This window comes from Adiantum capillus-veneris, chromosome 2, assembly GCF_014529385.1.
Source record: "Adiantum capillus-veneris isolate H3 chromosome 2, ASM1452938v2, whole genome shotgun sequence".
Classification (NCBI taxonomy): Eukaryota; Viridiplantae; Streptophyta; class Polypodiopsida; order Polypodiales; family Pteridaceae; genus Adiantum; species Adiantum capillus-veneris.
This window is the reverse complement of record NC_140932.1, coordinates 132,784,432-133,052,622: the sequence shown is the minus strand read 5'-3', so window position 1 is coordinate 133,052,622 and position 268,191 is coordinate 132,784,432. Positions and strand designations below refer to the sequence as shown.

Here is a 268,191-nt window from a genome sequence, read left to right as displayed (position 1 = left end):
GTATTACTACACCTACACAGCAATGGCACTAGCTCTTGGTAGACAAAACCCAGATGAACTTTTAGAGTATGGCAAACATCTCATGATTCGTTACAAGGGTGATGTGCCAAAAAACAAAATTGAACCTTCAAAATCTTGATACACTTCAAGTAGCAATTGTATAAGATCATGTATTACATAAATTTTGTACAATGTCATCCACTCAGAGTATCTTTCTCCACTTGTGATTCACATACACCATTGTCTCTCTCCACCTTCGTTGACTTTCACGAGCTCCGGAGTTGTTGTATGCCATTGATCTTTTAACTTTTTGTTGTTGTAAATGTCTGATGGCTTGTGTTGTTGCTGAATTTGCCAAGACTTCTTTTGCCTGCATTCGATGAATGATTCTACGATAGAACCATTCAAATAGTTCTCTCAAACTGTTAGCCTTGATTCGAGAGCCACCATGTCGTGTGTGCCTGAAATAAGCATTTCTCGCCATGTAATGAGACTTTTCCATCCCTTGGGTATTCCATATTGCCGGGTTCCCATACTTTTGTATAAAATATGGTAAATGATTGAAGATGATGTGCTGGATATGAAAACAGATTAGTTAGAATGTTTTACACTCACATATTTGCACATAAGAGAGAATGAAATACACGATAATACCATGTAGTGAGTAATCTGGGTGTCTGTCCATGCTGTCTTGAATGATTTTTTCAGAAGGTTGAGATTCTCCTTGAACTTGTTCATATCACCTTGTGACTAGTCATCTTTGTCGCACATCAAAAATAGGATGTCTATTGATCGCCAAACCTCAGCCTTCGCGTTACGAGTAGTTGGTTCTTGGTCTTTGACTGCAATATGTAGCTTTTTCCAGCTCTGATACTCTACCTTGCTAACATAAGATGTGTTATATATTTTTCCATGTTTTGTTAGCTTCGGATCTATTGTACCTTGGGGTTTAGATAAAAACCTCCGTGCCTTCACCCCACCGATGGATGGTTTGCATGGGGCATCCTTCTCAGCAGTTGATCTCTTTTCATCCCGCTGGATTTTCACATTGCCACCATGAAGCTCCATATCCGACAGTACCATTTCTAAGCACTGCAGGGCTACTTGTCGTTCTGCCGAGTTCTTAATCTTCCAAGAAAACCCGATATATAAGTAGACCAATTTCTCCACAATTCTACAAAGGGCATGCATTGTACAAATGTGGACATTCACAAGTAGTATTTTCAAAACCGATCGAAAAGCAGGATCCTCAATGTGACGTGTTGGAGCTTTTCTCCACCACTTTGGGTCCATGACCTTTGCAGGCTCCATGCAGAACAAACATGGCGACTTTGCCATTGCACCCATTCCACAATTATACATGCACTTTAATGTTTTGAGGTCACTTGGAAGATGCCACTGAACTTGAAAGTCTCCCCTTCCATCTAGACGTAGTACCTCTCTCTGGTTAGTCTGTCGATCAATCACCTCCGGAATATTAGTTCGATGGAACACCCAATATAGAATCTCATGATCTTCTTTCTTTACCTGCAACACAAAATAAATGAGACTTAAGTAGATGTGAACATTTGAGCTTACCTGAGAATCTCGCTTACCTCAAACGCACCAAGCCACCATATGTTAGATTCTGATTGAACACTAAAATATAAAGGATCATCACTGGGACACTTTGAGAGGGCTCTATTCATTAAAGTAATAGTAACACGCTCTAGCTTTTTCTCTTTAACAAGCTCACACTCATCCAGTTTTAACACAAAATGTAATACCCCTCGTGACTCTTCAAATGTGATGTTGTAAAACTCCACCATTCTCTTCTGTAATATCCGCAGGTCCATAAAAATATTATTGAACTCATCATATGCCATGTTTGCTCCATGGCCATTGTAAGTTGCTTTAATATGAAAGGGCTGTCCAAGATAGTCTCCCTGTGCCTCGTTAAGCTGAAGCCTCTCTTTCCAAACATTTGAGGATGATGGTAGAAGTTTGGATTTTATACCCTTCTTAACAAAGATGGATGAGATAGACTTTTGGATAGCCGAATATCCTCTTTTGCTTACACCAAGTGAATCAAGTGTGCCTTGTATCTCTTTTGCAAGCACTGAGTTCTCTGAAATAAAGCGGTCCACTACATTTCGTTGTAGGACCTTAAACTTCTTGTCATGTACTATATCTGTTGCCAGGCTTCTACTTATAAGTGGCTTCAATCTCTTTCCTATATTGGCTTTGGGGTCAATGTTTTCCTTGTCAGGATAGATTGAATCTCTACATGAAGACAATGCATAAGTAAATAACAGAAAATTTGCTTCACTAACACTATTTAGGCACATGAAAACAATGCATAACAAGAAAAAACAAAAAGATTACTTAACTAAGACAATGTAGCCAACCAAGAAGCATCACCTTAATGCTCGGATTCTTTTCTTGAGACCTCCTGATGCAACCTGCAATGTTTCAAGATTGCGCAATTTCTTCTTTCGAATACGACCACCCAAGATGGTGTCCTTCATTTGACAACTTCGCACCTTTCCTTTCAGTTCTTGTACCTCTGTTTTATGTTGCAAAATGGTAACCTGATCTGTAGAATGTAAATGTGAAAGGCGAACAATCTCACATTGTTGAGCTTGGAGAATGCCCTTGTAAGTTTCAGCTTCTCTTGTAAGAGATTTACAATAACCCAGAAGGCCCTTTTCTCCATCACCAGCAAAGGTCAATAAGCTTGTAGGATTGACAAATGGTGGAGACGCATTAGTCATTGGATTCTTAGGGTAGAGAGAGCCTCTCGTCCAGATATCTATGTGTTTAGCTCCCTGAGCTCTGAGCGTGTCTATGGAAGCGGGAGGTATATGTGTGTTTGTTTTACTACGCTTAATCAATGGTTGGTACTCATTGTCCAAATCAATGTGAAGGTGATATTTGGCTCGTTTCTGGGTAACATTTGTGCCATTTGAGGAGTGCGCCATTAGCCAAATGTGCAGGTTTAATGGAAAGTGAATAGCGGCTGCGCCTTCGTCCCTCCATGTTAGCCTCATTCCCTCCATATTGACGAGGTTCATTCAATGCAACTGAAAAGAGGATTATCCCTCAATCACTACGAACGAATGTTTAGAAGAGTAAGGAATCTACTTAAAGGAAACTTTTTGAACTTTTACTATGAAAGACCCAGCTCTATTATTTGCCATTTTTTCTAGAGAGAGAGTGCAAAAAATACATTTTCTTAGAAGGCCCTCCAAATGACCTCCGACATTCCCTAATGACATCTAACAATGAGAGATAGAGAGAGAGAGAGAGAGAGAGAGAGAGAGAGAGAGAGAGAGAGAGAGAGAGAGAGAGAGAGAGAGAGAGAGAGAGAAATTTGGGAAACGCTTTCCAAGCTGATAAAAAATTCTCATACAAGTGACCAAGGGTAGTCTGGCAGAGATCTCACATGCCCAATGGATAGGCCTGAGGTACACACAACTGCGAGTGCTACTGACACTACCAATTTCTCCTGCACATGAGACCACTGACACCGCCTACACATGGGTTTCCCTAGCCTCCTGAGAAAGCGAGGCTCTAGCAGTATCATCTAGCAAGAGAACTGGTATGGAGAAAGAACGAGGCATGTCTCATGTAGAGAACATGGAACACCTCCTCTCCATTGCTTGCACCTCTGTTGTGGTCTAGGTGATCACATCATCTCCATGTAGATACTCTAAGAAAAATGCAAGGGGGATGTCCCTGCTGCTCATCTATTGCTTGTGTGTTGCTGTAATTCTTTGTGTGTGTTGGGGGTGGGGCCGGGGGGGGTAGAGAAAACGCTAGGGCTGCATTGCCATGATCTAGGTGATCACATTTGAATGTTTCCAAACGCGACACACCTCTTACGTATGCCCCAATAGGGGGGATAATACTCCAAAACAACCTCTTGCTAAGAAAGCCAAAACTACAATAGGACTCGTTCCAGATATTTTAGGCATCTTTGTACCCAATGGTTCCAAAGAATTGTGTAGAGCATATGAAAAGATGAGTGGCCTCAAGGTGCATATCTTCTTTGACCTAGGAACCATCAAGAATTTCATCCATCCAAAGTTCCTCAAGCAGATGGACTTTGAATATGATCAGTTTGTTGAAGAACTTGAGGCCGCGTTAGCCACAAGGCAAACTCAAAGAGTTGTACTACTGACTGGTGCTCTTTAGATCACCATCCAAGGGTACCATGATAAGACAGATTTGCACATCATGAAGTTAGGGTAGCGTGATGCTCTTTTGGGCATGCCTTGACATGACAAGAACGATGCTACCATCCAAATTAGGAACCGAACCATCACTTTGGTACAAAATGGAAAGCCAGTCACACTTCGAGTTTGACCGACCCAGACAAACCGAGAATAATTTTCCTTTCGTTTTGCATTTAGAGACTTTTTGAGCTCTATTTGAGAATGTTGTTTTTGTAAAATTGTTTGAAATAGAATGTTTTTGTTTTGAACTTGTCTTGTGTCAATTAATTTGCTTGATTTGATTTTGATGTTGGTTTTAGTATTGTTTTGGAACACCTCTTGATGACGCAAGCTGCAGCATGGGGATCATTTAATTGTATTAGAGCTATGAATAACCCAAGGCCCAGACTTCGGTCATGGGGGGAGTTAGAAACCTCTAAACGACGCAAGTTGTGGTCTAGGAGCATTTGGTTGTATACGGTCCTAATATTTCTCATGGCCCGAACTTCGGCTCTCGAAGGGGGGTATCCACGGGGGAGTTTATGTCTCTTGTCTTGTGCTTGCATCTGTAATCATCTATGTTGCATTGTGAATCTGTCACAATACAAAGTGATGATGTGGCATGTTCAATCGGACAAACCCAAGTGAAACTAACAGATTTAAAAATTATAAATTGTTCCAACTTATGGAAACCCATCGGATGGGGCCCAAAGAACACAAGGACATTAAAATAAAGAAATTGTGTGGACCTGTTGATGTGGCAGTGATGTACGAACAGTTCTACAATTTGCAATGGCTACTGACATGGCATTTGTAAGGATTTTTGCAATTTGTGCAGGTAACTTTTGGTGCTAGGGACTTGAGACCATATGCTTTTGGACCTGCAACTTTTCATGTAACTACTTTAGAAGGCCATGGGCCTATAAACTCATTGCCAAGGCCTCTCTCCATTAGATTGGCTTGGGAGCACTGAGCAGAGAGAGAGGACCCTCAGACATTGTACTTTGCCAAGAATTGATTTAAAAAGAAATACCAAAAGGGTTGTCGGGTATAAGCATGTTAACTTGTCATGCTTTTTGTGCTAGTTATCATGTGGCAACAAGCATATCTTGTAAGCAAAATGAGAGTGTAACTTTTCAAACGTGTGGAAATCCATCAAATATTTCAAAATAGGGAGACCACCCTGAATCCACTTTCCTGACCATTTACGCAATGTTACTCTGAGGGGAGTGGGGCAGCCAAAATGCATGGAGAGAAGCGGAGTGGGGCAGTCAACATGCATGGAGAGAAGCGGGACGCAAGGGCCAGAGGTAAGAGGGGTGCAGGGGCTAGAGGTAAGAGAGAACCAAAAACAAAGTCAACCCCTGAACTTTCTGCTGCTTCTTCTCCGCCTCGAAAAAGGGTGAATCTCTCTGATTCCCCAACATCCCCAATGGCAAAGACCTTGCATACAAAGGGGAAGGATGACTCGGGTACTCTCTCTCTCTCTCTCTCTCTCTCTCTCTCTCTCTCTCTCTCTCTCTCTCTCTCTCTCTCTCTCTCTCTCTCTCTCTCTCTCTCTCTCTCTCTCTCTCTCTCTCTCTCTCTCTCTACCTCATTATGATTTGCGAGGATAGTTCCTGGTGCTATCTTGGCTGGAGAGTTGTCCCTTGATTTCAGCTTTAGTAGTAAGACATCTTGTGAATAGTCACTTGAAATACAATCGCTTAAGTCGAAGTCTCGCTCAAGAAGCACAGACCAGTGTTTGATTTGAACCTTGAATTGGAAGGAAGTGCTCAATACTGCATTTTCCTATGGCTAATCTTGTGACATTGGGGGTGTGCAAGCCAATGGAAAGCTCCAAATTTTACAGTCCCAGTACAGAGCAAGTTCTGTATTATAGCCGAAGAGTTCAATGATGTTCATGGCCTCTCCCTGGCTGGTGCCAACCCCAAACTAGTGAGGTGGGATCAGATCAGTGATGTGGAGTGGTTCAGTGTTTTCAGAGAGTCAAAGAATCGTAGTCGCTATCGCATTAAATGCAGTTGTTTGCGTACTGATATGTTCGACCAGGTGATGCAGCTGCATTACAAGGTGTACCAGAAGCCCCCAACAAACATGGAGATCAACTCTACATTCGCGAAGAGGTTTGTAAAAGAATTCAGCCCGGCGGCAATTGCAAGTAGCTCAGCCATGCAATTCAATTGGGCTGAATTCGCTGTCCAGCATTTGCAGGACCTCCGAGAGAAAGGGTACTACGAGGCCCATGTCGAAAAGTGGAGGATGCGCAATGTATGTCTAAACATCGAGGAGGCGCAAGCTAAAATGAAGGAGGATACCAAGGAGACACCCATCTCTCGCCACAGCACTCACCAACAGGCTGAAAGCCTGTCATTTTTTGGCGTTGAGAATTTGCAGCACATAAAGGTTGCCTCTGAAATTCTCAGCAAACAACTGCAAGATGCTAAATAACATCTTCTAACTCCAAAATCTGACTTTGAATCTGCGAGGGTTGTCCAAGCAAGCAATGCTAGGGTCACCCCAATTGTGCTTGCTATGAGACAAAAGCTTCACGACGCTGAAAATGAATTACAGAGGTTACTACAGAGTGACAGCGTGGATGCAAAGAGGGAAATAGAGTGTGAAGTAAAAATAGAGACATTGGAAGGTTTGACATTTCCTGACAGTGAGGACACTCTTGCTGCTGACTCAACTTGTCAGCGTGTAAGTGCGTGACTTTTATGCTTCTATCGTATGATTGGAATATGTGCACAACAAACCTATGTACTTACCATGCTCCTCTTTTTTTTGGTGTGCAGATTAATGTGGAGGTTATGGAAGCAAAAGTGAATGCATGTGAAGGTCAACTACAGCTCCTAATGCACATGAGAAAGATGCTACAAGGCTCCTCCATTCCCACTGCCCTGTGTAATATGGCTATGGGCACTTTTATAGAAAGTATAGAAGGGGTATGCGATGGGACGATGATCAACCCGTGCAGTGGCTGCAGTTTGCCACTTGAAGTACAGGGAATCTCCGCCACGGTCAAGATGCCCTGTGGGCATAGCTACCACTTTCTCTACTTTGCAGTTGCATGCTCCTTGTCGACAAAATGTAGAGCTGTGACCTGCCAGCAAAGGATACCACAAGAATGGTGTTGGAAATCCACAGGGCAAAGACATCCAATCACACCAACATCTGGTAAGATTGTACAGGGTGTGCTAATTAGCATACCCAGTGTGTTAATTAGAATATTTAGTGTGTTAACTGGATATGCTAATTAGCATATCTTGTATGCTGATTAGCATAATGGGTATGCTGATTAGCATACTGGGTATGATGATTAGCATACTGGGTATGCTAATTAGCATACTGGATATGCTAATTAGAACACAAGATATGCTAATTAGCATACTGGGTATGCTAATTAGCATACCCAATGAGAATATTGAGTGTGTTAACTGGATATGCTCATTAGCATATCTTGTATGCTAATCAGCATACCCTGTGCTCAGTGAACAGATTAGAGTAAGTTTGGCATATTAGCATATCTAGTAAGTTAACTACCATATCCAAATGCTAACTAGAAAACTGTATATGTTGATTAGCATACTGGGTATGCTGATTAGCGTACTCGGTATGCTTATTAGCATATTGGATATGCTAATTAGCATACTGGATATGCTAAATAGCATATTGGGTATGCTAATTAGCATAGTGGGAATGCTCATTAGCATACTAGGAATGCCGATTCACGTACCGAGTATGCTGATTAGCATACTGGATATGCTTATTACCATATTGGATATGCTAATTAGCATACTGGGTATGCTAATTAGCATACTGGGAATACTAAATAGCATACTGGATATGCTAATTAGCATACTGAAGACAGTCCTTGTATGCTAGCTACTAGCAATCCCAGTATGCTAATTAGCATATCTAGTATGCTAATTAGCATACCCAGTATGCTCATTAGTATACCCAGTATGCTAATTAGCATATCTAGTATGCTAATTAGCATACCCAGTATGCTCATTAGTATACCCAGTATGCTAATTAGCATATCTTGTATGCTAATTAGCATACTTGTGCTCAGTGTACAAACTAGAGTAAGTTTGTCATAGTGGCAAATCTAGTAAGTAAGCTACCATCTCCAGATGCAAACTAGCATATTGGATATGCTAGTTAGCATACTGAGCAATTCGAATTAGCATACTGGGCTTGTCAGCATAATGGATTCCAATGTATGCCAGGCCGCACACATAGTCACAACATATCAAACATTTTCTAGCATACATGACATGCTTATATGAGTCTTAATCCACATTTTTTGTTGCAGGCCTGGGGCAGTCCCTCCGTGATGTGGGCAGTGTGCATGACACGAAGGGCAAGGGAAAGGCTATAATGAAGGACCTTTCGATCGAGGAGAGTGATGAGCTGGATACAGGTGAGAACCCTTCGATGGAGAAGGGTGTTGAGCTGGGTGCAAGGAGTGAAGGGGTGGATGAGGGCTCCCAGCTGATGCCAAATGAAAGCATGAAAAAAACGGAGGAAGGCGGTGATGTGAGCAGGAACTCAGAAGATGAAAAATAAGATGATTTTTTTGTAATGGCTCCTCGTGTGCCTCGTGTGCCAGCAATGCCTGCTGCAACTGACAAAGCAGAAGCTTCTCAGCAGATAGTGGCTAGTGGTTCAGGAGAAACTTTGAAGAATGACAACATAGAAGATGAGCATGAGGTTGTATCTTGAATTGCATGAGGTTGTATCGACTTGTTGGTGCAGTAGGCCGGCAAGCCCCGTAGGACTCCATTATTAAGACCATAGCTCTCGATGGTATCCTCGTTAACTGCATGAAGCAAGCGTGCTTCAAGGATGAATTTTTTTTTTCTACTTACTCTTTTGCAATTAATAACACCAACCATTTGTAGCCGGCTTGAGGACCTCTCTTCTTGAGCAAGAAAAGAGAAACCAATAGCTCTTATACCAATGTAACATTTAATGCACAAGTAACTTGTGTGTAGCAGAAATTGATAACATTGTGAGCATTTCATTAGGAACATGTTCCTAATGAGCATAGAGAGAGTACTTAATTTGAGAAAGCAACATAGAAATTTACGCCTAGATAATTTAGCATAGACAATGCTAGAAAAGAGAGAGAAATAGAACAATTGACAAGAGTCAAGGACCGAATTTACATGGAGCCCCTCCAGAAAGGCTTTGTATTATAGATTCTCCCATCAAAGGAAACTTTTGTACAATACAATCTTTGTGTTCCTTGACAAAACTTGTTGGTGCAATGAAGATGGAAGCTTCATGCACCAAATTATGCTTGAAAAACATACCTAGTTGGGGCAATGAAGATGGAAGCTTCATGCACCAAATTATGCTTGAAAAACACACCTAGTGTCCCTAGCCTCAGTCCCAAGACCTCACACACCTTCAAAAATGGTGAGAGCTAGCAGGGAATGTGGAAGATTGGGAGGAAGAAGGTGTATCTTACGAGAAAGAAGTATTCTTCTCACATAATCACTCTAACACATAGCATAGCTTAGTAATTAGCATGGTAGAGGAGATGATCATGCCACTGAAGCTTGGCTCTTGGTTGGATTTGCATTCCATAGCCAAGAGTTTTTGGTGTAGGCCTCTACTTCTCAATGCTTGGAGAAGGAGATGGAGTTCTTGCTCAACACATGAGTTGTGTGTGTGTGTGTGTGTGTGTGTGTGTGTGTGTGTAACAAAGTGAGTTAGAGTAAAAATGCCATCCTCTCTCTCTCTCTCTCTCTCTCTCTCTCTCTCTCTCTCTCTCTCTCTCTCTCTCTCTCTCTCTCTCTCTCTCTCTCTCTCTCTCTGTGTCGACCCCTCTCCCAAAATGCTCTTGCTGGCTTCCCATTGACTCCTGCAAAGCTTAGCCAATAACAATTCAGAACCATGAAGCATAATTGTTAGCCTTGTGACATGTGTCCCCCTTTCCCCTTTCGTGAGAGCTTAAGGTAATTAAATCATTTATTTAAACTCTCATTGGACCTTTTAGTCTTCTTGCCAATAGGAATCAAGCAAGCCATTGGGCTGCTAGATGCTCATTAGACCCCTTGGTAGACTGTCCAATAGTCTTCTAGGGAGCTTAATTTCTATTGGTTCTTTTATCAAGAATTTTTAAATTGATTAGGCTAATTTTACTCTAGCCTGATTCTCATTGGTCCACCTCTATGGCCATCCAATAGGATTTGAGAGGATATTGGGGGCAACTAGGCTAGGAGCCTGCCATGTGTCCATTATTCCCTTTGGGGAGAGCTTGGGTGTGTGTGTGTGTGTTCTCTCTCATCCCCTACCATTAGGGCTTGCCCCCTCCTTCCTAGGGATGTGGGAATACTTTTTAGTCTTCCCATAACCATCCAATATTTTCCAGCCATTGGACTTATTAGTTAATTTTTGTAACCTTAGCCTATGGAAGTCTTAATGGGGCTGAACCTTAGTCTTTTTAAGCTCCATTGATGCACATTTCTCTTTTGCAGACTGCCCCCCTTTGGATCCCTATTTTCCCTCCTTTGGATCTTTGCTGAGACCGGTCTGGCAGCCTTACCAATATTCTAGCTTTTACTCCCTTGGTACCTCCCCATATTAAATGATCAGTTTAACATGAGAAAATCATTTGGGAGAATTAGATATTAGTTTTTATGACAATACTTGTAAGCCAACTCTGTGCTAAAACTCAAAACTCCTCTTCGTCAGTTTATATACAATGATTTCTCTCTACTTTAAACATTTTTTCATGCATGATTAGTCTCCTCAAATAGCACCATTACATTCTAAAGACCATAAAATTGATATTATCCCGGGTAGTGAATCTCTTTGCACAGCATCCTATCATGTAAACCCAACCGTATATAGGGAGATACAAACCCAATTCACAAATTGACTTGACTGAGGAATTATTAGACCTATTAGTTCCCCATACAGATCTCCGATACTTTTTGTTAAGAAGAAAAATGAAACCTTTCATATGTGTATTGACTACAGGGCCTTAAACAAGATCACCATTAAGAATAGGTTTCTCATTCCGAGAGTCAATGATCTCTCTCTCTCCCCCCTCATGCGTCTCCCACTCTAGCTCCATGTGAGAGCAATGGAAAACTCTCTCTCTCTCTCTCTCTCTCTCTCTCTCTCTCTCTCTCTCTCTCTCTCTCCCCTCATGCGTCTCCCACTCTAGCTCCATGTGAGAGCAATGGAAAACTCCATTACCTCTATGTGCATCAGCATTTCTCTCTCTACACTCATGCTCAACAATTTGAATTCAAAGGAGATTGAATTGCACTCCCTCTCTTTCTTCCCTCCACAACATAATCCTTTTCTCCTATCTCTCAGTACTCTCCACTTCTTCCCTCCATAGCCAACTTCACCTGCTTGTAGCAATCACCATTACACATTCTCTCTCGATTAGCTAACACAAATGTCATTCAATACCCTACCACTGCAAGACATTACTAACAAGACAAAATGATATCAATTAAACGTTGATTTGAAGTAGGAGTACGCTACTGTGTGACTTGGCACATCTAATCCCAATGCTGCAGATCAGCTACAAAACATTGGGTGCAAGGAAATCAACTTATGGGTTGATGGCCATACTTACCGTGGTGATCCAATGACCAATGCATCAGTGCCCTTCTGTGACATCAGTGAGCTACTACATTTTATTGGAGATGGGAAAGACAGATTGTTTGGCTACTGTTAGAGATTGTATTCAGCTTTCGTCAATGAAAGGATAGCAAGAAAACATCTCTTTTTTGCCTATTCTTCATTGCAAGAGAAGTATGTGAAAGACATTCAGCAAGTCAGAGAGGAAGCCAACGAGAAGACAAAGCAGTTGAGCAATAAGATGACGAAGCTTACTAAAAAAGTAGAGAATAAAAAAATGGAGCAAGAGCATCGGCTAGACTATTACGTTCAGCTACAACACATTGCATGTAATATGCGCCGACAAATCGATCATCTCACACACATTCCATTGGGCTACCACATTTGTAAAGCGCAAGAGACATACGATGTCTATGCTATCTTCAAGCGGTGGAGCTCAATAGGAACGTAATCGTCAAACTCGATAAGGGTACAAATGCAAGCTTCTAATTTCTTACATTTCTTGCAGGTTGTTGTAATATTATTTCAATATGCAGGAACTTGGCTCGGATGATGATGGGAATCAATTTTGATGCTCAAACGACTGGACATACTCTGTTGCAGCATATCATCAAGCGAAAGGACTTGGTGGAGCTATTGCATGATCCATCCAATGGTGGAAGCTAATGTCTTACGCCATAAGTATTTCAGTAAGCTAAAGAGCATTGTATCACCTCAGGAGATCATGGAGGTGTGTGATAGCGCAAGAATAAGTTCAAGGCCTATGAAGCTTTGTATAGAATTGTCACACTAGGTCACAGGTCAAAAGATTTGTTTAGGTTGCTACCATCACCTTACAGTGTCAGCATTGCAAAAAGGATGTCAATAATAAAGTTGCAAGCTTGTTGGGTGGATTTCAATATGTGGAGGATGCGATGCAATTAGAAGATAGCAAATCCTTCCGTTACAACAAGCTTAACAATGTCTATGTGTACCTGTTGAAGCTGGGTGGATTTCAATATGTGGAGGATGCCATGCTATTAGAAGATAAAAAATCCTTCCGTTACAATGAGCTCAACAATGTCTATGTTGACTTGTTATAGCTCCATGAGTCAATGATTAGATTTTATGGGTTGACACAAGGGTGCAAAGGCCAGCAAGTCAAAGGGCGGCAAGGGTAAGGGTGGCAAAGTTGCAATCAACTCTACAAAAGGTGTGCCCACTACACAAACAATGGATAAAGCACTACAACGATGGTTTCAAGGTATCCTCAATTGTAACCAGAGCGTGCCCCTTAATTGAGACATGGGATGATCCAAATTGGGATCCTATTTTACCAATTCCACTGATAAATGTGTATCTGTGCACCCTTCATGCCCGTCTAGAAATTCTTGACAAGTTGCTTATGCTCCATATTAACTATGCTTGGAATATGGAGCCTGCAAAAAGAAGAGAAGAGTGTATAAGAGAAATCGAATCTATTATATCAAGTGTTGGTCTACATGGGGGTGCAGTTGAGTTTCAAAGGAGAAGAAGGCATCTAGAAAAACACAGGATTGTCATAATAAAATATATATGGGTGGTAGTAAAGCTAGGCATTTGCTTTCAAACTATTATGACTCCCAAAGTCCCAATGAGTTTCAATTGTGAAAACGGTGTGTGACATTACCACCTACAAGAGGTAACAAAACAGCCCTAGGAATTAAGCGTGCTTGTGTGTGGCAATCTGTAGATGATATTTTTTGTCTTCTTGAGAAGGCAAAGCTAACATGTGCTGAGATATCCACCTTAAAGTTTGTAATCAATAGTTTTAGAGCGCAAATGGTGGATGCCTGGGGGTAGACGCACATAACACATTACATGGTGGGTTGAACACTTTGTCTTTTCAGTAAAAGAACATCAGTGTTTGAACTAAAGTTTAATTGTTTTTTTAGCACATTCTTTTTGCACATAGTTCATTTTTTCTTGACACATACGGTTCATTGGGCATCTAGAGTAGCCAAGGAATGGAGCGCTCACAATATCAAGCAAAAGTAGTGTATTTTAAAAATACACGGCATGGAGGTGGAAGGAAAAAGAGCAATGCCCTACACGAGATGTTCAATTGGTTCTACAGAGTTTTCGCAGGGAGAGAGAGAAAGAAGACTAGAATGCAAAGAAGTTTGAAATGCAGAATAGAGAAAGTGGTTAGTGTGAGGCGATCACAATCATATCATGCTTCGAATGCAAAAGATCAATTCCAACGATGGTTGGAGACAAGGCAACAAAATGGTAGGCGTTGGATGGAAAACTAATAAATTTTTGACACTAACCACTTCTATTATAAACATGCATTGTAATGTCAAGTGATTTGTTGACGCCCCAATCAGTGGTCCCGTGAGTCAATTTTCGTCTATTTTAGAGTTTTTAAACATTTTTATTAGTATTATTGAGTTTTTTAAGGTAAAATTTTAAGTACTATATAAGTCAAAACTCACAACTTGAAGTTCATTTCTTGTTTGCACATTCTAGAAGATCCTCTTGAGCACAAACGAGAACGCACTCATATCTTGCACCACATGGACGATTCACACGAGCAGACCGATACCACCACAGCCACTCACACCACTGAAAATCCACAACCAACACCCCATGTAGACTCTACGCCTTCAAATCCACATCCTCAGCCAAGTGGATAACCCAACACTGCAACCTGATCCAGACCCCCAACAACCCCTCCCCAACCATCGAATCTAGATGATCAAACCACCATGCGATAGATCTTTGGTGATCTCGTACCACTAAATCATGCCAACCACACACCTCTGCCAGATCCCCCACCAATTTCATCTCTACACAGAGCCACACAAGAAACAAGAGCAACCAAAGAGGAATACCGGGGTTCGTTGCAAAATTCAAAGCCCTCGCAAGTTGTCACAACACTTGGTGCTCAGGAAACCACGAAAACCACGCCGCGAAGATTTGAACCGCAATACAAACAAAGGGTAATCAAAGTAATACAAGGCGACCCGGTTTCTAAAGTACGAGAGGCCAAGAGAAGGAAGAAAATGAAAGAGATTGAAAAGAAACAGGTAGCTGAGAAGGAAGCACAACGAATGCAAGAAGAACAGAGAAGACAGAGGGAGCAAGAGGAATGGCAGAGAGCCAAGGCTGAGAGAGATCACTTGGAAAACTTACAAGCATCAACAAAGGCAGAGAGGAAGGCGGCAAAGGATAGAGCACAAGCCACCCAACAAGCAAAGGCTGGGAGCTCAAGGCCTTCAAAAATTCCTCAAAGAGCCAAGCAATGTCCAAAGAGGAAGAAGAACAAGGTAATGCCCGAAGAACAACATGCCCAAGAGGAGAGGAGGAAAAAGTACAAAATTGATCCTCCTCAATGGGCCAGGCAAGCGGCTCCTCCACCACCACCAACATCACACAAAAAATGGAGATTGATAATCAGCCACCACCATTGCACACAAAAGTGAGCATTTGGAGGTCTGGGACTTCCTCCAACACGTCATCTCCCTCTATCATCCGATCTTCCTCCTCAGTGGCTCTGGGATCTTGCAAGAGGACGAGTGTCATAGATGCTTCTCTCATCAACCTTTTTGATAACTTCATTTGATTCCACCACAATGCTCACATGCGGTCTTTGGATGGACTTTTCCTTTGATTTTCCCTTATCCATGCCCTCAATCACAAGTAAGGCCAAAACCATGTCTCAAGAAATGAATAGAGTGCCTATGCACCCCATGCCCAAGTCTATGAGATCATTCTCATCCTCAATCATGTAATCCTGTTCTGTGAGGTCTTTAATAAACCTCAACAAGCAAAAGCAAAAGAATTTATCGACCGCATAGAGATGCTTGAGGAAGTCCACTGGCAGCCATGCCGTGTCGGATCCCTCAAAGACTATGGCATATTCTTCCATGTGTTGCGCCATGTAGTCAAGAAAGCTTTCGAATGCCTTTGCATGAAGGTTGGCAGTGGTCTGCATGTCAATTGTCCCCTTGAACACACTGAGTAGTTCACGTGCTTGATCTGCAAGTCCTACCTTTTCTAGTTGTGTGAGAAGTGCATCAAAAGACGTTGCCATGGGTTCGTTCATGAAGAAGATGCGAAGAGAGCTTAGAGCTAGAGTTTTGTGAATGTGAGAAATCAAGTTAAAAACCTAAAATTCATTTATATACCCAAGGTCACTTTTTAAAAAGCACTTAAAATTGACGTCAAAATAACTTAAAACTATAATGTTAAACAAAATCACGCAACAAAGCATTGAAAGACACCAACATTGAAAACATTTGTGCTCCACATAAAAGAAATTGCACATTTCTATTGAAAACTTGAAGAAGTTGAGAATAAACAAGTATGCACACAGAGACGAGATTCAAAACATCGTATGTATTAATGGGAGCAAAATCCGTGTTAGTTACAAGCTTTTACAAAAATACATCACGAAAACGGAATGTCTCACACAGAAATATCTTCTCTTTTCTGGAGCGAACAACATTTCATTGATTACAAAGAGATATTGCTTGGCCAATGTATATTTGAGATTAAGATACTTGCGAAGGTGACTGAGGTGCCAGTCATTATTCCATGCAATGTCGTACACTACATCGTTGTGGAGGCATATTTGTAGGTCAATTGATTCTCTAGCATCAACATCAGAGTCTAGTGCCTCCCATTTTCCCATTGTTAGCTTCCATCTTCTGTAGGGAAAGGCCATTGAAAAGATTTGCTTCATAATATGGTATCTGAACACCACATTCTCATCAACTATAGAGCACTTGATTCTATCTCCCTGGTGGTTGACCACCTTAGTCTCCCATCCAACTACAAGGAATCCGTTGATCACACTTCCCCCTTTGCAAGTCCACATTATTGGTGTCGTGTGCACACTCTGAAGTCGAAAGATAAACACAAACACATGAAGAGACATAAAGAATGTTAATGTGGCTTTGTGGGAACCATAGGTGCACTTCATTGTTGCTGGTTGTACATCCGCCTCGATTCTTGATTGTTGTGATCAAGGCATTGTCTGGCTTAGGCCATTCCAGACTCTCCAAGGTTGGCGAGTGGACCGGAGAAAGATTACCATACCCAGTTTTCCTAGGCGTGACATAAGTATGATTATAAAAAAAATTCCCATGAGACAAGCTCAGAGAATGGACAGTCAGCATAGACCAATTTGCCAAGGTCAGTGTGGATGGCCTCAAAAGTTTCTGTGACTCCACTCTACAAAATCGGATGGAAAAACATCTACAAACATGAATAAGCAATGGAAATCTTACAGTCATCAAAAGCAACGTACACGAAATAAATACTAAATAAACAATCTAAAAACTTGACAGAGGAGTAAAATTAAAGCTTGCAGGAAACCTCGATGGAGCCACTGTTGTCTCTATCTTCAGTTGTTGTGAAACAACATACACATGTTGCACCTTCGCAAGCCTCTTGCCATCTTGTGTTTGCTTGAACGCCATGATTCTTTCTTTCCAACGGTATGCTCGAGAAGCCATGTGTCTCCTTGAGACCTTGTGTGCACCTCTTGAGCTGAGCTGCATTGTCACCCACATCATTCGTTTGAACTCCATCGTCACCCAACATCCACTATCGTCTTGTACATTGCTACATGAAATGGAGTCAATGAAACTCCTAGATTGTCGAGTACTTAATGATGCCATGGGGAATAGTGGCACAACTTGCAAAAAAACACTTATGATTAATCACTGCTTAACCATGTTCTCAGATGTATAAAGAGCAAGATTCTTCATGGTACAGAAAGATGATTGATGCCACTTATTGCTATACTGCTCCACCCAGTTGTTGACTTAATGGGGAAGATAATGTTGCAAATCTTGAGAGGGAAGTAGATCCTCTTTAGAGAGCTTAATGAAGAAGGAGTAGGAAAATTTGTTGAGGAGAGAAAGAGGGATGATCTAGCAGAAGGATATGTTGCAGATCTTCAGCTTTAGGTAGAGGTGTTTAGTGAGGCTCATGGAGAAATGGAGAACTTCAACTTGAGGAGAATGCAGCAAGCTTGAGGAGAATGCAATAAGCTTGATGAGGGAAAGGAGGTTCAAACTTCTACTGCAAAGCTTTTGGGAGGGAAAAGTGAAAGGAAGGAAAGAGAAGCAACTTGCAAGGTGAAGTGAAGAGAAGTGAGAGATGGTACAATAGAAAGAGAGAGAGGGAATGATCAACATGTTTTTGGAGGGACCCCCTTTTAGGAGAGAGGGGGGAGAAACTGGCAGCCACTAGAGAGAGAAAGGATTGGTTTTTACCCAACTACCTAAATTTTCTCTTTCTATATTTTATAAAAAAAAGTACAAGTTTGACCACTTACTTTCAGGCCCTGCCATATCCACTATTTCAGCCCACATGGCATCCACCCATTTGCCCCGTCCATAATCTCCTTTTTAATCCCATGGAAAATAAAGAGGCCCCCTTAGACCCCATTCCCTTCCTAATGGACTAAGCTGCCATAATCATGCACACTACCTAGCAATAATGATCTTCCATAGTAGAGCGGCAAAGTCTACTTGGTGCTTGAGAGAAACATGTCTGTCGCAAGCATGGTTCATTGTATGCATACACTTGAAGAAACTTATGACAATACAAAGAAATTTCAGAGTCAAAACAACACAAAATTCTTTATGGAGCATCTTCTAAAGGATAATTCTTACCCTGCAAGATCTCTTATTGATCTTCAAACTCGGGTGGATCTTCAATTATTGGGTCTTTGAGTGGCTCACCCGTATAAGGTTTTAAAAGTCTCACATAAAAGCCGTTATGTATGAGCCAAGTGCTAGGTAGCCTTAGTCTATAAGCCGATTCATTAATCAGCTTAAGGATTTGAAATGGACTATAATATCTTTTTGCTATCTTAGCATAATATTTTTTATGACTTGTTGAATGTCCTTGTTTCCCCTTATCGATTATATGGCTTAGGCGTGCTTTGGAAAACTTAAATCAATACCCAATCATTGTCTTTGAAGGTCAGGCACTTCTATGCTTATCAACAACAGCCTTTTGCTTCTGTTGCGTGATGTATATATCTTCATTGATCTTATTAAAGGATTCTTTAAGGTCTCTACTATACTCATCAGCAACAAAGATCTTCCCAAGTGTCTCGACTATCAATGGAAGTTTGGGTCTTCTTCAATAACTTCGAGGAATGCCTTTCTCATAGAAGTATGTGTTGGAATTAGGGTTGCAAAGAAACACACACAGCTTGGAGAAGACGAAGGAAGCTCAAGGCACACAATAGAGAGTATGTTACTTAGTGTGCAATGGAAAGATAGTTAGCCCTAGAGTGATGGGCGTATATACAATGCACGGGGGAAAAAACCTCCTAAAGAGGGAAAAAATGCCCCGGCGGTCCTAGTGTGTTCACACACATCACTACCACATGTATATGGTAACAAATCCCCCCTGGAGTGATGCGGTGAACGAGAGCTGGCACATGAGTAAAGGGAAGTGCCATGCCCTGAGGACAGGATCAGTCCACAAAGGGGAGTAAGCCCAAAGCTTTGCGGAAAGCTTCAAGCTTCTCACGAGACAATGCCTTTGTGAAAAGATCTGCGAGGTTGTCCTGTGTTGGCACATAAGCCAAGCTGATCTCTCCTGCTGAGAGCCTCTCCCTGACATAGTGGTAATGCACCTCAATGTGCTTTGTGCGAGCATGAAAAACTGGGTTCCTCGCAACTGCCAATGCGCTCTGACTGTCAGTGTAGATAGTGTTGGCAGTGTCCTGTCCAACACCCAAGTCAACCATAAGGCGTCTGAGCCATACACACTCAACCGTAGCTGTGAAGACTGCCTTGTACTCAGCCTCACAACTCGAAGTGGCCACAGTAGGTTGCTTCTTGCTCAACCATGATATACATGAACTGCCAAGCATGAAACAAAAACCACTTGTGGACACTCGCGTGTCAAAACAACCAGCCCAATCTGAGTCCGAAAAAGCATGTAAGTCTGGCGGCAATGATCCCCCCTTGGGATAAAACAAGCCAAGATGTAAAGTTCCACTAAGGTAGCGGAAAATCCTCTTGACAGCCTGCCAATGCTTAGACCCTGGGCTATGCATAAATCTGCTGACCTGCGAGACTGCAAACTGAATATCTGGCCTCGTGTTGCATACATAAATGAGGCAGCCAACAGTAGTTTGGTAAAGAGTGACATCAGCAGGATCGCCAGCATCATGTAGACTCAACTTCAAACCTGTTTCCATGGGAGTGGCAATAGGTTTGCAATCCTCAAGTCCAAACTTACATAGCAATGTCTCTATGTAACTTTTCTGACACAAGGCAATACCACCATCACACTGCTTAAACTGTATACCCAAGTAATGATGCAACAGCCCCAAATCTTTCATCTTGAAAGTAGCATTCAAATCAGCCTTAAATTCAGCAATATGTCTCTCATTTGGTCCAATGATCAGCAAATCATCAACATAAAGAACCACAATGAGAAATACATCATCCTCACGCTTTACATACAATGTGCTTTCTGTTGGACTGTTACGAAAGCCTCGTTTAACCAAATGAGTGTCAGCTTTCTCATACCAAGCACGAGGAGATTGCTTCAACCCATACAAAGCCTTCTTACATTTGCACACTTTGTCCTCTTGTCCTTTTATGACAAAACCGCGAGGCTGCGTTACATAAACTTCCTCAAATATGTCACCATTCAAGAAAGCAGTAACAATGTCTGATTGATGTACATCCCAACCAAAATGAGCTGCCAATGCACATAGAAAACGCACAGTAGTCATACGACAAGTGGGAGCAAAATTCTCTTCATAATCTATGCCTTTTTGTTGTGCATAACCCTTTGCAACAAGTCGAGCCTTATGGCGATCGATCTCACCATCCGGCTTGCGTTTCAACTTGTAAACCCACTTCGTACCAATGGCCTTTTTGCCAGGAGGCAAATCACATAAAGTCCATGTGTCATTCTCTATAAGTGCATCATATTCTGATTTCATGGCAGCAATCCAATTTTCTGAATTCTGTGCTTCATCAAAAGATAGAGGCTCCTCAACATCATGTAAACTAGACACAGCCAAAGCATAACAAACTGATGCATAAGATGCATGGAGAGAGCCTGAACGAGTACGACTAGATAAAGGTGCATCCAATTTACTGTCACGCAAAGTGTGCACCAGCCATTTTGGCATACCTCTAGCCTGCTCATTTTCAGCCCTTTCCTCATCAAGTACATCATGTACATCTGCATCAGTAATAGGCTGTTCTAAAACATTTTCAGAAACCCCCATAGGCTGTACATTTGCCTCATTGGAACTTACATTCGTATTTCCATCACTGAAAAGAGGCAACAAAGTGTCATAAATGTCCTATGAGCTTACATTACTGTCTCTAGTACATGACAGCAAGGGCTGAACAGAGTCTTCCACAAACACTACATCCCGTGAAACCAGAATACGTTTTGTTTGCGGATGATACAACCTGTAACCTTTGCTTTCAGCACTATAACCAACAAAAATACATTTGACAACCTTATCATCCAATTTTATGCGCTGCACTTGTGGCACCAAAGCATATGCCAAACAGCCAAAAACACGCATGTGCTCAATAGAAGGTTTTCTATCATGCCATGCTTCATATGGAGTAATAGACTGCAAAGCTTTCGTAGGACACCTGTTAAGTACATAAGTGGCACACATGATGGCCTCAAGCCAAAAAGAATGCGGCAAAGCTTGACTTTTGACCATACATCGTGCCATTTCCGTTAGTGACCTGTTTTTCCTCTCAGCAACACCATTTTGCTGAGGTGTATAAGGCACTGTACATTGGTGTTTTATCCCACGACTAGCCAGAAATGCATTAAATTCATGAGACATATACTCCCCCCCTCGATCGGAACGGAGGGTGCCCATAGTACATTTTGAGACATTTTCAGCCATAGCCAAAAATTGTTTGAAGCACATAAAAACTTCGGACTTCGCTTTAAGCGGAAATACCCATGCATGCCTGGAGTAATCATCAATGAAAGTCACGAAGTACAGGTAATTGCCCAAGGACGGAGTTTGCATGGGCCCACAAACATCACTATGCACAAGCTGCAACCTGCATGTGGCCCTAACTGAACCATCCTTTGGAAACTTAGAACGCTGCATTTTACCCAGAATACAGCCTTCACAAACATGTTCGATAGGTGCTTCAAGAGGCGGCAAAGAAGCAACCATATCAGATTTCTGCAAACGCAGCAAACTGGCAAAATTCAGATGACCAAAACGTGCATGCCGAAGTTTTGCATCTGAAATAGCCCTTGAATCTGCAACAGCGTTTGCAAAATTTTGTCCACACTTGTCATACAAAGTGAGCTTATACAGCCCACGGCACAAAAGCCCAGATGCAACAATTTCATCACCAAAACTGAGATCATGAACTGTACATCTGTCATCCACAAATTTGACTACAAGTCCAAGTCTAGCAAGTGCGGATACAGACAAGAGATTCTTCTTGATCCCAGGTACATAAAGTGCATCAACAAGTGTGAAGGAACTGCCATTAGCAGCAGTGAGCACAATCTTTCCAACTCCCTGAACTGGATAAGAGGCGTTGTTGGCACAAGTGACTGAATTCCCATGAGGGACACACTCGAGAGAGGTAAACAATTCATGATGTGAGGTAATGTGCTTTGTAGCACCACTGTCGAAATACCACACATGTGAATCTGCAGCAACTGACAAGCATGCATCATGGACAGCAGGATTGTAAGTGCACTCTGCGCTAAAAGCCCATTCTGCATCAACATCAGCATCACAATCTCCTTTCACAGAAGACTCAACAATGGCTGCATTTGTAGTGGAACCAGCATTTGCAGTGGAACCACCCTCTTTCTTCTTAGCCTCTTTGGCCTTCAACTTAGGACACGACTTGATCAAGTGATCATTGGCTTTACAACAATGGCAACGCATTTTCTTTTTGCCCTTATCACCAGAATTGCCAGACGAAGTGCTGCCAGCAGAAGCATTAGGAACAGAATTTTTGCCACTCGCAGCAGAACCATAAGAAGTGGCTGCATTACTGTTACCACCCTTTCTTTGAGAAGCAATAAAAGCTTGTTCAACTGCACGCTGCCTAGTCCTGTTTTTTCTAGAAAGTGACTCTTGCAACAGCAATGTGCATAATGCATCAAACTTGACAACTTCAGGATTTCCTTGGGTCATCAGTCTCCAAGTACTAGCAAAAGTCTGGTAGGAATCTGGTAAGGCATCAAGAACAGTCTGCACAAGGGAACTGTCCGAAATGACTTCACCTGCAGAAATGAGTTGCTCATTGATATCCTTGACACTAGCATGGAAAGTGTCCATATCATCTTCCTCATGCATAATCTTCAACTCTAGCTCTTTACGCAGCAAAGCAATTTTAGCCTCATTGCGGCTTGCATAAAGACCTGCTAGAATATCCCAAGCCTGTTTTGCAGATTTTGCTGAACGGATGTGAGGAATAATGGTGCGCTTCACAGACAACGCAATCAATGCATGAGCCTGCGCATCCTTAACATCCCAACGAGCTTGTTCTGTCGTAGGCAAAACAACTCTAACAGCTGCAATCCTTGCAGCAAGACCTGCAACATCCTCAACATCGCCTACATCTTCAGAACCAGGACGTACATCAATGCCCTGCACAATGTTCCAGACACCTTTTGACACAAGAACATGTTGCATCATATAAGCCCACATAGGGTAGTTGTCCCCATCCAACCTGTCCTCAGCAGCAAACATCTTGAACACATCTGTGTTGTTGTTGTCAGCCATGGTAAATGCTGCACCTGATGTCAAAACTGCCCGAAAATAGGAGAAATGGAGCGGGAACAACTTGTGCTATATAGCACAAACCGTAGAATACTATAAGGCACCTGTTATGCAAAAAACGGCATTGACAGAAAATCTGCACAAAATGACGAAATAGCCTGTGCAGTACTGCTTGTAGTGGAAACGGAGGCCGAAATTATTTGTCGACCTGCGAACGCTCACCAAAGCTCACTGAAATCGGAGAAAGTGAGCACGCGTGTGCTGGAGCAGCTGGCGACTAAGCCCGGGAGGACGTGACCTGCTCTGATACCAATTGTTGGAATTAGGGTTGCAGAGAAACACACACAGCTTGGAGAAGATGAAGGAAGCTCAAGGCACACAATAGAGAGTATGTTACTTAGTGTGCAATGGAAAGATAGTTAGCCCTAGAGTGATGGGCGTATATACAATGCACGGGGGGAAAAACCTCCTAAAGAGGGAAAAAATGCCCCGGCGGTCCTAGTGTGTTCACACACATCACTACCACATGTATATGGTAACAGTATGGACAATATCATTGTACGCATATTCCACCAAGGGCAAATAATTTTCCCATTGATCTCTTTTATCTACCTCCATAACATAGGTTTTGAGTAGATCAATAATGGTCGAGTTTGCTGTTTCACTTTGGCCATCCGTTTGTGGGTGATAGGCTCAGGAGAACTTCAACTTAGTACCCAGATTCTCAAAGAGATCTTTTTAAAAATTAATGCTTATTCTTGAATACTATGGATGTTGGTCATGATACTTAAAGATATGTGATGTGAAGAGGGTTGCCATACCTCCTCTATCTATGATACACTACTAATATTGAGTGGATCAAGGGTGGGGGTGCATTTGATGGGCATGGATGAAATCGGGGCTGTGGATTAGAGATCAAAATTTACAAATGCCGCCTGAGCACCGAAATTGATCAAAGTTTTTCAATTTATATTTTGCATGCATTTACAAAACCGTGCGAGCTTCCATTAATTTCACGAAGCACGCATGGGTGAGTGGTTAGGGCATTGGGCTGCCAAGCGAGGTGTCACGCGTTCAAGTCTCGAGATGGTGGAGGGGGGGACTCGAGCCCGAGTTTACATTTTGCCTACCCCGAATTTACCAAAATTTTCAAATTTACTAGATGTGTATGGATCTGCAACGGCGGCTTGATTTTGTCTGCAGTCGCCAGATGCATCCCTACCCTTTATCCCTTCAATATTGGTGGCGTGTCAAATAGAGAGGGGGGAAGAGGAGAGGGCAAGGCGGGTACACACACACACACTTTTTTGTAAATCTAATTTGATTAATTTACCAGTGGGAAACCTCAAAGCGAGGAAAACCCACCAAAAAGATCATATACAAGGGAGAGAACACAAGTGTGTTCTGCAATGTAAAATCGCTAAAAGCAAACATAGAAGAGTTGCAAGATTTCTAGGGATATGTCCCCATTGTCAAAAGCAAAATGTAACGATTGCCTCAGTGAAATCTTGAAGGATGGAAAAGGATCCACCTCTCGACGGTGAAACATACGGAGATTGCGATGGTGCCACAGAGACCACAACGACCAAAACCTGACCCATGCGAAAAAGATGGCAAAACGTTGGAGGGAAGTCGGAAGAATGCCAAAAAGCCAGAAACGTTTGTGGAAAACCATCGAGGGAAATCGAAGATTCATACACGCAGAAACGCATCGAAGGAATGTCCTGTTGCAGCGACAATCCCAAAGCAGGTGTCTGACATTCTCATCAGCAACGGAGCAACTGACACAACGAGAGGAGCTAATGTGACGCGCTACAAGGAGAGTTCCAACCGGAAGAACTCCCAACAAACAACGCCAAAGAAACAAACGCTCCTTAAGCGGCAAGTGAGACTTCCAAATCACAGTGAGAGCCTGTCTCCACCATCGTTTAGATTTGCGCAAAGCCCAAAGCGTATTACAGTGATCAGCCAGCCAAGAGTCTTGTACATGAGAAGCATAAATCTGTTGGGCAGAAATCGCATGTATAGGAGTGTCCCATAAAGTCCAATCCTGCATAGGACAACCACCTGCCAGCGGCGGAATAGGGAGGAAATCAGCCTGCATACGCTGAAGCAGGCTCCAAATTTGCCGATAATGCATGCCCAACCCAAAGCGTGCTGCTGCCTGAGAAAAAGTAAGCAAATTCCCAGATGAATCCACCACATCATCCACTGTGCATACGCCACGACCAGAGAGGAAGTAGGCTTGACAAGGCGATTGATTGACCAGGGTAATAGAGAACACCTTACTCCAATGAATGCTTCCCAATCGTAAGGAATTCGCATCTGCTTGCTACCTGCCATGCCAGTAGAGATGATCCACAACATGTTTCCAAGCGGAAAGCAAGGCAGAGGTGAATAAGCAACCAGGAACATAACCATTCATCTTGCCAAACACTATCTCCCAAAGGGAAGTCTGCCAACGACCAAAAGTGGGAGTGGTAGCGTGCCGACATAAATCAACAACCATAACTGTCCATGGCTGAGATTGCCGCACAAGAGTTGGTAATAACATTGCCTTCCTAGCCAATGCATATCGGCGAAGGTCCAAAATATTCAGGCCCCCAAGACGCTTCAGAGTGCAAAGCTTCTGCATTGCTAACAAACGGAGGCCTTTCTTATGAGAACTAGTGCACCACAAGTGAGATACAATATTAGACATCAGCAGTGAGAGACGAGAGCGAGGCCAGTGCAACAAGGGCAAGTAAAATTGAACATACGCCATCATGATACTTTGCACAATACAAAGTCGAACATGTAGCGGCCATGTAGACAGTTTCCAATAGTGCAACTTGATATTCAATCGTTGCATAACCCAATCAATTTGTTGTGTATTGGTTACATGCCAGCCGATAGGGTATCCTAAGTGCCTGACCACCACATGCAGATCAAGAATCTCACCAGGCCACAGAAGATGATGCCAGTCACAAACCTCCAGAGGCAAGAGTTTTGATTTGTGAAAGTTAACCTTAAGGCTAGCTCCCAGGCCAAATGTATCCAATGCCTGCATAATTTCATGCACATCACCTTGGTTATTACGAGGCATGAACAATGAATCATCAGCATAGGCCTGGTCTGCAAAGTCTTTGCCATTCGGTAATTGCAACCCATGAAGACGACCAAGTGAAATCAAATGATCCAAATACAGCAACAAGGGGTGGGTGGCAATGGCATACAACAAAGCACTAAGCGGGCAACCCTGTCTCACATAGCATCCAAGAGGCCAAGGTTCTGTCAGCTCCCCATCAAGGAGACCCGAAGATGTACTGTGAGCATACAAGAAGTATACCACATTGACCATCTTGGGACCAAATCCAAGGGCCTGCATTGTGGCAGCAATGAAATCCCATTGAACCGTATCGAAAGCCTTTTCAATGTCTACTTGCATCACAAGTACATCTTGTTGGGTATACTTTGCATATTCCATTCCAATCAGTACATTAGCCAAATTATCCAAAATCTGGTGACGAGGAATAAAGCCATACTCCGCAGAATGGATACCAGCCATAAGAGGTTCCTTGATGTGGTTCACAACGATTTTAGCCATTATCGGCCGCCAGTGCGAGAACTTCTCACAAAGTGGTTGTTTGGGCAGTAACTTCAGCAAACCTTCTTTCCAAGACATCAGCAAGCACTGCTTCGCCCATGCAATGTTCATCATGTAAAGCAAAGGTTCTTTCAGAGGCTCCCAAAAGGAGATAAAAAACTTCCACAGTGAGCCCATCCCAACCGGGGGAACGCCATCTACCAAGAGCAAGCAATGCCGAATGCAATTCGTTTTCTGTAAAATCCGCCTCCAAGGCCAAAGCATCATGAGGCAAGACAATTGCATGCACGGTAGATAGCAAAAGATGGCGTGCATTAATAACTTCAGCAAATGCCGTGGGGGGGGGGGGGGGGGGGGTGGCGAAAACATTCCTAAAATGTGACACCATGGCATCCGCAAGCTCACGCTTTGAGGTTGTCCAGGCTCCAGGTCGGAACATGACCCGCTTAATAGTTTGAGAAGCCCTTGAGTGATGCAAGTGCTTTAAAAATTGTTTCGAAGCACATCCCTTGTCCACAAAAGCTCGATGGCGAGCACGAGTCTGCCATTTAACCAATTTTTGTTTATCATTATGCTGCAGACTCACTCTAACCTGACAAAGGTCTGTCAATCCATTTTTTGATAACAGACGTGCGTCAGCTATGAGTTGGAGCTGTTGATACATATGTTTCGCCTCCTCAACATCACCGCGTAATTGAAACATGTAGTGCTTTCCATAGTCCTGAATTACACTTTGCACTCGTGCAACAAAGCGAACCCAAGAAACATCAGGATCAAGATACATTTGAGCAACCAAGGGGGGAATTACATCATAAATCATTCCGCGGAATGCCTCATGCGAAAGATAAGCATTGTTGATATGCAATAGGCGTTTCTTGGAAAGAGGCTGATCAGAGTGTATTTGCCCATAGCGCAACAACATCACAACATGAGCATGATCAGATAAAAGCAAAGAATGGTCTATTCACATTTCACATACAAACTCATCAAATTGTTGCATGCCGAGGACATACCACCGATCTAATCTTGCACGATATGTAGAAAAGGCATTATGTTGAAATGTGTATCCCGAAACGTTAGTATGCAAGAGAGTCCACAAGTCCAACATCTGTGTGCATGCAACAAGATTCTCCCATGCCTGCAATTCTCTACTCAGCATGTGGGAATGTCATGTGGTATTATCCGAAAAAGCGGGTGCATTGTTAAAATCACCACAAAGCAAGGCATTGGATAGCCACGGATAAGAAGATATCTCATGCCACAAAGTAGCTCGTTGTCCCGAGGCTGTATACGCATACACTCTACCAAATTCATAAATCTGACCATTGATTGTGCATTGGACCACCATCCAACGACCCTCTGGATCATTATACGCCAGAACTGACTGCAACTCATGCCTAACCATAATCAAAACACCAGAAAAATCCGACAAACCAGCATATGCTATCTAGTATCCTGCAAAGTAGGAGCATTGCCCAGCATAATCATGTTGATTGTGTTCTTGCAAAATCACAATGTATGCCATACATGTATGTACATAGTGCCATGTTAATCTCCATTTTTCAGGGTTACATAACCCACGCACATTATATGAAATGCATTTAACACAACTATGCATTGAAAACATATGCACAGAGGCAAGTAAAGGGAGGGACTAGGTTGACGTGCCCATAAGCACATCAACATCAACAACCCGCAACTCAACCATAGTATTCTGCAAGCCCGTCTCAGAAGCAACAAGGCCTGCAAGTGATTGAGAAGTACCATGAACCACAACATCTCTGTAAGAGTGCACCACCTTATTCCATGCATCCGCAAGAGTGCGATGATCATTACAGGGAAGAGGTTTCTGCCCCACAGATTTCACTTCAGGAGGTACATAATTACGAGAGGAAGGCTGTGAACGCATCTTAACAGTTTTCTTGGGAGTCACCCAAGGAGATCCATCCGCCGAATCCACCTTTTTTCCCTTGTTTTTGGTTTCATGAGTAGACGCAGACTTTCCTTTACCCTGAGGATTGGAGGGAATAGCAGGCAACACAGAAGCAAAATAGGCTCAGAACATTTAGATTGCACGTTTTCCAATGAGTGGGTCTCCCGAATTGACAGTAATACCTTCAGGAGTGGGAACATCCGTATCCCGAAGCACACAAAAGCGATTTGTATTAGCATCAAGCTTAGGAGGACATACATACATATATATATGTATGTATGTGTGTGTGTGTGTTGTTAAACCAAACAACACACACATACACACACACATACACACACACATACATACATACATACATACATACATATATATATATATATATATATATATATATATATATATATATATATATATATATATATATATATATATATATACATATATATATATATATATATATATATATATATATATACATATATATATATATATATATATATATATATATATATATATATATATAGAGAGAGAGAGAGAGAGAGAGAGAGAGAGAGAGAGAGAGAGAGAGAGAGAGAGAGAGAGATGCATATGCTTGGGAATTAGACAAGCAGAGACAAAGAGGGGTGGCTTGTGGGTGTGTGTGTGTGTGTGTGTGTGAGAGAGAGAGAGAGAGAGAGAGAGAGAGAGAGAGAGAGAGAGAGAGAGAGAGAGAGAGAGATGCACATGCTTGGGAATTAGACAAAAGGAGACAAAGAGGGGTGGCTTGTGTGTGTAGACATGCTATGAGATGAGAGGGGCGTGGTTGCATGGCTTTGAATTGATGCAAGCTATGAATTCGACAAAATCAAATAAAAGGCCAGTGAGGCCCATGATATCAACAAAGTGGAGAGAGCTGTAGCAAGGGGGGGAGGGGGTGCAGGTGAGGACCAGAAGGGGAAGAGCATAGTGGGAGAGGGGAGCGTAGGTGTGTGTGTGGGGTGAATCTTGGGAACAAATAGGGGTTTTATTTTTTGTAGACCTAGAAGGGACTAGTGTTTTTTTGAGCAATCATGTGCGTTGTTTTGCATGATTAAAAGAATGATCAAAAGTTGCTGTTATTGCATGGAATCCTAACATCCTTGGAATGCCCATAATTATATACCTATCCCTAGTCGGATGTTCTAAAAGATATTGTAATGACATATTCTACCTTTGTAATACAACCCTTATAATACTACCTTTTGTGTGGCCTATTCACACCACGGTCCACTTTCTTGAAAATTAATTCACCCACACAACACAAAAGGTAGTATTACAATTATACTACCTCATACAAAAAGGCACGTTAGTGGCTTCTTGAAGAGGGGACTTTCTACATCGGAGCTCGAAGGTGGCGACAGACCAGCCCAACCCAACCCCGCACGCACACGGAGTGAGAGAGCGACTACTGCATGCATTGAGAGAGAGAGAGAGAGAGAGAGAGAGAGAGAGAGAGAGAGAGAGAGAGAGAGAGAGAGAGAGAGACTCCTCTCCTCTAACCTGCTGGGACGCAACCGTCGGTGCCATGGCCACCATGAGAGAGGGAGAAATGAAATGTAATATTAACGTCTTCAAAAGGCCAAAATGAGCTATGAGAGCAAAAGGTTACATGTGGTCAATCTAATACCACGTCTAGGTACACAAAGTACAAAGAATTGAAAGAAAGAGAGAGACAGTGCGTGGAAGAGAAAAGAAGGGGGGACAGGGGGGTTTAATTTTTTTTGGGGGCCGGTTGCTCCCTTCCCTAGAAGTCAAAGTTGCTATTTAATAATAATAATAACAAAAACTTGCTATCACAATAAACATAGCAACCACTTTCCTTTCAATTTTGGAGAGTTTTTAAGAGTTAAAGAATCTTGGTTTTCTTTGGAAAAAAAACAAACCCAAGATTTGGGTGCTCTAATCATTCTCACAATAGTGTGCATACCCCATTCCATCTACAAAGCCACCCACCGTACCAATTTAAATGACAAACAAGGTGAAAATTCACTATGGCCTACATAAGGCTATTGAGAGGGCTTTAATAATTACAAGAGAGTTCTCTCTAAGAGAGAAAATGACACTAGCATTTTAAGACATTTGTTGTCACAATAAAGCATTAGATTATTGAAAAGAAATATAACAATGAATTATATAGATTATAATATATTCCAAAAGATTAAAAAATGATAGATAGAACCACACTTCGATCCATTACAAGGTATTGAGAAATTGGATGGAAAAGATTGTGTGTGACCCAATACCCAATGAGCCCCTGAACAACACCCTCTCACAAGGACCTACAAAAAATCGTTAAAAAGAAGTTTGTCATCATTAGCTTGCCATGTGGCACTAATCCTCCAGCTTTATGCAATGGTCCCAAAAATCCAACGCTTTAGTAAGGATTACTTATGTAGTTCAAAAAAAGTGCCTTTTGAGCAGTGTTTGGGAAAAAATGTGTCTCAGCATAATATCGTGCCGTTTTCAATTTCTAAAATGCCGGTTGAGGGCAAGGGAAAAGGGAGAAATTCCGCCCCAAAGTAGAGTAAAATAGTGTAAAAACTCGAAAAAATAAACTAATTTTTAAAAATATCCTCCTGACAAAATCAAGGAAAGGAGTTTTGTATGTTCGGGAAAAATGATTTTTCCCGAACATCATTTTTCCCGAACACTGCTTTTGAGGTAACTTCTTTTGATTCAAACCTTCTAGAGAAAGGAATCTGCTGAAGTGGAAATTTTCCTGCAGTGACCCAGATATCCTAACTACCAAAACCCCGCCATCATCATGCCGCCGAAGCAACCGGCCAACAAGAAACTAAGCAAACAGGAGCTCAAAGCGCAGAAGAAAGAGCAGAAAGGCAAAGTGCTCTATCTCCGTAGTGTGCTATCTTTTGTAATGCGGCCTTCTGGTTCATTTGTGCATAGCTGAAATGGAAGCCTGATGGGTGGTAGTCCTTGTTTCATAGGATGGTTCCGAAGCTTCCTGTCGAAGGGCAGTATTTGCATGTTTAAGGCAAGAAATTGGGAGCCCTTTCCTGGTCTACTGATTCCTTGCGCTCCCATGTTGTAACTACAGTGATTACTGGAAACAAATATTGCCTTAGACTCATACAGAAAATGAACAGATATGTAAGATTTTGGCATGGCACCTTCCACATCGGTCGTATTCTGTAATGCTTATACAAAATGACAAAGCCCATCTATCTTGTATCCCCATGCATTGATTTGAACAAGTGCAGTACGTCACTTAATCCTGAAGGATGAAGAGGCCAACCAGTCAATTTGCTATGAAGGAATGCTCATGAGCAGCAAGAAATTAAGATTTAGCATCGAGCGCCACTGAACAGGCTCTCAAAATCCAGGTTGCGATAAAAGCTTAACAAATTGTGCATACAAACTGAAAAGGAGAGGGGGTCAGGATGAAGACCAAAGGTGACGGTATTCTACCTATGGGTTCAGTACAGAGGCACCAGAAGCGGCATGTTGAAAGAGTAGTGGCCACATTATATAGGGCAAGAGCATGTGCCATCAATGAGATGGAATAAGTGTATCAGTACCTAGCAGGGCTTAGTGAAACAATTGAGACTCAGTGGCATGACTACCATAATGCAGTTCAATCCATTGCCAAATTTGAGAAAAGAGAGCTTTTGAGACAAGCATTCGGCTCTGCAGGCAGTGGTTGCCTAATTACAATCCGCTCCTGCACCTAGCACTTGGTTAGTGTTTGGCAAAGAGATCTTGCACCGACTCGGTTAGTATGTGGGATTCATGTGTTTCAAATTTCTGCAAGAAACTAAGGTTTTTAGTGGAGGGTACCCTTTATGCACCAAAGATTCTGACTGGGATGGGGATGATAGTGTACTGTATCAGATGCAATTGCCTATTGACTTGTGTTGTTGCTTTCGGAGAGGACCCTGTGAGATCTTCCAAAAAGTTGCATGAAAAAATGGATACATGAGGCGAGGAGCTTTGTGTTTGTTTTTGGTTTGACCACGTATGCATCTCTTCTAGGAGGCTGCCAAGGACATTACGTTTTGATACAAGGTGGGTCCTGCACATGTAATTTCACTGGCCAGTTGGATGGAGGCAAGGGCTCGTATTTATACAGAGATTTCGAGTATGTTGGTGAGTATCGTTGGCTGGTGCATTTGGTGTGCAAAGGTGTCCGTTGATCTGCTGGCCTGAGTGTAATCTGCCAATAACATCTTTATGTACAAGGTGGACATATCCCTGAAAAGCACCCCTAATGTTATTTAACCTGTATTACCATGAAGTGATTGTGCTTCATCAATTAGAAGGCAATCCCACGTACTCCAAAACGATTTCTTTTTGATGGTAGGACTGTAGTGAAATGTCATCTTCAACACGTTTGAAGGCTATGGCAAGAAAATATTTTTGGAGATGTTTTGACCTTAAATAAGTTGGCTCATGCGAATAAATGCATGCGAAGTATTAGAAAAGCTAGAGAAAAGGAAGCTTGCTTTCAATAAAGGTCAAAGAATTATCACGAGAAACTGTACTTAATTTGGCATTTCTATAATGCCAAAGGGAACCGTTGAACAAGAGACACAAAATGTCAGGACGAGATTACCTTCAGTAGACTTCTGTGTGTCTGAACTCCCGTAAGGCAATGAATGAACTTCGAGTTTGATCCATGCAAGTGGTGAAAAGAAACAATGTCCATTAGCAATTTTTTGTCTTAAGTGCCTGCCTAGTCTTACATTCTTCAACCATTTTTCAGGCTGAACCTTGGTCTTACTGGACAACAGGGTTGAGTCAGGCATCTAAACAATCTCATATTAATTAATCTTTGTCAATGGCACCATGTGGGTTGCATTTGTAAATACTTTAATTTTTTTTTGCACACAAGGAACAGTTTTGAGCTAAACAGACTGCGATCAGCGAAAAGCTCGTGAGAATTGTTTTTTGTTGTGCAGAGAAGAAGAAGGAAGATGCCAAGAAGCTAGCTGAAGGTTATCTATGTAGTTTTGTGATTGATTTCAGATTTTTCCTCCTCTGCAATGTATATCTTTACGAAAGTTATTTGTTCTTCTTTTAGAGAGAAAGAGGTTAGCTGAGGAAGAGGCAAAAAGGCTTGAAGAGGAAGCAAGGCTTGCATCGGAAGCAGAGCAAGCTCGTCTGAAAGCGGAATTTGAATGCATTTTACAGGAAAAGGGTGATTTAAGCAGCTTTTTTGAATGGCGATCTAGTACTCTTGCAAAGTTAGAAGCTACTATTTCAAGTCAGGAAGATGTAAAGCCGCTTTGCTTCTGCCCTATTTTTCAAATTTTTTACGATAAGGCAGATAAAAGCTAACAAAGAGACATGAACTAGATGTTTTATGGAGTGATAGTGAGAAGTAAGTAATTTAAGAATCTTCTCAAGCAAGGAGGCACGGATTTAGTATTTGGAGGATAAAGATTGGAAGGTTGAGAATTCACTTTGCTCTCAAGTGTCGTGTGCTGAGGTGCCCTCTTTGTCTGTATTGTGGCTCATGTTTGTGAACATGGGACTTGGGCTGCCACTGGCAAGTGCACACATAGAGAGAGAAATGAAATGAAATGATATATTAACGTCTACAAAAGGCCAAAATGACCTATGAGACCAAACTGATTACAATGGTGAGTCTAGTACCAAGTCTGGGTACAAACAAAGAAAAGTAAAAACTAAAAACAGAGAGAGAGAGAGAGAGAGAGAGAGAGAGAGAGAGAGAGAGAGAGAGAGAGAGAGAGAGAGAGAGAGAGAGAGAGAGAGAGAGAGAGAGAAATGAAATGATATATTAACTTCTACAAGAGGCCAAAATGACCTATGAGACCAACTGATTACAATGATGAGTCTAGTACCAAGTCTGGGTACAAACAAGAAAACTACAAACAAAGAACTGATAGGAGTGCTACCGACTCCTATGGGTGGCTGGTAGGCTGAGCAATGGTATCACCATAAAGGTACAAAATGGGGATAAGTGTCACCATGATACAATATAGCAGTAGAATGAAGCCTATCCCGATCGACATTCTGGGTGTCGTGCTAGAATCCTGTGGATCCTCTGCCGAGAGAGAGAGAGAGAGAGATGATGAAATGAAATGAATGAAATGTTATATTAAATGTCTTCAAAAGGCCCAAATGACCTATGAGACCAAACTGATATAATCCTTGTGGATCTAATCCAATGTCTGATTACAAAAATAAAATGAAGTAAAGCGAAAGACTAAAATTGTCAGACTAAAATCATCATCATCATCGTCAACGCCCGAGGATGCCCGGTATCGGGCGTTGTCTGAGAAAGTATTGCATCGGTCGTTGAAGAGCTTTGTCAATGTCCGCCTCTGTAAATAGTCGTACTGGGCGTCTCCCATGTTGTGCTAGAATAGTCCTGATCCTCTGATGGAGCCTCCGTCGATGACGGGTCGCCCCCATAGACGTGGGTGTCTAGCTCTCCCAAGATCAGTGGCTTTGTCCACTAATATACCTCTGGTATAAGTGGGCTCTGAAGTTTGCTTAGCGGCATGCTCATCGGGCTACTGAGTCCATGCTCTAAGAAGTCAGTGATCTCCCTCTGTGAATGTCTCCCACTGCTTGGTCTCCTCGAGACTTTCCCTCTGTCTGTGCAACTCTAGCAAAACAACCTGTGATCTTGATATCTCATGATGCTAGCCAATGGTCGAAAGCCCTTTCTAAATAGACAATGAAAGCGACCTCGTATCTCATAGTATACTGGACAATGAGAAATGTGATGTAACTCTGTCTCTGGCTCTATATGACACAACTGCCATATCCTAGCCTCTGCTTGTACTCTCTTGAATCTGCCAGTCTCAATCTCTTGCTGATGCGATGACGTGCGCATCTAACCAATAGCACATCATATCCCATAGGATAAATGAGTGTCCTCATAGGCCGGTCTGATCACATATCCATCCTTTGTCAGTTGGAGAAGATGCTCTTTGTAGAAAACCGTCTTTGTGCCCAACTCTTGTGTCGGTTGTATCCATGTGCTTCTAGTGTTTAGTTTCTTCACACTTGTTGATGCACTTTATGTACCTGGAATCAAGAAGAATCTTTTGTCTGTATCTGCACTTGCTAGACTTGGACTTGTAGTTAAATTTGTGGATGAAAGATGTACAGTTCATGATCTCAGTTGTGGTGATGAAATCGTTGCATCTGGGATTTTGTGTTGTGGGCTGTATAAGCTCACTTTGTATGACAAGTGTGGACAAAATTTTGCAAATGCTGTTGCAGATTCAAGGGCTATTTCAGATGCAAAACTTTGGCATGCACGTTTTGGTCATCTTGTAGTTATTCAATCACTTTACCGGAGCAGGTCCTAGTGGCGGGCACCTCCCAGTGCAACCATTAGAGTCCTATATGATATCCCATCCCCCTACTCCCCTCACTGATTATAGAAGCCCTCGTCTCCCCGTGTCTGTCTTGGGGCAGCAATTCTGAGGAGTGATAGTGGATGGTGGATCCGGCATCAACCAGATGCCGGAGTTCACTATGTTAGCTCTAGGTCTACACCCTACTCGCCATGCTCCCTTCACAGTTACATTGGCCGACCAGCGGACAGTCTACCCAGGGGGCATAGTGGACAAAGTGCCCTGCAGGTACAAGACTTAACCTTTAACTTGGATTTTGTTGTGGTTCGTCTTCCCCAGGTTGAGGGAAAATTTCCCTTGCTCATCAATAGACCATGGCTACGACATACTAAAGCACTGCATGATTGGGGAAATGACGCAATGTGGATACATACTCTTGGCTCCCCAATGCAACCCATTGGCCTAGAAGGAGGCATGGATCTTGTGGTGCAGTATAGTTCTTTGTCAATGGAAACCAACCCTGAACAAGAACAACCTACTACATCTGAAGGGTCAGACGAAGATCTGTTAGAGTGGTTGGAAGCTACCAAGTCTATGCCTTGTTATGGACTATCTATTCGACCTTTGCCTGAGGTCACACCCTTTTCCTGTGTTCCTATCGTAACTGAGCCCAATGAGCCACTTGAGCCAACAACTAGCGTAGAAGTCACAGAAGTTGATTGCTCAGTTGGCCCTTTACTAAAAGCATTCACATTGGGTTTGCTCGCGAAGGAGCACAGTAGGAGGACTGCTGCCATTCTGACAACTCAAGTGGTATCTGCTATGTTTTCATTGTGTCTGTGTCTGTGTCTCTTGCTTTTGTCTGTTGTTTGATGTTTCCTACCCAGCCCCTATCCACCTCCCCACACCCCACCCTATACACCTCTCTCTTGCCCTCGTCCCCTCGCCCCTACCCACCCCCTCACACCCCCCTTGCCCCTACCCACCCTCCCTCCCCCCCCCTCTCACCCCCTCTCACCCCCTACCCAACCCCTCACACCTCCCTTGCCCCTACCCACTATCACCTACCCCCTCACACTCACTCGCCCCTACCCTCCCTCTACTTGCCCCTACCCACCCCCTCACTCCCCTCGCCCCTACCCTCCACTTACTTGCCTCTACCCACCCCCTCACACTCACTCGCCCCTAACCTCCCCCTACTCGCCCCTACCCACCCCCTCACTCCCCTCGCCCCTATCCAATTCCTATTCGCCCCTACCCACCCCCCTCGCCCCTACCCACTATCACCCACCCCCTCACACTCACTCGCCCATACCCTCCCCCTACTCGCCCGTACCCACCCCCTCACACTCACTCACCCCTACCCTCCCCCTACTCACCCCTACCCATCCCCTCACTCCCCTCTCCCCTATTCAATTCCTACTCACTCCTACTCGCCCCTACCCACCCCTTCTCTCCCTCAACCCTACCCAATTCCTACTTGCCCCTACCCAGCCCCTACTCGCCCCTACTCGCCCCTACTCAACCCCCACTTCCCCTCTCGCCCCTACCCTCTCTCACTCGCCCATATCTAGCCCCCTGGCCCCTATCTAGCCCAACCCCCTTACCCCTCCCCTCCTACCCCTTCTCCTCGAGAGTGATTAAATATGGCCCAGAATGAATTTTTGGTGAGAATTGGTCATGTCAGTAATTGCAAAGAGGAGAAACCACAGCCCACCACTTTGTTCATCTTGGCTTTCTACTTTTTGGTCAGCTTACCTCATTGAGCCGGGGTCATTACTTCTTCAGCATATCTTGCAAATATCGGCATTGCTTCATTGGTACTTCCTCCTAGAAATTCAAAATCTTCTCCAAACATCACCTTCTTCTGTCAAAGTGTGGTGTTGCACAGTTCTCTCTAGTCTAACTGATCGATCTCATCGGGACGGTGAGTGGTCTTGTGGTTGGCAACCTGTAGCAGGGCTACAATGTCACTGGCATGGGACAAGCAGTTAGTTGCAATTGGGCTTGAGTTCACACTGGGCGGACTCTCGCCTTGGTTGTGACACGTCGCAAGTGTTACGGATGGTGGTCCAATGGACACCGTGGCCAGATGACCACCACCTTAGTTAGGAGATAGGCTTAGCTGGATTGGGATATGTGCCAGCTGTTGGTGGCTCTTGGGAGATACATATGAGTGGTTAGTTCCAATCGTCGGGACGCATCATCATCTACTTTTGTGTGGTCAGTCATCTAGAGTCTCTCATCAGAGTTGTACACAGCACGTCTGCACCATCCCTGCACAGTTGAGCCTCGACACCCCCACTGTACCTATGAGATCTGGGCTGGAGTTGAGTGTGCTGCCATGCCAAAGTCTGTATCGGTTTCTTTGAGTTTGTCGATGTTCGCATTGTTCATGATCTGCTGAGTCATACTGTTCTTGCTCTGTTGTTCTTTGTCTTCTATGTTTTCATTCTGTGGAGTGAGATATCACGCACATTGCACTGAGGAGCACCCACTACAGAGGGCACGACACATTATCTCCGCTACAATATTGCCTTCTGGCTTCTGGGGGTTCTTTTCAGATATAATTGATTTGTCCTGACTATAATTAAATTTTCATAGTTTAGTTTGAAGTTTCTGTAAACGTTTCACAAAGTTCTTTGCCAGCATGATTTAGAATTTTGATTTGCTGTCACATTTATCTTACGTAGTGGACAAGGTTTGTGGAAGCTGGAGGCATACCACATCCAACTAATGAGGGAAATATGAACAATTATTTTGATTGCCTAGAGACTTCTTGGGACGAGAGTTACACTGCAGCTTTATCAACAGTAAAGAGCATTTATCAGGTATGCTTGGGCTATACTTGCATGGGTGGCAGTAAGATTGCCTTTAAGAATATTAATGCAAAATCTAGTTTCATGTTGCTTTCAGTTTCTCATTCCAAAAGTGAAAATTAAACCTTGTTGTCTCATGCAGTAAGAAACAATTCTGTTAAGGATCAGCTTTAACCTTGTATACAATTTTTTTGACCTATTTCTGTAAAAGCTGCAGGTCTTTTTAACCACAGAGGAGATTTTACTGTTAGAAATGGAGAAGGGCAACACATGTGACTTCTTAGCAAGGTGAGTAACCAAATAGCTCATTCTACAAAGCCCCCCTTTTTTTTTTCTAGAGGAAAACTAGCCCATTGAACCCAAAAATATACAAAGAGTCTTATTCTGTTAACTTGTGAGACGATAAGGTAGAGTGTGACATATACTTGCTATTTGTAGAGTTTTCCTAGATCTATACCGCTCATAACTCTACAGGGAAGGCACCTTTTGAAACTTGCCATTGTAAAGTTTGCCTATAACTATACCGTTCTTACTTCTGAAGGGAAGGCACCTTTTTAAATTGTGGAAGGTAGAAAGAAGGCTCCACTATACTTATGCACTAAAGACAAGATCTTTTGGGCATATCATTTTTTAGAGGATTTGGCTACATCTATTGCCAAAGTGAAGCAGGTTCTTAGAAGTCACAACACATGAATAAGAAGGAAGCAGGTAAACATCGTTGAGCTTTGAAACAAGGAAGGTGATCAGATTTGAGAAGGCGAGACTTGGGAAAGGAAAAGTTTTATCCAATGCTTAGGTCGTTTCCAGCTCACTAAGAAGATAAATAATGTTGTATCTTTTAGACTACCGTTGCCGGACTATTTGAGATTTACTAGCCTTCCATGTGAGTCTTCTTAGACCTTTTTAAGGAGAGGTGCAAGAGGATATGATTGCAGATGAGCAACAAGAAGCTGAAGAAATAGAGGAAATTCTTCAACTTGAGCAGGTTTTGGCATGTAAGGAAAGAAGTGTGAAGGGTAAGATGATTCAGAGGTAACTTGGTAAAGCTCAAGAATTATCCGGCTTTGGATGCCAAGCAATTGGAGGAAGGGGACTTGACATATCATCCTTAGTTGTTTGATGTTTACCTTGAGGCTTTTGTTTTGGAGCGGGGTTGTCCATGTCCGACGCAAACAAACCCGTGTCCTACCCGTCTAGTCCCATATGTACATCCGAACTAGTATGTTAGGTGTCTAGTAAGTTTGAATGTTGATTGATTGGCTAATGTTTTGGGCAAATTTGGGTCCTTTTGGCCCACTATTGTCACATGGCCCAAGGCCCAAGGCTCAAGGGTGTAGGGCCAAAGTTCAAGTGTAGGGACAAAGTTCAAGCCTTGTGTGCTGCAAAGATGCTATTTGGGCCTTTCAACTTTGATATCCTAAGTTCTTTTCTAGACTCTCTCTTTCTTTCATCGTACATGTTGTACTAGCCTTGGCTCGGTCCATTTTGTACTGTACTAACATCGGAGTGTACTAGCATCAGATGCTTGGACGTGTCAATCCTGGTCTGAATCCTACCATTTCAAAAAAAAAGGTGGTTTCAGTGGTTGAGTTTGTGCAATTCCAACTACATAGAGGGGACCACTCCATTCCGTTGTTAACAGATAAACGGGATTGTGTGTATAGTAGTCATTTGGTTGTAGCACTTCAGAGGTACTGAGCTGTTAGCACTCTACCTAGATAATGTGATTTATATGTATGTATTGTCGGAACATTGTAAACTCTTGAAAGTTTTAGTCAAAATAAAATTGTGAGATGAATGGTTGCAACACGGGATCTTTGATTTGGCTAGTGCATTTGAACATTTGGATGAGTCTATTAATGTTGGACCAGGATTTAAGTTTTAATGTGAAATCTTGATCAAACGATCCATGCATGTCTTGGTGTGTATGCCATGTGTGTACTGTCTGGTGTCGATGGTGTTGATCATGTCTCCATGTTGTCAGTGTCTGAGCTTCTGTGCGACATATGATTTGACGAGTGTAATTGAGGGGATTAATCTTACTTTATTGGGGTATATCAAGAATGATGACATGGCTAGAAGGCCAAATAGAAGCTGCATAGAATTTAACGGAGAATTGAGATGTGGCAATATGGACATGATGACGTGGCAGGTTTGTATGGACGCGTTGATGACATGGCAGGATTGTATGAATGTGCAGCTGATGTGGAAAATTCCATTGCAAATGAATCAAAAATCCCATAATGAGAATGTAGGGCTAGTGCTAGCTCTTGGAAAGTGGAGGTCCACTCCCCCGACGGTAATTTAACTCTCCGTATAGCTTGAGATTGCCTGGAGTGATGCAAATGCAGGAAAAATTATTTAAAAGCACATTCTTTATCTGCAAAAGCCTGTTGTCGAGCTCGAGTTTGCCATTTGGCCAATTTCCTCTCATCATTGTGCCGTAACATAGCGCGAACAGAAAACAACTTAGTCATTTGAGTGTCAGTAAGAGAAGAATGATTAGCCTAGTAGCGCGATACATAGATTGAGCATTATGTTGAAAAGTGATTCTTGGATCAATCGCATGCAAGAACGGCCACAAATCAAGACCATTACATGTCAACATAAATTTATCCCATGATTGCCGTTCCATATGAAGCATGTGAGAATGCCCAGTAGTATTATCCACAAGTTTTGGTGCATTATTAAAATTCCCACAGAGAAATGCATTGGAACGCCAACAATAAGAGGAGATAGCACTCCACAACCGTGCTCTATCTGCAGAAGCTGTGTATGCATATAATTTTCCAAATTCGAAAACTTCCCCATTAACAATACATTGGATGACCATCCATCTCTTAGCTGGGTCATTGAAAACTAAGGTTGGGAAGAGTTCATGTCGAACAAGTATAAGCACTCCATAATAGCCAGCTGATCCTGCATAAGCTATCCAATAACCCGCAATATAAGAAGTCTGTCCTGCAAATTGATGCTGGTTATGATCTTGAAGAACCACGATGTCTGCTTGACGTGTAGTACATAGTGCCAGGTAAGCCGCCATGGCATAACCCACGCACATTATAGGAGATGCAATTCAAAGAACTATGCATTCTGATATGGTATATACAGTGGGTGAGGAAACGGGAAAAAGGGGAGAAATCTCAAGTACCAGTGCCCATCGACACATCCTCCCCAACTGTAGGCACCTGAGGAGGTGGGTCAAGACCTGGACCCGGATGATTGAAAATAAAGGCACCTTGCGATGAAGAGGCTTCTCGTGTAACGACTTCCTTGTAAGAGCGGACTACCTTGTCCCAAGTTTCAGCCAAAGAAGTGTTGTCATTACAAGGGAGTTTTTTCTGAGCAACATTCTTCAAAGGGGACACATAATTACGAGAAGATGCCGGAATACAGGCCGTAGCAGCTTTAGCGGGTTTCTTGGGCACTATCCAAATTTGAGAGGTTGAAACCTGTCCTTTGCCTTTGTCTTTAATATTTGGAGAAGCAGAAAGTGCAGACAATTGTAATTGTTTCCCTTTGCCTTTTTTTTCCCCAGCTGTCGGAGAGGAGGTTGAAACACCTTTGGTTTGAACCTCAGCAGAAGATTTCGGAGGTGAGTGAGATTGAGGAGTAGAAACAGCTGAAGGCGGTGGTTGCTTTGCAGATTTGACTTCGGACATTCGGACTGCATATGACCAAATTTGCCACAGCGAAAGCAAGAATTTGCAAATTTGCCCCATTTAAGCTTAAATGGACGCTTGCCAACCACTGCATCCCCAAAATCGATTGAAATACCTGCTGGTGTGGGGATATCTGTGTATCGATAGGTACAGTCCAAGGGTGATAGGACTGGCAATGTCGGATTGACTATAGGGCTTAGTAAGATGGTTACGCATGGTGGTGATGACAATGGTAATGGTGTCCTGGACTACATGACTAATAACGCTTGTCATGTCGAGCTTAGGAGGCTTGTAGCACAAGATGGAGCTGTGCGACAATTGTACACGTCGTAGGCTATTGACTTGGTGCGGCCCAACTTAACACACATATAACTCGATTAGCATGGGTGGGTTTTTGTTGGTGACGATTATTAGCAGGGGCAGAGGATGCATGTTTGTGGATTTTAGCGGAAGGGTCGATCAGGATATGTATGGGGCTTTCACGCTCCCATCTTGAGAACCATTCGTTAGGAGAGATGCTTCTATAAATGTAGCGCGGATAATGTGTCGTGCTCTCTACAGTGGGTGGTCCTCAGTGCAATGTGCGTGACAATCTCACTCAACAGACTGAATCTCCCTCACACAAACTGAACAGAAAGGAAACAATAGACGCCAACAGAGCTCACAAAGACACAACAGCAGACCAGAACATATGACTCGACTATCTCAAAGACTGATACAGACTCTGGCGTGGCAGCACACTCAGCTCTAGCCCAGGACTCACATGTACAATGGGGGTGTCGAGGCTCAGATGTGCTGGGATGGTGAAGACGTGCTGTGTAAAGACCCACTCTAGACGACTACGTACAAGATAATAGAACTGGCCCAAAACAACGACGTGCTCTGTGTAAAGACCCACTCTAGACGACTACGTACAAGATAATAGAATTGGCCCAAAATGACTACTCATATGTACAACCATAAAGAGCCACCAACGGCTCATAAATGTCCAGTCATCTAAGTCTATCTCCAAACTGAGTGGTGGTGGTGACCTGGCCACGATGTCCACTAGACCACCATAGGTACCCTGCCACGTGTCACTCCCAGCCCAAAGGGTCCGTCGAGTGTGAACCAGACCAACTGTAGCTAACTGTCCAACTGTCTGTCCTGTGAAGTGACACTGTAGCCCTGCTACAGGTTGCCCGCCACAAGACCGCTCACTGTCTCGGTGAGAGGAAGACTGAAACTGTGAAAGAAAACTACTAGTATGTACAATGGTGAGCTATCGAATCTGTCATCCAAGAGATAGAGTGGTGGCCACTGTTGCATCCGAAGTATCAACCTCTGGAGGTGGAGCCATCAAATCGATTGTGGGGCCCTGCTGAATGTGAGCTCTCCTGTCAGTAAGTGTGCTTCCTGGGAAATGACCAGCCACCTGCTGCTGGGCAGATGGTAGCACCTGTCCTGTAGTGTATTGAGGACGTCGAGTAACACAGCCATGGCGATGCGCTCCAGCAACTCCGTCACAACAAGGCATATTTTGCATCTGAGGCAATGGTGACGACTGAAACCCCTGAGGAGGATACTGTTGTTGTTGATTGTGGTACTGAACGGGAACTGGAGTCTGTGAGTAAAGTCCCATAAATTGCTGAGAAGGACCCGTTGCTGCATGCTGCACTGGTGTACCTGCTCCAGTCCACCCATATCCCATACCCATCATCGTAGGCTATGTTGTCCTATTTTCATGTAAGAGCAATTCTCTAAATCCTTGTACTTGATTTTGAAGGTCACTAATCACTTGAGACTTTAACTTCAGGGCCTGTTGGAGTGTGAAAATAGTGGCATCCCTATCGGCGATGGCGCTCTCAGCAACCTTCAGAGCTCCCTCCATAGCTGCGTAAGTAGCTGCGTGACGCTGGTGTGTGGCTGCTAAACGCTCTGCTCCAAGCTCAATGGTGGCAATGGCTTGCCTAGACTCTTGCAATATATCCTCCGATAGCCGAAAAAATGATGTAGAGTCCGACCCTGTGGAAGGTCCTCTAACATTGTCAGGGTGAAGAGAGCTGGCAAGTGGTACAGCTGGTGGGACTGCTCGTGGTGGACTCGGCGCATGCCTCTCTGTCGGAGTAGAGATGGTGGGAGTGGATGTAGCAGGACTAGGCATAGGAGAAGAAGCAACTGCCACTGGGACGTGGAAGCTAGTCACTGTGGTAGGGGTAAAAATAGCAGCAGTAGAGAGAGGAACACACACTGTAGAAGCCACAGCTGTGACATGCATAGTGTGATCTGCACCACCTGAACTTACCATCGAATCAGTAGCGACCGTATGCGAGGAACGTCGAACAGGCTGCTTCACTCGAAGCTGTTGGCTTTCCGAAACGGGCAGGGAGAGTAAAGACTGCACTGTATCCTTTGCCACTTTTGCCTTTATCTTCTTCCTCTTGGTAATTGTAGGGTCAGCCTGAATGCTTACAGATTTTCTTTTCCCTTTCGAGGGTTCCTGTGGTCTTCAATATTTATGACCCATGCCAAAAGAGGTGCTGCAAAACATTTGAAACTTAACTGCAGAGATTGCACTTGGGCCCGAAATCTTTTAGCCCTAGACTGCAATGAGGTGAAGAGAATCTGGTGGAATCCACAGGGTATGGTGTGGATTAAACAGTAGAGGCCGTCGCAGTGGGAGAAGATAGTGGGGAAGATCACTTTTTTCTTTATCTTCTTTGGCTTCTCTAGCGAGAAAGTAATACCTGAAGATTGCCAGAATCCGTTTGTTCCTTTCATAGTTTGGGTGATCCGAACTGAGCAGTTCTTGACATGCTTGAATTGTGGCATCCTTGGACAGCTTAGAAAAAGTGCGTGTAGCCGGCTTCACAGATGGAAAGCTAGTCATTCCCATGGCATGGCCAAGCCTCTCAGCTATCAACTTGTGGCCCCTTACTTTGGGAAAATCCTTTAACATTTGATGTATCATCTCCACAGGAACAATGTTGGTAGATTGGCATCAGCCAATGCAGTGAGACCTAGAGTGTGCAGCTGAGCATTGGAAAATACCTCGCTCAGAGATGGTCGAGGCTGTTGTAAATAAAAATCCAAAGAGAATGCGGTGCGATTTTTGGATGTTGCAGGCCTCTTGATAATATGACTCATGATTGGCTGTTTCCCTTTCTTTTGAGCTGTTCTTGTATGGTCCTCTTGATCACTCGAAGCATCTGACTCGGGGTGTGCTTCTGACTCAGAGGGAGAGTCTGCTTTGTAGCTTTCATCACTTGGATCGCTGGAAGTTATGTCATCCAAGCCGTGGCTACTGCTGGCTGACATCTACACTCTCTGATTCCTCAGCCACAACTTTCTTCTTTCGCAACAATTCTTTTTTGCTGCTACCACCTTCTGCTGTCTGTTTCTTGCTACCTCCTGCCATAGTGAGTAGGATTGAAAGAGTTTGTCGGGTACGAGATCCCCACAGTAGAACGATGTTGATGTAGGGAGCAGTAGATTCTCTAGACACGTTTCTGAGTGTTCTGGTTTCTGGTACGTTTCTCAAATTTGTCAGATTTGTGGTACGATTTTTTAGCCAAAGGGAATAGAGTGAGGGGTGGTGTAGAAAGGTAAGGCGATGGGTGGGTAGAAAGCCAACGGAAAGAAGGGAGAGGGTGGATAGAAAGGTAAGGCGATGGGTGGGTAGAAAGACAACGGAAAGAAGGGAGAGGGTGGATAGGCGCTAAGGGCAGAGAGGGTAGGGGCCAAGTACAGAAAGGTAGAGGCTAGGGGGTGGTTATGGGCGAGGGCGTGGGTAGAGGGTAGGGGCGAGGGAGAGAGTATGAGCGATGGTAGAGGGTAGGGCCGAGGGAGGGTAGGGTAGGTTATGGGCGAGGGTAGAGGGCAGGGACGAGAGGGGGTGGGTAGAGGGTAGGGGTGAGGGAGGGTAGGTTAGGGGCGAGGGGGTGGGTAGAGGGTAGGGGCGAGGGTGGGTACGGTAGGGGCGAGGGATAGAGGGTAGGGGCGAGGGGGAGTGGTTAGAGGGTAGGGACGAGGGTGGGTAGGGTAGGGGCGAGAGGGGGTATGGGCGAGGGGGTGGTTAGGATAGGTGCGAGAATAGGAGGGTAGGGCGAGGGTTGAAGGGAAGGGTAGTTCGAGAACAGGAGGGTATGGACGAAGGAAGTAAGGCGAGGGGTTAGAGTAGATCGTAGGGGCGAGAGGTTGGGTAGAGGGATAGGGTCCAGGGATAGAGTAAGTGCGCAGATAACCGGGAAGAGAAGGGATGCAGTGAGCAGATACAAAGAGAAGACAAATTTCTGCTTCCAGATAAAGAAGGCTATTAGGAGATTAAGGCTGGCAATCAATGTTTACTCGTAGCAAGTTTTGGAGCACAAAAGGACAGAACTCTAATGGCCCCTTCCTGCAGCTGCACTGCTAATGGAACCAAAGGTTTTCTGCTGCTAACGGGACCAAAAGTTTTTTGACATAAACTTTGCCATATTCTTCACATAGACATTATTGCATTGTGAGCCTCATCAAGTCCTTGATTACATATGTTCACTGTCTCAATCGCCATCTAAGCAGTTCAAACTGAACAAAACCACTCCGACTAGAAGCTTGACTAGAAGCTTAACTGGAAGGACCTTAGTACTTAACAGCAAATAACACTGAGGATAGTAACAATTAGAGGAGTGACTGGACTGTAGAAGTTCACGACAATACCCAATTACCAAGACATAGTGGAGAAAAGATATCTTAGAGGAAAGGCGGAAACTTACAGACATAGCAGAAACTGAGACAGTAACAGAACACCGTTCTGATGGAAGGATAGTGGGGAGGAGAGAGATCGGATGTAAAACCTACAGATGGCGGAATAGTTGCAGACCCTTTACTCAGAGGAGTAATAGCACTTGATTCTGGAGCCATTTACCAGTGGCAAAGGAATGCCTTCCAAAGTGACTAACTGGACAGCCCCCTGTGGCAAAATCTCCTGTACTCTGAAGGGCCCTTGCCAGGCTGGGATCAATTTCTTAGCTTTCTTCAGATACTTAGCTTGATAGAGTAGCACCAGCGAGCCCTGCATTATTTTCGGCCTTTGGAGATGGCGATCATGTCACGCTTTGCGACGAATCTGCTCGGCTTGGAGAGCCTGTGAAGCTAATCTCCTGCTTTCTTCTAACATTGAGAGTCGCGAGAGGTTTGCTGAAGCACTCCCAGCTGTGACACGAACGCTTTCCACTCTTGCTGAACCTGAGTTGAACTCATATGGTGCAATTGCCTCTAAGCCAAAAGCTAGCTGGAATGGGGTGTAGTTAGTGGTTGCCTTGAAGGAGGTGCGATAAGCCCAAACTGTACCGAGGATAGCCCGAGCCCAAGAGGTTGGATGCAGATGACAAGCTTTCTTAAGAAGCGTGATTAGCACTTTGTTAGTGCTTTCAGCCTGCCCATTTGCTCTAGGATAGTAAGAGCAAGATTTGCGATGAAAAATCTTGTAACTCTTGAGGAGAGTGGAGATCAAGTCGTTGACAAAATGACTACCTCGATCACTGGTGACTTCCAGAGGACACCCAAACCTGCAAAAAATATTTTCATACAAAAATTTTGCGACAGTGGCAGCTATGCAGTCGATGGTAGCCACCACTTCGGCCCATTTCGTTGCATAATTTGTTGCTACCAAGAGATACTTACGATTGCCTGGTTGAGCAGATGGAGTAACTGGACCAACAAAGTCCAAACTCCATCTCTCAAAGGGCAACCACGCCATAGATACCTGGAGAGGGCGATTTGATTGCTTGCTAGGCTTAGGCGCACATCGCTGGTAGACATCACAAATCTTGACATGAGCAATAGCATCTCGAAATATATAGGGCCACCACAAGCCTGTCTGTAAGATTTTTTGTGCCGTGATGTGACCTGGATAGTGGCCACCTGTAGGACCACTGTGTGCATCCTCTAGAATGTGGTGTACCTCATGAGGGGAGACGCACCTTCGCAGTACACCACCTGGCCCTGATTTATAGGGCTGTCCACCAATCAAAGAGAACGGTCTAGATTTCAGCAAGAGTCTTCTTTTTTGCAAGGGAGAAGCATTCTCAGGATATAGGCCAGTAGAGAGCAGATGTAACACATCTCCATACCATTCTGGGGTTGTGTCCACCTTAAAAAGATGACTGTCAGGAAAATCATCATCAACCCCAGTATTGGGCTCACCTGTGTGTATGCGAGAGAGATGGTCGGCCATGACGTGCCGCTTGCCTGGACTAAGAACTACTTCGAAGTCGAACTCCTGGAATATGAGTAGCCATCTCTACACTCTTCCTGCAACTTGGGGTTTATTTAGAAGATAGCGTAGCGCATGATGATCTGTGATGATAGTGAAGTGAACCCCTAACAAGTAATGACGAAACTTTTGTAAAGAATACACCATAGCCAACCCTTCCCTTTCTGTGGTGCTGTAGTTGCGCTCTGTTTTGGTGAGCATGCGACTTGCATAGTGAACAGGGTGATCGAGGTTGTACTCTTTACTAGGCTGAGTCAGCACAGCCCCCACAGCCACTAACTGGCATCCGTATGCACATGAAAAGGAAGAGACCAATCTGGAGCCACTAAAATAGGTGCTTCAGTGAGACGCTTTTTGAGGTATTCAAATGCTTCAGCCTCAGGTTTTGACCATTAAAAGGGTACTGTAGCACTAGTCAGTCGGGTCAATGGTTGAGCCACCTGTGCATACATCTGTATGAACCTACGATGATATCCTGTGTGGCCTACAAAGCTCTGAACACCTTTCGGATTGATAGGAGGTGGTAACTTCAAGATTGCCACGATCTTCTCTGGGTCTAGTGCTAAACCTTTGGTAGACACCACATGGCCTAGAAGTGTGCCTTCAATTACCAAAAAGTGATATTTGTTAGGATTGAGTTTTAGCCGTGCCTCTCTGCATCTAAGGAAGACAGCAGAGAGCTGAGCCAGGTGTTCCTCTAAATTTTCCACTGGGGCTGAACACTGAGCACCTGAGAAGGTCGAAAAATCGTCCATGAAGATGCGAAGATGATCCGTAAGCAGAGGACAAAAGATGAGATACACCGCTCGATTGAAAGAAGGTGGAGCGTTTTTCAACCCAAAAGACATTCTAGTGTAGATAAAAATACCCCAGGGAGTCACAAAGGCCGTTTTCAGCTGATCACCTGGATGGATGCCCAACTGATTGTATCCACTAAACCCATCCATGAAACTGTACAATACATGCCCTACTACATCTTCGAGCACACGCTCAGTGAAAGGTGTTGGGAAACCATCTGGGATAGTTACCTTATTCAGAGCACGGTAATCTACGCACACACGGATTTTGTTGGACTTCTTCTTAGGCGCTATCACCATGGGTGATAACCACTCAGAGTGCTCCACAGGTACAATGATCCCTGCCTCTTGCATTTTTTCCAACTCTGACTTGACCGCCTCAGCATACTTCGGGTTGAGCTTGTAAGCTCGGCCTCTTACAGGCTTAGCCCCTTCAACCAGAGGTATAGTGTGGACACCCAATTCTGGTGGGATCCCCTCCAAATCCTTGTAGGACCAAGCAAAAACATCTTTAAAAGAGTGTATGAAAGAGACTACCTGATTGAGTAATGCGGGATGCTCCCATAACCAAGCTCCTAATAGAACGTGCTGGGGGTAGCGTGCTACAGTCACTTTCACTTTCACACGACAGTAGTTTACAGTTGGGCTTTGGTCAGTTGGTCTTTGGTTTGGTCGGTTCACACTTGGGCAGAGACACATGGCAGGGTGGTCTAGTGGACATCGTGGCCAGGTCACCACCGCCACCCAGTGGGGATAGACTTAGATGATGTTCTTTATGAGCCGTTGGTGGCTCTTGATGATTGTACATATGAGTAGTCGTTTGGGGCCAGTGGCATTATCTTGTACGTAGTCGTCTAGAGTGGGTCTTTACACAGAGCACGTCTTCACCATCCCAGCACATCTGAGCCTCGACACCCCCATTGTACCTGTGAGTCCTGTGCTGGAGCTGAGTGTGCTGCCACGCCAGAGTCTGTATCAGTCTTTGAGATAGTCGAGTCATATGTTCTGGTCTGCTGTTGTGTCTTTGTGAGCTCTGTTGGCGTCTATTGTTTCCTTTCTGTTCAGTCTGTGTGAGGGAGATTCAGTCTGTTGAGTGAGATTGTCACGCACATTGCACTGAGGACCACCCACTGTAGAGAGCACGACACATTATCCGTGCTACAGGTGCTCTCATTTTGGCGATCACGGTGGGACCTCAAAGGAAGTCTCACTCTTGTGGAGATAAAATTGTGAAGCTAATCGGTTGTTACCTGGCTCTGCACACTTGCTTACACTGTGGAGATAGTCTGCAAGTATGGTCCTCTCTCGCCCTGGTGCAAGTCCTAGTCCTCGTCCTTGGTCCTTGGTCTTTGGTCCTGGTCTAGTCCTCGCCCTGGTCCAGCCCTCCTCGTCTTCGTCCTGCCAGCTAGGTGGTCTAGTCACTGGTCCTGGACCAGGTGGTCTAGTCACCATCCTCACTTGTTGTGTCAGAACTGTGTTGTTCACTGCATGACACATACAAGGCGGTCAGTTGAGCGTCAAAGCGCACTACTGAGCCCTCTGAAGCACTATAACAGAAGACGCCATGTGGTATCTAGTAGAAGTCCTTTAACTTCATCAACCATACCTCCACATACGACATCCCCCATTCCTTCATCTCCCATTCCTTCAATCCCTATTCCTTCATCCGGTTCCACATCTTCCAGATCACCTTCTCCAGTAAAGCTCTCTCCTATTTTGCTACAGCAAGCTATTGAGCAACAGGCTCAACAAGGGGCCATGGAGGCGTTGGCTAGTGTTTTGGCCAAGGTAAACATCAAGTTCCCCACCTTCAAAGGACTCTCCTCGGAAGATGCAGAGGATCATGCACGGAGGTTCGTATCTCTCTGTAGAGCACGTGGTCTTAACAGGGAAGATGCTTATCTGGTACTTTTTCCATCCACCTTGGACGGCTTAGCAGAAAAATGGTACAGCCAGTTTGCAGAGAATCATTTTTCCACTTGGGCAGACTTAAGACAACAGTTCTGTGCAGCTTTTAGGCCGGGCGACTACCAAGAGAAAGTGTTGGATGAGTTGGCCAACATGGTGCTCCAGCCAGAGGAGACTTTTGCAGAGCTTATGACCAAAACCAAGTCTCTGGTTGTCAAGCTTCCCCAGCAGCCCGGTGAATTCATGGTTAAGAAGTGGGTGGAGAAGGCGCTTCCAAAAACCTCTCAGTAAAAACTCCGGGAGAGCCTCCGACCTGACGCCACTCTGGAGGAATTCATCGCAGCTGCTACTAGAATAGAGGGGGCTAGGAAGCTGTTTAACAATTCTCTTCACATAGATACTCCCCCTATGTTCTCGGAAGGTAGTCCTGCTGATCCTTTGACTTGCTTGCGCAGGGAACTCGAAGCCCTCAAACTACAACGCGCCCTCCAAGAAGAAAAATCAATCTCTCTGAGACAAGAGAAACCATCGCACTTGGAGGCTTTGGATCAAATCAAGAGAGAACTAGAAGAGCTTCGGTCTCAGTAGGAGACCAAAGCTATGGTATGGTGCAGCTCTTGCCGCTCTCTTGGACATCCTCCACAGGACTGTCCCCTTCGGGCTTATTGCCACTTCTGCGAGAAATCTGGGCACGAAGATAAGGATTGTTACTATATCAAAGGATTGCGGCAAATACAACAAAATCTAGGTCGTCCTCTCCAACAAGGGCTAGCACCCGCATCCAACATGGTCTCACCCTACGGCCATCAAAACCCGTTGCCTCCTCTGCTGACAACACCCCCTATGCAGCAAGGTATGCACAACAACTTTGCACCCCACAGCTTTTATCATGCCAGTACTCCCTTAGTTCCCCAAAGTTTCTACACCTCAGTCTCCAGCACCATGCAACAACAAGAGCAGCGACCACCTCGTCCCTCGTTTCGTCTGCCTAATCGGCCAATCCTATGCTACAGATGCGGTGAATATGGGCATTACCAAAGTAAGTGTCCTTTACCTGAAGGGTCTCCTCCTTGCAGACATTGTACGGAGTCTAAGGACCACTACAGTAAAGATTGTCCCAAACAAAGGGCATCCTCATCTTCAGGCCCAAATCAAAATCAACAAGAGTTTACATTCTCGAAAATCAATCTAATCACAGTGAACACCACCCCTCAGCTAGCGCCTGCTACACATACAGTTCAGCCACAACAAGCAGCAGAGCCTACTGGGGTGCTCACTCGAGCACAAAGAGCAGCCCTGGGTTTAAGTTTGCCAACTGGACCTTCCAGTCCAACCCTTCCGCAACCTGTTCAAAATGTCACACCCGTAAGTGGTGCAAAGAATAGGCCAATCTCTATGCTTTCGGACATTGATGGAGCATTCCTGGCAGCAGTAGCTGACTCGCAACATGTCAAAGTTTCCGAGGAGGCCCAGGTTGTAGGAGCTAGGCCCACAGCAGAAGCAATCTTGAAGAACACCTTTCAGCAAGTGTCTCTTTATGAGATGCTCGGCTAGATGCAACCCTTCGAAGTGACACCCTCTCAATAATTCAGTCTTTGTACCTTGGTACAGGGCCTAGTGGCGGGCACCTACCTGTGCAGTCCCTGGAGTCCTACATGATTTCATATCCAGCTGCTCCCCTCACCGACTATAAAAGTCCACGTCTTACTGTATCTATTCTTGGGCAGTCATTCTCAGGCGTCATAGTGGATGGTGGGTCTGGAATCAATCTAATGCCCGAATTTACCATCTCAGCCTTAGGTCTGCAGCCTACTCGCCCTGCTCCGTTCACTGTCACATTGGCAGACCAGAGGACAGTCTATCCTGTGGGCATAGTAGAGAAGGTGCCTTTGAAGGTACAAGACTTCACATTTAGCTTGGATTTTGTGGTGGTCGGTCTTCCTCAGGTGGAGGGAGGATTTCCTTTGCTGATTGGTAGACCAAGGTTGCGGCATACTAAGGCACTTCATGATTGGGGAAACGACGCCATGTGGATACACACTCCCGGCTCCCAAATGCAACCAATCCGGCTTGAAGGAGGGATGGATCCAGTGGCTCAGCACAGCTCATTGTCAGTACAGTCCAACCCCGACCCTGAGCAGTCCATCCCACCTGACGGGTCTGACGAGGACTTGCTACAATGGTTGGAAGCTACCACATCGATGCCATGCTACATGGTCTCTACTAAAAAACTTACCTGTGCCGCCAGTAACACTCTCTCTTCAAACTCCTCAGCAGGACACAGATGTCCAAAGTCCTACAGTAGACAGTACAACAGTCGAAGAAGTAAGTGTGTCAACCCTCAATTCTCATGCTTCGAATGACCCGCCGATGGAAGCCCTCGGTCTTGGGGAACCTATTACACATCACCGAAGGCCTTTAAGGTGAAATAGGTGGCCACAAAGTTCACCTCTTTCCAATTCAGGCTGATGTCATCCCACAAGTGGGTCAGACATTGGAGTCCTTTGTTATTCACCTTTCTAGTAATCCCCTTCCTGGAGCATCTCCCAAGTCGGACCCCCTTCAAAATCACTCTGTCATGTCTGCATCTGAAGATTTACCCTTCGAGGAGCTCCCACAGGGATGGTTACAAGAAGAATATGCAGAGTTTCCAATCGATCAAACACCTACACATGATGTCTTGAAGCTCCAAGAGGCACCTAACCTCTCATCTTTAGAAGCACCCTCTCCATCTACACCCCCCCACCCGGTCAGAGAAGTCAACCTGGGAGATCCTGACAACCCTCAGCACGTACTGTTAGCAGCTTGGTTATGGGAGCATCCCGCATTACTCAATCAGGTAGTCTCTTTCATACTCTTTTAAAGATGTTTTTGCTTGGTCCTACAAAGATTTAGAGGGGATTCCACCAGAATTGGGTGTCCACACTATACCTCTGGTTGAAGGGGCTAAGCCTGTAAGAGGCCGAGCTTACAAGCTCAACCCGAAGTATGATGAGGCGGTCAAGGCAGAGTTAGAAAAAATGCAAGAGGCAGGGATCATTGTACCTGTGGAGCACTCTGAGTGGTTATCACCCATGGTGATAGCGCCTAAGAAGAAGTCCAACAAAATCCGTGTGATTACCGTGCTCTGAATAAGGTAACTATCCCAGATGGTTTCCCAACACCTTTTACTGAGCGTGTGCTCGAAGATGTAGCAGGGCATGTATTGTACAGTTTCATGGATGGGTTTAGTGGATATAATCAGTTGGGCATCCATCCAGGTGATCAGCTGAAAACGGCCTTTGTGACTCCCTGGGGTTTTTTTATATACACTCGAATGTCTTTTGGGTTGAAAAATGCCCCACCTTCTTTCAATAGGGCGGTATATCTCATCTTTTGTCCTCTGCTTACGGATCATCTTCGCATCTTCATGGACGATTTTTCGACCTTCTCAGGTGCTCAATGTTCAACCCCTGTGAAAAACCTAGAGGAACACCTCACTCAGCTCTTTGTTGTCTTCCTCAGGTGCAGAGAGGCACGCCTAAAGCTAAATCCTAACAAATGTCATTTTTTGGTTACTGAAGGCACACTTCTAGGCCATGTGGTGTCTGCTAAAGGTTTAGCGCCTGACCCAGAGAAGATTGTGGCAATCTTAAAGTTACCACCTCCCATCAACCCAAAAGGGGTACAGAGCTTTGTAGGCCACACAGGGTATCATCGCAGGTTTATACGCATGTATGCACAGGTGGCTCAACCCCTAACCCGCCTAACCAGTGCTGTTGTTCCCTTTCAATGGTCAAAGGCAGAGGCTGAAGCTTTTGCATACCTTAAAATACGCCTCACTGAAGCACCTATCTTAGTAGCTCCCGATTGGTCTCTCACCTTTCATGTGCATACAGATGCCAGTTAACTGGCTGTGGGTGCGGTGCTGACTCAACCTAGTAAGGAGTATAACCTGGATCGCCCTGTTCACTATGCAAGTCGCCTACTCACCAAGGCAAAGTGCAACTATAGCACCACAGAAAGGGAAGGTTTAGCTATTGTGTATGCTGTGCAAAAATTTCGGCACTACTTATTAGGGGTCCACTTCACAGTTATTAATGATCACCATGCCTTGCGATATCTGCTCAACAAGCCGCAGGTTGCAGGTAGAGTATGGTGATGGATACTCTTATTTCAAGAGTTCGATTTCGAAGTGGTACTCAGGCCCGGCAAACATCATGTCCTTGCCGACCACCTTTCTCGTGTTCACATTGGTGAAGAAGCAACAGGGGTTGCTGACGACTTTCCTGATAGCAGTCTCCTTAAGGTGGATACCACCCCGGAATAGTACGGCGATGTTTTGTATCTGCTTTCTACTGGCCTCTACCCAGAGAATGCTTCTCCCTTGCAGAAGAGACGCCTTTCACTCTCATTGGGGGCCAGCTATACAAATCAGGGCAAGATGGTGTTCTGAGGCGGTGTGTCTCCCCTCATGAAGTCGAGTATATTTTAGAGGATGCCCATAGTGGTCCCACTGGTGGCCATTACCCTGGCCATATTACTGCACAAAAGATTCTCCAGCGTGGCTTATGGTGGCCCTATATTTTCCGCAATGCAATTGCCTATGTAAAGGTATGTTATGTATGTCAGCGCTGTGGCCCTAAACCAAGCAAACAATCAAACCGTCCTCTGCAGGTCTCTATGGCATGGCAACCCTTTGAGAGATGGGGCATAGATTTTGTAGGCCCAATTACTCCCTCTGCCCAACCAGGCAATCGGAAGTATCTCTTGGTGGCTGCCGACTACACAACAAAGTGGGCTAAGGTACTTGCAACAACAGACTGCACTGGCACTACGGTAGCCAAGTTTCTCTACGAAAATATTTTGTGCAGGTTTGGATGTCCCTTGGAAATCACCAGTGACAGGGGTAGTCACTTTGTGAATGAAACAATTTCTACCTTGCTAGCCAACTACAAGATTTTTCACAGAAAATCTTGTTCCTATTACCCTAGAGCAAACGGGTAGGCAGAGAGCACTAATAAGGTTCTGATAGCACTCCTGCGGAAAGCATGTCATCTTCATCCCTCGACTTGGGCTCAAGCTATCCACGATACACTTTGGGCATATCGAACTTCTTTCAAAGCCACAACCAATCACACCCCATTTCAATTGGCTTTCGGTTTGGAAGCGATAGCACCTTTCGAATTCAACTCAGGATCCCCGCGAGTGGGGAGTCTTCGTGCCAATGGAAATTTGGGGTCGGCATTTGTCTCTCGTCTTTTCCTTTTGGAGGAAAGCCAAGGTTTGGCTTCACTGGCTCTAGAAGCAGAGCAACTTCGTCGTAAAGCCTGGCATGATCGCCATCTCAAGAAGCCGCAAATAACGCAAGGAGCACTGGTGCTACTTTATCAGGCCAAGTTTTTGAAAAAAGCAAAGAAGTTGGTCCCAACATGGCAAGGACCATATAAGGTGATGGAGATTCTACCCCACGGCGCTGTACAATTAGCCACTCTCGAAGGAGTTACGTTGCCTTTAGTCAATGTATCTCGGATAAAATGCTATCATGCTTAAGCTGCCGCTCAAGGGTCTAACCAAGCTACATCAAGTGTGGAGTTTCGCCGATTCCTGAACATTTCAATAACCAAATCACCCTCCCCTTAGACAACTCTCCTTCTGCAGACTCTGTTAAGCTCAAGGGGGTTGATTCTAAATTGGATCAACTCTATTCTTCACTCTCTGTCTTTCTTAGGCATAACTTAATCCCCTCAATCTCTACTCAATTCCTTTTCTTAGCTTTTGTCTCTCAAGTGAAACTCAGTTCTTTGGTATGCATAAATGCCTCTGTATCTTTGAGTGGGATAGTTATTTATGAAAAGATTCGCGTTTTATCTGCCACTTCTGAGTACCTCGAATTTATCAATGCTTTCTATTATCTGGTCGTAGCTAAATATTTAAGGTCTCTGGGTTAGTTTTCTAAGCGTTAAAAACTCCCTCCTTATTTTTCTATTCTCTACGCTGTCTCTCCTCTCAACCCCATCCCCTAAGCCTAATGCTCGCCCTAGCGCTTTCTCGCTCTCCTCGCCTGTGCCCCTTACTCTTGCCCTCGCCCTAGTCTTGGCCTTCCTCATCCTTTCCCATCCCCTCGCCCTAACCCTTCCCTTTCCCCTTTCCCCCTAGCCCTCGCCCTTTCCCATTCCCTCGCCCTTGCGCCCTACCCCCGCACTATCTATCCCCCGCCCTAACCCTCCCCCTCACCCTCTCGCCCTCGCCCTAACCCACACCCTCGCCCCTCGCCTAGCCCCCTCACCCTCTCGCCCTCGCCCTAAACCTCCCACCCCTCGCCCCTCGCCTAGCCCCCTCACCCTCTCGCCCTCGCCCTAACCTTCCCCTATCCCCTCGCCCTAGCCCCCCACCCCCTCACCCTCTGGCCCTCGCCCTCGCCTAGCCCCCCTCACCCTCTCGCCCTTCCCCTATCCCCTCGCCCTAAAACTCCCCCTCACCCTCTCGCCCTCGCCCTAAACCTCCCACCCCTCGCCCCTCGCCCTAGCCCCCCTCACCCTCTCGCCCTCGCCCTAACCCTCCCGCCCCCCTCTCGCCCTCGCCCTAAACCTCCCCCTATCCCCTCGCCCTAAACCTCCCCCTCACCCTCTCACCCTCGCCCAAAACCTCCCACCCCTCGCCCCTCGCCCTAGCCCCCCTCACCCTCTCGCCCTCGCCCTAACCCTCCCGCCCCTCGCCCTAACCTTCCCCTCGCCCTCTCCTTTCCCCTCGCCCCTCCTCACCCTCTCGCCCTCGCACTAACCCCCCGCTCCTCGCCCTAACCTTCCCCTCGCCCCTCGCTCCTAGCCTCTAGTCCCTAGTCCCTAGACCTAACCTGTCCCCTCGTCTAGTCTTCCTAGCGCCCTAGCCTCTAGACTCTTTAGACAATCCAAAACGAAAAAGAAAGCGCCATAAGGACGTTTCTCACTTCTCAGCAAGGGCAGTAATTACCTACGAAAAGCAAAACCGAAAAGCAGAGAGCGTTTAACCGGAAAAGCAAAAGCGAAAAGCAGAGAGCCTTTATTATAACCTTGGTACTCCATTCAGTCCATCCACTACCGAATTGGGTCTCGTCCTTGCTCCTGCTACAGTGGGACTCATCAATCATATAGATCCTCAGACACAGTTTAACAAGATGGTTAAAACTCGGAATAGAGACAAGCATCTCCAATCGAAGGAAGAGTCCTCTGCCTCTGGGGATAGCTCTGATAGTAAATCAGATTACACTCCTAGTTCAGAGCAGCTTTTAGAGGAATCTTCAGAGGAAGATTCGCCCCAATCCGTCACTGCTGACAGGGTCACCACTCTCCAGGTGCCTCGCCCGTCTGGTGCCCTCTCCAAGGTACCTTTAATAATGATATATCATTTACGGGCTCCGAATCTAGCACTCAAGGATGTGTTCTCTCAGCAGCAACTGATACACTTGGGTCTTCAAAATTTGGCTCAGACCGATTTGTCTGCCAATATCTCTACTGCCAAGCTATGTTCCCTCTTGCTAACTTTTCCAAAGCTGAATGATACTGCACTTACAGCCGAGGATATCGGACAGGCTATGGGAATATTGACTATGCTGGCACCTCTGCCCGCAACCAAAACCTTCTCGAATCTCTCACCAGAAGAAACTGCAAATTCTTGTCAGGAACTTTTGTTGGACTCACATCCAGACTATCACAGGAGTCAGCAACTGTATTCAGTATTACAGTATTATTTTTTACTGAGAGCACCGAAAAGAACAGGGGTTCCATCTTCTCTAGGTTCTCCAGCAATATGCGATGCTCTTTTTTGTCTCTACCACTGTTTGCCGTACCCATTTCACAATTTGCTGTTTAAAGCGCTACAGGACAGGGCAAAGCGTTTTCGGACTCAGCGTAAAGGCAAAGCGGAAAGGTTCAATTGCTATGCAACGTCTATTATGTATTGGGTAGTACAGATTATGCAGCAAAAGACAGATACAAAAGCAGTTCTCACCCTTCAAGATGATCCAAAAGAGCAAGACCGTTCCAAAATGGCCAAAGGGAAAGGCATCTTGCGCAAGAGGGCAAAGGTACAAAAAGATTCATGTGAGCAGCTGGCAACACTACCTTTCTCAGAATCACGGGTCAAATTTTCTGACGTCCATACTACAACACCAGCAGTGCGTATGTCTACTTCTGTGGCCACCTCAACTTTCACACCACCTCTTGTGAGTAGTGTTGCAGTCACTAAAACACAACTTCCAGTTGTGTCGCCAGCACCACGCACTACTCTTAGTGCAGGGGCTCCTAGGAATAATGCTGGGGCACCGAAGGATACTGCAGGGGCATCTAGCTCTGGGACGCCTACATCTGACAAGCATGACATATATGATACTTTTGCGCCTCAGGCCGACAGACTTTTAGAGGCAGACAGAAGAGCAATTTCGACAATTATCAATGCAGTCCTCTCATTGCAAGGAAACAGCGGTCCGCATCGCGCTTGCTATGACGGTATGACAAGGAAAGTGCAAACTCATCTTCAACGAGCGATGGATAGGGACAATTTCATTGCTACAGCTCAAGATCGCATAAGAATCTTAACTCAACAGGTAGTGGATCTCAAAAATATTGTCCACACTCAGAAAAAACCGTTAAAAGAGGCAAATGATATGACCGCAGGAGTTCAGGACCTCTCTCCGGTGGTACATACACTATGTCCTTCTTGTGAAAAATACCAAGCTGTAGCCATTTCACAGGCAGTTCCAGCTACAGCTACAACTATAACTACAACCCCGGTTTCTCGGCAAGTTCCTGCTATGGCAACACAGATACCGACACAGACGGACGTTTCCAAAGCACATTCAGGGGATTCTCAAACAGCAGAGAAAGCAAATCCTACCAATATGGAGTCTAAGCCAACAGGATCGGTCTCATCACAATTTCATGGTCCCTCTATGGCCTACCCCTCCCAGTCCCCATCCTTTCCTCAGCACTTCTACGGCTTCTCGGGATTCCAACAACTTGTTCCACCCTCGCAGCCTACCTAGTCTTTTCCTGGGTTTCCACCAGCTCCACCTACTCACCCTCAACCGTCTCACATGATGCAGCCTGCTGCTCATGGGGTGGCTACTCCATACCCGATGTACCCTCCTCATGGCCACTACCCCTCACCATACACTTGGCCTCCATCTCCTTACCCACCTTACTATCAACCTCCTCCTCCTCCATCATCCGACCACCAACAGTAGATCGCCGATATTTCAGTTCTTCAGTTCTGCTCTCCGGGACGGGCAGCGGTCTTGTGGCGGGCAACCTGTGTCATCAAATCTAATATCTAATATCTAACCAACCCAAGTGATTTTCTCATATTAAATTGATCACTTAATGTGGGAGAATAAACGGGAACAAGTGTTAAGATATAGACATGTGCTTATAGATCTATCTTAACACGGGGCCAATGGTAAAGGGGCCCAAATGAGAGATGGTCTATCAAAGAGCAAGGCTAACAAATGGAGCATAAGACCTTAGGGTTAGCTTCATTGAAGACCTCCAATAATGTGTGTAAAAGGCCTTTGACCTTAGGTAAGCTAGGGCTGAGCTTGAGGCGCGGGAACCCGACCCAGCTCGAGGTGCTTGTCCTGCTTGTCATGCTTGATGACTAAGGTGCTTGAGGTGCTTGATGATTGAGGTGCTTAATTATTGAGATGCTTGAGGTGCTTGACATGCTTGAGATGCTAGGGTTGCACTTGAGGTGAGAACCCACCCCAAGCTTAAAGTGCTTATGAGCCAAGCTTGTGGTGGGAACTGGGCCTATGCATGAGGGGTTGAGGTGTCAAAAAGTCAAAGATTCAATCCCTACAAGGAGGGGGCGAGCCCTACATGAGGGGGGATGAGAGAGAACACCCACACACTCACACAAGGCATGCATGGTACAAAGAAAGCAAAAGGGACACTTGTCAAGTTCCTCCTCATGGTGTGCCTGAAGCCTATTGGTTGGCCACCCAAGGGGTCCAATAATAATTTAGGAGATTTAATTAATTGATTTAACATTTATCTAGCCCTCTCTCTCAAAGGGGAAAGGGGGACACTTGTCTCAAGGCTACCCTTGTTGCTTGTAATGCCTCCTGCTTGTGATTGGCTAGGCCTGGAGGGGTCCAATGAGCTTCAAGCATGAGCTACAAGGGGGGGTCGACCCAAGCAAGCTAAGGGGTTGCTTAGGGGGTATACTCACCCACACACACTCACAAGCACTCTCATTGTGTGCTATGCAAAGTGCAAGAGCTCCCTCTCCTTCTCCAAGCAAGTAGAGGTTGAGAGCCTACACCAACACTCTTGGATATGGAGTGCAAATCCAACCAAGAGCCATGCTTCAATGCTTAAGCCACAGTTACCCGGAACGCGGAACGGGAACGGCGACGGGATCCCCGCGGAACGGGGGAACGGCTAGGGGTTCGGAACGGGAACGGCGCGGAACGGGAGGTATAAAAAACACCCAAATAGTGCATTTTTTAGCTCCTTGTGTTTAAATACAAGGAGTATTAGAGTGCTTTGACTCTAATACTCACAAAAAACTCGTTTTGAAGACCATTCAATCTTGCTATGACTAGATGATGTGAGAGAGAGAGAGAGAGAGAGAGAGAGAGAGAGAGACTCGAGAGAGTGAGAGGGAGAGGGAGAGATTTGAGAGAGGAGGAGGGAGAGGAAGAGAGCTTGAAGGCTTAAAGCCTTGAGCCTTGAGAGAGTGAGTCTTGAGAGAGAGAGATCTTGAGAGTGTGAGAGGGAGAGAGCTTGAGCCTTGAGGATTAGCTTGTGGAGAGAAAGGGGGAGGGGGGTGCATTTTATGAGTCCTTGAGGCCTTGCACACTTCAAAAAGAAGCCCAAACATTTACTTCAATTTTTTCAAATTTTGCCAAATTTGTTTGTAGCCGTTGGCTGTTCCAGGGGCATTCCGGAACGTTCTGGGGGCGTTCGGAACGTTCCGGAACGGCCGTTCCGGTTTGCACTGGCCACCCGGAACGTCAAACGTTTCGGGACGTTTCGGAACGTTCGGGAAGGAAACTGCCCCCCCGGAACGCCAGAACGGGGGCTAGGGGGCGTTCCCCGGTAACTATGGCTTAAGCTTGCCATCTCCTTCTTCTTCATTACTATGCTATTATGTATGCTAGCAACAAGACTTATGATAAGTGAGGAACTAATTCTTTCTCCTACGAAATGTTTCTTCTTTCTCTTCCCTACCCTCATTCCCTGCTAGCTCTCTCCACCTTCGAAGTTGTTTGAGGTCTTGGGACTGAGGCTTGGGATAGTTAAAGCTTTCTTCAAGTTTATGTTATGTTTGTGATGCATGAAGCTTTCCATCTTCATTGCATCACCTAGGTCACAAGGAACACAAAGACTATTGTAACAAGTCTCTCTTAATGGGGGAAATCATAATACAAATGCCTATTGGAGGGGGGACCGGCTCCACATAAATCAGGTCCTCAACTGTTGTCATGTTCTCTAAATTCTCTCTCTTGCAAAAGTATTGTTCATGCCAAGTTAACTAATTGTTATGATTATGTTGCTACCTTCAATTATGTTCAACCGCTATGCTCACAAAGTCATTTCTCAAAAGTACTCTCTTTAATTTCCGCTACTCTCAAATTAAATAGGCCAATTCCATTACAACCTGTAGCCTGCTACAATGTCACTTTCACTTTCACACGACAGTAGTTTACAGTTGGGCTTTGGTCAGTTGGTCTTTGGTCTGGTCGGTTCACACTTGGGCAGACACGTGGCAGGGTGGTCTAGTGGACATCGTGGCCAAGTCACCACCGCCACCCAGTGGGGATAGACTTAGATGATGTTCTTTATGAGCCGTTGGTGGCTCTTGATGATTGTACATATGAGTAGTCGTTTTGGGACCAGTGGTATTATCTTGTACTTAGTCGTCTAGAGTGGGTCTTTACACAGCGCACGTCTTCATCATCCCAGCACATCTGAGCCTCGACACCCCCATTGTACCTGTGAGTCCTGGGCTGGAGCTGAGTGTGTTGCCATGCCAGAGTCTGTATCAGTCTTTGAGATAGTCGAGTCATATGTTCTGGTCTGATGTTGTGTCTTTGTGAGCTCTGTTGGCGTCTATTGTTTCCTTTCTGTTCAGTCTGTGTGAGGGAGATTCAGTCTGTTGAGTGAGATTGTCACGTACATTGCACTGAGGACCACCCACTGTAGAGAGCACGACACATTATCCGCGCTACAGGTGCTCATCGATAGGTAAATCTTCAGACATAGACATAACCGGGTGCTTTAGAGTGAGCGGGGCATCCGACCTGGGAGATGTTAGAGGAAGGGGGGAATCATTGGCGAGTTCATGCAGAGGAGATTTTTTCCCCCTTCGGTGATGTGTGATAGGTTCCCCGAGGCCGAGGCCTTCCATAGGAGGATCATCTGAATCTTGAGAATTTGGGGCTGACCCACTACTGCTTGGACTGGTTCATTATCTGCTGTAGGACTACTGTCTAGTGTAGGATTTGTGACATCTGTGTCCTCCTGAGGAGTTGGAAGAGAGAGTGTTACCGGCACATGTGAGTTTTGAATAGAGACCATATAGCATGGCATCGAGGCGGTAGCTTCCAACCACTGCAGCAGGTCGTCGTCATACCCGTCAGGGGGGGTGTGCTACTCAGGGTTGGGTGGGGACTGTACTGACAGTGAGCTGTGATGAGCCACTGGATCCATACCTCCTTCGAGCCGAATTGGTTGCATGGTGGAGCCAGGAGTATGTATCCACATGGCGTCATTGCCCCAATCATGAAGTGCCTTAGTATGCCTCAACCATGGTCGACCAATCAGCAAAGGAAATCCTCCCTCCACCTGAGGAAGACTGACCACCACAAAATCCAAGCTAAATGTGAAGTCTTGTATCATCAGAGGCACCTTCTCTACTATGCCCACAGGGTAGATGTCCTCTGGTCTGCCGATGTAACAGTGAATGGAGCAGGGCGGGTAGGCTGCAGGTCTAAGGCCAACATAGTAAATTCTGGCATCATATTGATCCCAGATCCACCATCCACTATGACGCCTGAGAATTGATGTCCAAGAATAGACACAGTGAGACGAGGACTTTTATAGTCGGTGAGGGGAGTAGCTGGATATGAAATCATGTAGGACTCCAAGGGCTGCACAGGTAGGTGCCCGCCACTAGGCCCTGCACCAGGGTATAGAGACTGGATGATGGAAAGGGTGTCACTTCTAAAATTTGCATCAAGTCGAAGCATGTCGTACAATGACACTTGTTGAAAAGTGTTTTTTAAGATAGACTCTATTGTGGGCTTGTTTCCTTTGATTAGAGCTTGCTCTGGTATGTTAAGCTTTTGCAAGCCCTCTATTGCTTCTATGAAAGCACCATCAATATCTGATAGAAGCGAGGTAGGCTGGCTCTTGACACTAACTGTTGGGTTGTCAGCTACTACTGGAGGTTGACTCATTTGTGTGACAGGAGATGGAAAGATTGGACCACCAGGGAGGTTGAGGCCAAGAGCAGCTCTCTGTGCCCGTGTGAGCACCCCAGCTGGCTCTTCCACTTGCTTCAACCCTTCTTGAGAGGCAACTACAAGAGTGGAAGGCGGGGCCTGTGGAATGGAGCTTACTGTGATGAGGTTAAGCTTTGGAAATGTAAACTCTTGTTGGCTTGTGCTTGCAGATGTGGACGCTCGTTGTTTTGGGCAATCCTTACTATAGTGATCCTTAGCTTCAAGGCAATGTCGCAAGGAGGGGACCCTTCTGGTAAGGGACATTTGCTCTGATAGTGTCCATACTCCCCGCACCTGTAGCACAAAATTGGCCTATTTGAGGGGCGAGGTGGTCTCTACCCTTGCTGCATGGGACCGGAGGCTGACGTGTAGAAGCTTTGGGGAACTGAAGGAGTACTAGCATGATAAAAGCTGGGATTTGCAAAGTTATTGTGCATACCTTGCTGCATAGGAGGTGTTGTCAGCAGAGGTGGCAACGGGTTTTGATGGCCATAGGGTGAGACCATGTTCGATGCAGGTGCTAGTCCTTGTTGGAGAGAAGGACCTAGACTTTGTTGTATTTGCCGCAACCCCTTGATATAGTAGCAATCCTTGTCTTCGTGCCCAGATTTTTCGCAGAAGTGGCAATAAGCCCGAAGGGCCGAAGGGGACAGTCCTGTGGAGGATGCCCTGGAGAGCGACACGAGCTGCACCATACCATAGCCTTAGTCTCTTGTTGAGACCGAAGCTCTTCTAGCTCTCTCTTGATTTGATCCAAAGCCTCAAGATGTGGGGTTTTCTCCTAGCGAGGAGAGATATTTTTCTCCTCTTGAAGAGCGCGTTGTAGTTTTAGGGCTTCAAGTTCTCTACGTAAAGAAGTCAATGGATCAACAGGACTTTCCGGAAACACAGAGGAGGTCTCTATGTGAGGGGAGTTGTTGAACAGCTTCCTAGCCCCCTCTATCCTAGTAGCAGCTGTGATGAACTCCTCCAAAGTGGCGTCGGGCCGGAGACTCTCTCGGAGTTTTTGTTGAGAAGTTTTGGGAAGCGCCTTCTCCACCCACTTCTTCACCATGAATTCATCGGGTTGTTGAGGAAGCTTGGCAACCAGAGACTTGGTCTTAGTCATAAGCTGTGCAAAAGTCTCCTCTGGCTGGAGCACCATGTTGGCTAACTCATCCAACACCTTCTCCTGGTAGTCACCGGGCCTGAAAGCTGCACTGAACTGTTGCCTTAAGGCTGCCCAAGTTGCAAAATGGTTCTCTGCAAACTGGCTGTACCATTTGTCTGCTAAGCCATCCAAGGTGGATGGAAAGAGTACCAAGTAAGCATCTTCCTTGTTAAGACCACGACCCGTATAGAGAGATACAAACCTCCTTGCATGGTCGACAGCATCTTCTGAAGAGAGTCCTTTGAATGTAGGGAACTTGATGTTTACCTTAGCCAAAACACTAGGCAACGGCTCCATGGCCCCTTGCTAAGCCTGTAGCACAGTAGCCTGTAGCAGAATAGGGGAGAGCTTTACTGGAGAAGGTGATCTGGAAGATGTGGAAGCGGATGAAGAAATGGGTGATGTATGTGGAGGGATAGGTGATGAGGTTGATGGACTTCTACTCGATACCAAAGGTCGTCTTCTGTTGTAGTGCTTCAGAGGGCTCAGTAGTGCGCTTTGACACTCGACTGACCGCCTTGTATGTGTCATGCAGTGACCACCAATCCAACCAACCTTCGGGTAAGACAACCTTGCAATTGCTGGCTGAAGACTAGTCTAGACTCTATTAGACCAGGCAAGTGACTAGACCAGGCTGGACCAAGGACGAGGAGGACTAGACAAGGGTCGAGGAGGTCTAGACCAGGGACGAGGACAGGTTGGACCAGGGCGAGAGGGGACTAGACCAGTTGGACTAGGCGATAGGAGAACAATGCAAGGCAGGTCGGTGAAGCTAGATAAACCTAACTAGCTTCAAGATTTGCACCTCACAGAGTGAGATTTCAGTTGAGGTCCCACCGTGATCGCCAAAATGAGAGCACCTTTAGCGTGGATAATGTGTTGTGCTCTCTACAGTGGGTGGTCCTCAGTGCAATGTGCGTGACAATCTCACTCAACAGACTGAATCTCCCTCACACATACTGAATAGAAAGGAAACAATAGACGCCAACAGAGCTCACAAAGACACAACAGCAGACCAGAACATATGACTCGACTATCTCAAAGACTGATACAAACTCTGGCGTGGCAGCACACTCAGCTCCAGCCCAAGACTCACAGGTACAATGGGGGTGTCGAGGCACAGATGTGCTGGGATGGTGAAGACGTGCTCTGTGTAAAGACCCACTCTAGACAACTACGTACAAGATAATAGAACTGGCCCAAAACGACTACTCATATGTACAACCATAAAGAGCCACCAACGGCTCATTAATGTCCAGTCAGCTAAGTCTATCTCCAAATTGAGTGGTGGTGGTGACCTGGCCACGATGTCCACTAGACCATCGTAGGTACCCTGCCACGTGTCACTCCCAGCCCAAAGGGTCCGTCCAGTGTGAACCAAACCAACTGTAGCTAATTGTCCAACTGTCTGTCCTGTGAAGTGACACTGTAGCCTTGCTACAATAAAAAAATTGGATGCTAGGTTGGGGGGGAGGGGTCATTTTCTATGAAGTACCTTGTCGTTGTGCCATTGCAGCTCTTTTAGATTAGGTTTATTCGAGCAAAGGGGAGCTAACTAGATTTTGTGAGGGCTTAAACTGTTTAAGCAAGCAAGCATTTTGCGTGCTTAAAATGCTTGCTGAAGCAAGTAAAGGCTTTATTGTCTATGTCTTCATTGTATCTGTGTGGCTTTTTCTTGCATCCTTTTCATGAAACTTAAATGATCGTAATTCTTGTAGTCTAGACTGTACAAGCACATTAGTATTTTGAACTTGTCAACTTTGAAGCAAGAAGCTATTTGACACTTTTGTTACTTTTGATGTGTAGGTTTGAGATCTACATGAAAAAGTTAGAATTGTTGATGCAAAAACAGATGGATCGCACGACTGCTTACTTGCTAAATGTAAGATACTCCTCTCAATATATCAAAGGATGTGTAAGATATACCCTTTAGTTTTGTTAATGACTGATAAATATTGCCAATGTCTATCTGGGTAAGACTGCAAAATATGCTAAGATGTTCTTATTATGCAAGTTGAAATTGAAAAAGCCTTTGATGCTGCTCATTCCTAATCTACTGTGGAGATAGTGTTCAAGCTTGGATTTGGTCCTCGTATGAGAAATGTGGTTTATTGGTTGTACGATCACTGTGTCACCAGAGGCCGATCTTACTAATGCTTGATCTGTTGGATGTTCGATGCTTCAAGGCTTTCCCTTGAGTACTACTGCATGCGATTGCCTTTCATCTAGGACTACTATATATTGATCATTTTGACTGCGACAGGTCAATTCCATAGATTAGTTTTACCTTCTTGGAACTCATTTCTTGGACAATCATATGCTGATGACTATGTTTGTGCCTCGTAATGATCCCTCTAAATGACTATGAACGCTTTGGATTTGTATGCTCTTACGGCTAGTCTGCGTATCAAATTTTTAAATATGCCACCCAACTTCTTGCTGATTAGAAATAAGTCACTCGTCACTTATCTTGGCATCTTAGAACTGTTTTGGCTAGTTTTTTTATTTGTTTGGAAAGTTTACATTGGAGTATGGCTTTTCCAACTACATTAACTAATCATGCGCCTCGGAAAGTATATTTCTTGGCACCAAAAAGGTGAATATATTGGATGATCTAGTGGATGACAATGGGCAATGCATTCATTTCTCGACATCATTTTGGTTTGGGTGGTCATTCCCGCTCTTTTTGGTATTGAACCTGTGATTGGCTTTGACCTTGTCTGCCATTCCACCTTTGAATGCTCTAGAAAGATTGGCTCATTATCACCTTTGTGAAGTTTCCTTTTCTTGGCTTTCAGCTCAGCCCATTCATGCTAAGTTACGAGCACTTGAGGTAACCAATTGTTAGTGGCATATGCAAAAAATGATGCTTGGTGGGGCAAATGTCTTACACCTATATGACAAGTCATCTTCCTCTTAAGGGACGTTTATTCCTTGGCAGTTTGTTAAGAGTGCTTCCACTAGCCATTGTACGTGCGAACTGCAAAATTTCATATGCACAATGTCCATGTGGTGGCGTAAATGTATTACACGCATATGGAAAAGTCATCTTCCTCTTAAGGGACGTTTATTCCTAGGCAGCTTGTTGGAGTGCTTCCATTAGGCGTTGTACATGCTAAACACAAAATTTCAGATGCACGCTGTCCATGTTGGTGACATGTGGAGGAGACTCATGCACATTTGCTTTGGATCTATCCTTCCTCTCGGGCATTGCTTTTGGGTGTTTATGGAAAATAGCATGCACATGCACAACACTTTGGGATGGCTAGTTTTCTCACCCTCATGCAGAAGTTATATGTAGTGCAGTCAAGAGAGGTGGTGTGAATACAGGTTATTGGGTATCAGAGCACCATTCTTGCAACCATTTATCTATGACAACTTGACACCTTTCCTAAAGTTGATATATTACAAGGATGCACATTTTCTTTGGATCTATCCTTCCTCTCGGGCATTGCTTTTGAGTGTGTATAGCAAATAGCATGCACAACACTTTGGGATGGCTAGTTTTCTCACCCTCATGCGGAAGTTATATGTAGTGCAGGCAAGAGAGGTGGTGTGAATACGGGTTATTGGGTATTAGAGCACCATTCTTGCAACCATTTGTCTATGACAACTTGGCACCTTTCCTAAAGTTGATTCATTACAAGGGACGTGGTGCGACAGTGAAATTTCTTGCACTTTCAATAAAGTGCAAGAAAGGTTGAAAGCTTTGAAGTTCATACAGCAATTTGATGCAGCCTATGCATGCGGACGTTTCATTGAGTCTTCAAACTTGCGTAAGGCTGTCAGTGTTTGGGTGGAAATGCTCTACAGTGGAGAACTTGTACAGTGCTCGACCCTTGCTTTCTGATCAGGCTCTTATTGAGCTTGATTCTCTTCCCCATTTTGTCTTGCTTCTTCATCCCAACGGCGTTTCTTCTCTAATCCTATCATATCTTGCCTTTGGGATTCTTTGTGGTTCACCATGATCTCCATCAGCATCCTCATCATCATATGCTTGAGATTGGGAGATAAAAGAGGAGAGGTTGGAAAGGGAGGAGGAAAAGAAGGGCAGGAGGGAGGACTATTGGCATGGCTGGTGCCTTGTTCATGGGTTTCTTTATTCAAAGAGGTATCCATGCCACAACAACCATGCAAGGGTTTCTCAATGTTCAAGAGGCGGTGACAGCATTCATACCAGGGGCTCTTTGGCTCAAGCAATTTTGGAGATCTGCCCCACAGCTTAAAAAATGCAAACTTTAGGCGTTTGATTTTTTACAAGACAGGATGATGGCGCCAAGATAGCCAGATGTGGAGAGGGGTAGGATGATGGGAATAGAAGGGGTTGATGGAAAGAAGAAGAGCCATCGGACAATGGAGAGGCTGCACCCCATATTGCTGCAAGATAGTAGTGGGGGTTAAGAATACCTGCAAGGCCAGGTATGTCCCTAGGTTTCCACATTCAATATGCAGCCTCCTCCTTTCATACGCAATTCCAACCCCTTCTATGGTTCACCCACATAAGTGACCATCCAAATCTGACCCACTTTAAACGCAACAGATGAAAAAGACCAATTTGGAGCCACACATAACTTTTCAGATTGTTACAAGACTAGAGACATGTGTCCTATTTTTCTTAAGGTACCTGCTGATGCTGTCAGATGCCCACATAATTGGAAAACACCCTACTTGGCCTTGGCAATGTCTGCAGCATTCCCCTCTATAAAGATGCATACCAGAGTTGGTCAAAGAAGCCCACAGAAATCTCCTCACGTAACATATGGAATCTCAAGTCCCACTCTATGGAAAATTCTACTGGGCCCCCCCCCCGGCGCCTCTCCAGACTATCAGTGCTCTCTCATAAGTCTTTATACCGTGTCTAATACTTTCAAATCATGGCATCCATACATGGTCACTCTAAATTAGTGCTTGCTGTCATGGTCTGTTATCCAGACTTGCATTTCCGAAGTTCCAATAGTAGCGAACTGAGAGACCTTTGCTCAAAGGCTTAACTCACTTATATGTAATGGCCAACCAGCTAGCTTCCAATTTGGAGTTTTCCCTCTCTTTTGAAGTGTTTCAGAGTTTTCCATCAACAAAAATCAATTCTCTGGTGCTGGCACACTATAATACAGACGTTTGATGGTAAGCGGAGACTGCTGGATAGGAGCCATGCATACTGGTAGTCCCAGGCTTGTTTGGTGTATGGATGATCAAACACCATCTCTCTCTTCTTATAAGTTTGCAGGTGCAAGAGTCTTGGCTGAAGGCTAGTATGCGTGTACAACAACAGCACCTCAGAGCATTGCTAGTCAACAGGTAAATCTGTGTACATCTCTCAAATTCTCCCATTTTCTTATCCTGTAATACTCAAGTGCAACTTGAGTGCAGCAAAGAACTTTGTCTGCACCATGAGCCATGTAAAACATGACTCCTGATTGCGGTTGGGGCCAATGAAAAGTTCCCAAAGGTCCACATAATGTAAAATGTGTAGAGTCACTTCAACACCAATTGAAAGCAATGTTTTCTATGTTGTAAAAAGCCTTTTTGTAATAGATGCTGGAAGAATGACTTAAAATTACTCTATTCAGTACCTCAAGATTACCAAGATCGCAAATATAAGGAATTGATTCTTAACTTGTTCTGTAAAATTATCAATTTTCCGTGGCGTCATTGATCTGTTAATGTACAGAAGCATCTGTTTGCGCATCACAATCTCTTTGATCTACTCTCCTGTTGTGCTTGCAACAGTGATTAGCTGTTTTCCTCTTCTTGCAGAAGTCATACGAGGTTTTTAAGCAAACAAATGAAAGCACAGTTTGGGCAATGGCCGGCGAGTGGAAAATTTATCTTTGGATTAATCATATGAAAAATCCCCGCTTACGTGCTTTACATGAGCCGACATTGGGTGTTACTATCACAATTCCAAAAGCATTTACGTTTGCTAATGTTGCAATTCGGGCTTACCATCAGATGTTGAATCCTTTTCTGAAGTCTGCAAATATCTACTTATCAGTGGTAAGTTGCTTGTAAGCGAAGTAGTCATGGTGTTTTCTTTTGAAATGTGCTATAGTGCGCCCCCTTTATGCACTTTTGTGTTGGCACAAGAGTAAACTGTTACATGTGCTTTTAAGAACACTTTTTCTATGTGGTAATCTTCTTCCAGAGTCTTCCAAAGCAGTGGCAAGGTTTAGGGAGGTTACAAATAGTTTTACAGATAATTTGTTGCAACGTTTCACATCACTCCTTTTTGGCTAAGATCACAACACTCACATTTGTCTCTGCAAAGTTATCACAACCAAAAAGCCATGGTTATGATGATATATTATGTCCATCTACTGCATGCTACATTGAAGAAGTGTAATTCCATATTGGCGGCCACTTAACAAGACATAAATAGGAACTACCGAAACCATGAGAAAGTTTCCTCCGTTTCAAGGTTGTTGCCAGAATTGAACCCACCACCATGGCTCACTGAAGAAACATTTTTCCTTGAAAGGAATTTGCAATGCCAAGCATTCAAAGATGTTTTTTCCACCAAGATACCCTTCTTCTCATTCTCCATACTTTATTGGCAACATCACCAAGCCAAATTCAATCTTGCACCAAATAATGACAAAAAATTATTAGCAAGATGCCCATGTCAAACACAACCTGCCATAATTTTCTTTTGGGGTGATTCTATAAAGCTGATCTATACATTGTATCTTTTGCTTCAAATGTGTCATAATACATCTCTATTGCTAGGTACTCAAAATCTACTGCATGCATGTCAAAAAAATAGCACTGAAAAGTACCCTGGTATCAATGTTTCAGAGACTCATGCTTTGCCCAACTCTAGCCATGGGATTTTTTCTGCCGAGTAATGACACGAGACATGGCTAATTTTTTGCCAAGGAGAGAGTTTATTTCTTGATGAGAGTCTGAAGGTCTCCGTGTAGTGAAGCTCATGACTTCCTTCCACCATAAGTGCGAGTTTGAAGGATTCAAACCATCGCACCAAGAAGCAACAATGTACAATACCAATGTCCTCAAGGATTGCAGCAGCCAGATCAATCCATGGTTGAGAATCATTGTTGAATAGCTTAAATGAAGAATCATCAGGTGCCCTTCTATGATACCTCAGAGGAGCTATTACAAGAGATTCACACACATGATTCGGGCATTGTGAATGCTTCACAGGATGCAAGAGAGGTGACTGACTACGTAGATATCAACCAGGGATGGGGGCAACACATGGATTGGCCATTCTTAATGGCCTAGAGATATGATCCTTTGAGACATGAGGATGGAAGGAGCAAAACGGATTATGTTTTGTCCCCTCTTAAACTGATTGCACAGATTGGTGACTTTGAGATATTTCCTAGACCAATTGGAGCAGTTAGTGATCATTCATTTGGTCTCTGATACAAATCCTTGCATACCTCCGGAGGAGCTTCCAAAGTTGTTGAAACTCATCCTTGACACACCACAAGCTTATTACTTATTACTACCAATTAACCACTTTGCATAAAAGATAAATACTAATCTCCGGTTAGAGCTTAACAAAGAGGGACATATATGTGTAGAGATGGTAGCATGATACATGAGTGGAGATATGGATAACTTGAAATATTGAGAGAGACAAATTAGAGAGATAGAGAGAGAAGATTGAGAGTGACACACCGTTGACCCGGAATTGCTGGGCCCCTTCACAAGAATATGTTTATTTCTCCAGAAATTACAAGTGTATAGGCTGAAAATTCAGCATGGAATCAGTAAGAAAACAATCTTTTTGGTTTTCCTTGTTTGCATGTGTTGCCCTTGCAAGCACATGCAAGAGTTTGAGAAACTCACCCGTTTGTGTGTCACCCCAAAAGCCTACCAATGGGCCACACAACCGGTTGTCTTCTCTTGCACGTTGAATGCGCAAGAGTGACGTCCTTCGATGAAGAAAAATTCAGCATTGGCTTCCTCATGCTTTCTCCTTCATGTGATCACTACGGTAGCACCTCCTCCAATGTCTTCATTCCTCACATAATCTTGAATGAGAGAGAGAGAGAGGTAGTATGTAGAGCTTAAGGGAGAGAGAGGTAGCATGTAGAGAGTAATGGTGATGGTAATGTAGAGGCTTCTTTGGCTGAGATTAGAGAGTAATTTCAGCAATGAGGTGATCATCAAAATGAGGAAACGGTTATGTGGTAGCAAGTGTCTTGCCACTTGTCTAAAAAGATAAATTATCTTTGACAAGTGTCCTTAAGTGTCTCAAGTGTCTTGGCACAAGTGTCTTACCTTTTGTAAAAAGAGGAAAAAGGTAAATTGTCTTTTGTCTTTGACAAGTGTCCTTACACATGTAACAAGTGTCTTGACACTTATCTTTCTTTTGGAATACTCCTTTTAGATTCTTCTAGCCCTTGATTAGAAGCTTCTAGAATATTCTAGAATCTTCTAGAAAATTCTAGAATCGGCGAAAAACTGATAACAAAAACATCAATGTGGGAATCAAATGAAAGCTCTTTTCGAGTAGAGTACCTAATGCTCAAACTATCAAAGGTGCAACAGAAAAGGGTGAATCATGTGATGAACTTGTCTGCAACCGTGAGAAAAACACCTCCATGTACCGGGCAGCCAATAGATCTCGTATCTATCGCGATGGATCTCCTCGCCGTCAAGGTCCTAGTGCGTACCGTCCACCGAACGGGCACGAGCACACCACAGGTAGTGGCACATCGAAGAGGGTGTGCATACGTTGTGAAAGGGAAGCGCTAGCAAGGGGAGGATGGATTGCTAACAGAAAATGCCAGAGAGAGGGTGATCGATGTGGAGAGAGAAAAATGCTAGAGAGAGGAAGTCGCTGCACACAAAATGCGAGCCAAGCAAAAAATGCTAGTAGATTGTGCCCAAACGCTTCGATCTCTGCACTAAACAACATGCCAAAAGTTTAAAGAGGGGGGGGGGGGGGGGGGGGGGGTTGCCTATATAGGAAAACTATCAGTTCGCCCTATCTCAGCCAGAAACTCCACGACCCTAGATGAATGGCCTAATATGCTAATAAATATGTAAACTCACTAGAAGTGACCTGGCACACATATTTAGTAGCAGAATTGCAAAAGAATCAAGACTCTGATCCCAGGGAACCCTAGGAACGGGGGTCTCGCGTCATGCCAACCTACCTGGTGAGCAACATAGTGAAGTGTACCACCGTGAACAGGTACATCTACCTCAAGTACGGCTGGGCATAGCCACAAAACAAACCTCACTCTCTAATCTGCTCCTAGGAGTTACTGGAGCTACCATCGGATAGGAATTTGGACTTTAACACCTCCTCTCTGCTCGTGGACGGGAAACGAGTCCAAGGGAGCTGGCATGAGATGATAATTTCGCCTATGGAAGAGGTTTGGTGAAGATGTCAGCAGGGTTATCCGAAGTTGGGATGTACTCTAGGCGGATAGAGCCATCCTTGGTCTTCTCACGAACAAAATGGTACTGTATCTCTATATGTTTGGTCTGGGCATGGAATGTCACAAAATTATGACGTGGCATGCCCAGCTTATTTTGAATTCTAAACTCACTCGCTCACAGTCTTTGGGAAAATCAATTTGGCAAGGATGTCCCTTGCAACTCACCCCTTGCTGACCATCTAACAACCACAAATCAACGTCATGGAGTGCAACTCTATGAGGGTCTTCCTTGGGATGATCGAAATGATTCCAAATGTATTATGCAAGCCTTAGGAATGTTTGCATTGATAGCTGGGCTAAGGGCAAATTTTAAGAAATCCAAGCTTCTTGTTTGAATAAAAACAATGGCATTCTATACTTTGGCTAGGACAAATCCTAGATTCTAACACTATTTCGAGGCATTTGGGATACCCTATTGGCTGGAATATTACGATTAAACAGATGGCAAGATGGGTATTGGACAAGTTTAGGGTGAAATGTGATTACTGGAAGCTCTCCACCTGGGCCTTGCATGTTCGGCTCAGAATTGTACAATCAATTATGATGGCATCCAATTTTTTCTACCTTTGATCATCTGGACAAGTTAATATTCAAAGTTTCATGCCTCTTGCTAAAATGCTAGTTGCTTTGGGAACAAATCCTCCCACCAATGCATTTGGAAATTGGATTTTTCATATTGAGGTTTGGTCTATGGGTCATTTCCATGGTTTAGTCTGAGCTCGCCCGTTCACTGTTGGACTAGTACAAAATTGGAAGGAAGCTTTGGTTCGTTCTAGATGGAACGGCAGAGAAGAACCGGATGGCAATTCTCTCCGAGCTGAAAATATACATAGCAGCAAGGTATTTGACTTGCCCTTAGCTATGGTAGAGCCTTGTAAAGCTCACTTTCTTGGTGCTAGAGGTATATCCAGATTGAATGATATTTTGTATCCTGAGGGCAATGTGATGTCTTCCATCTTGCCTAAAGGACCTATGGACTGGGGCAACTTTATCGGCCCCTATGGCATAGAATTCATCAAATGCTACAGCCTTCCTCCGTTGCAAACAGAAACAAGGTGCATCTTGCATCAGGATAAAAACTGCTTTCTGTATGATATGACAGCCAAACACGTGTACTTATTGTTGCAACCTGAGCCTTGGCTTGAAGCACATGCAAATTCTGTTTGGCATTGTACAGATTCTCTCACCATATGGAAAAGCAGGCTCTCAAAAATACGGAACAGCAAGCTGCCATCAAAAGAAAGGGTCTTCCTATGAATTTATCTTCTTGGCATTCTTCTTTCGGGCTCATTGCTCTTAAAACAAAGAATAGCTTCAGTTTCTTGTCATTGTTGTCGAGGAGCAGTTGAGACCTCCCCACATATCCTTTGGTTTTGTCCCTTTGCGAAGCAATTGATTCATCAGGTGTCATCTTCTCTCGGACTTAAATCTCCATCTTCTGGCAGTTCTGGATGTTTGACTCACTTCCTATGCAATTGAAGTGTCATATGTTCTTCTTCGCCTGGGTTCAAATTTGGCTTCTCTGGACTTCATGTAAATTGCGAAATGCTGTGATTTTCGAGCCTTCTTCTTTTGATGTACACTTACTTTCGAAGATCATTGTATCAATCCTTGTCTGACAGCCTTCTCACTCAAGGATTGCATAGACCTTAGTTAGTTTTGTATGGAGCATGTTTTGGCTAATGGCTGAACCGCTTCTTGAGTTCTTCAACTTTGTAAATCGATCTTTAATACACTTTTCTTTTCGACCAAACAGAAGTGTGTGTGCGCGTGCGCTATATAGCATTATACATACTGCTTTTGCATTTATCCATTAAATCTGAATTGGGTTTCATGTGATGCAGTTTCCATTGCTGAGTCCCTTGTTTTTCTCCTCTGGGCCTTGAAGGGCACGTAAAATCTAATTGTGCAAGGCTGGTGTTAGGTTGGTTTCACTCATGAGCCCATATGTAGATATGTACAGTCAATAAAGTAGTTATGCAAAATTATATGGTGTAAAAAGGGTTATGGATGTAGTGTGTCACACTCATGGTGCATTACGTATGGTGCCTAAGTAGACTAAATTTCTTATTTCAAGTAGACGACATGCTTATGCTGTCTAGTAGTTCAATCACACACTTGATTGGTGATTGTGCTTTATTTGCAAATGGTAAAAAGCACTGATGCAGAGTAAATATGTTCTAATTTTATAGCATTAGTTTGATGTAGGGTGGAATCTTTGGGCTCGACATACTGTCCATTCCACCAGCATCCCGGTCAGCAAAGGGATGGACGCTTGAGCATGGTATGTTTTTCTTTTATCCACCTACCCTTGCTTCTACCTTCATTGTGCTTTGGTTTTGTGAACTAAGCTTTATAGTACCCACACTTGTCACTCGATACATATATGTTTGCAAAAAATTGACAATCTCCAAAGGTCTTGCAGTTACAATGATGACAAGCTCTGTAGTGCACCTTGGATACCCTTTTGCTGGGGATAGTTCAGGGGCACCATCTTCAATTGGTTTGGAATTAACATTACCCACAAATCTGATTGTGACAGAAACCATTCCCGAAATAGGGTGGTGGAATGATGTGAGTGCTACACAATGCTTTTCTCCAAAGTATGATCTTTCCAAGATGCATTGATGTTTTGGCTGAGGCATGTCAAGTTCTTTGTGCTGCAAAATACTCTAAAGAAAACTAGCATATTGAGACTCGTTCATAACTAACAACGTGATGTTTTTTCTCTTTTTTCCAAGTCCTAATGGAATCTTGTTCAAAACAATGCTTTTGCTCATGAAAAACTATAGTAATACGCAATGTGAGTTTTTGTTTTGGTTGAATCCAAGGTTCTCTCAGCAGTGAGAAAAGACACAGAACAATCATATTAGAGGGCCTTGTAAAGTAGATGAAAAGAATGGCATAAATAACCCTTCTAGTGTCATGTCAGTCATGGACTCATGGAGGAATGTAAACTCGCCCTGAATCAAGCATAACCATTTCAAGGCTAGTTGTTATTGAAAAATATCTTTTTCAGTTTTGGGACATTTCTAAGAATCACAAAAAGGACTTGAAAGCTTAATGTCGAGCCAAAATAATGCCAAGTAATTATCCTACTGTTCTAAAAACCAGCTTCAAGCCATAGACTGACTCATGAAAATTTTGTTCCATTTCTGAGCAGGCCATACCATCTCAAGACATGGAGGCTCCTATGTCTGATTTCCATGAGTTTTTTTTTTGTATGTTTTTTTTTAATGAAGTCATCAATTTGGACAAGAGGGTGATTCTTGCTGGAACATTGATGTGTGAGGAGACAAACCTTGAGTTTTGTGCACTAGCCTCAAGGCTTGGGGTAGCAAATTGTTAAAGTTTGCAGCAACCAACCTCAAAGCTCATGTTATTGATTTTTCCTTCAAAATTGCACAAATATGCACATGCGTACACACATAGGTTTAGGGTATTCTGAGGCCCATATCCCTTGACATAGTGATGAATTTGACCAAGGACCTGGACCGACACGTGGCACTTATCCTAGGCTACAAGCTGGTGTTGCTGGATGCCCATTGAAGTGTAACATCACGCATCAAACACATGTATAAACCATCTATGAAGGGGGTTTAGAAATGGAAAAACCTATCTAATGGAATTGTTTGAACATGCAGGTCCAGCAAACAGGCTCACAAAGTTGCCGGTACAAAATCCCTTAGAATTAATAGACAAACCTTACTGTGAAAAAATTGTGCATGTCCACGCGGCACATAGAGCCATGTGTATGTGAAATAAAGTGAAGTCTGAGTAAGGTGAATTGCCAAGGTTTTCATAATTGGACCCCCAACATGGTCCAGTGTGTACGGTCCATTGTTGTGCAAGGTCTTCATGCAGGTCCACTAGAGGAGCAGCCGCCATTGCAGAGCTGTGCCCGCACAAATACTGTAACATTTAATGGTCTAGTAACTTGTGTGTAGCGGAAAATAGCATGAACATAGTGAGCATTTCATTAGAATAGATTCCTAATGAGAATAACAAGAGTGCTTGGGTGGAGAGAGAGCAACAAAAAGTATAACACCTAGTTAGATAGCATGAACAATACTTCAAAAGAGAGAAATTAAGCAATTGACAACAGTTGAGGACCGGATTTGCATGGAGCCGTCCCCCCTCCAAAAGGCTTTGTATTATGGTTTCTCCCATCAAGAGAGACATTTTACAATACAATTCTTTGTGTTCCTTCAATACTAGCTAGTGCAATGAAGATGGAAACTTCAAGCACTAAGCAAAACACTTATCAAACACAACATCAATTCCCTCATGGTCTCAGACTTAAGACCTCACACACCTTCGAAGATGGTGAGAGCTAGCGGGGTATGAGAGTAGATTGAGAGGAAGGAGTAGTCTTACGAGAAAGATATACATCTCCTCACATAATCACTCATATTAGCATATCTTAGCTTAGTAATTAGCATGGTAGAGGATATGAGCATGCATTGAAGCTTGGCTCTTGGCTGGATTTGCATCACAAAGCCAAGAGTTGTTGGTGCAGGCCTCCCTTCTCACAAGCTTGGAGTAGGTGGTAAGCTTTCCATTAAAGCTTGAGAAGGAGAGAGAGAGTCTTCTTGCTTCACACATTGATTGTGTGAGTGTGTAAGTGAATAATGCCTTGAGAAAATCAGCCCCCTCTCTCTCTTGGTCGACCCCCCTTGCTAATCGCTCATGCTACAGCCCTATTGGACCTCCCCAGGCCTAGCCAATGGAAATTAAGCAGCATAAGTGATAGCCTTTTGACATGTGTCCCCCTTTCCCTTTTGTGAGATCTTTTGCTAATTAATTAATGCAACTAAACTCTCATTGGACCCCTTTGTCTCCTGGCCAATAGGAATCAGGCAAGCCATTGGGCTGCTGAATGCTCATTGGACCCCTTGGGAGACTGTCCAATAGTCTTCTAGAGAGCTTAATTCCTATTGGTTCTTTTATTAAGTGTTTTTTAATTAATTAAACTATACTTACTCTAACCTAATTCTCATTGGTCCACCTCCAAGGCCATCCAATAGGATTTGAGTACACCTTGTGGGCATATGGGCTAGGGAGCTGACATGTGTCCCTCTTTCCCCTTGTGTACAAAGGAAGCTTGTGTGTGTGTGTGTGTGAGTTTCTCTCTCATCCCCTACTTCTTGGGCTCGCCCCCTCCTTCATAGGGTTTGAGAAAGACTTTTGGGACACACACAAAGCATCCAATTTTCCTAGGCTTTTGACCTTTGAATTTTGGAACCTTAGCATTTTGGAAGTCTTAATGGGCTGAACCTTAGGGTCTTTGCCATTGTTTCACATTGGTCTTTTGCATATGGCCTCCCCTTTGGATCCCTATTTTCCCTCCTTTGAATCCCTACCATGGCCGGTCTGCTAGCTTAACCAATATTCTAGCTTTTTCTCCCGTGGCACTTCCCCATATTAAATGATCAGTTTAACATGAGAAAATCATTTAGGAGAATTAGATATTGATTATTATGACAAATACTACCACTACTGGCATTCTCATAGGCTGAGCATTGGAGCTAGGGAGATCTAGACGACCGCGATTGAGGAGAGGAGCTACACAGTATCGACGGAGACTACATCAGAGGATTCGAGCCATACTTTCTTGACGTCCAAAGTGCAGATGAGGATGGATCTCTACCATATCCCCCCCCCCCCCTCTTTTCTCTCATTGTACTAGACATTGTACTGGGCACCTTTTGTATTAGTTGGCACATCCATACAGTCCCCGCTTGTAGTAGTTGTATTTTTTGTTTCAGTTCTTTTGATTCCGGACTTGGTATCAGATTCACTATGTTGTAACGGCTTGGTCTCATAGGTCATTTTGGCCTTTTGAAGACGTTAATATATCATTTCATTTCATTTCCCTCGCGTAGACTCTTAGCCTCTGGTAGATGTTAATTAAGATTTCTTCTCTTTCTCTCTCTCTCTCTCTCTCTCTCTCTCTCTCTCTCTCGTAGGCCTCAGCCTCAGCACGAGTACACAACAGCAGCGCGCAGGTCTCAGGGCACCAAGACAGTAGAGCGTGGGCTCTTAGGGCAGCGAGCAACGCCCCCCCCCCCCCCCCCCCCCCCCCCCCCCCCTGTGTGTGTGTGTGTGTGTGTGTGTGCACAAAGCAGGTGATCAATTGGTTGTGGGCTGACGAGCTGCACATAAAGCAGGTGATGAGCTGCACACAGTACCCTCTACTGCCACACTGCTCTCTCTGCTGGTCGTGGGCTGCACCTAACGAGCTTCTGGTTGTGTTGTCGCCAATGCTGCCTTTCGATACATATATTAAGGCTCTGTTTGATTAATACAAAGGCAAGCAAGGGGGCAGCTCCATCCTACTGAGGAGGGGGGACAGCTTGCTAAAATGAGCTGCTGAACCACTTTTGTCCAATGTAATCAGCAATGGAGACCAAGAGCGGCTCACCCATGTGCAAGTCTTCCCCGCCAGTCACAAAGGCAACATTCATGGTCATGAACAAAAGTGTAAAAAGAAACGAAAGAGTGGAAAACGGAGATGGAAGGATGGTGGAAGGAGAAGGACAACCTCATCCAAATGGTCTTCAACAAGAGCAAGCAATGGAAAAAGGAGAAAGAAGACCTTCATGCGAAAGTCTAAGCGCTCTGAGAGGAGATCTCAGCCCTCAAACGAGAGCTTGCAGAAACTAGAGCGGGGAGTGGACTTGAAGAAGGAGAAATCCAGCCCTCGATGATAGAGGAACTCAAAGTCATCAAAGAACAAATGCGGAAGATCAAAGAAGAAGAGAAGCAACATGAGGCGAAGATGTTCTCATGGGTGGATATAACCACAAAAGCACCAAAAGAAGGTAGATGAGGCCGAGAAATGGATAGAAGTCGCCAAGAAAGTAGAAGGGAAAGAACCAACAGTCATCCCCACTCCCACAATCATCAACTTGACCCTAGAGGAAGAGCAAAGGAGGAAGGCTAGAGCTCTACATGTACGAGTGACTGTTCTAAAAGACCATGATGATGTGGAGGGGAAGTTAAAGAACTTCTAATTATAATGGGTAGTGAGGCCACTCACACAAAGACATAGAGAGTGGGGAAGAAGAGAGAAGGAAATGGGGAGACTTTAAAGGAGAGAGCATTGATCCTTCTCTTTTCCTCCATGGAAGCAAACAAGGATTTCTTGAAGAGGCATCCTACACTAAAGAAAACGGGGATATTGCTTGGGGACGGCCTCACACTCTCACAGCTTGCTCATATGAAAGAAGTTATGCCTGAGATAAGGACAGCCCGAGAGAAAGGTGTAGTAGGGCTACAGTGTCACTGGCATGGGACAAGCAGTAGTTGCAGTTGGGCTTGAGTTCACACTGGGCGGACTCTCGCGTGGACAATGACACGTGGCATGTATTACGGATGGTGGTCCAGTGGACTCTGTGGCCAGATCACCACCACCTCAATTAGAAGATAGCCTTAGCTGGATTGGGATATCTGCCAGCTGTTGGTGGCTCTTAGGAGATACTTATGAGTGGTTGGTTCCAGTCGTGGGAGGGATCATCATCCACTTTGTATGGTTTAGCGGCTAGCCTTGTGTCCTGAGTCTAGAGTCCTGCACGCCACTGGCACTCTTCCTGCATATTAGAGCCTCGACACCCCCATTGTACCTTGAGTCCTGAGCTTGGAGTTGTGTGTGCTGCCAGCCAGAGTTGTATGGTTCTTTGAGCTTGTCGAGTTCCATTGAGTTGAGTCTGTAGTTGTGTTTTGAGTTGTATTATGCCTTGAGTCATATTCCGCTTCTGTGTTTGAGTCATGTTCCAATGTGATGTTTCTTCTGTTGGAGTGAGGTTTCATGCATACTGCACTGAGGAGCACCCACTCTAGAGAGCACGACACCTTTTCCTCGCTACAGGTGCTCTCATTTTTGGCACGCCCGGTGGGACCTCAACTAAAATCTCACTCCGTGTAGAGAGCAGAGTCAAGTCGAGGAGCTGCTTGTTTTAGCTCTCTACTTGTCTTGCTCTATTGAGTTAGACTGTGTCTACTTAGTCTTAGTTCTAGATCTGTTGGTCTAGTCTCTCGTCTTGGTCTAGTCTCTCTGGTCCAGGTCAAGCCAAGTGGTCCAGTCACTCGCCTTGGTCTAGTCTCTCTCGTCCATGTCCAACCAAGTGGTCCAATCTCTCCCTCGCCTTGTTCCAGTGGCGATTCGACCAGTTTTCAGCAAGTTAAAGGTCTTCGTGTCCAAAGCTTGGGTGGGCTTTTGGTTACTGTATGATACATACAAGGCAGTCAAAAGAGTGACAAAGCCCACTATTAAGTCCTTTGAAGTATTACCATAGAAAGCGTCAATCCTTCGTGCCAAGTAGAATTCCACCAGCCCCGTTACCCCTATCTTCCCCTACAGCTACCTCCTGTCCCTCAACCATTTCTACACCTCCCTTGTCACCCCCATCAATAAAGTTCTCATCCCCCGTGTTACAGCAAGCTCCAGTGCAACAAGCTCCTGCACAGACAACCATGGAGGAGCTCACAAGCGTTCTCGCTAAAGTGAACATCAAGTTCCCGACTTTCAAAGGTCTCTCTACAGAGGATGCCGACGACCATGCTTGAAGGTTTGTATCCCTCTGTAGGGGGCGGCGAGGTCTCAACAGAGAAGATGCCTACTTAGTACTCTTTCCATCCACCTTGGATGGCTTAGCCGACAAATGGTACAGTCAGTTTGCAGAGAACCACTTTACAACTTGGGCCACATTATGACAACAGTTCTGTGAAGCTTTCGGGCCAGGGGACTTCCAAGAGAAGGTTCTGGATTAATTGGCCAACCTGATGCTCCAACCCAATGAGACTTTTGTAGAACTCATGATCAGAACCAAGTCTTTGGTCGCTAAGCTTCCTCAGCAACCAGGTGAATTTATAGTTAAGAAGTGGGTGGAGAAGGCTCTTCCCAAAATCTCTCAGAAAAAACTCCGAGAGAGTCTCCGACCTGATGCCACTCTAGAGGAGTTTGTCGCGGCTGCTACTAGGATAGGAGCTAGAAAGATGTTCACTGAATCCCCTCAGGTAGAGACCACCTCAATGTCTTTGAAAAGTCCTTCTAATCCTTTAACTTCTTTACACAGGGAACTAGAAGCCCTAAAGTTCCAGCGAGCTCTTCAAGAGGAGAGGTCCTTCTCTCTTAGAGAAGAGAAGCATCCACATCACGAGGCTTTGAAACAGATCAAGCGCGAGCTAGAAGAGCTCAGGTCTCAGCAAGAGACTAAGGCTGTGTTTTGGTGTAGCTCATGCCGTTCGCCAAGGCACCCCCCACACGAATGCCCCCCTTCAGGCTTACTGCCACTTCTGTAACAAGTCTGGACATGAGGACAAGGTTTTCTACTACCTCAAGGGATTGCGACAAATACAACAAAGTCTTGGTGCTACTCTTCGACAAGGGCCAGCACATGCATCCAACATGGTTTCTCCCTGTGGCCATCCAAACCACATGCCACCTTTATTGACAGCCCCTCCTATGCAAGGTATGCAAAGTACTTTTCCCTCTCAGAGCTTTTATCATGCCCATTCTCCCTGCATCCAACATGGTTTCTCCCTGTGGCCATCCAAACCACATGCCACCTTTATTGACAGCCCCTCCTATGCAAGGTATGCAAAGTACTTTTCCCTCTCAGAGATTTTATCATGCCCATGCTCCCTCATCCCCTCAAAGCTTCTATGCCTCCACCTCCAACTCCATGCACCAGGAGCAAGGACCACCTCACCCTTTGACTCGCCCATTGAATCGGCCCATTTTGTGCTACAGATGTGGGGAGTATGGCCATTACCAAAGCAAATGTCCCCTGCCAGACGGGTCCCCTCCCTGCCGTCATTGCCTTGAAGCGAAGGATCACTACAGTAAGGATTGTCCCAAACTTCGTGCATCTATGTCTTCGAACCCAATTCAAAGCCAAAATGAGTTTACCTTTCCCAAGATCAATCTAATAGCAGTTAGCACCATTCCTCAGCCGCCCCCTTTTGCCCATGTGGTTTTCATTCTTGAGCAGTAGTTGAGCAGATGGGCAAAGAGAGAGGATATACGCGCAGTCGGGCGGCAGGAAGGATTCAGGAGAGGTTTTTCTACTCTTGACCAGATTCTGACACTCAAGAGCCATTATTGAGGAGGGCAGGTCACATGGGAGACGGATATACTGTACCTTTGTGGACTTCCGCAAAGCATTTGACACATTGCCCAAAGCTATATTGATGCGTAGACTGCAGGAGATGGGAGTACCTACAGAGCTGATTTGGGAAATTATGGCATTGTACAGGTCAGTAGGGGGGCACATACGCACTTTAAAGGAGTTATCTACATTGGTTCACTTCACTATCAGGGTGAAGCAGGGCTGCCTGCTCTCTCCTACTCTATTTGGTATGTATGTGGACGAGGTTTCAGACTATATTGAGAGAGATGGTGATAGAGGTGCACAGCTGGCAGGGGCATGGATTCCACTATTGTTACATGCTGATGACATTGTGTTGATCTCCGACTCTCCGGAGGGGATGCAGCGTCACTTGGGTCCTGTGCACAGGTTTGCCATGATAGTGGTTTGTGTGTCAACCTTGGTAAAACCAAGGTTATGGTGTTTGACACCACCCATAGTGGATAAGGAGATCAGCACCTGCATTCACATACGGCCATGAGACAGTGAAGTACATAGATGCTTACACTTACCTTGGGGTGGTCTTTAGTGGGCTGGCATTTTCATTGAGGAGAGTAATAGAGACTAGACTGACCAAAGCCTATGCAGCATTGGGTGGATTGGAGCGGATGCGTTGACATTCAATTTTAGGAACCTCGAACGAAGCTGTGATTTTTCCGGTGGCTTCCGCATTGCTCTATGGGGTTCAGATATGGGGCCTTCACTGGACCGTCATGGGAGGTCGTGTCACACTGATGGATTGGGAGACATGGAGAAGCCTCTGGTCTGTGATGGATGGGAAGACATGGAGAAGCCTCTGGTCCGTATGATCTCACAACTTATTAGAGCCAAGGCTTCAGTACCACATGACATTATTCGAGCAGTAGAGGCCAGGACATGTCCCCTATGTCACATGGAGCGTGAGACAGAGTTGCACTACACATGCCATTGCCCAATTTACTATGAGATACGAGGCCGCTTTCATTGCTTGTTCAGAGAGGGCTTTGGACCACCCTCTAGAGTCATGGGGTATGAGCACCAAAGATGTCTGGGGACTGTTTTTGCTTGAGTTGCACAGACACACACACACACACACACACACACACACACACACACACACACACACACACACACACACAGAGAGAGAGAGAGAGAGAGAGAGAGAGAGAGAGAGAGAGAGAGAGAGAGAGAGCCTGAAGAGGGAGAGACCAGCCAATCTCAGAGACGGATCACAGATTTCTTTAGAGCAGACACTGGGCAGCCGGAGGAGTAGCTACCACAACAGAGCTCACACTCTCCTCACATCAAAGGCACACTGATTGATCGAGCGACCGAGCTAGGAAGATGGAGAGGCCTCTAGTCTCTATGATCTCTCGGATGAAGATGGCTTTCTATAGAGTGCAAGTCTCCAACTAACAGAGGATGGATATGTGATCAGTGTGGCCTATATGGACACTTATTTATTATATGGTATACGATGTGCTATTGGTTAGATGCGCACATCATTGCATCAGCTAGAGATTGAGACTGGCAAATTTAGGAGAGTACCCGCAAAAGCCAGGATATGCCAATTGTGTCATATAGAGCCAGAGACTGAGTTACATCACAGTCATTGTTTGGTATCTGTGAGATACAATTCAGCTTTCACTGTCTATTCAGAGAGGGCTTTGGACTGTTGGCTAGAGTCATGAGATATCAGGATCAAAGATGCCTCGGGTTGTTTTTGCTAGAGCTGCATAGACACACGGAGAGTCTCTTGAGGAGACCAGGCAATGGGAGACATTCATAGAGGGCGATCACTGACTTCTTTAGAGGAGAGACTCAGCAGCCAAATGGACATGCTTCACAGCTCACTTCAAAGCCCACTTATACCAGAGGTATATTAGTGGACAGATCCACTAAACTCGGGATAGCTAGACGCCCACGTCTTGGAGGGTGACCACAACATCGACGGAGGCTGGATCAAGACTATTCTAGCAGGATATGGAAGACGCCCAGTACAATTAATTATAGAGGCGGACATTGACAAAGCTCTTCAGCGACTGATGTAATACTTTCTCGGACAACGCCCGATGCGGGGCATCCTTGGGCATTGATGATGATGATTTCAGTCTGATGATTTTAGTCTTTTAGTTTAGTCTTTCACCTTACTTCATTTTATTTTTGTACCCAGACATTGGATTAGATCCACAACGACTATATCAGTTTGGTCTCAGTGGTCATTTTGGCCTTTTGAAGACGTTCAATATAACATTTCATTTTATCTCTCTCTCTCTCTCTCTCTCTCACACACACACACACTCTCTCTCTCTCTCTCTCTCTCTCTCTCTCTCTCTCTCTCTCTCTGTCTCTCTCTCTCTCTCTCTCTCTCTCTCTCTCATATTCTGACACTCAAAATGTGGATTTCTGCAAAGCCTTTGATACAGTGCCCAGAGCTTGATTGATGTGAAGACTGCAGGAGATGGGGGTACCCAAAGAGTTGATTTGGGGGATCATGGCTCTATACAAGTCAGTAGTGGGGCATGTACGCACTCCAAAGGGGATTTCTGATTTGGTTCGCTCCACTAGTGGGGTGAACCAGGGCTGTGCGCTATCTTCTACGCTATTTAGCATGTATGTGGATGAGGTTGCTAACTACATTGAGAGGGATGGTGATAGAGGAGCACAATTGGTAGGGACATGGATCCCACTATTGTTATATACTGATGATATTGTGTTGATTTTTGGCTCCGCGGAGGGGATGCAAAGCCATTTAGATTCTTTGCACACATTTGCCCACGATAGTGGACTGTCTGTTAACCTAGGGAAAACCAAGGTTATGGTGTTTAACACCACACCATAGTGGGTCGGGAGGTTAGCACCCACTTTTACATATGGCCAGGAGATGCTGGAGTATACAGATGCATACACCTATCTTGGGGTAGTCTTCAGTGGACCGGTCTTTTCATTGAGGAGAGCAACAAAAACTAGATTGACGAGAGCTTATGCAGCCTTGGGATGATTGGAGAAGATGCGTTCGCAGGTTCAGTTTCAGGAACCTCGAACAAAGCTGTGACTTTTCGACACTCTAGTGGCTTCAGCTATTCTTTATGGGGTTCAGATTTGGGGACCCTTGGTGGACCACCATGGCAGATCTAGTAGCACTGATGGATGGAGATGTATGGAGAGGCCTCTAGTCTCTATGATCTCTCGGATGATTCGGGCTAAGGCTCAATGCCACATGAAATTATTCGAGTGGAGCTAGCTGCCCCCCCTCTTGTGGTCGAGACCCTTAGTAGATCAGTATCCTTCATGCATATTCTTTGAGACCTCCCCAGAGACAGATATGCTCGGCTAGCCCTTGAGTTATCTCGATAGTTAGCGCTACAAGGGAACATAGCATGCTGGTATGGACAGATCACTTCATGGTTTCAGTCACATGGCTTTAGCATGGATAGACTGCCTTCATTCGAGTACTCCTTGGATGCTCCCTCCCTATCTCTCACACGGACAAAGACCACTAGACTCATACGTCAAGATTTGATTCAGCTAGATACCAGGAGCACATGGATACAACCGACACATGATTTGGCTACACAGATGGCTTTCTATAGAGAGCATCTTCTCTTACTAACAGAGGATGGATATGTGATCAGACCGGCCTATATGGACACTCATTTATCCTATGGGATACAATGTGCTATTGGTCAGATGCGCATCTCATCACATCAGCTAGAGATTGAGACTGGCAGATTTAGGAGAGTGCCAGCAGAGGCCAGGATATGCCAATTGTGTCATATAGAGCAAGAGACAGAGTTACATCACATTTGTCATTGTCCCGTATAGTATGAGATATGAAGCCGCTTTCACTGTCTATTCAGAGAGGGCTTTGGACCATTGGCTAGAGTCATGAGATATGAGGATGAGAGATGCCTCGGGTTGTTTTTGCTAGAGCTACGTAGACACAAGGAGAGTCTCTTGAGGAGATTGGGCAATGGGAGACATTCACAGAGGGAGATTACTAACTTCTTCAGAGCAAGGACTCAACAGCTAGATGAGCATGCCTCACAGCAGACTTCAGAGCGCACTTATATCAGAGGTATATTAGTTGACAGAGCCATTGAGCTCGGGAGAGCTAGACGCCCACGTCTACGAGGGCGACCACGACATCGACGGATTCTTCATCAAAGGATCAGGACTATTCTAGCACGACATGGGAGACGCCCAATACGACTATTTACAGAGGGGGACATTGACGAAGCTCTTCAGTGACCGATGCAGTACTTTCTCGGACAACGCCCGATGCCGGGCATTCTCGGGCACGGATGATGATGATGAGGATGATGATTTTAGTCTTTCACTTTACTTCACTTTCACTCCATTTTTACTTCATTTTATTTTTGTACCCATACATTTTATTTTTATGCCCAGACATTGGATTAGATCCACCAAGATTGTATCAGTTTGGTCTCATAGGTCATTTTGGCCTTTGTTTAATATACGGTTCCTGGACATGCCCACCTATCAGCACCTTCTTTACCACTCAGCCATTGACAAGTGAGGACTAGCAGGGCATATGATCATGATGGTCTAGTAGCAGAGCACTTTACACATGCTAGAGATAAGTTGGTAGAGGTTCTTGCAGTGTTGTTCAATCGTGCCATGTGTGAGGGGTTACCTGAGACTTGGAGGTTGTCTACTAGTGTGCCTATCTTCAGAACAGGTGATTCTATAGAGCCTGGGAATTACCGCACTATTATGGTTGGGCACACATTGGCACGGTTGTATGCATCCATTCTTGAGCAGCAATTGAGTAATTGGGTAGAGGGTGAGGGTGTAGGAGCAAAGGGCCAAGCCGGTTTCAAGAGGGGTTTCTCCACTTTTGATCATATTCTGACACTCAGAGCCATCATTGAGGAGGGCAGCTCACATGGGAGACGGATTTATTGTAGCTTTGTGGATTTCCTCAAAGCATTTAACATGGTACCGAGAGCTCGATTGATGCACAAACTGCAGGAGATGGGGGTGCCCATAGTGTTGATTTGGGGGATTATGGCTCTATACAGATTAGTGAAGGGACATGTACGCACTCCGGAGGGGATATCTAATCTAGTTCACTCCACCATTGGGGTGAAACAGGGTTGCCCATTGTCTCCTACTCTATTTGGTATGTATGTTGATGAGGTGTCTGATTACATTGACAGAGAGGGTGATAGAGGTGCCCAACTGGCAAGGACGTGGATCCCATTGTTGTTATATGTTGATGATATTGTGTTGATCTTTAACTGACCAGAGGGTATGCAGCGACAGTTGGATGCATTACACAATTTTGCGGAGAATAGTGGATTGTCTGTAAACCTTGGTAAAACCAAGGTTATGGTGTTTAACACCACACCATAGTGGATCAGGAGATCAGCACCGACTTTCATATATGGTCAGGAGATTGTAGAGTATACAGATGCATACACTGACCTTGGCGTCGTCTTCACTGGGCCGAGGTTTTCTTTGGGGAGAGCAACAGAGACTAGACTCACTAGATCTTTTGCGGCCTTGGGAGGCTTGGAGAGGATGTGTTCACAGGTTCAATTCCAGGAACCTCGGACAAAGTTATGTCTCTTTGATACTTTAGTAGACTCAGCTATGTTGTATGAGGTGCAAATATTGGGACCTTCTGTAGGCCAGGATGGTTGGAGACGTATGGAGAGGCCCTTGGTATCTATGATCTCTCGACCGATCAGAGCCAAGGCCTCCGTACCCCATGCTATCATTCGAGCAAAGCTAGCTGCTCCTCCTATGGAGATTGAGGCGCTTACCAGACCAGTCTCCTTTGTGCACAGCTTGTGGGATACTACTAGAGACAGATATGCTAGACTGGCCCTTGAGCTTCTAGACGGTCAGCTTTTCAGGGGGACACTTCATGCTGGTATGCACATATGACATCATGGTTTCAGACGCATGGCTTCACCATGGATAGGCTGGCCCCTTTCTATTACTCTCTTCAGGCACCCTTGATGTCTCTTACACGGGTGGAGATTACTAAACTCATTCGTCAGGACCTGATCCAGTTGGATACTAGGAGGACATGGATAGAGCCGCCACAAGAGTTGGGCACGAAGACGGATTTCTATAGAGAGCATCTTCTCCACCTCACAGGAGATGAGTTTGTGATTTGACCTAGCTACACCACATGTCTCATGGTTTGCGGTGTGCTATTGGTCAGATACGCACATCCTCACATCAGCTGGAGATTGAGACTGGTAGTTTCAGAGGCATACCAGCAAACAGCTGGATATGCTGCTTATGCCAGCTAGAGCCAGAGACAGAGCTACATTACATATGTCATTGCACAGTGTACTATGAGATACGGGGCCATTTCCACTGCTTATTCAGAGAGGGTTTCGATCCTTTCTGTAGGGTCATGAGTTATGAGGATCAGAGATGTCTTGGGCTATATCTACTTGAGCTACACAGATTTAGAGACACTTTTAGGGAGAGATAGAGAGAGACAATCTCAGAGACAAATTACAGATTTCTTTTCCCTAGAGATGGGACAGCTAGAGGAGCAGCCATCACTGCAGAGCTCGGCCCACACTCATTCGACCACTACCGGCACTCTCATCGACCAAGCACTAGAGCTACAGAGATCCAGACGGCCACAATTGAGGAGAGGGACTACACAGCATCGACGGAGACTAAAGCAGAGGATTCGAGCCATACTCTCTCGACATCCAGAGTGTAGATGAGGATGGATTCTAGTAGTAGTAGTATCTTTGTTCTAGTTCTTTTGTACCCATACATGGTATTAGATTCACCATTTTGTAACAGATTGGTCTCACAGATCATTTTGGCCTTTTGAAGACGTTAATATAACATTTCATTTCTCTCTCTCTCTCTCTCTCTCTCTCTCTCTCTCTCTCTCTCTCTCTCTCTCTCTCTCTCTCTCTGACACGGGTAGAGATTAATAGACTCATCGGTCAGGATTTGATCCAGCTGGACACGAGGAGGACATGGATAGAGCCGTTACAAGAATTGGGCACAAAGATGGCTTTCTATAGAGAGCATCTTCTCCACCTCACAGGGGATGGGTTTGTAATTCGACCTAGCTATATGGACACGCATCTTTTACATGGTTTGCGTTGTGCCATTGGCCAGATACGCACGTCCTCACATCAGCTCAAGATTGAGACTGGTAGATTCAGAGGGACACCAGCAGATAACAAAATATGCCGCTTATGCCATCTAGAGCCAGAGATAGAAGTACATTACATATGTCATTGCACAGTGTACTATGAGATACGAGGTCGTTTTCACTGTCTATTCAGAGAAGGTTTTGGGCCTCTATCTAGGGTCATGAGTTATGAGGATCAAAGATGTCTTGGGCTTTATCTACTTGAGTTACACAAGCATAGAGAAACCTTACTGAGGAGAGGTGAAGAGAGACATCCCCAGAGACAGATCACAGATTTCTTTACACTAGATACTGTACACCCAGAAGAACAGACAGAGGAGCAACCAGCGACGGTGGAGAGGTCTACCCGCACTACTGGCATTCTCATAGACCGAGCATTGGAGCTAGGGAGATCTAGACGACCCCGAGGGAGGAGAGGAGCTACACAATTTCGAAGGAGGCTATGGCAAAGGATTCAAGCCATACTTTTTCGTCGTCCAGAGTGCAGATGAAAATGGATCTCTACTCCCCTCTGATATTGTCTTCACATTGTACTGCTTAGTTTAGGATCCCGCAGTATTTATATTTTGTTATCCTAGTTTAATTTATTTTGTTAATCTGACTTTGTATCAGATACACCGCATTGTAACTTTCTGGTCTCATAGGTCACTTTGGCCTTTTGAAGACGTTGATATAACATTTCATTTCATTTCATTTCTCTCTCTCTCTCTCTCTGCAGCAGCGCGCGTAGGGTGAGCAGTAACGCGCAGCACCACAGCGCGCAAGTTTCTCCCTCAATACCACAGCGTGTCGTCCTCTTTCTCTCGCGAGCAGGCTTCAGCCTCAGCACCACAGCGCGCAGGTTTCAGCCTCAGCACCACAGTGTGCAAATTTCGGCCTCAGCAACACAGTGCGCAAGTTTTCAGCCTCAGTACCACAGCGCACAGGTTTTAAGGCAGGCTGGGGTTGTTGAACGTACAGGGCTGCAGAAACGAAAAGGGAGCAGGTCACTGGCGCACCCTCTCTCTCTCTCTCTCTCTCTCTCTCTCTCTCTCTCTTTATCAACACAGCGCTAGAGACTTCCCATCGCCGTCACCCTCTGCAGTGCCCACCAGCTTTACCGGCTTGCAACGTTAATCAAGTAAGGGTCTCTCTCTCTCTCTCTCTCTCTCTCTCTCTCTCTCTCTCTCTCTCTCTCTCTCTCTCTCTCTCTCTCTCTCTCTCTCTCTCTCTCGCGCGCGCGCGCGAGTAGGCTTGGCTGGCGGGACTGATGACTGCACAGGGGAGGAAGCTCGCAAACAAGTTGGCAGGGGTCTCCATGTGCAGGTTGCTTCTTTGCGTGCGCAGGCCGTGAGACAGTCCCACAGAGGGGGCTGCGTTTAGGCAACGGAAAAGTCCCACCTAAGGGACTGTGTTATTTGTTGGACAGTTTTGGTCATTGCTTCTTGCTCTTGCTTTATGGTTGATGGCCACAGTGGGCTGGGGTTGTGCTTCTTCCCGCTTCGGGCTGCGGACTATTGAATCTCCGGTCAAAAATCTCTCATACGCATAGGATTGAGTGGACAGTTCAGTGTGCGGAATGGTAAGTGAGCCCGATACATCTCTTGAACAACAAAGCATGGAAGCAATCTCCTCTGCACATGACACGGAAGCCGTCAATGTCTCACCTGTTTGCAAATCGCGAGCAAACGCAACCTTCATGCTCACGAACAAGCGGATGGCGCAGATGGAGAGAGAAATGAAGGAGTGGAAAACAGAGATGGAAGGATGGTGGAAGGAGAAGGCCAATCTCCTTCAGATGGTCTTCAATGAAGGCACACAATGGAAGAAGGAGAAAGAGAGCCTTAACGCAGAAATACCGACACTCAAAGAAGAAGTCTCAGCCCTCAAACAGGAGAATCCAAACGCCGAGATATGGACACTCAAAAAAGAAGTCTCAGCCCTTAAACAGGAGCTTGCTGATAGAGTAAGCAGTGGACTAGAGGAAGGCGAATTTCGGCCCTCGGTTATAGATGAAATCAAGGAAATCAAGGACCAGGTAAGGATGATCACGGAGGAAGAGAAACCGAGTGTGGCAAAGACATCTTCATGGGCGGAGATGATAACAAGGACACAGAAAAAGGCGGACGAGGCCGAAAAATGGATTGAGGTCGCTAAGAAAGGAAAAGGTCAAGAAACTCCTTGTACACCGACGCTTATCAACATGACCCTTGAAAAGAAACAAAGAAGGCGGATGCGAGCATTGCATGTGAGAGTGACCGGTCTCAAGGACATAAACAATGTGGAGAAAGAGGTCACAAGCCTTACATCCATGATGGGGATGGAGAAGCCTTTGCACACAAAGGCATGGAGGGTAGGTAAGAAAAGTGATGGCACGGGAGAGTCTTCAAAGGGGAGAGCTCTCATACTACGGTTCCCCTCGTTGGAAGAGAAGAAGGAATTCTTGAGGAAGAGGCCTACTCTCAAAAAGACGGGTATTTTCCTCGGTGATGACCTGACTCTCTCACAGCTTGCACATATGAGAGAGGTAATGCCAGAGATTATAGCGGCAAGGGAGAAGGGAAAGATAGCCTTCTACAGAGATGGACGTTGGTGATTTTAGAGCGGCGCACTGCATGACGGTGCGAGACCTATGGGACCACACTGAAGATGGCTAACTGGAATTGTAATGGGTCTATGAGGTTGGACGTGGGGGCATTTGAGGACAGTTTCAAAGACAAGGATATTGTATTCTTCTGAGAGACTCATCAGGCCCCTGGACAGGTGATGCCACATGTGGTGGGATACAGATGGGAGACAGCTTACAGGACAAATGCGAGATCTGAGCATGGGAGTAGAGGGTCAGGAGGAGTAGCAGTGCTATTCAGAGAGAAACTACAATCATTACTACATATTGTACGAAGAGATGATCATGCTAAATATATGTGGGTGAGATTGAGAGCTGACACAGGTCGATTCCTATATATTGCCATCTGTTACTTTCCTCCCAATACATTAGTGTATAGTGCATCCAGAGGGCAGTCACCTTTCTCTATTCTAAATGATGACATATGGGAGTTTTCTAGGGATGGTGATATCATTCTCCTAGGGGACTTCAATGCCCGAACGGGCAACTCGCAGAAAACCTTACACGACACTTCAGATGAGATGCTTAGAGAGCTGGACGTGGGTGAGTTGGGACTTGACAGATGCTCAGATGACAGAGAGCAGACGGAGTATGGGAGATACCTCACGGAAATGACGACTACACATGGATTAGCCATACTTAATGGCTTACAGCAATTTCCTAGAGCAGCCGGTTTCACATGCTTTCCACACAGACATGGGGCCAGTACAGTGGATTATGTTATGACACAACCGAGCTTGTCCCTGCATTCAAGATTTCACAGTGGGAGCCAAGCCAGTGGGCATAGCAGTCGATCATGCTCTCTTGACACTGTCTGTTAAATTTCAGTATAGTACAACCCAGACATCAGGAGGCAGGTCACACACCCGCTATACATTTACTCCAGAGACTGATTTCGTTTATACAGAGGAGATTTGGGACCATCTATTGGAAGGCACAGCTGGCACAAATAGTACAGGCCTTTCAGTGGAGGAGCGCACCACTCTACTGACTGAGACACTGCATGGGGCTGCATCAGTGTCATACCCACACACTTAGCCGGGGCAAGAGACGACATTCTGGGAGCATGCCCCAGAATAGTTGGTATGATGAGGAGTGTAGAGAGATGAGAGCCTAGCTTCAGAGGGATCTTCTTTTAGGAGTCATCACTTACACACAGTCTCGGATTGCTTTCCGACGCCTTGTGCGACGGAAGAAGCGAGCTTACCTAGCTCAGATGGAGCGAGACTTATATAAGATGTTCTTGAGTAGGGACTCAGGAGAGGCATGGCGACTCTTCCATGAGCACTCCCCTCCCCCAATGATTACTTCACCTGATGTGTGGGGCCAATATGCGACATCATTATATACGGTTCCTGGACAGGAACCCCTTCCAGACCCCACCAAGCCTTGCCCAGCTACGAGCACTTTCTTTACACCTGAGATGGTGCAAAGGGCCATCGACAGGATGAGGACCGGGAAGGCATATGATCATGATGGTCTAGTAGCGGAGCACTTTATACATGCCAGGGATATGCTGATGGAGGTTCTCGCAGTGTTGTTCAATCGGGCCATGTGTGAGGGATTACCTGAGACTTGGAGGTTGTCTAATATTGTGCCCATCTTCAAGGATGGTGACCCTACAGAGCCTGGGAACTACCGCACTATTATGCACTATTATGGTTGAACACACATTGGCACGGTTGTATGCATCTATTCTGGAGCAACACTTGAGTAATTGGGCAGAGGGCGAGGGTGTACGAGCAGAGGGTTAGGCCGGCTTCAGGAAGGGTTTCTCCACTCTTGATCATATTCTGACACTCAGGGCCATCATTGAGGAGGGCAGAGCACATGGGAGACGGATCTATTGTAGTTTGGTGGATTTTCGCAAAGCATTTGACATGGTACCAAGAGCTCGATTGATGCGTAGACTACAGGAGATGGGGGTGCCCATAGAGGTGATTTGGGGGATTATGGCTTTGTACAGATCAGTGATGGGACATGTACGCACTCCGGAAGGGGTATCTGATTTAGTTCACTCTACTATTGGAGTGAAACAGGGATCGTGTGTAAACCTAGGTAAAACCAAGGTTATGGTGTTTAACACCACACCGCAATGGGTCAGGAGATCAGTACCTACTTTCAAATATGGTCAGGAGATTGTGGAGTATACAGATGCATACACTTACCTGGGGGTAGTCTTTACTGGGCCGAGATTTTCTTTGAGAAGAGCAGCAGAGACTAGACTAACTAGAGCTGGTGCGGCTTTGGGAGGAATGGAGAGGATGTGTTCGCAGGTTCAGTTCCAGGAACCTAGGACAAAGTTATGGCTCTTTGATACTTTGGTTGCCTCTACTATGTTATATGGGGTGCAGGTTTGGGGACCTTCTGTAGGCCAGGATGGTTGGAGGCGTATGGAGAAGCCCCTGGTATCTATGATCTCTCGGCTGATTAGAGCCAAGGCTTCCGTACCGCATGATATCATTCGAGCGGAATTAGCTGCCCCCCCTATGGAGATTGAGGCGCTTACCAGACCAGTCTCCTTTGTACACAGTCTGTGGGATACTACCAGAGACAGATATGCCAGGATGTCTCTAGAGTCCTCCAGACAATTAGCTCTTAATGGGGATACATCGTGCTGGTATGCACAAATGGCATCATGGTTTCAGACACATGGTTTCACCATGGACAGGTTGCCTCCTTTTCAATACTCTCTACAGGCACCCTTGAGGTCTCTGACACGGGTAGAGAATAATAGACTCATTCGTTAGGATCTGATCTAGCTGGACACGAGGAGGACATGGATAGAGCTGATAGAGGAGTTGGGCACAAAGATGGCTTTCTATAGAGCATCTCTTCTCCACCTCACGGGGGATGGGTTTGTGATTAGACCTAGCTATATGGATACGCATCTTTCTCATGGTTTGCGTTGTGCCATTGGCCAGATACGCACGTCCTTACGTCAGCTCGAGATTGAGATTAGCAGATTCAGATGGACACCAGCAGATAGCAGGATATGCCGCTTATGCCATCTAGAGCGAGAGACAGAGGTACATTACATATGTCATCGCACAGTGTACTATGAGATACGAGGCCGTTTTCATCGTCTATTCAAAGAAGGTTTTGGGCCTCTATCTAGGGTCATGAGTTATGAAGATCAAAGATGTCTGGGGCTATATCTACTTGAGTTACACAGGCATAGGGAAACTTTACTTAGGAGAGCTAATGAGAGACAACCCCAGAGACAGATCACAGATTTCTTTACACTAGATATTGTACACCCCGAAGAACAGACAGAGGAGCAGCCAACAGTGGAGAGGTCTACCCGCACTACTGGCATTCTCATAGACCGAGCATTGGAGCTAGGGAGATCTAGACGACCCCGATGGAGAAGAGGAGCTACACAGTTTCGAAGGAGGCTACAGCAAAGGATTCGAGCCATACTTTTTCGTCGTCCAGAGTGCAGATGAGGGTGGATCTCTATGAAGATGGATCTCTACTTCCCTCCCATATTGTCTACACATTATACTGCTTAGTTCACACATTTCACGCCTTTCACCTTTCACACCTATCAGATTCGTTTAGGATTCCACAATATTTATATTTTGTTATCCTAGTTGAATTTATTTTGACAATTTTGTCAATCTGACTTTGTATCAGATACACCGCATTGTAACTTTCTGGTCTCATAGGTCACTTTGGCCTTTTGAAGACGTTAATATAACATTTCATTTCATTTCATTTCTCTCTCTCTCTCTCTCTCTCTCTCTCTCTCTCTCTCTCTCTCTCTCTCCCCCCCACATGCCATTCACTTTTCCTCTTCCATTCAAAATCGAAGCATCTCCCAAGATTCGCATTAAAACAAATGAGTTCAACCACTTGCTTGGCTATATGTGACACTATATTGAAGTATCAAAAAGTCTTAAGGGCCATTATGGTGTTGTTTTCTCTCTCCCTCTCTTTCCTTCTATATGTAAAGTGGTGGATGTCAGTCAATGGCATGTTTCTCTTTTTCATCATGGCTCTCGCAATCTTTGCTATGAACTTGTTCTTTCTTTTAGCAACACTTTTTTGCTATGGTGTGCTGGTCTTCTTTCTCTCTCTATCACTCACAGAACCTTCACTCATAGTATCTCTCTCTTCTCTCTCTAGTCTATTGCACATCTCTCAGTACGCATTGAGCACTCATCGTGAGTTATCACGTTAAATCCACTTCTGCTGCACATTGCACGCTACGTGCTTAGAGTTCTTCTAGTTGGGTCTTTTCTGGCAAGGTGCCATGTGGCATGCTCATTTGTTATGTTTGTGGTGTGTCTATTGAAAAGGTTCCTCATCTATTATGGAAATGTACTGCCTCTTGCAATTTGATGGGTCAAATAGCAGATTTCCTTCAAGCTCGTTTCCTTGTGCATCTTTTGGGAAACGTTTTTGGCTGTTTGGCATTCTTGCTCCCGTTCTCAGACAGTCTAGTGTTTTTTTTAATTGGCTCCGGTATTGGTCCATGTGAACTGTTCGGTAGTCGAGAATCGAGCAGTTTTTGGTGAGTTGTCGAAACGGACGTTTTCCTTTTTTAGACAATCTTTGTATCAGTCTTGTTACGATTGTCTGTCTCTACAAGAGATTGAGTCTTGACCCATCATTGCATGCCCTTTCTCAGATGTGTTTTGGCTATGCCTTTGATCACTATGAACTTGGGCATATCTTGTAAATGATATACTCTGGGTTTTCCTCATTTTGAGGTTTCCCCCTAGTAATTCAAAAGTGATTCACCAAAAAACGAAATGCGTGTGTGTGTGTTTTTCTGTGTGTCTGTTTGTATGAACACCTCACTCCTTGGGGCTTTTCATAAGGCTCCGTTTGATGCTTTCACCTTTACTTCACAATCTTGTTGTGATGCCGTCGAGGAAAATTGAAAGTGTTTTTTAGAGCCCAAAATGGGCTTCAAATTTCAAGGGCAGATAGAGTGGTGACTATGATGTTCAATAAGATAGAATACAAGAAGCCCGGGGGTTTTGCCCTATCAAAATTATGCTCCATTCTGACCCCCTTACAAGCCCTATAGCAACCAAAGGCGTCAGCATTCCTATTTTGTAATACAAAGAAGGTCACACCTGTAGTACACAAGCCTCAAATCTCTATTGCCCCATGCATAGTTTTTATATTACTAGTTAGAAACAGCATTGGTAATTAAGTTGCTCAAACATTGAGGAAAAGAAAAATTTGACGAAGGAACTCTAATGAGAACTTGTTTCAGGAGGAAGAGTGTTGGAAGAAAGATGGCATTACTGATGTAGAATATGACAAGCTGACTCGAACTTTGAAATTTCAAACTCTAAAAGCAAGACCGCATTCTATAATACAAGTGAGCATTTTATTACACCTTTCTACTGAAATGAGCCCTCACAAGCAACATTTTGACCAATTAAAAGTAGAATCACATATTAAACCCTTTGTGTGATTAATATCACATGATAATGTGCTGTCTTTGGAAATTCCTTTGGCTACAATGAGATCCATCTTCAAATTTGTTTGTCTTCATGACCAGAGCCGAGTCAAATACTATCCTTATCATTCATGGATTTTGATCCCTAGCTCAGAGATCAAGGCACTTTTTGTGCTGGAAAGCCATGGCAGCATGATTAAAATTGAAGTTGGAAATCGGTGTTGCAAGCTCCTAGACACACCATTTTGTGAGTGCAAACATATCATCGGCCAAGACTTGGACCCAATCATTTTGCTCAAGGTACAAAAGCTCTCTTGGTAAGGATAAACACTAATAACTTTTAATTCACTTTCAAGCTACAGAAGAATGGGTTCATACTAGCTCATCTCTTATGGTAACATAATAGCAATGCTAAGTTATCTGTTTGCTTCATTCCAGAGATTGTCACGATGTGGGTTGCATTTGATGCCTGTTGATACAGATGGAAAGTTGGTTTATTCATGCCTAAAGGTGAGCTTTAACAATATTGGATGGCATTATAATCTAGTGGCTTGCTTGGTTTGTTTTTCAAATATGTCATTAGATATAACAGATCTGGAAGATGTTGCCAGAATTGTTATTGACAATGCTACATTGAATAAAATTGGAAACTAAGTCAAGTCACAGAATTGTTGACAATGCTTCATGCTAATTCAAAAGCACTTTGAGGTCCTTTGGCCTTGGTATTAGCAATTTCTTATTTTAGCCTAATTATCTAGAAGAGCCAATCTTCATGCATTGAACTTCAACAAGGTGTCAGTACAAGGAGGACGTTTCAGTCCTATGAAAGGAATGGTATCCCTTTGAAATTTTTTGCATAGAAAATGATTACATAGGACAAAATTTGTGTGTAGTAGATTACATAAGACTGTCTTTGCTCCATGTGACTCTTCTTCTGAACACGGATAGGTTTTGTGAAGTTAAGGCAGAAATGAAATGAATGTCTTTTGAAGGCCAAAATGACCCGTGAGACCAAAGAGTTACATCATGGTGAATCTGATGCAAGATCTGGAAAAAAAGAAAGAAACTAACTAAATGGAACCACTACTAGAGCTGTAAAAGGTGGGTATCAAGAGCCTGAGGGGTACATATACAAAAGGTTTTTAGTTCTTAGCTTGTGTGTTATAAGTCTAATATACTTTGATGTAGTTTGGAGCAGACCCCTATTTGTAGATGCTTGCACATGTAACAGTGCTAAGGGCCAAGCATATGCATTGACAAAGGATATGATCAGTATGCCAGTTTTCTGAAAAGTGCTCTCTACTTTGATCTTCAGCTCTTTGCAAAAATTCTCAACAAACAATTTATGCATGCTATTCTAGTGTTGTAAGAAATTTTTGTACAAATTCAGCAAATAACTCCATCCTGCAGGGGCATTGCATAACCCAAATGGCATTATTATATACATGGAGGCTCCCTATTCATTGTTGAATGTTGTGTTCTCTCTACCATCCATGGTTACCCATTTCATCAATCATCATGTCTCTAAATGGCAATGGGAATGGATCCTTAATGGTTTGAGGATTAAGCTTTTCTATAGTCCACACATACCGTGAGTTTCCTAGTTCTTCTTAGGACAATTGGGAAGCCAATCACGGCCGTCTACTTCAGCTGAAAACTTGCCTTCGGAAGGTTGATTCCTTCTGTGACCTTTTTTGCACACTTGGATTCATTCTATCGCTACATTTGTAGTGGCCTTGCAGCTCGCTTCAGTGGTATCCTATACTGACACATGTTCGAATCGACATCTTTCAAATAAATGTGTCTTCTCAAAAAACACTAAAAGAGTTCTTTTGCTCTTTGTTTAATCTCAGGCTTCAGATGCTGACTTTTGACCATTTGTGGGTTATAGTGAGCCTACATTCACTCTTCACCTTATTGATTGTCTGGGGGAACCTGGTTGGAGCTTCATCTTTTTGCTTTGCCATGGTGCCAGTTTCCTTTTCGGTTCACGTTGTTGGAGACCGTGGTTCTCGAGGGTCGACCGGGAAAGCACCGGGCCTTTGGCTGTAGACAAGAGCTTAGCAGACGCTCAAACTAGGACAAATGAGTGCAGATAGACTTAATTAAGGTTTCATAAACATATTACTGGTGAGTAGAGAGAGTTTAAGAGAAAAGACTACAAATAAGAGCGCTATTAACTGTTAAGGCAGTAAGAAGCATAGAATCGAGTCACAAAAGATGTTGTCAATTGATAGGTGATACAACTTTAGATTTCTGCATACTCCCGCTTTGGTATGCCCTTTGAATTGCAATCCTCGGATCAGAAAGCTCCTGAAAATTGAACCACCGTCGAGTCTTTCCATGCTCTTGATGCTCCTTCAAACCCTCCTTGATACTCACAAATTGCTCCGAAGAACAAAACTAAAAAAAACTCAACAATAACCCCCAAAAACAACCAAAAATTGGTGTTTATAGAGCCACTTTGGCTATTTTTAGTAAGTCGTGCCCAACCAGACACTTGTCCTTCTCTTTTTAGTAGTTTTACATATGAACCTGCCACTTAGATGCTTGTCGACTTCTCTTTCCTCTTCCCCGCATGTGAGGTGCCCCTTGGCAGGCTCTCTCTCTCTCTCTCTCTCTCTCTCTCTCTCTCTCTCTCTCACACACACACACACACACACACACACACACACAGCACCGCGGGACGGCCCCCTAGCACTAGCGCTAGCGGGGCTCTTGCTTCCTCTTCAAAAGACTTGGCGCTCGTAAGGGCCGCGGGATCAACTGCCAACGGATGTGCCATGTCATCAACCGGCTGCATGTTGCCATCCAGTAGTCGTCCACTGTCGGCCCCATCTAGTGTCACCGTCGCACCACCAAAACTGGGGACGGCCCGCCTTCGCAGCGCCACCAGGCACACGCCATGTCCACTAGCTCGCTCACCTTAGTGATACTCCACCTAATGCTCTCTTTTTTCATAAATATCCCATGTCTAATGCTCCTGCCACTACTTATGGGATTATGTAACACCACGTGGTAGCTCCTGGTGCTCCAAGCTCATGAGCCCGCATGGCCTTCAAAAAACCTCATGAAAAGCACCAAAAAGAATTCTTTTCTTCCTCCTACTTCCATTGCCTGCAGTTCGATGCCCCATGATCGGACCATCGAGCCGCAATGACCGGGTGGAAGCTCTCCTTCCCCACCTCAACCCATCATCTCTTGGCCGCTTTCCAACTTCACCAGGTCTGCCAATCGAGGCCGCCAAAACACGAGAAAATCATTTGCAACCATTCCTCGTGCGACTGCCCCAAATTTTGATGAGCCATAACTTGGCACCCGAGACTCAAAATGGAGAGCCGTCACTTGTTGTTGACTCCATATACTGCATACCACACTCCAAAACTCTGTCAAGGCCCAAAAACCTTCAGATGGCGCATTTCTCAATGCAGGCAAACTGGCTCAGAATCAACCCCTGCTGAAACTTCAAATCTTTGTATCTTGGCCTCCAAGACTCCGATCGACGATCCAAAAAGACCGACATGCTCCATAATAGAGCTCTACACCCCCATCACTTCAAACTGGCTGTGACCACTTGTCCCCAGCTGCCCTGTCCGTCTCAAATCTACAATGCACTCTTGCTTCGAGAATCCATATCTTTCACTTCATAGCTCTATTTGATGAGCTGTCTAGACCAGCTTTCTCAACGCGTCAAGCTCTACATTCCTGAGCAAAAAACCCACACTCTATTTTGAAGCACTTCTGGTTTGAAAAAAAACCACATAACGCATACATTTCCGTCAATCTGATGCCATAAGCAGTTCTAACGTAGATCATAGTTTTGTCAAAGTTTAAAAATACAAGCAAAACTTTGTTTTTCATCTCGTGCTCTCAAAGCGACACAACATCCACCCCCTCTAAACCCGTAGATCCTCCGGTATGTGCCAATCTTTAGAGGTTATCTAAGACAACATCTTCTTCAAAAGTCACATCTTCATCATCTAAATCCTTATCTTCGTCCACATTTTCAATTTGAAGCTCTTCATTCCTCCTTTTATATAGCTTGATACACTTACCTGCAATTGGGATCTTCGACTCCGTACCATCCATTTCACATAACCTGTAGGTAGCATTAGGAAAAGCATGTTTAACCACATACTGGCCAAACCACCACTTAACCATCTTGCGCATAGCTGTATACTGATTGTCCAAACTGCTATCATAAACAAGAACCCAATCCCCTTCTTGAATAGCACATGGTTTTCAAACGAGCAGTCCTCAATTTCTTCTTCGCAGCTTCAACATCTTCGTTTCTCCTCTCTAGCTGTCGAATCCTTAAAGCAAGCAAATCTTCTTTGCTCATTTTTATATCCCAAGGCAATATACTCCTTGTAGTCAGTGCCTCTTCTAGAGGCATAATAGGCTTCTCTGTCCATACATAAGCTCTGATGGCATGAAACCTGTAATTGTGTCCTCTTTCACTTTTTCCATTCCCTTTTGGATTGTATGCAGTAGTGAGTGTTAACACCCATAAGAGCAAAAAATTCTCTGTCTTCGCAAGCATCCAGCTCTCCTCTATCTGCAATAATTCTTCCAACATAACCATATCTACATATTACATCTTTAAGCAAAACCTGCATACCATGGTTCGCAAAGCCCTCCCTTCAACCTGGTTTGTCAAATCTTCCCTGGCAAGCACGATGTACCTCATTTGCCATAACCTTGTGGGCATTGTAATCAAATCGACTACCCATTTGAAATGCATGCACAATGGATACGTTGAACGCAATCCATCACGATGCTTTACATTTGAGTTCATTTGACATACAATACAAGTTTCAACAAAGTGCACCACATCTTTATACATACCCTTCCACCAATATCGATCTTTGATTTTAGCAAAAGTAACCCAAATTCCCCTGTGTCCTGCCCATAGCGACTCATGGAATTCTTTAAGTATGTGGAGTAGTGTTACCTTATCACAAACGACTCACTGAGGGGTTTCTCTCCGCTTCTTTGGATGCTTCCATAAAAACCCATCCTGTAAGAAATATCCATAATCTCTCTTACGGATTCGCTTAAACTCTTGTTCAATCTAGTCCTCCTGCTTCCTCAGTGCACTCAAATATTTTCCAATCAACAGCCATTCACCTTCATATTTGTCCTCTGTAAAAGACTGTAGTGCAAAAACCATGCTTTTACATTCTACATGCAATTGTGAAGTGGTAAAGAACCTCAATCCCACATCTTCAACTTCCGAAATCATAGTCTCTTCGTCTTCAAATCTGGCCTTGGACAGCATATCAACTACCAGATTATCCTTACCTGTAATATGATGAAACTCGGGATTTAATGACTTAATATATGCTATCCAGTGTAGCATAGCTATATCTGGTGTAGAACAACTTGTGATCATCCCAAGTAATAGTAAACAATATGTCTCCACTATTACAGAAGCACCAATAAAGTACTCCTTGTCGCACCTTAGGACTGTTGCTACACCCCAAAGTTCCCTTTTTACCTGCAGATATGCTCTCTGCCGAGCACTTAAAGACTTTGGCACCAAATCTGATAGCATACCTTTTCCCCTGCTCGTCATCATGTCCAATAGCCCACCCAATACCTGTAGGACTCGTGTCAACCGTCACAATAATTGGCTTTCCGCTTTTGTAGTCTGCTTTACTTAATGTAGGAGCCTCTTGTAACATCTTCTTTAGTTTACGAACAGCTTTCAAGTATTCTTCTTTCCAAACAAATTTATGTCCCTTCTTGAGCAATTGGTATAAAACCTCTGCAACATGTGAAAAATGGGGTAACCATATCAAGTAAAAAACATATGCATCTAAAAATCTTCGCACTTCTGTAATCGAATTACATGTCTCCTTCATCCATTGAATAGCATCCACTTTGACAGGGCTTGGTCTTCTACCAAATGGTGCACATAAGTGTCCCACAATCAAACCTTCTCTGACCCCGTTGGAAAGCAAAAGCCTTCCCATGCTTCTTTAATATTTCTCAAAAACATTCTCTCTCTTTTTGATTTAGAAAATCTGCATCACCAATCTTCAATTCTTGTAGATTTTCTTTAGTAAATGAATGTCCAATTTTACCTAGATCTCGAATAGGCTTTCACGATGCTTTCTCCATAATTGTATCGCTCTCTTTTGGCAATGGAATAACCATAGGTTTGACTTCTTTGCCACTGTTTTGTATTTTGTATTCATCTGTACCTCCTCTGCATCCAATTCTTCTTTGAATTGCAAAAGAAAGTTATATATATCGAGGGAGATTACCTTAACAATATCAATCCCAGCTTGATCATTGGATTACATGGCTGCATTCAATTCCCCCATTATGTCCAAAAATGCATATTTTTCAAAAATCTCTGAAATTCTTTCATTTGGATTCAATATCTCACATCCTGAAACATACCTTGGGCATTGCAAACATGTTGCTTCTCCCATTTGCATAAATCATTGAATTTTCTGTAAGATATCGAACCCTCTGAAGAAAAACCCAAAAATCTTGAAGAAAAAGCCTCTCTATAAACGTCCACTACTGTCAGCAAGAACTTCTCCTTCAAAGCACCATCATAGTCTCGCTTTACAATGGCACTTGGAAAAAATCCTAGAAACCCCTGTTCTCTTTAAATTCTTTTGTCAACTTCGGCAATGGATGATCTCTTAAGGTGTCTCTGTTCCTGGCATGATTTACTGAAACAGTTAGAAATTATACCTATTTCTTACCATCACGACTTCATATCCTGGCATATGTAGATCCATCATTTAAAAATTTTGTTTCCATTCGCACCGCAATAATGTAAGGTTGTCCTAATATAACTGGATAAGTTGAGCGCTCTTGCACGAAGAAATTTTGTTCATCACTTACATCCCCTATAGTTATTTCAACATTAGGACATGCACCATACAAATCACCTGATTCTGCATTAGCGGCTCGAATACGCCACCCTTTCAAGGAGGGGAAGCGTAGTATGAGAGCTCTCCCTTTTGAAGATTGTCCCGGGCCGTCACTCTTCTTGCCCACTCTCCATGCCTTTGTGTGTGAAGGCATGTCCACCCCCATCCTGGATGTGAGGCTTGTGACCTCTTTTTCCACATTGTTTATGTCCTTGAGGCCGGTTACCCTCACATGTAGAACCCATATCCTCCTCCTTTGTTCCTCTTTTAGGGTCATGTTAATAAGAGTGGGTGTACAAGGAGCTTCCTTACCTTTCCCTTTCTTGGCGACCTCAATCCATTTTTTGGCCTCCTACTTTCTTTTCTGTTGCGGAGATGACGGCGGCCCATGACTTTGTAGCAGGCTACAATGTCACTTTCACAGGACACACAGTTAGTACAGTTGGTCTGATCTGGTTCACACTGGACGGACTCTCTGGGTTGGGCAGTGACACGTTGCAGGGATACGGACGTTGGTCTAGTGGACATCATGGTCAGGTCACCACCACCACTCAGTTTGGGGATAGACTTAGATGGCTGACATTTATGAGCCGTTGGTGGCTCTTTGTGGTGATACATGTGAGTAGTAGTTGTTGGGTCATGATTATCATCTTCTTCATATACGGTCCAGCGTCGTTGTCTAGGGTAGCGAGTCTATACACACAACACATCTGCACTACCTCTGCACTTCTGAGCCTCGACACCCCCATTGTACCTATGAGTTCTGGGCTGGAGCTAAGTGTGCTGCGATGTCAGAGTCTGTATCGGTTCTTTGAGATAGTCGAGTCCATATGTTGTGGTCTGCTGTTGTGTCTCTGTGTTGATCAGCTGTTATCTATTGTTTCCTTTGTTTTCATTTTGTTTTGAGTGAGATGTCACGGACATTGCACTGAGGAGCACCCACTTTAGAGAGCACAACACACTGTCCGCGCTACAGGTGCTCTCATTTTTGGCACGCCCAGTGGGACCTCAACTGAAGTCTCACTCTCTGTAGAGGTACAAATCAAGGAGCTAGCTGGTTTACCTAGCCTCGCCTACTTCGCCTTGCCCAGTGCAGCCTGCTTGTCTGGTCCAGTTTCACCCTAGACAGCTTAGTCTAGCTGACCTAGTCTTGCTGGTCTGGTCCTCTCTCGCCCTGGTCCAACCAAGCTCTCGTCCTAGTCTAGTCCTTCCTCGTCCCTGGTCCAGCCAGGTGGTCTAGTCACTCGCCCTGGTCTAGTAGAGTCTAGACCAGTGTTCAGCCAATTAAAGGTCTTCTTGCCCAAAGCTTGGTTGGGTTTGTGGTCACTGCATGACACAGACAAGGTGGTCATTAGAGCGTCAAAGTGCACTACTGAGTCCCCTGAAGTAGTACAACAGAAACGTCAACCCTTGGTACCTAGTAGAAGTCCACCAACCTCCACATACGGCATCATCCATTCATCCATCCGGTTCTAGATCTTCCAGGTCACCTTCACCACTAAAGCGCTCTCTCATTTTTTTACAGGAAACTATTGAGCAAGAGGCCATGGAGGAGTTGACCAATGTTTTGGCCAAGGTAAACATCAAGTTTCCTACTTTCAAGGGACTCTCCTCAGAAGATGCAGACGACCATGCAAGGAGGTTTGTATCTCTCTGTAGAGGTCGTGGTCTTAATCGAGACGATGCTTATTTGGTACTCTTTCCATGTACCTTGGATGGCTTAGCAGACAAGTGGTACAGTCAGTTTGCAGAGAACCACTTTGCAACTTGGACCGCTTTACAACAACAGTTTTGTGCAGCATTCAGGCCAGGTGACTTCCAGGAAAAGTTTTTGGATGAGTTGGCCAACATGGTGCTCCAGCCAGAGACTTTTGCAGAACTCATGACTAAAATGAAGTCTCTAGTTGCCAAGCTTCCTCAGCAACCAAGGGAATTTATGGTTAAGAAGTGGGTGGAGAAGGCTCTTCCCAAAACTTCCCAACAAAAACTCCGAGAGAGTCTCCGACCTGACGCCACTCTGGAGGAGTTTATCGCGGCTGCTACTAGGATAGAGGGAGCTAGGAAGCTGTTCGCCAAGTCCCCTCAGGTAGAGACCTCCTCAGTGTTTTCGTAAAGTCCTTGTGATCCGTTAGCTTCTTTACGCAGGGAACTGGAAGCCCTAAAGTTACAGCGAGCTCTTCAAGAGGAGAGGTCCTTCTCTCTTACACAAGCGAAGCCTCCACATCACGAGGCATTGGAATAGATCAAGCGCGAGCTAGAAGAGCTCAAGTCTCAGGAGACTAAGGCTATGGTTTGGTGTAGCTCATGCCGCTCTCTAGGGCACCCTCCACATGAATGCCCCCTGCAGGTTTACTGCCACTTCTGTGAAAAGTCTGGACATGAGGACAAGGACTGCTACTACCTCAAGGGATTGCGACAAATACAGCAAAGTCTTGGTTCTACTCTTCAACAAGGGCCAGCACCCGCATCCAACATGGTTTCTCCCTGTTGCCATCCACACCACATGCCACCTTTATTGACAGCCCCTCCTATGCAAGGTATGCAAAGTACTTTTCCCTCTCAGAGCTTTTATCATGCCCATGCTCCCTCATCCCTTCAAAGCTTCTATGCCTCCACCTCAAACTCCATGCACTAGGAGCAAGGACCACCTCGCCCTTCAATTCGCCCATTGAATCGGCCCATTTTGTGCTAGAGATGCGGGGAATATGGGCATTACCAAAGCAAATGCCCCCTACGAGAAGGGTCCCCTCCCTGCCGTCATTGCCCTAAAACGAAGGATCACTACAGTAAAGATTTCCATAAACTTCATGCATCCATGGTTGCGAACCCAAGTCAAAGCCAAAATGAGTTTACCTTTCTCAAGCTCAATTTGATGGCAGTTAGCACGACTCCTCAACCACCCCCTTGCGCCCATGTGGTTACCACTCGAGAAGTTGCAATTGGTAGAGGAGCCAGCGGGCATCCTCACCCGGGCCCAGAGAACCGCTCTTGGTCTTAGTATTCCAACACGTTCAACTCCCCCACACATTCTCCCAACAGTGGATACTCTGCCTTCAGCTGGCGCCAAGCCCTCACTTAGTGACAAGCAAGAATCCAAATCTTTGCTCTCCGATATTGATGAAGCCTTCTTGGAATCAGTGGCTGATCTACAGCAGATCAAGGTACCAGAAAAGCCGCTGGAAGAAAAAGGAAAGCCTATAGCAGAGACAATCTTGAAGAACACTTTTCAACAAGTGTCGCTCTATGACATGCTGTAGCTAGATGCGAGTTCTCAAAGTGACACCCTTATAGTTATTCAATCACTTTACCCCGGAGCAAGTCCTACTGGCGGGCACCTCCCAATGCAACCATCCGAATCCTATATAATATCCCATCACGCTGGTCCCCTCACGGATTACAGAAGCCCTCGTCTCACCGTGTCCGTCTTGGGGCAGCAATTTTCAGGAGTAATTGTGGATGGTGGATCTGGCATCAATATGATGCTTGAGTTCACTATGATGGCTTTAGGCCTGCAGCCTACTCAACCTGCCCCCTTCACAGTAACATTGGCCGACCAGAGGACGATATACCCTATGGGCATAGTGGAAAAGGTGCCTCTGCAGGTACAAGATTTCACTTTTAATTTGGATTTTGTTGTGGTTCGTCTTCCACAGGTGGAGGGCGGATTTCCCTTGCTCATCGGTAGACCATGGCTGCGGCACACTAAAGCACTTCATGATTGGGGAAACGATGCCATGTGGATACATACTCCTGGCTCCCAGATGCAACCCATTCGCCTAGAAGGAGGCGTGGATCCCATCGTGCAACATAGTTCTTTGTCCCTAGCAACCAGCCTTGAATTGGAACAACCTACTCCACCTGACGGGTCAGACGAGGATCTGTTGGAGTGGTTGGACGCTACCAAATCTATGCCTTGTTATGGAGTCTCTATTCACTCTTTGCCTGAAGGTACACCCTTTTCCAATGTTTCCACTGTAACTAAACCTAATAGGCCACCTGAGCCAGCACAAAGGTTGAAGGTCACAGAAGCTACTCCCCGTGCTCCCTTGGTGGTAGCCTTTGGATTTGGTGAGCCTATGAAGAATCACAGAAGCGGAAAGAAACAGGAGTTCAACAACCTTCAACATCAGCCCCATCGATGTCTGCTTCTCCGACCAGAACAAAGCTCTCCTCTGTGTCTAGCGAACTCCCTTCACAAAGCTTCCTCAAACGGGATACAACAAAAACAATATTGATTTCAAGCTTGATGATGTCCTTGATCATGATATCTATCTGCTGGAATGCCATCTCCTCTCACTACCCCCACTCACCCTCGCCCCCCTCTCTCTCCCTCACCCACCCCTCTCTCTCCCTCGTCTCCCTACTTACCCTCAGCCCCCCCCCCCCCCCCCCCCCCCCCCCCCCGCCCCACTCACCCTCGGCCCCCTACCCACCTCTCGCCCCCTAATCTTCTCTCCCTCGTCCCCTTACTTACCTCCCCCCCACCCCCGGCCCCCTAATCTTCCCCCCCTCGCCCCCCACCCACCTCTCACCCCCCTACCCACCCCTCGCCCCCTCTCTCTCCCTCGTCCCCCTACTTACCCCTCGCCCCAGCCCCCCTCACTCACTCTCACCCCCCCCTACCCACCCCTCGCCCCTACCCTCCCCCTCACACCCCCTCGCCCCTAGTCCCTCCCCCTCGCCCCACCTACCCACCCCTCGCCCCTGCCCACTCACCCTCACCCCCCTCACCAGCCCTCGCCCCTACCCTCCCCCTCGCCCCCCCTACCCACCCTCGCCCCTAGTTCCCCCTCACCAACCCTCGCCCCTGCCCACTCACCCTCGCCCCCTACCCAGCCTCCCTCCCGCCCCCTTGCCCAGGCCGCACCACCCCTCTCAACCTCAGCCTATTCTACCCCCACCCCGCTGATCCGCCTTATTCATTTCATTTGCATTTGGTTTCAAACGGTGCTGTTTCTCCATCGTCCTCCTCACGGCGACGTTAGGGCGAGTGACACACACACACACCCCACATACATTCCATGCATTTGGGTTGGGGATATACACAGGGCGGGATTCTCTCTCACTCTCATAGTTACACAGAAGATGCACTCTCTCTCTCTCTCTCTCTCTCTCTCACACACACACACACACACACACACACACTTTTTTTTTGTAAATCCTCTCTTCTTTCTCTCTCTCGGACGAGGAGACAGAGACCTCCTGTATTTTAACCATCAAGCGGCCCTATGGCTTTGTTCTTTGTTCACAAAGAATGGCCAGCGACACAAAGGGGGGAGCAAGATTTTTGTAATCGTTTTTTGCAATCCGATCACAGCTAAAAGAGTCTTTTGTCTGTTTCCTTGTGGCTTCAAGCATTCACTTGGCTGTCATCCTGTTGCTGTTAATGCTTTTCATTCTGCCATCACGATGGAGCTTAACCTTATTTGCGGTGTTACTAGAGCTTATGGTCATCCCTCTTTTCGAGAAGAGTGTTGTTGCAGAAAGTGTTGCAAGGTTCATCTGCAAGCATGGACCAGATCATAGATAGCTGGATCCAAACCGAGCATATCTCTTTGCTGTGGAGCCTCATTCTATTTTGCCAATTGGGATTCTTGGACTATGCAATCATACTGGGTTCCCGCCTATTCAAAGGCTTAAGGCGTTTGCAAGCAGTGCAGTGTTTTTAACCCCACTTTTGAGGCATGTAAGGTCATGGTTGGGCCTCGCACCTTCTTCACAAAAGATGTACGGATGCGGTACCTAGTGGTTTTCTTTCACAGTTTTTCAGTATTCCTCTCACCGAGACGATGAGGGGTCTTGTGGCGGGCAACCTGTAGCAGGCTATAGTGTCACTTTCACAAGACACACAGTTAGTACAATTGGTCTGGTCTGGTTCACACTGGACGGACTCTTTGGGCTGGGCAGTGACACGTGGCAAGGATACGGACGTTGGTCTAGTGGACATCATGGCCAGGTCACCACCACCACTCAATTTGGGGATAGACTTAGATGGCTAACATTTATGAGCCGTTGGTGGCTCTTTGTGGTGGTACATGTGAGTAGTAGCTATTGGGTCATGATTATCATCTTCTTTATATACGGTCTAGCGTCGTCGTCTAGAGTACACAGCACGTCTGCACCATCCCTGCACATCTGAGCCTTGACACCCCCATTGTACCCGTGAGTCCTGGGTTTGAGCTGAGTGTGCTACCACGCCAGAGTCTGTATCGGTTCTTTGATATAGTCGAGTCCATATGTTCTGGTCTGTTGCTGTGTCTCTATGTTGATCAGTTGTTATCTATTGTCACCTGTAGCGTGGATAGTGTGTCGTGCTCTCTAGGGTGGGTGCTCCTAAGTGCAATGTGTGTGACACCTCACTCAAAACAGAATGAAAACAAAGGAAACAATAGATAACAGCTGATCAACACAGAGACACAGTAGTAGACCAGAACATATGGACTCGACTATCTCAAAGAACCGATACAGACTCTGGCGTGGCAGCACACTTAGCTCGAGCCCAGAACTCACGGGTACAATGGGGGTGTCGAGGCTCAGAAGTGCAGGGGTAGTGCAGACATGCTGTGTGTATAGACTCGCTACTCTAGACAACGACGTTGGACCATATATGAAGAAGATGATAATCATGACCCAACAGCTACTACTCACATGTACCACCACAAAGAGCCACCAATGGCTCATAAATGTCAGCCATCTAAGTCTATCCCCAAACTGAATGGTGGTAGTGACGTGGCCACGATGTCCACTAGACCAACGTCCGTATCCCTGCCACGTGTCACCTCCTAGCCCAGAGAGTGCGTCCAGTGTGAACCAGACTAGACCAACTGTACTAATTGTGTGTCCTGTGAAAGTGACACTGTAGCCTGCTACAAACTTCTTCTCCTCATCTTCCTTGATAACCCGTATTTCTTCTCTCATGGTATTCAATTCTTCCATCATGGATGGCTGAATTTCGCCTTCTTCGAGCCGCCCACCTTTTGCTGCAAGAAGTTCACCGTGGAGAGTTCAGATTGTGGCTTCTTGTGAAGCCGCTTACTCTTCGATGTGAGGAATCCTTTTGCATAGGTTCCTCTTCTCCTCTTTCCATTCCTCCATCTTTCGAAGAAAGGTTGCATCCATCTCTTTCTTCCACTCCTTCACTTCAACCTCAAGTGTTGATATCCGCTACAATCTGCCATTCTTGAGCGTTGCTTGGCTCAATCAAAAGATACATTTTCCACCTTTTTCTTTGCAAAACATTTCTCCCAATGTAGAAATGAAATGAAAATGTCTTTGAAAGGCCAAAATGACTGATGAGGACAGTATCAGATGTGATACAATCATCTAAGATAACACATAAAAGGTAACATCCTAGATCCTAAAACAATCTGAGTAGGAAAGGTAAGGAAGGTGGTAGGTAAGTAGGATACAATCTCGTGTTACAAATTGTATAATGGAGGTATGGCAATGAGGACACACTATTGGGGGGCAAAAATGATGAGTCATCCCATAAACTCTCACATAGGCCGTTGCAGCTTACAACTAAGTACAAGATATAACCAGAATGTAAGTACAATTGATACTTAGAGCAGAAGGTAACTGATACAAGTGGGTTCCAATGACTTGTAGCTCAATAGCTTAGTGATAGAACTAAGGCACATTTAGCAATGGCAACAGCAAAACTAGCCAAAGTACTAGCAACAGGAGACAAAGTAATGGCCAGAGTAATAGTAGCTGTTAATCGGTGTAGCTGGCCCTTTATATAGAGTCAGCACTTGATGGCTCCGTCAATTGCTATGTTAAGTCCGGCATTGTCCACTGACTGTGCCACTGCCGTCCATCGGCCTCCATCATCTTGTTAACAACCGCTTAAGTCCTTCCTCAGAGCATGTTCCCACTTCTTCACTTGATACAACGAATCAATGCCAAAACAACATATACAGCCCCATCAAATACAAGAGGCGGAAATCTCTCCTCATAATGTGTCGCCGGTACAGCAAGAGGACTCTTATCTATATCATAGCAATCAAGAGGTTTCCTTTCAGAGGCTGCTCCATCAGGGCCTTGTAGCAGGAAAAGTGTATTGTGCCCTCTATTGTGGGTGCTCCTCAGTTCAATATGCATGAAACTTCACTCCAACAGAAAGAAAACACCATAGAGCAATGGAACGAGCAAACTCAAAGACACAAAAACAGACTGAGACGTCAATGGAACTCGACTAACTCATTGCACCAGTACAGACTTTGGCAGCAGCACACTCAGCTCCAAGCCCAGGACTCACACATATAATGGGGTGTCGAGGCTCCACTGTGCAGGGAGATTGTAGATGTGCGGTGCTAGACACAAGACACAAGACTCTAGACTCATAAAAAGTATGATACCTATGACAACTAGAACCAACCATGCATATATACAATCATAAAGAGCAACCAACAGCTAGCAAAATATCCCCTATACCACCAGACACCTATGTTGGATCTTCGACGGTGGCAGACGCTACTTCACTATTTGAGCGTCACTCAGCTACATATGTAGCTGAGCGCCACTCAGCTACATATGTGGCCATGGAGGGATGTCTACTCGTCGCAGAGAGTGTAATGGTAGACAGAGATGCTACTGTTTTTGCATTGCAACAAGCCTTGCTATGGGGTATGAATGGACTGGTCCAGTGGGACAGGTACAGACTCCTGTAGGATATGCACAACCAAGTCCTTCTACGCAGCTGATGGGACCTTCTACACAGTTTCATGGGAGGTGTTCAGCCTCAACATTTTCCACTACTATTCTCAGGGGTTTCAGTATTCGGCCCACATGACACACATACAACCGACACAGAGAGTTCCCGACGGCTTTGCTGGTGCGCATCGCCACGGCTGTGTCAGTAGGCGGCCTCAATACACTTCAGGACAAGTGATTTCATTTGATGAGAAGCAGATGGCTGCTTCTTTCATAGAGAATCATTTTTTCGAGAGCAGAGTGTAGCAACCTACAGTCCAACAGCAAGCTCCGACCATTGATTTGATGGCTCCGCCTCCAGAGGCTGATACTTTAGGTGCGGCAATGGCGACAACTTTTCTTGCTACAATTGCTAAAGAATATAGCACCTTGGCCATTTCCGCTTTCTCAAAATCAGACTTGGGAGCATCATTCTTGCTAAGTTTTGCATATGCTTGCATTAGGGTACTCCATGAACCCCCCCCCCCCGCCCCCCCCTGCCCCCAATATTAAAACGTTGCAAGACCTTGTGGATATACGTTTCCTGAGACAACTCCACTATTCTACACTTTCTATCCCTCTCGATACGCATACCAAGAAAGTGACTTGCAACACCCAAATCCTTCATAGCAAACTGCGTGCTAAGTGACTTTTGTCACAATTGCTGACGTCTCAAGTCACTGAAGAATGGAGCCAACTTGCAGATCCCAGCTAAGGAGCCTAAACCCTAAGAAGGAGAGCAGCAGAAGAAGAAGCAATGGAAGAAGTTTTAACCAACTTCTGGCACCCTGTCCGATGGGACCCAAGTGACCCAAAGACCATAAAATAAAGCAAGACCCACACACACACCAAAATCCCTTGCGTAAAGACTTGATGACGTGGCAGACTTGTATGGAATTCCGCATATTGCGTTGATAGTGCCATGTGGCAGCATGTACAGACTTCTGCATTTTGCGTTGCTGCATCGGGCGCGCTTCCGTCTTCATTGTTTTGTATAGCACGGCATAAGCCATAAAGATCACTTGCACGAGAAGGATCAAAACTTTTTTTTCGAGTTGCCATTTTTTTCAAAGGCAGTGACATGCAGTGTTGGATGTCTATAGCTACCAAGCCGCACACTCTAAGGACTTGGCAAGCTTTCAAGAAATTTTTGGCCTGAAGTTATATGGTTTCTTGCAGCTTCTGGCAGAGTGGGGTATCCTTGCCACGGAAACCCTAGCAAATTACGACTTGAAATTTTTCGACATCTCTCACCGGGTGTCTCTTCTCGAACAAACTCTGGAAATAAATTTGTCATAGATAGCATGGAAATGACCTTGTCGTGAATAGTCCTCTTCATGTGCTTAGCAACTCCATTCTAAGCAGGTGTACGGCGTAGTAAACTGCCTCTTAATGCATCGTTTCCTTAAACTCGGTGGAGACATACTCTCCCCCGTTGTCAGTGCGCAAAGCCTTCAATTTCTTGCGTGACTGGTTTTTTACCATAGCTAGAAACTTCTGGAAGACAATAAAGACTTCGTCTTTCCTCTTCAAGAGGTAGACCCACAGCTTTTGAGTAGACTTTTTGAGATTTGAAAAAACTAGCACTATCTCATAATAGTTACCTGCGCTACTGTAAGCAAAAGAAAACGTTGCTTTTGCTTTGCTGCTCAAATCTTACACACAGCTCTACCTTGTGTTGTTTCTAAAGCTCTAGAGCTTCCAAGCCTTGCACAATCGACCTCTTCACTGTGTCCAGAAAGTTGATTTTTCTGTAACCTTGTTGAGTCTTAGCTCAGATAGAAAAACTCGTGCACGCGCACCGGAAACAGAAGATGACCACCTGTGCTGTGATACCACTTGTGAAGAGTGCGTGCACGGATATGTGCATGCTCGGCGTGTTGTACGAGTGTCACATGCGCATTGCACTTGAGCCATGTGGACAAGCTTCTGCCATAGTCTCTTAGGACCTAGCCTGGCACTTTGTGAGCCTCTAGCAAGACGTGCATGTTCATCAGACAGGTCATAGTTGCATACCCTCTCTTGCACAGTACAGTCAGTTCAGCATATAGGCATAGGAACAGTCTCTTAAGTCAACTTAATAATAAGTGACTTTAAGCATTAATTTGTCAAGATCGTGGGGCTGAGTGGAAGACTGCTCGACCCAGCAAGGAGTTTCTATATAAGCAACCTGGGGAGTTACTTCTCAGGCAAGTGAGGAAGCAAGAAGTTCTAGTACCCGTAGTACCCATAGCACAAGTACCAGCAACACCTAGCATTTCAGCCCAGTAAGACCAGTGTTTGGGCAGCCATCTGTTCTGGCACAACTGGACCAGCCCATTGCCATCTTCCAGCAGTACCCAGCATCAGCATTTCCAGTAGCCTCACCATTGCAGATCAAGATTAGTTCAGCGTTTTTTAGCACCTCAGCAGATCAGAATTTTCAGCACCGGTACCAACGTTTCAACTTCAGTCACCTTAGTTCATCAGCGTTTTCAGTTTTCAGCATCAAGACCAGCCTAGCGTTAGAGCCAGCATTAGATCAACACCTCAGTATCGCAGTTTTCCTCCATCAATTTGCAGATCCCAGTTAGAGAACCATTAGAGTTTTCAAAATTGAGCACTTAGCCTCGTAGTACCAAGCATCTTAGCATCTCGGACCATTGTATCAGCATTTGTGCAAGTAAATAAAGCAAGTACTTGCGCTGCCAACAGAGCAAGGGGGCCCTTGCTGGTTGGGACCCGACATAAAGTGTCGTCTCTCTCTCTCTCTCTCTCTCTCTCTCTCTCTCTCTCTCTCTCTCTTTAATAAAAGTAGGAAAATGGTATAACCTTTCTATCACCCAAGTGTGGTAGATTGGTTATGCCATTTCCCTCTTGAATAACAGGTCTTGAGTTCAACTCTCCTCATCGGATAGATCTTTAAGGTCCCTTGGGATAGTTTCCTACGATGTTAAAATACTCTTCTTCGCGGGTGTGTGTGTGGTTGTGTGCTAATAAAAGGAGGAAAATGGTATAATCTTTCTATCACCCAAGTGTGGTAGATTGGTTATGCCATTTCCCTCTTGAACAACAGGTTTTGAGTTCAACTCTCCTCGTCGGATAGATCTTTAAGGTCTCTTGGGATAGTTTCCTACGACGTTAAAATACTCTTCTTCTTCTTCTTCTTCTTCTCTCTCTCTCTCTCTCTCTCTCTCTCTCTCTCTCTCTCTCTCTCTCTCTCAGGGCCATCATTGAGGAGGGCAGAGCACATGGGAGACGGATATATTGTAGCTTTGTGGACTTTCGTAAAGCATTTGACATGGTACCAAGAGCTCGATTGATGCGCAGACTACAGGAGATGGGGGTGCCCATAGAGGTGATTTGGGGGATTATGGGTTTGTACAGATCAGTGATGGGACAGGTACGCACTTCGGAAGGGGTATTTGATTTAGTTCACTCTACCATTGGAGTGAAATTTCACAGGGCTGCCCATTTTCTCCTACTCTATTTGGTATGTATGTTGATGAGGTGTTTGATTACATCGATAGAGAGGGTGACAGAGGTGCACAGCTGGCAGGGACGTGGATCCCATTGTTGCTATATGCTGATGATATTGTGCTGATATCTGACTCACCAGAAGGTATGCAATGACAGTTGGATGCACTACGCAATTTTGCAGAGGATAGTGGATTGTGTGTAAACCTAGGCAAAACCAAGGTTATGGTGTTTAACACCACACCGCAATGGGTCAGGAGATCAGTACCCACTTTCAAATATGGTCAGGAGATTGTGGAGTATACAGATGCATACACTTACCTGGGGGTAGTCTTTACTGGGCCGAGATTTTCCTTGAGAAGAGCAGCAGAGACTAGACTAACTAGAGCTGGTGTGGCTCTGGGAGGAATGGAGAGGATGTGTTCGCAGGTTCAGTTCCAGGAACCTAGGACAAAGTTATGGCTCTTTGATACTCTGGTTGCCTCTACTATGTTATATGGGGTGCAGGTTTGGGGACCTTCTGTAGGCCAGGAGGGTTGGAGGCGTATGGAGAAGCCCCTGGTATCCATGATCTCTCGACTGATTAGAGCCAAGGCTTCCGTACCACATGGTATCATTCGAGCGGAATTAGCTGCCCCCCCTATGGAGATTGAGGCGCTGACTAGATCAGTCTCCTTTGTACACAATCTGTGGGATACTACCAGAGACAGATATGTCAGGGTGGCTCTAGAGTCCTCCAGACAATTAGCTCTTAATGGGGATACATCATGCTGGTATGCACAGATGGCATCATGGTTTCAGACACATGGTTTCACCATGGACAGGTTGCCTCCTTTTCAATACTCTCTACAGGCACCCTTGAGGTCTTTGACGCGGGTAGAGATTAATAGACTCATTCGTCGGGATCTGATCCAGCTGGACACGAGGAGGACATGGATAGAGCCAATAGAGGAGTTGGGCACAAAGATGGCTTTTTATAGAGAGCATTTTCTCTACCTCATGGGGGATGGGTTTGTGATTAGACCTAGCTATATGGACAGGCATCTTTCTCATGGTGTGCGATGTGCCATTAGCCAGATACGAACGTCCACTCATCAGCTCGAGATTGAGACTGGCAGATTTAGAGGGACACCAGCAGATAGCAGGATATGCCGCTTATGCCATCTAGAGCCAGAGACAGAGGTACATTACATATGTCACTGCACAGTGTACTATGAGATACGAGGCCGTTTTCATTGTCTATTCAGAGAAGGTTTTGGGCCTCTATCTAGGGTCATGAGATACGAGGATCAGAGATGTCTTGGGCTATATCTACTTGAGCTACACAAGCATAGAGAAACTTTACTGAGGAGACTGAAGAGAGACAACCCCAGAGACAAATCACAGATTTCTTTACACTAGATATTGTACACCCAGAAGAACAAACAGAGGAGCAACCAACAGTGGAGAGGTCTACCCGCACTACTGGCATTCTCATTGACCGAGCATTGGAGCTAGGGAGATCTAGACGACCCCGATGGAGAAGAGGAGCTACACAGTTTCGAAGGAGGCTACAGCAAAGGATTCGAGCCATACTTTTTCGTCGTCCAGAGTGCAGATGAAGATGGATCTCTATGAAGATGGATCTCTACTTCCCTCCCATATTGTCTACACATTATCCCTAGTTGGATTTATTTTGTTAATCTGACTTGGTATCAGATACACCGCATTGTAACTTCCTGGTCTCTTTGGTCACTTTGGCCTTTTGAAGATGTTAATATAACATTTCATTTCATTTCTCTCTCTCGCCAAAACTTTTGCTAATTACGACCAATGGGTGCTCTGCCTCCACTGTGGGGGATCCGAATCTCTATGTTGAGCACTGAGTCCATCCTGAGAGAGAGAGAGAGAGAGAGAGAGAGAGAGAGAGAGAGAGAGAGAGAGAGAGAGAAATAAAATGAAATGAAATGATATATATATGTGTGTGTGTATGTCGGGTCTCGATGACATCGACGGAGGCTCCACTAGAGAATCGGGACTATTCTAGCACGACATGGGAGACGCCCAATACGATTATTTACAGAGGCGGACATTGACGAAGCTCTTTAGCATCCGATGCAATAATTTCTCGGACAACACCCAATGCCAGGCATCCTCGGACATGGATGATGATGATGATGATTTTCAGGCTGACGATTTGAGTCTTTTAGTTTTAGTCTTCCACTTTAATTCATTTTATTTTTGTACCCAGATATTGGATTAGATCCACAAGGATTATATCAGTTTGGTCTCATAGGTCATTTTGGCCTTTTGAAGACGCTTAATACAACATTTCATTTCTCTCTCTCTCTCTCTCTCTCTCTCTCTCTCTCTCTCTCTCTCTCTCTCTCGCGCGCGCGCGCGCGTGAGTTGCTGCTGAATGACGAGCTGCTGAGAGAGAAATGACAAGCTGTAAATGAGCAGAAGACAAGGTTGAGGAGCAATGTGCAGAAAGTGAAGACGAGGGTTAGGGTCTCGGGCATTGCTAGATAGCGTGCTGCGAAACAGGACGCCCCCACAAGGGCTGATTCTATAAGCGCCCTACAAGGGCTGCCAGTCTCCGCGTCGCGAGCTATAGGTGCAGAGTACAGTTTCCAACACGACAAGGTTGGGTCTCCTATCTCCACGGGCTTAGTCATTGGTCAATAGCAAGCCAACCATTCACAGCAGCCTCTCTCAACGGTGGTTTTCGCAAGTGCTACCCACGAACCTGCTTAATGTTCTTCACTACTTAGACTGTGACACCGTTCTTGCATAGTTGTTCCTATTGACTGTGAGCGTCCGAGGATGGACCAATCAACGAATGTTGGGGATGACAATATTTATGAAACCCTGCCTAAATCGAAAGCGACATTTAGGCGGAGGTTTCGGGAGAGCACACTATCGCCAGGCTCTGTGAGAGCAGAAAAACTTTCTAGAGTCAAAGATGACTTAATGTATAAGAAGGTACAGGTGATGATTAAGGCAGAGCTGAGCCTTTTGAGGGGTGACATTGAGAAAGAGATGTGTGCAAATGCGGAGACTTACAAAAAAGCTATGTATGCAGATTTGAGGAAAGAGTTGGACAAAGAGATGCTTGGTGAGCATGATGAGATGTACACATCATTGAAGAAGACTATATTGAGGGCAGAAATGAATTTAATGGAATGTGTGATGCATAAAAGATTAGAGGATGCACTTACTACTTTTGAATCTTGGAAATAAAAAATGGAAGAACGCATGAATAAAAAGGATGCATTGATCGATGCACTCAAGGGAGAACTTGCAGTTTGTAAAAATTTACCCCTGCAAAGGAGGGAGAAACCCAACCCTCAATGATAAAGGATCTCGAAAGCATTAAGGAGCAGGTGAAAACTCTACGTGAAGAAGAAGACTAGAAGGCACAAACGGCCTCTTCATGGGCGGAGCACTTATTCAAAACACAAGAAAAGGTGGATAAAGCTGAAAAGTCGATCGAGGACGCAAAGAAAGGGAAGATACGACGCCTGAAGCCACAACAACATTCACTATAATCAATATGACAATTAAGGAGGAGCAAAAGAGAAAGACTAGAGCCCTTCATGTGCGTGTTACAAGCCTCAAAGACACTGGAAAAGTAGAAGAAGAGGTGCAAGAGCTCTTGAAGCGCATGGGTATTTCTGAACCCACACACACATGTGTTTGGAGAGTTGGCAAGAAGGGAGGTGATGAGAAAGGAAAGCCCAAGGAAAGGGCACTCATTATACATTTCCCTATGCTGGAAGCTAGGAAGGAATTCCTTAAGAAGAGACCAACACTTTAGCAAACTGGGATATTTTTGGGTGATGACCTCACTCTAACACAGGTAGCAACACATGCAAGATCTGATGCCAGAGATCAAGGCGGCGGGGGAGAAAGGGAAAATTGCTTTCTATAGGGGAGGTAGAGTAGTGGTGTTGGAAAAACGCACCGCATGACTGTGCGAGACCTATGGGAACAACCTTAAAATGACAGCATGGAACTGTAATGGATCGATGAACCTAGATTTAGGCACATTTGAGGATAGCTTTAAGGAAAGAGACATTATTTTTTACTCGGAAACGCATCAGACTCCTGGCGGCACATTACTTAGAGTGATGGGATACCGTTGGGAGTTTACTTGTAGGCAAAATTTGAGATCAACGCATAGAGGACGGGGGTCAGGAGGTGTGGCAGTCCTATTCAGGGAGGAGCTTCAACCCCTCATCCATATTGTTCGAAGAGATGAGCAAGCCATATATATGTGGATCGGAGTGAGAGCGGAGACAAGGAGGCCACTCTACATTGCAATATGCTATTTTGCCCCCGGCACATCTCATTACGCATCGCCCAAGGGGCAGTCACCCTACATGATGTAATTCTTCTGGGAGACTTTAATGCCGGGACGGGCCAATCTCAGATAGCTTTCTATGATACCTCAGAGGAAATGTTAAGAGAATTGGATGTCAGTGATATGGGATTGGTGAGGCATTTGCAGGATGAAGAGCACACTAGACATGGGGGATATCTGACAGATTTGGGGATTGCACATGGACTAGCCATCTTGAATGGCCTCCAGAGATTTCCAACGTCGAGTGGGTTCACTCCATAGACATGGGGCTAGCACAGTGGATTATGTTTTAACTCAGCCCAATTTCATACCCTCTATTCAAGACTTTACAGTCAACGGGCCCAGGCCCATTGGGGTAGCAGCAGATCATGCCCTCCTCATGTTTACCGTCTCATTCCAATTCAGCACAGCTCGACTGGCACAGACATCTACGCATACCCGATACAGTTTTACTTCGGATACAGATTCTGTCTACATAGATGGTATCTATAGACGCTTATGTACAGAGGATCCGGGAATACCTCTAGGGGAACTCACACATATGTTGACAGAGAGACTACAGGATGCAGCAGCAAAGGCAAACCCACACACTGAGCCTAGGCAGTGACGACGTTCTGGGAGAATACCCCAGAATAGCTGGTATGACGAGGAGTGCAGAGAGACTAGAGCACGACTTCAGAGGGAGGTACTTCTAGAAGTCATTACTCAAAGACATTCGCGGATTGCTTCTCGGCGTTTGGTAGGACGAAAGAAGAGGGCGTTTCTAGCTCGACTAGAGCAGGATTTATGTTAGTTTTTCTTGAGCCAGGATTCAGGCGAGGCATGGCGACTGTTCCATGAGCACTCTCCCCCACGAGTCAACACTTCTACGGAGGTATGGGTTCAGTATGCATCATCTCTCTACACAGTCTCAAGGCAGCCACCTCTTCCAAAGCCGCTAGAACCATGCCCACACATGCGCTTTCTTTACCGCCGAGATGGTAAAGAAATCCATTGACAAGATGAAGTCTAGGAGAGCATATGATCACGATGGCCTGTTAGTGGAGCATTTTATACATGCCAAAGATCTACTTGCAAAGCTTCTAGTAGTGATGTTCAATCGTGCCATGTGCGAAGGCCTACCTAATACTTGGAGTTTGTCCACTATTGTACCTATCTTCAAGTCAAGGGACCCTATGGAGCCTAGGAACTACCGCACTATCATGATTGTATCATGATTGGACACACATTGGCACGGTTGTACGTGTCCATCCTTTGAGCAGCAGTTGAGTAGATGGGCAAAGAGAGAGGGTGTACGGGCAGCAGGATAGGCAGGTTTCGGGAGAGGTTTCTCTACTCTTGATCATATTCTAACACTCAGAGCCATTATTGAGGAGGGGAGATCACGTGGGAGACGGCTCTATTGTTCCTTTGTGGATTTCGGCAAAGCCGTCGATACAGTGCCCAGAGCTAGATTGATGTGAAGACTGCAAGAGATGGGGGTACCCAAAGAGTTGGTTTGGGGAATCATGGCTCTACACAAGTTAGTAGTGGGGCATGTATGCACTCTAGAGGGGTTCTGATTCGGTTCACTCCACTATTGGGGTGAACAGGGCTGCCCGCTATCTCCTACGCTATTTGGCATGTATGTGGATGAGGATGCTGACTACATTGAAAGGGATGGTGATAGAGGAGCATAGTTGGCAAGGACATGGATCCCACGATTGTTATATGCTGATGATCTTGTGTTGATTTTTGACTCCCCGGAGGGGATGCAACGTCATTCAGATGCTTTGTACACCTTTGCCCACGATAGTGGATTGTCTGTTAACCTCGGGAAAACCAAGCTTATGGTGTTTAACACCATACCACAGTGGGTCAGGAGGTCAACACCCACTTTTACTTACGGCCAGGAGACGGTCGAGTATACAAATGCATACACCTATCTTGGGGTAGTCTTCAGTGGACCGGTGTTTTCATTGAAGAGAGCAGCAGAGACTAGATTGACGAGAGCTTATGCAGCCTTGGGAGGATTGGAGATGTGTTCGCAGGTTCGGTTTCGGGAACCTCGAACAAAGTTGTGGCTTTTTGACACTCTAGTGGCTTCAGCTATGCATTATGGGGTTCAGATTTGAGGACCCTCAGCAGACCACCATGGAAGATTTGGTAGCACTGATGAATGGAGATATATGGAGAGGCCTCTAGGCTCTATGATCTCTCGACTGATTCGGGCTAAGGCCTCAATGCCACATGAGATTATTCGAGCCATGCTAGCTGCCCCCCCTCTCGTAGTTGAGGCCCTTACTAGATCAGTTTCCTTCATGCATAATTTATGAGACCTCCCCAATGACATATATGCTCGGCTAGCCCTTGAGTCATCCCGACAGCTAGCGCTACAAGGGGACACAGCATGCTGGTATGGGCAGATGACATCATGGTTTCAGTCACATGGCTTCAACATGGATAGACTACCCCCATTCCAGTACTCCTTGGATGCACCGTCCCTTTCTCTGACATGGACTGAGATCACTAGACTTATAGTCAGGATTTGATTCAACTAGGAACTGGAAGCACATGGATACAGCCGGTACAAGAGTTGGGCACGAAGATGGCTTTCTATAAAGAGCATCTTCTCCAACTAACAGAGGATGTATATGTGATCAGACCGGCCTACATGGACACTCATTTATCCTAAGGGATACGATGTGCTATTGGTCAGATGTGCACATCATCACATCAGTTAGACATTGAGACTGGCAGATTTAGGAGATTACCAACAGAAGCCAGGATAAGCGAGTTGTGTCATATAGAGCCAGAGACAGAGTTACATCACATTTGTCATTGTCCAGTATACTATGAGATACGAGGCCGCTTTCAGTGTCTATTCAAAGAGGGCTTTGGACCATTGGCTACCGTCGTGAGATATCAGGATCAGAGATACCTCAGGTTGTTTTTGCTAGAGCTGCGCAGACCTATGGGAGAGTCTCTTGAGGAGACCAGGCAGTGGGAGACATTCACAGAGGAGACATTCACAGAGGGAGATCACTAATTGCTTTAGAGCAGGGACTCAGCAGCCAGATGAGCATGCTTCACAGCAGACTTCAGAGCCCACTTATACCAAAGTTATAGTAGTCGACAAAGCCACTAAGCTCGGGAGAACTAGATGCCCACGTCTTCGAGGGCGACCACGAGATCGACGGAGGCTCCATCAGAGGATCAAGACTATTCTAGCACGATATGGGAGACGCCCAATACGACCATTTACAGAGGCAGACATTGACAAAGCTCTTCAACGACCGATGCAATACTTTCTTGGACAATGCCCGATGCCAGGCATCCTTGGGCATTGATGATGATTTCAGTCTGACGATTTTATTCTTTTAGTTTAGTCTTTTGATTTAGTTCATTTTATTTTTGTACCTAGACATTGGATTCGATCCACAAGGATTGTATCAGTTTGGTCTCATAGGTCATTTTGGCCTTTGAAGACGTTTAATGTAACATTTCATTTCATTTCATCTCTCTCTCTCTCTCTCTCTCTCTCTCTCTCTCTCTCTCTCTCTCTCTCTCTCTAGATACTAGATATTGTACACCCAGAAGAACAGACAGAGGAGCAGCCAACGGTGGAGAGGTCTACCCGCACTACTGGCATTCTCATAGACCGAGCATTGGAGCTAGGGAGATCTAGACGACCCCGATGGAGAAGAGGAGCTACACAGTTTTGAAGGAGGCTACAACAAAGGATTCAAGCCATACTCTTTCGTCGTCCAGAGTGCAGATGAAGATGGATCTCTACTCCCCTTCCATATTGTCTTCACATTGTACTGCTTAGTTTAGGGTCCCGCAGTATTTATATTTTGTTATCCTAGTTTAATTTATTTTGTTAATCAGACTTTGTATCAGATACACTGCATTGTAACTTTCTGGTCTCATAGGTCACTTTGGCCTTTTGAAGACATTAATATAACATTTCATTTCTCTCTCTCTCTCTCTCTCTCTCTCTCTCTCTCTCTCTCTCTCTCTCTCTCTCTCTCTCTCTCTCTCTCTCTCTCTACGGCCACAAATAGCTCGTCGATGTGTCGGCGTGTGCGCTTCGTCTCGCGTGGAATGTTTGGCGTTGTCGCGTAGCTCTCCTCGAGCCTACAGCAATGGTGCAGTCGGATCGCCAATGTGTTGAGCGAGCCGGGTGTAGCGAGAGGATAAAGCTCACACTCACTCTCTTTCTCTCTCACACACAGTAGACGGCAGTGCTAAAGTTTTGATTATCAAAAGTCTTTTTTACAAAATGACCTAGGTACCTTATATACTAAGGCTACCTTAGGTTTAACCAAAAATGGGGTTGAAAGGGTCAAATGGCTTTGTATTTACAATCTGGAAGTGCCATTGCACCCCGGCTTCTGAAACTAGAATAACTACTCATTACAAATGACGTTTATAGCCATAATCCGTAGCATTTCATAACTCGCAAAAGATAAGACTTTGGTACAAAACTTGAGTTATGTTGTGTTGTTGACCCAGCGGTCAACATTCCCCCCTTCCGCGTTCATGTCGTCCCCGACATGACCTGATTGTCGATGGCGATGTGGTCTTTGCTGTCGTTTTGTTGTTGTAAAGAAAGTATAGACTATAGCCTTTGCAGTAGCTTGTCTTGTTCGTCCAATCCGATGTACATTGTCTTCACATGATTTAGGAAAATCATAATTGATGACGAACTTTATGTCTTTCACATCCACGCTCCAAGCTGCAGCATCTGTTTCTGTCATTATAGGTCTACTGCCATATCTAAATTCAAAAAGAACCCAATGTCGTTTAACTTGACTCTTATCATCATGGATAGAGAAAGCTCCATCCATCATTTGCTCCAGCAAATCTATGAATTCGGAGTATTTGTGATTCTCAGAAACAACTTCTACAATCTATAGAATTGAGTGATTGGCTTTCTGATCTTGTGAGCCAATGACAACTTTGTAAGGATTTTGTAGAAATTGTATGGCTAAACCCTTAACTTCTTTAGGCCAAGTTGCACTCCAATGCAAAGTCTGTCTGTCAGGCTGAATCCAGGACTTAATTATTCTAATTTGAGGTTCAAAACCCTGCTGAGCATTCGATGCGCATTATCAAGGACAAGCTTTTGAGATCCTCTGATTACCCTTATGTCTGCTCTTTGTCATTGAGGACTTCTTTGTTCTTGAGTTATGTTGTGTTGTTGACCCAGCGGTCAACACTTTGCTGTTGTTTTGGTTTCATCTGTTGCACTGCTTGTATCTTTGTCAAACCACAACAAGAACTATGATCCATTAGAGCGGACATCTATCATCATAACCATTCATCTTTTGAGATCCTCTGATTACTTTTATGTCTTCTCTTCTTCATTGGGGACTTCTTTGTTCCTGTGCAATCATGTTGTTAGTGTTGTCTGCAGCTTTGTCATTGTAGGCCATTCTTTGACTCGCCATTGAGGAGAAGTATGCTATGATCTGAAATTGGTGCTCCAATTCATTTGTCAATTGATTTGAGTAGCATTTCCTTATTGTTGATGTAGAAGGAATATGTACAAGAGGATGGTGATAGGTGTCTTTAGATTAGGGTCTAAAACCTGGATGACCAAAGGGAAAAAACCCGGTCGGAAAAAAAATGCCTTTGGTATACGCTCTTATTGGAGTTGAGCAGTTGAACGTGAAGTACATGTTCATGAAAGGTGAGTGCTTGGGTGAAACACGGAAAGAGTGCCTGATGCAAGTTCCAAGTATGGGACACTCTATATGCATATGAGAAATTTGTCAACAAAAGCATGCAATGTGAAAGAAGGAGATGATGGATGTTTCGAGGAATAAATGTAGCACATGTGACATCAAAAGATGTCTCAATAGCTTCCACCTTTCCAAGAAGGGTTGTCGATGTAGAAGTTTCTCCACTCGTATCTCACTGTGCCCAGTACGTGAGTATCTTTTGGACCTTCTCCTTCACTTCACCAGACTTAAGTACTTAAGACTTCGACTCTTTTGCTCACCTATACCAGCATGAGCGACACAACGTAAATATGCTCAACTCTTCCAGCTTGAGCAGTACCTAGAATAGCTAAGACGCTTAGACCACAGAGAATATTACTTGAAGCTTTGGGACTAACACCTCACTCCTTTTGTGGCTTAGCTACTCGATTCTGACTTGTATGACTTGTCGGTTGCATGTTGACACTGCTTTGTGACAAGTTCTTCGGCTGTTGTAGTGGCTGCTGAGACATACTTCGTGAAGTTTCATCGTTTTCCTGTACCTTCTTCTCTTTGTAGTCCTCAGGCCTCTCGTCAGTCTTTTCTTCATGTGGATTATGGATTTTTTTATTTTTGCTTGATAATAAACAAAGAAAATCTTAAAACAACTCAACAAAAGAAAAATCATTCAAATAGAAATCTAAATGCTATGTACACTATACACATGTCCCTAGGGGCTCATGTATGGATTTTGTCCCCATACTCCTCTATAACACTACTATGAGGGCATATACTCTAAATTTCGTCAAAAAATTATCACAATAAAACGCAAAAATTCAATGCATCTCACAAAACATTGCCCTCTTATAGTCATAATGTTAGGTCCGCATTCAGAATGCCTCTCCCCTTCCTATTTGGAGTCATCCTTTACGACAGGGTATCGCAAAGGGTATGTGTTGTGCTTGGGTAATTAAAAGTTGTGCCTATGTAGGCCTTGTAATGTAGCCCTATTATGCATACACAGTCAATGCATGGAAAAGATTTATGTTGTGCAAGATGTGGGTATAAGCAATTTGCTTATTGGCATTTGTTGGCAAGGCTTCCTATTCTAAGCAATGTAATGGTCTTTGAAGCTCCTGTATCGTTGCTTGATTGAAGCGACTTGCTCTCTTCTAACTGTACTGTAATCGTAGGAAGAATTGTAAGAATTCAAGCGGCGGTGCACTGACAACTGTTTCGTTGTTCTTCTTTGGGACCCATTTCTTTGCGATTATGGGCTGTTTTGTTGCTGACTCCCGTTTGGGAACCCATACTTGCCCGTGCTTCGTTTGTGTTTGAAGAGACTTCTTTGGGATCCACCTTTTTGTTGTGTGAGTCGACAGTGGTCTTTGCTTCAGCCCTTGTACGCTTGGTTGGGGACGGGATTTAGGCTTTGAAAGTTGATATTGTGGTTGTTTGGGAATCCAAATGAATTCCTGACTTTTTTGTGCTTGAATCAACTTCTTTGGAGCCCAAACCTGAGTTGTGAAAGCTTGCGACTTTGTGATATTCTTACCCGTTCGTGCACGCTTTCCTTGTTTTTGTTTTGGTGTTGGATCTTGTGATTTGTCATTAGAGATCTTTGTCTTCTTGATCCATATCTGTTTTTGGCCAATCTAGCTTTTTGGTATCTAGATTTGTCGAGCTTTTTGGCTTTGACTTGTTGTCCTGTTCTTTTGACCTGTCATGGTTGTTGCTGAAGGGGTTGGTGATAGTGATGGCCTGAGTTGATGATAGGGGATGTCGTAAGATTCATCACTATCGCTACTATCCTCAGCAAAGTTGACTTCTTGTACTTTCCCTTGATTTTTTGGCTGGTAGTGGAAAGTTACTATTTGTTTGCTCGTGGGTGGTAGTTTCTTGGAGGACTTTTCTAGCCCATTGATTAGAGCATTGTTAGCTCGTTGCTCTGGTCGTATTCCTCCTAGCTGAGTCTTTGCATCCTTATTAGGAGCCATGTATGAGGATACTTGTGGTGGCTGTGTCTTCACGGAGGACTTTGGAATCCACTTTTGATGCACTTTATTCATGTAGCGATGACATTGATTCCCGGGTCCTTGATCTGCTTGAAGCTCGAAGTGTTCTACAGAGTCATAGAACTCGTCGTCTTCTTCATCTTTTGATTCTCCATATTTCTTTGTTTGCTCCTTATTTCGAGAGCTTGTTGATGTCTGGTTCTCTTCGTTTTCCTGGATTACACTCACTGCAAAATAAGGAACGACATCATAGCCATTTTCATCACAAAACTTTGTTGTGGAAGCATCCTCCACGGCGCACACGTCCAGTGTAGCCAAGATGTGTTCCCATCCAAAAGGCTCTAACTCTTCTTCAGGAAATGGTTCAGGGATATAGTCCCTATCCTCTATAACTCGCTCTAGGATACATTCCTCACGTTTCAAGCTACCACATGGTGAAGCTCCACACATCCACAGTTCTTTAGGCTTACCCAACCAAGCTGGAAGTTCTGATCCTGCTACTGTGGCGGAATCAAACTCCTCAACCGGTGTTCTCGTCACATCCCTATAGCTATGGTCCCTCAAGTTTATCTTTGTTATGGTTTCCATATGTCTCAGGTATATATGGTCGTAACCCCAATCTTGAACCATTTTCAATTGTCGCATGAATGGTCTTCCCAGAATGATGTCATAGTTGTTCTTCTTGCCAAAGTCAACAACAACAAAAGTGTGTTCATATTCAATGCCACAAGAAGTAACAAGTACTTTTTCTAGCAGTCCTAGGGGCTTTTCTTTGTGTCCGTCTGCAAGCTGCAGGGTCATTCGTGTGGATATCAAGGCAGGTTTTTCCCATTTTTTCCAAACTTCTTTGGTTGCAATGGCCACACCAGCTCCACTGTCAAGGATTGCCATGGTTTTTACACCATTGAATTCCATAGGAAGGGTGGTGTTTCCATCGTCTCCCTCGTAATACTCGCCTACCTTGTTTAATGGCACTGGCCTAGTATTTAGTTGAGGCATTTCAAGCTCTTTGATGCCTTTCTCGATTTGAGTCATTGGGGTTTTTACACCAAATTTCTCTAGACATTCACCCACATTAGCCCACATGTTTGGTCTTATTCTGAGCAACTCGGCTAACATTATTGTACAGGTGACTGGGGTAGATAGAATATCTACTAGCCCCTTTGAATCGATGGCCTTGTTGGGAGACAGTCTCTGTGATGGGACTGCAACCACATCTGACTTGGTTTCGTACTCTCCCATGTAGGACGGTAGTGTTCTTAGTGAATGGGGTTGACTATCCATAGATTGTACAGATCCTTTGTCGCCCCAATACGATTGCACGTCTAGATTCATTTGAGATCCAGTTTCAAATTCCTCTATTGGTGGTAGAAACACTCCTCGTTTATCACCAGTCTTGTCTACTCGTCTTCTTAGGTCATCGGCTTCATTGGCCTCTTTGACTTGTTTCCACAATTCGTCAAGACCATCTATCTCTTTACAATCCTCAGGTATAGCTTGGTGAAATCCCTCGGAAGAGTTATCCGTGGTATTCAGTACTATCCTTGGTTCTAATGCTGGGTCTTTGAGGTTTGGTCTGTGCTCATGACTAGAATCTGGCTCTTTTAGTTCGTGATTTGGTGGGATTACTTGTGTAGGCATGACACGGATCACATCCTCAGGTTTTGCAACTGGTGGTTCTAGTAAAGCTTGGGCTGTTTGAATCATTTTCTGGCACATTTCATAATCAAAACTTTATCGCTGCCGTCTACTGTGTGTGAGAGAGAAAGAGAGTGAGTGTGAGCTTTATCCTCTCGCTACGCCTGGCTCGCTCAACACATTGGAGATCCGACTGCACCATTGCTGTAGGCTCGAGGAGAGCTACGCGACAACGCCAAGCATTCCACGCGAGACGACGCGCACACGCCGACGCATCTACGAGCTATCAAACGATGTCTGTTTTCTGCGTGCTAGTAGTCTATAGAATCGTGGCGACATAAGCTATGCATAGGTACTCATAAATTTTAGTTTCGGGCACTTTCAAAATTCTGCTCTGTCATCCTACGCGTTTTCCGCAGACGGGTTTAGAGTGAGGGTTTTGAGTGTAGAAGCTTAGGGACAGGTGTATCCTAGTGAGGGGATGGTGTTCCTTAAGTTTCATACGAATCTGGTATGATTAGGTGAGTTACCTTTCGTATGTGTGTATGTGGCTAGGTGGTGTAGTTGAGAGCAGTGAGGTTCTTGATTGTGGTTTAGTTGGCCTTCTAGAGTGTTGTATGTGTAGGATGGTCTCAGCCTGACAAGCTAAAGAGATTTCCTCCGTGTGCCCCTGCACTGTTGTGCCCGCCTGCAAACCTTGCCCGCCTGCAGCCCCGCGCCCAGTGCCTCCCCCTCCTCGCGTTGCCTCTGCAAACCCGCCCCCCCTCGCTTCGCCTGCAGCCCCGCCGAGACGCGTGAATGAGCAAAGGCACCCCCCCCCTCCCCACATGCTACGCGTAGGATGACCCCCCCCCCCCAAAAAAAATAAAAAATTTAACACGTAGGATGTCCCCCCCTTCTTCTACACGTAGGAAGTAATTTTATTTATTATTTATTTATTTATTTAAAGGGGGGGGGGGGGCGCTGCCTTTGCTCATTCACGCGTCTCAGCGGGGCCCCCCCTCCCCCACTCTCTCTACCATACTTCCCACTCCCCTCCCACCCCCCCCCCCCCCCCCCCCCCCCCCAACTCTCTCTATCATACTTTACCCCCCCCCCCCCCCCCCCCCCCCCCCCTTCCCACACTTTTGTTTTGTTTTCCACACACACACACACACACACACAATTGAGCATTCTGGTGACTCCCTTGTGGCCGGCTCCCCCACTTGCCCAGCTGTCGCGCCCGCTGCTAGGGTGGGTGCACACGTACAGCTAACTCCCTTGCGGACGGCGATCAAGCATGAGGAAGACAAACGATAAAGCCGACCCCCTAGAGGATGCCATTCGAAAATGCAAAGAGGAAATGACAGAGACCATCACCAAGTTGAACCGCAATCTCTGGGGCACAATAAACATCCTCGAAGGACGTGTGCTGATCCAAGAGAGCAAGATAAGCACGCTGGAAGACCGAGTGACGACCCAAGAGGAAGAGATCGCGTCACTCAAGAAAGAACTCGCCGAAGCCCGATCAAGAAACACACTGGAAGAGAGCGAACTGCAACCCTCAGTAATTGAAGAAATCAACACGATCAAGGAACAAGTACGGGCCATCAAAGAGGGAGAAGAACAGCACAAAGAAATGACGACTTCTTGGGTGGATGTTCTTACCAAAACCCAACAGAAGGAGGACGAAGCCGAGAAATGGATCAAGGTGGCAAAGAAAGGAAAAGACAAGGAGATAACGCCCACGTCCACACCCAACAACATCATTAACCAGACACTAGAGGAGGAGCAGAGGAGAAGGGTGCACGCTTTACATGTGAGAATTTGCGGTCTTAAAGACAAAGGCAATGTGGACGAAGAAGTAAAAGAGCTCACAGCCCTGATGGGGATTCATGAGCCGACACACACAAGGGCATGGAGAGTGGGCAACATAAAGAAAAATGGAGGCAGTGGAGAAACCTCAAAAGAAAGAGCACTCATCCTCCGTTTTCCCTCCATGGAAGCAAAGAAGTCATTCTTGAAGAAAAGACCAACTCTTAAGGAGACTGGCATCTTTCTCGGGGACGATCTCACCCTCTCGCAGATCTCTCATATGCAGGAAGTAATGCCGGAGATTAGAGCGGCAAGGGGACAAGGCAAGATCGCTTTTTACCGAGACGGAAAAGTAGTAATACTGGAGCGACGCTCCACATGACGATGAGAGACTTATGGGACCACACTCAAAGTAGCTGCCTGGAATTGCAATGGATCTATGCGTCTTGATGTGGGTGCTTTTGAGGATAGCTTTACTGGAAGAGACATCATCTTCTACTCTGAGACACACCAGGCCCCGGGGCAATCCATGCCTCACATCAGTGGATATAGGTGGGAGACAGCCTACAGACAGGAGACATGCTCAGAGCACAGAGGGCGGGGCTCGGGAGGAGTGGCAGTGTTATTTAGAGAGGATCTGCAGCCACTGATACATATAGCCCGCAGGGACGAGCAGGCCAGGTACATGTGGGTGAGACTGAAAGCAGAGACAGGCAGATACCTCTATCTAGCTATTTGTTACTTTCCCCCGAGTACATCAGTTTATGCACCACCCAGGGGACAATCCCCTTTCTCTATTTTGGATGATGACATATGGGAGTTCTCTAGGGACGGTGACATTATCATCCTCGGGGACTTCAATGCTAGGACTGCCCATCACTAGGCAATGTTTTATGATACTTCAGAGGAGATGCTAAGAGAGATAGATGTGGCAGATACGGGCCTTTCCAGACTATCACACGATATGGAATATACTGAGTATGGGCGACACCTGATAGACATGGGCACTGCACATGGACTGGCCATCTTGAACGGCCTACAGAGATTTCCTGCTGCGGGAGGTTTTACATGCTTCCCACATAGACATGGAGCTAGCACGGTGGACTATGTCATGGCACAACCAAATCTCATCTCTAGTATCCAGGATCTCACAGTTGGGCCCAGACCGGTTGGGGTGGCAGTGGATCATGCTCTGGTGTCAATGACCATCTCTTTCCAATTCAGTGTAGCACACAGGCCACGAGTAGCAGCCCCTACTCGCTACACATTCACAAGGGAGACGGACTCTGTATACATGGACGGAATCTACAGACGCCTATGCACTGAGGACCCGGGGCGACCTCTGGAGGAGCTAACTACTATACTGACACAGACATTACATGAGGCAGCAGCAGAAGCATACCCACACACCCAGCCTGAGCAGAGCCGCCGATCTGGGAGCATGCCTCAGAACAGCTGGTACGATGAGGAGTGCCGCCAGACTAGAACCAGACTTCAGAGGGAGGTGCTGGTGGGGGACGTCACTCACAGACAGTCACAGATGGACTTTCGACGCCTGGTGCGGCGGAAGAAGAGGGCTTTTTTGGCTCGACTCGAGCAGGATCTATATCAGCTATTCATGAGTCAAGACTCGCGGGAGGCGTGGCGGCTCTTTCATGAGCAGTCCCCCCCCCCCTGCTATTTCCTCCACAGAGACCTGGGGTCAGTACGCATCATCTTTGTACACAGTACCTGAACAGCCGCCCCTCCCCAACCCCCCCGACCCATGCCCACATACATGTGTCTTTTTCACCGTTGAGATGGTGAAGAAAGCTATTGACAAGATGAAGACTGGGAAAGCATATGATCATGAGGGCCTAGTAGCTGAGCATTTCATGCATGCCAAAGACCTACTAGCAGAGCTTCTAGCAGTTATGTTTAACCGTGCCATGTGTGAGGGCCTACCGGACACTTGGAGCCTATCTACGATCGTACCTATCTTCAAATCAGGAGACCCCATGGAGATTGGGAATTATCGCACTATTATTTATGATCGGGCACACACTGGCACGGTTGTATGCATCCATTCTTGAGCAACAGCTGAGTAGATGGGCAGAGAGGGAAGGAATGCGTGCAACTGGGCAGGCAGGATTCAGGAGAGGCTTCTCTACTCTTGACCATATCCTAACACTCAGGGCCATCATCGAGGAAGGTAGATCTCATGGGAGACGGATCTATTGTAGCTTTGTGGACTTCCGCAAAGCTTTCGACACGGTACCCAGAGCTAGACTGATGCGCAGATTACAGGAAATGGGAGTACCCACAGAGCTCATTTGGGGGATCATGGCATTATACAGATCAGTAGTAGGGCATGTACGCACCCCGGAGGGACTCTCAATACCGGTTCACTCCACTATTGGGGTGAAGCAGGGTTGCCCGCTCTCTCCTACTCTTTTCGGTATGTATGTGGATGAGGTTTCTGACTACATTGACAAGGACGGGGATAAAGGTGCACAGTTGGCAGGGACATGGATTCCACTTTTGTTATATGCGGACGATATTGTGTTGATCTCCGAATCCCCAGAGGGAATGCAACGCCAATTGGATGCTTTGCATATGTTTGCCCACGAAAGTGTTTTGTCTGTCAACCTTGGTAAAACCAAGGTTATGGTGTTTAATACCACCCCACAGTGGATCGGGAGATTAGCACCTACATTCACATACGGCCAGGAGACTGTGGAGTACACAGACGCTTACACTTACCTTGGAGTGGTTTTAATGGACCCACATTCTCACTCAGAAGAGCAGCAGAGACCAGACTGGCTAGAGCCCACGCAGCATTGGGTAGATTGGAGAGGATGTGTTCGCAGGTTCAGTTTCAGGAACCCCGGATGAAGCTCTGGCTCTTTGACACCTTGGTGGCCTCAGCACTGCTCTATGGGGCTGAGATATGGGGACCTTCATTGGATCACCACGGGAGGCCGGGTCTCAGAGACGGATGGGGGAACATGGAGAAGCCTCTCGTCTCTATGATCTCGCGGCTCATTAGAGCCAAGGCATCAGTACCACGGGCCATTATCCGAGCAGAGCTGGCAGCCCCCCCACTAGTGGTAGAGGCGCTCACCAGATCAGTCTCCTTCATAAAACGCACATGGGAACTTCCCAGAGACAGATATGCTCGCATAGCACTTGAGTCCTCCCGACAGTTAGCCATACAAGGAGATACAACATGCTGGTATGGGGAGATGACATCATGGTTTTAGGCGCATGGGTTCAGCATAGACAGGCTGCCACCATTCCAGTACTCATTGGATGCACCATCTCTCATTCTTACATAGTCGGAGATCACCAAGCTCATTCGCCAAGACCTGACCCAGCTAGATACCAGGAGGACATGGATACAACCAGCACAAGAACTGGGCACGAAGATGGCTTTCTACAGAGACCACCTTCTCCAGCTTACGGAAGATGGTTTTGTGATGAGACCCAAATACATGGATACCCACCTGTCTCATGGGATATGGTGTGCTATTGGCCAGTTACACACATCGTCTCACCAGCTGCGGATTGAAACCGGGAGATATAACGGAGTACCAGCAGAGGCCAGAACATGCCCCTTGTGTGACATGGAACCTGAGACAGAGCTGCATTATACGTGCCGCTGCCCCGTCTACTACGAGATACGAGGCCGCTTCCATTGCTTGTTCATAGAGGGTTTTGGACCACTCTCAAGAATAATGGGATACGAAGATCAAAGATGCCTGGGTTTGTTCTTGCTCGAGCTGCGCAGACACACAGAGAGCCTGATGAATGGCGAGGCTAACCAGTCTCAAAGACGGATTACAGACTTCTTCAGAGCAGACACGGGACAGCCGCAAGAGCCACTCCCACAGCAGAGCTCCCCCCCGTCTCACACCAGAGGCACATTGATTGACCGAGCGATTGAACTGGGGAAATCCAGGCGCCCACGACTGCGCAGGACTACACAGCATCGACGGAGGCTACGTCAAAAGATTCAGAGCACGCTGGCCAGGCATGCACGACGCCCGGTCAGACTACTAACCATGGAGGAAATTGATGAGATTCGCCAACGACCGATGCTAGATCTTTTGTGATTCAGCTATCCCAACTAGCTGCCCATTTTTGCTTAGTTTTTTGGCTTATCTCACATCGACCTATCTAGTATCCCATAATATATATCTTTGTTTTGTACTGTTGATTAGGTTATTTGTTACTCTGACTTTGTATCAGATCCACCACCTTGTAACTTTTTGGTCTCATAGGTCACTATGGCCATTTGAAGACGTTAATATAACATTTCATTTCTCTCTCTCTCTCTCTCTCTCTCTCTCTCTCTCTCTCTCTCTCTCTCTCTCTCTCAGTGTGCTTAGTTCACACATTTCACGCCTTTCACCTTTCACACCTATGAGCTTAGTTTAGGTTTCCGCAGTAATTATATTTTGATATTTTGTTATCCTAGTTTAATTTATTTTGTTAATCTGACTTTGTATCAGATACACCGCATTGTAACTTTTTGGTCTCATAGGTCACTTTGGCCTTTTGAAGACGTTAATATAACATTTCATTTCTCTCTCTCTCTCTCTCTCTCTCTCTCTCTCTCTCTCTCTCTCTCTCTCTCTCTCTCTCTCTCTCTAGTTTAATTTCAAAATCAAAAAGCTTCTGCTCTCTGTCTCTCTCTCTCTGGCCTGAGGGCGAGCTGGACTGAGGGCGACGAGCTGGACTGAGGGCGAGCTGGCATGAGGGCGAGGGCGAGCAGCTGGACGAGTTGCACCTGCTGGACGAGGGCGAGCAGCTGGACGAGTTGCACCTGCTGGACGAGGGCGAGCAGCCGAGGCAAGGGCGAGCAGCCTGAATCGAGCAACTGGACGAGGGCGAGCAGCCTAAGGGCGAGCAGCCTGAGGAGGGACGAGGGCGAGCTGCTGGTCGAAGGCGGTGCGAGCTGCTGGACCAGGTCGAGGACGAGCAGGTGGACCTGGTCGAGCTGTTGGTCCTGTGTCAAGAGGGCGAGCAACTTGCCAAGGGCGAGGACGAGGGGCCTAACCTCTGAAGGACGAGGGCGAGCTGTGCCAAGGGCGAGAGCTAGCTGCCTACCAAGGGAGAGGGCTAGAAGAGCCAAGGGCGACCAGACGAGACCAATGCCAGGGCGAGGACGAGAATAGTCAAGTCAGCCAGGACGAGGGCGAGGACTTGGTGACGAGGGCAAGGCCAACCAGGGCGGAGGCCAAACCTCAGCTGGTGAGGGCCTTGACTCAGTGCTCGCTTTGTTCTTCTCTCTCGGATGGACCAACCAGTCGAGGATGGGGATGCAAGTGGCTTCACCACGCCACAAAAAATGAAAGCGACATTCAAGCGGAGGAACAGAGATAGCATACTCTCGCCAAGCTCATTGCGGGCAGGGAAAACCGTCAGAATCCAAGATGATTTAATGATGGAGAGGGTTCAAGTGATGATTAAATCTGAGATCAGCTTTATGAGAGATGACATCAGGAAAGAGATGTACGCAAACGCAGAGAGTTATAAGAATTCTATGTATGCAGATATGAGGAAAGAATTCGATAAAGCGATGCTTGGTAAGCATGATGAGATGTATCTATCTGTGAAAGGGGAGATGCAGGCTCTAATGCGGGCAGAAGTATGTAATGGAATGTATTATGCAGAAAAAGTTGGATGAGGCAATTTCAAGCTTTGAATCTTGGAAAACCAATGTGGAAAAGTGCATAAAGGAAAAAGATGCAGTGATTGAAGAGCTTAAAGGGGAACTTGCAGCGTGCAAAATTATGCCCAAAACGGAAGGGGGAAATCAGCCCTCGATGTTAAAAGAGCTCGAAGATATTAAGGAGCAGGTGAAAACTCTGCGCGAAGGGGAAGAACTAAACTCGAAAGAGGCTTCCTCATGGGCGGAGCGCCTTTCTAAAACACAGGATAAAGTTGACGAAGCAGAAAAATGGATTGAAGGTGCAAAGAAAGGAAAGGCCTGGATGCCAGAAGCCGCACAGACTTCTACCATCATCAATATGACCATTGAGGAGGAACAGAAGAGGAGGACTAGAGCCCTCCATGTGCGTATTACTGGTATCAAAGACACCGAAAATGTAGAAGACGAAGTGAAGGAACTCTTGCAGCGCATGGGCATCCCGGAACCTATGCACACAGGCGCTTGGAGAGTAGGAAAGAAGGGAGTGGATGAGAAGGGAAACGTCAAAGAGAAAGCACTTATTTTGCGTTTCCCGACTTTGGAAACAAGGAAGGAATTCCTGAAGAAGAGACCAGCACTTAAGAAAACTGGAATATTTATGGGGGATGACCTTACTTTAGCACAAATAGCACATATGCAAGAGTTGATGCCAGAGATCAAGGCAGCAAGGGAGAAGGGAAAAATTGCCTTTTACAGAGGAGGGAAAGTAGTGGTTTTGGAAAAATGCACAGCATGACGGTGCGAGACGTATGGGACCACACTCCGGATGGCGGCATGGAATTGTAATGGATCATATAGGCTGGATGTGGGTGCCTTTGAAGATAGCTTCAGAAATAGAGACATTGTCTTTTACTCGGAGACACGTCAAAAATGTGGACAGTTGATGCCAAGTGTGACTGGCTATTTATGGGAGACAGCTTGTCGTCCAGACGCTAGATCCCAGCATGGAAGTCGAGGTTCAGGAGGGGTAGCAGTCTTAGTCTTATTCAAGGAAGAGTTGCAGGGGCTATTACAGATTGTCCGGAGAGATGACCAGGTGAGATACATGTGGGTGAGACTGAGAGCTGAGACAGGCAGATTCTTATACATTGCTATATGTTACTTTCCCCCTAGCACATCAATCTATACCTCACCTAGAGGGCAATCCCCTTTCTCTATACTTGATGCTGACATATGGGAGTTCTCTAGAGATAGAGATATCATTCTCTTGGGAGACTTTAATGCCAGGACGGCCAACTCCCAAACGGTATTTTATGATACCTCGGAGGAGATGCTTAGAGAGATGGATATATCGGAGATGAGACTTGACAGACACTCACAGGATAAAGAGCACACAGAGTATGGGAGATATCTCATGGAGATGACAACTACACATGGTCTGGCCATACTTAATGGTCTAGAGATTTTTCCTTCGTCTGGGGGATTCACATGCTTTCCACACAGACATGGGGCCAGTACAGTGGACTATGTCATGACTTCACCGAGCTTCATCTCTCATATTCAAGATCTCAGTGTGGGCCCTAGGCCTGTTGGAGTAGCAGTGGACCATGCTCTCCTGACTTTTTCAGTCTCTTTCCAGTATAGTGTCTCTCAGACACCACGGAGGATTGCACACACACGGTATACTTTTACACCAGAGACAGATTCAGTCTATGTGGAAGAGATTTACAGACGGATGGGGGCAGCGGAGCCTGTATATACAGTAGAGGGGATCACCACTTTATTGACGGAGATTTTGCATGGGGCAGCAGCAGAGGCATACCCACACACTCAACCAGATCAGAGAAGACGTTCTGGGAACATGCCTCAGAATAGTTGGTATAATGAGGAGTGCAAAGAGATGAGAGTTCAGATTCAGAGCAAGCTTATACTTGGAGTCATTACATATAGACAGTCTCGGATTGCCCTTCGGCGTTTAGTGCGACGGAAGAAACGGGCCTTTTTAGCCCAGATGGAACGTGATTTGTATCAGCTCTTTTTGAGCCGAGATTCAGGTGAGGCCTGGCGTCTCTTCCATGAGCACTCACCTCCTCCAGTGATTACCTCTCCCGAGATTTGGGGTCAATATGCAGCATCATTATATACAGTACCTGGGCAACCACCATTACCAGACCCTCTAGAGACCGTGTCATGTGTGATGGACTACCCGAGTCCTAGAGATTATCTACTATTGTACCTCTTTTCAAGGCAGGGGACCCCTCGGTACCAGGGAATTACCGTACTATTATGATAGGGCACACATTGGCATGGTTGTATGCATCCATTCTTGAACAGCAACTGAGTAAATGGGCAGAAAATGAGGGCATACGAGCAGCAGGTCAGGCTGGATTCAGGAGGGGTTTCTCCACTTTGGACCATATTCTTACACTCAGAGCCATTATTGAGGAGGGTCGGGCACATGGCAGACGGATGTATTGTTGCTTTGTGGACTTCCGCAAGGCATTTGACACAGTGCCGAGGGCCAGATTGATGCACAGGCTACTGAAGTTGGGAGTACCCACAGAGATCATATGGGGGATCATGGCTTTATACAGCTCAGTGACATTGTTCATTCCACTATTGGAGTGAAACAGGGGTGTCCTTTGTCCCCTACACTTTTTGGTATGTATGTAGATGAGGTCTCTGACTACATTGACAGAGAGGGTGACAGAGGCGCTCAGCTGGCAGGGACATGGATCCCTTTATTATTATATGCTGATGATATTGTGTTAATGTCAGAGTCGCCAGAGGGCATGCAAAGACATTTGGATGCATTGCACAACTTTGCAGAGGATAGTGGACTGTCTGTGAACCTTGGTAAAACCAAGGTTATGGTGTTTAACACCACACCACAGTGGGTCAAGAGATCGGCACCTACACTCGTATATGGCCAGGACGCTGTGGAGTACACAGATGAATATACATATCTGGGGGTGGTATTCACGGGACCGAGGTTTACCCTGAGGAGAGCAGCAGAGACTAGACTATCCAGAGCCTATGCGGCGTTAGGAGGGCTAGAGAGGATGTGTTCGCAGGTTCAGTTTCAAGAACCACGAACAAAACTATGGCTCTTTGATACTTTGGTTGCTTCAGCTATGCTTTATGGGGTCCAAGTTTGGGGACCATCTCTGAATCATGACAGTTGGAGGAACATGGAGGGACCCTTGGTATTTATGATATCCCGGATGATTAGAGCCAAGGCCTCGGTACCACATGCGATTATTCGAGCGGAGGTAGCCGCCCCTCTTATAGAGATTGAGGCTCTTACCAGATCAGTGTCCTTTATGCATAGTCTATGGGATACACATAGAGGCAGATATACTAGGCTGGCTCTTGAGTCCTCTAGACAGTTAGCGATGCAGGGAGATGCATCATGTTGGTATGCACAGATGACCTCATGGTTTCAGAGGCATGGTCTCAGCATGGATAGATTGCCTCCCTTTCAGTATTCCCTGGATGCACCCTCCCTGCCAGTCACACGGACGGAGATCACTAGACTCATTCGTCAGGATCTTATACAGTTGGACACCAAGAGGACATGGGTAGAGCCGATACAGGAGTTGGGCACGAAGATGGCTTTCTACAAAGAGCACCTTCTCCAACTTTCAAGGGATGGGTTTGTGACTCGTCCGAACTACACGGACACTCATTTATCTCATGGTCTGCGATGTGCTATTGGTCAGATTCGCACATCCTCACACCAGCTAGAGATCGAGACGGGTAGATTCAGAGGGATACCACCAGAGTCTAGGATATGTCAACTATGCGGTAGAGAGCCAGAGACAGAGCTACACTACATATGCCACTGCACTATGTATTATGAGATACGAGGGCGCTTCCATTGCTTATTCAGGGAGGGTTTTGGACCCCTAGATAGAGTCATGAGGTATCAGGACCAGAGATGCCTTGGCTTATATCTACTTGAGCTACACCGACATAGAGACAGTTTGTTGGGGAGACATGGAGTACGACAGTCGCAGAGACAGATCACAGATTTCTTTGGATCGAGGGAGCCAAGAGACCAACCACCAGCACAGGGTTGTACCTGCATTCATACCAGAGGCACCCTCATTGACAGGGCGATTGAGCTCGGGAGATCGAGACGACCACGACCGAGACATAGGAGCACACTACATCGACGGAGACTCCAGCAGAGGATCAGAGGCATTCTAGCACGACACCCAGATTGTCATTGAGGGCCTATTCTACATTTTCACATCTCACATTTCACACTTCATTTCAGTTTTCATTTTTACTTTCAGTACTTTTTGTACTTGTACTTCAAACATTGTATTAGATTCACCACTTTGTATCTGATGGTCTCATAGGTCATTTTGGCCTTTTGAAGACGTTAATATATCATTTCATTTCTTTCAAGTGAAGTAAAGTACCTTGTGTTTGTGCGGAGTACTAGATCTGAGTTAAACCCTTCCGCTGCACCTGACAGCGAGGAAGGAGAACGAAGAGAGTTTGGGTGGAGCTCTCAGTGAGTATTAGATAACCTTACTACTCCTTGTTATTCTACATAGCCAAAGAATGGGATAAGGTTAGTATGGTCAGTATGATGGGTGCACTGCCTATTGGCCTGAACCCTAACACTTTGTCTCTCTTCTCCTTTCTTTCATTGCATCTGATCTTCGTTTTCTAGGAGTATCAAAATGAGAAATCTGCATATTGACGACTCTTGGGGGGCATCCTTCCACTTTTGAGCATCTGCCTTTTGTCTCTGCTCCTGAGGCACTGAAATGATGCAAGGGTATATTGGGAATTCTGAATTCCATAAATTACAGGGGTATTTTGGTAATTTTCCCTTAATACTACTTGCACTTTGTTAAACTCCCTCTCTATCTTTTTGTTGCTTTTGCTTTGTCATTGCCAATTTCACATAACCTTTTCACTCATTAAAGCATTGCTACCCTTATTCTAGCTCTTCTGTTCTAAACCCATAGGTTTTCAGCACAAGACATTCTAGATACTCGAGTAGTGTATCCTTTAGGTTGGGTGTCAGCTCTGCGTGAGGAGACTTCGAGTTTGAAAGATGCTAGCATTGTTCCACTTCAACCCAAGTTTGTCCTTGACTAAAGGATGAAGCGGTACCAAGGGACTTCTTACCCAAGATACTTGTTGAATTGGATACGTCCTACTAAACCAACTGTGATTGGGAGTCAGTGAGGTCATATAATATTTGCTTCCAGAGTCTTATTACTTGGGAAATTGCAAGAAGCAAAGGAGAAATCTTTGAAAGATGTTTCACATCCACAAGCTTAAGACAGACATGGTAGGCTGCTAGGGGGCTCTACCCACTCTCTGCCCTGACTCTAGCAGCTGACATGCAAAAGTTGAAAAAAAGTTGAAAGACGAGTCGCTGTTGGCCTCACCAAAATTGATCACAAGGTATGATGCTTTGAGGGTAGGTTACAGAACATGACGGCTACTGATGGAACCAAATCGCACCGCCTGATCAGGGGTATAAGATTGCAGTATTACAATCCAACCCATAAGCAATCAATTGATTCAGATTCCCCTAGTTGGAGTAAAACTCTGTTGCTTCTGCCACTCTTGCCAACTTAACATTTTTTAAAATACCTTATTAGTTCTGAAAGTGGCTATTAGCTCCATTGTCTGAAAAATGAGTTGAGTCTTGCATGAATTTTCTTTTAAATGTGCTTCAAACTTAGGTATCTTACTTTCAAAGTTTTTTGTTAGTTGTGAAGGAAAACAATGTCGAGCGGTATGCATGTGAGGACATCGGATTGGCTATTCCTGCATGTGCCATTGCCAGTAGCAAATGGAACGTCGAGGCTGGCCAAGATTCCTGTGTGGTACGAGTTTTGGAAATTCCAGATCCTTGCTTCCCCCCCACTTTTGAAAAGGTAGTCACTGACTAATATGGCCTGAATTTGGTTTTTACTTAACCACAAAAAGATTAATAAAAACGAGCAAGACTGACCAACTTTAGTCAATGTACAAATAGTATTTACCTCTGATTTGGAGACCTGCTGTCAAAGCAACTTGCCAAAAAATTTGCCAATAAACGAAAAACGCCCACTTAATCTGGTTTCACAAGAATTTATTGACTCAGATATCCTGGCAATGAAAGCGCTTGAAGTCCGTGCAAAAGTAGAGTGAATTGCAACAAAGGGTTTTCCACCCAGAGCATATCCTTAGGTTCAAGCATGTTGGAATTGTTTATCAGCTTTTGCTTCTCCAATCTACCGGAAGCTTTTTTGAGTGCCTGCATTAATGGGTTCAGAACCTGAAAATCTTTTAAGGAGAATGGGTTTGACAGTTGATAATGGTGAAGGCAGAGCCCTCTGTCCATGATTGCCTCTGAGATACCACTATTGCTCCAGGACTGAATCACAGCTTGCAATTGTTTTCAGAGTAAAGAGATACGAATGGTTCTCTACAAAGCTAAAGGCAATGCCATTCTTAATATGTCAGAGCGGAAGTCCAAGGATTACAAGGAAGACTTACTAGGAGAGGTACTTTCTACACACACTCATGTATCCTCACAGAAAAGCCCCAAATTGCAAGGCCATACACTACCATTGTAGCCACCCCCCTACTCCCATGTCAATGCATACATTCACACGGACGCATACATATACAGACGCTGACACACATGCACTCACAGATGCATGTGTTCATCGCTTCTGTTTTGACAATTTTGTTTCATTGTTTGGTATTGATACAGTTCCATGCAAGTATAATGGTGACACTTCGAGACAGTGTTGCACGAGAATCTCTAGAGAAGATGGAGAAAGCAGACCCAGGTTTCACAAACTGTTTCAAACGCTTGGCATTAGGGCTTCGCCTTTTCAGCTTCACCGCAGTTGAGCCACTGCCGCTGCCGCCACCCATCCAGGAGCAGGTGCAGGGAGTGGATCAGCCCACCAGCTCTCCCGAGCAGCAGCAGACACAAAACCCCTCCACTGAATCTGTCTCACAAGACAATGACTCTGCTGTTGCTGCTCTTGCTCCCCAAAACAGCCCCTTGGAAGCACCTCAGTCCAGCAACCCTGCCTGATATGATGTTTTCTGCTATCAATAGTCGTTCACTATATTGACACTTTAGCAACTTATCACTACATTGTACAGTCATGCTCCTACTTTGTCCAAATTTCCATCAAAGGTCTTACTGAGTGCTCACTGTTTAGGCCTTTAGTGTAATTTCCCTCAGCTATATTTAAAGCTTGCTTTGAGGATTTCGAGCATCTTAGTAGAAACACCATCATATTTCTTTAAAAAGTTGTAAGATTCTCAGCTTGTCCCTTTTTCTATGGGCTCAAAGAAATGTTTTTGGTTGCTGTTGATCTGCCCGACTTCAAACATAGCATGAGTGAGCACATGGGACTGTCCAGGAATGACAATGTGAATCAATGGCTCATGGGTTGCATACCAACAAGCTGAGAGAGAAATGAAATGTTATATTAACATCTTCAAAAGGCCAAAATGACCTATGAGACCAAAAGGTTACATCCATGTGGGACTCTACAACAATGTCAGGGGAACATAAAAATAAAAATAAATGAGAGTACGTAGAGTGGGCAGGTATGTAAGCCTAACCTACATCCTCATCCTCATCACACAATACATCAACTCAAAACATATGAGGAGGGGTACAATCACATGAGGGCTAATGAGGTGCATAGTGGGGAAAGTAGACAATGGTGATCATCCCATGAGCGTGTATGACCTCGATGTCCTCCATGGTCAGCTTCCGGGGGGAGGGGGTCCTCGATGTCGCTCAATGTAGCCTCCGATGTAGACCTCGTCTACGGTGTGAAGATCCTCGCATCCTCGAGCGTCGTGAGCAACCAAGCTGGATGGCTTGATCAAGAAGAATTCCCCAATGAGGGTGTGACTAGGTAACCTATGGTGGGCCATCATGAGTAGTCCTGCAAAAAGTAATGATCTGGCTCTGTATGGATCCTCTATGTGTAGGTTTTCTACTCCTAAGGCTAGTCTCTCTGAGTCTGCGGATCTCCAGCAAGAAGAGGCCTAGGAACCTCTGACCATAGTAATCCATGATGTGGGAGAAGGGGCCAAAGCCCTCTCTGAATAAGCAATGAAAACACTTGCGGATCTCATAGTATGAGAGAAAATGAAATGAAATGAAATGTTATATTAACGTCTTCAAAAGGCCAGAATGACCTATGAGACCAAACTGATACAAAAGTGGTGAATCTGTTACAATGTCTGGGTACCTTAGTACTGAAGTACTAAGTGTGAAAACTGTGAAAATAAATGTGAAAAACTAAATACAAAGTATTAAATAAACTTCTTAAGAGCATTCTGGGTGTCTGGCTAGAATGCTTCTAATCCTTTGTTGTAGTCTCCTCCGGTGAAGTGTGCTTCTGCATCTCGGTCGTGGTCGTCTCGATTTCCTAAGCTCAATCGCCCTGTCAATGAGGGTGCCTTTGGTATGAATGTGGGTACTCCTTTGTGCTGGCTGCTGGCCTCTTGCTTCTCCTGTCACTCCTGCTTCTCTCGATCCGAAGAAATCTGTGATCTGCCTCTGAGGTTGTAGTGCTCTTTGTCTTCTCATTAGATTATCCCTGTGCCGATGTAGTTCTAGTAGGTACAAGCCTAAGCATCTTTGATCTTGGTATTGCATGACTCTATCTAGAGGTCCAAAGCCTTCTTTAAATAGGCAATGGAAACGCCCACGTATCTCATAGTATACGGTGCAATGGCATATGTAGTGTAATTCTGTCTCCGGCTCCATTCCGCATAACTTGCAAATTCTACTCTCAGGTGGGATTCCCCTAAATCTGCCAAATTCAATTTCTAGCTGGTGTGAGGATGTACGAATCTGACCAATAGCACATCTCAAACCATGAGACAGGTGGGTATCCATGTAGCTCGGGCGAATCACAAATCCATCTTCAAAGAGAGAGAGAGAGATTTTATCATCAGCCTCGGAGGTCCAATATGACCTATGGGACCAAAGTTACATATGATGTAGTATGTGTGAGGTTGATGAGCGACTCTCGATGCTCCAAAATTGTGGTGATGAGAGTCGCAATGGAGAGCCCACACTATGGCTGGGAGAGGAAAGTTTGTAGGTCTAAGTCATGGCTAAAAATGTGAGGGAGGCAAGTTCGGATGTGACCAAAAGCTGAGCACTCTAGTAGTGTGTGGTACTCAAACTCTCGAACTTGTAGTGAGCATAATGTGCACAATCAATTTGACTCTTCTCCATTTCCCCAACGCCCTATCTTTCATCGAAGGGAGTGGGAGCTAAGCCGAATGGCTGCAATAGTGTGTATCATTGACAAGGAGATAGGCTCAAGCATGTAAGAACGAGCACGGTTTCCTCTTTCACCGAAGAACATGGTTTTGTAGTTGGGGGCAATATGGGTGGTTATGTAGTTGGGGGCAACACCGGATTTCTCCCAAGCCGTAATACATAGGCGTTGTAGAAAAGCTTGGGAATCTATCGAGGCATCATGTAGCAAGTGTAATGCTTCCCATCTCCCAAACCACTTCTTTATGTCTTGCATCCATCCCATGCTTAAGATCTTGCTTTTATGCATCTTATGAACTTGTTTGCTTGCTTCCCATGCAATTGTAGGAAGTCGATATGTGGGGTTTTGATACATCTTTATCATGTACTCCACAACCCTTTCCATGCCCATAACCTCAATTGGAAGAGATCCCAACTCAAGAAGTAGGAGCATAAGTGGTGTTTGTATCTTAACTTGGAGAAAGTTTGTAAGAAAACGCTTTTGGACATTCTCAAACTCTTTCCAAGTAAACTGTGAGATGCTCCTGTCCCACATTTCAACACATAAAGAAGAACCAAAGTCACCAATGTGTCCAAAAGGTACTTCTTGAGAACCCAACAATTTATGTTTACCACATTACACATGTTCTCAAATGCATATTACGCTCTCTTTCCGGCTTACGACGCATAGCACATTCATGCCACTTGTGATTGATCGGAACCTCAAGGCCAATGTACTTAAATCTGTAAACAACTTAAGTGTCTCATTGTAGTACACAATGCATGGCTTCTCCTTATGGTTAGTTTTCACAAGCATAAGCTTTGTTTTGTATTCATTCACAATCAGCCCACTATGCAAGCAAAAGTTCTCCAGGACAACTATAAGCTTTTGTGCGTCTTCTAAAGTGTGTGCTAGAAGCATTACATTATCCACATACAACAAAAACATGATTATCGCATTACAAATAGTGACCTCCTAATGCCTTCTTCTTGCATAAAGTCAAGTACCATTCGTTCCAATCGATGGATGCATAGACCAAAGAGAGTTGGTCACAACGGACATCTTTGTTTAACCCCAATAGTGCTTGCAATTTTTTTTGAAATTTCTCTTCCCATGCACAATTGACACATCACCTTCTCATAGATTCGAGAAACCGCAAGCATAAACTCACTTGGCACTTGGAGTTCTTTCATCCTTCTCCATAAATTGTTATGTGGAATGATATCAAAGGCTTTCTTAATGTCCACAAAGCAACAATACAATCGCTTGCCTTTTAACTGACTTTCCTCCGTAAGAACAGGAAGAGTGACAAGATGATCAATGGTGATATGGTGTCAACGAAAACCTGCTTGTCCTTTTGCACGCTTGTCATTCTTCTCAGCCCAATCACTCAATTCTATCTCCATTATGCGCCCAAACAACTTTACCATAAGAGATCCAATCATTATAGTCTGGTAGTTATTTACATTCTTCAGATCCTCTCCTTTATGCAAAGGCTTCACCCAATTAGTACTTTAATCACAAGGCATACCATGTTGAAGTGCAAGATTGAACATATCACACATCCATTCATGTGTAAAATCTCCTATCCATTTAATCATTTTCGGCTTAATACCTTGAAGATCTTCCGCTCTGCGAGTGGCCAACTTTCAAGCCTACTGGACGCATCCTCAATAGTAAAAAAAGAGGGCATACACAGGAATGAACCATAAAATGGTATTTTTTCAGCATTTAGTTGCTCATATAGTTGCCTACAATGTACGTACATATCCATAAGACTCAAGTTACCAAAACTTTCAACCCACTTGTCTCTCAAGTTTCTCCAAAATCTTCCATGGTGCACTTGTCTTTTCTTAGACTTGACGCTTTACTTCCCATCTTCTTCTCTTCTTTTCAATCAATGTTTGTTGATACCATGGACATGATTTATGGCAAGCCATTCTTCAGTATAAGAACAAATAACCTTCTTAAAAGCTTCTTATTTTAATTTCCAATGGTGCGTCATATTGAAGCTTCGTCATCCATAACATTTACTCAACCATTGCAATATACATTGATGCTCGTTTAAAATTCATACAAAGTGATAACTTCTCTTTCCTTTGGCTGAGATTATCATGCTTAGTTGCTTCTCCACATGCAAGATCAATACATAAGGTTCGATGATCTGATTCCGGGGTCCATTGGTCAAGCGTAAAACTCTTTATGCGATACATGATGGCTTCGGAGAGTAGCATATAGTCAACCATAATATCCCCATTATGTTTTCTACATGTAGATCCATCGGTTCCACTCCACAAAGATACACCATTGGCAATGAGCATACCCGTGCTACTGCACATGTGTAAGTAACTTTCCATGGTAATCTAGCTCTCTCTCATCCATTGAAGTACGATTATACAAGTGAATTTCCTCTAACTCCCTTGAAACGTATGGAATATCAAATTGTTGAGTATCATGTTGCGAAGGAAGATTTTGATCAATTGTGAAAGACGACAAGCACAAACGTTATGTATGGTTGAAAATTATGTATGGCTAAAAATTATGACACCAAAAAGAGTACCCATTGTTGCTACATTCCTCATCATGGTTCCCCTTTTTATAGTTGTATGGATAAAGATCAACCATTTTTGGATTTAGAGGAGAAAATTATTTATTTTAAAGGCAAAGGTGATGTTATTGTCTTTGGAGATACGAATTGCTTACCATCATCAACCATCGCCCAAGTTGGGATCTACAATAGCAAGGGTTTACTTTGTCCTCTGTCTTATTAAGAGAATCCGTCTCAAAAAAAGCTTCCTTGTAGGTTGTTGAAATTCAAATGGGACCATATATCTTATCAGCTTGATATTGTTTCAATGCAAGTGCTTTCTTGTATTTTATTACAAACAATCTAATGAGTACAACATTGAGAAAATAAAGAGTTAACAATTATACAAATTCTCACCGGATGCAATACTTGTGACATTATTGTCACTGGGATATTATATCAAGCTTTTTTTTTTACTTTCTTTTCTATATCGGATTGTAGCCATTTGGAGATTGAGAAATTAATTTTCTTAATAAGGCAAAATTAACCCCATTGCATGTACCATCCAAAACATGCTAGTGTATGAGGTGATGATATATCCAGTATTATTTAACTTGCTCTCCATGTCAAGAAACATGTTGCAGAATTTGGCTAATGAGGACTACTAAAAAATTATCGCATGCCTAAACAATTCCTTATACATACACGTTACAATGCTTAACATGTCCGTCTCATTGGACTCATCCACCTTTACAAGCTTCACTCATACTCTAAGACGCAATGAAGCATTGGTTTGATCTGTCAAAGTTTCATACGTGTTTTTTTAAGCATTACATAGGTTAACTAACTACTGAGTGTTTACAATTGTAGCAGGAACTCACATGTCTGCAAAACTCACATCCAAGCTAATAGTCGATGGTTTCTATCTCCCAAGTATATAGCATCTTCCCACTTAAGTTGCTCGAGCAAGTGTTTGTAATTTCACACTCGAAGTCTTCATCGGATAGGTGCCATAGTGGATCCCATTGCTTTGTAATCTTGCTACTTACTACGACCAATGGATGGCCAAGAGAATTAACATAACAAATAAAAGAATCTTTTGGTTCAAAGTATACATCGGTCAAAAATGTTTCAGTGAGAGAATGCAATCTTTTGGGATCCCAAGTGACTTGCCTTGCCTTCTCCAATTTCAAGAGGTGATACAGCACCACCCAAGGTAATGGCAGTTGATGCTCTGTCTCACCCATGAGATGCTTTGAAAGTATATCTTACCTCGATGCAGAACATCAAGATTTGAAATTTTTGTTATTGTTTCTTAGCCAATGCATATCTTGAGGCACATGCAATAGCGCAATGATAAGCAAGTCAATTAGTTGAACGATGAAAAGCAATGAGAGAAGTGGCGAAACTTATTCCTACATGGAGGAGTATTAATATATGTAGAGTTGAAATTAATGTTTAACAAGGAAAAGTATGGTTTTTCTTCAAAACACAAAGTTGAAAAACAAATTCTAGGGCGCTAGGCGCTCCAAGATGCCTCAAGCCCCAAGATGCCAATTTTTCAAACTACCATCAAATTTCCAATTTGAAAACCATATATCCATGGATTTACTCCTCGGGGGGTTGACCGTTTAGTACCCCCCTATATAACGTGAATCCGTGTGGTATTAAAAAAACCCCTCTTTTAACATGTTTGAATGAATCAAATGACCCCTAATTTTAGGAAATTTTTTCAAAATTGAATATAAAAACCCCTTATTTTAATGTATCTCTGTTAAATTGCCTAAAATTTTTGTATTTTAAAACCCCTCCTTTCGAACTCACATTATACATTAACATGATTACATATAGTGCGCCCCCCCCCCCCGCAAGATTTACTCACTTGTGTGTTCTAACCTTCTTGTGAAATCATTTTATCAAATAAAAGGTTCTTGATGTTTTAGAAAATAAGAGATGCGGATAGATGCTATCATCTTACTTTGTGATATAAATTTTCTTTTCAAGAGAGAAATGAAATGATCGTCAATTGCAAAAGGAGCTTCCTCCACAATTGTTTTAATGTAGTTGCTTCCTTTCAATATAATTTATTGAAAACTTGTTACCCTTGGACTAGCTCTTTGTGTGGACTATGTTAATTAGTTTAAACACAATTTCGAAAAACAAAATTTGGTGCGCTAGGCACCCCAATATGTCTCAAGAAAGAATCAATTTGAGACGCTAGGCGCCCCAAGATCCCCCAAGAAAAAAACAATCTAGGGCGCTAGGCATCCCAAGATAAATGTGTCCTTATGTTGTCGTCAAGAGGGGGAGGAAAGTGATGCAAGTTCGCTAGGCATTTTGAAAGTGCATGCTGGGGAAATGGATATGTTCATCAGCCTTTCTCTTACCTCGATCAGTCGAGGTAGATGCCCCACTCGGATGACCCTCTAGTGAGGGCAGCGCTAAAACCACTGACAAGGGCTTGAGTGGGGCTCGCCATTTTTGAATCACCCTTTCCCAGTGAACTTGTATACCTTCTTTCAATAGTGACACTATTGCATGCACCTCATCCTCTGCCAATTACAGTAGGTAAAATGTAGCCTTTTGATATGCAATTTTCAGAGAGTAATCTGCCCAATGTTGAGCCAGTTCCTCGAAGATGCTTCTAGCAAACTCCACATGCCGCTCTTTAGCCATAGTGGCTACCTCTATTGCCTCGCGGACTTGGCGCTGAGCGTGTTCTTTTCTCTGCTTTGTGAAAATACATGTGTTTCAGTCTGATGCAACCGCCCTTCCAGTTCAATAAGTCTCTCAACTAAATATTGATTTTGAGATGTTAGCTCAACAATGTGCTACTATTGAACTAGAATAACCTACAACTGCTATTATTGCTCATGCTAATGCAGATTGACTTGATACATAAATTGCAAATAGTTAGTGACATATTGCTCTTGTAGCTAGGTATCGTGGCTGCAGTCAAGGATACTCCGCACTGCCACCAGAACTTGAAGGCAATTGTCTTGAGTAGCAATCTTTTAGATACTACAATGCGCATGATGAACACCACAAATTCCAAAGGAAAAATTTCGTTTATTTTGAACACTAGCTTCAACTCAGTACATCCTGTAGGCTATACACCCAAAGTGCCACAGAGAGCTTCAAATCCCAATCATCTTTTTCATAGCTACTAACTTTTTCAACATCTGCATGATCACCTTATTGATACTTTTGTCAATCCATTTTCTTTGTGGATAATAAGGGGTACTCTTTTTGTGAATAATCTAGAAAGTTTGTAACAACTTCCTTATTACTTTATTCAGAAAATGGGTGTCCCAATCACTAACCAATTCCACTAGCAAACCAAACGTCGGGAACACATCCTTACAAAGGCATCCCACAATTGAAATTGCATTACATTCTTTTAATGCCCAAGATTCTACCCACTTTGTACACAATGTATTTCGATTTTGACGATTTTATTGCAAGTTTCATTGGACCTATAAAGTCCAAGCTCCATTTTTGGAATGATTCAAGTGGCAATACTAGATCGAGTGGCAATCTATCCTTATTCACACTTATTGACCAATTCACTTATAGACATTACATTAAACTGCAAATTTAATCATATCCCATGAACTGTATGCCACCAAAGCCCAGCTTGGAATACGTTTTCTATTGTTATTGCCCCAAAAAATGTCCATCAGCAATGCATTCATGAGCTTCCTCGAGTATGGATCGTTGTTTCAATCTCCACATACACCACAACAGCACTTCCCAAAGATCTTTGTAAAATAGATGGTCTAATAAAATTTCAAACTTGTTTCTCTTCAATACCACCCTCTTTCTATAATCCACAATCAAATGAGCCGGCTTAATGCCTTCTTGCAAAAATAACCTCATCTCCTCATACTAGGTCCATGGGAAAGTTTCCACGTTCGGAGTAACTTTGTCATTTTGCGCATTTTCTTCTTTTTGCACTTTGTCTTTGAAGAGATGCATATTCGACAATTCATCCTCAACACCAATTGGCACTTCCCTTAAATCCAACCACGACAAATAATCTGCAACCACATGTTGTGCACCCTAATAATGCACCATTTCAAACTCAAATTCGTGAAGAAAAATCATTCACCTGGCTAGTCGGTCTACAAAATTCTGCAGCAACACAAAAAATAGAAATACCGAGTGATCCACATGAAAGTAGAACAGTTTTCCAAGTAGATAATGTCAAAACGTTTTCACTGGATATACCATTCTCAGACATTTTCCCTCAGTCACCGAATAATTCTTCTTAGTCACAAAGAGACTTCTACTAGCATAGTAGACAAGTCAAAACCATCCATTAATTTTTTTTTGCATCAGTACACTACTAACTACAGTTTCATAAGCATCAACAAAAACATGGAAATCCTTTCCTGAATCCGAAGGTAGTAGTATTGGTGCTCAAGTCAACATCATCTTCAGATGGCGATAGGTCAAGTCGCATTTCAAAGTCCTTTTGAAATCCTTCATATCCGCATGTGCTAACTCATTCAATGGCACTGCAATATGGTTCAAAAACCTTAATGTTTCTCATGCCACCATACCTAACCCAAAAATCTTAAAAGTCGCCTTCGATGAATCGGGTGGTGATGCTTGCATGATAGCCATAATTTTGATGGGGTCTATCACAATTCCTTCTTTAGAAATTATGTGTCCTAACAACATCCCACTTGCCACAACAAACACACACTTCATTGGTTAAGGATTAACCTAGTTTCCCAACACTTTTTGAAACAGAGGCAAAGATAATACAAGTGCTTCAAGGTTTCTCCAAAAATATCCACATAAAATCCACTAAATATGGACCAAATATCTACTGCATATCCCTTTGAAAAGTACTCGATGCATATCCCTTTCAAAAGTACTCAGGTCATGCCGCAATCTAAACCACATAACTGTACAAGAAAACACTCCCCATGCCATCTTTGATTGATCTGCAATTGCCATCCGCACTTGATTGATCTGCAATTGCCATCCGCACTTGATTGCAAACACTATGTCTATCCGCAAAAGAATACATATGTTGACCTACAACTTAATCCAAGGTAGAATCCCAAAATAGAAGGTAAAAAGGGTCTGGCATCGTAGCCGCGTTCAGCTTGTGATAATCAATAGATATCCGCAACTTCTTATTCTTTTTAGGGGCCACAACAATCTACGAGATCCACTCTAAATTTTTAATTAAAACTATGAATATGACCTTCAACAATCTATCCAACTCTTCTTTCACTTGTTTGGCATAATTTGGATCTAGGAAGCATTTATACGGCTATATAATGAAAATTATACGTATTATTTGGTATTATACAATGTTTTTTTTAATAATATTGTGTAAACTGTATAACCAAAAAGAAATCTTTCATTGAAGATTGTTGAATATATACGCGATTTTGATCGAAAGAGCGCACAGTACTCTTCCCTTGGAAAGTGACCAGAGACGGAAGACTAGGTAAAATATTTCTTGCAATAATGTTTTTAATTTAAGTGGATGTGAAGACAATGTTTCTTCATGGGGATCTTGAAGAGGATGTCTACATGAAACAGCCATAAGGTTTTGCGATAAAGCTTAAGAACCCAACACGGGAAGAACTGGTGTGTAGACTCAAGAAAGCTTTGTATGGATTAAAGCAAAGCCTCAATGGTACATCAAGTTTTATAAGTACATTCAGTCCCAGGGTTATGTATGGGGCTAAGAGGATCACTGCTTGCACACAAGGAGGTTGAACAATGGTTCCCTCATCATTCTGATTTTGTACGTGGATGATATGCTCATAGCCGGGAAGTCAAAAGATTAGATTTCACTTCTCAAGGATTCCTTAAGCAAGCAATTTGCTATGAAAGATTTGGGTGATGCACATCACTTTCTTGGTATGCATATCAAGAGAGATCACAAACGTGGTATACGAACTCTCACAGGAAGAGTATATTCACAAGGTCTTGCAACATTTTAATATGAAAGGGGGGAAAGCATTGAGTACCCCAATGGCAGCATATGAAAAACTTAGCAAGCATGATTGTCCCAAATTGGATGCTAAAAAGGCAGAGATGGCAAATGTGTCATATTCTTCAGCAGTTGGAAGTCTTATGTTCGCCATGGTTAGCACACGGCCAGACATTGCATATGTAGTGGGAGTGGTTAGTAGATTTATGGAAAATCTAGGAAAAAAGCATTGCGAAGCAGTAAAGCACATTTTGAGATACATCAAGGGCTCAGCTAGCAAGTGCTTACGCTTTGGGAACACTGATGTATCTATAGTTGGATACACTGATTCAAATTATGTGGGTTGTGTGGACACTAGGAGATCCACATCTAGTTACGTTTTCTTGTTTGCCAGAGCGGTAGTCTCTTAGAGATCATGTCTCCAGAATTGCACTTTGTCTTCCACCACTGAGGCAGAGTATGTTGCAGTTTCTAGTTCCAATAACGAAGCTGTATGGTTATCTCTTCTAGTGGGAGACCTTGGTATACACCAGACTCCAGTGCTACATTGTGACAGCCAGAGTGCGATTGCGTTAGCAAAGAACCCCGTGTTTCACTCCAAGTCAAAACACATAGAGGTGAGGTATCATGTGGTACTGGATATTTTGGCTAGCAAACGCATTGAGTTAGTCAAGGCTCACACGGATGAAAATCAAGCGGATGCTCTAACAAAGAGCTTAGCCTCAAAGCGGTTTGCACATTGCATAGAGGTGATGGGCGTAGGGCGAAGCTACAATCATGCTTCACATTTGTACAATTGTACATAATAGCCCCTACATTCATTAGTCACTTCGGCCACATTGGTCTTCAAGTGGGAGATTGTTAGGTTTCAAACCCTATGGGCGGTTTCGATTGCGGACGCCCGCCCACTTATATTCATTTGGTTATAATGTCAATAAGGAGTTGAGAGGTATTACTCTCAAGTGCTCCACCAAACTATTGTGTTATGTTTCCTTCTCCTTCCCTCTCTTGCACTCCGCATCCACTCCCACAAAAAATTGAAATATGTAGTCAATCATATCCAACAATAATCTCTCATTTTGTAAGCACACATCCAGAAATAAAATAAATTCATTATTGAGGTATTTGGAATAAATTTTGCATACTTTACACCTACAAGTGAATTGAATGTATCCTAAATAATATTTCGTCGCATCGCGCCATCTCGAAGTGTGAGCATAATACTCTAACTCAATACGATGGTTACTGACGATCAATTTTGGATTGTAGCTACATTATCATGATTTTTTATAAATCACATTTGTAAAAAAAATATGTATTGATCATTGTATATCTTTCTAGAAGTGTGAGCGACTACTCTAACACAACAAGGTGGTAACATTGTTCTAATTGAAGCACTTCTAGTGGTACAAGATAAACATCAAGTACGGCTAAGAAACTTTACTTAGAAATCTTACCAGAAGTGTGAGCAATTGCTCTAACACAACAAGATGATAACATTATCGTAGTTGAAGCACTTCTAACCGTACAAGATAAACATCAAGTACGGTCAAAAAGCTTCAATTAAAAACCTAGTCAAAGTTTTGCCATGTGTGAGTATATCACTCTAACACAAGGGCTAAGGGAAATTCCTAATTTCTATATTCATTTTGAAGTGTGAGATAAACTCAAACACGACAAAAATGAATGATTAAAACTTATATAAATGTATGGAATATATCATAATAACATGAAAGCTTAAACACAAGATAATACTATAACCTAGATCTGAGAAAATAAAATCATAAACATTAATTTAATTCCTGTGCAGGTCCATATTCGAGTAAAGTTTCTCATCTCTCAAGCAAAAACTCTAAGCTTGTAAATTTTGAGAGTAAAATCTTAATCTAGGTGAAACAACTGATTATCTCCAGTGCGAGTAAACACTTTTACTCTAGCACAAAGGTAAATAATCACTATTTAAGATACGTACCTATCTTCAAGTGTGAGTATATACTCCAACACAATGATAGACGGTTTCAAAACCTAATCTTCTCCTCTTTAAAAGTGTGAGAAAACTCCAACACAGAAAGAGCACAGTTCTAATTTTTAAAACTATTCAAAAATACTTAGTTGAAAAATTAACAACAAAAACAAACTCTACTACAAATTATGATAATTGAAATTTAATTATATCACTAAACAAAATTTAATAACAACTAAAATCTTTACTTTTTTATTTTTAAAATTTTTCACTTTTTTTTAGGGAGAAGAGGATTACTTTTTGCAAACAGTTTGGGTACTTGATTGTGTGAAATGCCATTGGGGGGCACCGATGGTTACATATATAAACTCTACATTTCGATCAAAGTTTTTCTTCGATCAAAGGTTTCTTTGATTGAAGTGCAAAGAAATAATATGGAGGGCCGAATTCAATAATGTGTCACCGTATAATACGATCGTTTTATTTGATCAAACATATTATACGATCATTAGACGTGTATAATACGTTTACTGTTGATGAACGTATAATGCAACGTGATACCTGGCATGCTGGATAGGGACCACATACTTCTTCAAATTGATACGATGTTGGTAGAATCTGGGATCAAAACCTTTCATATCCCATGAATTCCATCAAAAGCTTTATAAGATTTGATTGAAAAGACTCTTCCAGATCCACACAGATCTTGATATGTTTAGGCTTTTCTCTTGTCCTGAGATTCTATTCTTGAATTGCACCTTCCTTGACCCGAGAAACGTTGTTTATCTGTATTTCATATTCACATTCTAGCTGTAATGACTCATATTCATATTCACATTCTAGCTGTAATGACTCCTTCAACTCATTAGCTCTAAGTAAAATTCATCCTCTTCAACTAACTGTCCAATATCCTTATTGGTAATAGGCTTCATTTTTGTTCACCATGGCTTGGTTGAAACATCCTCTGCATAGCATTCTTAAATTGCTTCCACATCCACCATACAAATTGCCATCAAATCCTAATTTTCCTTGAGGAATTCGGCTTCTTCTTCATCCATCAAATTCTCCATCATATTCACTGGTTCAGCCATAATAGGTCATATCTCCTCACAAACATGATTGACCTGCTGATACGGAATATGAACCTTCCTCGATCCTCTCCGTATGAATAAGATATGCTTTGCCCAATTCTGTTTCACCTTAGCCTATCTTAGCCATGGTCAGTTCAACAACATTTGGTGATTTGTTTTCATTTCTTGGAGATCCAGTAATGCAAAGGACACCACAAAAGATATTCCTTCAATGTCTAAAGTAACACCCTACAATATACCTTGAGGTCGTACTCTTCTTTGGTCCGCCATTCGGGCAAAAAAATGGAACTGGTTCTAATTCATGACATCCATACTTCTTACGTGTCTCCCATGTAATAATATTGATTCCTTTAAAGGGTTAAACGATTCCTTTAACCAAGTGTTTTTGGTTTGAGACTACTCTTGAATCTGGCTCCGAAAGAACCTATGGCATCAATACCAACTCCTTCTCCGCCCGTTTCATTGCTTTCTTTAGAATGGTTATCTGATCTATGACGGTTGGTTTCAAAACCGCCTTTTGCCAAGGATGAACTTCCTTCCTTGAACAGGTGATTGCCTGTGCTTTTGGATCAAAGGATTTTTTGTCTTCGTCCATTTCTTCTTTCATTGTAGTCATTATCTCAACGGATACCATGGTCGTGTTGGGTCCTTTTGCTTTTTCAACTTTCTTCCGGTCATACTCCGCGACTTTCTTACACTCATTGTGCCAATGATCAACATCCAAATAGAATGAGCAATGCTTTTGTTTGGATGGGTAGAAATTAGGTCGGCCTGCACCTTGACCATATTTACCTCGGCCTCCAAATTGGCATCCTTAGCTCGAAGAACTTGCATAATTTTGTCGAGTCTCCTTCTACTACGATCGCTGTGGAACTTGATTGCTAAGTCTCCTTCTACTACGATTGCTGTGGAACTTGCACAGCACCGGCTGGCTAACTTGCTTGTCAATTTTGCTGAGTTTGCCAATTTTCCATGTATATCGGAATTGATTGGTGTTATGATTCTTCATTTGACAAATGTCGCACACCAAAGTTTGTTCAATGCACAATCATTAGTCGCATGACCGTCATTCCATTTGGTATAGTGTAATTTTGAGGTGTTCGCTTTGGAGATCTTCCCCTTTCCTACTATGGTCTTCTTTTTGCTTCCTTGGTCTTTGCTAATCATGCTATCAGACACATTCATCCTTTCAGTATTCGACTAAGGCTCCTCCGGCTTAACAATTTTGTTGAGTACAATAATTATAATCATAAGCTTAGGTTAGATTGCCCAATTCTCAAGCTTTTCAATGCAAAGAGCAAGGAGTGTAAGCCTTCACAACTTTTGAAAGATTTGGGAATGGAGGTGATTGAGTCTTCTTGGGAACCTCCTTTGTCACTCACCAACGTGGACCTTGGCTGCAATGACAAGATTTTAACCTTGTTAGAATGGAAAGAATTTTCTCCAAGTACACATCAAATTGGGGAGCTAGGCACCCCAAGAGCAAGCATAAATCCTCAAGCACACATCAAACTAGGATACTAGGCGCCCCAAGAGTTATCAAGGGATTTTTGGGGAATTTGAGTAAAATTTGCCAATTAGTATGAGGGGTATTTTAGTAACTTTTGAAACTTGAAGGAACAGTTAGTTATATAACCTTCAAAGTTTTTTAGACAAATCAATTCAAAGAGATAAGCATGAAAAATTTGGGGCCCTAGGAGCATGCTACTAAGGTTCTAGCCATAAAACATGGCCAAGGAGAGCATAGAAATGAGGAGCTAGAAAGCATGTTGAAATTAGGATTATGTCAAAAGTGTAAGGGTAGAGACCCAATACTACTTAATTTCCTTGGGAAGAATTGTTTGTGCATATGCAAGATACCATGTTGTTGGACTCGTGTGATATGTTTCTCTTGATGGCTTTGATACAAGACTAGGCCACATATGCCACATAGCCCATGAGAAAGATCAATGTCCTAGGGTTATGTTGGGATCTAGGGTACAGCCTAATTCTTCATTTGGTTTTGTTAGCATCAAGGGTTGAATTGAACTACACGACTAGTACTCAGGGGTCTTTGCCTTGTTTTAGCCTAAATATCTGAAGTGGCACCAAAGAGATGTGGTGCCTGAAACTTGTATGGTTGGTGTTGATATCCTACCACCTACTGGTATTTTGAAATCCTTTTAGAGCTCGAACTTATGGAGGGAGGCAAAGCGGCCTCATTCGTAGTGTGGCACAAGATGGAGTGTTTTGACTCACTCCCAATGAAGAGAGATTCTCTTTGTTAGTAGTAGGAGAGAACCAATGGGTGGATCGGTTGATCCCACGTACGATCTAGTGCTCTTATAAAGTATTTTGGTTTAAGGTTATGATGTACTCACTTTTTTCAGCATAAAGTCATGGTAGTGCACATTCATTTTAGCTAGGGCATTGAAAGGTTCTCTTGTATCCATCTATGTACTCTATCTCACCCTTCACTACTCTCTCTCTCTCTCTCTCTCTCTCTCTCTCTCTCTCTCTCTCTCTCTCCGCCCAACCCCACCAAAAAAAAGTGGAATAACATACATTCACTTGGTCATTTTCTAAGTATGCTTCCATTCAGACACATTCAAGGTTAGCACTTGTCACTAGGTACCTCTGGGTGAGGTCCGGCTCATGGCTTAATCTCCAAGCTAGGTTGGGCATGAGAATTTCCTCCCCTATGCTATTGCTTTCACACTTTGATGTAAATAAGACTTTTTATATTGATGGACTTAAATTGTACATTTCTCGCATAGACACCTGGGGAGGGACTTCTCAGCTAGTATTAGAACCCAAGGTTATAGGGATAACCTAAAGAGTGGTGCTAATTGGGTTAATTATGCATCATGCATGCATTCATGAATGCTGTTAGGAAAAGAATTATGTATTCATAAAGGATAACGGTTGACATTGGTTGGGGATGTACTGCTTGATCACGATAAGAAGCTCAAAACTCCATAGCCACCATCTTTTTCTCTCTGCTTTTGTTTTTGCTTTGCGTAGGGAAATTACGCTCTCGATTGGTACTTCTGTGTATATATAAGCATGTATGGGCTTGTTGGAAGTGTACGATGGTGATTAATGCTTCCCTAATCATGCTTAACACACTAAGGAGGTGTATGGCATGTATATACTCATGTAGACACATAAAAAGAGTGCCCTTTGTAGAGCAGTACTAGGTGCAAAAGTGGTGTGCAATGCATGCGGACCTAGGGTAGTCACTTAGTAGAAGCTCCCTATATCATGTGCGTTCAAGAGGTAATTGATAATAGCCCAATATACATACTATACTTACATTGTGGGACTATTTAAAAAAAACCCACCCCCCTCTAATATATGCATAAAAGTATACATTTTGAACTTTTAATAATCATCTTCAGTTAAGTCACGTGATATCATACACATTCTAAAAAGTGACTGCTCGGGGCATGCAGTGTAAGGGTGCAGGCCATACTGGTCGGGCATTAGGCACGCCCATCACTAACTCTAACCTTATTCTTTAATACATAAAGCAATAAGGAGTAGTGGTGTATTATCCACCCACACCGAGCGTACTCTCCTACACATGGCACTCCTGCACTCACACTCACACGCATCCGCTCCGCCTCACAAGTGGTATCAGAGCACGGTGATTCTCCCGGGTCCAACAACGGTGCATGCACGAGCACCATTTTGAGCTAAGACTCAAAGCCTTATAGCAGTGGAAAATCACATTGTATCTATGAAAGGAGCTCAACATTCTGCAGCTTTGGAAAAGGAGAGGAATTATGTAGGAAAGTGTGTCAATTTCTCCTAACGTTGGAATATTGCGATATGCAAAAGCAACACAGTGTTTCGTTCAATCTTCAACAACGCTGGCAGTTTGGAGAAAACTAGCACTACATTAGCAACGTTGGCAAGGTTTGGAGCTCTACAACAAAAGCGTTAATTTTTTAACGCTAAGGCTTCAGTAGATAGCACAAAGAGAAGAAAAGCAACTCGTTGGTTTCTTCACCAACGCTATAGTGTAGCAACACACACACACACACACACAGAGAGAAAGTCTCCTCGTCTGCAAAGCCAGACTAAGAAAGAGGGAAAGAGAGAGAGATATCCTCTTTGCATGTGTGCGTAGAGAGAGAGAGAGATAATTTCAACCGTGTGCACACACACACACACACACACACACACACACAGCAAAGACATCAACTTTGTCTCTGTGGATCCGGATATCCAACATTTGTTCTTTGACATCGACACACACAAAGATATTACCACACACACTGGGTGTGTGGTCTTCTCCGACATCGACTTTGTCTCTCCAGCTCAGGATGTTTGACATCCCTTCTCTGACATTGACACACATAGCGTATATGTGCACATGTCAGCTTTCGGCATTGACTCTACCTTTTGGCATCTCCCGGTTTTTTGGTATTGATTCTACCCGCTTTGGATGTTCGAAATCGACCCTCATCGACATTAGTTTCAGCATCATCGACTCTTCTCTGACATCTCCGACATCGGCTTTTATGGCATCAACATCACTCTCAGACACAAACAGAGTTTGGATGTATGCCTTTTGTGGTTTCTTGATGCATACACCTATGGAATTTTCTTGATTCCATGATTCCCACCATGAGCCAAACTTTTGCTCGATTAGTGGGACACAGACAGGCTTTACTTTCTTTGCTAGCGGTCTCTTGAGAGATGCGATTTCTTGAGCACACTGCTTGGAGGCATAGATTCGACATCGACATTACTCGTGGTGTTAGCATTGGAGATTTGATCGTAGATCACTTTGTGATCGAGGCGTACCGTTCTGCATCGACATTACATGTGGAGTTTTACAGGTTTATAGGTTTCCAGATACGCGCATGTACAACACCTTTTAGGCAATTTTGGCAGTCATTTTGGCAGCAGTTTCTTTGAGGACAGTTATGCTTTGTCGTATTTTGTCTTCAGTTTCTGCTCCCATTCTAGGGGAAACTCTGTCAAAATTCTCCCATCAATTTTTTCCATAAATTTTTTATCATTTTCTCTTGAGCTATGTCTGTTAGTGCTTCGGAAAGGGAAGACTACTACATAAAGAAGTTCAATGGCACAAATTTTACGATTTGAAAGCAACGCATGCTTGATGTCTTGGTCAACAAGGGCCTGAAGTGCCATTGAAAGAGCATAGAGATCATGCTTACATTGATGATCAATGGGAAGAGTTGGATGCTTGTGCTATGGCCACAACTATATTACATCTTGGCAAGACCATATTCTTCACGATTATGGACAAGACTACAGCACGAAAGCTTTGAGACTCTCTATGTGCAGCTTGGGATGGAAAAACTGCTTCTAAAAAAGTTTTATTGATGAAGAACCTTATGTGTTTGAATATTAAAGAAGGTATTAGTGTTAATGCACAATTGAATGAGTTGAATAGCACATTTTCTTAGCTAACATCAAAAGGGTTGGGTTTTGATGATGGAATGAAGGCCATTTTCTTGTTATGCTCTTTGCCTTCTTCTTAGGATACGTTCACTACTGCAATTAGTAACTCCGCACCAGGCGGTAGACTGAAGTTCAGGGATGTTACTAGTGCATTGCTCACTGAAGAGATCAAACGTCAACAATATCTCGATAGTGGTGGGCATGGATATGTATATATGGCAAGTAGCCATAATCGCCATAGGCAAAGAGGTGGACATAGTTGCAGCTGCAGTCATTCACAAGATCGTAAGGATCATCACAATCGTAGCAAGAATCGAGGCCATGATTTCAAAAATGTAGAATGCTATTATTGCGGTAAGAAAGGCCATTTAAAGAAAGATTGCCGTGTTTTACAACATGAAAAGGGCAAAGCTATTGTGAAGTCTGACGCGCCAAAGAGTAGCGTAAGGATAGAGGACATCAATGTTGTTGAATCTCCACCTCTAGAGGTTGTTCCTAACGTGCAGGAGCCGTCAGATGTGCTTGTTTTCACTTCCGATTTGAGTCCAGATGTGTTATTGGCTCTTGATGAATGCTATGCACAAAATTGGATCATCGATTCAGGTGCTAGCTTTTAGGTTATTCCCCATAGGGATGGTTCTCCACATATACTGCTATGCATGGCTCAATCAAGATTTTGGAGATTCCTATAAGCTTGATATATGCGATATGGGAGATGTCAAGTTATACATGATGAATGGAACTGAATTTATGCTTCGTGGAGTCAGACATGTTCCTAAATTGACTAAAGAGTTTGGTGTCAGATGGTCAGCTTCATGCTCTAGGCTACACTACTGTTTTTTGCAATGGTTCTTGGATGGTGCATAAGGCAAGTTTGGTTACCATAAAAGGTCACAAATCTGGTCCATTGTACTCTTTATATGTCTCTTCAGTCAAAGAGAGTTCTATGTAGCCAAGCAACCTTCTACTGAGTTGTGGCATAGCCAACTAGGCCATATGAGCCAGAAAGGAATGCAAATCCTTCAATATTTGGGCTACTTACATGTCTTAAACTATTCTGATTTCAATTTATGTGAGCATTACATCTATGGCAAGCAAACTAGGCAAAGTTGGAAAACCTTCTAGATTTGGTTCATAGCGATTTATGTGGGCCTATGCCACCAAATATCTAGGGGGAGCACTATATTTCCTGACATTCATAGATGACTCTACTTGAAAGGTGTGGGTCTACCTCTTGAAGGCGAAAGACGAAGTGTTTGCTACATTTCAAAAATTCTTAGCCGTGGTTGAGAACCAATTTGGTAGAAAGCTAAAAGCTTTTTGAATGGACGATAGTGGAGAATATGTCTCCACGGAGTTCAAGAAATTACGTAGTAAATGAGGGATTTGATGATAGTTTACTACACCGTATACACCTTCGCATGGCATTGCTGAGTGTATGAATCGCACGATTCAACAAAGAGTCACAGTTATGTTATCTATGGCAAGTTTACCTCCTGAGTTTTGGGGAGAGGCTGTTATGACAGCAGTACATATCATCAATAGATCGCCTAGTACTCCGTTGAATTTCAAGATTCCGCAGGAGATGTGAACTCGTAAGAAGCCAACTTATGATAGATTACTTTGGGTGTGAAGCATTCTCACACATTCTCAAAGAACTTCGCAAGACGCTAGATCCCAAGTCACACAAGTGTATCTTCATTGGTTATGGTCCGGATGGAGAGATGGGATATCGTCTCTGTGGCACTCGAAATCTAAAAAGGTCATTCGCAGCTCACAAGTGATATTTAATGAGTTTAAAATGCATAGATAGCCTATTAAAGAGGCCGAATATCGAAAAGTCAGATTTGAGGATGTAGCCTTCACACATTTGGGAAAACCAACTCAGTCTATTGGTGATGTTCCTACCAGTAGTAGTGCTCCAAAGAGAGTAGAATCTAATAGTTGGGCAAGGAGGAGATTTATGCGTGTATCTCGTGTCCTTGAGCGGTTTGAGCTAGGATTAGACTATGTGTTAGTCACGGATTGCGATGAGCCCACTTGTTACAAAGAAGCTATTCAGATGGAAGGTAGCGTAAAGTGGGAGCAAGCTATGCGATCTAAGTATAACTCGTTTTTAGCCAATGAAACTTGGGAATTGACAGATTTACCAGAGGGTAATTATGCATTGCCGTGCAAATGGGTGTATAAGAAGATGTACATGGTAGAAGATCTCAAGCCTAAGTATAAGGCTAGATTGGTTGTTAATTTTGACGAGATTTTTTCTCCAATAGTCAAGATGACTACAGTACGTCTTGTGCTTGGTTTACTATCCTTTGAGGACAGGTGCTTCTTGATGGGGATCTTAAAGAAGATGTCTACATGACGCAGCGAGAAGGTTTTGAGATAACACTTGAGAAGCCAACAAGGGTAGAATTGGTGTGTAGACTCAAGAGAGCTTATTATGGACTAAAGCACGGTTCAAGGCAATGGTACATCAAGTTTGATAAGTACATTCAATCCCAAAATTATGTACGGAGCCAAGAGAATCACTGCTTATACACAAGGAGGCTGAATGACGGTTCCCTCATCATTCTGATCTTCTATGTGGATGATATGCTTATAGCCGGGAAGTCCAAAGATGAGATTGCACTTCTCAAGGATGCCTTCAGCAAGCAGTTTTCCATGAAGGATTTGGGTGATACACATCATTTTCTTGGTATGCTTATCACAAGAGATCGTAAGCATGGAATACTTGAACTATCACAGGAAGAGTATATTCACAAGGTCTTGCAACGTTTTAACATACAAGGGGGAAAAGCATTGAGTACCCCAATGGCTGCATATGCATTGAGTACCCCAATGGCTGCATATGTAGAACTTAGCAAGCATGATTGCCCTAAATCAGATGCTGAAAAGCCAGAGATGGAAAAGGTGCCATATTCTTCAACAGTTTGCAGTCTCATGTTTGCCATGGTTAGCACGCGGCCAGATATTGCATTCGCAGTGGGATTGGTCAGTAGATATATGGAAAATCCAGGAAAAAAGCACTAGGAAGCAGTAAAACATATCTTGAGATACATCAAGGGTTCATCCAGCAAGTGCTTATGCTTTGGGAAATAGATGCATCCATAGTTGGATACACTGATATGGATTATGCGGGTTGTGTGGACACTAGGAGATCCACATCTGACTATGTTTTCTTGTTTGCTGGAGCGGCACTCTCTTAGAGATCATGTCTCCAAAATTGAACTTTGTCTTCCACCACTGAGGTGTTGAGTATGTTGCAGTTTCTAGTGCTAGCAAGGAAGCTTTATGGTTATCTCATCTAGTGGGAGACCTTGGCATACACTAGACTCCAGTGTTACATTGTGACATCCAAAGTGCGATTGCGTTAGCAAAGAACCTCGTATTTAATTCCAAGTCAAATCACATCAAGGTCAGGAATCATGTGATACAGGATATTTTGGCTAGCAAATGCATTGAGTTAGCCAAAGTTCACACGGATGACAACCCCGTAGATGCTCTTACAAAGACCTTAGCCACAAAGCAATTTGCACATTGCATTGAGATGATGTGCGTAGTAGGGTGAAGCCTCATGATGCTTCAAATTTATATAGGTTTGCACTAACATAGGCCACTTGGGCCACTATGGCCTTCAAGCGGGAGATTGTAAGGGTGCATGCCATACTGGCCGGGCGTCGCCCATCAATAACTCTAACCTTATTCTTTAATACATCATGCAATAAGAAGTAGTGGTGTATTATCCACTATAGCTCCACCCACATAAAGTGTACTCTCTTGCACAGTGCACTCGCACTCGCATGCATCTGCTCTGCCTCACATTCAGAGTGCAAGAGAGGAGAGTTATAGACACAGAGAGGGGTGGAATTGCTCTCCACATAATTTTTGAGAGAGCCCCTTATTCTTCTATCTAGTGAAGAATAAGGTGTGTACAAGTGATGGGTGGTTGGATACCTCTGGAGAATCTGGTTGGGGAAAGAGGCATACCGCCTTTACCAACAATCTCCCACTTAAAGGTGAATGTGTCGATAAGTGGTACTACTATAGGACCTAGTAGTATGTACATGAGGTATAGGGAGGAATCTCATCTCAACCTATGCCCACTGGCTCTCTCAAAGTTGATGCATGCCGTTGTATAGATCTATCGGTGTAAGAAAGTGTATATCTCTACTAGAATCAGCATGCATACCGTGTAGGTATCTTGTAATGACCTGCACTACTCCACAATGCATCATGCTAGTGTCAATCATCGCACAAGTGGAAATCCCAAAACTGCAAACTCTCCCACTACACCTGTTATATTGATTCTTGATACTAAGAGGTTGTACATGAGAGTCCCAAAGGCTGATGAAAAACATGTACTCTTTGCCAGCATATCCATGGTAGTCGCATCAATGCCATGTGCAATGACCTCGGTCAATCTATCAGTGGCAAATATCTTAATGCTCACTGCATCACCACCAGTCATGTATGGATGCATCAATCCTAACTCTAGGGTAGTTGTCACTCCCTCATCATCCATAGTCCTAGCATCACCATATCAACCTCTAGCATGAGCATGTCAAAGAACTCCATATCGCTTTTCTCCGTGGTAGGATGCATCTTTGTCCTAAGAGGATCAATCTGTTGTGTCTTGCTAGAGCATGGATGCTCTAACTCTACATCTACAAACATGTCATGCACAGCACAAGCTCATTTTTCAATGCATCTGAAAAGACTGCTCCCCAAGTAGTACCTGACATCCACTATCTCTCAATTGTCTCACCAAGATCAAAATCTATCTTAGCTGAGAAATGTATCGCACATGACCAAGTGTGTTTGATGCACCGCTGGGCAATGACAAACATATGTCTCCTGTGGCCTTTATGTCACATGAATCGCACACAACCAAGTCTCCCACTAGAAAAACTACTAATCCACTCAAGACATGGTGTGACATGGAAAGCAACGTTGCCATCAAATAACCACTGCTGAGAAAGTGTGTTATCCATAGACATATTTGCAAGAGATATACTCAAGGCAAGCGTGAAATCATTGTCCTTGCCATATACCACCACTAAAACTACCTCTCTAACATGTGTCAAAGCCGCATCTACATTTTGCATACATTTCCTCTGCTGCCTCGTGCATATGAAGCAACATTGTATAATGTGCCTTGTGTGACTACAATGCCCGTATCTCAAGCATCAATATATCACCAAAACAATGTTAAAGGGATAAACAAGAGCTATGGCTCTACAACATGTACGAGGCCAATGTGCATGAACCAATGCCTAAGAGAAGTGCACCAAGCCTGGACTAAAAGGAGCTCCTTGTGGGGAGAAAATGCTTTGAAAAGAGCTCACCAATACTTGTAATGCTCAAGCGTATCAATGCATAAAATCTCTTGTAGTAGTGTAACTAGTTACCATGCAATGCTTTGCAATCATCACATTGATGCAAGTCTCAACTGCCAAATGTACATGGAACCTATGCCTAGAACCTAGAGAGCGAGTGGGGGAACGACTCAACCACTACCCAAGCTCAAGTTCGCCTATTTGTAATTTGTAGCCACATGAGCAAACATCTCTTAAAATCAAAGCTCAAGTCCGACTACCTGTGACTCGTAGCCACATGAGCATATATCTTGTACACACTCTTGCAAGTGTGGGGTACGTATGTTTGTGTCCAAAACGACCGTATTCCCATCAATGTGGAGTCAACCACAACAAGAGGGAATCACCATCTCAATCCAATGACCACAAATGCATCAAAAGAGTGTATGGCAATCAAGTCAAAACTATGGCAAGAAATCTAGGGAAGATCGGACATAGTTTCCCTTGCAAAATGAGCAAAATCTCCATGCAAGTCTCCAACCATAAAAATCGCATCCAAAGATGCCAAAGTGGGAGACGATCTCAACCACTACAAATTGACCAAATAAAAGAGTGTATGGCAATCAAGTCAAAACTATGGCAAGAAATCTAGGGAAGATCGGACATAGTCTCCCTTGCAAAATGAGCAAAATCTCCATGCAAGTCTCCAACCATAAAAATCGCATCCAAAGATGCCAAAGTGGGAGACGATCTCAACCACTACAAATTGACCAAATATATATCAACCAAATGTATGGAAAAGTGGGAGTAAACCTCCACCACAACAAACTCGGAAAGAGGAATCAAAACCATAAACTAGTAAACACTACTCAATGGCAATGAGTAGAATGCCAAAATGGCTCCACAAAATCACATACAATGGTGATCCACAATTAATGTACATCAATGGAATGAATGCACATAAGCAAGCACCAAAAATGTGCAATATCAAAGATCCAATCTCTACAAAACATTGCTCAACAAAGCTGACCAGCACTCAGAAGTGTTCTTCAAAATGCATGAAGAAGGCATAAACCATATGCCAAAACCATTTGCAAATCGTCTATGGAGAAGACCATAAATTGATGCATTGAAATCACTGCCAAAGTAACCTATGGAAATTTGTCAAGACCTTTGACCAACAAGATCTGAAATCCAATGTGGCACAAAGAATCTCTGAGAAACCACAATGACCATACATCAAGACCACATGCAATATGGCTACCAAAATCTCTGAAACCACATAGAAGAGCACAAGTATGTTTAAGTGGTAGATAGAAGTGCATGCCAAGTAGACAAGTCAGACAGAAAAAAGTATTTGTCAAAGAGTGTCAATGAAGCTACACCTGTAGTTACCTCCCACTATCGACAAGCTCTCTGCCTATGCTACTCTCTATGATGCTCGAGAGTGTGTATATGTGTGTCAAAGAATTGAAGCCCACGTGGTCGCCAAAGCCAAATGCCAGAGAAGCCGATGCTGAGAAGAGGATGTCAAAGGAAATCTGAGCAAGGCCATTTGATGGTGAGGATGCAATGGGATGCTGATGTTGCTGAAGGGCCTATTGTTGAAATCTGCCACCGATGCCGCAATCCAAAAACCAAGTGTTTTGATTGTGAGAGACGTGTGTGTGTGTGTGTGTGTGTGTATGTGTGTTTTTGTGTGTGTGTGTGTGTGTGTGTGTGTGTGTGTGTGGAAAAGCATACACCTTGCTTCTCCTTCTTTGATGCCAAAAAAAAGCACCTAATCTCCCTGTAGTGCTATTGGCTATGTGTGTCAAGAACACACACTCTCCAAGCTTCCCTTCAACATTTGCGACTGCTCCTTGCTACAAAATCCAATGCTGCTAAAAAATTTCCACACTACTTGTATAATTCTGATGTTATGTTACAGAAAGCTCAAAGTTCATCTTGTGTTATTTTTTAATTCTCAAAGTCTTAGTGCTACAAAAAGTCATCCAGCACTACTTGATTTAATTTGTGGAGTGATACCTTTGTACATAAAGATTTTGCATTAATTCTTAAGCAGTTGCAGCTCACTAATAGTCCTGAGAGCTTACAAAAAACATGAACAAGCTTTCAATTTGATAATCAAACACTTTGTGTGCTATCTTTGATTATGCACAAAGCTTCTTCTCTCTTCTCTCTCTACAGCTTTGCACTTATGTATTGTCGAGCCCTATTTAATCACACAGGGCTTTAGCCTCCATACAGAGTGGGTGGAACTGCTCACCACATAATCTGTTAGAGAGCCCCATTATTCTTCTATCTAGTAAAGAATGAGGTGTGTAGAAGAGACGGGCGGGGATGCCTCGTGCATCTAGTCCGGATAAGAGGCACACCACCTTTACCCCAACACCGTTCTCCTATGTGATGCAAGCGAGACGGATACTTTTTTGACTGTATCTCCCAAACAGCTATGAATTAGGTCAAACTCTTTGAATCAGTGATTAATCACATTGTTTAGAGATTTTTCTCTTTTATATTTTGTCAAAATTCTACTTGTGTGAAAAGTTATCGTTATCATATAGTGTGTTGTTTTTGCAGTAGTCAAAAATTCGATCTTTTGACTCCTTGAAGGGCTACAATATGTACTTGTCGAATGGGGGAGCCCACTTAGCAAAGTCAAGACCTTGATTAGATATGATAATAAATATATTTAATCCATCATTATCACCTCAAGGGTGTGATTTCTTTATTTCTTTTTGCAGAAGATTGCCTACCCACTGCAAATGCAATTCTAGCCGCATGTTAACCATGGCGTACATGAGAGTGCCAACTGCCGAAGAATATGGCACCTTTTCCATCTCTGCCCTTTCAGCATCCAATTGGTGGCAATCATTCTTGCTAAGTTTTACATATGCAGCCATTGGGGTAATCAATGTCTTCCCCCCTTACATGTTAAAACATTGCAAGACCTTGTGAATATACTCTTCGTGTGATAGTTCAAGTATTCCACGCTTACAATCTCTCTTGATACGCATACCAAGAAAATGATATGCATCGTCCAAATATTTCATGGAAAATTGCATGCTTAAGGCATCCTTGAGAAGTGCAATCTCATCTTTGGACTTCCCGGCTATAAGCATATCCATCACGTACAAGATTAGAATGATGAGGGAACCATTGTTCAACCTCCTTGTGCACAAGTAGTGATCCTCTTGGCTCCGTACATAACCTTGGGATTGTATGTAATTATCAAACTTGATGTACCACTACCTTGAGCCTTGCTTTATTCTATACAAATATTTCTTGAGTCTACACACAAGTTTTTCCCTTGTTGGCTTGTCAGGCTTTATCTCAAAACCTTGTGGTTGTTTCATGTAGACATCTTCTTCAAGATCCCCATGAAAAAACACCATCTTCACATCCATTTGGACCAATTACATGTCCTCTATGGCTACCAAACTAAGCACAAGATGCAATGTAGTCATCTTGACCACTAGAGAAAAGATCTCATCAAAATTTATGCCTTTCTTCTACTTGAATCCTTCAGGAACCAATCTAGCCTTATTCTTACGCTCGGTATGCCGTGTACTTCTTCTTGTACACCCATTTGCAAGGGAATTCTAGTTTACCCACTTATTCTTAGGCTCGGTATGCCGTGTACTTCTTCTTGTACACCCATTTGCAAGGCAATGCTAGTTTACCCACTTTACGCTATCTTCCACTTGAATAGATTCTTTGTAACAAGTGGGCTCACTGTAGTTAGTGACTAACATCCAATCCTGGCTCAAACCGCTCAGGGGAACGAGATATACAAATAGACCTTCTAAGTGCCTGACCGCTCTCTTTGGAGTAACATTTGTTTTTGTACTAGTGGAAGGTCCATCACTAGCACGTCCAACATTTTGTGTAACTGGTGGTGAGGCAACATCCTCAAACCTTACTTTGCGATATTCAATCTCTTTCTCTAATTGTCTATGCATCCTAAACTCGTTGAATATCACATGTGAGCTAAGTATAGCCTTCCTAGATTCCGGATGCTAGAGATGATATCCCATCTCTCCATCTCCACCATATCCAATGAAGATGCACTATGTGATTTGGGATCCAGCTTTTGTCTAAGCTCCTTTGGCACATGCAAGAATGCCTTACACACAAATACACGTAATCAATCGTTATTAGGTTGTTTTCTCGTCCACATCTCGTGAAAAAACTTGTACTTCATTGGTGTACTAGGTGACCGATTTATCGAGTAAACAATTATCATAACAACTTCCCCCCAAAATTCCTGAGGTAAAGTGGTTGTAGACAACATAGAAGTGACCCGTTCCTCGATAGTCCTATTCATCATTTCTGCCACTTCATTTTGAGAGGGTGTGTAAGGTGTGGTAAACTATCTTCTAATGCCTCATTTATTGCAAAAGTCCTTGAACTCAAAGGAGATATACTTGCCTCCATTGTCAATTTGCAAAGCTTTAAGCTTTCTACCTAACTGGCTTTCTATCATTGCTAAGAACTTTTGAAAGACACTAAAGACTTCGCTCTTTTGCTTCAAGAGATAAACCCACACCTTACTAGTAGAGTCACCTATGAATGTTAGGAAATATAGTGCCCCCCCTATAGACTTAATAGGAATATGTCTGCATAAGTCGATATGAACAAAGATCTAGAGGGCTTCCTAACTCCTTGTCTAAAGGCGCTGAGGTCAACCTTGTCTATTTTCCATACATGCAATACGCAAGGATATAACCAGAACATTGCAGGACCTTCATTACATTGCAAGACCTTCATTCCTTTCTGACTCATATGTCTCAGGCATCTATGCCACAGCTCTATAGACAACAACTCAATTACACAACTAGAATTCTCTTTCACTGAAGAGACTTAGAGTGATTACAACGAGCCAGACTTTTTGGCCTTTGAGCATGACCAGGTTTCCTTTCTTGATGATCCAAGAACATTCTAGAGCATAAACTCGGTGCCATTACGCATACAAATTTTTATGGCCCCAATACCATATATACTCATAAGAGTTTCCCGGTTTCATTGTACCATGTGTAGCAGTGTATGTGGAGAACCACTCCTTATGAGGAGTCACATGAAAGCTAGCACTTGAGTCCACTATCCAATTTATGGCATAACACTCGTCAAGATCTAACAATGCATCATGACTCAAATGTGAGGTGAAGATCAACACATGCGATGGCTTTGTTATATCAGGAACAGTCTCAACAGTTGGAAACTCAACAACATTAAGTTCTTCCTTCTTCACGGTGCTTTTAGGCGTGTCAGACTTCTCTTTTTCTTTGCCTTTCTCATGCTATAACGCACAACAATCCTTCTATAATAACTGTGATACTAAGAACGACCGTGACTACAACCACACTGCCTTGGCTTATCACGGTTGCCACTAGCCATATACGCATCATCATGCCCACTCGCATCAAGAGACTGACGTCTATTCTCCTCAGTGAGCAACACGCTAGTAACATCACTGGAAAAAAGCCTGCTCCTAGGGAAAAAGTTACTTATGGTTGTACTGAACGTTCCCATGATGATGGCAACGAACATAGAAAGAAGATCATCATCAAAGTTAAGACCTTTGGAAGTAAGCTCAAAAAGACGTTGTTGAAATCATTCAAATGAGAGCTAACACTGCTGCCTTCTTTCATATTCATGTGTATAAGTTTCTTCGTAAGAAAAAACTTGTTTGAGGCACTTTTACCATCCCATGCTGCACATAAGGCATCCCATAAATCTTTAGCATTGGTCTTATCCATTATCGTGAAGTAGATGGATTCACCAAGGTGTAGGCGAATGGTCAACATAGCACGCTCATTCACATCTTCACATTGATCATCAGTGTATGCATTCTCTTTTCTCTCACACAAAGGTGCTATCAATCCCTTATTGATCAACACATCTTGCATATGCTGCTTCCAAATTGCAAAGTTTGTGCCATCAAACTTTTTGATGTAGTACTCATTCTTGTCCAAAGCACTACTAGCAGCCATAGAATGTGGCCAAAATACGTATGGCAAAATTTTTGGGAGAATTTCGACAAAGTTTCCCCTATAACATGAGCAAAAACTCAAGACAGTAAGAAGCAAAATCACTGTGAGATCAACCAAATATGCCAAGAATGCATATGAAGGACTCCCGGGAAAAATTTGTCAGAGTCTCCTCTTGGAGATCAAATTCTCAAGGAAAAATGAACCCAAATAACACATAAACCAATGAAGTATAATCATTGGGCATGGACTGGCATGAAATACTCAAATAAACTGTTGGATGACTGCCAACTCGACGTCAAAGCACCTATATCCGTCTATACATAACCTATGGCAAGGTCACGAATGAAATCTCCAACAACCTAATCCACCTCACATTGGGTAACCTGGCCCCTACTATTCGGCTTCAAAAAACCTCACACAACGACCCTCACAAAAGGCTATGCAGACCCAATGACTAGCCACAATCTCAAAAAGGGCTCTTCCAAACCCATTCTCAAAAATGGCCATTAACCGCCAAGAACAAGCCAAAAAATGGCTCCACAACATCATACCAAAAGGCAGTATCCGCAACTCAACGTACATGTGACAAAGATCTTTGCTAGCGTAGCAGAATCACACACAAACAAGCGTCGAAAGAGATGCAAGAAAATCTATATTGATGTCTCTCCCTGTGGGAAGTGAAAAACCACTCTCAATAGAGCACATTAACACCCAAGTGCTAATCACACATAAAACTCCCACTAGAGCAAGAACCTGCTAATCATAGGCAAATCTGTCAATGGCATAAAGAGACAAACAATAAATGCAAATTCCGGTGGAATTTCGACAGCATAGCGTCATAAAATGGCTCATAAAACCTAAAGACCATCCATTATGGGCAATCTGGGAATATCTCTTGACCGAGATCTCAAACGTACTCGGTATTGGCATCTTCCTTAGCCGGACTCTCTCTCATTATTGGCATTGGAGAGAGAGCAGAGGGTGTGATTTCGACACACTCAGAGGAGCTCCACGTCCCTTCTTACACACACACTTTCGGATTTTCTTGACAGCAACTTCTCAGGTGCTCTCGGCTTTGGCATATATTTTCACGGCATCAACTCGCTAATTTTCAACTTTCGGTGCATCGGCATCTTCAACAAGCCTTTTTTTTTGGCACACATAGGATTGCACAATTATGTATACCCAGAGATCGATTATACAAATCTGTTTTCCTCTCTGTTTTACGAGGGGATGATGACCATCGAATTGAGCTCCTACAAGAAAGCTCACCACCTAACAAGCCTCCTTATCGAGTTTCCCAAGCTCAACAAGAGGAGATCATGAGGCAAGTACAATAATTGGTAGACAAAGGGATGGTGAGACCTAGCTCCTCTCCCTTTTGTTCTTCGGTCCTTTTAGTGCAAAAGAAAGATGATACATACCGCATGTGTGTGGACTATCAAGCGCTAAACCATATTACTATCAAAAATAGATTTTCTGTTCCACGGGTCGAAGATCTGTTTGATAAGCTACAAGGCTCTACCTACTTTAGTAGGATTGACCTTAAAAGTGGCTATCGTCAAATAATGATAGTGAATGAAGATATCGTAAAGACTCCGTTTTGTACAACGTTTGGTATTTATGAATATCTAGTCATGCCTTTTGGCTTGACTAATGCACCGACCACATTCATTCGTTTAATAGAGAAAATCTTTAGACCCTACCAAAATTCAATGGAGTGTTCTTTGATGATATCATCATCTACTCCAACCCTTCAAGAGATTCAGTACTTAGGTCATATTATCTCTCAAGATGGTATCCGTATGGTTAATCAAAGTTGGAGGTAATAAAAGCATGGCCTAATCCAAGGAATCTACATGAGCTAAGAAGCTTTAATGGTATGTGTGCATACTATAGATGCTTTATAGCAAAATTTTCTCAAATAGCAGGACCATTACATGACTTAACAAAGAAGGACATTAAGCACTCATGGATTGCTAAAGAGAAAAATGCTTTGACAAGCTCAAAGAGAAGCCTACCTCCAACCAGCCCTTATGCTTTCGGATCTCTCAAAACCATTTGAGGTCCAATGTGATGCTTGTGGTGATTGCCTTGGAGCAGTATTGATTCAAGAAGGGAATGACATAGCATATGAGAGCCGAAGGCTCAATGTTGATGAACGAGTCTTGGGCATATACAAAAAATAGCTTTTAGCTGCTCTACATGCCCTTGACACATGGAAGCACTATCTATTGGGGACACTATTTATTTTGCGACGGACCACCAAAGTCTCAAGTACTTCATGACACAAATTAAGCTTTCCAACAAACAAATGAAGCATAATCAAGTGGCCCATGCACTTTCACGATAACCAAGAGAAAATGTAATGTCTATAGCAACTCACAATGATCTATCTTCTATGATAGATGAGTATGCTACTGACCCTGACTTTAAAGATATAATGTCAGTCCTTGCATTGGGGAAGAAGTAAGAACCATTCACCTTGCAGGATGGTTATCCTCTCCCTAGAAATAGGCTATGTGTTACCCACTCCCTTCGTGAGAAAGTCATGTATGAATCCCATGCTCCTCCCTATGCGGGACATAGAGGCATTCAACCTACTCTTTGAGGAGTAGAGACGTACTTCTATTGGCCTACCATGAAAGTAGACATACAAGAGTATGTTTCAAGATGTGTGGTATGCCAAAAGACCAAGTATGATAAAGGGGAGCAACCTGGATTACTCCAGCCATTGCCAATCCCTAATTCACCATGGGAGAGTATATCCATGGATTTTATCTTTGGATTACCCAAGTCTATCCATGGGAATATGGGAATATGGACAATAGTAGATAGGTTTAGCAAGCAAGCACACTTTATTCCTGTCAAAAAGACTATTAAGGCACACCAAATGGCAACTCTCTTCATATCCCATATTTTCAAACACCATGGATTTCCAACATCCATCGTGTCAGATAGAGATCCTAGAATGACCAATAATTTTTGGAAAGGTCTCTTTGAAAATCTATGTACAAGATTGAATTTCTCTTCGGCCTATCACCCACAAACGGACGGCCAAAGTGAGATAGCCAATCTTACGATTCTCAATCTACTAAAGACTTATGTAGATCAACGCTCACAATGGGAGAAGTACGTACCCCTTGTAGAGTATGTGTACAATAATATTGTCCATACTACTACGGGAAAGACACCTTTTGAGATCATAGAGGGAATACCAAAAAGTCCCTTGCTACTTAAATTACATGGGAAGATCTTCGCTGATGATGAATATAGCCATTACCTACAAGAATCTTTCCAAAAGATTAAGGAGGCTATATCCATCTCTCAACAAAGGCAAAATGATGTTGCTGATAAGCACAAAAGGGCCTTAACGTTCAAAGAAAATTATTGGGTCTACTCAAAATCAACGCATAAATTGATAGAAGTAGCCATTGGACATAAGACTGACGTAACAAACCATCCACGAACCATTGCCAAATGTGGTGTTGTAGCCCAAATCATCAAGCTGACCAACAGAAATCAAGCTTTTAGTCAACTTGGGCACATGTCTGACATTACATAAAGTAAAGTGCGTGCCATTCCTTAGATGCCATTTGACGTTTCCGACACCCTCAATGTCTAGTTCATAAGCATCACCAAGTCTCACTTTGCCACAAGAGTGAGAATAAGTAGAGAACCACTCTCTATGTGGTGTCACATGGAAACTCGCACCAGAATCTGCTATCCAATTTTGTGCATACTGCATATCTTCTGTAACAAGAGCCTCGACAGATAGATCTGCTGTGAAGGCCAATACGTCAGAGGTAAGTGGCGTAACAACCACTGGAAGAGTCTCTACAATAGGAGCATTTGAGGACTCTAGCACATTGACCTCCTCTAACTTTGGTTTTCCCTTGTTGGAATCATTAGACTTAGAAGTTTCACCGGATTGTTTATCCTTCTTGCTTTGCTGCCATTTCCTGCAATCCTTCTTCACATGCCCTTTTTTATTGCAGTGATAACACTCGACATTACGCATAGAACCCCGAGACTTACTGCGTGAGCCCCCACGTTCCTTGCTTTTGGCATGACTTTGAGTGCGACCCCTCTGGCTATCACTAGCAACATACGCATCATCATCCTTCTTGCCTTCGAGAGATTTCCTACGAATCTCCTCGTAAACAGACTGCCAAGGACGTCATTGTACACTAGACCGGTACTAGGTGCTGAGTTGCTAATCACAATACATAACATATCCCAAGACAAGGGTAAACTGCATAGCAAGAAGATACATTTGATTTCCTCATCGACGACCAAACCCTGAGTGATCAACTGAGTGAAAATGATATTGAACTCATTAATGTGAGTAGAAATAGTGCCCTCTTCCTTCATACGAAGGTCAAACAGCTTCTTCATCAAGAAAACCTTATTAGTGGCACTTTTGTTCTCATAACTGGAACACAACTTATCCCATACATCTCCAACAGTCCTTTCTCCAACTATAGTAAAGTACACAGATTCGGCCAAATGCAAACGGAGGGTAGATTTGGCCTTAGCATCAAGTTTCTCCCACTCAAAATTTGTATACTCGCCCTCTGGGCGCTCCATGATAGGATCCAGCTGGCCTTTTTGTATAAGAACATCTTGAATCTGCTCTTTCCAGATAGCAAAATTTGTCCCATCAAATTTTTGGATATTGTAAATATCCTTTTCACCACTAGATGACATGGCCACAAACTAAAGATAATATGGCGATAAACACTGGTAATTCTGGGAAAAATTCGACAGAGTTTCCTCAGAAAAACTGGCAGAATCTCAATCCAAAATTGTCACAAGAGTCATTAACGCATCAAAAGTAATGCTCTCAAAGCATAAGGCAGACGCATCAACCACTAATTGTGCATAAAAAGTCAAAAGATGACCCAAGACTGCCAACACGATGTCAAATGCACCTAGCCCTCTCTATACATGTCCTATGGTGAGGCCACGAAAAAGGGGTACTCCAACAACCTGTATCACCGAAAGGATCTCAACATTCGAGAATCCCCCAGCTCAAGAAAACCTCACGCTATCGACCCTCACAAAAGGTTATGCAAACAAGAAACCAACCCAGTCTCAGAAAGGGCCTCCGAACCGAGTCTCAGAAATGGTCGAGACTGCCAGAAACAAGACAAATCGGCTCCACAAAAGGTACATATGGCAGTTTTCGCAACTTAATGTACATCCATTGTCAACAATACTGCAAGGTGCAGTATACGCGCTCAAACAGGCGCTAAACAAAATGTGCAAGCAGTAAAAAAATTCCTGCAGAGAGTAAAACCGCTCTCAAAAGAGCTCAAGCACTATCAAAAGTGCCAAAACAATGCATATGCGCATCAAGTACTCCCACTGAAATCTATGTTGATGCTAAACACTGCAACCTGTAAGAAACCTCGGTGTCCTGTATGTATGCAAGAACTTGTGAGGAGATGGATGCTTGAAAAAACCAGAGACAATGTCGATGCCGAAAAGTGCTCCTAATCAGCCCATAAACACCATCTCAACAACGCATCATAGCCATAAAACGACTGTATACCATCCCAAAATAGTCTTTGAACAACCTGCACCTGTGTCATGTACATGTACCTATACCTGTAGCAAAAGTGGAATCGAAAAATAAACTCTTGAAGCGTAGCTCGGATGAAGCTTTCGACTGCACGAACAACTTCGAAAGGGGGGGTAAAATTTCAGGACACCTGAAGGAAACGCTTTCGGAACACTGAATTTGCCGATGCCAAAATCAAAAACCTGTTTGCACTTTTGAAAGTGCGTGCGCGCAGACGCGAAAAACGGCAAGCACAAACCCTGCTCTGATACCAGTTGAAGGTGCCGCGGGAAGCATGTGCGAGTGCAAGAGAGAAGGCACACACACACACACACACACACACACACACACACACACACACACACACACACACACACACAGAGAGAGAGAGAATGCTTTGGATGGAGCACACAGCAACGTTATCCCGTTGGCAGCTCCTTATTTTGTTTTATTAAAGAATAAGTGTATAATGGTTAAGTTAGTAGATGGGTTAATAGTAAGTGGGACGTCCGGCCAGTTGGCTTGAATCCCAACACGTGGATGCCTTGCATCGTGCGTTGTCCGAGAAAGTATTGCATTGGTCACCGAAGAGTTTTGTCGATGTCCGCTTCTGTACGTAGTCTTGGGGGGGGGGGGGGGTTGTTGTGGAGGTGCCAGATGCAGTAGACGAGGGGGAAAGAGCGAGAAATGAAATGAAATAAAATGTTACATTAAATGCCTTCAAAGGCCAAAATTACATTTGAGTCAAAATTGATACAATCAGTGTGAATCTAATCCAATGTTTGGGTACTAAAATCAAATGAAGTAAAGTGAAAGACTAAAATTAAAACCCTAAAAGTGTCAGACTAAAATCGTCATCATCATTTTCAATGGCGAGCGGGCGTTGTCTAAGAAAGTATTGCACCTGTCGTTGAAGAACTTCATCAATGTTCGACGTTGTAAGTAGCGATACTGGGAGGGGCAAGAGTGAGAGCAAAATGTGTTAGGAAATAAGACATAGCTAAATAGATAATTGAGTAGATTACTTAATGGAGAGAGACAGATTTACATACACGAGATTATAGAGTAGAGAGAGAGAGAGAGAGAGAGAGAGAGTACACACGATATACATGGTTCACCCAATGTGGGCTACGTCCACGGGAAAGTAGCCACTCAATGGCTTTAGTACTTCAAAACAAGAAGTAGTTTACAAAGGGATTATACCCTTAATGGAGCTCCCGCCTTGCTTCACTCTCACCACCTCACACTCACCTTGTTGCATCAACTTCACACACTATGAAATGTGTGTAGAAATGGCCTCCTTTTATAGGCCAAAAGGGCTACCCTCTCTCATGAGACGCAGCCATGTGTAGCCGCCCTTGTGTAGATAAATCCAAATCGGACCCTTCAATCCGCCCATGTGTGGCCGCCCTTGAGAAGACAAGTCCGCTTTTGAATTCGGCCACCGGCCATTGACTTCCGACCACCGACCAACCGACGGTTGTTTTCCGACCGCCGTTCGGCCATAATATTCCGGCGAAAAGGAATATTCCGGCGAGGGAAAAAATCTCGGGGGCCCCTAAAGTTGCCCCTGATTTTTGGCCGTGAAAATTTTGGTTTCCAGCGAGTGATTTTCCTATATGCACGATGGATTCTCCTCATAATGGGGGCCTTACAAATGTGCGCTTTTATCACAGAAAATTACAAGGGTAAATCAGGCTCCATACTTAACAATCTCCCACTTGGAGACTGATCTCCAAACCAAACCTGTGACTGCTTTTCATTCTAGCTTCTTATCCTTGAATGCCGATTGAAGATGAGCAAAAGCTCAACTTCTCCTTGTTGACCACCTTTGTAAACATGTCGGCAGGATTTTCACTTGTATGCACCTTTCCTAGCTTTAGCTGTCCCTCTTCCAAAAGAGTGCGTATGAAGTGATATCTCACCTCAATGTGCTTTGTCCTTGAATGAAAGGCTGAGTTCTTCGCAAGATGGATAGCGCTTTGGCTATCACTGTACAAGACACAATTGTCTTGTTTGAATCCAAGCTCTTCTAAGAATCTGTGAAGCCACAGAATTTCTTTGCTTGCCTCCGTCATTGCTACATACTCTACTTCCGTGGTAGAAAGTGAGACCACTTTCTACAACTTTGAAGCCCAGCTTACTGCTGTGCCTCCAATCGTGAACACATAGCCAGTAGTGCTCCTTCGAGTATCTTTGTCACCTGCCATATCTGCATCAGCATACCCTTCTAGAAAAATATCAGTTCCTCCAAAATACAAAGCATTTGTTGTTGCCCCTTTTAGATACCTAAGTATCCACTTCACAGCTTGCCAATGCTCTTTACCTGGGTTGTCCATGAACCTACTCACAACTCCCACTGCATGTGCAATGTCTGGCCTTGTCCAGACCATAGCATACATTATAGAACCTACCACTGTAGCATATGGAACTTTAGACATATAGGCTATCTCCTCTTGTGTCTTTGGACACACATCCTTTGTTAGTTTAAAGTGACCAGCCAAAGGTGTAGAAACTGGTTTTTCATTTTGCATTGCAAACCTTTCTAGTACCTTCTTGATGTAATCTTCTTGAGATAGCTTTATTGTCTTCTTCGTCCTGTCCCTTGATATTTTCATACCAAGTATCCTCTTTGCATCACCTAAATCTTTCATTGAAAAAGATTTAGACAACTCCTCTTTTAGGTCTTTGATGTCCTGCATGTTAGCACTTGCAATCAACATGTCATCAACATACAACATTAGGATGATGAATTTCCCATCTCCCAAATTCTTCGTGTAGAAGCAATGATCCAAGTTGCATCTTGTGAATCCATGGTCCAACATCCATCGATCAAACTTCAAGTACCATTGTCTTGATGCTTGCTTTAAACCATACAAGCTCTTCTTTAATCTGCAAACCATTTTCTCCTTACCTTTTACTTCATACCCCTTTGGTTGAAGCATGTAGATTTCCTCCTCTAAGTCACCGTGAGGGAATGCCGTATTTACATCCATTTGCTCAAGATTTAGATCATGAGCAGCCACAAGGCTTAAGACAATCCTAATTGAGTTCATTTTTACAACAGGAGAAAATATTTCATTGAAGTCAATACCTTTCTTTTGAGAAAACCCTTTTACCACAAGCCTAGACTTGTACCTTTTCTTCCCACCTTCTTCTTCCTTCAGCTTGTACACCCATTTGTTTTGAAGTGCCCGCTTACCTTTAGGAAACTCAACCAACTCCCATGTTTGGTTGCGATGTAGTGAGTCCATCTCCACTTGCATGCTCTTCGTCCATTCTTCTTTGGATTCATGTTGCATAGCTTCTTCGTATGATTCTGGCTCTCCAAAATCTGAGATCAAGAGATGGTTGAAGGAAGGAACAAACCTTTCTGGAGGTCTACTTGCTCTTTTAGATCTTCGGGGAATAGGTTGAGGCTCCTCATTTGGTTGACGTTGTTGCACATTGTCACCGTTTGCAGTCCTTGAGTCTTCACCGTCCTCAAGCTCCATGTACTCATCACCTGTTTCTTTTGTTTGTTTTCTTTCCAAGTAATCTTTGTACATATTTTGTTCGTTAAAAATTACATCCCTACTCCTTAAGATTTTACCATCTTCAAGAGTCCATAGGCGATACCCAAAGTCACCTTCCCCATAGCCAATGAAGAAACACTTTTTGGACTTTGCATCTAGCTTTGATCTTAGGCTTCTATCTATGTGCATGAAAGCCTCACACCCAAACACTTTGAGAAATGCATAATTCACCGGTTTACCTATCCATGCCTCTTCTGGAACTCCCCCATCCAATGCCGTTGAGGGTGACCGGTTGATTAAGTACACATACGTACTTACGGCTTCCGCCCAAAGCTCAAGCGGTAGGCCTGCATGTAGCCGCGTACTTCGTGCTCGCTCCATGATTGTTCTGTTCATCCTTTCTGAAATCCCATTTTGTTGAGTGTGCGCGTATATCGCACGTGTCAATGCAAGGAACTTGCCGATACACCGTGTGCGAGCCACAAATGGCTCCAAGCACACAACAAGCCTAAACTAGTAAGCTCAAAGAAGGCGATGGTGTGTCACTCACCGCTCTACGCTTGCTTCGTGGAGGATTCCTCGCCGCGAAGAAGAAGGAGACGCCGCTATGCCGCGCTCAACCGCTTCACCTCCGTCGTGCCTTCGTAATGCTCGATCACCCACACACTCCCTCTCTCTCCCTCTCTCACTCTCTCTCTCTCTCACACACACAAAGAGATGAAGAAGAAGAAGATGGAGATGGAGCAAGAGCACTCTTCAATTGCACAAATGAGAGAATGAGTGAATTTTAGGTTTAGTTGACTTTTATATGAGCTCGCCCCATTCACACTTGGGCGCCCATGCTTAGCCAACTAATCCCTTGAATGTTCCAGTTAGAGTGCGCCTCTCATCGGTGATCACTCTTACCCTTTTCCTATTGGACCGACAAGCCCGGTACCTGACTCTACCAAATAAATAATACAATGTCCGCCGTAGGTTAGAACGTCCGTCGTAGGTGATAGGGTGTCCGTGAGCCGTGAGGGTTAACATGCCCCCCTTCCTTATGTAGATTCCGTCCTCGGAAACTATTGAGTTGAAGCTCGTTGGTTGAGGTGGAAGAGCATTGGATATGAATGTCTTTAGCCTTCTTCAGTCACTGCAAAATCAAACAACATTGGCACAGTAACTGCATTCTCATAAGCGATTAAAAAGCATATGCAGTTTTAGGCAGACAAATTGATTGGTAACAGAATTTTAAACAATTTGTCAGCAATAAACATTAAATTGCAATATAATCAAATGCATAAACAGATATAAAGGTAAAAAATTAAACAAGTCTGGGGTCGCTAATTTAACGGTCGAAAGGCACTAGAGATCGACTATTAATGCCATGGGTAAGCTTCTTAATTTTCTCTGGTCAATTAAGTTGTTTAATCGCGAGAGCCAAGTATTTCATGTTCGAGGGCTGACTAGAGGCTATACCTAGAAGACCTTGTAGTTAAGCTACGATAAAAGGAATTTCTCATGAAATCATCGCCTGACTAATTACTTTTTCTTTGACCCCCCAAAGTCTTTTCGTAGTGATTCAATTTCGATGTGTGTGCTTATTTTGTATTCCTTGGGTTTTTTGCTTTTCAAGGAAAAGCGCCCACACTGGGAACCTCCAGGGCTCTAGTACCATAGGCGATACATGTGAGTGAAGTACCAAATCAAGCTGAGATTTCTCTTCCAGCTTAAGATTTTACATTATGGCACTTTGATTTTTTGTTTGTTCATTTTCAGCATTTTAATTTTGTAACTTTGGGGGGTCATATAACACTGATACACCTCCCCAGGCTCATCACACAAGTAAACTCCCTTTATAATACTTAAGCTAAAGGTCAATAGGGTCAAGCCCACTAGAAAGCCCTAGTACATTTCACACAATGCTACCTAAATCGGATTAAGAACCTAAGTAACCATTGATTATTAGGAAGACATTCCCCATGGTATTAAGAGAAGATCTCTAACACCTAACTTGGTCAAACTAGCTTAGTCGGACTGCTTGATTTTTAAATTTAGACAAGTGATTATGACAAAAAATCCATTGAATTTAATGTTTGGTACTAAGCAAATGTGCTGAATATTATGCTACCAATCACAATCAAAGCAGACAATCATAGATGCAAAAAAATAAGAGGCAATGCTAATGGACAAGAAACACCTGTTTGTGTCGATGGTCGCGCTTGATTTGAAGTGTGAACAAGAGAAATATTCCATGAAGGTCCAAATCCTAACCACATCAACTGTTCCTGTACAGACTAGGAAACACAAAAAATACCTCTAGGAGGCACATCAGTGGGAAATTTAGGAACTTTGCTAATCACTCAACTCTAAAACAGAAACACTCCTATTGTACTAATTCTACGTACCCTCCATCACTTGAGTGATGAGGATCAAAGGTGTTTTATGGCATAGGTTTTTGTTTCACGTACCATATGTGAATGATAGGTCTGGGTCAATGTTTTGACTTTTATTGTGCACTCGTTTGCTAATTTCTCTTGCTCTTTATTATTTTTGTTTTTTGTGAGTATAAGTCTTTATATGTACATTCCCTAAGATTGGGAGATTGAGAGGTCAGGGAGGAAGGTTAAGAGGGAAGCAAGTGAATGATGGATGTCAGCAAACACTCCCCCCTTCCTTGGGCAGATCATATAGTTTGAAATGAGCTTGTCACCCTTTGAAACCAATTGTTCCAGTTGGTAATAGGTGAGGATTTTTGCCAGTAGTTTTCTATTACCTTAGGTGCCTCATCGAGTTGCAAGGGTGGTAAGGTACTCTCTCAGGATCGAACTTGAAGTGGTTCATCAGGTGATTCTTGAACACTGGGAGGTGTGGATTCCTTTGTAGCTTCATGGAGGTCCCCTATTGTAGGTGGAGGCTCTGGAGAAGCTTTTACCTCTATGGATGCATTATAGGAGGAGCTAGAAGCTTCATGGGACTCTCCCCTTCTTGAGCTAGGTGGAACAAATTGTTCTTTCTTCGGTACCCAAACTAGCTCTGGAGCGGGTGTATAGCATTCTGTGATTTTTTTCTTTCCGCGATCGTCAATTCGTTCTGGAGCTACAAGATTGGGCTCACATGGGTCAGGTGATAGGTAAGAACACAATCTACGTTTTGGCACCCAGATTTGATCATTTCCTTGATAGTAGCCTTGGGCTTCTAATAGTCGTTTAGGAATCCAACGCCACATTTTCTTACTTTTCTTGGAGCAAGTGGTACGTTTCTTACAAGGCTTCTGGTTTTTAGCACTAGCTATGGTCGCTAAAGAAGCTTTAGGGACCCACTTGTATGTTCTTTTTGTTATATGAGGATGAGTCTTGTCAAAAGCTATATGCATTGCTTCTAGCATATTTAAGGGTACGAGTGGTGGCATTTCATCCCCCTCAGGTGTTACCCAGGTCGTCCCCTTGTTTGCCCAAGTGTCTATGGTTGCTGCTAGGTGGACCCAATCCACATTGTTCGACTCAGTCATCCCAAGTAGTACATCCATATAAGGAGAATCTTCCCCAACATCAGTATCCGCTTTACACGTGTAACAATACTTCAATGGGGCCGAGTGAACTGTGGTGTCAGATCTATGATCAATTATAAACCTGTTTCCTAGAGGATGTGCTCAACCAGTAACAAGATCCACTCGAATGACAGAATCTTGGAACTGCAAGTAGACATGGTTTTTAGACCAGTCATGCACCATTTTTGCTTCCCTCATGAAAGGACGTCCTAAGATCATCTCAGATGCCATAGTGTGCTTGGAAAAATCCATAACAATGAAGGTAACTCTTATTTTATGTCCAAAGACCTTGATCTTGAGGTCTTCTAGCATCCCAATAGGTTTAACAATAGACCCATTGGCCATCTTCACTACTATGGTTGTGGTCGCAAGGTGAGGTCTTCCCATAGTTTCCCAGCAATTTTTAGTCACAATGCTAACCCCAGCGCCACCATCAAGGATTCCCTTCACATTTATTCCCTTAGTAGTGATTGGTATGGTTGCATTGGATTCATCACCCTCAAAGTATTGTCCCAACTTATTAACAGGTATTTCTATAACAAGGTTCTCATCTAGGTTGGGTTGTGGATCTATGTATTCCTCCTCTATTGGCATCTCCCCAACTCCATCCATCTGTGCAAATTGTGGTAGCCCAAACTTCAATTCTCCATTGAGGAAGGCTCGAAGAGCTGAGACTAGCTCGGGGTCTTTATATAGTTTGGACATGATGGTGGTTCTAACTTCTGAAGACATGAAATCCATCAATTTGGCAATGTTTAACGCACCTTTTGGCCTTGAGTCCCTTGACGTGGGGAAGATGGGATCTCCATTTCTTCGATAGGATCAGGTAGTCCCTCAGTAAACATTCTTTCCATCAAGAAGTGAGTACGCCCACTTTCCCATGACTTTAAGTCACTTTCTTCTTGGATGACACTAGGTATGTCCAAGGGTCTATGGACTTGGTGAGGTTGTTGTTGTGTAGGGAACACGGTGTCTGTAATCTGGATCTTCCTAGGTGCTGGTTCTAGATCCCTTTGGGTATCTTCTACCAAACTCCTTAAATGCTTTACTCGCTCAATCTCCTCTGTAGGGTTTGGGTAAGCTCCTATCTTCTTTTTGGATCCTGGCCATTGTGGCTCATGAAGATCTTCCTTGTTGGTTTCTATGTTAGTGGTCGTTTTGGTCTCCATGGTTTCACCTGAATCAGAATCTTCTTCAGCGTCGTTCATATATACGGGGTCATCACCAGTCCCTATGTTGGTCTTTGAACTGGGGTTAGACTTCGCTGCTTTTTGCGATCTCTTTCTTCGTGTTTTCTTCTTTTTCTGAGATTGGGCAATTGATGCCGTGTCTCTTTCCTCAAGAATATAATTTTTTTTTTGGAGCATCGATCGTGTGAGTACGTTTACTGGTACCACGGGTGTACTTGGTGATGGCTCCTCGGTAACTTCAATCAAGTTTAATGGCGTGATCTTCGGTGCATTTGGATTATTTGGACATTGGGCAATCAAATGATCTATGCCACATCGATTACACATGAGTATCGGCATTGTACATGTGTTCGCTTGATTGGTTTGCATTAGTGTGGCGTTCTTTTGTAGCCTAATAGGACACTCGGCTACACGATGTGGACCTCCACACTCATAGCATTGAAGAGGTGGTCTCTTAGCGGTGTAATTGATATTTTGGCCTCTTGCCGCAAGAGCAGCTACTTGATATACAGATTTGACTTGTCCCGAATAGTCCTCCATGTATTATTGTGGACTTTCTTCAAGCACATCCATCCCAGAGGCGATATTAGGATCTATATCTTCCTCATAGCCTTCCAAACAAGAAATAGATGACTCACAACCCACTTGATTCACAGAAGTGATTCTTGGATGTGGTGGTTGCGGTCCTAGCACTGGAGGTGGTAAGGGTGTTGTTTGAACAACATTTTGGGCCCTAGGGACCATATGTTGTGATGTTTGTTCAAGAGGTGGGGCCGGCATCAAGGCAGGCACTCGAGGTGTGTCTGTCCATGCTAAGGTTGGTCTATTGGCCATTGCGCGCTTAAATACTATGCAATCCTTAGCTTGATGACCATACCTCCCACAGGCATTGCAATTCCCATTGAATTTCACTCTAAAAGTAGGGCATTCACTGGTACTATGCGGTCCATAGCATACTGAGCACCATTGTTGCTCCCTTCTTGGATACATATGATTGTTTTGCGGAGCACGATTGTCTCTAAGACTCTCTTGAATAGCTTTGGTGAGATCTGCTAAAGTCATCTCAGCTATCTTTGGCTCACTAGCAATAGGCTTTAGGGTCATTGGCTGATGCCCCGATGCTTGTGAGCTAATAGATTTTGGCTCAACAGACGCTCTTTCTCCTTGAATCATTAAATTATCCTCCAATTGGATCGCATTGGTGGTGATTGCTTCCCAAGTGGTGATACCTCTAATGACTAGGCCATTGTAGATATCCTCATGTCGTAATCCCCTAATGAATCTATCAAGCAATTGGTTATTGTTGAAGCGCTCATTTGGATTACAACGAGAATTCAAATGCTTCAAGCGACTTATAAAGTCTCTCACCGACTCTCCTTCCTCTCGTTGGGCTTTCTAGAGCTGTGAGGCTACACCCCAAAGCACTCCCTCTCGTATGTATTCTTTTAAGAATAGTCTCCTAAGAGTAGGGTAAATCGTTTTTTCTTCCACCCTTAGGGCTCTATACCAATCCCCAGCCTTTCCACTTAAGGTTAGGCTTAAAGCATTGCTCTTATGCAGGTCATTGTGTTCTCCTAGAGAATCGCATATTTGTTCAAACACTTCGATATGCTTTCTCACATCCCCGTCTCCACTAAATTTTTGTGTGAGCTTGGCTATTTGTACTGCCTTACTTCTAGGCTCTCTATCAGGCGTGTTACGCATATTCTCAGCAATAGATCGACCAATAGCTTGAGCAAATGTTGCCAAGTCACCTAAGTGAGCAGGCACTGTGGGTGAAGGTGCTCCAGAGACTACATGTGGAGTAGGTATTGGCATTGGGCTTGGCGCATAGGAAGCCCTTGGGTTCCACGTTGGGTACGATGTTGTGCCATGTGGTGGTCCATAGTTCATATGAGTGGCCCTACGCATAGCAGACATCAAATGTGACATGCTAATGCTAGCCGGTATAGTCCCATGGAAATAAGAACTTGTGTATTGTGGTTGTGGAGCATAGGTAGTTGAAACAATGGGAGGGGTAGGGACTACATGAGTACGTGGACCCATAGGTGCATACGATTGGTACGCACTTGTAGGTACTATTGTAGGCATTGAGCTACCATGTAGCGGTGCTTTACTAACAAACAAGGTCCATGGTGTGTTTCTTGGCATGCCCATCATTGGGGTAGGCATGGTATCCATGGTGTCATCCAGGGAAAGATGAGCTAGACTTGGAAAAGTAAAGCTATCACTTGTGGGCTCAGATTGGATTGAGACCCCTGGAGTGGGTTGTTTCCCTTTGCTTGTGTCTAAAAATCGCATAGGACCCATCGAAGGTATGTTCATTCCTCGATTTTGCCTTTCGGACTGGATAATTCTATGGTTGACATTGCAGATCATGTGTTGTTGTTCCTCTGGACTAGTGGCACTAGATGTGGATGGTACAACTTCTAACCAACCCACATGGTACGTGTAGCCCATGTATAGGCCGGTCAAAGTCTCCGTGTGCAGGTCATATTCCCAATTTTCATTGAGAAATACCCCGTCCAAACTTGGTGTACTAGAGGGTTGCCGTGAGGTGGATGCAATGTTGCTTCCCGTGTTTTGACTTTTAGTCACCGCTACCTTAGAGGCGACTTTGGAAGGTGGTAGCTCGGTAGGGCCCTCCTTAAATGAGGTAGGTAGAATGTCCACATGGACACTATGAGGGAGTGTGGGGTCTACAGGAGATGTGAATGGTGATTCTACTTCCCCACCCCCTTCGTTTACTTCACTAGCCGTAGGTTCAGAGCGCGTAGCTCTACTAAAAGTTTCCATCAAACGGCTAAAAACACTAGTTCTAGGTTGTTGGGCCCAGCTAGGCACGGTTTCATTTGTTCCCCCGGGGCTTTGTGTAAGATGCTCTTCCATAATATCGTAGTCAGAGGAAGAGTCGCTAGCCGCTATATTTGGGTCTTGGGTTGCACTACCTTGGGTCCCTGCCGAGGACGTAGACCCTAGCGTGGAAGGATAGTGAGTACCCCCGTAAATCGAAGCACTAGCTAGTTGTTCGGACTCTAGCACACGACCAGAGCGTAGATACAAGTGCTTTGGGTGCCCTACAAGTGTCGGCGAATAACCTCGAAGGTTAACCGCTTATCTTTTTTAAGCGTCCGTTCTCACTCGCGTGTTTTACGTTTTTAATGTTTTTTTTTATGTTTGATTTTTTTGATTGAAGTGTGTGATAGCTCGAAACGAGCGTATCACTTAAAGGGTCGCTGTGTGCTTTACAGCATAATTTTCGGGCATCTGACGTTCCGTTGGTCCTCAAAAAATCGATTTTTAGCTCCTTGTGAAGCTAAAATTCGTTTTTTTTTCTTTTAAAGGCGACTGAGGCCTAAGCCTGAGCGTGAGCTTGGGCTTGGGTCTGGGCTTGGATCTGGGAGATATTCCCGATCCCAGTCCTACCTTTAAAATTTTTATTTTTTAAATTTTTAAAATTTTTTTTTTTTTAATTCATAAAGGATAAGGCTGCCGCGGCCTGCGCGAGAGCACACACACACTCTCTTTACCTACTTCTAACTAATACACCTACTCTTACACACTAACACACTCTATTAACTCTCACTAATCTACTTCCTACTTACTGTACACAGAAAACTAACTACCTTAATACACAGAGAATAAACACAGAACCTTTGAAATCTCTATTAACAAAGAAAACTAACTACCTTAATACACAGAGAATAAACACAGAACCTTTGAAAACTCCATTAATAAAAAAAACACACAGTATAACACCAAATCCCTCTTCTCAACACACACACACTCCTTCCTTACCTTTCCTACAATAGAAATTGCACCACGGAGAAGCACAGAGTGCTACTCGAGCTTCATGTATGGCATTCCCCGGCAACGGCGCCAAAAATGTGCACGTATGTCTCACGTGTCAATGCAAGGAACTTGCCGATACACCGTGTGCTAGCCACAAATGGCTCCAAGCACACAACAAGCCTAAACTAGTAAGCTCAAAGAAGGCGATGGTGTGTCACTCATCGCTCTACGCTTGCTTCGTGGAGGATTCCTCGCCACGAAGAAGAAGGAGACGTCGCTACGCCGCGCTCAACCGCTTCACCGCCGTCGTGCCTTCGTAATGCTCGATCGCCCACACACTCCCTCTCTCTCCCTCTCTCACTCTCTCTCTCTCTCTCACATACACAAAGAGATGAAGAAGAAGAAGATGGAGATGGAGCAAGAGCACTCTTCAATTGCACAAATGAGAGAATGAGTGAATTTTAGGTTTAGTTGACTTTTATATGAGCTCGCCCCATCCACACTTGGGCGCCCATGCTTAGCCAACTAATCCCTTGAATGTTCCAGTTAGAGTGCGCCTCTCATCGGTGATCACTCTTACCCTTTTCCTATTGGACCGACAAGCCCGGTACCTGACTCTACCAAATAAATAATACAATGTCCGCCGTAGGTTAGAACGTCGGTCGTAAGTGATAGGGTGTCCGTGAGCCGTGAGGGTTAACATTGAGGTATCCTTGGGGTTGTCCTTTGCCTCCGAATGCCATTGCTAGCACAAAAGATTTCAAAAGCTTGGCTGCAATATTCGCCTCCATTGTCGGATCTGAGGCATTTAACCTTGGTACATGTTTCATTCTCCACAAAGGCTTTCCACCTTTGAAATATGGAAAATACATCGGATTTATTCTTCATGACATAAACCCATGTTTTTCTAGTCGCATCGTCTATGAATGTTACATAGTACAATGAGCCACCAAGTGATGGTGTACTTGCAGGACCCCAAACATCAGAATGAACCAACTCAAGTTTTTTATTTTTTCTTTCATTTCCTGATTTTTGAAATTTCACCCTCTTTTGTTTACCATAAACACAATCTTCACAGAACTGTAAGTCCACTTCTTTCAAACCTGGTAGAAGCTTCTTTGTTTGAAGGATTTGCATTCCTTTGGCACTCATATGCTCAAGTCGGTAGTGCCACACCGCACTGTCAACTTCTGTAGTTGCTGCACAAGCTGAAGGTTGTGTGCTAACAATACACAAGTAAAGTGTACCGACCTTTTCTCCCTTGTAAACCACCAAAGATCCCTTTGAGATCTTCCACCGTTTGTTTCCAAATGCAATGTTGTGACCTTCATTGTCCAATTGTCCTGTAGAGATCAAATTTTTGCGAAGAGAAGAAACATGCCTAACATCTTTAAGCTTCCATTCATTTCCGTTAGCAGTTTTGATAGAAATTGTACCTTTGCCGACAATCTCACAAGCTTCATTATCTCCCAAGTATACATACCCAAAATTACCTTTGGTGTAATCTTGGAAATGTTGCTTATGTGGTGTCGCATGGAATGAAGCCCTGGAATCTACTATCCAGGAATTAGACACATTGTTTAATGAGAGAATTAGAGCATCTTGCTCCACTTTACCTGCCACATTGGCCTCCGATGTTGGCTTGTTGTCTTGAGACTCTGACTCCTTCTTCTTCTTGGACCAGAAATCCTTCTTGACGTGGCCCTTCTTGCCGTAGTTCCAACATTCAAGAACTGACTTTGTGCGTGACTTGCTCCGCCTTGAGCGATCACGACCCTTTTGGTTTTTGAACCTCTCCTTAGGCCTTCCTCTTGTTTCCACTGACAATGCAGCACTTGATGATTCTCCTGTGCTTCTCCTTCGTATTTCCTCGCTTAGGAGAACACCCACAACATCATCAAACTTAAGAGTATTTGTGCCAGAAATAGAATTACTTACAGCCATCACAAGGCTGTCCCAACTATTCGGTAGAGATGATAGTATAAGGAGAGCTCGCACTTCGTCATCGAAATTGATTTTCACCGATCGAAGTTGACTTATGTTTGTGTTAAAGTCATTTAGGTGTTCTGCAACTGAACCATTCTCTGCCATCTTTAGATTGAACAAGCGCTTCCTAAGAAATACCTTATTGGATGTCGATGGTTTCTCATAGAAGTCGTCAAGTGACTTCATCAAGTCCTCCGTGGTCTTCATCTCCGAAACATTGAAGGCCACTGTTGATGCTAAGCTTAACCGGATTGTTCCTAGTACCTTTCGATCAAGGACAATCCATGCTTCATCTGCCATTGTTGCGGGCTTCTTTGCAAGACCGCCTAGTGGCAAATAGAGGTCCTTCTGGTAGAGATAGTCTTCAATCTGCATCTTCCAATGTTGGTAGTTTTTGCCGTTGAACTTCTCAATCTTGAGCTTCCCTTCCTCCGCCATAACTCCCACTCAATTCAAGGAATCATTTCCTTGGGATAATTTAGCTACGAGCAAACCTTTCTCTGATACCAGTTGTTAGGAAAGAAGACGTAGCTAAATAGATTATTGAGTAGATTGCTTAATGGAGAGAAACAGATTTACATACACGAGATTATAGAGTAGAGAGAGAGAGAGAGAGAGAGAGAGAGAGAGAGAGAGAGAGAGAGAGAGAGAGAGAGAGTACACACGATATACGTGGTTCACCCAATGTGGGCTACGTCCACTGGAAAGCAGCCACTCAATAGCTTTAGTACTTCAAAACAAGAAGTAGTTTACAAAGGGATTATACCCTTAATGGAGCTCCCGCCTTGCTTCACTCTCACCATCTCACACTCACCTTGTTGCATCAACTTCACACACTATGAAATGTGTGTAGAAATGGCCTCCTTTTATAGGCCAAAAGGGCTGCCCTCTCTCATGAGAGGCAGCCATGTGTAGCCGCCCTTGTGTAGATAAGTCCAAATCGGACCCTTCAAGCCGCTCATGTGTGGCCGCCCTTGAGAAGACAAGTCCGCTTTTGAATTCGGCCACCGGCCACCGGCCATTGACTTCCGACCACCGGCCACCGGCCAACCGACGGTTTTTTTCCGACCACTTTCCGGCCGCCGTCCGGCCATAATATTCCGGCGAGGGAAAAAAAATATTCTCGGGGGTCCCTAAAGTTGCCCCTGATTTTTGGCCGTGAAAACTTTGGTTTTCGGCGAGTGATTTTCCTTCAAGCATGATGGCTTCTCCTCATAATGGGGGCCTTACAAATGTACGCTTTTATTACAGAAAATTACAAGGGTAAATCAGGCTCCATACTTAACAAAATGAAATGAATTGTTATATTTTAAAAACTAAAAAAGGCCATGGGATCAAGCTCTTATGGGTCTACTACAATATCTGGGTACAAAATAAAATGAAGTAAAAATAAAAAATAAAACGAAATCAATAGTTGAGGAAGGCTCCAAGGTGGTATTGCAGTGGTCACTGAAGAACATCGTCAATCTCCACCGTTGTAGGTAGCCGTACTGGGAGGGGGAGAGAGAGAAAGAGAGAGTGGGGGCTGATGGTGTGTGCAAATAGGGCTGGTTGTTGGCCATGGCGAGGTCACCCGAAGCAGAGGATGCAGCACCCACACCCATCGGTAGGGAGCAACAAGGAGAAATCCTCACACTCCATGACTCCCCTTCGGACACTGTTGCTAGTGGAGTCAGGTGATGAGGAAGGTGATCTGCATGAGAATTTGCACCTTGTGGCATCCACTAAGGGGTACAAAGGTTTATAGACTCGATGCCGATTGTAGTGAGCTGACGAGCTGCTGCAGCTTACGAGAGAGAGAGAGAGAGAGAGAGAGAGAGAGAGAGAGAGAGAGAGAGAGAGAGAGAGAGAGAGAGAGAGAGAGAGAGAGAGAGAGAGAGGGTTGGATGACTGCTTGTGGACGAGAGCTGAGAGATAACGAGGGTGTGCATGTCGAGTGAGTGGTTGTGGGCACCATGAGGTGGAGCTACACCTCAGAACTATGGGCACCATTGGTTGCTTGGTGGGTTGACGCCATACAACTGAGAGAGAGAGAGAGAGAGAGAGAGAGAGAGAGAGAGAGAGAGAGAGAGATGAGGTTAGGCAACTGCTCTAACGGTTCTTGTGCACCTAAGGTTGGTGGTGAATTGGTTGAAAAGGTGCGGTAGGTGATGTTTATCATGCAACAGGAAAAAGAATGATTGCAAAGCACCAAAACCTTGCATGCCCGTGTCTAGCAATAGTACGATTGGTAGGGGGTGAGCATGCGGAGTACTAGTGTGAATGGGAATGAATGTCATAGGATGCTCTTGTACTATTGTTGGACCACTGTAGCTCGTTCGCCTCACCACATGTGTCAATGTGCGGAATTCCACCAATCCACGGATGGGAATACCCTGTGGCGATAACCTGCTACTGGAGAAGTTTCCTAATCCTACCTGGCTATTGTCCTTCGACACCAACGCCATCTCAATGAACTAGTGCTACGAGTTATTTCGGCTTTCTCATTTTGTGTTAATCTAGACACCCACCAAAATGCATTGAACACCTTGCTTCACTCTCCTCAATAATGTGGTATTTTGTTCCCGGGAAGGAAAGTAAGTGGTCAGTAAGTCCTCCTCTCATTCATTTTTCTAATTCTCTCTACGTCTTAGAATGTTGTGGTCTATTGGGGGTTGTGTACACCTAGTTTCCCCTTGCTCAAATTCTCTACAATTCCTTCGTCTTCATCATCATCAAACACTCTGAATGTACTCCTATGTTTAAATACCATAACTAATCATGTTCAGACATGATCAACCGATAGACTCCTCTCTAAAAAAAACTTCTCTATTGTCGTGCTTAATTGTATCTATATACACAAATAATAGTACCATTGCATAAATTAATTCTCTATCGTCTGCAAAATCTTCATCCAAGCACGAACATCAAATACACATGCAACCTAGAATGTTCAATTGATACCTCGAGATCGAGGAAGTTTAAGGAGAGATGCAACATAGGTATAGAAAAACAAACTTCCACTACAAAATAAAGGTGTACTTTGCATTGATACATGACAGTGATGTTTCCTCTCTTCGCCATAATTTGAATCCTATATATGAGCCTTGTTTGGAGATGCTTACTCAGAATAAGCTGCAGGAGCCTAGCATGTGCTCTGATACCACTGCTACAAACAGAAGCGCGGAGAGCCTTGCAAAATACCGAGAACAACATGCTACAAGCGATAAAACCACGAATTGCATACCTGACGAGTCGCATAGCACATAATTGAGAGTGCACGCGAACAAAGAGAGACAGAGAGCGAGAGAGCAAGTGCAGAAGCACCTCCTAGAGTGGAGTGCTACCCCGGCACGGCGAGGAGAGAAGAATAAGGCAGACATTGGGTGCAATCTCCCTCCGTGCAAGAGTGACCATTTCCTTCCTTACACATATTTACTTTATAGATTTTTTGAATGATCAAAGTGGGTACAAACTGGCCGGCCGGTCATAAATGACCAAAGCTCATAAAGAACACTTGAATAATAAAATATACATAAACCATATCCTTTCACGTAGTCCATTAGCTGCTAATTTTTTTTCCACCTGTCAACTGTAATAAATAGTAAAATATCAATTCTATTACACCTCAATCTTCAATAAACACTAGTTTGGTACTAAAATAGGTCACTTAAGTGTCCTTTTTTTGAGGATTTGAGTAAAATGCTACTTGCATCTTAAAGAGGATAAAACCTTCTTATGGCCGTTAATACACTAATCATAACATTTGTGTAAATTGTCTTCTTGGACTTTTGAGCTTATTATGACAAAGAATTTGGACCATAAATAGTACTCTCACAAAATTACATGTGATGTTTTCTAAGAATAGGTATCCTAAGCTTGGAAAACATAGTGAGGTAAAACGTATGGAATACTTGTTCACAGTGCTACATGTTTCTAGAGGGTCGGTTAAGTTGTGGAGGTGAGATATTCAAGTTTCATTCCTTTTTTTTTTGCACTTAAGAGAATTATTATTGATGCTCATGTAAACTACAAGTAGCAGATTTTGTTACATTGCAAAACTACATACACTAAAAAATTCTATTTTAGGCATTAGCTTTCAAAATGGACATAACTTCTTTATTTTTTATATTTCAATAAATAAATATTGAATACTCAAAACAACACATTTTGAACATTTATTACCTCAATTAGTGCTTTCTTGATAGCAAGTCTATATTTTTGACAAATTATGTCCAAAAGTTTTTCAAAATGTGGCTTGATTTATAATGGATACCCAAAATATATTTTCTTTCTTTGTGTTGATATACATAATCACTTTAATCCATATATAAGTCTACTACCTACTGGCTCTACTTTCAATTTTCATTACATAAAATCTTCCCAAGATGCTTTAGCATCTCCTTGCAGCTCACGATTTAAAACCAATCCTAATGGGTAGGATTTGACCTCGTCACATAGAGATGTATAAAGCTCAACCTTAACCACTAGGCTTGTGCTGCCCTCTGGGGTCCCTTTAAGCATTAAACAAAAACCAATACCCCCCCCCCCCTTCTCCTTTCCCTTTTTTTCCCCCACCCTTCCCTTTCCCTTTTTCTCCCCCCCCCCCTCTCCCCCAAAAAAAAAACCTAATTAATGGCTTTCCCTAAAAAAGTCTTTTTGGGCACCTACTCAATTTAAACCATTATAGAACTATTGTTAATTAAGATCATGATTTTGTTATTCATTAAATGATGGGTGTTACCATTAGCCCAACTACTCCATCGATGTAGGCTATTAGTTAATTCTTATTTTCAAGGTAGTGATATAAGGCAAGAAGACGATTAATAACAAAGTGCTTCGCATTTCAACTGACAAAAATTCTTTTTGCTTTGTTTGCTAGATATTGTTCACTAACACCGTGCATTACATTCCGTATTGGTGCTAGGGAACATGAAATGCAACAATGTTTCAATGAACAAACATGCTTTAAATTTTGGAGCACTGCAATAATCATGTTTGTTGTGCTTTTCGCAAGTGGCCTGTGGTAAAGCGATTGTAAAACCTGATTGTAGCATGCATTAATGTATATAATTTTCAATAGGAACTTTAAAAATTTTCTCCCGCTTTATGTAACGTGTTTTTCACATAGGATCGTTTTGAACATTAAAAAAAAACTAAAGGAGGATTCTCAGCTTGAGAGAGAGAGAGAGAGAGAGAGAGAGAGAGAGAGAGAGAGACCCGCTAGATACGTAAAATCTTATAAGCACTTCCAATCAACGTAAGAATCTTATAAGCACTTCCAATCAACGTAAGGCCTTTCAACTCCCATTGAGCAGGCCCATAAGCCACCTAGTGGTGTGAAGATGGCTCTGAATTTTGAAAGCACTCTGGAGGGGGCAGTGCTTTTAATCCCAAGTTCCAACCCCAATCGATGGCTCTAGATTTCGAAAGCCTTCTTGAACTGTGGAGGGGGCAGTGCTTTTAATCCCAAGTTCCAACCCCATCCACCAATTTCTGATTCTGATTCTGATTCCAGGACCACCATGTGCCCAACCCAACCCTTCTTTTGGATTGCTGCTGAAAATTGAAAGAAAATTTCAAGGGAAAATTACCAAAATACCCCTCTAATTTGTGGAAATTCCCAATATACCCCTCAAATTTCAAAAATTCCCAAAATACCCTTGTATCTATTTTCGTTGGATTCTTCAACATTTTCTAATCTTTATTCTTGTTTGACAACTTAGATCGGTTTTTGAGTGCTTAGCATGTAATTTGTCGCAAATTACCTTGCAAAAAAAGTGAATTATGTCCAAAAATAATGAATCAATTCATCTCCAAAGCCTACATAACCAACTCAAATTTTTAGTTTTAGCATCTTGTATGGTAGACAATCACGCTTCTTATGAAAAGCTACAAATTTTTTTGTTTTTGGAGAAATTTACTCTCACATCCAGGGCTATTTTGGGAATTTTGAAAATTTTGAAGGGCATTTTGGGAATTTATGACAATTTATGGGGGTACTTTGGGAATTTTTGAAATTTGAAGGGTATTTTGGGAATTTCCACAAATTAGAGGGGTATTTTGGTAATTTTCCCAAATTTCAATTTGTGATGTAGGCACGTAAGTAACCGGACGAAAGCGTGTTTCCCCAAAGCTCGGGTCCGTTCGCTTCAATTCCGGATTAGCCATTGCTGCACTCTCCTCTCTTATTACACGCGCACGCTCATACACACCACAGCACACTCAGGTTCATACAGATGGTAGGGGCTCACGGTATAACAAGAGTATCGTCTAGCTTGCCCTCAGCACCGAGCTTGCGGAACTTGGACATGGGCACCCGTCTTCTGGGGCCGCCGACTGCCAGAGGCATCAAGTTCGGTTCGTCCATCTCAATTCGAGCAGGCGCTCTGCCGTCTGCCCCGTCTCTTGCCTCAGAATCCCTTCTTGCAGACTCAGTGCGTCAAGATTTCCCCATTTTACATCAAGTATGTCTGTCAGAACCTCCATTTCCTTCGAGGATAACGTTTTGAATCATGTGAATTGGACTAAGATCCTTTTTTTCCATTCCATTGCAGGAGGTGAATGGACACAAGTTAGTGTACGTCGACAACGCAGCCACTTCCCAGAAGCCCCTGGCTGTCTTGGACGTGCTCAGGGAGTACTACGAATCTTACAATTCAAATGTGCATAGAGGAATCCACGCCTTAAGGTAGAGGTACTATGACTATGCTTCAATCCATCTAGTCTCAATTATCTATTGTACATGGTCGATTCTACACAATATCACATTGGAGATCCTGGCCTAAGCGTTGGCATCAATATTGGGAATTGGCATTCCCATCTTGACCATGCAATGAAAATTTACTATATGCTCTTCAGGCAATGCTTAAAGTGTCATTTCAGATGCTGGCATGACCTTACATTTAGTGCTATATAGTAGCATCCATATCGAATGCCCATTTGTGATCGTTGTGCTGCTTGATGCATGGAGCCGCATATCCATGGCCAAATCTTGGACATCTCAACCTGGTGCTTGGGTTTGATATTTGTTTGCCCAATTAAGGAGGTGATTATCGAAGAATTGCATGCATGACCGTGTGGTCTCTGTCATAATGATCTACCATCTGAACTCTCTCTCTCTCTCTCTCTCTCTCTCTCTCTCTAAGGTAGGCCACCATGAGGTTTTTCTTACCCTTTAAGGTAACCTTTGTTTTATTTTGAGATTATTCAAGCTTGATGCACCTTGTTTAAGTATGGGATGACACGTTTTACAAGTTGCTACAACGAAGAAATCTGAGGTATCAAACTGTTTAGGAATTGAAATTCATTTTTTCTCATTACTTTGCTCCTTAAGAGGAGAGCAAAAAAGGGACATGAATTTTGGTGCTGACGTGTGTAGTTACAAAGAATGTCACCCAAAAGTTTCAATCGATTTGGAAGTTTGAGTGTGTTTTCTCTGTTGATTCACAGTGCAAAGGCTACAGATGAGTATGAGGCTGCAAGAAGGAAGGTTGCAAGGTTTATAAACGCTCCAAGTTGTCGAGACATCATATTCACTCGGAATGCTACTGAAGCCATCAACCTACTAGCCTACACGTGGGGTTTGACTCACTTAAAGCATGGGGATGAGGTAGTTTCTGTCAATATGAACTGAACCGACTGTACATATTACGTTGTGCTTTGTTTCTGGTGGTTGTTTATGTATGCTAGTCATTGCTCATTGATGCCCTTCTTGCATAGTCATAGAGGGCGGGGGGGACAAAATCCTAGGGTCGGGGATGGAATGGGATGGGATGGGATGACCCGACAGCTCGGATGCGAACAGGGTAGCAAGGGGACCTGTTGGGGACAGGGATGGTCCAAGGCGCGCGCGCGAGAGAGAGAGAGAGAGAGAGAGAGAGAGAGAGAGAGAGAGAGAGAGAGAGAGAGAGAGAGAGAGAGAGAGAGAGAGAGAGAGAGAGAGAGAGAGAGAGAGAGGAGAGAGAGAGAGAGAGAGAGAGAGAGAGAGAGAGAGAGAGAGAGGAGAGAGAGAGAGAGAGAGAGAGAGAGAGAGAGAGAGAGAGAGAGAGAGAGAGAGAGAGAGAGAGAGAGAGAGAGAGAGAGAGAGAGAGAGAGAGAGAGAGAGAGAGAGAGAGAGAGAGAGAGAGAGAGAGAGAGAGAGAGAGAGAGAGAGAGAGAGAGAGAGAGAGAGAGAGAGAGAGAGAGAGAGAGAGAGAGAGAGAGAGAGAGAGAGAGAGAGAGAGAGAGAGAGAGAGAGAGAGAGAGAGAGAGAGAGAGAGAGAGAGAGAGAGAGAGAGAGAGAGAGAGAGAGAGAGAGAGAGAGAGAGAGAGAGAGAGAGAGAGAGAGAGAGAGAGAGAGAGAGAGAGAGAGAGAGAGAGAGAGAGAGAACTTTAGCACCACCCGTAAATCAAGCTACAATTTATGGTGGTTTTTGCGCTGCTTCCATACGGATGCCATGTGAAGGAGAATAGAGATTGGATGTTTGATTGACTTAATGTGCTTACAACAGGCTCTTTTTCTAGGAGATGACAAACACAATGAAAAGAGACGTGTTTATAGACCAAGAGCTACATTCTTTGGCCAAAATTTGCATCATTGGTTGTAGGGACATTGCTATTCTGTGTAGAGACAACCATTCAATGAAGATATTCGCCTAGAGGTGCAACCATAGAGCGAAGAGACGCACCCTTTCGAGGTAAGGGGATTCCAGACTTGGTCCATCTTCATGTTTGCATAGGATCAGGTTACGCATAGATGAACTATACGTCACAATCGTGACATGCCACGTCATTACTCTCTCTCTCTCTCTCTGGTCGGGTAAGCCACGTCATCACTTTGCGACACATCCCTTCCCTCCCTCCCCGTGTTCAAGAGAAGAGTAATCGCTCTTGATTATGCATGCAAATCAAACAATAAACAATAAACCAGATTCCCTTACTCCAAACTTTCTCCGGATAGCAGCGTATTTTTCGAGGAGGGGTAACAAAAATTCATTGTTTCTGTGTTCAATGGTTCCCGTCCCACTGTGGGGATTAGATTCTATGTACACTGAGGTGTACACTTTCAGCTTGTACTGTTGACTCCACCATCCGCTACAAAGTATCTTGCGGATGCATTTAAAAAAAATTCGGACAAAAGTCCTTCGTTAAACTTCTTTATCGTTTCTTCCTCAAAGAGGTTCAAGAATGGAGCCACCTTGGAAAGAGTGAACAAATACTCATTCACATAATCCATGACTCGCTCGTGCTCCTATCGGGCAAACCGATCCCAATCTTCTTTGATGCCTTCCTCAAAGCGTAGAGGAAAAAAATTTGTCCAAAAATTCAGCCTTGAATCGAATCTAAATCTTGTTGTGAATTCCTTGCAAAGCTTTGGTATACCACCAAGTACTTGCAATTCCCTTGAGGTGTTTGGCCGCATGCCTCACCTTCAATGCCTCTCAGAAATTACCGTTTGCAAAGGCAACTTCAATTTGTCGAATGAAAGCGGTAGCTTTCGGGACATATTCTCTTCCGTCAAAAGTATCAAACTTGACCGAAGTGTTATGAGGTCTAAAGACCTTCATATCCTTCCCGAAATATTTCCTGGCTATGGTTTTGGATTGATATTCATGGATATTTTATGAGTTATGAAGTATCTTGAGCATTCCGCTCCTTGGATTCTCTAGGTTCTTGAGCATCATGCTCAGGTCGCCTTCTCAGAGAATCCCGAGTCTTGTGTCGACTTCTTGCAGAAAGAAAATTTTCCCAACACTGCAAGCTTTTCCTTGCAGGACTTAGGGTTCGGCCTGCTTACTTCTCTCTTGGCTTGTCATGGCTTCTTCCCGTATCTTCCCAGAGTCGTCCTCCTTTACAGAGAAAGAGAGGAGACCTGTTAGGTGCAGCGGAATGATTGTTTGCGCTTTGCTCAAGATGAGTGCTCCGAACTGTGCTCAAGGTTCCTTTTGTTCTTATGGAAGGTAGAGCCTTCCGTTCTTAATGAGAGAATGCTATGATCACAAACAAAGTGAATGGACATTGTGCGTGCAAGTGTATGAGATTGAGAGAGAGAGAGAGAGAAGAGAGATACGACACCAGAGACGTAAAACCCTCCTCCGAAGGCCCCACTCGTCGGCGACAGTGGTCTACTTATGATTGCACAAATGGGTACAATGATGATGCATGGACTGATGCAACTCGAGGCTATGTCGGTGACGACGACGGGGATGGCGACACTGTCCTAAGGGCTGAAATCTGCAAGCTTCTGGCTGCTGTCCAAAACGGTAACTGCTGAATTTTCGGGGCTGTTTTGGACTGCTGAAAAACGCAGGTTTGGCTGCGTTTTCCGAGGCTGAATCTGCTTGACAAAAACGCCAATGGCTGCTGTGATCTATAGCTGAAAACGCTGCTGAAAAACGCTGATTGGTCTACTGCGTTTTGGGCTGAAAACGCCAAGGCAAAAAGTGGGCTGCTGGCGAGGATGCAAAATGCTAGGTCTTGAGGGAAAGGGCCAAGGGGATCCTGGCGAGTCTTGCTGAGAGGGGAAAACCTTGTCGCCGAAGCCTGCTATTCTCCTTGCTCATCTGCCATTTAGTGCTAACTTTGGTTTGCTTATATATTTTCTTACCCAAATTGCCCTACCTACTTTTGTTGGAAAGTCACTTAAATTAATAAGTGAAAAATGTCAAAAATAGGGAAAATAGGCTAAATGCACTAGAAAATTCCCCTGATGGAATCTGATGGGAATATTGATGATCATGATGTGTGCAACCAGAGGATATGCATCTACACTAAGTGACTGGGCATTCACGATCTACTAATAGACTCACAAAAAGTGCTAGATCACTTCTAATCTAGACCGACTGGACTGATTGAACCCTGTTATGTTGTAGCTTGTCCACGGACACATATGGTTGGATGTGTCACGTGACAAGACCATGCTCTGATACCACTGTCAGAAACGGGAGCGCATAGCAATATAGAATATACTGGATAAATAGAATTTATCACTTAATACTGAAGCCAGAGGATATAGAGAGAAATAGATAGATAGAGAGAGAGAGAGAGATAGAGAGTGAGAAGATCGACACAGTACTGGGGACCAGAAGATGGGCCGGTCCTGCCCCCGTAATAGTATCTTTATTACTGAGGAGAAGTCTATACAAGCACTTGAACCGAACGTATTGCCACGTTTGTTCTAGAATAAGACTTGATGGTTCCTGGAAGCCTCAGCTTTCGATTCCTAGGGCAAGACCCTATTCCATTGAACTTCCGTTCCTTATTCCAATTCCTCGAGAATCAAGGTTCTCCCCTCTGGATCTCACCTTCCAGACTCAGGGCATGGCATCCCTGCAACTCTTCGGACTCTGTTTCCAGAGTCCTCTTCCCGCAGAACAACTCTGCTTTCCCGGACACGGAGTCGTTACTTGGAATCCCAACTTCCGGATCACAACTTGAGAGACTACCTCTCTCCGATCCGTGGATCTACTTCCCAAACTCAGGCACAAAACCCTTGGGCTGATCTGGCTCTAATTTCTCAGAGCGCTTTCTCCTTCAGAAGCTCATGCCTTCCTCTGCTCTTTGTCCCTCACTGAGAGGAAGTACACCTGCAAACATATACTTAGAGATCATAACATGAAAATTGTTACCTTGAAAGTCTCGACGCTCGAAACGCAGCTCGGGTCTCGAAAAGCAATTCTTCGGAAGATATCTCTATATAGAAAATCCTCTCTTCCAATCTTACACATACAGAAGAGGTGTGTTCTCGGGTTCCTTCTCGTAAATCAGCCCCGTCTACGACGTTTATGAGCTGAAAACAGAGAAAAAAACAGTAACTTGTCGCGATGGAAACACACTCCGTAGACACTTCTTCGCGAGGGAACTCGCGCACTGGGTCTTGGCGACATCGGGTACACTTGGGACAGTCATGGGCATCACCGTCAGACGTCTTCTTTGCGGGTGAACTCTGCAGCAGCATCTCCTTCTTGCAAAAACTGATCCTTCCCTCTGAGTGAGGGCATGTGATGCTTTTATAGCTCCTGGCCACGGGCACAATAGCTGCTCGGGTAGAGACCGTGGCCGTTTTTATTTTTTATTTTTTAATTTTTAATTTTTATAAATTCTGATGTTTTGCCAGAAAAAGAGAGAGAAAACGCTGGCCGATGTCTTGCCTTATTTATCAGATGGCTGCCCATTTATTAAGTGGGCGGCCGGCGTATTTTAAAAATAGTTTGAATCTGCCCAAAAACTCAATAAAACCTTATAAGTTAAAAACAATGCTTTTACAGCACTTCCCAGGCGTCCTTGGATGCAATCACGTACACAGATGCAATGCAGACATAGACTTCCTCGCGGGAAAGCATCTGCTTTCCCGAAAAGCAATCCCGCTTTCTCAGAAAGCATCTGTTTTTTCTCAAAGTTTCCTATGAACCCATCTTCATTCAAGTGCTTGCTTTTCCTTGTGCACGATTCTAACACAGTTCGGAATTTCCTCTTGACTATGGATATTCCCTTTCCGATGCACCCGTCACCCACCTTGTGACGCATCAAGAATACCCATCACCTAGTCCTTTCCCACCGAACTTACGGTACAATCTTCTTCACGATACTCTGTCACCCATCCTATGACGCATCAGAGATGTCCGTTCCCTGATGGTCGGATACTTCTTTCCGATGCTCCCTGTCACCCATCCGATGTGACGCGTCAGAAGTACCCGTTCCTAGTGGACTTACATATATTCCCGTTCACAGTGCTCCCGTCATTACTTTGAATGACGCACTAGGAATACTTTGTACTCGGATGTCTCCAGTGAGAAAAACCCTCTCACTTAAAATTCCAATAATTCATTATTTTTCCTCGGTGTTCCAAGCGAGAAAACCCTCTCATGTATAAATCCAATAATTCATTTAGAATTATTTTTCTATCAGATAAAGCCAATTTAGCAACAGCTTTACAGAACCCATCTTTATTCTTGTGCCTGTGTCTTTATGCGTAATTGTTTATCCATTTCGGATTTTCTCCTAGACCAATGGAATATTCTGTATCCGGTGCTCCCGTCACCCATCATGTGACGCATCGGGAATATGAATTTTCCATTCTCTCCCACTGAACCTACAAAACAACTCCTCCATGATGCTTATGCCACCCATCATATGACACATCAAATTTGTCCGTTTCTGATGGCTTTTATCAGTTCCAGTAGATTTACAGCCCCTAACTTTAACAGTTTAAGTGTACGTATTTAAATATCCTAATTTTAGTAAATAGAAATTACTCAAAAAATAAGAAAATTGTCCATTTAGCAACATCCTTGTGGCTTCTAAAGAGTTGTCCTCAATTATAGTGCTTGCAGATATCCTTCCAGAATCTTGGGATAAGATGCTAATTTCTGCTCGGGTCTTCCAGTGAGCGTCTAAAGTAGAATAGTTCTTGAACTTTAACAAATACTTCCGTGTAATCATTCGGACTTTAGTGGCCGCTGCTAATGATGAATGATCTGCTCTGGTTAGAGTATTTCTTCCATTTTCTCAACCTCAGCGATGGGCTGACTTGGAGGCGGTCCCACATATGGCCAGAGTAAACTAACATGGAAAGCATTATGGATCCTCCAATTAGGCAGTAGCTCTAATCGGAATGTTACATCGTTCACTCGGTCAATTATCTTAAATGGCCATAATAACGATTGGAAAGTTTTACCACTTTCTCCTTATGAGTCGCTTGTTTCACAGAGGGACTTTTTACTTAAATGGAATGGTGCTGTGGTGTCACAGAATGGTAACCCCGGACACACACAGCGCTGACGTGGCAGTAGATTCCGCATAAAGCGTTGGCAGGCTGACATGGCCAGTGGTACGGATTTTCGAAAATTGCGGCGCTTTTTACGTTGACATACTGACATAGCAGCGTATGGATTTCCTGAAATTACGCTGGCTGAATTTGCTGGCAGCTTTTGGGACAATTGCTTTTGAGTTAAAAAGCTTTTGATTTTAAAAGATTTTGGGGCTCTGCTTTTGGGCATCCCTTGTACCTTTAAATAAGTGGGCAAGGCCTCACTTCTCAGAGCATCTGGACGCAGAGTCTGAGAGTGAGCACCTACCCGCTCTCTTGTACTTTGAGCACAGATTAATATTAAAAGAAATACCGAAAGGGGTGCCAGTCTTTGGGGCCAATCTCTTTGGGCGCGGGACTACGCCGGGCCGTGTCAATTTTGTGAACTGTTTTAAAGTGAATCTCTGCTATGTCACGGTAGAATTTAGCATGAGATACTATGGACCTTTCTAGATAAAAGAAAAGATAAATGATGTCTCCTTTAGATTGAAGCTGCCCGATACTTGGAGAATTCACAATGCTTTTCATGTGAGTCTCTTGAAGCCTTTTAAAGGCGATGTGCCTGATGAGCAACCCGAAGTGGAGGAAAGCGAGGAGATACTCGTTCCAGAACAGATACTGGCACATAAAGATGGAAAGATTAAAGGTAAAGTGATTAGGCGGTTCTTGGTTAAATTCAAGAACTATCCTGCATTCGATGCAAAGTGGATGGAGGAGGAGGACCTAGCAGATACACCTCAGATTTTGGTACTTTATCTTGAAGCATTCGGTTTAGCATAGTCTACTCCGATAGAACCGCAATTTCAGCATGGGTGAATCTAGTGCAGCGGGCTTGCACAAGAGGGGAGTCACTCCGCTCCTTTGTCAACGGATTACTCCGATTTTTTATATAGAGTCACTGATGTCCCTTTGGGTTTTAGGGATACTGCTGGGTTGACAGTATTCTGCTGAAAGACCTTATGAATTGGAATTCTTGACAATGATACTGATTGATTTGTACTTAGACTTGTTTGAGTGCAGGAACTGAAACACAAAATGACTGCAGCATTTCGGTCTCATAAATCTCTATAGACATGATTGCAATAAGGATTAGTTAATCGGGCATTTGTGAGGTCCCGATTGGATCTAGATGCGATTACTAAATACGTTGCCGATTAATCATGGTTTGAGATTTGGAATGAATTTGAATGTGATTTGTCATGTGATGTCCTGTGATGTCAAATGATGTCCGGTGATGTGACTGTCGATTGGTACATGTGCTAGATGTGTTGTGCCTAGTGCGTCGGTACTAACAGTCAGTGTCTGCTAAGACAGTTTATGGCTTGTCTGTTTTGCAGGCGTAATCAAGGGCGATGACAATGCTTTGAAGAGGGGGGGGGGGGGGGGGGGGGGGGGTATGTCACAAATGGTGACGTGGCTAACCCCGGACACACACAGTGATGACGTGGTAGCAGATTCCGCATAAAGCGCTGGCAGGTTGACGTGGCCAGTGGTACAGATTTCCGGAAATCGCGGCGCTTTTTACGTTGACATGCTGATCTGACAGCGTACGGATTTCCTAAAATTATGCTGGCAACTTTTGGGACAATTGCTTTTGAGTTAAAAAGCTTTGATTTTAAAAGATTTTGGGGCTCTGCTTTTGGGCATCCCTTGTACCTTTAAATAAGAGGGCAAGGCCTCACTTCTCAGAGCATCTGGACGCAGAGTCTGAGAGTGAGCACCTACCCGCTCTCTTGTACTTTGAACACATATTAATATAAAAAGAAATACCGAAAGGGGCGCCAGTCTTTGGGGCCAATCTCTTTGGGCACGGAACTACGCCGGGCCGTGTCAATTTTGTAAACTGTTTTAAAGTGAATCTCTGCTGTGTTGCGGTAGAATTTAGACTTGGGGTGTCCAAGTTTGTTACATGTGGTGCTTGCCCACATTTCTCATATTCTAGACATTGGTTTTTTTGAAGACAAAGATGATTTATTTTTAATAAATAAAGGGTATTTATTTCTTCTGTACGTTTTATGTCTTAAAGTGTTGTCAATTTTGACAGATACTTCTCTCGGTAGCAGAGCATCACAGCATGATTGTACCATGGCAAATAGTAGCTAAGAAAACTGGGGCTGTATTGAAGTATGTTTCTCTAACCAAAGATGAGGTTGCAAATATGGTTCAATTCAAGGACGTGCTGTCTAAAAGGACGAAACTTGTGGCACTGCATCACGTGTCGAATGTCCTAGGTTTGCTTTCATTAGCTTTTTAACTGACTGCTCTAACGTGTTATTGCTTCTCAAAAGTGTTCATGCTTAGCATATAGATGTTCAAAAAAAAGAGAGAAATTGTTCTCTTTGAGTTTAATAACAGGATAACTAGCTTGCAAAGCTCACGCTTGACTGGTTACTGAATGAGTCGCTGCTTAGATCTGTGCTGCAGCACAGCTCCTTGCCAGTTAACTCTGATTTATGGACATGTCATGAGATTCGGTGACTGATTTGGAACATAGCAAGGCAAAACAGCGAAATGGTACAGAAAAGCCATTAACTTGAGACAATACAGGATTTTCTTTGCCATCACATATTACCAAAGCTTGTGAACTTTCGGATGCTGCAAGAAACTTAGCAATCTCTTGTTCTTGAGAAGGCTGTTTCAAATGTGGTGCTCTCTATGGTGAATTTTTTTATTCATCTGCAGTAGCTGTTTCATCATGTAAATGCTGACCTGTGTTTCCTTTGCTATGTGAAGACATGGCTTCAGGTGTCTTTTTCCTTTGTTATTCATTATGTGGTAGACCGTTTCATCATAGTAAAGTTGTGTTTCCAATAATCGTGTAAAGAGTGTACTCATCTCTTAAGATCTTGTGCTTATGTTAGTTGTGCATTCAAATTTTGGGGTCAAATAGTATAAAGTTCTGAAAGATTATGTACAGTGAAATACATCTGTTGAGTTTTTTTATAGCATCATGCAGCATTAGGTCCAACTTAATTTAAAGTGCAAGTAGCTAGTCATGCATCACTCTTGGATGTAAGATCTTCAATTTCGCAAAGATATGTGACGCTAATGCTTTGTTATTATGCTAAGTTGCTCATAAACTACAGGCTCCATCAATCCTATTGAAGAAGTTGTGGAATGGTCAAAAAGATTTGGAACAAAAGTGCTGGTTGACGCATGTCAAAGTGTTCCTCATATGCCTGTGGATGTTCAGAGTTTGGGAGTTGACTTTTTGGTGGCTTCTTCACACAAGGTGCGTCCCAATTTACTGTATTTTGCATAGATACTATAGTCTATACCCCCATTGCTCACCCCACAAAAGTTAGAACTTCAGGTTGATGCATTGCACAAACATGATTGCGCTCTCTCTCTCTCTCTCTCTCTCTCTTATATATATATATATATATATATATATATATATATATACACATACATACATACATATGTACACACACACACACACACACACACACACACGTACTTTTATGTCCACAACAATTGAAGTAGATATAGATGCTTTGCCTGAGCTGCAATCCTTTACCGCTTATGAGATGCACACGTGCACACTTCCACTCATCCATGCGTGCACTTGTTTGCACCCATAGTTCACAGGCATAATAAGGGCATCTATGATTATATTTTTCTTTGAATGGTGCATTGAGCTGGTTTTCAGATGTGTGGGCCCACAGGAGTAGGATTTCTTTATGGTAAAAGCGATCTGCTCCAAGAACTGCCACCTTTTTTAGGTAAGACCTCTTCCCCAAGCCTTACTAAAAGTAATATCAACGTCTTATTTTCTGGCAAAGTAATTGCTTTAGGCAGATCGTATTTTCATCCGGCTTGGATCTTTTGTAGGTTTATGTTACTGCAGTTCAAGTAGTTTCTGAGGATTCATGCATTAAAAGATTAGCCAACTTTCACGTTTCTTTTTGTTTTGGACACTTTTTTTTCCTGTTTGCAGTTTGAGTATTTTTTCAATATAATTGCTGTGCCAAAGCATCTACTTGACTTATAAGGAATTTTTGACCAACAGCTTCTATGCTATCATTATTTTTCTTCTCTTCTGGCTTTTGTTCAATATTTCTATTTGTTGAGCTGCAGGTGGTGGAGAGATGATAGCAGAGGTTCTTCTCGATCATTCGACATATGCCGAGCCGCCCTCTAGGTATGTGATGACTGATGTCTTTTATCGTTATGTCCAGTTTTTCAATAAGAAACGCTAGTAGGTGTCAATGATGGATAGGGAAGGCTGATGTATGGAAGCGAACTAGTCAACCTAAAATCTTGCAGTTGATTGGCTTACAATGGTGCTAATGATGTCAGGGAATGCTTAGGTGATGTCGTCAACAAGCCTAACTAAAATGGATTGGCTGGGCATTTTCCTCGTAGGGCTGTATTGATGCTCTCACTAAGGAGGGCCATGTAACATCAAACAAGTAGAAGCTTGTTTCTCAATTGTAAATATTTAGAGACCCTGTTGATGCAGCTTGTCATAAGAGGCAAGTTAAGGGCATTTTGGAAATAGGTTGGTGTTAGTGTAGCTTATACTGTGTTTGAGAGGAATCAAGACTCAAAATGTTGTCAACAACTTCACCTTTGTTGTCAGGAAGGGCCACACGGCATATGTGTCAAAATTAAAGTCTTTTCATTAGATTTCTGGCTTGTTTGCCCTTGCCCCTTTATTGTCAGGAAGAGCCGCAAGATATTAAACATCAACTTTGTAATTTGCTTGGGTTTTGCGTGCACATCTTCATTGCTAGGAATGATGATCCTGCATTCCAGCACTAGATATGGTCTTTTCTTTTCTAGTCTGAATTAAACAAATATGAAATTACTTGGATTACTGCGGGCGTCTTTTTTGCTAGTGTTTATCAAGTCATTCCAGAATTTAGTTTGTCAGGACAGAAGTCCGTATTTCTCTCTATAGCTGCCTCTTCCTTGACAGTATGACATTTATAGATTTATTCTAGTTTGCTGCACACTTTTTTTTTGTTGGGAATCTCTTTGTAAACAGGTTTGAAGCTGGTACTCCTGCCATCGGTGAGGCAATAGGGCTTGGTGCTGCCGTTGATTACCTTTCGAACATAGGAATGCAGAGGATCCACGACTATGAAGTAAGCTTCTTCCACATTAATGATTGTGTTGGATTGATCACTGATAAGAGTATTTGATGCCTCTACACTACCGTGCAGGTTGACCTTTCACAATATTTGTACTCTGAGTTATCAGCAGTCCCAAAAGTGCGTATCTATGGGCCTTCGATGGAAGTGGAAAGAGGAAGGGTTGCTTTGTGTACCTTTAATGTAGACGGCATTCATGCGACAGATATAGCAACATTTCTAGACCAGCAGGTATTTCTAAACATAAGGGTTTTCTTGATGATTTGTTCCCTCAGATGGGTTTTGTTTTAATAATAGAATTGGTCAACCGTTGTGCAGCATGGAGTTGCAGTCAGGTCAGGCCATCATTGTACTCAGCCTCTTCATAGGCATTTAGGAGTAAATGCAAGTGTTAGAGCTAGTTTGTATTTCTACAACACAAAAGCAGATGTGGATGCCTTTATCAATGGACTTAAAGACACCATAAGTTTCTTCTCCTCATACCAATAAGGGCTCAATGTCTAGGAGTACTATGGTGATCTAGCAGGGAGTACTGTGGTATGGGAGCATGTCTTTGACACTTCACATTAGATAGAGGCAATTTGAGTTCATAGGTTGCGCAGCATTTGGAAAGAATACCGTGTTTGGAAGAGAGAGGAGTGCACTGACCTAATGTATTTTTATTAGACTTCCAAATTTTCTTGAAAGAGGGAAGGAGTGCACTGACCTACTGTATTTGTATTTGGTCTTTATGGGTCAAGTTACTCATCTAATGTAGAAGTGATCTGGGTTCACATCAAGAAGAGAGCCTGAGAGCCTGTTGCATTATAAATGTGAACATGTGTGAAGAAGAGTCTATGTTCCATTTAAAGACTAAGTTTTTGGGGGATTTAAGGTCTTTTTGAATAGGCTGGAAGATTGACAGTTCTTTCACTAATAATATAGTCAATCTTTGGGGAGAAGGTATTGTAACGTTAAGATTTGTTGTTAGGACTCACGGAGGCAGTGGTCACCATTGTTTTATGGCAAATGAAGTATTTGGTCTTTTGAAAGTGTAGAGCCTCGCTTTCAGCTTCTCATGGATAAGGCAGATGTTGATTGGACTTCCTATTTAACTTTTCTTCATTTGCTAAACTGATCATTGGCTGTGTAAAACCCCTCTGAAGGCCATCAATGGCATTGTTAACCTCTGCTTGAAGATAGTTCATTTATAACAATCTTGTGAAGAAGCTTGAGGAGATGGAAGACTAGGTTAAAACTGAGAGCTACCCCTTGTTCAAAGGGAAAGATGTTTGAAACAATGAAAGCCTATGCTAAGGATCTGAACTGCACTTCAAATTACCAACTGTAGGCAACTCTTCTACAGGCAGTGCGTGGGAAATTCAAAGAGTCGAATTATGATATTGGCAAAGGGTGTTTGTCCCCTTCAACTATACTAGAAGAATAGATGCTGCATATAGTGGCTATGGGCAATGTAACTTTTCAAATTACATATCAAGCCCATTGTAGTGCTCACCTGACTGAATGCTATCTGACCTGGTCTTGGACTTAACCGAGGGCTTGCTATGTGCTAATCAAAGGCACTGGTAGTGGTTCCTTGACATTTAATTAGTTTGGGTCTAAGCCATATTTATGCCAGAGTGAGTTCCTCCTTCGTGCATGTCTTTGCTTTTTATTAGTTAAGGGTACATTCCACTTCGGGTATAACTAAACTACTTTATTTAAAATAAACATACCTAGAAGAGGTTTCCTATGAACTAAGAGATTTAAATATAATTCTTTTTACACACACATCAATTCCACATTATATCATTTTACTCGTCAAAGGTTGAATTAAAAATAATAGCTATTATTTAATTCACATTCCCACAAGTTTAAAACCATGTGTTCTTAGTTGTACAATTAGGGTTTGTACAAGGTGATGATGCTGTTGTGGTTGGTGGCCTACGCCAAAGCGAGGAGGAATTGCAATAGATATTGAAGAGAGAGAGAGAGAGAGAGAGAGAGAGAGAGAGAGAGAGAGCAGAAAAGTTCCACTTCCAAATGCATCGTCTTCAAAGGTTGGTACCCCTTTCGGTAATTTTTTTCGTCATTGATGGTCACAAAGTACAATTGTCAGGGAGTACCTCTTGTGCAATTTGTGTGTGGTACTACACAGAGAGGGTCCCAAGGCTCAAATTTAAAGGCCGGAGGCCAAAAAGCATTGGCAGATATGAAAAGCTGGCATTCAGAAGGCCAAGCCCTAAAAATCCAAGATTTTTTTAAAGTCCCTAAAAATTTGTCATGAATTCCAAGAAGTTCGTACAAGTCTCATGCGATCATTTTTTGAGGTTTCAAACGGTCTAGTTGATTCTAGCTACTTTTGGGCGCTTAAAAATGTCCTTTTAAGTTAGTATGTTACATGATCACATTGGTTACATTGCTTTACTTGATGACAATGTATATGATGATTATGCTATTTAGGTTGATGGTGTATACAAAATTGACTTGCTTCGATCAACATTCTACACTAGCGAATGACAAATGAAAAATGTAAAATGTAAAAGTAAAATCTATTGCTGTCTTGATCGGTGCTCGACAGAATCGTGTTGCCTTGGTCAACAATTTGCATTAGAATAATCATACAGTCTCAGGCTTGTGTGTATTTTGATGTGGTGGTGAAACACATATATGAGTAATGGATATTGACATGCAAGAAGTGAAGCTTGAATTCAATGAGCTTCCTCAAATGATTGGTTTATATACTTTACCAAATATTTTTGATATTTTTGTATAGTGCGTGTGGAAGTCTCTTCAAGATTCAAGACTTCCACATCATATTCTAAGAGAGGAGGATTATCTCATAGGTGGAATAAGAAGATTGTCTCTAAATGGAACGTAGTAGACTTATGTGAAAAGAACCATGGATACATAAAGGTTTTCTTCATAATCCATTGGTGTAGGTTCCTTGTCAACATGTTTCATATAATATGTTTGATGGCTTTGAACAGAGTAAGTCACTTCAGTAAGGATTTGGGTATGGTTTCACACTATTCTATCAGTCACCGTTGAAACTTAAATTAACAATATGTGTGGGCAACTTCTGGCCATAGATAATTTTCAAAGGGTGCTTTTCCAGTGGTGAAGTGCACAATGTTATAAGCATATTGCAATAAAGGTAAGTACTAATCCATATTTTACTTGTGGTCAATTGTGTAACATAGGAGGAGGTCTAAAATTGTGTTATAAGTGGCCTTGATTTGTCCATTGCATTCATGACAAAAAGCATAATAAAATCCATTTCACATCCCAAGTTAGAAAATAGAGCTATCCAATAGTGATTACAAAAACATGAATATCTTATGAGAAATCATCACTATGATGAACAAACACATTTTTAAAAAAAGCTTTGCAACTTGTGATGCAACCAATGTTTCTTACATGTAATGAAATGTGTCATTTCACTAAATCTATCAACAATTGTCCTTATCATGTCATGCTATGTTGAAATGAGAAGAAGCCATGTAATGAAATCCATGGATAACTCCTACCAAGAGCCAAAAGCAATGGTTAAGAGTATGTGAAATCATAGGGACTTACCATGTACACACTAAACATATTGATCAACAATGCAAGTATTCATAGAAGGACTGACATCATGTTTCATATGAGGCCAATATAATTGCTCTTTATAAGGAGAAAGGGTGGTTGAAATACCCTTGTGACCCATACTGATGGCTTATATATTTTTAGTATGGCTAATTATCCAAAAAGTGAAGCCACATGCAACTTATCATGGTAAAAGGGAAAACCATCAAATTATGAATAACCATAAGTTTGTATCCAATTTTTATGCAACATTTGAATCCAAATGGAAGCAAAATCATCATCATCATGATACGAGTCGCACATAAAATCAAAAGAATGTTCGTGACTGATGCAAAATGGTCTTAGATATGTATGCATTCTTATTTGATGATAACTAGATTTTAAATCACTCTTACTAAAAACAATGGTTCACTTGAGCTTACTGAACAGATCATCAATACGAGATACGGGATATGTATTCTTGATTGTTATTTTGTTTAAAGCATGATAGTTTATACACATTCTATAGGTCTTATTTTTCCTTTCTATTAACAAAGCAGGGGCTTCAAAAGGAGACCTAAAGGGTTATATTAAGCCTTTGTCAAGTAGTTCAATGACTTGTCTCTGAATTTTCTTTTATTGAATGGAATTTTGTCTATAAGGTGTCTTGCAAGGAGGTTGACTACAAGGAATAAGGTCGATCCTCTGGTCCTCAAGTCTAGAAGAAGGGAGAGTGGAGGATACTCCAAAGCAAAATAGTCATGATATTGCAAAAGATATGAGTCATGTGATTGAGTGGTTGGTGAAAAAGAAGACACTTTGATTTCATTGACATAAATGATGTATCCTTTGCTATGATGGCATGATACACGATGAGCTTGTGTGAGAGATTAATAAAAGAAATTCAACTGATTTATTACTCTAGAGCGTGATTAATTTCTTATACTTTTTCAAGGTCATTGTACTTGTAGATCTTATACTTTTTCAAGGTCATTGTATTTGTAGAATAGTCAATATCAAGATTGTATTGATGACAAAAGACATACCTATATTGATTTTTATGGAATGCAAAGGTACAATAGCAAATATTGCGTGCTTCTTTGTATTCCCTTATTCACAATTTTAGGTTTCTTACTTGTTGGATCCATTATATCTTGTGCAATGAAATTTAGCTTAACTTTATATGCATATGGAGAAGTACTTAATTTTAATCTATTGATAATTAATAAATTGAGAAATAAAATTATGAGACTTTCATTGCAAAACAATATCTCATGGTCATTAGTCAAACTAAGCAATGCAATAAAAAATTCTAGATTTTGGGATACCTAGAGTGTTGGCATTCATTTCATTCAAAGAGAGTCTCCATTCCAATCTTGCTACTCATCTGTGTCTACACTTGCATGTGTGTTGTTTAGCAAAGCAGTAGGATTTTTGGTGTTGGTAGTGGATTGCTTCATAGAAGATTTGAAATGGAAATCAGGAACCATGTGTCCACAACACTTGATTGTGCAATCACTATTGTGTCTGGGTTGAGTATTTGAATTTACATTTCCTAGGGTACACAATTATTTGCATGAGATACATTACTAGAGGGATAAGTGAGTGTATGTGGTACATTGGATTGCATGTTTATATACCTCCCATTAAAACAATCAAAATATCGAGTAGGTGTCTCAAGTAGAAAAAAATGGAGTTATAAAAGTTTGCAATTGTTTTATAAAAGATTGAATCTTATTTTCAACATTATCAGCAAAAGAAATTACGTCATACAAAGACAAAGGTCTAAGCATATGCAAATTATGTTAAATTCCTTTTTGATGTCCATCTTTGTATTTTTATTGAAGCGTGTCATCAAAAAAATCTTCAAGTATTTGCAAATTCAACAAACTTTACCAAAGTCTCTCTATATGCTAAGAAACAATGTCACATGGAATCCAAGAAAAATTACTCTAAGCACGATGAGCTTTGAGATGAAACTATGAAGGTAAAAATGACTTCTTGACTCAAGTTTGTAATTTGGTTCAAGTGTATAAAGCCTTGATTCTTGTTTCCAAAACATTCCACCATTAAAGAGCTTTTGTAGTCATGTGATTAGTTGCACATTTAATTTTGTCTCAGTAAAAAAATAATCATCAAATTGCAAGCAAGAATGTTTTCACCCCTTTTTTTTTTACCGTTATATGTTCCAAATGTAAAAGAGCGACAAATCTGATCTTTGATTCTTTCAATAGTTTGTTGATGATTAAAAGTTGTGCATAGAATCTTTGTAAGTCTTTGATCTTCATCATCATGATTTGAAACAAGTTGTTTGCCAAGAGAAGTCGTCAAAGATTTTACATGTATTTCTATCAGTTGCTACTTACCATCAATTGTACCACAAGTATTTGGGGAGGGCTCGTCGTGTTTCTTTTGAAATGATCCGAGCCACCTTAAAGTACGTGGAGTCGATATATATTTCCAGGGACAGAGAAGAAGGACCCCCATGCTTGGGCAACGAGCGGCAAGGTTGTTCACGTTGAATGTACGGGACAACTTGTATGATTTGTTATGTACCATGAACTAGTACATTTTGTTTAGGACTCATTCAACAATTTTCAGGTCAATGTTGGGGCCTCTATTTTCTGTCCAAAATGGCTATTTTCAAATAATGTGGCTACATTTTAGGCCGTTTTCCATGTGTTTGGGCTCTAGCCTTGTTATCCCTTTATCCCAGTAATCTCTTTTCCTTCATATTTTGTCTTTGAAAACTAGACTCTAGGCCAAAATAATAATCTTCTACTTTTTTAGTTCGATTAGTATGCCACATATGAGGGTTTGTCTCTCCTCTATGGGATGATGAAAGTAGGTATTTAGGTCTTCATAATGACTCCTTGTCATCTTGGTTTAAGGCATGGAATCTATGTTGAGGATTGCTTCCTACCATGGAGCTACTTGAGGGTAGAGTATTTTCTTGCTTGTATATATATGAGAGAGAAAAGAATTCCCCATACTGTTCATAATTTTTTAAAAAAAATATAAAAAGAACTTAGTGTGCTTTTTTAATTGGGCATGATTAGGATGGATTTGCATCAAACTATGTATATATATGAGAGTGCATATGGAAGGGTGATTGAGAAGGAGTGAAGCCCTTGGATTTTATCATAAAATATATAGAGGTTTATATTTTTTTTGCTCAATTTTATTGTTTCCTTTACTTCCTTGCGTGCAATAGAGTATATCGAGAGTTAGAGGGAATTTAATCAGGTTTGTGTTCATGTAAGGGTGAGAAAATTTGTGAGTGGAAATCAGACCTTATCCATTTGAGTAAGCTATTGCATTCATCCTCCTCTTTTTGTTGTGGTGTTTTGAGGTGTCTTGGGAAACTAGTCTGCAATTTTTTACATAAATTGGTGCTCCTGATTGAGGAGAAGAGAGTCCTTTTGACAAGGTTTTAATCTACCTATTGGCATCCATTTGTAGATAAACTCAAGGCTTATGGTGCAAGATGAATATGAAGTATTCATAGGTGGAAAAGGGGATGATGGGACAAGCTCATGCAAAGGATTAAATTGATTGCATTAAAGAGCAATGGATGCTAGTGCATTCAAGGATTATTTGGTGAATTTGTTTTCTTGAAAGTGAAGTATGTGAATGGTATGAATATAAAATCAAAGATAAGAGAAAGAGAAATTGAAATCTTACTTCCCAAGCCTTGAGATAAGAGTTTGAGAAGGAGGATGATCTAGAGGATTTGAGGAGAAAGCTAAGAAAAGTGCAACAAGGAGAACATGAGGACATTAATGTACAGGCAAATAGGTTTGAAGCTTGTTAGAGAAGGATTGTAAAGGGACTTGAGAAGGAAAAAATGCTCCTTGATTTCTTGAAGAAAGGTAGTTTGTGGTTCTCTTGCATTAGATAATTAGAGATAAGGTGTAGCTCAAGTGCCCACAGATCTACAATGAGGTTTTGAAGATTGCTAAAAAGTAAGGAGGAAGAAGGTAAGAAGACATGAGATGGAAAACAAGGAAAGAGAAGCAAATGTACATGAAAGTGATGCTTACATACCAATTAAAAATATGCTTGAACCTTTGCCTTTGGATATATAGATCTTCATGTGGAATCTCCAAGAGTGGATGATAGAGAACATGAAGCACATTCAAGATTGATAGAGAAAATAGGCAACCTCAACCTAGCTATGCAAGCTATCCAAAAACAAATAAGGTGGCCTCATGGAGAATTGTTTGAGGATAGAGGGGATAATGTATTATGTTACAATCGTGGGGAGAGAGAGAATATATCACCTAATTTCTCTCAATCAAGGAGAGAGCCAGGAGGTATGCATCTTATCATACAAAGATAGTTAGGTAATGAGGGTAATGTTAATATAAATGTGCCACCACTCCAAGGCCAAGAACAGAGGCAATTCAAGCACCTCCATAGTTTAATGCAGAGATTTAGTGGGAATTAATGAAGATACATGAAGATGATGAAGCTAATGTATTTAAAAACTAAAGGATAATGACACAAAAATCAATTCTCCTATCAAGTCACCTCCCAAATCTCCATCACACAGACATATTTTGCCTCAGAGCACAGTTGATCAGTTGAGGTCTAGAGTGATTGAGATGAAGGAGACGAATGCCCATATTGACAACAGGACGAGTACACAAGACAACACTATCGTAGAGCCACCTAGAGTGACTATTCCAGAGGTTTCTACTTGTTATGGAGAGGAGGTACAGCTCGGTGAGATTTCTCCTACGCCAGAGAGAGGACCTGAGCCAATAGAGATGGATAGTGTGTCAGATTCTATACTTGTTTATGATTCCAGTGCACCTATAACATAGGTAGATGTCCCACTAGAGTGTACATTTGAGCACATTATTGACGCACTCGACCATGATAGAGTTGTGTCCAGGAGGCTATAGTTTTGACGAGCGACAAGAGTAAGAGTGAAGGCATTTTGAAAGAGGGAAGGGCAAGAAAAAGACAATAAGATATGTATACAAAGGCAATGAACCTATAGAAGAACCTGAAAGCAGTAAGAAAGCAAAGGCAAGAGCAAGGAGAAGAAAGATAACTATGGATGATTTCCAGCTTGGGAAGCGTTTATCAACCTATAATCTCTAGGAAGAATTTGAAATTGAGGTTCTACATATTATATGGGTAGCTTTTACACTTGAGCTCAAGTATGAAAAGGCATTGGTATAGACTAGCTATAATGTTAGAGGGGTGAAGGTAAATATGCTTGACACACATGCAGTGTAGCTTCATAAAGTCAGTGATGTTTTATATTTGGTTGATGCTTAGATACATGGAAGAAGGGCTTACATGGATGGTGGTGCTACAATCGGAAGTCGCGGCTCCCTGCAAAATACCCGAAATAACACAATAAACAACATAAAACAGACTAATCGGCATACCTGGCACAATCGCATGGTCGCATGATCGCAAGATACACGAATAGAGAGACTGAGAGCGAGAGAGATTGAGAGAGCACGTGCAGGCGCACCTCCTAGAGCGAAGTGCTACGCCGGCACGGCGAGAGAGAAGAGGGAAAAGGAGAGAAGAACAACGCAAACACTAGGTGCAATCTCCCCCCGTGCAAGAGTGACCATTTCCCTCTTGCACGTATTTAATTTATAGATTCTTGAATGGTCAAAGTGAGTACAGACTGGCCGGCCGGTCATAAATGGCCAAAGCTCATAAAGAGCACTTGAATAATAAAATGTACATAAAATATGATATCCTTTTGCAATAGCTTATCTCGGTCAAGCCTTTTCCACCTGTCACAACTGCAATAAATAATAAGATATCAATTCCATAACATACCTCTCCGTTGGAAAGCAATTGTCCTCAGTTGCGAAGATAAAAATCTGCAAACAATACTTTTCAAAAACAGTGATTAGTATGTTGTGTAAAAAAAACATCACATAATAGATGAAACTAAACAACATTAGCTTATGCCTGCCGTCATCCACATACTACCTATTCTAGTGTCCCATACCACTAGAATAAGTAGTATATGTCATACCCTGATGAATCAGGATATCATTGGTCACACTCATCATCAATCTCATAATGTCAAGTCTCATCACATGAACACTGCCATAATAATCACCAGATACCAAATCCCAATCCAATTCTAATTCCACAGCATAAGTCCAAATCCAAATCACTTTCATTATGTACCCAGGTAACAAAATCATACCAGTACAGTGGTGGCCAGCCACTACAGCATGATTTTGTGATCGGTGTTGCCTAAATCGGCGAATCTACACCAATAAGACGTGCTGCCTAGATCGGCGAATCTGCACTAATGCTGCCTATATCGACGGATTTGTACCATTGTGAATAGATATGCAAATTGTTAATGTGCTGCCTAAATCGGCGGATCGGCACAGATAATTGGTGTTGCCTAAATCGGTGAATCTACACCAAGATGAGCATTTACACACTGCCTAAATCAGCGGGTCTGTGTGCATGTGACCAATGGACGAGGCAAGGCCTAAAAACATAAAAAAATATACTACCTGTTTCATATCACATTGGAGTAAAATTGAGTACAAAGTACTGACAAATTGGTATTTAACGAAAAGCACCGCGACTCATGTGAGTAGCTGCATATCTCAATGTGAAATGATCGCAATAGCAATTTCGTTTAATACAAGTATTGGCACAATGTTAGAGAATGCAGGTAATGAAAAGAGCCATGCCTTCTTTCAAGAAATAAATGGTAATCAAGCTGATAAGTAAGCTAGATGTGTTGAATTTGTTGTTCTCTGTGGAATGGTATTAAGAAATATGTGTAGCACTATGAGTATCTGAGAGAGTGTTATCAGTGTATAATTACTTGTGTTTCTGAGAAGATTTTCCAAAACCCAAAATGAAAATGCGGAGAGAACTTACCTGGTTGCTCTTTTAAAATCATTAGACTCTGGATGATGTACTGCATCTGAAATATGTAGTAGTCTGTGCGTGGGGAGAGAGATACAAGTAGGAGAGAATTGTAATTAGCAAAAGTCATTTACAATGATGAGCCTCTGATTAATCGAAAAGTGTGATGGAATCAATATATTGTAGATTGTTATTGTTTGAATAAACGGAGTTGTCCCCTTGATATCGCAAGTTGTTGTCTCTAACGTTCTTAACATTGTGAAATTTATTATTTATAATTGTTAAAGGGCATTGACTAGTTAAATAGTAGATTGGTCCATGAATAGGGAAAACAATGCAAAATTGATTTGACCTTAGTTGCTCTTTCGGACATTGCCAATCAGACGTCAAGAATATGCATCAAGAAACTGTCTGGCAAGACCAAAAACTTAAGCTTCTTTTCTAAACTTGTACTAGGTATGTGATATGAGAGTCTCCAACTTATACAAATTACCTATAAGAGCACACTAATACAGTCCTTATGGATCTAATACAATGTCTATATAGAAAAATTAAACTAAAATCAGCGTCATCGTCGTCAAGTCCTGTGGATGCCTGGCATTAGGCGTCGTCTTTAAAAGTATTGCATTAGTCACGGAAGAGTGTTGTGGATGTCTGCTTCTACAAGTAGTCTCAGTTGTGTGTGTGTGTGTGTGTGTGGGGGGGGGGGGGGGGGGGGGGGGGGCACTGGTGTGGAGGTTTTAGATGCAGCAAAAAGGCGAGAAATAAAATGTTACATTAAACGCCGTTGAATTACATTTTGAGTCAAAATTGATACAATTAGTGTGAATCTAATCCAATGTTTGGGTACTAAAATAAAATGAAGTAAAGTGAAAGACTAAAATTAAAACCCTAAAAGCATCATTCTAAAAATTGTCAACATCATTGTCGCTTTTCGTGGTTGCCCGACAGCAGGTGTATATCTGAGAAAGCTTCCTCAATGTTTGCCGAAGATTTTCCTCAATGTCCGTCGTGATTAGATATCATATTGGGAGGCCGACGAGAGATAAAGAAATGAAATGAAATGTCGTATTAAACGTCTTCAAAAGGCCAAAATTATAGATAGGCCAAATTGATACAGTCCATGTAAATTTAACAATCTAATCCAATGCTTGGGTAGAGATGAAAATGAAGTAATAAAAATTAAGAAAAAGGTGTCGTCAGCATCGTCAAATACCGCCTTTGTAAGTAGGCGTACTGGAAGGGGGCAGAGAGAGGTATTTTGATATGAACAAATGAAGGGAGGAGGTAAAGAGTCGTGGTTGCATGAGAGCAAGAGGGAGAATCGGTTGTTTGCGCAATATATAGATATATGATGTAGGATTAAAAAATAAAATAAAAATCAGAGATTTGGCAGTGTAGTTTCGGGCGTAACTTCACATTATAGTTTACGGGCTAGTACGACACCTTGCGCCGTTTGTCGCGTTGTTGTATATTAAATTTATCTCTCGATGGCAAACTATTCTGATCTTGTAGGACCATGGCTGCCATATAACCATGGCCTAGAACAGATGCCTAGGTGGCTGCATGTCACAAGTGTGCCTCACGCTGCTCCGCGGCCATCCATGGAACCACATTATTATTTTAAAGGTGCCCAAAATAACTGTATCAAAAGTTATAAAAAAATAAAATGAATCAAAAAATAAAAGTATGTAGGCTGCTGCGAGCTTCAGTGCAGAGGAGCTTGAGAACACCATCCATAGCCTCATCTGCCGCTTCCATTGCAAGTGGCCATGAAGGGAAATCCCACCAGCACAGTGGCGCATATCTGTAAGTCCCGAAGGCCCCCCTTTGGTGACCATCTTTGCCCTATTGCACCTGGTAGGCCCAATACTTATGGGCTTAGCGCCCTGCATTCCTCCAAAACAAAATGCTTCTCCTTCTCTCGGATCAGCCCCCCCTCAGTTAGCGGCCAACTTCACATCCTTTGCCCTGCTCACGGCCGCCTACAAACGGCCTGTTGCATCACCCCTCCTTGAATTGATAAGGACACACACGTATGAATTTGCGTGTTTCTTCTTGCAGTGCAGAGACGCTGTCTGGTTATGTAGGAGAGCGAGTGGTTCTACTGTATGAGGGAGAGAAAGTGGGGGTTTGTTCGCCATAGCATGAGAGAGAGAGTTCCATTTTCTCTGGTGGATGAGACTCAAGATAACTGACAGAGAGTGAGAAAGAGAGAAAGAGGTGGTCACTTGCGGCTGTATGGGGAGTTAGGTGGTGGGTGAGTGGAGAGGGTTCAGAGGTGGTGGTTGTCAAGTCGGAGGAGAGAGTGAGAGAGAATTGGACTATTCCTGTACTGTGTGTACGAAAAAGAGGGACGGTTGCTGCTCATTAATGGACCACAGCCGCATGCTGCATGGCAATTTGCCAAGGAGAAGTGGGGAGAGAGAGAGAGAGAGAGAGAGAGAGAGAGAGAGAGAGAGAGAGAGAGAGAGAGAGAGAGAGAGAGAGAGAGAGAGAGAGAGAGAGAGAGAGAGAGAGAGAGAGAGAGAGAGAGAGAGACGGTTGTGCTTGTCACAAAGATTGCATGCAGTCAAGGTTGACTGGCCTCCAACAGTTGGAGCCAAAAATGATTGTGTGGTTGAGGCTATGCGCCTCCATGCAGGCACACACAGTTCTGAGTGGGAGGTTTGGGCGCCACAAGATGAGAGAAAAGGAGAGATTGGATGGGTTTGCGACTAACTGTTGGGTTGGCACGCCATGCAGGCAACTGAGAGAGTATGATATTATTGAGGTTGAGATTTGAGAGGGAGTTCGAGAGTGCTGGCGGCGGATCCAACAATCGGTGTGTGTGTGTGGTGTATGGAAGGTTCGACAGCAGGTAGGTTAGAGAGAGGAAGGGACTGGTCTTGGTTGGTGATTATCAGAAGGGGGAGAGTGAGGCATTGTGTTGCAAGCCTGCGAGCGGACTCCTCTGTTGTGTCCGGGCAATTGGTTGCGGGTGATGCCATGTCGGCAGCCGTGAGAGGAAGAGAGAGTGCGAGGGTCGCCATCAGTTTTGCTTCGATGGTGTTGCTGGTCACGAATGCAGCAAACATTTTTTTTATTTTTTATTTTTGAAATATTTAAAAAAAATGACATGTACGCTCATGTGACTACATCGACTATGCGTGCTCCGCATGATGACACATTGCTCGCACCCACGACTACTTGCCTTGGTGATTTGTGCAGGATGACGAGGGTATGACGAGGTCAATAGCCGTGAGAGAGACAAAAAATAAAATAAAACAATAATAAATCCTTTATAGCTCCCCTTCTTCTTTGAGTCGTCTCCTTCCTAACGGGCTTAATATCCAAATTGCTACCCTACCTTGATCATCTTGCCCTCATAAACCGTCATCTCGCTATGCTTTCACAAGAAAATCATTGTTACTCCATATTAATCCCCTGAATAAAGTACTCCCTATTTCTTCCCTATATAGCTATGGAAAAAGCTCTTCTTTTTATGAGTATTCTCATAAGATTAAGTTTTAATATGTTATTATGTTTAATTATCATAATTACATTGCTAATCATGATATTACGACAACAAAGAAGAGATTCTCTTTCATTTTAAGGACCCCTAATTGTCTTGTTCAATCACACTAATTACTACAAATGAAAGAAAATAAAAAACTCTACAAATTAAAAAAAAAAAACAATGTACTTAGCTACTGATTATCTTTCATCTTTGGAGCGTAGCCTACGCTCTGATACCACTGCTACAATCGTAAGTCGTGGCTCCCTGCAAAATACCCGAAATAACACAAGAAACAACATAAAACAGACTAATCGGCATACCTGGCACAATCGCGTGGTCGCATGATCGCAAGATACACGAACAGAGAGACTGCGAGCGAGAGAGATTGAGAGAGCATGTGCAGGCGCACCTCCTAGAGCGGAGTGCTACACCGGCACGGCGAGAGAGAAGAGGAAAAAGGAGAGAAGAACAACGCAAACACTGGGTGCAATCTCCCCCCGTGCAAGAGTGACCATTTCCCTCTTGCACGTATTTAATTTATAGATTCTTGAATGGTCAAAGTGAGTACAGACTGGCCGGCCGGTCATAAATGGCCAAAGCTCATAAAGAGCACTTGAATAATAAAATGTACATAAAATATGATATCCTTTTGCAATAGCTTATCTCGGTCAAGCCTTTTCCACCTGTCACAACTGCAATAAATAATAAGATATCAATTCCATAACAGGTGGAGCCCAAGCATGTGCTATGACAAAGGAAATAATTCAACAATTGGGACTGCAACTCATAGGCGAATCTTTGTTTAGTGTAAGATGGCAAATGATAGTAGAGTGAAAGACTTGCTATCATTCATGACTTGGAGCTTAATGTTTTGGGTCAAATAGAGGTCATGGAAATCCATGTGGTGCTTCAATTATATTGGGAAGAACTTTACTGCAATGATTTCACGATAGGATTGGTACAAAAGATGTATTGACCTTTATGGATAGGACAAAAGAAAAGGATTAAATATGATGTAAAGTGCTAAAAGTTGATGATGAACCAGCACACATCAATAGTTATTATCATTCATTTATGACATGAGAAAACTTCATTAGACTTCACTATTTAGCTTACTTTAGGCATAGACTCAACTTAGCATAGGCTACATTTTTGGGTGCATATCCAAGCGTCATTTCCACATACATATTACTCTGAAGCACATCCATTGACATATCTGCCCCTACAGCCTCATAAAAACTAATTTTATCTTTGTAACCAAAGGTTGCCTGCAAGCTAGCATGTTTAGTTTTGGATAAGTTGGTGTTTGGGACAAAAATGCCAGACTCATCTTGCATTACAAATCTTCCTCCCCAATGTGAAATTCTAACATCCCACCATGCCAACCATGTTTCCAAACAAGAAACCTCTCTATCAATAGCATGCACATCCCTCCAATAGCGATGAAACTCCCCCTTGCAAATTTTTGCTTGGTTCTTTGATGGCACATTTCTCCATTTGCTACGCAAAATCTTATGTTCTTCTTGGAGGAAGGTTGAATCCACTTGATAGTATGTTGGATCATTGATTGCTCCCAATGGAAAACACATGACCTTTCTTGGCAGGCATAATCACCTCAAGGCCCCCAAAGTAAACAGTTCTTACTTGTAGCGTAGATAGTGTGTCGTGCTCTCTACAGTGGGTGCTCCTCAGTGCAATGTGCGTGACAATCTCACTCAACAGACAGAAAATAGGAAACAATAGACAACAACTGAGCTCACAAAGACACAACAGCAACAGAAGAACACAAAAAATGACTCGACTATCTCAAAGAACTGATACAGACTCTAGCGTGGCAACGCACTCAGCTCCAGCCTAGGACTCTCAGATACAATGGGGTGTCGAGGCTCAGATTTGCAGGGATGGTGAAGACGTGCTCTGTGTATAGACTCACTGCTCTGCACGACGATGCTGGACCAGATGTCAAAAAAGATGATGATCCTGACCCAACAACTACTACTCACATGTACAATCATAAAGAGCCACCAACGACTCATAAATCTCCAGTCAGCTAAGTCTGTCTCCAAACTGAGTGGTGGTGGTGACCTGGCCACGATGTCCACTAGACCACCGTCGGTACCCTGCCACGTGCCACTCCCCAGCCTAGAGGGTCCGTCCAGTGTGAACAGACCAACTATAACCAATTGTCCAACTGTCTGTCCTATGAAGTGACATTGTAGCCCTGCTACAGGTTGCCCACCACAAGAACGCTCACCGTCTCGGTGATAGGAATACTGAAAAAACAGTGAAGGAGAACCACTAGGTACTACATCCGTACATCTATCTTTAAGCAGGTGTTAGGCCAATGACCTTACATACCTCAAAAGTGGAGTTAAAAACACTGCACTGCTTGCAATTGCCTTAGGCCTCTAACTAAGCAGGAACCCAGTATGTATGATTGCATAGCCTAAGAATCTCAATTGGCAAAAAAAATGAGGCTCTACAGCAAAGAGATAAGCTCAATTTGATTCCAGTGCATCTTTATCTTCCTTAACCATAGTGATAGGAAAATGACCTGGTCCATGCTTGCAGTTGCAGATGAACCTTGCCACACTTTTTGCAACAATCTCTTCTCGAAAAGAGGGATGACCATAAGCCCAAGTAACACCGCAGTTAAGGTTAAGATCCATCGTAATGGCAGAATGAAAAGCATTAACAACATTGTGATGGCAACTAGGTGAATGCTTGGAAGCCCCAAGGAAACAACCAAAAAGGCTCTTAAGCTTGCTGCTATGATAGGATTACACAAAATTGCTCTCCCCCTTTGTGTCTCTGGCCATCTCTCGTGACGAAGGAAACAAAGCCAGAGGGCCACTTGATAATCTAATTACAGGAGGTCTCCGTTTCCTCGCCGTAGAGAGAGAAGAGTATAGACAATGGGGGGTGGGGGAAAAACTTGCTGAGGCTGAGAGGGTTGGGGAGGGGCTAGATAGGGGCGAAGGGTGGCTGGGTAGGGGCGAGGGGAAGGTGAGGGGGTGGGTAGGGGCGAGGGAATGTGAGGGGGAGGGTAGGGGCGAGGGGGGCTGGGTAGGGGCGAGGGGAAGGTGAAGGGGGTGGGTAGGGGCGAGGGAATGTGAGGGGGAGGGTAGGGGCGAGTGGGGCTCGGTAGGGGCGAGTGCAAGAGGGGTGGTGAGGGGCAAGGGTGAGTGGGTAGGGGGTGAGGGGGAGGGACTAGGGGCGAGAGGGGGTGGGTAGGGGCGAGGGAATGTGAGGGGGAGGGTAGGGGCGAGGGGGGTGGTTAGGGCGAGGGAAAAGGGAGGGGTGGGTAGGGGCTGAGTTGGGAGAGAGGGGGGACGAGTTGGGAGAGGGGTGGGAAGAGTTGGGAGTTGGGAAAGGGCGAAGAGGTAGCAAACTATCAGGAGAAGTGAATTCATCAACAAGCAGGACCTGCTATGAGAAGGAGGTTTTCTAGGCACAGAGGAGAGCTTTGTCGTGGTTGGGGAAGCAGACACCAATGGGGCTAATATTCGAGGGGGTGTGAACTCCTGTAGAGGAGATTTCTTCCCGCTTCTATGCTTCTTCATAGGCTCGCCAAATTCAAAGGCTTCCACCAAGGGTGCATCAGGAGTATTCTCTGTGTCCTGCAACCTTTGAGCTGGCTTGTGTGGCTCATTAGGTTTAGTTAATGTGGAAACATTGGAAGAGGGTGTAACTTAAGGCAAAGAGTGAATAGAGACTCCATAACAAGGCATAGATTTGGTAGCATTCAACCACTCCAACAGATCCTCATCCGACCCGTCAGGTGGAGTAGGGTGTTCATGTTCAGGGTAGAAACTTGCTGCACCATGGGATCCATACCTCCTTCTAAGAGAATGGGTTGCATCGAGGAGCCAGAAGTATGTATCCACATTGCATCATTTCCCCAATCATGGAGTGCTTTAGTGTGTCGCAGCCATGGTCTTCCAATGAGCAAGGGAAATTCGCCCTCAACCTAGGGAAGACAAACCACAACGAAATCCAAGTTAAAAGTAAAGTCTTGTACCTGGAGAGGCACATTGTCCACTATGCCCACTGGGTAGACTGTCCCGCTGGTCGGCCAATGTAACTGTGAAGGGAGCAGGGTGAGTACGCTGTAGACCTAGAGCTAACATAGTGAACTCGAGCATCAGGTTGATGCCAAATCCACCATCCACTATCACTCCTGAGAATTGCCGACCCAAAAAGGACACTGTCAGGCGAGGGCTTCTATAATCAGTGAGTGGAGCAGCGGGATTGGATATCATATAGAACTCTGATGGTCGCACTGGGAGGTGCCCGCCACTAGGACTTTCTCCAGGGTAAAATGATTGAATAACAGCAAGGGTGTCACTTCTAAAACTTGCATCTAGCTGCAGCATGTCATAGAGGGACACTTGTTGGAAGGTGCTCTTCAAGATTGTCTCTGCTGTAAGCTTTCTTTTTCTACCTGTTGTTCCTCAGGTACCTTGATCTTCTGTAGATTTGAAACTGCTTCCAAGAAAGCTTCATCAAGATCGAAGAGCAAAGATTTGGATTCCTTCATGGCACTGGGGGATGTCTTGTTAACAGCTACATGCAGGGTATCCACTGGTGTGAGAATGTTTGGGGGAGTTGAACTTTCTGGAATGCTAAGACCGAGAGCGGCTCTCTGGGCCCGGGTGAGGACGCTCGATGGCTCCTCTGCCAATTGCGGCATCTTATTTTGAGGGGTAACCACGTGGGTAGGAGGGGGGGGGGGGGGGGGGGGGGGGGCTGAGAAACGGTGCTAACTTCTATCAAATTGAGCTTGGGAAAGGCAAACTCATTCTGGCTTTGACTTGGGTTCGAAGCTGTGGATGAACGAATTTTAGGGCAATCCTTATTGTAGTGATCCTTCATTTCAGGGCAATGAAGACAAGGAGGGGACCCTTCTGGCAGGGGGCATTTGCTTTGGTAATGCCCATATTCCCCGCATCTGTAGCACAAAATGGGCCGAGTCGAAGGGCGAGTCGAAGGGCGAGGTAGTCCTTGCTCCTGGTGCATTGAGTTGGAGGTGGAGGCATAGAAGCTTTGAGGTGATGAGGGAGCATGGGTATGATAAAAGCTTTGAGAGGGAAAAGTGCTCTGCATACCTTGCATAGGAGGGGCTGTCAGCAAAGGTGGCATATGGTGTGGATGGCCACAGGGAGAAACCATGTTGGATGCAGGTGCTGGCCCTTGTTGAAGAGTAAGACCAAGACTTTGCTGTATTTGTCACAATCCCTTGAGGTAGTAACAGTCCTTGTCCTCATGTCTAGATTTTTCACAGAAGTGGCAGTAAACCCGAAGGGGGCATTCCTGTGGAGGGTGCCTTGGAGAGCGGCATGAGCTACACCAAACCGTAGCCTTAGTCTCTTGCTGACCCTTGAGCTCTTCTAGCTCGCGCTTGATTTGTTCCAATGCCTCGTGATGTGGAGGCTTCTCCTGTCTAAGAGAGAAGGACATCTCCTCTTGAAGAGGTCACTGTAACTTTAGGGCTTCCAATTCCCTGTGTAAATAAGTTAATGGATTAGCAGGACTTTCCAAAAACCCAAAGGGGGTCTCTATGTGAGGGGAGTTGTTGAACAGTTTCCTAGCTCCCTCTATCCTAGTAGCAGCTGCGATGAGCTCCTCCAGAGTGGCGTCGGGTCGGAGACTCTCTCGGAGTTTTTGCTGAGAAGTTTTGGGAAGGGCCTTCTCCACCCACTTCTTAACCATAAATTCACCGGGTTGTTGGGGAATCTTGGCAACCAGAGACTTGGTTTTAGTCATAAGTTTTGCAAAAGTCTCCTCTGGCTGGAGCACCATGTTGGCCAACTCATCCAACACCTTCTCCTGGTAGTCACCTGGCCTGAAAGCTGCACATAACTATTGTCTTAAGGTTGCCCAAGTTGCAAAATGGTTCTCTGCAAAAACTGGCTGTACCATTTGTCTGCTAAGCCATCCAAGGTGGATGGAAAGAGTACCAAATAAGAATCTTCCCTGCTAATACCACGACCCCTACAGAGAGATACAAACCTCCTTGCATGGTCGTCAGCATCTTCTGAAGAGAGTCCTTTGAATGTAGGGAACTTGATGTTTACCTTGGCCAAATGCTAGCCAACGGCTCCATGGCCCCTTGCTGAGCCTGTTGCTCAGTAGCCTAGTGTAGCAGAATAGGAGAGAGCTTTACTGGAGAAGTGATCTGGAAGATGTGGAACCGGATGGAGGAATGGGTGATGTCGTATGTGGAGGTATGGGCGATGAGGTTGATGGACTTCTACTAGGTACTAAGGGTCATCTTCTGTTGTAGTACCTTAGAGGGCTTAGTAGTGCGCTTTGACGCTCAACTGACCGCCTTGTATGTGTCATGCAGTGACGACCAATCCAAGCAAGCTTTGGGCAAGAAAACCTTGACCTGGCTGAAGGCTGGTCTAGATTCTACTAGACCAGGCAAGTGACTAGACTAGGGTGGACCAGGGACAACGAGGACTAGACCAGGGATGAGGAGGACTAGACCAGGGTCGGGGAGGACTAAACGAGGACGAGGGCTAGTTGGACCAGGGTGAGAGATGACTAGGGCGAAGGAGGACTAGACCAGTTGGACCAGGCGAGAGGAGAACAATGCAAGGCAAGGGAGGCGAAGCTAGGCAAGGTAGGCGAAGCTAGATAGACCCAACCAACCCAAACAGGTTCAAGATTTGTACCTTACAAAGTGAGATTTCAGTTGAGGTCCCACCGTGATCGCCAAAATGAGAGCACCTGTAGCGCAGATAGTGTGTCATGCTCTTTACAGTGGGTGCTCCTCAGTGCAATGTGCATGACAATCTCACTCAACAGACAGAAAACAGGAAACAATAGACAACAACTGAGCTCACAGAGACATAACAGCAACAATAGACCACAACAAATGACTCGACTATCTCAAAGAACTGATACAGACTCTCGCGTGGCAGCACACTCAGCTCTAGCCCATGACTCTTAGATACAATGGGGTGTCGAGGCTCAGATGTGCAGGGATGGTGAAGACGTGCTCTGTTTATAGACTCACTGCTTTGCACGACGATGCTGGACCAGATGTCAAAAAAGATGATGATCTTGACCCAACAACTACTACTCACATGTACAATCATAAAGAGCCACCAACGGCTCATAAATGTCCAGTCAGCTAAGTTTATCTCCAAACTGAGTGGTGATGGTGACCTGGCCATGATGTCCACTAGACCACCATCGGTACCCTTTTCCACGTGTCACTCCCCAGCCCAAAGGGTCCGTCCAGTGTGAACCAGACCAGCTGTAACCAACTGTCCAACTGTCTGTCCTGTGAAGTGACACTGTAGCCCTGCTACATTATTGTTATCCAATTTTCATTTGCTTCATTTTCCATAAAACCTCTGAACTTAGGCTTATCATATCCTTGCTCTTGGACCACATTATTGAGCATCTTCCAAAACTCTATCTGTGAAAACTTATTCTCCACGGTAAATTCACATGTTACAATTTTCATAAGTTCACGCACAAACGGATCATGCACATGTGCAGACATTGTAGGCCATCCATGTGCACACAATGAACATGATCAAAGTGCACCCACATATGCTCTAAATTTCCACCGGAATGCATTCGATTGACTAGATCAACTCCATGGCCCGGTCCAATTATGGCATTCGATTGACTAGATCAACTCCATGGCCCGGTCCAATTATGGACTGCCTCTAAGCATTGAATGCTTACATTCTTTGATCGTTTGGCACATTCCAAGCTTTGCTCAATCCTTCACTTATTAGATGACGGTGTGATAATGTCAAAAAATTCAGCAAATTCACCATCCCCGATGTACTAAATGCCATCACCATTCTCCATGACCAGCTTTCCCATTATAAAATCTTGAGCATTTGCACGTTCTAGTTGCTTGGTTGTAAAAAAAGGCTCTTGAGAAGCAGGATTAAGCAGCATTGTTGCCACCTTTTCCTCATTTATTCTGCACATTCCTTCTGCACATGGATGCTGATGCTCACCTAAATAAATTGTGCAACGGGTCCACGTGTTCTTATCCCTTGTCATACAATAATATATGACTGAAGGACATGTATTTACACATTTTGGTATTTTAGAACAATGATTACAAGCCAAAGTGCCATAGTCTGATGTAATCATGCCTCAAGGAGAAGACTTGGAAAGATTTCCTCACCAGTGAGCCTCATTATGCACTTTTTGTTCTTACATAATATGGACATTTAATGTTTACACAACGTAGATGACCTGCGCATCTATTGAACCTAACCACTCCTAGAAAGCTATCACTGCTGCATGTAGCATATTCAGTCCGTATATGACTGTCTCTGCTCCATCCCTGTCATTCCATTAGCTAGACCAGAAGATGGTAACTCAAATACCACATATCCATCATAATGCATAGGCAGCTCTTGAACTTGAATGATATCCTTTGCTTGCTTGAGTGCCATATATAGGCTACTATGTGGAGGCATAGTGTGCATCATATCAAGTACACTAAAAGTACCGTGCAACATATCACTAGCTTCCAAATCTACAATTATTGGCTTTGTCACTGTTCCAATGCTTTGTGTGCTTTCAATTGCAATGTGAACCTTATAGAGCTGACATAGGTCATGATTGAGAAGGAAGACTTGCTCACCTTGACAACTTCAACGGCCTCTATCTTCACTTGCTCACCCATTCGAGTTAATGGGTGAAATTTCAAAATGTTGTCTCATAGAAGAAACTGAGAGTGCATAGATGTTATCTTCAAACATAAGACACAGCTTCTAACCACCCTGTGGTCCATAAATGGTTACGTGTCTAACCATTGTTGGCTAAACGCTCACTTAAGATGGATTATTGAGCTAAAGACTTTTTGAAAAATAATTGATAGAGTGTCAAAACATCACTTTATTTTTTTGCTGACAAAAAGAAGACGTTCAAGAATCTTAGATTTTATGTCGCACCTAACGATATAATTGTGAGATGCTGCAATGTCATACCAATCATGACAGTTCATGGTGTTGTTAATAAATATCATGATTATTGATCATGGCTTCTTGAAACAATTCAAAATACGTTAATATAAATATGTCAAAATGTATTAGACCTTATATTCTAAAAATGTGAAATTATATAAATACAAAATGTAAAAATTATAAAAATACATCAAAATGCACTCGACCTTATATTCTACATATCAGCTTTTAAATGTGAAATTTAAAATTTTGAGCATGCTAACTTACAAAAAATAACTATCTATCATCTACATTTAGTGCGCAAGTGAAGACAAGTAAAAAAACAAGGCACAAATAATGAAAAAATTCCCTGAAAAAAGAAAGTCATGAATGCATTTGCTCCCACTCCTAGTGTAAAGCCTCTTACTGCTAAGGCTTAGTACCACATTCCAATAAAACTGTTTGCAACTTGCCTCCTGCTCATGAACAAATCACGCCGGCATGCGCCCTTTGGTAGGGTTTAAGAAAATATATGTGCTGCGGTCTGAGAGATGCAAAAAGGAGATAATCACGCAGGACTGAGAGTTGCAAGAAGGAGATAATCACGTAGCACATGCAACATAGGTTTTTTTTTTTTCAGTTTTTAATGTAGGCGCCTTAAATTTTAATAGTTTTCTTACCATAAATTTGCCCACCAAGTCGCTTGTTTGCTTTAAAAAATGCGCATCAAATCTAATGTTTTAGGTTTTCATTCTAGATTTTTTTCCTTGCATGCCATCGTGCGGTGATGGCGAAATATTAGTTTGTGAAAAACACATTTCATTTCTTGAGTTAAGCCCAATACATAGTCTCAATCAAGAGGTTCAAGTTTGTAGTCACGCCTATTTGTTGAGTGTATTTGTTGACTCAATCAGTAAATATTAATCTACTAATGTAGGTCCGAAGTCACATCCATTTTCCCATGTCTCCTCGCACGCCCGAGTTCGGTGATTGCTCACGACCCTCATTCAAAGGTAATATGAAAATTTTGACACAATAGTTAAGATAGACATCCCCTCAAGGTTTTTGAATAAGCACACACCAACATGCGGTGGTTTAGATTTGCAGCTCAATGGCGGCACCTTTTGTGTAGTTCTTTGAATCTTTGTTCAATCACTTCATGAGCTTGAGTATATTGCTTTAAGCAAGGCTAATATTATAAGATCACGCCGGTGTGTGGAGGTAGAGGGAGAAAAGAAAGCAGAGGTTGGAGAGAAATGGCAGGCCGCAAGTTAGCACATGATACAACTATTGGAAGAAAAGCAGGACGACGAGGACGCTCTCCACCCAGGTAAATTGTGTAAATGGTTTTGCCTAAGAATCTAAATCGCTCGTATGAGGAGCTCTAACATGTTCCATTATATAATGAAATCTTTCTGTATAAACTTGTATCTATCTTATTTTGTAGTAAGCTTGATATTTATGCAAATTTTTTTTTTTTAAAGATGGAATATTATGATATTATTTTTAGGCCAAACCTACATGTGAGGTGCCCTCAAGGGTTATGATATAATTTGAAATTATGCTATATGTACAAAAGAAACTGTGTCCAATTTATTTCAAAAACTTCTTCGTTGGTATGCTTTGAAAAGTCCTTGTGCTCAAGAGGTGTCCCAAAAACGTAGGAAACCATTTGATGTTAAAATGTCAAATATAAATTTTTATGTTTTGTTGAGCAGCCCAAGCTGCCATGGCCGATCCTGAAGGGGGACGAGTTCTAATGTTCTCTCATATGGTCAAGTGGGTAGTATTGATAAGGTCTCTTCAGTTTTGGCTACCCAAATGTCAGAGGAGATGGAGACCCAAGAGGAGGAGATTCTTTCTATGGAGATGGAAGAGGGATCCGTACATGAGATTGATGAAACACTAGCTCATGAGGAGAATTCTCTTGAAATAGTTCCATGGGAGATAAGAGATGAGGTTACAACAATGGTTGAGATGGAGGATGAAGAAAGAATCTATGTGCATAGGGGAGCAGATGTACTTAAGAGTACACATGTTTTTAGTTGCTTCGATTGTCCATCCATTCATTTGTGTAGGTTAGTATCCTATGCAAGGGTAAGGGGTTTGAGAGATGATCTTGATGGATTGAAGGGTGCCTTTTCAAAAGAAGGGTATATGCAAGAGAAAGGAGCTTTCATTGTCTCACTCTGGACTTGCAAAAGAGAGGAAGCACTTGTGACGGGTGTGATAACAGTTTATTTTTTATTTTTGAGTGTTATTGTCTTGTCTTGAAAGCTTTGGATATTGGATGATTTTGTGAATGTTCAAGATGATATAAAGGCTTCATGGGAGCCATTTTGGAATAAAATCAATGATGAGTTTGAATCAGACTTGAGAAAGAAAATGAAGTTTCAAGGTCTCATCAATCGCATGTTCTACGTATGGGAGGGCAACCATCCGATTGTTGCATGGACAGAGGCAATAAAGGAAAGTTTTTCCACCTCAAAGGAGAAGCATTGCCGAGTTTTATGCACAATTATTGATCCCACCAAGGTGCCTGAGATAGCTTTGCTCAGTAGCTTGCAAAGAATGAATGCATAAGTTGTTTTATTTTGAGTTATATACATTAAATTAAATACATTAAAAAAAAGTTCTTGTATAAATAAAATGCTTTCCTTGTCTTTCAATGTAGCATGAACACTCATGCCTTAGTAGCCCCTCATCTTCGTGATGAGATTGTGAATACCACAAACTTGTGTGCTGCGGACTGCAAAGTGTACTGAAAGGGTTTGCCTGACAAAGATCAAAAGCTTATTGCTGATGTTGTATGTAGAAAGTATGCAAAGGGTACAGAGCCTTGGTACCTGCTTACATGACGTTACTTTGGTAGATTGGTTTATGACGTAAGTTATGATTCAAATGTTTTTAAAAAAATCTTGTATGCCTTTGTAATAAAGATCATATGAGTAAATTTGGTTTTGACTTTAGGTCCAAAGGACAAAAGAGAAGGAAAGGCAATTAACACATGTGAAGCATGGCTTGATCGAGGAAAACTTTAAGAAAGAAGAAGAGAGAATTCAATAGGAGATTATACACAAATATCAAGAACGAATAGGAAAGGTGTGTAATATACTTGCATTGAATAGAAGTTTATGAAAAATGAAAGATTAATTGATTTAATTTTCTTAATGTTTGCTTTTGTATTTTTCAGTTATTGAACATTGTGGATCCCAACCTTGGACCCGATTGGCTGGAAAAAATTATGTCTCTGAAATGGGGAGTTGATAATTGGGCTACATTAGAGAAGCTCAATTTGATAGCACTCCAAGATGCCCCTTTGCAAAGTAAGTTTCATTGGATCTCATTATTGGAAGCATATAAGATTACAAGGGGTGCATACGGTCTTAAGAAGGGAGATCACGTCTTTTGAATGTAAGCACCAGACTATAGTTGGCTTTGTAGAGAGGGTTTGTTGGCTTGTGTCAGGAGGGATACCTTTGCCACATGATTGCACCATGGGATTCTATTTTGATGAGATCAAATTTGAAGCTAGGCCATATCTATTTCCAATCGAGGTGTCTCTTGGAGCAAAGATGAAGGATGTGGAGAAGAAAGCATTAAATAAGGTAGACACATTGAGGATGGCAACACAGCATTTGACTTTTAGGTTAACCATTGATAACTTTTTATAAATTTATTAGGGTGTTTTTGCGCAGGTATCGTTGTATGATTTGCTTTTCATTATTGCAAATTCTTGGCATTCTTGGTATCAAAGGATATCTTCTTGGCCATGCCATTTTTGGCAAGACAGTGGACTCACGTGACAACTTGGGATGCTTGCATGTACCCCCCCTGGTATGCACACCTTGACTCCATGGGAGGTAGACAATTGCCCATGGTGGATAGATATGGGCAAGGGTAATGTTCTAAGCAGTGAGATAGATCTACATAAGGCAATTTCAAAGCATGCTGTGATGCACGATGTTCCACCAAGAAGAGAAGAGGAGAATCATGAAATTATACTTTACTCTTCTACATAGTACTATATGTTAAATTGCATAGTGATTTAACCTAAAGTATTTTGATAAGTGCCACACACTTCCCACAAGGGAAAAGAGCCGCTTGTTGATATGATCATAGAGGAGGATGTGGAGCTAGAGCTAGATAAACAATTAAGATCTTTGTTAATGATCCCCTTCTAAATGCTTTGTACATGGCTCATTATACTTCATCTTAACACTTCAATTGCTCATGACACAATTGTGGCTATAAAGAGTATCTCTTTCGTCTATATTATGAAATCTCCTCCACATTCCTTATCTACTTCTATTGGCTCACAATGCATGGCCATAGTCGGGGACTACATTGCCATAGTTGCAAACTTTAGGGAGGGTGGCCACAATCCCACATGGACTACTGATCACGAGCACCTCCACGGGCACGTTCAGAGAGTATTTTGTACACTCATGGGAGGGAGAAGCGTTGCATGGGCTGTTGATTTTATTTTCTTGGGTCTTCCCTTTGGTGGGTCCATTTGGGCTCCACTATTCTGCCTCGATGGGACATTTGCAATGAGGATCATGTATGTGCCGGCTTTCAATTGGCATTCTAGACATTGGCGGATGACGGGTGGTTGTTGATCATGGTATCTATGGCAGGGGCATGTTTTTTATGATCATGCAATAAAATCATAATATTTGTTGATTGTCTTTGATATTTAATTTTCTCAGTAGGAGAGGCCATTGGTTGGGTGGAGAGGTTCTATCGTGCTCTTAGATGGTTATTCATTGAGAAATTGTAGTGCTCCATCATGGAGCATATGGGTATTTTGAGAGTCTTGGTGGTCGTGTTGAGGTGATACATTGTTTCCACGTCAATATCTACCTATTTTCTCATGTTTCTTACTCTCATACAATCACTTGCAATGCAGTGTCATTGCCCTCTCCTCTTTATGGTTCACAGAGTAGGTATGCATCCACCTTGCTTCATGGCAAAGAGCACTGCCCTATTTTCTTGGCTTGGTATGCAATTTTTGGATTCGTTCATGATGAATCACCTTCCAGAGCTCTCCTAGGCTAGATCATCTTTGGGGGAATCAAGGGTGGATTACAACAATGGAGCCATTTCTCAATTGCATGTTTTGTGGAGATGCTTTGTCAATGCGGGGGCACTTGTTTAGAGATCGGTTGTGGTACAACTCCTGTTCTTGTAGCTTGCATGGCATCAAAATGGGCATCTACTGCGATAAACATTGATGAGCCACTCATTTCAGAATATGTGCTACCATTGCTCCTTCCTAAAAAGTGGAGTAGGGAGTAGGTCTCCACATCTCTAGATATTGATGATCAGGGTGACATTCCTTTGCATGTCAATCCCTAAGAAGACTAGTGAACCACATCTCTTACTATGACATTGACATTGCTCTCATGTTTTTTTAATCAACGGTTTTGTGCTAGTGCTGATATTTATGAATCGAAGACATTGCTTTCATGTTTCATTTTTTGTTTTTCTTTCATATTGAAAGATTGCCTTGACATTTGTTTTTGTTACATGGAAGTGTACTTCCGGTATATGCAGAGGGGATGGCTAGAACCATGGCGGCGGATACATGTTACGATGCTTCTATCCATGAGAGGCGTCGGGGGTGCAATTCTTCATCAATGATGAGTGTGAGTCATCATAAGGACCATGGAATCACATTAAATATCAGAAAAGAAAAAGAACATTTATGTCTTGCTATGTATACATGGATCCTGTCATGTTTTGATATAAACTTTTTTAAGTGGATGTGCATGTTTTGGGTTGTATGTATATCGTGGATGGTTTTGATTAAGATTTGAAATCCTCATTTGAGGTGCCCTAAAGGATTATGGTATTTTTTTTGAGATATTGCTCCATGTACAAAGGAAACTCTTTCCAAATTTTTTCAAAGCTAGTATGTTTTTTTAGGTTCTAATGTGGTTAAGATGTGACATCTATAGTTATTGTATTTTTTAAGATATTGCTCTGTGTACATTGGAAACTCTATCTATTTTTCAAAAACTAGTATGTATGTTTTACTTAGATGTATGTTTTGCATGTATAATGGTAATTTTTTTTGCTTTCTAAAAACTAGTATACCTGTTTTGCTTAGATCCTCAAGTGATGTGTCCCAAAGTTATGGTTGTAGGCATTGACAATAAGCAGGATTTATCTTTTTTGAGAAATTTGAATGTATAAATTTGGCTTTCTTTTTAAGATTTGAGGATGGATTTGATTAAGTTTTTAAATAATCTTGTGAGGTGCCCTAAAGGGTTATGGCATTTTTTGAGATACTACTCCATGTACAAAGAGAACTTTGTCCAAATTTTTCAAACCTAGTATGTATCTTTTTGTTCTATTGTAGTATGTATGTTTTGCTTGGCTCGGGTTATGCTATTTTTTGAGATACTACTCCATGTACAAAGAGAACTATGTCCAAATTTTTCAAACCTACTATGTATCTTTTTGTTCTATTGTAGTATGTATGTTTTGCTTGGCTCCTCAAGTGATGTGCACCAAAGAGTCATGGTACTCTTTAATGTGGTTCTTTTGATGTGGCACATAAGCATACATAACAACACCAATGTAGATACTTTCTCAAGTTTTCCTTTTCTTGGTAAGTTTTGCTCGGGTTACGATAGGACTCCTTGTAGGCGACTCGACTAGTCAAGACATGAAGGTGTATGAAACACTCCTTGACAAGTACTCCAAGTTTTTTGCCAAATATTAATAAACCTCAAAGGATGTATGAAGTGTGTTTTACAAAAGTTGAGACTTGGCACTATTCAGCTGCAGGTCTTGAAGATAGAGGCAAGCAAGCTCTTGAAGGCAGGTTTTATCTACCACAATCCTTTAAAATATAGAGTTCCAAGTGCCTGTGAAATACTTCTTGGAAATGAAATAAGTGAGAATGTGATAGCTCAAGATCTTGCAAAAGTGGAAGGTGTACTTATGATGGAGAGTCATGAAAATACAAAGGAGCTTATGAGCTTGTTGAAAAATTAAGGTACTTGTCATGGTCTTTTTGTATGCTTTTTTAGTATGTACATCCTTTGCAAAAGGCATCTTAGAAAGACCCTTTTGTTTGGATAGAACATGAGCAAGAAGGTATTGAGTTTAATGAGAGAAAGCTATTTATATGATTTGTGATGATGCTCCTTGTTGGAATATGATGTTTTGTTTGAGTTTGACTAAGGTTGAGTATGCTATTGGTGTTGACGTAAAAGGGAAAAAATAGTCTTGCATGCGGTCTATTTAGTACATGAGTAAAGTGAAGAGTGATGATGATGTCAGAAACCTTGGCATGAAATTGAAGATTTGGTTTAAGCTTTGGCATATGCAAAAAAGAAAATTTGAAGCCTTGCCTTATTTGTAAGATTTTTGTGGTATTGACTTCATGTAATTTAATGCCATTTGCTCTAAATAGAAAAAATGGCTACTTAGTTGTAGCAGTTTGACATGAGTTTTATAGAGAAATGAAGATGGAAAGCTTGATTATTGAACTAGGAAAAGACTCATATAAAAGAGACCAATTTATATGAAGGATTAAAAAATGTGGGTACTTAGTTTGTAGCAATATGACATGAGTTTTATAGAGAAATGAAGATGGAAATCTTGATTATTGAACTAGGAAAAGACTCATATAAAAGAGATCAATTTATATCCTAGAGCTTGGCATATGGTGTAGGTGATATCTAGTGGAGGTGAAGACTCAACCTAGCGGCCAAATGCATGCGCAAGGGCTCCCTGTGAATATGGATAGATCTATCATAATAGGAGATGGTTTTGGAGCTATGTACAAAGTGAATGAACTCAAGTGCCAAATTCATTTCATGTAATATGGTGTCATCTCATGTAATTTCAATGTGCATATAGCAAGAGGTTGTTTATAGGCTAATGAGGCGTTTCTTTTGCACTCGATTGCATAGGATGTAAAGCCTATGCAAAGGGGTATGCCAAGTTGGTGCCTATGGGTTGTTTGCAAAGTCTTGGTGAAGTCATAGCCAATTTCGTGTAAAGGTAGATGGAAAACAAAGCATGTAAGTCTTATAAGTGCATGGAGACTTGTAACCATTACTCTCCACATGCTTCCAAAACCCAAATTTGGACTTTTAGATTTCTCCTCATTTTTTGGCCAACCTTTTCTATTCTTGGCTCTTTCACATCCAAAACAATTCTCTATGATCAATTACCATGGCCTCCAAGCCCTAAATGAGCCTCTCAAGGACCATAAAATACACATGTACACTCTTAAATAGCTAGTCTTTTCTTTTGGCTGTTTACTTGTCCATTCTCACACGCATTTATTAAACATCACACACACACACACACACACACACACACACTTTTCTTTACCATTATCACAAAGAAAGCAAGGAAAAGATAAAGAGCATGTATTCATTACAAAATACAGTCAAGAGAAAGAAGATAAGGCTTGGGATTAGACAAAGGAATTTGAATATAATTGAGAGTTTCAAGTGAGGAGGTGGAGGTTGTAATTGAAGAATCAAAGAAATGAAGTAAGACTCATTTATTATACAAGTTAGTATTTTTAGATTTCTTAAGTGTAGTTCTACCTTGGGCAATAATGATGTTCAAGGGACTATGAAAAAAGTTGGAATTAGTAGGGCAAGTTAGCGACAATTATTCAAAATCATGTATAAAAATTTGAAGCACTCAAGAGTGAAGGGATGCTTGTTACCAAAGCCATCAGTTGTTTAGAAAGAAACTTTTACTAAATTGATTCTAAGGTCACAAAGATTCTTTGGGAGCCTTTTCATATTGTGGCATAATTCCTAGTTAAAAGAAAGGCCTCAGCTTTCATTGTTTCAACAACCTATTCTTTAACTTAAGGACTTTGTAGAGAGTGATAAAATTCTATGATCTTCAACATGCCGTGGTAAATGGGTAGGAAATTTTTGTGATTAAATGAAATTGAAATATGAAGAGAAGAAAACTTGAGAGAGTGTCAGTAGTGACCCTCATGAATAGAGAAAATCATCGATAATATTGTGCATCTTTACATAGGGTTTGCATAGAAACTGCAATCTTTATCAACCAAGAAAACTGCCATAAAAAGTATTGTCTGATAGTGGACTTCATGGAGAGAATGTGGTGATTGAGACATACCCCAGAATTCATTTGGTAGAGACAATGTTCCTAGGCTTCTATTGGTGTAGGGAAGGCCATGACCTTTCTGAGATTCCATAGGAATTGGGTAGGGATGCATCAAAAGTCCAATACAACCAATGAAAAACCCTACATAATGATGTGAAGGACCATGGAGTTGATGATTGAGCAAGAAATCAAAAAGAAAAAGTGTGGGAAGACTTGGATGGAATCTTCTCTTACCGTGATAAAAGTCATTTTGGGAGGAAGGGGGGGGGGGGGGGGATACCTCTCCAAATTCAAAAGAGAGCTCAACAAATTTAAGAAAGCTATGAGAAATGCTTGGAGCTTAGAGCACTTCACACACTATAGAATAATAGTTGTTAGTTACAATTTTGATAATTTACTTCAACACTTTTGCATAAGCTGCTAAATAAAATTCTATTTTTTATGCAGCATGTGATCTACAATCACACTTTTGGTTTCAAGCAAGAACCAAATTTGTAAAGAACACTAGACATGAAGGAGGAGCTCAAAAAAGCTAATAGCTTGATGCAAGTAGTCTAGTGGTTTTACATACAAAAGTGGCATAGGACAATACCACAAGAAGCCAAAAATTTATTATATGAATTTGATATTGCCCTCTTTGTGTGAATTTAGTATGCACGGGCGGACATATGAGAATGCTAAAATCACATAAGGAGGACTCTTGAAGAAGATGGAAGCAATATTTTAGGAAATTGAAGAAGGGTTTCCTTATTGTGAATTCAGTGTTTATGGATGCTTATTCATGCTTTCTAAATTTGCATGAGAAAGACACCCTTTGAAATCCACCCAAAAATTGGTATCAAAGAAGGTTCCATCTTCATTTCCACTACTACAAGTACTATGCAAGAAATTTCTTCCTTCTGTGAAAAATTTCTTTCATTACACCTTTTTGCATAACAGATCTTTGATAGTTGTGTGGCTTGTGCTATATAGCACAAATAGTTTCCCTCAGTTTCTACTCAGTTTAGGCATTTTCTACATCAAGTTGAGTCTTTTAATATGGCTGAGAGCAATGATGTTCTCAAGATCTTGTGTGCCAGTGACTAACTGGATAGAGACAACTATCCATCATGGGATTCTATGATGCAACATATACTTGTTTTTAAGGGTGTATGGAACATTGTTAAAGGTTTTGATGTATGCCTAAGTTCTATGGATCCAAGTTCTGTGGAGAATGTTGCAATTACCATCAATTTTTCTCCTACTACTAGTGCTATTTTGCCTACAATTGAACAAGCTCATTGGGATAGTAGAGATGTGTAAGTGTATGCAATTATTGCACTGTCTATCAAGCGCACCATTACTACTTAGATTTGTTCAGCCAAAATAGAAAAAAAAGATTTGGACATTCTAGTTAGATTTTTTGCATGTTGCAATGAGGCAAAAATACTATATTTGCACAAACTTTTAGAATCAAAGATCATGCATGAGGAAGATGAAATGGAAATTATTCTTGCTGGAATCAAAGATATCAAAATGAGCAACTTATTTTGTAGGTGAAGTCATTCATGACTATTCACTTGTGTAGACTGTCTTGGATGCATTATCAGACTTTTGCTTCTAATTAGAGGCTTGTTTCTCAGGGAAATAATAATACTATTAACTTTGATGCACTTTGATGTTACAAGTGGCTATGCCAAGAAAAAATAGGACAAAGCAACATGCTATTGATAGAGCTTTTGTTGTGCTGCACAAAGAAGAGGTAGCAATAGCAATGTTGCTCCTTGCAATGCTCCTTCTTCAGGTATCAAATCATCTATAAAAAATGGCTCCCACATCAGTAATGCATCTGGTACATTTGTTGAGAGAGGAAAGAAAAGTTGCATTGCAGATATGCGATAGAGCTGTTGAATATCTTATAAAGAAATGTCCTAAGCTAAAGGCTAAAGTGTCACATAAGGAAGAAAGTGAATCTTCTTCAAATGCACCCATCCACAAATTCTATTGTTGATGCAGAATGGGCTTTTAGTACGTAGTGTTTTATGAAGTAGAAGAATTAGGTGTTTATGCTTTTTCATAATGTCAAAGATATGGTTAAAAAATAGACTAGAAACATATAAAGTGCATGACGTCAAATGGAGGGGCAGAATACTTCTCCACCAATGAGTTCAATGGCTTTGTGAAAAACCATCAAGTTCAAATGCAATTTTCATGGAGATATACTCTACAACAAAACAATGTTGAGCAGAGGTTGTTATAGCATTGATGAATGAAATGAACATGCCTCATTGTTATTGGGATGAGGCTATTGCTATAGGTGTTAACATTATGAACAAGACCCCTACTAGTGTAGTGCATGATATGACACCAGAAGAGAAGTTTTATGGTAAAAAACCGGATGTATAAGATTTCAAAGTGTTCGAATGTATTGCTTATGTGCATGTGCCGTATAAGCTAAGAAGTAAGCTTGATCCAAAAGCAGACAAATGTGTATTCATTGGCTATTCCCTTGAGCATAACGGGTACAAGTGTTACAATCTTGTCATTGATAGAGTTAGGATGAGCAAAGATGTTTTTAATGAAGTGGCAAGTTGGTATGCTAATATGAAGGATGATTTAGGGGGTAGTGTAAGAGATAATGTGACAGTAGAAAAAGGAAATATACTTTGAACATGTTGAAAAAGTAAGGTGTGGCTAATTGCAAGCCTATCCCAATACCCTTTGATCAAAATTTGAAGTTGGGAAATGATGTAGGTCAAGTACTTGAGAATGATACCATGTATAGGAAGATTGTGGGTAGTTTGATCTATTTGACTATCTCACGTCCAAACTTAAGTTAAACAATTGGATTGGTGAGTTAATTTATGCAAATCTCCCAAGAAGCCACACTTGTATGGAGTGAGGTGCACATTTCACTATGCGAGTACTTTGGATCATGCAATCCTTTATAGGATTGATGTTAAATTGCAGCTCTATGGTTACATAGATGCGGATTGGGCTAGTAGCATATATGATATCATGTCTACTAGTGGATTCACGTTTTTGCTTGGGAGTGCTACTATCACATGGAGCAGCAAGAAGCAACCTACAATATCTCTATCGAGTACAAAAGTAGAGTATAGGTGTCCTGTAGTGGTAGCATAGTTCAGATTGCTACTTTGAAATTTTAGAGTACAAGTATAGAGGTCGTTTGTCATCGATTGTTGTGACAATATTAGCAGCATACATTTGGCTCAGTATCGAGTGTTTTAGTTGGCTCAATACCCAGTGTTTCATGTAAAGATGAAGCACATTGAGGTGCATTGTCACTTCATGAAAGAGAGGGTCTTCATACCCAACACCCACCTTGTGTACGTGACAACATATGAGCAGGTTGAAGATATCTTCACAAAGGCCCTTGGAGAACAAAAGCTAAAACATATGGTAGATGACATTGAGTTTGAGGGGGAGTATTGAGATGTCAAGCTGTAGTAACATGTACTACTTCTGGATTACTATCACCAACAATCATCATCATCACCGGCACGTCTTGGTGGAAACACATATCTTTGCCAGTGATACTCCATCTAGAATAAACCGACATGGTCTACCTACAAAATGATGGCACACTTATCTTTCCAACTCACTCACTGGCAATTTACACTAAACCATCTTGTACTAGTTTTTTTCTTGTGTTGTATTTTTCCTTTTTATGCATTGTAGAATTTTTATCTCAAGTTAGTGGAGAAGAAGAAGAAGAAGAAGAAGGTTTTCCTCTTGTGTGTGCGTGCGCGTGTGCTTGTAAGAGCTCAAACTCTCTCCTTATCTATCTCTTAACATAATTTGGATGTGATGAGTCGGTGGACATAAAGATTCTTTCTTGAATGATGACTTGTATGAGGAAGTGTATGTAATGTAACCTTGTGGTTTTGTCAAGAAAGAACATCAAAAGAAAGTGTGCATATGTAATAAAGCATTGCATAGTTTAAAGCAATCTTCTCATGATTGGTATAAGAAAATAAATAATAATTTGATTACACATGGATTTCAAAATAGTCCAACTGAGAGTACTTTGTATGTAAATCGTGCAAATGATGTATATCTTATTGTTGTTGTGTATGTTCACTCAAAGTAGTTAGAGAAATAGATGAGATGGAGAAACATTTTGACTTGATGATTTACCTCACAAGCCACATATTTTTGTGGTCACATAGATCCAAGTTGAAAAAGGTAGGGTCTTTCTTGCCAAAGATTCAAGTTAAAGTGGTTTAGCCGATGGCTTCTAGAAATACAACACAGGAATCAAAAGTTGGGCCATTATAATGCCACTCAAAAAAGATCAAAGATAAGGAAGTAAATTGTTTAAGGTTTCATGGAAGCAGAGCATCAAGACCTTGTAATTAAGTGGGGCATTGGGAACAAGTGAAGTATGCACTATGTAAACAAAGTATGCAAAAAAACATGAGAGGGTAGTAATTGAAAATAGGGTTTAATAAAAATGCAATGTAATAAAGGTGTGCTCGCAAGATAGCAAGAAAAAAAGTGGGTTTGTTGTTTGGGAGGGGGATTGTACACATTAGCCTATTCCAAACCTTGAATGGGAAAATATGGGGTAAAGCTTAAGGGGAAGTATGGCACATGAAAAGGATAAAAAAGGGGTAGCGGGTTTTAGGTGGCTACTGAGGTCACCCTACTAATCGCTCTCCCTTATTTTATTCCATGCTAATCGCTCTCCATTGTTCTAATCCATGGAATATCACAAGATCCGTATGGACTCACGTTTTGTTCACTCAATATGCGAGTCACCTTTTGTTCACTAAAAAATATGAAGGCTGATTTTGAACACAAGAGGGTGCATTACTAGATTGTACGCCTTTCGTGTAAACTAGAGGGAATCTTGAAAACTTGCCTACTCATGGGCATCACTACCTCATGCAATTATTGGTGTTGCATGAGGTGCAAAAACTTGTGATGCAGCCTCCTATTTCTTGGAAAAGGTGAAAGTGGTGAAGTGTTTTGCCAATGTAGGGGTAGTTCCACTCGATGGTGACCTTGCGATGAGTGCCATCCCAGATCTCTACGCTGCCTTGGGTGCCCATGGGCAAGTCCTCACACTTGTAGGAGGCAAACTAGAGAGGGGAGACCTTGGGGAATGTGCTGGTTGCAAGAGGAGATAAAAACCAAATTCCTTGGTGCTAGTTGCAAGAGGCTAAAAGGTAAGCAAGGGGCACATCTTGCATTAGGATAGGGGAGGCATTTTGGAGGTAGATATAGAATGTTGATGTCCTGCAAATGATAGAGGACGATCCTGATGGTATCCGGGTGAGACAATTCCATAGCACCAAGGTGTTGTTGCAAAGTGTGTGGAGGGCTACACTGTGTGGATAAGAAGCTATAACAAGGCAACAACAAGGGTGCACTAGTTACAAGAGAGCATAAACAAAACATGCAAATGAGGGATGTTGGCAGATACTCTGCGACGGACGTCAGCATAGCAAGAACTCACCTAACAAGAATTGTCAGCTAAGGATGAACCTCGACCTGCAGGCGCGTGGAAGCAAGCATAGGGTGTCAACCTACGCTCGAGCGACTATTGACTACTTCCTACAGAAGTCTCTACCCAATGTCTAAGTTAGAGCCTACTATTGTGCACAAGAGGAGATTTCCTACAATGCTTCCATGAGCCAAATGCCCATTAGACGTTCTCGAATCGCTACAAAACTTGAGGGATATCCTATTAACACCAATAGGCCACTCTCCCTAAGGTCAGTGACCCAAAACCCTACCCATAAACACCCAGTGCAGAATCACGTAGGATGTTTGACAGGTTTTTGCAGGTTGACATTTCTGAAAATAAGGTGCCTAATGTGTAGCTCTACTCAATACGAACGTGTGGATATGCTGAAATGCAAAAACAGACACCGTTTGCTTACCGAATCCCTAGAAATAGCTCGTGGGTCAATCTCGCGAAGCCGGGCCGTACACGCGCAGTGTGGGTATTGGCGCGTAGCTCTCTCCGAGGGCAACACGTTGCACTTCTTCGTACTCGATTTCGACCACCAGTGTGCACGTAGTGTCAAGATAAGATCTCACTCTCTCTCGTACACCGAATACGCTTCTCACAGACACTTCATAGAATGAACAAAGGGGTTTTTCATTAAGGTTAGAATTTGGTATATATACATTCCAAATACAAAACCTCATGTTCCAAAGTGAAATGCTACTTAGTCTAATGGCAAAAATAATATAGAAAATTGGAAAGTTCTGCAAGCTCCAAGTATTTACAAGTGAAATTACGGGTTTTCTTAATCAGGGAATGACTTCATAGGATTTTCTTCTTTGATCATTTCGTCAGTCTTCAGTTGAGTGTGGCCGCCCGTCTTCAGCTAACACTCCCTCCCTCCTAGCTCATGTCGTCCCCGACATGACAGTAGAGCTGCTGCTTTAGTGGAGGATGTCACGCATCTTCAAAACGGACTCATACCGTGCATGCTGGGCCACTAATGTTGGGTCGAATATATCTGTGTCGATGGTGAAGAAGCCGGTGTAGAAGGCTTCTTCAAAGGCTTGGAGATGGTATGAGGGCAGGAACATTATTCTTTGGTAGAGGGCATGTATCACCTCATGTGAAGGTTGAGCAGATAGGTCATAAGTACATATATAAGTGTCCTGGAAGAAGAATATGTTGTCTGTTGCTTGTCCAGGTTTGAAGACCTCAAAGACTGCCAGAAGTGTTTTACGTATCTTTCTAAGCATAATGAAAGAGAGTTCAGGCAAGCCATTGAACAATTTAATGGCACCCGTTAGGGTTTTCACCATGTATTTCTCACTCATTCTCTCGCTTTCCTTCAAGCCTGGCAGCTTCGGGTAGTTGAGCCACGTGGGGTGGCTTCTCTTCAGCAGTTCATGTTCCTTCCATGTCTGCATCCTTGGTAGAGGGCAAAAGCTAAGGTCATCTTTGATCATTTAGGCGCCTCCAAATGTACTAAATACTGTGGGTATTTAGTGAGCCATGCCTTCCTCCATTTTGGTTGAGATTCCACAATGAGCTTAACACCTTCTGGTTTGGTGATGTCTTCATGGTATAGCGGCACTATAGGCTCCTCTTTAATCCTCTTGTTGAGTGTAGCAGCCTTGTATTTTAGAAGAGGATAGGGGAGAGAGGGTTGTAGCCATTCATGTTGAAAGGCATTTGTATCTAATCTTTGAATGGTCACGGACTTCAATACCCTTTGCTCCCACATCATAGCTTCTTTGGCGGTGTCTTTTATGGCTGCTTCTATTGCTTTCTGTAGATTGTCTTCTTCTTCTTGTGTCAGATCCCGAGGCTCTTCTAAGGGTCCCACAGGAATGTCCTCTTGTATTGTTGTGTCCACCGGATCTGATACATTCTCTATATCATTCCTTCCATAGCAGCCGGCCCATGACTTTGTTGAGGTTCTTCACTTGGTTGGCTCTCAAGTTTGTCCAGCTGCTTCTGTAAGTCCTCTTTTGCTAACTGAGCTTGTTCTGTCACAGCTACTAATAGGTCATTAAGTTTTGCATTGACTCTATCAGCTTTCTCTAGCTTCTTCCTTACCTCATCATTCTCTGTCTACAGCGTCTTTCTGTCATCTTCTAGTCTTTTCTGAAGCCTATCCAATTCCGCTTTCAATGATTCATTATCATCTTCTAAACTGCCTTGTACCACCATTGATCCCTCTGCTAGCATTACTCTTTGCCTCTTTTCAAGCGTCATATATTTTTGAAGTTCTATCATTTGTTCTTCAAACACGTCTTTATCTTGGCTAGTACTAGTTGCAGCTGTAGCTCTTGCTCTGCTCGGAGACACTCTCAAACTCTGAATCATTTGATCTTTCACTTTGATTTGATCCTTTAGTTCAATACCTCATCTTGGCTAGCCTCATGTGATATTTCAGCTTTGTCTTTGGCCTTCCTCAAGCTCTCAACCTCGTTTGATTCTTCCACCAGCTGTAGGGTGAGCCCATCCCTTTCCTTTTCAGCTTCAGTCAGAGCATTGCTGATTTTTTGGTACTCTTCTTTAGAGTTCATTAGCTTCTGAGTGGTTTCTTGGTTTTGACTTTCTAACTCTTGACATTTCTTCAGTGCTGCTTCTAGTTCAGCTTGCAGCTGTGTTTGGCTGTCCATTTTCTCTTGACTTTGATTCTAAAGTGTTTCCACTTCAGCTTTCACCTTTACTTCACTCAACTTCAGCCCTTCATACTCAATCTCTTTGGCCACTAATCTGGCTCTTAATCCTTGCAGTCTCTGCATCACTTCTTCCCAATATTTGGCTTGTGGTTGCAAATCCATTGTATCTGTTGCAGTCTCCTTTAGCTCCACCAAACGAGGGCTCAACGTGTATTCTTTTGGTTTAGGGGTTGACAATTGAAAAGCTGTATGAGCTGCCTCTTCTCTGGTGTATCCAGCAGCTCTAGTAGATCCATGAATAATTTATAGTTTTTTGCTTCCGGATCTGGCTTCTCAGGCTTTGGTTCAAACTCTTCCTTTTGCTCTTTCTCTTTGTCCTCTTCATTCTTGGAGTCTTGTAGCTTCTCAGATTTAATCAACTTCTCAGCCTGTAGAGGTTGAGGAGGACTAGGAGGAGGTGGTGATGGTGGAGGACTGGACTCACGGCTTGATGGTGGGGTTGATTGCTTCTTTTTGAAGTCCTGATCAGCCTTTGTTTTCCTCTCTCGCTCTACACTTTCCTGCTCTTCTAACAGCTGCCGCCTCACATCATCAACTTCTTCTTCGGTAAAAGGTACAATTGGAATATTCTTGACCGTCGCATTTAGGATCTCGAAATTCTTTATATAATCTTTGAAGCGATCCTTATTAGTCCTTCGAGAAGGTCCAGACATGGCCTCAAATGAGGGCTTGCATAATTCGCTTAGATCGCCTTTAAGCATTCTTTTGGCTTTGAAACTCTCCATGAGCCTCTATAGCCAAGCAGCCTTTTGGGATTTAGTCTCTTTTGTTGGCATCTGAATGGTAGCTTTCTTTCCTTTCTTTGGCTGAGGTGGCTCTTCCTCTACTATCTCTAACCTTCTTTTCAGTCTGGTGGCCACCCTGGGAGCTGTAGGTTTCTCCTCTTCCTTGTCTTCTATCAGCGTCAACCACTCATTCTGTGATGGAGGAAGAGGCCACTGGCCTTTAACATTTAGAGCTTCATATATTACCTTGGTGAGCATCTCCCCTGCTGCAATATATGTGGGATTCTTGGTTCCCATCCTCACAATGTGGTAATGTAGGTATGCCGCATAATCTATCTCTCTTGGGCAGCTTGTCTTCATTGCCCATGTGAAATGTTGTTCCAATTGCTGCAGATGGCGCAGTGTACTTTTGAGGCATCTTGGTGTAGATATGGAAATATTGGCTGTATAGTTGGCACATGGTTGCCACCATTGAATCCGCAATATCCTCGAAGGTGTAGTTATTCTTGGTTCCCTTGTATACCTTCACCTCTTCTTGCCTCTTGTTGACACTGTCTCCTGCATTAGAGAGGTTCAAGGCACTTGCAACCACCTTTGGCGTGATCACAATCATTCTGTTCTTTCCTTGCAGATATGTCACCTTGGCTATGCCATTCTCCTTTATTGTTGTGACGAATTCCCAGACTCTCTGAATGTCAATTCCTGCTGGCAAAGCCTCAAAATAATTGTGTAAGTCTAACTTTTCCAAGATAGACACTATCTCTGGCCTTCTCAAGAACTCATTGAGTTCCTGTGGTATCATTGGCAGCTCTATGGCATTGCCCTCTGGGTCTTTGAACATACCTTGGTATATTCTGAGGTCGTTTGCTTCAAGTAAGTTGCTTTGTACCCAAGTGGTAGTGGGATTTATGGTTCCTATTGGTATTATAAATGGCTCCACCTCATCCAGGTAATCCCTGTTGGTCATTCTTTTCTTCTTCGCTGGTGAGTTAGCGGCTGCCATGGATCCTGTTGCACCCAGTAGTCCAAAGTTAGCATTTTTTAAAAACAGATTAGCTGATAAACTGAGTTTTAACTATCCAATTGACTTGAAATTTGAAACATGAGCTCAAGAGGGACTAAGGATGTCCTGCAAGTGAAAACAATAGGATTTGTGCTGCAAAATAAGCCCAAATACATCCTACGCGTAGGATGTCTTTTTCATTAGAATGACTTGAAACTTGACACGATGATAGCTTATGACTTCTACATCACAGCTATGTGCTTGGATTTTGATTTAGACACCAAAAAGGGCAATTTTGGACTATTTTAGGCTTATGGTGTACAAATGAGTAGGATGTCTTGTAATGATGAGCAAATGTTATCCAAATGACTTGAAACTTAATATTTAGGCTTCTTGTAGCATGTTGGTCACATTCATGATGTCAAACTTTGCTCAGTAGGTCATATGACCCTGGAGACATACTACATGTAGTGTGTGTTTTTTCTCAGAATTGCATGAACTTGTCAGTATGATAGGGCATAGCCTATGGACCATCACCATGGTCTTAGATTTGAATTTGGATAAGTTTTGAGGGTAAGAAGACCATTTCTGGTGTTTCAGAGTCTGAAAAGTCCATCTATGGAGCTATGAGGCCAAAAAGTGATCTGTTTGACTTCAAACTTGGTGGGTGGGCTTGTATGAATGTGATAAAGATGTATGAAGATCAAAAAATCCACATGGAGGTCATTTCAAGCTTGGAGACATACTACGCGTAGTATGTCTTTTTCATGATTTTGAAGATGTGACCTCACAGTTAGCTTTGACATGTTATGAAGAGTGTGTGGTTCAAGTTTCACTTGATTTGGATCATTTCTGATAGGTCTATGACCATTTCTTGCCTCTATGCTCTAACTTTGCATTTTTTGATGCATAAGAGGTCAAACTTGGTCCAAATGGAGTGAAACTTGAGGGATAAGATGCAAAATGACATGTAGAGGCTGTGTGTATGGCTGAATGATGAGTTGGGTGCCCAAAAGTGGCCTTGAGACATCCTACATGTAGGATGTCTCCTGTGCATTTTTTAGGAGCAACCTACTACTATGTGCATATGACTTCCCTAAGTCCCCTTTGTGCCTTATTTCAATTAAAAAATCAAATGGTTAGTTAGAAACTCCCTTCTTGGCTTTTAGAGCCTTAGAGGCGATTTCTAACTCTTGGAGCACTTTTCCGCGATGAAATTTCTTTATGATGACCAACATAGCTTCATGAACCCTTGGGGAACCTTGCCATGTGGTTCTTGTTGGCTTTGGCTTCACCTAAGCTTTGTTTGGCAATTTGTCGCTCTGGAAGCACCTATGATTGCGTTTGCATGCCCCGGATGATTTGTAGTGGTCTACCACCATAGGACTTGGTTGTTGAAGGCCTTGGTAAGCCCCCGGGGCGGTCACTTTTTAGAATGTGTATGATATCACGTGAGTTAACCGGAGAGGATTATTAAAAGACCAAAATGTATAAAAGTGTATACATACAGAGGGGGGTGGGGGTTTTTAAATAGGCTCACAGTGTAAGTATAGTATGTATATTGGGGTATTATTAATTACCTCTTGAACGCACGTGATATAGGGGTCTTTTGATAAGTGACTGCCCCGGAGGTAAGCCGCTCATGAAGTTTGGTGGCAAACTGACGTCTCACTTGGCTACGAGAGCCAAGTGACGCTTTGCATTTTTTATGCCGTTTCTGAAGCTTAGGCCTGCTTTGGGTCGTCTTATGGCCATGTGGCCTATGTAGCCTTGTAGATCTCGTCGAGAAGCTCCTACCCATGAGTTTTAATATGATTTGGGCCACTTTTGTGGATTTTCCTCTTTGTGGCCTCTTGCAGGGCTTGAGGTGCCAGGGTTTTCTCCGTTGCTTTCTTGCCTCCTTTGGGCATCCAAGATTGGTCTCGTAGTCTAGGATAAACTCCCTATAAAGTCTTGTTGGTATTGGGTTAGCCGTTAGGTGGCTACCTATGCTCACAGGCATCTACCCTGCAAACCCCGTTGGAGTTCTATGCTAGTCTTGGCGACAAAACATCAAATATACCCGAAGAGCATAAGGTGCTGAGCCTACCTCTCATATCTGGTGGCCGTCGGGTGCCTGTGTGCAGTGTATAAACTGTTGGAATTCCTATGCGCTCTAGGTGGCTAGAGCTCTCTCTCACAAGTGAAATAGTAGAAATGAGCTCTAAGTGGAGTGAAAAAATATTATAATGGGGGTCCCCGAACCATTTTTCATGAAATTTGACATGTGCTCCTAAATTTTTGTGAAACACGGTTTAGACTCGAAAAGTTTCCCATGTGGACTCCGTTTGCACAATTTCTAAGAATGTTGACGATTCGGTCAAAATCTGGCCACAACACGCCTCCCGCTTCACTCTCATAATTGCACCCATACTATACCCTAGGTTGTCTTATAGTCACTGATCATCCCCATCTTTTATGTTTTTCATTACGTTCGCAATTTACCTACTTTTTGTATTTTTGAAGTTTTTATGCCAATAATTAGTAAAATTAAAAGGAAAATAGCAAAGTCAACCCGAAAAAATCCCAAAAATCAAAATAAATCAAAAAATTCACCCCAACACACTATGTACACTCACATGTAATTTTTATGGCCGAATTTCTTCGTTTTACCAATATCTTGCCCGAAAAATGGCTATTTTTACATATATACACACACCTATAGGCCTCAATTTGTCATTTGGCCTCATAAATCTATAAATTTATGCTGTATAAGGGCATACGTACTTAGGTTAGTCCAAAAAATTTCACAATCAAACGTAAACCCCTCAAAAATAGTCAAAACATGCACTTCTTGCTGCTTTTTACGATCATCGGGTTCTCATTGAGAATGCCTCCCCCCCTCCTAATGGGAGTCCTCCTGGACGACAAGGTATCACCTCGGGGTATGTGCAATGCATGGGTTAAAATTGTGCTAATGCACGTCCTTGTAACGTGGCCCTACCTGATGCATACTCAGTCAATGCATGATAAAATTAATGCGGTGCAAGAGGAGGGAATAAGCAAGATGCTTATTGGAATTCGACGTCGAGGTTTCCTGTTTGTTCCTGGTTTGGTTGGCAAATTTTCTTTGCAATTAAAAGTTATAATTCTGCCGCTTGTTTTTTGATCGTCTTCTTTGCGAAAGTGGCTTGGTTTCCCGCTACTGTAGATATGGCTGTTGTGGTCTTCGTGGATGGGAGTGTCGTGTCCGATGTCGCCATAATCTTTTTCTCTTTTGATTGCCATTTGTAGCTTTGATTTGGAGACATTTTGTAGGATTATGGCCTCTTTTTTGGTCGTTATTACTGTTCTTTTGATCGGCACCCACATAGAGCGGTTTGCCGATGTCGGATTTAGTGATTGTCTGGCTGTTGGTGTTGCTTGTACTGAAGGGAGTTCATGTAGCGTCACTTTCCAAATGCGTGTCTCATGTAGTTGGCGATTGAGCATGTTTTTCGGTATCCATATCTATTTTATGACCCTGTTCGGTGTTTGTTTAACATTGTTTTTCGGAGATCATCTGCTATTTCATTATGGTTTGTAGGCTCATTCACTTCCATCCTTCCGTACCCATACCTGCTGTTTGCATATTGCTGACCTTGATCTATTCATTGTCGCCTATGGTGTCTCATTTTTTGATTGAATACAGTGGGCAGTTTCCTGGTTATCATTCGTAGGTATCTTTTGTTGGTTAAGTGGCACCCATCTTTTTTGCTCTTTATCAAGTGATTGTGGCACCATTATCTGGTTCTTTCGGGTTGTCTGAGCAAAGGCTACCACCTGGTGTTCTTGTGCTTGTTGAATTTTGACCGTATTCGAACTCCAATCTATTTGCACATTATACTCTTTCTACCATGGTTGTCCCAACAACATTAAATGTAGTGTGCTCGCATCCTCAACCACATAAAACTTGTGGGGATAAACATATTGATGTATTTGTACATGCAATATCATCCAACCCAATATGCTTGATGAATGTGATGTACTGCTTTTTAGTGCTTGTTGAGTAGGATGGAGTTGTTCTTCAAGCTTGAGCTGTTTATATAATTTGCAAGAAATCAGATTTTCTTGAGCTCTTGAATCAAGCAATGCCGTCGAGTCAACTTGGTTGCTACCCACTTTAACTACAATTATTGGATCCACTGTGTTTTCATTAAAATTCGTTAATCAAATAGCATTTATTCGCAACGGTGATCCAATTTGTTGTTGTTGTCGTAGAAGCCTTCTTTTTGCAATGCGTTCTTTTGCTTCTGCTTGTGCTTCTTCTCTTACCCTTTGTTTCTCCTTTGTCCTTTGTTTTTCATGATGGATTTGTTGAAGCATATCCTGTGTTAGTGGTAAATGATACTTTTTTAATCGACACCCACTAATCCAATTTGGCATTTCTTCACCTTCTAATGTCGCAAGTTTGACGGCTCTGCTTTGTGATAAGTCACTAATCACAAAGGGTCCCATCCCTCGCTTTTTACGTTTTTTTGCATGTTGCTTCAAAGTGTAAACAAGTACATAATCACCTGTTTTAAAATCTTTCATGCGCACATGCTTGCCAAAAAACTCCTTCTGTCTTCTCTTTGAGTACATATCAAAGCTACAACTCTCAGTCGAAGTTCATCTAGCTTTTCAAGATCATCTATCCTTGAAGAGAGTTCATGGCCTGTCCATTCTAAGCATTTCACCACTCGTAGAGTTGGAATCAAAAACTCTATGGGTAATATAGAGTTTAGACCAAAAGACCATGTTGTACGGTGTTGTTCCAATCGATGTTTTATAAGCTACCTTGTATGGCCATAGTGTTGAGTGTAATTGTTGATCCCTGTCTGCCCTTAATTTTGATACAATTTTACTCAAAACAATGCATAGGGTTTTATTTGTGGCCTCAGCTTGTCCATTTGCTTGTGGATGATATGGAGCAGATTTTTTATGTATGACCATGAATTCCTCTAGTAGGTATTCAATGACTTCATTAAGAAAATGTGTTCCTCAATCACTGACAATTTCTATTGGTAATCCGTATCTTACAAATACATTCTCATACAAAAATTGTGCAGTGGTCCTTGCATCTGCTTTTTGTGTCGCTTTGGCTTCAGCCCATTTTGTGAGATGGTTCGTAGCCACGATGATATATTGGATATGGGTGTGATATGCAAGAGGTGAAATAGGCCCCACAAAATCAATTCCCCATTTTGCAAATGCTCGTGCTCCCATCATTGGCCATAGTGGCATCTCATCTCTTTTTATCGGCACTTTAATGTAGTGGCATCTCATCTCTTTTTATCGGCACTTTAATGCGCTAACATGCGTCACAACGCTTTACAAATTCCTCAACATCCATATGCAATGTAGGTCACCATATGCCCGCGGTTAAGACAATTTTTGTCGTCTTATCGCGCCTGAAAAATGGCCTCCACTTATTCCTCCATGTGCGTGTTCTAGAATTAGCAGGTATTCACTTTCACTTGCACAGATTCTAATTTGATTGTCCTTTCCTCGCTTGTAGAGTTTATTTTCAATTAAATTAAAGTCTCAAGCCTCCAACTCTATAGCCCTTTTTTATGCTTTTGTTATTTTTTTAGGAAATGTCCTTGTTGTTAAGAAATCAATGATATATTGACTCCATGCAGGTGCAGTGGTTACCTGAAACAATGTCGCATGATCCACCAGCCGTTTGGCACTACATATAATACATTTGTTAACATAAGCATGTGTGTCAGCATACCTAGTTGGCCAATATACTCCTAAGTGTTTCAATCTTTGGTATGTTTTCATTGTTCAACAATGAAATGCACAGTCTTGGATGTGTGCTTCCTCAAGATAACACTCGAATTCCTTTGGATTTATGCATAATCGTAGAATTTTGTCCGAGCCTAGATGGTATAGTCGTCCCGCAATCAATTGAAAGTTTTTTGTTTGTTGAAATGTATGTTGTTTGGATCCCTCTTCCTTTTCATCAAATCTACCTCCAAAGTAAAGAATGCTAACAATTTTCTAAGACCATTTGGGTATCATTTCAATATTGAAAGGATAAGCATCAGGTATGTCATCATCGACCCCTTCAGGAGCTTCCCCGTTTTGTAGCCTTGAAAGATGATCCGCTCGTAGATGAGTTTTACCTTTTTTTACTACCACTGTGAAGTCAAACTCTAGCAATATAATAAACCGGCGTACAATTCTCCCAGTATTGCATGGTTTATTTACTAGATACAGAAGAGCTTGGTGATCTGTGAAGAACACAAATTTGTTTGCAAGGAGATAATGCCGAAATTTCTTTACAGCATATATCATTCCTAATCCCTCTCTTTTAGTGGTGATATAGTTATTTTCTGCACTATTTAGCTATCGGCTCACATAACAAACTGGGAAATCCATTGTTCCGTCTCCAGGTTGAGCTAGAATACTCCCAATTGCGTATGTAGAGGCATCAATGTGAACATGGAATATCTTTTCCCAATCTGGTGCTTTAAGTACAGGTGCTGATACAAGGGTTTCCTTAAGATTTTTGAATGAAGTTTCACACTCCTCAGTCCAGTCGAAACTAACTATTAAGCGATATAGTGGTCGTGCGATGACCGCATACATATATATGAATCTTCGATAGTATCCACAGTGTCCCATGAAAGATTGTACTTGTTTAAAATTAGTAGGCCTGGGCAAGTTTGCTATGACTCTAATTTTGTCTTGGTCAGTGGCTATGCCATTTCTTGAGACAATATGTACTAAGATGCGCTTTTCTTACCATAAAAATACACTTTTCCGGGTTGAGACAGATTCGATATGTTCTGCACTTCTCAAATATTTTTTGTAAATGGTCAATGTGTTCTTCCTGAATAAGAGAGTGGACACAGAGATCATCCATATATATTTCTAAGAATATTCTTAGGTATTGTTTGAATGCATGAGTCATTAACCTTTGGAAGGTGGCTGGGGCATTGGTTAGGCCAAAAGGCATAACTCTATATGCATATATTCCCCATTCTGTGGAAAATGCGGTTTTGTGTTGATCCTCTATTGCAATTGCAAATTGGTTGTACCCCAAAAACCCATCCAGAAATGAATAGGTCTGTTTTCCCGCTACCCTCTCAAGCACATGTTCTGTGATTGGCAAGGGATAATTATCCCTTATTGTTGCTGCATTTACCTTTTTGAGGTTCGCACACACATGCAACTTTCCGTTGTTTTTGGGGACAACCACAATGAGTGACACCCAATCTGTATGCTTGATTTCACAGATGAATTCGGCATCCTTCAGCTTGTCAATCTCTTCTTTGATTTATTTAGTGAATGTGTCATTATATGTGTAAGGACGTTGTTTGCTTGGTTTGGCATTTAATTTTAACGGAATTGTATGTTGGCATATCGATGGATCAACTCCCTTGAGGTCTTTGTAAGACCATGCAAACACATCTTTATACTTCTTGAGAAGCTGTGTTAGCATTTCTTCTTCTTCAGGCCCTAAATCAATTGCTATATAGACAGGCTGAGGCTCTTCGCCTGGCGTAGTGAGGTCAATTCATTTTGCATTTTCCGGCCCATCATAAGATTCTTGGTTTATTCTTTCCCTTATTGGTGGTGTCATTATGATTTTTCTGTCTTGGATGGTGAATTTTCGATAGTGGGATGGTACATCCATGTTTTCTTTTTTTTAATTCTCCTTACCTTCACTTTCTACCTCAGTAGTCCATACCTCTCATAATGTCCGTTTAAGTTCTTGGTATTTCTTTTTACGCTCCAATTTGGTCCACTCTGGATCTTTTGTCTTTCCACGTTTTGTCTTTTATCCTGGGCATCGAATTTTTTCTAATCTTGTTTTCTGCTCTTTTTTTTCTATAGCGTTCCTGGCTTCTAGGGTGTTGATTTGCAAAATCATAAAACTTGATATCTGCGGTTGTTTCCCTACTCTCACTTGAGCGGTCTGAACACTCGTTATCTGCATCGTTACTTAATTCCAGATGCTCAGAGGAGTCATAAAACTCTTCTTGTTCTGGTGAGTCTACATTCTCATCTCCTAATGGTACAAGGTTTACCATGTAATAGGGTAGCACATCATAGCCGTCCATATCACAAAATTTTGTCATTGGACTATTTGTAATGGTACAGATGTCCAACATTGCTAGTATGTGTTCCCATTCCATACGTTCTAATACATCTTCGGGAAAAGGTTTCGGAATATAATCCTTGTCTTCAATAGCTCTTTCTAAGATGCATTCCTCTCTTTTCAAGCTCCCACAATGTGAAGCTCCACACATCCATAGCTCTTTTTTTTGCCCTAACCATGCTGGGAGTTCAGACCCTGCCAACATAGCCAAATCAAACTCTTCCACTGGTGTCTGGTTCACATCTTTGTAACTATGGTCTTTTAGGTATATTTTGGTTGTAGTCTCCCCACGCCTGAGGTATATGTGGTCATAAATCCAATCCTGTACCATCTTTACTTGTCTCATGAACAGTCTTCCCAAGATGATCTCGTAATTGTTCTTTTTGCCAAAATCAACTATTGCAAATGTATGCTCATTCTCGATTCCCCAAGAGGTGACAATTACTTTTTCTAAAAGTCCTAGAGGCTTTTCCATGAACCCATCTGCCAGTTGTAATTTCATTTTGGTTGCTCTCAAAGCTGGTTTTCCCCATTTTTTCCAGATTTCTTTGGTGGCGATAGCGACTCCCGCTCCACTGTCGAGAATAGCCTTGGATACTACTCCCTGGAATTCTACTGGTAGTGTGGTATTTACATCTTCTCCCTCACAACATTCTCCAACCTTGTTTAAAGGTACAGGCCTAGTGTTTAGTTGAGGCTTGTCCAATTCTCTGATCCCTTCTTGAATCCTCGAGGTAGGGTCTTTTACTCCAAATTTTTCTAAGCATTTGCCTACGGTGGTCTACATGTTTGGTCGTAACCTCAGGAGTTTAGCTAACGTGATTGTGCATGCCACAGGGGTGGACAATAACTCAATCAACCCTTGTGAATCCATTACTCTG

General features: G+C 43.3%; 2 protein-coding genes across 10 annotated transcripts; both read left to right on the top strand.

The window, feature by feature from the left end:
* Nucleotides 1-31,741: 31,741 nt before the first annotated feature.
* On the top strand, nt 31,742-154,322 carry LOC147463659 (uncharacterized). 9 transcript variants are annotated; one of them, XM_086490067.1, is made up of 17 exons: nt 31,742-31,936; nt 32,045-32,144; nt 32,789-32,829; nt 34,016-34,051; nt 34,138-34,331; nt 39,085-39,222; nt 39,428-39,498; nt 68,234-68,309; nt 72,185-72,424; nt 78,055-78,130; nt 78,272-78,420; nt 100,983-101,090; nt 101,274-101,471; nt 101,610-101,681; nt 147,085-147,243; nt 147,754-147,855; nt 148,068-148,639. In XM_086490067.1, exons 1-17 carry the CDS (start codon nt 31,864-31,866, stop codon nt 148,398-148,400), a joined length of 2,166 nt encoding a protein of 721 aa, XP_086346193.1. In that variant the 5' UTR covers nt 31,742-31,863; the 3' UTR covers nt 148,401-148,639. The 9 variants fall into 9 exon arrangements, with proteins under 9 accessions (XP_086346193.1, XP_086346172.1, XP_086346159.1 ...); XM_086490046.1 differs by lacking the exons at nt 32,045-32,144; nt 32,789-32,829 and having other exon boundaries at nt 78,263-78,420; XM_086490033.1 differs by lacking the exons at nt 31,742-31,936; nt 32,045-32,144 and having other exon boundaries at nt 32,163-33,203.
* Nucleotides 154,323-204,600: 50,278 nt separating this feature from the next.
* Nucleotides 204,601-218,158, top strand: CPNIFS (chloroplastic NIFS-like cysteine desulfurase). The gene is made up of 10 exons (XM_086490021.1): nt 204,601-204,905; nt 204,996-205,129; nt 205,891-206,050; nt 214,272-214,458; nt 215,314-215,459; nt 215,880-215,952; nt 216,308-216,371; nt 217,221-217,320; nt 217,399-217,557; nt 217,645-218,158. The coding sequence occupies exons 1-10, from the start codon at nt 204,678-204,680 to the stop codon at nt 217,813-217,815; spliced, it is 1,422 nt and encodes a 473-aa protein (XP_086346147.1). The 5' UTR covers nt 204,601-204,677; the 3' UTR covers nt 217,816-218,158.
* Nucleotides 218,159-268,191: the final 50,033 nt, after the last annotated feature.

What these genes read in the sequence shown, in the direction of transcription:
- LOC147463659 (XM_086490067.1), top strand. Translation starts at nt 31,864, where the DNA reads ATGCCGCCGAAGCAACCGGCCAACAAGAAACTAAGCAAACAGGAGCTC. An exon ending in GCAGAAGAAAGAGCAGAAAG is followed by an intron (nt 31,937 to 32,044) that starts GCAAAGTGCTCT and finishes CTTGTTTCATAG; the next exon opens with GATGGTTCCGAAGCTTCCTG. An exon ending in GGGATGGACGCTTGAGCATG is followed by an intron (nt 78,131 to 78,271) that starts GTATGTTTTTCT and finishes AAGGTCTTGCAG; the next exon opens with TTACAATGATGACAAGCTCT.
- CPNIFS (XM_086490021.1), top strand. Translation starts at nt 204,678, where the DNA reads ATGGTAGGGGCTCACGGTATAACAAGAGTATCGTCTAGCTTGCCCTCA. An exon ending in AGAGGAATCCACGCCTTAAG is followed by an intron (nt 205,130 to 205,890) that starts GTAGAGGTACTA and finishes GTTGATTCACAG; the next exon opens with TGCAAAGGCTACAGATGAGT. An exon ending in ACTTAAAGCATGGGGATGAG is followed by an intron (nt 206,051 to 214,271) that starts GTAGTTTCTGTC and finishes CAATTTTGACAG; the next exon opens with ATACTTCTCTCGGTAGCAGA.